Here is a 288,358-nt window from a genome sequence, read left to right on the forward strand (position 1 = left end):
CCAGGATGACCAGGAGATGCCCTGGAGCTGGTGGAGTGTGTCCCTGGGGACACTCCCATCTCTGGAGGCATCCCTATCACTTCAGGGTCCACCTCTAAACCAGCCTCGCTCCCTGGCTTGGACACCAGAGACTTCAGGAGATCCCACAGAGCTTTGGAGAGCAAGTTTCAGAGTTTCTGGGTAAATTACCAAAGCTCTAAATTCAGTGATATCCTTTGTGTTAAATAACACAATGTAGTTTTCATTACTTTCATTACCTCCTTTGTAGAATGAACTGTTTTAGAACTTTGAAAACTGAAGCAAAAAGGAAATAGAAGCTTTTAATCAGCTCTAGGTATAAACTTGTATGAGAAATATCAATTAAATTGGTTTTTTTCATGCCCCTTCCAGTATAAGGTTGGCAGAAAAAGAAGCCAAAACTGCTCTTGGTGTTCTAGGTTAATGGTTTGTGTTTCTAATCCATAATCTCTTTTATTTCACACAGTCTCACTACATTTGGGACTTCATGCTCTCTGGTCACATTATCTCTCAAGGAAAACCAACTCAATTAAACTTCATTTGGGTTTGAAAAGGGGCAGAGTGTGCATGTTTTGGAGACAATTAGTGCAAGCTTAGACTGCTTATCAGGAAAAGAATAATCAGTGTCAGTCAGACCCTGGGCTCAGAGAAGCCATCAGTGGGATCTCCACCCTTGGAGGATCCAGACTCAATGGTACAAGGCCCTGATCTGACCAGATTTTGTCTAGACTGTGCTTTGTCCAAGAAAAGCTGGACCAGAGGATCCTTGAGGTCCCTTCCAGCCTGCTCCTCTGTGACTCTGTGGCATTATCTGGTACACATCTAACTCCAAACCCCTGTAAATCTGCAGGCAACACCTACAAGTACAAAAACATATTGTAAAAATATTGTAGCTGTGGCACAGGCACCTCTGGAATGGCTGCAGCAGCCACGAATCCACTGCAATGCCTGAGGGTATGGAAAGAAAAGGATTGTGTATATATTCTGTTAGATGAGGAAAATCAGCTAAACAAGGCTTATCTACCCAAAATGTCACCCAGAACACAGATGCTAATATTCCTTATTTTCCTGGAGTGTTTCAGGAAGCCCATGATCAGTATTAGATGTAAGGACTCAGCCTGAGTGAGCTCTTGGTGAGAGCAAATCTGAACTGAGCTGGGATATTGATCCAGCACTGGCACAAATAGAAATGCCTTCTGCACTCTGGAACTGGCAATCAAAAACTTCAGGAAAAAACTTAACCAGTTGGTTTGTTTTGTTCCAAAACATTGGAATTATATTTTTAACTAATGAGTTTTAGGAACTGATATTTGTGGTTCTTTTTTGCTTTTAGTTTCTGAACCCTTTGTTTATACTTACTCGATATTTTGTGCTTTTCTGTGCTGCACTGAGGATTAGAAATCTTCTTTGAAAATAAAACCTCAGATTCTAACTTAATCACTCGACTCTAGAGGCAGAAGGTCTAGGACAAGAAGCAAACATCCCAAGGAAAACATTGAAATACTGACAGCTGACAGAAGTGTGATGTAACAGTGTTTAACTGAGAAGATCTAACAGGACCATATGCCGAGGCAGGCAGCAGCTCTCAGGGGAAGCCAAAGTCCAAGGGACTTTTCTCCAGGGGTTATCAAACCTAAATAAGATGCAGCTATTTTGATTCTGAGCAACACCAGTGAGGCCTTATTTGGAATATTCTCTGATGTGAGAGGAAAACAGCCAAGAAATGAGCACAGTTCAGCTTTGGAGTTGTGTGCTCTGAGGGAAGCCCAGCTCACTTGGCCTCTTCCCTGAGTGCCTGAGGACACTGTGAAAACTCTTGAAGATTAAATAAATCGGGCAAGATGTGTACTTGGAATAAGAGAGTGAAAATTCAAAGACAGGATGACAAGATAACATAAATAGCAACAAAATGAAATAGCAGAACTTCTGTTTCTTCAGCAGAGTGGTTGGAAAGCTCTAATCCAAACAGGTTTGGGCTCCATTTGAGAAATGATCTCCCTAATTTGATGCAAGTGATCAGCCCCATTCATCTGAACAGCCTCTGCTTCTGACATGGGTAGCCTGGACTCCCATCTACATCAGGTTGGCTGGAATTGGAGCAACCTGGTCCACTGGAAGGTATCCCTGCCCATGGCAGGGGTTTGGAACAAATGATCTTTAAAGTCCCTTCCAACCATTCTGTGATTCTGTGATCAGCTGTGTAGTCAATACTCCCAATATAACCAATGTAATGTGATTTTTCTATACCAATGAAATGTGGCTTTTGGGAAATGGGCCAGATCTGGACTTTCTCCCTGGGCCTTGGGTGTTTGCCCAGGGCTCTTGACTGTAAAAGTTGATTTGGCAGAGGGAGGAACCATGGGAAGTCTTGGGGAAACTGGTCTATGTGAAAGGGATGTCCAGGAAGAAAAGGATAAGGATCCCTCCTGACTAAGGATTTCAAAGGTTCCACATCCAGTGAAGGAATGTGACCTTCCTGAGACTGAGCAGCTTCACCAGTTTCCAATTATTCCAGCAGCAGCTCAACATTTTGCATAATTTTGTAAAACTGGTTTTATTGATTAAGCTGAATTGCATTGGGCAAAGCAAAGTCAGTGGCTCGGCCTCTCTGCTGCCGTGGTGCTTGGGCAGTAATGAGATGTACAGACAAATGATTACACATGGATCTGGCTGGCTTAGGGCAGCACTCATTCACTCCTCAGTTAAATATCCTCCTGAATTCTCTGATCCTCGGTCCTCACTCTGACCTCTGTGGAAGATCTAAGCTGCTGTAATATTTAAGCAATTTCAGCTGTACACAACCCCAAGAGATGCTCTAAATCATCATTTGGTGTTAGAGCCCTGCAAATTTACAGCTGTGCCTGCACATGGGCAGCTCCAGAGCTGGTTGTCTCATAGAAGTGAAAGCTTTTGAAGCTTAAACTTTTTTCAAAGGGCTTAGGCAAGAGAAACTCAGATGCAGCTGAGACATGTGGCTGGAAAACTAAAGCAACACGTTCCTGAAACACAAAATCTGTAATTTCTCAGGGTGGCAAGGATTATTTGGGAGACAGCAAACATACTTTTCATATGAAAGCAGAAATGTGTGTTACAAAAAGCCTGTTTGTAATGCAGCTTACCTACCAGACAGCCACATCAAGCTGTCAATGGAAAGAGGACTGACAACAAGCTAATGACCTCCTGCTGCTCAATAAATGTCTCAGCTTTGCTCCAGCATCTCTTTGTGCAGTGGGAGGGAGACAGTGATCCCAGGCAATGTTCTGTTGCAATTATTTTATTCTGTTTCTACCCATCTTTTTAACACAACATACAAGAAAGGCAGGCACAGCAGCTTTTGTGAGGCCTGATACAAGTAAACAATATTGCTCAAGCTATAATTACTAAATTATTTTCTTTTAAAGGCAGGAATAAAAGCAATCACAGAACTATCCTTCCAGAAAAATAATCTGTTTTGAAAATGATTTATTTTTCTCTTCCCTTCATTGTATCAGTAAATAAGGCAAAGCATTATGAGGTACCCTGCTAGACAGCTTTTTGCCAGATTAAATTAGGAAAAAGATGGAAAGCTACTTTTTATGCAGTTGTTGAAACTCCCTATTTGTGATGAAGAAGGCTAAGACAAGGTACAGATTTTTTACAGAACACACCTCTAAAAGATATTAAATCATATTAAAGTGATAAGAATTTATGGATCAGGCTAGGCCTGAATTAAAACAAAAATCTCATCCAAAATTTAACAATGTTCCAGAAAAAATGTCTTTTCTTCATTTTAATTCCAGACTTGTGTATTCCTTATCTTCCTCAGTTACCATCCAAGGTCTCCACTAATGGCTTTAAAGTATCCCTGATATTCTTCCACCATCCTGCTGAGCCAATAGTGTGGTAATTGGCACTGCTCTGTTGGAATCTCACTCTTACCTGGTTTGTGTTCTGGTTTTAATTTGAGCTGTCTGTGTTTAATCCTAGATTTGCTCATAAAAAGGATAAGTCTCGATAAATAGGTAAGAGAAAGGCTTCTGAGACATAGAATGAAAATATCCAGAATCCTTAAGCAGTCTATTGGTGGATTACGTCAACTCAAAGATAGATTTTGCTCCCTCTGGCTCATCAAATAATCTGATTAGCTGGTGCTGATTATGCTGGGCATGATGCACTGTGTTCTGCAAACCAGACACAGAACGTCCCTTCTCTGCTGCCTCATGTGCTCCTGGACAGCTTTATTTATAACAAATCCTATTTCACTTTCACCGACCACGAGCAGCTTTGGCTCGACTTTGGGGCATATTAAAGCCACCTGGTAATGCTGCCTGGCTGCACAGAAGGGCTGGGCTCTCCTAAAGCAGAAAAAGGTCTGAGTTTTTGCCTCAGCTCCACAGCCACTGGGTTTATCATCTCTGGCTTTTATACAATGTTTGGGGAGGGGTGATGCCATCGGGAGCTCACAAAAGCCAGGAGTCAGAGGAGGGGGCTGCCTAACCCAGCATCAAAACCAGTGGCAGCATAATGTGGTATTTTCATCTCCTCCAGCCCCAGCTGGTAGTGTTGGAGGAATCAGTGTTATGCTGACCCTACACTTCATTTTCTGCTGCCAGAAGGATTTTGGAGGGGTCTGGGGCTTGTTGCTAGTTAAATGTGTCAGTGGCGATGGCAAGAGAGACAGTGGCCATTGTGCAGAGCCATCCAGGCTCTTTACGCCTGACATTTCTGTACAGCAGTAGGTTTATGGATTTCAGCCCATTTTTAAAATGGATTTTTGTCTTGAGTCTTCACAAATGTCTTATATGCCCCTGAAGGGACTCAGTCTGCTGCTTCCTTTTAGAGTTCCACTGTGACTTGTCACTGTCGTCCCTGATGACGTTCAGAGCATCCAAAGAGCTCTTTGCATTCTCCTGTTCTATTTTTCTTTCTCCTTGGACACCCTGTCTCACATTTTCCTCGGTTCCCTCTCTCTTTGCCTCCTGTGTGTCCTCCCCCTGCACTCCTGTGCTGTGACAGACCTGCTGCATGCTTGGAGCAGTGCTGTGCTCACCATCTGGGCCAGGCAGCTCCTGCAGTCTCGTGGAGTCTCTAGATCCAGGCTGAGTGCTGGATCACAGCCACCCCATCACCTCCCAGCTTCCCGGTTTTCTCCACGTGAGCTGCCTTTCTGTTGGCCACAGGCTCTGTCACCTACACAAGGTCTGCCCAGCTGAGGAAAGATTCTAAGGTTCCCTGATCACAGGGCTCAAACCCTTCAGCTGGAAAGCCCCATCCTGATGGATTTATCCCTTCATCCCCTTCCTCTGCTCCATGTGGAACCAATGAAGAAGCAAGAAAAATAGGAGAATGTGGAAGCTTTCAATGAAGTGCTCACCACTTTAAACGTTTTCCTTTCTGCTATTGAAATACATTTCAGAGTGCAGACTTTAGAGACATTTCTGCCCAGTTTTTTCCAAACTAGATTTGTTTATTCTCTATCTTTCCTGGCTGATTTGTCCCTAAAACAATCACTCCCACACACACGGACTACTTGGAGAGCTGTGAGGGGTCTCTTGCTCCAAGGATGTTCCTTCATGTCTCTTCCAACCCAAGGCACTCTATGGTTCTGTGATTTAGCCTCCTCTGACTTCATCCTTGCCTGGATAGGGAGGGAGAGTGATCTAGATATAGCTGAATACTTCTATGATTCAAATGAAAACGAGAAAAGGAGCCACAAGGAGGGGATTTACTGGATGTGATGGCTCAGGCTGACTCAGAGGATGGAAGACTGGTAATAAATCAATGAACCATTTAAAACACCCTGTTCTCAATTCAAAACCTGTGCTTCCTTTGGATTTTTGTGCGTTTCTATTCCTCGCCCTTTATCTAAGTTTTGCAAGCCTTCCTTGCTCCTGAAAACACAGAATAAAGCAATAACAAGAGCAGGAAGTGAGGAACTGGTTGAGTAGGGAGCTCTGCATATCCAAAGTTCAGCTAGTGAGAAATAACCATCTGGTGAGCACGTACACTCCTGCTCCTGGATAAGTGAGGATGAATCTCCTAATGGGAGCCTGAGAGTGAGGAGTTACCAGGGTAAAGAGAATTACATAAGAGCAAGATCTGCACTTAGACATCACTAACTAGATGTAATCTTTGCACTCAAGCTGAGGTAATTCTGCTGCAGCACAAAAACACTCTATGCCAGCAGAAAATAATCGGGTTTTTGTCTTTTTTTGCTTACCTGAAGCACAATTTTGTGTCGCTGAGTCCCCCCAGCTACTACAAGCAACAAATGTGCTCCTGTGGAATGTTTCAATGCTTGCTTTCTAATTATAGCTTTGGGTATCATTTGCTCGGGTATAAACAGGGTGAATTAGAACAGAAACATCAGGGAGGGCTGAAGGAAAGGCCTTTTACTAACAGCCAGCATCAGGACAGAAAAAATCAGGGCACCTTGTAAGGCACAGAGCTCGTGTTTAATAGGAGAGAGCAGCAAATTGCAACTCAGGGTTGTGCTGAAAAAATGCTAAATTTATAAATTCTTTGTGGAAAAGGAAGGGAACTTCCCAGCCATCTGCCTTGCTGGCTGCCTGCAAGGCTCACACCTCACAGGCACAAAGGGTTCCTGGCTGCTGGGGCAGCTTCCATCCAAGGATGGGAACCAAGGGGGTTCTGAGCTGGGTATTCCTGCAAAATCACATCATTTGTGCACGTTGCTTGGGTTTTATCAAATCTGTGAGCTCTGACAAGGAGATTTACCATCACTTCTCAGAAAGGAGATTGGAGTTAGGATGGCTGAGGAAGATGGGGAATTACAAAACAGGGATTTATGATGTTTGAGAAGCGGGGGAAAAAGAAAGCTGGAACACTTATATGTGCAAATGATATTAAGGATATTTTTATCTCATGGTTCTGCTGTGGGTTTATTGTGAGACACAAGGGGCAGTTGTACAACTCATGTGTGAAGGCACATGAGCTGCAAGGCCTGAGCAAATCCAGCTCTGCAAAGGAAGGCTCCCAAAATAACAGCTTCAGCTGTCAAACGAGTATGACTGCTCCAAATTCCTTCCTAGGGAGTTAAAATTTCTCCTTAAAATGGTGAAAGGAAATGAAAAATTTGGGTGGGATATAGGAAATTAGTACTCGCTTACAACTTCTGCTACCTCTAATAAAAAATAGAATTATCTTTCTGACATATAAAAAAGATGATCAAATACCAAATCTATTGAGGACTGGACTATCAAGTCATGTAGATTTTGATTTGTCTCCAAATTAGAAGTCTGAAAGCTCTTCTTGGATAAATTATATGTGTAAATATCAATGTTCTAAACTGCTGAAAGGTCATTCCTCTTGTATTTTATTATTTAAGTCTAGAACAAATGGCAAACTCCTGCAAGGTAAACCTGGCAGGAGACACCAGTAGCTTTTTGAGCTAAAGCCAAAGACATGGCCTTAGCAATAAAGTCACCAACATCAAAAATGTCAGGTAATTGGGAGATGCAGCCCAGGATTTGCTTTTGCTCTGGTAAATATTTCCAAGTTCAATCTGACCACATGTTCTCCTTTGAATACTACCCAGGGACCTCTTTCACTACTCAGAATGCTTCTGTTCTGCAGACCTGTGCAGAGATTAAAAATACTCAAAATCATAGAATTCTTTGGAATTATATTTTTTCAGTTGATCATAACTTTTTTCCAACCCAGATATTCCTTGCATTTTCACATCTTCTTATGCAGTCTAATCTGTAACAATAATTTCTGGAAATTTCCATTGTTGCATAGTGGGGGCAGCATTTAGAATTTACCCCAACAGCTCTTCCATCATCTTGCCTGCATGCCAAGAGCAAGGCATACATTTTATGGATGATTTCTAAATACAGAGATGGTAAAATTTCTTAAGAAAATAAATATTTATTTTACATTACTTATCCTAGTCTTATTAAAAAAAATAAAAATGTTGTCCCCCCCTTTTGTCCCTCTTTTTCCTACAGCAGTGTTTTGAGAAATGCACCAACTTGTTCACTGGAGTCAGAAAGAGAATTTAGTAAATAATTAGTCTGGGAGAGAGAAATCACATTACCTTCCCCCTGCAACAGTTCTTGATGTTTACAGCAAACTAATTTAATTGCAAATGAAGACAAATTTCTATTTCAGTCTCCATAAGTAATTACATTTTACTTGTCCTGACTCCAGTGCTGGTTGTCTGCCTGCTGGACAAAGGGATTTTCTCCAGCACTGCTCTGCTGGAACATCTCAGGTGTTTTCCTTTTATGCTGACTGAGGGAGAAGGGATGGATCCAGCTGGTCCTGGATGAATTTCCTAATGCAATACCAAGCCCAAGGCATTATCTAACAGAGTCTGGGAATGGGGAATGAAACCATGGAAATAAGAAAGTGCTAAAACATCTGAGAAAGCCTGAAATATAAAGTAGTAAAAAAAAAAAATAAAAATCAAGTATTCAAATGATGTAAAACCCATAGGGAAAAGCAAGTATGTGGAGAAATACCTTTTCTATCAGTGAGCCTACAAGGGCAGCTTAAGGAAGATGCAGACTCGAAATTTCTGAGTACAAAGCAAAAAAAAATATTGCATATTTTGCAATATTTTGCAAAAAAATATGGGTTCAGCACATGGACTGAACCCAAGGTCTGGCAGAGCTGCTGTTGCTGGTCTTTCCTTCCCAGAAAAGAAATGGGCTTTCACTGCAGGACTGTTGCTTGGATGAATCCTTTTGGGCAGAGTGGCTTCCTGAACTCCAATCCCACACATTCACAGGCTTGAGTCAGGAATGGCTGGAATCATAATGTAGAGAGGTTGAAATTTTATTTCACAGAATCAATTTAGATTGAAAAAAATGTCTAAGATCAAGTCTGACCCAACAGCACCATGTCAGCCTGACCATGCACCCGGTGGATTCTGGATTCCCACCCATAAATTATTTCCAGAGTGCCAATAAGAAGTAGAGGATGGGGTCTTAAATAGCAGCCAGTGCAGGTTCAGGTTGGACATTAGCAGGAATTTCTTCACAGAAAGGTGATTAGACATTGGAAAGGGCTGCCCAGAGTGCTGGTGCTCCCTTCCCCATCCCTGGAGGTGTCCAAGGAAGGCCCGGACATGGCACCCAGTGCTGTGGGCTGGGGACAAGGGGGCACAGGCAGCTCGGACATGGTGATCTGAGAGCTTTTCAAACCTCAGTGATGCTGTGACCAGCTGCCACAAAGCGCTACTCTCCATTGCTGCTGCCTGCCCACGTGCCACCACAAGGAGGGTTTTTGGAGGGATTGTTCCCACAGGAAACTCCATGTCCGTGGTGGATGGGGAGCCACGGGGAGGATGCTCTCTCCACTCCACAACGCTCTGCGCGTTACCGCCGGCGACCCAGGGGCACGTTTGGCTGGGGGAAGGTGGCGGGGTGCCGAGGGGCCTGGGGGAGTGCGGGAAGAGCCGGGAAAGGGAGCGGGAAGGGCCGGGAAGGGGAGCGCGGATCCCCCCGAGGGTCCCGCCCTGAGGGGCGGCACGGACAGCGCCCCCTGGCGGCCGCCCTGCGCGCCGCACCCCGCGGCAGCGATGACATCACCGCTCTGCGCAAAGAGCCGCCCGCCCATTGGTGGAATGCGGGAGCTGGAGCAGCCAATGGGCGGCGCGCAGAGCGGCAGGCCGCGCTGACGTGCGGCTCGGCCGTGCGGGGGTTTATTTTGCTTTGGGCCGCTCCGGCCGCCGCCATTAGAGGAGCGCGGGCAGAGCCTCCCCCCCCCCGCCGCGCTGAGTGGGAGCGCCCGCGGCCGCGGCAGCCGCGGCGCCTCGGGAGAGACCATGTCGTGAGCGGGGGGAGAGCGCGGGAGGGGGGGGGGGCGGCGCGGGGCGCAGGCGGCTCCCAGTGCTCCGAGCGTGTTCCTGAGGGACTGAGGGACGGATCCCGGTGGAGAGGTAAAGCCCCTGTGCTCTCATTGCCCTCCTTGGGCAGCGCTGCAGGACGAGGGAGCGCGGGGGGAACGGGGGCGAGCCGAGCCAGAGCCGACCCGCCGCGGGGTCGGGGGGGGCTGTGAGGAGGCGGCTCCGGATCCCGCTGCGATCGCTGCCCCGCGTGGAACGGTTTGCTGGGGGCAGGCAGCCTGGCACAGCCTCCGTACAAAGGCAGGAAACTCGGATTTTTTTCTCCTGTGGCTGCTGCTCCGGACCCCGAGCTATGGTGCCTTGGTTTGCCTGGGTGAGATCATGCCTGTGCTGCCTCCCTCCCACTTCTTCCCACCCTCCTGGCTTGATTTTGTTCGTGTTCGGATGTGCCTGTGTGGATCTGCACGCGGTGCTGGAGTAGGTGATGGGAGTGATGGATTGTGCGTGGATTTTGGGTAGCAGAACTTCCAGGATGTTGCCTATCCCATCCTTGGAAGTGTCCAAGGCCAGGTTGGACGGGGCTTGGAGCCACCTGGGATAGTGGAATGTGTCCCTGCCTATGGCAGGGGGTTGGAACAAGATGATCTTTAAGGTCCCTTCCAACCCAAACCTCTCTGTGATTCATTCTGTGGTTCTGTGATCCCCTATTGTCAGTGCTTTATCAGAAGTAAAGTACAGTGTGAGAAGTATTTAAAAATCGAGCTCGTCTTTGGGAAGAATCGAAGTCTAAATAAAAATTAGGAAAGTTGGATTAAGGAGCGAGGCAGACCTTGGTAATCCACGCTGCCAGCGCCTCCCTGTCTGCCTTCACGGTCCCAGACTGCAGCAGCTTCCTGGCAGGATAAGATAAACTCGTCTGCGGAGGTCAGGGATGTGTCTGTGAGTCCTTTGGATGTGTCTGTGAGTCCTTCCTTGGGAGTGACAGAATCAGCCTGTCCCCACAGCAGCCACCGCTCCCTTGGGAGCAGCGGGTGGCAGAAATGATGGAGAAGATGGATCCGGGTGTCCTACAGGGCTGGCACAGCCCGGCTGCTGAGAACTTTCTGCTGCCACGGTGACTTTCAGCCATGGCAATAATAACAACTGTTTCTGGAATTCTTGGGGGTTGATGTAGTAAACAAACGTTGTTTGACGGGCTTTGTGCTGTGATTGAACAGTCTCTGCTCACCAGCTGCCTGCGGTGTCACAAGTGGTGGAGCTGGCATGTGAGTGTAGTGCTTTGATGCATTTGTTGGTGCAAAAATTGAAAGGTGAGATGTCTTCTGTGTGTTAAGTCCCTCTTTCTTCTATTAGAGTTTGCTCTGTTGTGAGCAGAGCCTTTTAACAGTAGTTCAGGAGGGATCTGTTGTAATTAGTTTTGTTTTTCCATCTGCTTATCGGTATCACAGAAGAGATTTGTGAGGCTTATTTGTTTTTTTCCCCCCCTTTTTCAATAGTTACTCAGAGAGGGGGAAACAGGTGAGCAGGGAGATGTTCTGGGACTCTTGCTGGCCTCCTTCCGAAGGCCAAGCTGAATTGATGTCTCAGCATGTGGAGTCTGGAATGCCATATGTGAAAGATCACCTCTGGTTTAAGTCTGTCACAGCATTCAAAGAGAATAAAGCCTTTGGATGCATTGCATTTAGTGGGATTTGTGAAACTCTAATTATCTGGTGTAGTTCTCTTGAAGGAAAAAGAAATTGCTACCTTTGCTTTCCTTCTGCTGCTTGAGCCAGTGCAGGCAGGTGGGGTGACAGTGGCGAGGTTGTGATCTGTTCTTGTGGAGTTGTGTCCATTAGCATTTTCTCAGAAGTATAATTACAAATATTAATGTAATTGGAATGCTGAGTGGCACAAAAGCATCAACGGGTTCATCACAGAAGCGTGACTTTAATTGGAGACTAATTCCAGCTCAGAATAGGTCAAGGGGACATTTCAAGCTTTGTGTGTGGCTGCTCTCATTGTATGTTGTTTGACCTGTAAATTCCTCAGGGACAGGAATTCCCACTCATCTTTGGTGCCCTTTGCAAGAAGGATCTGTAAATAAGTCAGAAGTGTAAGTAGGAAATACTTTACTGATTGAATGGGAGGTTATTTTTAATACAGTCAATCAAATAATCAAATGTTCTCTCAGGCACTTTAAAGTGAGATTTACTGGCTCCTTCATGTGGTATTAACTTGGGTGTTAATGTTTCTCTTTTCAGCTTCTCTTTGCCATACCAGTTCTAGCACAACTTCAGATCAATCCATTCTTTGTCGTGATATTCTCTCTGCTAATCACAGCAAAGCATTTAAACTGCTACTGCCAGTTCCTTAGTAATCTCATGCGCTTTCCTCCCCTCAAAATTTGAAGACTGGGTTATTTTGGACTGTTCAAAATTGATGTCAACAAGTAATCCTCAGTTTAACTGCCTGAATTATGATCCCCAGTCTCCTGGTACTAAAATGGAACTAAACTTTAGTTTGGCAACTGAAAATGGCTGGCTTAGCTGTTACAGAGTTCTTAATTTTTAATTTTTTTAAAAATAGTACTATGTATGAGGAGGGAAACAAGGCTAAGTTGAAAAGAGAATTTTTTTTAACATAGCTAATGAAGAGTTTGCCATTTTCCTTGTCAGATGGTGTAGCTTGGAAAAATCAGTTTAGTAACATAGATAATTGTAACTTTGTAATGTCAGTTGAATGGAATCTGTTACACCTTAAAATATGTCTGTCTTCAAGTTAAGATTTCAGACATTTGGGATCCAGGCACTTTCCTGGTACTTTTCATGGCATTTCTTGTGTAGCTGTCGTTGCTTCAGCTTGCACAGGGTTGTGACTGTGCTCATTTTTGCATCATCAGTGGCTGGAGCACAGCTGCTCTGTGTAGTTAATTCTTTTGGAACTTTCTTGATGTGCAAGATTAATAATTACCTCTTTGGGGTCTAGCAGTTAACATGCTTTAAAAGAAGAACTGTCATACTTCAACAGTTCTGAGAGTGTGTCAATTATAATAATATTTATGATTTTGTGTTCCTTTTTTCGTGGCATAGGCAGGTGTTCAGGAGCTCTGTACTCAAACTGGAGTAGCGTCCACCTGACATTTTTCAAAACAACTTTTTTTCCTGTGCTAACGTCCTATTTATGCAGAAATTCACTTTGGTGGAGACCAGGGAGAGGAGAGGTGTGGAGGGGATGCAGCAGGGAATGAGGGCAGTGATGTTTGAAGAGGGAACTGCATTCAAGAGGGACTGATGTGGATTCCCTGGTTCAAGAAAGCAGAAGGAATAGTAGATTTTTTGCAAGGAGCATGGGAGGTAATACAGTGGAAAGGTTGGTAGTGATTGGTATGTACAGAGCATCTTGCCTAGGAAGCAACCAAATTTGCAGTCCTTGTGCATTTTCTACTGTACAGGAGATATAATTAAGTTGGCATTTTTTCCTTTTCTTATTTGGGTTTGTCCTGATGTAATCTATTCTGCTTGTTCTTAAGACAAGGATACTACTGTGTGATTTATTGTTGTTGGTTTTGTTTGTTTGCTTGTTTATTTATTTATTATCACGGTCTACTAAGTTGGATTTTTTTTTTTTTTGCTGAGAATGGCTTGCAAATTTTAAATTAAGGACAGTTATTACTTCTAAGAAAAATGCTGGAGGAGACACAGGATTTAAGATTGTCTTTAAGTTCAGAACTGAGCTGAAAATGCCTAAAGTACAGAGAACTAGATACAAAGTGAAAAGCAGAAATTTAACCTGCTGTCCAGGGAATGCGGGGGGCTGGAAGGATGGACTTGTCTGCTTTGGCACGTGTAAATAGGGCTGTGGAAGTAGGGCTTGTGTCTGGAACTGTGACTTGTGAGAAAGAGGCTGCAGTCTTCTCCTCTTCCCCTCCCTCCCACTGTGCCAGAAGCCAAGACACAGTGCTGTTTAATTTGGGTTATATTTGCCATTTCTTCTGTAATCAAATGTTAAGGTTTAAAAACCCTCTGTGTGGTTCTTTGACTTCAATTTGATTTAGCATCTTGTCCTGAGAAGCTGTTTCTAATAAAAGAGAGAAAGGGGTTACTGAGGAGCTTGTGGCATGAAGAAACTTTGGTCAGGTATGTTGGATTTCTTGGTAACTACTAGATATTCAGGAGTTGGGGTTCCAGAGCTAAAGAAAACTGTCAGAACCACGATTTATGTGACTCTGTAAGGAAAAATTGAGTGATCTGTTTTTTGTTTTGTTTTCCCAATGTATTAGAAGTATTTTGACCAGTAATCTTTTAGTCAATTTGAATTCACACACACTTATATAGGTACACTGTGGTTCTTGGTGCAATCAGTTGATTATCTGGGAAGAAGAACATCTGTCATAAATCTCATAAATGTGTATAATTCCAGCAAAAATTAGGAAGTTTGCTTTATGAAATATGGTTTATGAGACAATCTTGTTTTTTGTGGTTATTGGGACCATAAATGGGAGCTTCACTTGTGCATCTCTCAGGCTAATGGGCTTGAAGGTTTTCCTTGAGTCTCCAGTCATCTTCCCAGTATCTAAGCAGAGATCTATAGAGGCAACTGAGATTTATTCCTTTCTGTTATTTCAGTGCTCCCCTGGAATAGCCTCAATCTACAGGTCTTGGGTTGATGCACTTTTGGTTTTTACTGGTTCTCACTGCCCTGTTAAGTCAGGGGTGTTTTGTCCTGACCAACTTCTGGTTGTCACTGACACCCTCTGACAGATGGACCATTGGCTTTAGGCTTTACCTGCAAAGGCTTCCCCTTACTGGGTGCCTGCTGAGAAGCTCATTTTTATCTTGCTGAAGGACTGAGATGGGCTGCTGGGCTCGTTACTTTCTTAGTTTCTCCCCATTACTGTTTAGCTTGGCAGGGATAAAAAGAATTGTCACCTCATGGCTTTTAAAGGGTTTATTTAAAGACGGTTGTTCAGTGTTGCCTTTAGTAGAAACTTACTCCCACCCCAGAACCTGTTATTACAGTTTTAGAGCTGTTACTCTGAAACTTTCCAGGAGTGCAGAGTACCTTGCAGTGATTAACTCAGAGATATGGATTATGACTAAAATACAGATTACTAATCATACTGTCAAAAAAAAAAAAAAAAAAAAAAAAAGATTTTAAAAAAATGAACTGGTATCACTCTGTCTGTAGAAGGAGTTTGGATTTGTTTTCCCTGTGATATTTGACACTAGTTCTTTGCACTGTGTTAAACAGCAACATCCACACTGGTGGACTTTGTGTGCTGTGATAATACCATTTTTGCTACTATTTTTTCTTCTTCCCTCTTTTTGATACTTTGCTGCCTTGCCAGCATTTTAGGAAGAACTGCATAAAATGAGTGCAGTTTGTTTGGCTCACTTGAGCTGGGACTTGCCTGAAGTGTATTCCTGTTGCAAATGCTTGTACCAAAGACAGTCCTTGGCTGTATTTGAATGTGCCTTGGCATTAATTAGGAGCAAACTGCCCAGTAGTGGATGCTGAGTGTGTGTTTCCATGTTTCATTTGGAGGCAGGTGGTTTTTTTCTAAATGGTGACTGCGTGTGCAGCCCTGCTCTACTTTATGGTCATGCAGTATTGAGGAGTCCAGGGGTAATTACTAGAAAATGTACAAGTCTTGGTGTACTGTTCCTGCTCTTGGACAGGTTTAAGCTTTTCAAAGTTTTGATGTCTGCCTCCACAGTGTGTTTTCAGTCAGAGCATGAGATCTGGTTTTCCTCTTTGTGTGTGAGGTTGGCTGAGAGCTAAACAAAAATGGGTCTGGTGTTTGAGGCACAGTCTAAACACAGATAAACTGTTTTTGTGTTTGACCTCACTTTTTATAAAGAAACATCTTGTTCTACTTCTGTACTTTGTCCAAGGCTAATGTCTTTTTAAAATGAAGTTTTAACAGTTCTGTAGTTTTATTGTGTGTTTGTTACTGTAGATCTTAAGTCAGTTATTCATCTGTTGCTGTTCATGGTCAAATTCATAAAATGCTGCTGGCTGTATTTATGCAAATGTTCTATCATAGCTCATTATTTTAAGTCATTTTGCTTGGGTTTTGATTAGTGTTGTGTGGGAGATGTTGTGCATTATGTAACTGTTAAACTGCTTACTCTTGCTTGCCCAAATGGTGTTGGTTTCTGAGCAGTTGGTTGTATTTAGTCCATCCTAATGTGCAGTAACGTCTCATCTGGACAGTCATTCACTTTTAGTTGAGCTTAAAACAAAACAAAAAAGCAACCCTGACAAAGAAAGAGAACTGAACTGCAAGCTGCTGCTCCTGTGTTTTTATAGGTTGTTTTCAGCAGTTAAGGTTTTCCTAGCTTTTAGTCACAAATTTAATAGAGCTAGATGGAGTTTGACTTGAGATGAGTAATGAATAAAATGCAAACTTGCACTGTGCAAGTTACACAAGAGATTTGACTGTAGTGGCTAAAAGCACAGAAATGTGTCTAGAGATAAACATTAAAATAAAAAAAAGATTGCAAAAAGAGAAAATGTTTACTATTTTCAAATATCTGTTAATTCTGTAATGAGTTTCCAGCTTTTGCAAAAGCATCCATTTACATTAAGTTGTAGACCTAATCATAAAGTTCATTTTCAGTCTTGTATTTCAGATGTCTCCAGAGATCAGAAACCTCCTGGATGTTTTCCTTCTTAGTGCATGGAGCATTAGCAAAATTGGACATCCTCTTGCATTAAAACTGCATATAAATTCTTTTGCTTATGAAAAGTCAGCAGTTGGGTTGGAAGTGTGAATAGAACATTGAAAAGAAAGCTGAAGCAAAATCAGCATAATTTTTCTGAATACCATAAATACCTAATAAAGTAGATTTAAGATGCTTTGAAATGAGATACGAATCCATAAAGCAGAATGAAAACAATTTTTTATTAATTTTATGTAAATGAAACCCATCTGAATTCACCCAATGAACAGACTTCTGAATGTGTTCAGAAGTTAATTCTTACTTTCTTGCTTTTTTTGGTTAAGAGAACTGTGTTTCTTGCACTGTTTCTATGTGAGAGCTGAGGTCTCTGGATTTTAACTCATTCCCCACTAATAGGATGAAAAGTTTTAGGTAGTGAGGCAGGTCATACCTAAAAATCTGCAGTAAGGAGTATTTTTGGTGATCTGGACTCTCAGAACTGAAGAAAATATTAGAAGTCACTTAACATGCTACAGTGTAAATAATTACTCAGTTCTAACTAAAATATTTTCGTTTTTTTTTCTCATGCCTCATTGATGCTGTAGATTATGTTGTGATGTGCATGGGAGTGATTTGGTCTTTATTGGAATTCAGATTTTTGCCAGTTTTGACTGAGCAAGGAGGAGTTCCACTCGTCAGGAGAGCCAGAGGTGATCTGGGTGTGTTTTGGAGCAGCTCTCTTGCTGAGGGTGGAAGGATGATGCTGTTTGACAGAAGCCTCCCAATCGTGCTTGTGTCTGTTTGGTGAGAAGGGTTTCTGCATTCTGTGGCTGCTGCAGTCTGGGTCCAGTTCCTGCTGCTGGCACTGCTAACAGCCAGCTGGTGTTCTTTAAGGAAATCAACATTTCCTAAGTAAAACCCCCACCTCATAGAGCAGCTTGTGGAAAATTATTTCAATGCTCTTTTGCTGAGATGACAGAGTGTTTTCTCCTTTTTGCTGCTCTGTTTGGGACTGAATTGTTGCTTTTTTAAAGAAGTGTCCTAACAACCAAAGAAAACTATGATTGTTTATTAAATTCCTTGCTTCAGTGTGTTTGGGCTAATGCAGAAAATGCTCCTGTGTTTGTGGCTTCACAGTAATCTTTCCATTCTTTATTATAATACATAGATATTACTGCAAAGCTTCCAGATTCAGTGCTGATCTGATCTGCTTGTTCCATTGACAGGGTCAGGGTTCTTAATTTTATTAAAATTAATTTTGGGGAGATGACAATGGAGCTTATTGTTAGTTTCCATCAGAAGCCCAAGTTCAAGCTTTCTGCTTTTAATATACAAGAGCAAATAGCTGAAGGTAAAGTAAATTTGGTAAAGCAAGAGAAGAAAGTCAGTAAATGTCCACCTTGGAAAAATAGGCTAGGATGTGTGAAAGGTTTTACTTCTGTACTCCTGAAAGTGCTGAATTAACAGATTCTGCATTTGGTTGTAGAGATCCTTTTCTTTCAGAAAAAGGTACTTCTGCTTATTTTGTTCATCTGAAAAGTTGATTTAGTATTTCTAAAATAAAGAAACCAGCCTGCCTTTCTTTTTGGAGCAGCCTATGAGAGGCAGCTGCAAGGGGAGAAGGAGGGTGGTTCTTGATTTGCCTTACAAGTCTTGTTGAAGGCTGAAGCTGGCACCTTGAGCTCCCTTTTTCCCTGTAAACACAGAAGCAGTTTGATTTGAAAATCCCTAGACATGAACAAAATGAATTCGAGGTGGGAACACTGATTTGATCGGTGGAATTACGTAAGGTTTCAGCCAGCACAGATGCCAGCACCATCCCAGCAAAAAATCTGTGGTGTAGACTGGTCTAAATCAGCAGCTGGCCTGTTTACAGGGAGGGCTTGATAGCTTAATGAAATGGAGCTCCATATTGTTCCTTCTTTGAGCCAAAGGAAAAACAACTTCTGGACAGAGCAAATAATTAAATTGAGGAGAGGAGTGTAATATATCCTGTCATAAAAGGGATATTTGAGAACTTAATTGTTTCTTCCCAATTTTTGTGAGCTGTTTTGTGTATTTGTGTGCAGTGAAAAAGAAGAATGTTTTTAAAAATTATAGCAAAGCAAGAAACAAATTTCTGGCTATTCTAGGTCACCTTTTACAACTGACTGTATGTAGTAAAAGGCTGATCTGATAAGGTTTTGATTTGTTTTTTGTTTTTTGGTTTTTTTTATTCCTTATTTATCAGAACTTAGTATCTTTTCTCTTCACTGTATTGAGTTACTCTCCCAAGTGTGTCCAGAAGATACTCAGCACACTGTGTAAACTGATCAACTGGAATTTGTTTGAAGTTTTGTGGGTTTTAATTTCTTGTCTGCTCATGCTTTTTAGACATAAAGGCATGCACCTGCACTTCACAGTCACTGTGTTGCTATTTCTCTGTCAGAGGAGGCACTCCATGATTCAGCTTCTCCTCTGTGAGGAATCTAAAATAACAAGTTGACTTGAAAACAGAGTCAAAGAAATAATTGGAAAAAAATGTAATAAGCTTCAAACTGCTGTGGCTGGATGGTGATGCTGTATCACCAGTAAATCATAGAATCACAGAATGGTCTGGGTTGGAAGAGACCTTAAAACTCATCTTGTTCCAATCCCCTGCCATGGGCAGGGACACTTTCCACTATCCCATTGCTCCAAGCCCCTTGGCCACTTCCAGGGATCCAGGAGCAGCCACAGCTTCTCTGGGCCCCCTGTGCCAGGGCCTCCCCAGCCTCACAGGGAACAATGTCTTCCTAATCTAAACCTACTCCATTTTAATGTGAAGCCATTTTTCCTTGTCTTGTCACTGCAGTTCCTGATGTAAACAAAATTGAATGGCTCTGGTGTCTCTGACCTCCAGCTCTGCTCCCACCAGACCCATCCATGGGTAGCTGCTGTGGGGAGTAGAACTGGAGGTCAGATCAAGTAAAAAAAGTGAAAAAAACCCAATGCTGAATTTCCTCACTGTACTTGGTGTTGGCAGAGCTGTCAAGGAAGAGAAATTGCATTGCTCTGTTGAGCCTTTTTATCTTCTTTACTTCATAATAACCCGAGGTCTTGTGTTTGGAGGTGGTGAGCTCATATCTCAGAGGCTTTCAGAGCTGCAGATACTCAGCCTCTCTAAGAATTATGTCTGAGAGCATCTGCTTTTTAAGGGGCACAGAAGATAATTGCAGCTAAAAAGCTGATCTTGTGATGTGTATGAAAGCTTTCCTGTAATATGGGATGTCCTGGGCTATTTTGTTTCCTAAGTAGTATCTCAGTACTTGTTTAGATTGTTTTTATAGTCAGCTGCTTTCCAGCTTGAGCTGCAATCTCCATTCCCAGTCATAATATCACTAAGACAGATGATGCCTTGTTTTCATGCCCCTTTCCAAATGTGGGTTGGGATTTGTCTGCAGTGGGAACTGCTTTGTTTAAGGCCTGACAAACTAGGGCAGGGAAGAACCCATGTGCAGTTACAGATACCCATCACACACTTTTTGTGGGTTTCATGAGAGGTATCACTCCTGCTCCTGCAGGAGTTGTTCTCAATCACTGGAGGATTGGGACAGCCACTTTTGGTGGTCCTTGGTGGCACAATCTGTTGGTAGCAGTGGGCAGGTGCTCCTGCCTTCTCTGTTCTGAAAACCCTGTTCAACTCTCCTGTGTTTCTAACTACAGAGCATTGATTCCTAAAAAAACCCCTCTGTTTCTAGAGAGAAGAAGCTTATTAAGAAAGTAATTAAAAACCTTATTTTGAGAATTGGGGGGAAAAACTTTGACCAAATGGAATAGATAAACCTAGTGTCTAGTGTATAGGAGGTGTTTTGGCAAAGTAGTGAAAACTTTTTATCCTTAAAATTCCCAAAAAGTCTTCTTTACAAAGTCACCTTTAGTAAAATCAAATTAACTTTGTTTTCCTGTATATATGTATGCATTTTTCGCTTACTTTGTCACAGGTATGGGGCACCTGGTATGGTCCAGCTCCTTTTTCCCCCATTATAAGTGGGCATGGACATCTGTCAGGAATGGTGGAGGGGAAGCAGCAGGAAATCTGATTGCCTTTTCAGCACATTCCTCAGTCTGACACAGTTTATAGCATAGAGGTGGGAGTGAAGTGCTCTGCAGGCTGTTAAAACCAGTACTATGGAACCTAAGCCTTATGAGAGAGCTTTCTGTGTTCCTGATTGCTTTCCTGCAGCATAAATATGGATTGCTGTGGAAGAGGATAGTGCTGCCCTCTCCTCTGTCCCAGCCATGCGATAGCCCCTCATTCATGCAGCCACCTGATCTGCTGAATAGATCACTTGAGCTCTTGGAAAAAACCCTGTTCTGTGCAGGAGTCCTCAGGAGGAGATGGCAGCAATAAGGCTGACAGGTTGAAGTAGAAGTTTTATCTGTGCCTTGATAGAGCAAGATGTGTGTAAAGGTATTTCAGTGAAGAATGTACTAATTGTAAAACATTGGCTATTTGGGGAACAGGTGTTAACTAATTTTTGGCTTGATGTTTCTAGTTTTGAATTCAATCCTGTTGTGCACCTTGTGACTTTTAATTTCCTAGGCTCTGGGTGGTTTTGTTAGCTGAGAGAGTTGCAATGTGATAAGAAGTGTCAGTCAAGTGATGTGACAAGTTGTATTTAATCAGTTTTGCATTCTTCAAACCAGCACTTTCTTGAGTTTTACAGGCTGGGTAACTATTCTGGGCTAAGGGAGAAAATGCTGTGTACGTTTGTCTGTTTGTCCTTTATCTGCCTGCCTCACCCTTTCCCTCTATTATGCTCTCTGCACAAAGCTTTTTCTGCCTTCCTCATCCAGAGTTTCAGATTGCAGTAAGAGTGTTTGTGGATGTTTTGGTGTGAATTTGTTGCTTGGTTTTATTTCTTTTACTTCAACAGATTAACCACTTGTGTGGCTACTGTTTTTTTATAAATATTGGTATATTTTAACCAGTCTCTCATGGCCTCAGCAGGTCATGACTGGATTTAACCAAGTAAGTTGGGATTAGAATAGGTGTGGCATTTAATAATTAACTTTCTGGTTACTCAGGTCCAGTAGGAAACCTATAATGAGTCTATTTTCATTTTGTTTACAGGAATAGTTATCTGCTTAGTCTCATCCTTGATATTTGGCAATCTGAAGAAAAGGTCTGAGCCAGCATGAAGACAGAATCCCCTCTTCATTAGAGAAAAAGTGAGTTGGAATTGGGTTGAAATCTGAATTTGTTGCATGAAAATACTATTTTAGCCTGCCAACACACACAGCTTGTGCTTGCTTTCAAGTGGCATTTTCACTTGGTAACTACTGGTATGGTGATGTCCAGTCAAGACCTAGTCTTGATTAAGCACATTTCTAAAATTTTCAAATTATTTTATGTGAATTCCAACACCCTCCTTTTCTGAAAGAACTGCCTGATACACTTCTTCCTTCCAAATCCTGTAAGGCCTATTACAGGACCTAGACTCTGTGTTCCTTTTCTTGTACTGCTGTATTCATATCAAGTTTTATTTTAATAATTTAATATTTATAACTTGTTTCTGTACCTGTACTGGTCTCTTCTCCAGTATTCTCAGTGCTTAGTGTATATTCTGAATTTGTTTGGAAGTCTCTGTGCAAATTTGAAGAATTTCAGAAGTTCAAGACTGAGGTTTTTTAGTAAATCCTGAATTTTGCATGTAAAATGTCACTAGGTTAAGTCTTACCCTTTTCATAGTGATTTTAGATGTTATAATAATATCAAATAAGAAAGACTGTCAGTTTGCCCAGCCTGATTTTTATATGCCCTGGGTTAAATCTCATTCATGTTGTTTTGAGCAGCTCCTTGCTGGCACTGTGTACTGATGGTGTGTTCTGCCTCCTTAGCTTTCTGCCCGCCGCCGTTCATTTCAAGGAGTGCACGATGACAGAGCGTGGAATTAAATGGGCCTGTGAGTATTGTACATATGAGAATTGGCCTTCTGCAATCAAGTGCACCATGTGTCGTGCCCAGAGACCCAGTGGAACAATTATCACAGAAGATCCTTTCAAAAGTGGCTCCAGCGACATCGGGAGGGACTGGGATCCTACGAGCACTGAAGGAGGGAGCAGTCCTTTGATCTGCCCGGATTCCAGTGCAAGACCAAGGGTTAAATCATCCTACAGTATGGAAAGTGCAAATAAATGGTCGTGCCACATGTGCACGTACTTGAACTGGCCAAGAGCTATAAGGTGCACCCAGTGCTTGTCCCAGCGCAGGACCAGGAGTCCCACGGAGTCTCCTCAGTCCTCAGGCTCTGGCTCCAGACCTGTCCCTTTTTCCGTGGATCCCTGTGAGGAGTACAATGACAGAAATAAACTAAACACAAGGGCTCAGCACTGGACTTGTTCTGTTTGTACATATGAAAACTGGGCCAAGGCCAGGAAATGTGTTGTATGTGACCACCCCAGACCCAACAACATCGAAGCAATAGAACTGGCAGACACAGAAGAGGCTTCTTCCATCATAAATGAGCAAGACAGGGCTCGGTGGAGGGGCAGCTGTAGTAGTGGAAATAGCCAAAGAAGATCTCCACCAACAACCAAACGTGAATCTGATGTGAAAATGGACTTCCAAAGAATTGAATTGGCTGGAGCTGTTGGCAGCAAGGAGGAGCTTGAAGTTGACTTCAAAAAACTAAAGCAAATAAAAAATAGAATGAAAAAGACTGACTGGCTGTTCCTAAATGCTTGTGTGGGTAAGTTGTTTACTGCTACCTTCTGCTCTTGTGCTGGTGGTTAAGTATTTTGGGAAAATGAAGAATTAAAACAGAAACTTGGCATTTGATTTCAAAACAGCTTTTTTTATCTCTGCATTTCCATTTAAAAAAGTAAGCCAAATGTAGAGGTTCCTGAAATAGCACCTGCTAAGAGAGGCTGTGAAGTTCATCCATAATCTGAACAGGGTTAGACGTGTCTCTCAAGTGTACTTGGACTTTTTTGACCTTTTGTAGAAATGGATAGTCTTGTAATCAAATCCTGCTGTTCCATGTAATTGTCAAAAGGTGTAAAAATTACAAAGCCAACCTACAAAACATGAAGGCATATAGTACTGTAAAAATGCCATTGCTGGATAATTAAAATTACTCTTTTTGCTATGGCAAGACATGCTCTGTGGAGTCAGCAGCTGCAGCTTGGGAGTATTTGTAAACAGTGTAGAGCTTGCAACAGTACAAGATGCTCTGTCAGATGTTAAAAATAACACCAAAATATGTAGCTCCAAGAAACTGCATGTGTAATACTGACCTTGAAAGTAATAATGTTGCATTAATACACATACTGTGTTGTAAATGTTTACAGGCTTTCTGAAAGTATTTTTGTAGTCAGCTGCTTCAAAAACCGTTCAAATACCAATTTTGTTTTGTATTTTAGTGCTTTCCTGAGGAAATGCTGGATAATTCTCGCAGTGCTGTTAAAGAACAGGGCCATGTGAGAGCAGGGTTTTCTTCAGTTATTGACCTTGTGAGTTAACTTCTGTGCTGTAGCTTCCCAGAAGCAGATATCGTGTGCCCCAGCATACGAGCAGGTTCAACACTTGAAATATGCAACTATTTTTAGAGTAAAACACTTCATTTGAAACTCTGGCTCTACTAGTATGTGTCATGCTGTTCCTTAATGTCTCACAAAGTCACTTCATGGTTGTTGTAATCAAAAAGCTAATTAGTGGAGCTGCCTTGTTTAACATATTTGATCAGGTGTAAATGTTTTTGTGAGTATGCTATGTTTGGTTTCTCTGGGCTAATAAATATTCGAGTTTATTTTTGTGTTGTGTGAATAGTTAGACATGCACAATTTCTTTTGGAAAGAGATGTCTCAGTATTTCCTGATACCTTCAGTCCCTTACAAGCTTTTTTCCTTCTGAAATGAAGCAGCTGAAATTTTGTGGTATTTTTTAAATTATTGAATACCAAGGATCAGTTGTTGGAGGTTGTTCCTATGCCTTACAAAAATAGGGCATATGTAAAAAAATAATAATCATCTTGCATTCTGATAGCAGTTGTATTAAATATTGAGGGTATTTTTTGCCTCTGGCTTTTCAAAACTGATTTTTTTTTTTTTACTATTATAATGTTACTTAAACTATTTCTCACTTTCTAATTTAACCTGTGTGGGAAGGGTTGTATTTATATTTAAGAACGTGGGTTTGCAAGTGTTTAATGTTGCTTGTGACTGTATAGTTGTATATAAAACCCAAAACCATGTTCATAGAAGTTTTGTAATGCAATAATGATTTGGTCTGAAGAGATCATAATAAGAAAAGCAGAATGCAGGTGCAGTTGTGTGCTGATTGTTATTGCTGCCTGCTGAAAGCTTTCATGAATTTCTTTAACTTAAACATCTACAATACTCCTGGGGGAGAGGGGTGATGGGGGGGACAGGAGCCAGCAAACAAAGCTGTTAATTCTCTGTCCTTCATCTCAGAATTTCATTTTGCATGGTACAGATATCATTTTTTCCCCCAAAAACTCCTTGTAATAGGAATAACCTTAGGAAGATTGATGGAGGTTACATGGATTCTCTTGTACTTGTCTCTGTTGTTGTGTAGTGTATCTGTGCTGGAAAAGTGCACCAGTTTAACCAGTATCATTAAAGCAATAAACTAAATTTCTGCTGGTGATCTTGGTGTGACATACTTAAACCAGTTTAACTGTCAATTGAATAATTTTGTCCAAAGCATCTGTTTTTACCATTGAAATCAATTGAGTCACTGTGACTTAGTGAGTTCTGTTTGTTTGCCAGCTGGAGCTCCTGGGAAGTTTTAGCTGAGCTGAACACTTGTCAGTCCTTAGCCAAGCAAAATCATAAAATAGGACAAGTTCATGTTAAATGCCAAGTAAATTTGTGAACATTGATGGACCAAGAGTTTGTGTTACCCTGCTCCATCTGACAATTGGTGCCTTGTTAGGATTTGGGAGCTTCAGACTGAAACCTCCAAGTTTAAGCTTAGTCAGTTGTGGAGAGTCCATTTGCTTTAAATCCATCTTTTGTAGGAGAGATGTTTAAAAGTTAACTTTTAAAGTTAACCCTGAAGTTAAAAATAAAGATTAGAGGAGTAGGAGGAATTCTTGGCAGAGTGGTTATTTTCTTTCCTCTTAGAAGATATTATCTGTCAGAAGGTACCAAGGAAAATGTCTGATACTTTAGGGCAGCTGTTTGGTTGAACTTCCTCTTCACATCTCAACTCCAGTACAAAATTCTTTTTACTAGATTTTAACTTATTGTCAAGTTTCATTAAAAAACATCTATCAGACCACTCTTTTCCAGATCTGTTCTTTTTAGCTGAAACATGAAGAGAGATGTGTATGAAGTAGATTTAAGAAGGTGTGTTTGTATTTTTGTGTGTGTGGTTTTTTTGTTCTGTTGCAGGCATCCATTAATGTTTTTTCCCACCTCAGTAAGTAAACATGTCATCAAGGCTTCTATTGCTTGCAAATCCAGACTGGATAAAATGTGATGAGTGCAACTCTTGCCTTTCAGCATGAATAGTTTCCTTGGTGGAGGGTATTCCTTCCAAATCAGAAGGATTAGTGGTATTCCCTCATTCAAACTCTGCCAGCAAATGTACTTGAATGTTGCTTTTCTTATTGACTTGCTTTTTCAGAGTGAATGTATCTGTTGAGTGATTCTCTCTCAAAAGGATGAGATTTTAAACTGATTAATGTGGTTAAAATTTATTAAAATCCTAGCAGAAACTGGACTAAGTGTGGCTTGATAACCTGGCTTCCCCCAGATGCCAGTTTAAATTACAAAGTGAAATTGCAATGACACCAATGTTTTCTACCATAGTGGCCTAGAACAAGAGTAATGTTAAGTCCAAGGTGACTTATTTCTTAGGGGAGGGAACTGATGTATTCTTAAATTAAAGTTTATTACCTTTTCTATAACTTATGGTGCCTATGGCAGAGGCTGTCAGGCAGTCCTGGTGGCCTCTGGGATTTATGGAATGTGATGTGCAACAACCAAGAGTTGCTGTGGGGCCTGGTGAAGCTGGTTCCAGCTGGCTGTGGATTTAAGGAGTACAAATGGATGAGGGTGCCTGTGCCTATAAAACCTCTCTGGCATCCAGGGTTTGCTTGGGTGTTACCCTGGAGCTTCCCATCTCCTGGCTCTTCAGGGCTGCATTTGACAGTGATGCTGGCACAGTGTTTTTGCTGCAGGGCACTGCTGGGGATTCTTGAGTTGTGAGTGCAATTGCTGAGCTTGAACTGCTAGGTTAAAAGTAAACTGCATTTCTTCTCCTTTTCCTTCCTCTTCCACCTGTTTATCACCTGCTGCAAGAATGTGTTCTTCTCTTGGTTCAGGTCAGTCAGGTGGGTATTGCTGTCTTAGGCCAGAGCTCCCTGTGGGGATGCTGCCTCCCAAATCAAGCAGGCACACATTCTTGTTAGCTCTGTGAAAGAAACCACTAAGAGTGTGTTTCTTAAACAAATCCAAAATATTTAGAGCAATCTGTGATGAATCTTGTTTTGCAGTACATCCTTAAAAGGACTGTAAGTTCATCCCTAGTTTTCCTACATATGTCTGCTTAGTTTTTCCTTTGTCAACTGCTTTATCTCTGCTACAGGGTTGTTTTTTATGCCATTAGTTTTTTGAATTAGTACCAGGTATGTTACCCAGGCCTTCAGAATCCCTGTGGGCAAGGAGAGTCTCCCTGTCCAGACACTGGTATGGAGTTGGCTGGGCTGTGTCCCACGCTGCCCTGCAGCTCTGGGAGACACGGAGGCACCTCCTGCGCTGTGTCCTGCAGAGCCCCTGGCTCTGCTCTGAATATTTATAAAGGCAGCCTGAAGGAACTGGCATGAGCAAGGTGCTTTCAGCTGGCACTGCCACCCAGAGTCGTCCCAGCTGCCCCTTTCTGTCCTCCTGGGTGTTTGAAAGTGAACCTGGATTAGGGGATGTTTTTTGTGGGGGGTGTGGAGGTTTTGTTTCTTTTTGCTGGTGTAATAAGCTCAGACTGGCTTCCTCATCACATCCAGGGTACAGCTGAGCCTTGGTGGTTCTGTTGATGCTGTGCCACAGGAGTGGGAAGTGTATGGGTGGGAACAAGCTGCTGGAGGCCAGGAGAGGTCATGCACCTTTCCTTTCTGTGTCAGTGTGGGCTGGGACTGTTCAGGGAGGTGCAGCCTGGGTTACTCACTGCCTGGCAGACCGTGCCTGTGGGGTGGCTGGAGGGGAGGAGTCCCTGTGTGAGTTGGACAGCCCAGCCTCTTTCCCTCTTCCCCTGGGATAGTGGGAAGCATGACTTGGCTGCTGTGCCAGGTAGCAGTGATGTAAGACCACAACTCTCACCTGGCTGGGAGAGCTCTGTGTATTGTCATCTGTGCCTTGTGCATCTGACCTGTCATAAATGCTTTACATTTGTGTGTGTATATCTTTGAGACTGAGGGAAACTCTGCCTGCCTTACTCCTTGGCAGAAAATCAAATAACTCCTGAAACACCCTTTTACTTTGGTCTCTTGTCTGCTTTTCTTAAACATTGTGATATTTTATACTAAAAATAATTGTATAAATGATCTAGTTAAAACCAGTTATTTCAATTTCCCTTAGAAGCACTGATGGTTGGCTTTAATTGTTAAACTTTAATGATTTTCCACTGTCCAGCCTCCCTTTAGGTTACAACCCTACAAGCAACAAGGGTGTGGATGCCCCTGACAGATTGGACAGGTATAAAAATGTTTTTACATCTGTGCTGCTTTGTCTTGTAATGATACATTCAAAACATACATGGATTGTATGTAGGGAGAAGAGCTGTTTGCATGGAACAAAATATACCAATAGTCACCCTCTTGTGCATTGGATGGCTTCAGATTTAAGTCACATGTCTTCTTGGAAGTATTTACTTATTTTTTTAGCTGATGCAAGGTGCTGGGCTTGAATAATCAAAAAAACCTTAGTGTACAGAAGTTTCTGTGTCAGTGTCATTACCTGGAGAGGGACCTACTGTTGATTGTGTGCTAATACTGACAAGGGAGGCCCTGGAAATCAAAAAAGAGAAGGAACAGAAGGGTGTGTTAGAGGCTCATAAGTTTTTCAGACAACTGCTCTTTTCTGTCAATTGATGTGTCATATTTGCTTGCAAAGCAGTCCTTCCTTCAGGAGAAATTCTTCCCTGGCTGAAATTGTGAGTCACTTATTATCAATAAAACTTCATTTATGGCCACCTGATGTGCCCCTGGTGAAGAGCTGGAAGAGTCAGAGGGCTGACTCAGCTCCAGAGAATGCCACAGGTCCTCAGTAGTCTGTGTTAAAGGAGCAGGGATTCTTACAGGTGTCAGAATTAGGTTTTAGTGGGTCAGTTGTTCAGCCTCTCACTTGCTGGCACTTAAACCAGTCTTAAGATTAGTCCTTAGATGAGGAAATGAGAGCATATATATGACAGAGCACTTGCAGTTGTATCTGTGGCAGAAGAGAAGCAGCACAGGGCTCTGTCTCTGACCTGTTTTATGTCTAAAATGTATAACTTGGTTGTTTGAGAAATTTGCCTTCTCTTGCCAAGCAGTTCAAGGCATTGTCCCACACAGGAGACACAATGACCTCCTTATGATGAAATGTTTCCTTTTGCAGTCTGCTTAGATGGGAGGACATGGTTATTGGAGGCATTGCTGCCTCCTTGAATCCCAGAAATCCCTAATCCCCAGGTTGTTCTTTGGATAGTCACACCTGCATCAGTCTGCTTCAGAGAATTTGCCTGCTTCATTTGCAGCTTGTGCCAGCCATTGCTCCACAACTATCAGAAAGATACTGAAGTAAATAAAGGCTATGCTGTAGTATTTTCCTTGGGAACTTTTCTGTCTGGCTGTTCTGAAGCCACTGGAACTGTGCAGTTAGGGAACTTGGTTTTCTGGAAATGCTTGTAAGCTATATTGAATATTTCCCAAGTTTATATAATTGCACTAAACCCTATAAATATTTACATGTTCTAAAGAATAAACTTAATAGCACCTTAAGCTGAAATAGTTTGGTTTTAGCAGCTAATTCTGGCTTATTTTATATGAGGGTAATATTGACATCTAATAAAGAAGGAAGTTGTAAAAGTTATAGTAGGATCAAGATGGTAAGAGTTGTAATTGGGTGATTAATATTTTTTAAATTTAGTCTTTTGAAATACTCTTCTTAATTTCTATCATCTAATATATACTAAGATTGCAAGTGTCTGATCTGTGCTGTTTGTAGGAGGCAGGGCTTTCTTTACTAGAAGAAAAAACCCTTGGCTCCTGGTGCTGTGAAAGTCTTCCAATAAGAGGAAATGCCTGAATTGCAAAATGGGAGCACAGTTGAACCCGTAAATGCAGAATTCTGACTTGCAGTTGTATTTTCTTGTGACTTGGGTACAGCACTTGGCATTCTGTCCCCTCCCTTAGGATGTCAGACTATAGCCAGAGATTTTACATTCGACCAAGCAAATTTTTTTTAGGGGGCACACAAAGACTGGTGTGTTCAGGGGCAACAGCAAAGGAGCATTTCTGAAGTCCACTTGAAAGGAAAGCTGTGGTTGTGTGGAGCAGGAGCAGGCACTGAGTCACTGGGATGTGTTTGCATCTGTGTTGCTCTTGAAGCCAATCAGGGCTGTGCCTTCACAAGGGTTTGAGCTCCTGGAGATTGTTCCAGGGTGTTCTGGGAACAATCTTAAGGCAAATGCCACTCTTCTTCTTGACATTTTACCAGTCTGGGGAATGCAGTGGGTGTCAGTGGGGAATAATCCAGCTGGCACAGTGCTGCATCAGGACACGATTCAGAGTCTGCTTGTGTAAGTATTGAGGCACTTCTGCATTGTGAAATGCAGGGAATTGTAACAGCAGTAAATATTTCTGTAATGTTTCTCATAAACAGTGGGGGTTTTAAGCTCTATTTAAATAGATTTAATGAATTGGAGGCTCTTCCTCATCCCACAAAAACCAAAGCCTTTGTAGGAATGAATGTACCTTCTGTTGTCAATACAAACAATATTCAGGTATCGTTTTGGTATGGTGATACTGAATTTCAGAATTGTAGACATGATGCATGTAGGCAAATTCACTTCATAGTTCTGGGGCAAGATTGGTGTTTTCTGGTTCATATCACTGTGTTTTCTGTTCACTGCTGCCTTGGATTGTATGGACTGGCACTGCAAGCAGGGTAGCACATAATGAGCTGTCAGGAATTTTCCCTGCTCTCCTGAAGTGGCTGCAGTGGAGTAGATATTTGGTAGAACAGGTAGAGAGAAATGTTAACTTTTCTTGCTGTGGCTCAGAGGGGCCAAAGAGGCTTGTAATACCCATGGAGTATCAGCCCTGCAGTAGTGAGCTGGATTAGACAAACAAAAATTTCCTGATGCTTCCCCCTAAAAATACATTTCTATATATAGGTTTTTTTTTTTGTTATTATTTTTAAATAAGTCCTAGAAAGCATACTCAGTTTGCATGGTTTGGGTGCACTAACTGATCTTTATCTTAAACTTATCAGCAAAATTTAGAAATGTACTTTTTAACTGACAGCTTATATAACAATTTTAGTAATTCTAGGACATGGGGCTTTTAGGAATGTCAAGTATTGCAAGACGTGGGAATGAACCTCCAGAACTGGCAGTGCTGCATAGAGCACATGTCACTGATTTGGATCTTTATTGCAGCTTGTAGTACTCAGTGCTTGAAAAAGGCATTGCCAAACCTCATGTGACCACCTCAGCATCAGCCTTAGACCTCAGTTGTTGCTGAGGCTTGATGAAGAGTGGGATGATAATAAGCAGCTGAGGGTGGGGGACTGGAAGAACAATTAAAATGATGAATTTCCCAGTAGTAGGCTGTAGTAAAATGTACTACTTGACAGGCTGGATGGTTGGAACATGATTTGGGTCTGATCATCTGTCACCAAAAGAGCATTTTAGGGATATTTGTTTGAATTTTGAAATCAGTTGTGGATATTTGGATTCTCAGAGTGGCCACCTACCAGTCTTGGGTGGTGTTTGGTGTGTTTGTCTAGGGGGATGTGGTGGAAGGTGCAGATGTGGTAACAGGAGTCTCTCCCATGTCAGTAGGAGTGGTTAAAATACAAAAAGGGGTGATATGGCTTTTAGTCTTTAACAAGATGTTTTTCCGAAATTAATGTAATAATAAAAAAAATAAGGATAACATATGACAGCAGAGAATTTACTCTTCTATCAAATTTCTTCTTTCTCCAGATTCTTGGGTTTGCCAAAGCTGTGGTATAACTTGTTTTAAGAGGGCAGGTCATGAGAAATTTGATTTGTTATCTGTGTACATATACAAATCTACACACACAAAAAAAGTGTCAGTTTGGAGTATTTGATTGGAATGATCATTGCAACAGCCATGAAGGATTACCTATCAGTGGCAAAAATGTGTTTGCATGGAAATAAAAGTTCTACACTTGGCACTTTTGACTCCTACAGAGCAAGAACTAAAATTGGACAGACAAAACTCATCTGAGGAGAATCCATGGGCAGGCACTGAATGAGACAGTAGTGCTGGAGCAGAACAGGAATGTCTTCCTTAGGAGACAGACACATGCATTAGAAAACTAAAAAATACTCACCTGTATGTTTTTCCTTCTGCCCTGGCCTGTAAGGACTTTGGAATGAGTGGGTAGATACTGTATGACTAAAATTCACAGTTGAATTGTTGTTTTGGAACTTCTCTGCTTCAGACCACTGTTGAATAATCAAACTGTTATCTGTGGAAGCTTACAGAGCACAGCTGATAACTTTGTAGAAGAATGTCTTGCACTTATAATCCATTGTCCTCCCTGCATTTCTTCAGAAAGCTTTATAATCTCAGCATTCAAATGATACTTTTTGGCTGAGCTAAGAATGCTTTTCTAAATCCTGGATTAACCAGCAAGCTGGTGGTTAGTGTGCTTCTCTGCTAGCAGCTACTTCAATTTGTCGTGCTGGAGTTTTTTTAATTTTGGTAGGGGATATTTGCTTGTTTGGGATGAGGAGTTTGTTTGAGGGGGAGGGAAGTGTTGTGTTTTTTTCCTTTTTTTTATTTTATTTCAAGTCGTGAGTGGGAGTGATTGTCCTGATTTGGTCTGCTGATCTTTCCTGTTCATCAGCTTTTGAGTCTTGGTGAGCAAATGAAGTCAAGGATGGAGCTGGGTCTCAATCTCCGGCCTCAGGGCCTCCACTCATCTGCTGACTCTCAGGAGCTGCAGAAAATAGGGACAGGGCTTTCTCATTTGTCATCTGTGCTCTTCTCTGCTTGAGCTGCTGCAGCAAGGGCTGCTTCTCAGGAGTGAGATTCTATTTACTGCTCCAGTAAAGATGGCTTTAGGGACACTATTCTGTTTCCTCAGTTCAGCACTGCACTGTTCTCTTGTGGACCACATACCTAAAATAGAATGTATTTGAAGGAATTTCTAAATTTGGGAAATCTTTTATTGGAACAGATCCTGTTAGCAGCTCCACATCTTACTGATAATGTATTCTGATAATTGCAGCTAAGGAATACATTCAGCATGATTGGTCTTGATATAAAGCATGGTGCAGAAATCAAAGATTGCCAGGGACTCTAGAAGACATTAGGGTCATTCATTGTTCCTCCCATGTTGCTTTAGAAGGTACACACAGTGTATTTAATTTCTCTTTAATTCAGTTTTAATCGAGTATCCTGAGAGAAACTCAGGGTCCATTAGTAGCAGAGATGGTGGGCTGAAAAAAAATTGTGCTTTATACCATTTGTACTGTTTGAAAAAAATAAAACTTTTCGTCCAAAAACCTTTTAATAGATCCTATTTCTATGATCTAGTAATTTGATTTTTGAGATAAAATGGAAGATAAAATAATCAAACTAATCTCTGTACTGTGACGAAATTACTTTCTCTGATCAAATGAAATGCTAGTGTGTATGTTACTGCTGGTGTTTTGTCATGGATCCCTTTCTGAGCTGGCTTTTGATCTCTTACATTTTCCAGCTAGTGTGGGTAATAGAAATGGTTTGAGAAATGAGATAAGTGTAAATATTTTGTAGTCTTCTGCTTAACATAATTAAAAATTGTTGAGTTCCTTGCTATGCAGTTGATCATCCTCTGTTTGGCCTGTAACAGAACAGCTACAGGTGAGCTGTTCAGTGAGGTAGCTTGTTCCAGAATGGCTCCCTCACTGTCCAAAATGAACTGTGTGTTGTTCCTGTGCCCTCAGGAGTTGTGGAAGGTGATTTAGCTGCTGTGGAAGCCTACAAGTCATCTGGAGGGGACATTGCCCGGCAGCTGACGGCCGACGAGGTGCGGCTGCTGAACCGCCCGTCCGCCTTCGACGTGGGCTACACCCTGGTGCACCTGGCCATCCGCTTCCAGAGGCAGGACATGCTGGCCATCCTCCTCACTGAGGTGAGCTCCCCTGGCCCTGCAGGGCTGGAGCAGCACTTCATGTAACTGCACCCCTGTGTGCAGCCAGTGGCACGCAGATTGATTTGTGGTGTGGGTAGAATACATGTGAATCGCTGCCTTGTGCCTTGGATTTCTCCTCAAGAAGTGAGTTTGCTCTAAGAGACTCTGTTGTGATGGTCCTGAGGATGTTCAGGTTTCTCATTAATGAACAGGCTTGGCACACGTTGTGACCTTACTGGCAGTGGAAGTGAGCTATTGTGAGGCTTCCTGTGCTCTGGGTGGGGGAGAGGAAATGCTCTCAAAGCAAAGCGCTGACATCAATGACAGCATAGTTTGTTCTGAGTTTGTTAATGAGTCTACCTGGGCTGCCTTTCCTGGCTTTTGGGGGAGCTTCTCTTCCAGACAGAGGCAAATCTCTTGCTTTGCAAAATTGCTGCATTTATTTCTATGCCTTGCCCATTTTATGAACTAACTTGATTCCTCTGTTTTGCTCTTCTGTGTTCCATTTCCTTGTGTCACCTCACTTCTGGTGACCTCTGCTGTTCTCTGTCTTCGCCCTGTAAATAATTCTGGTTTTATGTTTTTTTTATCTGTTTTCTTCAGCTCAGACTTTTGATTCCTGATCAGGGCCAGATTTTTATTCTGCCTCTTTGCCTGATGATTAGTGCAATTCTGAAAGCTGCTGTTTGCCTGCAAAGCACATAAAGATGATGGAATGCTCAGTGTTGAATAATTAAAAAGAGTAGATGAAGCAAGACAAATGTAGCTAAAGCCTTGAGTATATATTTATATATGACTAATATCAGTAGCTTTGTGCTGCTTACATAACTCTGTGTGGATGGAGTTTAAAAACAAGTTAATTTACTGAAATACTATCTTAGGGATTTTTGTGTTTGGTTTTGTTTCAGTGTCTAGGAATAGTGGCTCATCTTGCCATTTCTGGAAATGCTTAGTAGAGTTTGAGCCCCAGTGATAATTTCCCATTCTAGGATATGAATGAGTGCAAATGTGGGTCCTAAGGGTGGGGGTTTTTTTTAATATGCATCTGGTGTCACTTGTCCTTCATCATTGAATGGGTTTCTGCTGCCAGTGATGACTAGAACTGGAGAACTATTTTAGCTTATTAGTTTTTGGGAAGATTGCAGGAAGCTCTCTTGTGCTGTGGTAATAAAAGTTTTGTTAGATCTAGACTTGACTCATGAGTGAGATTTGAGATTGCAGTTACTATGAGCTCTTACCTATTTTTTTCCTCTTTTTCAGCTGGGAGTGGTCACCTGTTAATTCACTTCTACAATTTAAAGATGTTTTTTAATCAGAGATCTATGTTATCATGTCCATGACAAATTAAGAGTCACTAAACTTACAATTTTCAGGATGCCATAGTTCTCTTGCATTCCTTGCTAACCAAACACTCTTTGCTGGTGGTCATCCCTCCCAAATCTTTTATTTGATGGGATAATCCTGAGTGCAGTAACTGTGTTGTGTTCCAGGTATCCCAACATGCAGCCAAGTGCATTCCTGCCATGGTGTGTCCAGAGGTGACAGAACAAATCCGCCGGGAAATTGCTGCATCTCTTCATCAGCGGAAGGGAGACTTTGCTTGCTACTTTCTGACTGACCTTGTGACCTTTACATTACCTGCAGGTACCTACAGAGCCCTTCTGCCTGCTCCAAGCCTTTATTGCTTGGGCACTAGTTGAAAATTAAGTTTTCTGGTGGTGATGCATGGGTAGGTTTTATTCATTAAGAGCCTTATTCATTAATTTATTAAGACCTGTTTTATTAGGTCAGATTTAGTAGTTGAATTTGATTACTCAGTTTTTGCACGCTTCAATCCATACATTGTTCCTGTGAACTGAGCATCTGTTGTCCTACTTAGACATGAAGAAATGGAAGAAAAGTGGTGTGTTCTAAGCAAAGGCTGTATTTAAAGATTGGAGCCCAGTCCATGATGTGACTTTTCACGTGGCTATTTTAGCTTTCAGTCCTTTCTGTTGAGGCCCAGAGCTGTTCTTTTTACCTAGTTGTAAGCAACAGCACTTTCTGAATACTTTTGAGATACTCTAAGATCAAGAGAATGTTTATCTATTAGCAAGGAGCTATTAGAAGACTTTTAATCTTCAAAAGCTGTTTCCTTTAATAGAAATGCTGCCACTAGTACCACAGCTGCAAACTGTGCCAATCAGCAGATCTGTTTGTCTTTTTAATAAAACATTGCAATAATTCTATTTGGAACCCCTTTGGTTGAGTGTTACCTCATCTTCTATTCAGAAGGTCTGGATTTTTACCACTTGTGCACTGCCTGAGGTGCTGTATTCAGTTGTACTTTGTGAGTCATGGGGTGGGTATGGGTGTCTGGGAGACTAAAATGTCACTGCTTTTTAGGGGAGAGAGGGGAAAGGGGCAACAGAAGGATTTCATAATTCATGTGAGAAATGTTCTCTCCAGAGCTTAAGAATTTGTTTAGTATTTTCAAGAGAGACATCTTAAAGCACTGTGCAAGCTTTTTGACACATGTAATAGCTCTTAAGTAATTAAAAAATAAAACTGTTCAAAAGCTTTTGTGCACCAAGGCTTTCCATTTTCCTCACTCTTTGCCAACTGTGCATCTTTTGCATTTGGCTCCAGAGAGCATTTCCAAGGACAGAAGTATAAATCCCACAATCCTGGTCAGATATTTCCTAAACAATGTAGTTTGGGAACCAGTTTCCACTCGACCTTTCAAATAAACAGATTGGATCCTCCTGAAAAGCCAGTGCTTGGATGTTAGAGAGGAAAGCTTTTACATTGGTTGCTGGTCACTGCAAGCAGTTTTAGCTTAAAAAGCCCAAATCAATCATAAAAAAAAAAAAAAAAGACCACCCCACATCACCCTGCCTGCACCAGGCATTAATGTGCTTCAGTAGCAACTCATGTGCCTAAATGTGGACCTAAAAGCCCTGGGGAGCTGGACATCTGAGCAGGACTGGCAACTACCACACTGCAATTAAGAGAGATCTTTGTGTCCTTGAAATACCACTTAGGCCCCAGTCCTTATCCCCTAGAGTGCCTGAAGGGGTGCTGGATGTTCCTGTTCCTATTTTATTTACTGCCTTAACTTTCACGTGTTTAAGTTCCCTGATTGTACTGAAACCAGCAAAGTTTCTCTGGTTGCTGCTCTGCCTGGCAACCCTTTGCTGCTTATCCTCTGTTGGAATGCAGGCCAGGAGCAAATATTTACTGTGTGGCACATGCTGGGTTTTAGAATGTGTGACAGTGTTTGTTGTTTTAAATGACACAGCAGTCACAAAAGAGTTCTGTCCCGTATACAGCTTTCCACCTTTTTTTTTTTTTCTTCTTTTTTATGAGGTAGTTGCAAATTCTGTCTGTAATGCTCTTGGAGCAGTTGTCAGTAGTGGCATTTTCCATGGCATAGCTCAGTAATTTTCTCATTTCTTGTTTTTTAACTTGCTGCAAACCATTGGTGTTGTCAGAACTATTTCACTGAAGCCTGAGTGAGGTAGCAAAGGAAGGGGATGTTCTGGAGAAGAACACATCCCTTGGCAAACTGTACCTGTCCTTTGGGAAAGACTGCAGAGGAGAAGCCATTCCAGATGAGTGCAAAACCACTGCTTAGGATTGAAGCTCTGCTAAAATCCAACAGGGTTGAAAGTAAAAATACTCCTTTTTAAATTTCTCTCCTCAAAGTGGTTCTCCACTTTGTCCTTCAGAGAAATCCAGTCTCACCTTATGCATGCTGTGATGATCCTTTCTGCATTAGAGGTGTGACAGTGAGGCTGAGATGCAAACCTGCCTCAGCAGCTCTGCAAAGCCTTGGGTCACACATGACAGCAGCTTTCCAGAGGAGGTGTTAGGGCTGATAGGGCCAAAGCTGTTCTGTGAGTTCTCCTGAGCAGCAGCTGGTGATGTCTCTTTTACAGAAACATTAAGTCATTCTTGTATTTGCTTTCTATTTTTCCAGATATTGAAGATTTACCACCCACAGTCCAGGAAAAATTATTTGATGAAGTACTTGACAGAGATGTTCAGAAAGGTAAATGCACTGAGAACAGGTGGGATCACTCCTGGCTTTTCATTAGGGAATGTGTCTCTTACTAAAAATAAACTACATGTGTCTGTATATATGTGGCTCTGTCGATGAACATGTTTTAAGTAGAGGTTAGATGCTTTCAAATTGATCTCCACCCTGGAATTCATAAAGTCACAGAATGTTTTGGGCTGAAAGGGACCTTGAAGGCCTTCTAGATCAGGTTGCTCCAAACCAGCAACTTTCAGAACTAATTCAGAACTTTCAGCCAAAGCTTCTGTGGGCAACCTGTGCCAGGGCTCACCACTCTCACAGGGAACAATTTCTTCCCAGCATCACATCTCACCCTTCTCTGTAGCAGTAGGATGCCATCCCCCTTGTCCTGTCTCTTCATGCCCATGTAAAATTATTTTAACATTTCCAGTCTATTTATGAGGCAGAGGAAGAATGGAGTCTGTAGAAATCATATTTGTAGAGCTTTAAAAAAATCTTTAAAAGTTTTCAGTGACAAACTTTTTAAGGAAAACTGAAAAAAATATTTTCATTTCAGTAACAATCCTCAGACAAATGATATGGTGCTGATGAAGGAATTTCCTCAGCCAGTGTAGTTTGATTGTAGTATGAAAAGCAGTTTATTCATGCAAAGGGATAAATTATGGAGGCTATGCCTCTACCGTGCTGGGTGAATTCTCTGAGGTGAAGAAGCGTGTTTAAGAGCTGGCTGTGCCTTGCAGAGCTGGAGGAGGAGTCTCCCATCATTAACTGGTCCCTGGAGCTGGGGACCCGGCTGGACAGCAGGCTGTACGCGCTGTGGAACCGCACTGCCGGCGACTGCCTGCTGGACTCGGTGCTCCAGGCCACCTGGGGCATCTACGACAAGGACTCCGTGCTGCGCAAGGCTCTGCACGACAGTTTACACGACTGCTCCCACTGGTGAGTCAGGCCAGCAAACCCACTGCTGCCAGCTCCCTGGGCACTGTGCTCCTCAAAGCTGAGTCACCCTGCTCCCAGCTGGGACCTTCCTCTTGTTTGAAATACAAGCACTGGAAACTTGGATGCTGTGAACTCAGGGATGGCATTTCAAACACTGAAATGCTTTATACTTGTCAGGCATGCACTAACCACAGTTACTGCAGCTGGAGTTTGTGCCTTGCAATGTAAATCATGCACATGCCATGCCTTGCTGCTTGGTGGGAGCTGTGCAGAAGATTGTTAGTAGAAGATAGACTTCTATTCTTTATAAACTTTTCAGTATTTTCATTCCATCTGCTTAGTTATGGTTTTACTCAGGATTGCTCTTTTTATCCCTGTTCTGTCTGCTCAAATAATGGCAGTAAAGCAGAGACTGTTGACATTTAACTGGTTCTGTCATTTCACCATAAAATTGTTTTACCATTCTGTAAAACAGCTTTTGTTGCTTTGTACTGACAACATTTTTTAGTCAGTTTCCTTCTGCTAGAGGGACTATCTTAGTTGGATGCCCAGTGGTGTCCAACAGCTCTCCAGGGTGTCCTGGACTAAGGGATGAGCTGCTAAAGACTGATAATCCAAGTCACAGGTGATCATTTCTTTAATATTCCTGTAGTCAAGGACAGGAGAAACACTGTCAGCACATACTGCAGAAAGAGCCTGCCCCTGTCCTCTTGCTGTACAGGAGGTCAACAACAAAGCCTTATTTAGAGGTACCTGTAAGTAAATTTTGTGCTGTTTGGGGGAGAACTCCCCAAATCAGCATCCAGAGCTGGATTCCAGAAAGTAGTGCTTCAGCAGCAATTCTCCCAGAAACCAGTGTCTGGAAGGATCTGTCACTGCTTTGGAGCTGTTCAGCATGGAGTGTGCATCTTGTCCCTGCAGGAATTTCCTTGGCATCAGCTGGGCACGTCTCATGAGGCCAGAATAGAAATTTAGGATAGATCAAGTTTTGTTCTTTTTGGTAACAAACCCAAACATGATATCCAAAAACATGCTGCAAACTCCAAATCTCTCAAAATGTTGGTGTTAGCTGTGGTTGACTTACTTCTGGATCTTAACCTAACTCTTATTTAGAGGCTATTAAATCTTGTTAAGCTTTTTAGTTTATGTCTAGACAGAATTTTTATTTTACTCTGAGTTTGCCTAATCTTTATCCTTATTAGAAGCATAATTTTTAACTGATTGATGTGTTCCTTCAAGGGAGCAAATCTTCAGACTAGAAGGAACAAGTCACGTTCCTTGTTAGCAACAAGTGTTTAGAATAAGTCTTTTAGCCAGATTTTGTTGTAAATTGATCATTTTGTACATCCTATAGGTGCTGGATAGATTCCATTTGAGAAGATACATTTAATTTTGTGGGCTAGGACATGTGGCTGATAGGAAGTGATGTCGTCACTGGAACAGGCTCTTAAATGCAATCCCTGCTTAAACTTTTATCTAGTGGAATTATTCTTCAAAACCTCCACAAAGACACTTAAAAATGGGTATTTTTATAGTCAGACAGAAAAGACTCATGTAACTCATTTGACCTCCTTTTGTTATGTTTGTTTAGATGCTGAACAAAGAAAAATCTATTTACCAGAGACAGTCTTATGTCTGGTACTCACAAAAAGCTCCATAGTGAAGCTCCCAGAGGCTCTGGCCTGTGGAGCCTTTTCCACTCATCTTTCAATAACTCCACTTTTTTAGTTTACACAAAAGTGTGTTCTGCTGTGTCCCTTTTTGTATTCTACCATTAGCTTTTGCTGGAGAATGGGCACATGCCCTAAGTTGACTTTCAGAATTTTATTCTTTAATGGATGCATTAATTTCTCTTGTGTTAACCTGAAAAGTTTGCTTTAAATGAAATCAAAATCTTGTCTATGGCTGATTAACTCAGGGAAGAAACTTCTTTAGGAGGAACTTTCACAGTTCAGCTTTTAGGGAGTAGTTCGGTGTTTTCCTTTTTTCATTTTTTCCCTTGAATTTTCTGGGCCTTCACTCTGATGATATGGGAGTTTTTGTTGTTTTTGCTTTGTTTTTTTCTTCACCCAGAATTGATTAAATTTCTTTCAGGAGACTCAGGAATTAATTCATTTAGCACAAAGTGCTGTTAGAGATTCATGAGGGAAACTAGGCAAAATATTTATCAGCAACAAAGGTGGAAGTGTTGGTGTGTTTGGGTAAAAACTGGAATGCAGATTCAGAAGATTCCCTTTAAATATTACTGTCAGTTAGCACAGCCCTATCCAAATACCTTAAAAATAGGAATTTTAAGCCGTGCAAAGGTTTTAGCAGGACTCAGGAAACCCAGCCTGGCTGATGGCTGCTGTCCTACACACCAAGATTTTAAGGTGATTCCAGCTTCACTGAAAGCATAGGAAAGATCTTATCCACACACACTCACTGCCTGGTGATATTATCAGGTTTTAATTAAATGAGTTCATTTCAGTGACTTTTTTAATAAGCTGAAACTTCAGAATGGTTTCTTTGTCTTCACAGTAAAGGCCATTGTTTAAAAGTTGGCTTAGCACTGTTCCTAAATCCCAGTTCCTAATATGAAGTTGTGGCTTTTCCATAATGTGGTGATTGGACAGAGTTTAAAATATTATAAAGCAAACATCTTCCTTTTAATGTTTCATTTTTCTCAGTAAATGGTTAAATAAAATATAATGACTGAATTAAATCCTACTTTGTATATTTGATTCTTATCCACAACTGCTTTACAACTCCATATAATGTGGAATTACCACCCCTTTGCTCCAAAATCTGGTATAAAACAGATTCTGCCTCTTAACCATGGGCTGTTGGAAATTGATTTGCTAGTGCTTTGAAGTTAATTAACTCATGATGTGGTTAAAAATAGAAAATACCTAGGTTTTTGTGTGAGAAGAACTAGCAACTTTTCCTGTATGAAATGGAATGTCTTACTTATGTTCCCTGTATATCAACACTTAAATAAGACTAAATAAGACTTTAAAAAACCCAAAACCTATTGCAAGAAATATCAAACTAGACAGGAGCCTGGTAGGAGCTTGGATCATGTTTGCTGTATGCGTTGCTTTTTTTTTTTTTAAGTGGTTCCTAAATGAAGATTAATAAATGGAGTCCCCTGAAGATAAAGAGCAAAACAAAATCCCCTTTTCCTGCCACTTGCTCTCTTTCTTCCTCTTCTTGGGATGAAGGATTACAAGGGTTAAATACTGCTGTCAGGTGGTTGAGTAAATATTTTTGGCTTTACCATTTTTCTCTCTCAACATTTTAGGTTCTACACACGCTGGAAAGAGTGGGAATCGTGGTATTCCCAAAGCTTCGGTTTACATTTCTCCTTGCGAGAGGAACAGTGGCAGGAGGATTGGGCATTCATTCTCTCTCTTGCAAGCCAGGTAAGAAAACTCCTTTGTCAGAGGGCTTTGGGAAAATGTTTTAATTTCTGGAAAGAAGTTTCAGAACTAGAGGAGTTTTTTGGGAATAAGAATATTCCTGTATGAAGGAAAAATATTCCTCTTAAGCCAATGATGTTAAAATCTTACTGAGCAAACTCTGCTGCTAATATAGAAAGGTTCATTTGAAATTATAATTTTTAAGCTTCTTATTAAGCAGTGCAACACAAAAAAAGAATGGTGGTATTAGAGTGAAGTCTGTAGAACAAACTAATAGACAATCATATGTTTAATACCTGGCTCCTGCAGCACTTTTAGCTCCCAAAACACACCTCCAAATCTGTCAGCTTACACTGCTCAAACTCCAGCAAGCTGAGATTTTATAACTCTCCTCCAAAATGAGATTTATATTCCTATAAGCTTCCAGCCATGGGAATATTTTTAGCTCCTCTTTTAAAGTATAAACATGATTTTGGTGCTATTTTTTTGAGATTTGTTTTGGATGTGCCCTTTTCTTATCATCAAAAGGTATTTGCCTTAAAGTGCCCTCAGATGAAGGAATTATTTTTAGACCTTACATTATGTAGAGTTTCACTTCTAAGTGGGGAATGAAATCCATTACATTGAATCTGGGCAATAGGACAGAGAATTATTACTGACAGCTGACAAGCTGAGGTGTTTATCTTTATTTCCAATAATTTTCCAGTCTTTTGTTTTTTCCTGTCAAAGCTTTATCACTCCTAAAAGCATTTTCTCTCAATTTGAAGACTGTTTTTCAAATTTCAAAGTAGAGGATGGTAAGTTCTGTTCATTGATTTCTTTCTTTGTGTTTGGTTCAGCCTGGAGCGAGTTTGGAGCAGACACACATTTTTGTACTTGCACATATTCTTAGAAGACCAATTATAGTTTATGGAGTAAAATATTACAAGAGTTTTCGGGGAGAAACATTAGGATATACCCGCTTCCAAGGTAAGCCTTGCATTTTTAAAATTCACTTTTAAACAAGGCTGGGCTGTAAATCAGTAGTGACATGAAGTGACTGTTTGGAAAAGGATGGAATATTACTGTAGCTAAATTTTCATTTGCTATTAAAAAGAACAAAATAATCCTGTCCAAACTTGCAGTTTTTCATTTTATAGTGGGCATGGTGCCTGTAAAAATGAATTCATGATACTTTCAAGGAGTTTTAAAAATTTATCTGCGTTTCAGTGTTTCACACTTTACAGCAAGTGTGAATGCTGACTTATTTCTCATTAGTACTATAATTTTGCACAGCTTGGTCAAGTTCTTTCTGACTTTTTCTCCTCCTGGTCTCCAGGACAGCCTTAAGATAAATGTGAAGACTATTCTTAAGATAAATATGAAAATGACTCAGTCCAGTTTTGCTTAGACTTAACATCTGATTTCTAAAAGATGCATTTTCTGCTTTGCAAGCCAAATCTGTGTTTGGGCAACTTTCCCCTCTGTGACATGCTAATACTTTATTATTCAAATAATCAAATGAGAGGGGATTGGGAGCATCTGCACAAACTGAGCTGTAAACAGAGCCCATGGGGAAGGAACTGTGTGTGTTCCAGGGAGTTGGGACATTTGTTTTGCCCACAGTTCATATTCCTGGCCTCAAGTACATCTGCTTGATGATGACCCACTCTTTATTTATAGCTTAGCTGAGGGCTTCCCAAAACATCTTTGTGATTTGAAAGAAAAAAGCATGGTAACTTTGGAAAGAGGCAAGCCCATAATCTGTAGAAAACCCTAAACTGTGCAGTTCTTGTTAATTTAGAACTATTTGGAGTCTTGGCTTCTAAGTTTGGGGCAGTAACAAAACATCATGTAGGGAAATTAATTACTGTTTTGAAGAGTCTAAAAGTTTAGTAGTCATTGTAGTTAGATGTTAACTTTTCTTTTGATGATGAAAGGCTGGGGAAGGAAGAGTTACTTGACTCACTTAAATCTGAGCTTTGTGTTGCCTTTAACTCCAAGGCTTAGTGGTTTGCAAATGGTTTTATTTCCTGGATTGGGCATTGAGGCACACAAGTGTTACATGGCCTAAATGTGCTGAACTCTTCTTGCTCTGAAGGAAACTTGTGTTGAACACCCTTTTACTGCTCATGGGTTTACAGGAATTTAGGCAGCCAAACAGTTACAACTTGAGATTTCCTTGCACAAGCCATATCCATCCATACATGGAAACAGCACTGGGAACAGGTGAACTTGGAGTCCTGTGTCACAGTACCTGGAATAGCTCCTCTCCCTGCCCAGCCACATTTTTGTGGTTAATGTGTGCTAATCAAATTTGGCACAGCTGAAATCCAACTGAGTGGAGTGGGGTGTGCTGCCAGGAGTCTCCTGCTCTGGACCTGTGTGGGGCTTTGGGGAGTCCTGGGGTGTTCCTGCCTCTGTTTAACATCACATCCACCAGAAAAGTCCCTGGAAATGTCCAAGGCCAGGTTGCACAGGGCTTGGAATAGCCTGGGATGATGGAAAATTGGCCAAGGGGTGGAACTGGATGGGCTTTAAGGTCCCTTCCAACCCAAACCACTCTGTAATTGTGGGTTGAAATAGAAACAGGGAATTGAATTTTTTCAATGCTTGTTCAACATCATGGTTCAGTTTGTAGCACCTTCTTAGCCATCCCTAAAATACTCTCCCTGACAGGAATTATTTTTCCAGGGATTCCTTATTCCAGCTTGACATCCTTGCTGGAGCTGCTATGAATCCCATAATTGCCAGCCTCCTTGTTTTCCAGATTCCAGCTGACTGTTAATTCTTTAAGTTCTAAAGCTTCAATGGTGGAAGATCTATTTGCTCAAGCCCTAACTATGACCCTGGTCAGACCCTCCTGGTCTGGCCATGTGTATTTAGTGGTACAAATATACAGCTTTTAAAATTGAACAGGAAAATGAAGTGATCATCAGGTCAGGCTGGAGAAACTAAATCCTGTGTGTGTGGCTTCAGGATAGGTGTTTGCCCATACTCTTCATTTTCTGTGGCTTGTGTTCATGTCAGTTGTTGTTACACAACCTTCTGGCTTTGATATTATATCAGAGTGACTTTTATAACTCATAAGAGCACTAGATATTCTCCCTGGCAATGCCTGAAATTCTTTTCTTGTGGAGCTCATCACAGTGTTGAGGAGGAATGGAAAGTGTAGCACAGCCTTCTGTCTTGGGGAAATGACTAGTGTGGAATTTTCATCATAAAACAATGGTGAAAGGAAATTTCCAAACACTTGCTGAATTTCAGTGTAGAGATGGAGGCAAACAGATGATTTTCAGTCCTGAAAGATCACATAGCTGTGCTCCCAGGAACAGAGGGAGTGTCTTCCCTACATTTGACTGGATGTCATCTTCATGTAAATTTGAATTTTGACTGGATGTTTGGTTCTTTACCTAAATGCAAAGGTTGGAAACTTTTTGGTGAACACTTATCCTGTGTTCTTCACCTCCTGTGTTTAACATTTCTTTAGAGTGAGACTTAGTAATGGGGACAGGAGAAAGGGAAGGCTAAGAAAGTATTAAAAGGATCTGTCTTTAAATCAAGGTGTTGTAAAAACTTGTGTGAATCTTAATTTCAAACAAATGGCCAGACTTTTAGGTAGCTCTTGATTACTAATTCAAAAACAAGGGTGGGGGAGGAAAAAGAGACAGTTATTTACTGGTAGCCCTCACTAATTTTTCCTGCAGTACAAAAAGATGAGCTCAAAACTTGAGCAGAACCTGCAAAGCCATCCCTGCTTCAGATTCCAGTTTTAGCCTTGCCCTTCCCTGCGTGGCTGTTGGAGGAGCTGTGTTTGCAGCAGCAGCTGTACTAGGAGGGGTTGCTATGCTACATGTGCACTTGAGTTTATGTGGGGGCTATTTTTAACCTGTCACAAGGTGAGCTGTGCTTTTGCTTAAGTTGTCTTGCAGCAGTACACACCAAGAATTATTTATGTTCCTGGAAGAAAAGAGTTCCAGTTTTATTTTGAGACCTCGAGTGAATTGCTGTCTTTATTGCTAAAAATGGTGGGGAGAAAAAGTGCAGTTCTTCTCAGAATCTGTGACATCAGGTGTTGGTTGTAGCTGAGCAAAGTAGTATCAGCTTTTTGGTTCTTTTTTTCTTTTTCATTTTTTTTTTTTTTTAATTGATATGAATAATTGATGTGTGTTAGTTTAATCTGTGAGTACTGTATATGAGCAGTCCCGTTCTCTGGGATGGGTTACATCAGTGCTGAGTAACATTTTGTGCAGTGAGTTCTTTTAATAATAAGTTTTGTGAGCAGATGGTGGAATTTTTGCTCTGGTAAAAATAGACATCTGACTGTAGCCTTTATTTCTGTGATGCAGAATCCATTTTTTTTTCCCTTCAATTTCCAGAAGAGTTACCAAACATAAAAGGCTGCTTTTCTTACCTTGATTTTTGTTCATCACTGCACTGTAGACCATAAATTTTAGAGCTGTGATAATGTATTGGTTGCGATTGTAATCTTTTGTCTAAACTTGTACATTTGTGTTAATTAATAACAATTAGCTCTGAGAAGTGTGGCCTGTGTCAGTGTAGACCAAACCATGTATGTTTTAAATACCATGTGCTTCTGTTTGGCCCAAACCACAAGGTTTGTGTCAGAATCCTTCCTTGATGAGCAGCAGTTCTGAGCCTTTACCCTGTGCTTTCCTTCCCCACAGGTGTGTATTTGCCTTTGCTATGGGAACAGAGCTTTTGTTGGAAGAGTCCCATAGCTCTGGGCTACACGAGGGGCCATTTCTCCGCCCTGGTTGCCATGGAGAACGATGGCTATGGCAATCGAGGCGCTGGTGCTAATCTCAACACTGACGATGATGTTACTGTTACTTTTCTACCCTTGGTGGACAGCGAGAGGAAATTATTGCACATTCACTTCCTTTCTGCTCAAGAGGTAAGAAAGAAACACTTGGTGTGCCCTGGTGACTTTGTCACAGCTGCTTGCTGAAGCTCAGCAGTCTCTGTAGCCCCCTGACTTTTTGGTGAACAAAGAATTTCAGGGAGTGTTATGGTTAATTAACACTCCCTTCCCCATCATTCCAGGTGATTCTGGAAGGTATTTTCCCACAAATTTGATGCTTATTTACTGCTCTGTAAATGGAATGTAACTTAATTGTCCATGTAAATGACAGAAACAGAATCATAGAATAGAATCACAGAGTGTCCTGAGTTGGAAGGGACCCACAAGGATCATCCAGTCCAACTCCTGGCCCTGCACAGGACACCCAACAATCCCACCCTGTGCCTGAGAACACTGAATATCAGCATACCTAGAAAAGGACACAGAAATAAGGGTTCTCTCACTAAGGCAAGACTGCCTTTTCGGGTTTTTTTTTTCCTAAAAAATCCAGCACAAATACTGGTCCATAGTTGCAGCATTTCCCACCTTCTATTCTAATTAAACTTAACTCATTTTTGCTTTAATAACCATGATAAAGACATGGAAGTACTTCACTGAAGGGTATGCATGAGTGAAGAGAGGGCTGAAGTTATTGCAGAAAGCAGGCATTCTGTAAATAAAGGGAGAAAAATATGAGCTTCAACTCTAGAAAGGGATGTTTCTTCAGCAAGCCATGATATTTGTTATATTTTACAAGAGAAAATATTTCATGTCAAGAACTTAGGCTCCTAAAAATATGTTTGTAAAGCCAGAAAGCTCTTTTAGGACTTCCCTACTGTAGATAAATACTTCTTAAAAATAACTGGGAATATACATGTGAAAAATTGGGGAGAAGAGGTGGAGAGTACTTCCAGAGCCCAATGCTTTGGGCATCAGTTTTGCTTTTGGGTGTATGTCCTGGTTGAAGGACAGGTATCTGCCAATAAAGGCAGAAGCTTCTCTATGAAATGGAGAATGTGAACCCCTCCCTCCAAATTATTATAATTTTGAAATGAAGGGGCTCTCAGGCAAAGAGATGGGAATTAGCAATAACAGTTCTTTACCAGGAAAATTAAAACAGAAATACAGTATTACAAAGAACAATCCCAACCCTGCCAGAGTCAGAATCCAAGCTGACACCCGTCAGTCAGTCAGGGTGTTGGCACAGTCCCATTCAATGGTGGCTGCATCCTCCTGCAGGGGCAGATGTGGTTCAGCTGGAGCAGTGCTCCTGGAGAAGGTGCAGTTTCCTCTGAAGGTGCAGGGATGATGTAGAAAGGTCTGGTTTTCCTCTGGAATCCAGTGGAAAGAAGGTGCCTTGCTGTCCAAAATGTCAGTTTTTATCTGGGTAGGAAAGGCTTGGCTCCTCCCCTGGCTGGAGCATCTCCCAGTGGGATGATGGAATTTTATCAGTCATGCCCTGGGACTCAGTGGCCATGAACAGGAGATATCTCCTGGAGGGAGGATGGGCTGTGGGAAGATAAAGATGATTGCCCAGCTGGTTTAAAGATGGCCCATTAGCAGATAATGTGTGCCAGGAGATCAGGGTCACTGCCCCAGCTGGTTTAACAGATGGGGACAGAATCCACATTTCTGGGTGTGATGGGTTGGAGTGGCTCCCTAGGACAGAGGCTGGAAAGGATGAAGAGAAGCCAGAGCGATGTGATGGAGCAGGAATGGTGCTTTGGGAAGCCTCACTGGTGTGTTGTGTGTCCCAGATCGGCAATGAGGAGCAGCAGGAGAAGCTGCTGCGGGAGTGGCTGGACTGCTGCGTGACGGAGGGCGGGGTGCTGGTGGCCATGCAGAAGAGCTCCCGCCGGCGCAACCACCCGCTGGTGACGCAGATGGTGGAGAAGTGGCTGGACCGCTACCGGCAGATCCGGCCCTGCACGTCCCTGTCGGACGGCGAGGAGGACGAGGACGACGACGACGAGTGAGGGCAATAAAGAGATTGAGCAGCGCAGGTGTGAGCGAGTGAGCCTTGGGCTGGAGCAGTGGGGGTGCAGCCACCCGTGGCTGGGGATACAGGCTGGGAAGGATTCTCCACAGCACGGGGACAGGATGGACGCTCGTCCTGCTGCCGGGAGAGAGCCGAGTGGGCTGGACTACAGTTTGTATAAAAACACAGAAAAGAAACAAAAAACAGCTAATTTTATTATCAAGATGGAAAAAAAAACCCACAAACCAACAAACCAAACCAACCCCATTTTTCTTTCTGACTGTAAATCTGTCTATAAATGTACCGCATGTGGTTGTGTAAGAGGTTGTGTAATAGGAAACGTATACCAGCATCTTAATTATTGCAGAGAAATTTTTCAACTAAGGGCACTTCTGAAAGCACATGTGAGCTGGATGGATATCTCCTCCCTCTGAGATTCTTTTACAGTAGAACCTGGTCTTCTCCATCACCTTTTAGATACTCTGACATTTCCCTGAAAGGCCCTTTCCTGTGAAATCTCACTAGTGCCCAGGTCAGATTGTGAGAAGTTTTTTTTTTTTTTTTTTTTTTTTGTTTGCACAGATATCCACAGCAAGTCATAAGCAAAAATATGTTCATTATTTTACTAATATTTTAGTTATTGCTGAGCCCACATAATAAAGCCTAAACTCTACGGAACAAACTGGAAGAGAAGCTAAATTTTCATTGAGTGAAATAATTTGTTTCCTGAAAAAGCTTTTTGGGGTTTTTTTAACCTTTATTTTTTCTTCTAATAGTTAATAGATTCCTTTCAGTATACATAAGGATATTTATTCAGAGAAGTGACCTAAAAGATAGGGATTTTATTCCTGTGAGCATACACTAAACAAAATTGTGTGAAATCTGAGAACTTGAACACAATTGAGAATTGAATCTTGTCAAAACTACGTCTTGCTGTGTTGCAAATGATATAATTTTATCATTTATTCTTTGATCACTCAAACTTTGCTGCAAATGAAAAAACACCTTTTTAAAGGTTACTCCTTGATCACTAAATCTAGTGAGAATCCACTTGGCAGTTCTAATTAAAAAGAAGAATCTATGCTCAAGTTGTTTAAAAGCACTGTTATATATTTCTCAGTATGTAAACCTGGGAATTTTTTGCATGTTGATTGATGTGGCCATACTTAAACTTATGTAAGTTCCTAAGACTGTAAGTTCAGAGTATATTCTCCAGTAGAAATTTTATTATATTTGATAACTTTAGCCATGTAACCTGTAATGGATAAAGTTTATCTAAAAATCTCACTGAAACACTAAAGGTTAATGCCAGTTTTTACATATACAGTGCAATTCAGGTTGTCTTGAAAAGCACTTTTGATGGTGTGGTGGTTGAATAAGAAATTTTGCAGTAGATGACATTGTTTTAATTAGAATTTGGAAAGAAGCCCCATAGCACCTATTTTTATGTAGTTCAGAGCTATGGAAACCCTGAGGAACTTGCTGCTTTTTCTTCCAAATGCTGCTTAGATGGTGTTGAAACGTGCACAACTCCTACAGAAACTTGGTGATGACACCAAAAGTAAAGAAATAATGAAGTACTGTATTAATTCTGCAATTTTCCCGTCCTAGATTCCACTGAGGTTTATTATGTCTTCACCTTTTTTGGCCATTAGATTTCCTGTGCTTGGTGCATGCCCATATTTCCAGGTGAAGGATGAATGCTGCTCTGCCATGTGTGAGTGACCCAAATTCACCACCCAACCCCAGATACTCCAGGGGTTCTTCATGAGCGCACGGTCCTGGTTCAAGTTCCCTTTCTAAATTGGGATTTTCTTTTTTTTGTCCTTACCTTGCAGTGAAATCCTTTTATACCTTGTCTAGCTGAGGATGTAAAGCTTTTCTGCCAGGGGCGCTGAATGCAGGGTAAGCTGGGATGAGGATTTCTGTGCCCTGAGCTGCTCTGTGCTGGTTTATGTCGTGCTGTGACCATGGGGGTCCAAACCAGCCAGCTTGAGGAGCTCTCGGTCAGATCCCAGCCTGGCCCTGCCCAGCTGCCCTGGGACAGAAGGAAAAGCCCTGATTCCTTGGGCTGCTCCAAGGATGCTGTGGAGTTTGCACCTCCCACCCCAGTTCCTTTGGCAGTGCTGTTCCATTCAGGGCAGTGAAGCTTCCTTGTCCCAAGGGGAGAATCCCCAATGTGAAAATCTACCTTGAGCCAAACTGGCCCAGCCCTCCTGCACTGTGCCCCTGTCCCCCAGCCCTTCCCAGAGCAGGGCAGTCCCCATGGCCAGTTCAGCTGTTCCCAAACGCATGCACCCATGAATTTCTCACTCCAACAGGACAGTCCTGGTACTTTGGATCACTTGGCTTCCTTGATCATTGTTGCTTTGTTCTGATGTGCTGTACAAAGGTCTGTTCAGGTTCACACACTTCACAGGCCCTTTGGGAACTGGTGAAGTGTCTTTTCCAGAATCAGAGTAATCCAAATCTCCTGTACCTGTAGATTAAAGAGCTGCAACCCCCGGCTTCGTGCTCGCGCCGCAGTCAGTGTATGTCAGTGGCTCCTCAATCACACCTGAAAGTTTACAGACACTGAGACTAATCTGCACACACTCCCCTGCAGCTTGTCAGCAAGTTCTGCACTTTCAGCCATGAAAATATAGATAAAAAATTGGGTTTCTCAATGTTATTTTCCTCATATATTACTCACACGCTTTCCTAGAACTTAGCTTTTCATTGCTACCTCCTTTACAGCTGGTCAGGATTTTTTTCTGGTTTTATTTATGACTTCCTCAGTGAAAATCCCTGTATTTCTTTTGTTTTTAATATATTAAAATTTAGTAATTCTGGATTCTTCCAAAGTTCTGCTGCATGGCTTATGGCAAATACCCCTGAGTTGTGTTTCTTCCATTACCCAGGTTGGTTTGTGTGTTTGGAGACTTTAACTGCTGCTTTTTCTCCCTTTTATTCAGTAACTTCCCTTAATACCCTTTTTAAAAGGTTTTATTTAATGTTTGTCACCTTGAAGCTGCTTGTTTTGACATCTCTGCAGCTCTCCCTGGAGAACAGATGATTATCCCAGGAGAGCCTTCCTGTCTGCCTTCCCTGAGTGGGACAACAGCAGCATGGCTCTGTCAGCCACAAACCTCCAGCAGCAGCTGTTCATCTCCCATTTCTTTGCCCAGGAATTTTCCACTTGAGAGCTGCAGCTCCTGGTGTGAGGATATTCTTCCCTTTCTGCTTCCACGGCTCCAATCCTTGCATGTTTTGCTGGTGTTCTCCCTGCAGGCACCTGTAACCCTTGGGATGGCTTAAGCTCTGCTCCTGTTGAGCTCGTGGCACTTCTGTCCTTGGTTCTGGCTGGAAGGGAAGTTGGATGAAGGCTGCAGCATTTTCTGAGCTGGGAGTCGCTGCTGGCACAGGGGATCCTGCGGCGCAGGGACCTACCGCGTCATTGAGAAACAAAGTACCAGGGCTCCTTCATTTTTAAAACAACTCTAAACCTGAACACCAATTAAATGTTTCCCTCTTGGTTTTGATGGTCATTTCAGTGTCTCGCACACACTTCCCTGTATCTGACCTGTTTTATCCCCGTTTCTCACAGAGATAATTCACTGCTGGGCTGTGCTGAGCACTGACAAGGAGCAATCACTGTAACAGGTGACCTCTTTTTTGGATGTTTGAAGCTGGTAACCAAGTTTTCAGTTTAATTTAAAGCAAACAAAATACAGAGTTTTGTAACTTGGACACTTTGGTTTCAGCTGTTTTTAGTCCCCATCTAACTCCATGTGAGTGGCACTTGGACACAGTGGGAAAGAAGGGTGGAAACAAAAGGCCCAGTGAGGCTCAAAGCCACCAGCACCTCTTGAGCACTTTTTTGGCTTTATTTTCCAATGGTTTGATAATGCTTCAGCTCTTGAGAATGTACAGAAAATGTTGTTTGAGTTGTAGCTACCTTTGTAGCTTAGTAGAAACCCACAGTGATCTCTTCATCATGAGTTGGAAGGGACCTTCCCCTCCCACTGGACTGTAAATATTCACCAAGTGTGACCAGAATGATGTTTCTGTACCTTATGGTTACCTCTCAGTGTCTCCAAGCCCCAGATTGCAGCGAGAGCTCTTGCCTTCCAGAAATTATAGAAATTTTATCACTTTTTATTGAAAACTGCACTGAACGCTAAATGTCCACCTTTACAATAAACAAATACAGTAACGGTAACACACTAAAACAAAACATACTGATAGCCATTGGTTTCTTTTTTTGTCTGTTTGGGACAGCTCAAGATTTCTTTTTTTTTTTTTTTTGTCACAGAAACAGGAATGTACCCATACAAAGGCTCAAAACAGGCCATCTTTAAAAACAAAAAGGCGATGATTCACAAAAGACTATGAATATAACATGTAGCTAGTTGATACAAATCTAATAGGATTTGTTAAAATCAGTCACATCTAATAACACATCTTGAAGTGTTCTTGTATAAAATATCACGTGAAGAAAAGAAGACTTTTATCAATGTCTAAAAAAGTGGATTTTGTTCATAGACAGTCTGACAAGTTACCATAAAAAGTGTTTCCTGAGACATAAGGAAATGCAACATTATTCTTGAACCCTTTCCAGCTCAAGACTTTTTCCACTTGATAAAATAGCTGCAGATTTAAAACTGAGAAAATATATTTGAGTACAAATAGTGTGTGAAATTTAATACTTTCTTCTTTTTTTTTCCTTTTTTTTTCTTTTTTTTTCTTTTTTTTTCTTGCATCATTGCAGGGCGTAGGTGGATGCACAGCTACTTTATTCAGTGTATTGGGCAGAGAAGAGACTGGCAGTTTGGTTTTCCTTAGCCTGGGAGGGCAGTGGTCAGTGCCAGGAGCCCTTTCTGCCCTCCCCATCCCACAGATCCCGGCTGGAATTCAGACCTGGCAGGAGAACTTCTGTTACACGGCACTGGCCCTGTGAGACTGCAAAAAAGAGGAGGAGGAATATTTTCTTTTTTTTTTTTTTCTTCCACTTCTAAGCCAGGACTGCTGCCCCCCCTTAGGAGAGGTCACCAGATGCAAGAGAAAGGAGAGGGCTGAAGCCACACAATGGTTTCTTGTTAACTCTGTAAAGATGGCTTAATTCAGTGGCCTGGCCACAGTGCAGGAGCCCTGTCCTTCCCAAGGAATTGAGGGGGAAAAGAAATTCATTTTTATTCATGTGATTGATGCACAGATGAAGGAAACTCAACACACAATAACAGAAGTTGCTCATTAATGTATCACATCCTAGTTTTCAGCACTGCAGGGAGCAGGTGACTTCTCCAGGGCCTCTCCCCAGTCTTGGCTGCTGTCGCTTTGTTGGGAACACTGGAACATCAATGATGCGTCTGTCCAAAATCAACATTACAAATTCCGTATCAAATTCTTCTCTTTTAGTTCATGTATAACTTCTTTTCCAATGTCTCTTGGTCCTAAGTTTATTGAATGGTTTTTAAATTATCTGCTATTGCTCGTTGGGATGTTCCCTGTTGTCCCCGTGTTTTGTGGGCTGGTTGGGCGATGGAGCTTGGGAAGGATGTGCCACTGTGGGAAGGTTGTGAGTGACAGGGATGCCTCCGGGGATGATGCCCTCCATAGCTGCTGGGATTCCTCCTGGAGCCACACTGACCATCCCAGGGGGATACCTGCCACAGGGGACACAGAGAGGCAGCTTTGTCACAGCAGAGCTCACCACACACCACCAGAGCACAGAGATCCCACTTCCCTCCTGGAGCCAGGTTTGGTTTTCCTCAGTAGTTACAAGGGGGAGCTCAGAGTCAAACATTAACTGCTGTGCCTTGGGTAAGTGTCCTCTGCCACACCACCAGGACTGCAGCTTGTTCTGTGCCTTCTCACAGCCTCCTGAACCATGGGGAAGCCCTTCTCCTTTGGAAATTTGGGTAAGGAACCATCTGGAATGCTCTCTGAAACCCCATCATCCCTGTGTGTAAAAGCCTGGAACACCTACACCTGGTTTGTAAAATTTCCCCTATGTGGAAGGTGAGCTGCATCTTCCTCATGGAACAGCACAGCTCAAAGATGGGATCAGATCTAATCTAGCTTTTACAAGAGCAGGAGCAATTACATACATTCCAAGAAACAACAGTGAGTTTGAAAAGGAGAATAATTTCTTCAGCTGTGATGCGGGGGCAATGAGGACAAAACCATGTGGAGCTCCGTGGCCATGTGAGGCAATTCCCTGTGGCTCCACTGCCCTGAGGCAAGGTGGATTGGGAAGGTGGAAGGGAATTTTACCTGCCTGTGAAGGTGCTGAGCTGAGCCAGGGGCTGCAGGGAGCCTGGCCAGGATGGAGCTCCCTGCAGAGACACATGAAGCTGGGAAGCCAAGGCTTGTGCTCAGGTGTGGCACTGCCCACATGTTTGGGAACAGGAGTGGGAACAGGGGGAGACTTTTCCCAGGTTTGGATGTTCTGGTCAGGGGGAGCCTCCTGCATGGGCCAGGAGCTGCTTGGGGCTCTGCTGCTGGGTAATCCCAGCCTGGCTGTGCCTGCCATGACCTGATGTGCCCTGCAGGGTATTTTGTAGCTCAGGGTATTTCTGGCAGTGGTGATACCCTGAATGAGCCCATTCTCCAGCTCCTTGAGCCTCATGTCTCCTACCAGCACACTTGGAGCCATCTAAACAGAGCAGTAAGTAACCCTTAATCTGGGATTTAGGTGGAAATTGGGTCACCTGACTACAGCCCTATATTTGGAGCTTTTCCCCTGGCTCATTAACCTATGGGAGGCTGGTCATGGACAGGACACAGAGTTGCTGCTGCAGTTCAGAAGTCACACTCAGCTTGTGGAGGGGTCTGGGGGGTCCTGCTGCCTCCAGAGACGCTGCCCAGTGACTCCCAGCCCGCAGGGCTCTGCAAAGGGGCAGCACCAGCAAGCCCCGTGCTGTGAGTGCTGCTCCCCAGGGAGGGCTGACAGCAGCCGGGGTGCCGCCCTCGCTGTGCAGCCGGTCCCAGCCCCCGTTCTCCCGCTCACCTGTACGTGGCACCATTGAGCTCGGGATGAATCGCCTGCTGGTCTATTACTGACCACGGAGCCGTCGTGACAAAGAATTCCTTATTCACACAGTTCCTTAGGCTCTCTGGGATGCGCCCTGGAGGTGGTGAGAAAGGTGAGTCTGTGTCAGGCAGGGCCCAGCTTTGTCACCATCTAATGAGCTGCAATGCTTATAATTTCACTGTGTGTCAGTGTAAAGGATGGGAGGGGAAAAAATCCCACATTCCTTGTTTCAGGAGGATGTTTTGGCTGTCCCGAGGTACAGGGCTGGAGATGAATTTCCCACCCTCATTCCCAACACCTGGCTTTCAGAGGAGCTGTTCCCTTGAGGGCGACTTTTAGGACAAGAGAAGCATTCTTTTGCTGGAGTACTGTGCCCACCACCTTGGGATTTGGCTTTGGAATGCAGTGGCTGTGTCTGCACCACTGTGTGGGTTAGCATCAGCAACAGGGGCAGCAACTACTGCTTCCCTGTCCTGTTCTTCCCAGTCACAGACACCAGTATTTGCCCATTCATTAAAAAAATAAAGCAACACAAAACCCCTCACCCAATCATGACAAATCAGGGAAGTTTGGGTTCTCAGCTCTTTTACTGTGAAGGAAACTGGGGTTAGATCCCTTTCCCCGTGCCCTGGTGTCCAGGGTGAATCCCTGTCTCTGCTCCTCCTGGCTCCTGTTCCAGGTGTGCCCAGGGGCCGGGTACCTGTGATCGCACGTCGGATTTCGGTGGCAGCAGCTTCTCTCATCTCTAGGGATGCCTGCTCGCTGTACCAGGCTGTGTGTGGGGTGCAGATCAGGTTGGGAGCATCTTTCAATGGGCCTTGAGCAAAACTGGGAGCAGGGGAAAAAAACCAAAAAGATTAATCAATGTTTAAACAAAAAATAAAAGATGAACAGCAAAAGGCTTGTGGCCTGCCCTCTGCATATGCAGCACCAAGGCCAGGCTGGATGGGGCTTGGATGAACCTGCTCTGGTGGAAGGTGTCCCTGCCCATGGCAAAGAATTAGAACTAGATGACCTTTAAGATGCCTTCCAGCCCAAATCATTCCATGATTCCCTGGTCTGATGGTCCTGCCAGCCCAAAATGGCCACAGAAGTGCTGGAGAGGAAGCACAGCTTCTATGCAGGGCTCAGAAAATGCAGGCTTCTGAAAATGCACTAAAAAGGAGTTGAATCATCAACCCATGGGGTGGTTGGCCTTAATGCTCCCATGGGAATAATGTCTGGGGGGTCTGCAACAGTGTGGGGATAAAGGGACAGGGTGTGGGTCATCCCAGGCCGGGAGGGGTGGACACTGGGGCTCCCCTTATGTAGAAGCAAACTTTTTGTTCTTTAAATATTTCTGTGCTGAGAGAAGCTGCACTCCCAGTTACAACCCAGCCCTTCCCAGGCTGCAGGCAAAAATGCTCAGCACTGAGTGCAGTTCTCATGGGCTAGTCAATGTTTTGGGATTTTTTTATGAACACAGGCTGGGCTCTTGTTCTAAGCTCCCAGTGTCCCTTTGAGCACACATAGCCCCGGTGCTGGACTAGAACTGATGGCTGCTGCAAGGTGACACCAGCAGGACTGTGCCCCACTGCTGGGCTGCGTGACAAGGGCAGTGACACCCAGGGGGTGCTGGGCACTCCTGGCTGTGCCACACCAGCCCAGGGCCAGAGCTTTACCTGAACGGCTCCGACTCGTGCACGTCGAGCGCGGCCCCTCGTATCCGTCCCTCCTTCAGGGCTTGGGTTAAGGCCTTCTCATCCACCAGCCCCCCCCGGGCCGTGTTCACCAGGAACGCTCCCTGCCTCATCTGCCAGAGAGGGTGACATCAGCTGGGTGCATGACCCCGTCCTGTCCTCACCCCCACCCTGGCGTGCTGCCTCCAGCTGGGACAGCACCCTGCTTTTTGTGCTCCAGCCCCACAGCAACCCCCATCACGTGTTTTCCATGGGATCTCCATCTCTGGTTGGTGTTGGCAAACAAAATCCACTGCTGCCATCACCTCTGTACCACAGGGATGGGAATCATTTACCTGGCAGGACATTGCTCCCCTAAACACTGTGGGGAGACACACCTGGGTGCAACCAGCTGTTCTGGAGCTGCTGGCTCACTGGGGGAACTGAGGGATCCGTGGCAGCTCCTGCACTTGGGCCCTGCCCACCAAACTCTCCTGGGCTGCGCATGTGAGGTGCATTAATTACCTGCTTGATGGTGAAGTCGTTGATGAGGTGGTGGTTGTGCTCGTTGAGGTTGCAGTGCAGGGAGACGCAGTCGCTCTGGTAGAGCAGGTCCTGCAGGGTGTAGACCCGCTGGACGCCCAGGGAGCGCTCGATGCCGTCCTGCAGGTACGGGTCATAGAAGATCACGTTGAAGCCAAAGGCCTTGGCTCGGACCGCGACCGCCTGCGCAGTGCGACCTGTGCCGAAGGGAAGGGACAGGCCAGTTAACTGAGCCCAGCTCCCCTGTGCCCGCCAGCTGAGCCCCCACAGGACCTGAGCACCTCCCCTGGGGCCCCTCAGTGTCCCCACTCAAACATGCCCTAAGAGCTTTAGCCATTTAGCTGATCCCACCTCTAATGCTGAAAGTCTCTACAGCTGTGGCTGAACTTAAGCTCTGTTTTACGCAGCCCTGGGGTGGCTCAGGAAGGCTGGGCTGGTGTAGCTGTGCCTCAGGGATAGGATTTTTTTGGGAGAGGACAGCAGCGTTACCTCTAGAGGTGTGGTCCCTCTAAAACACCACTGTGTTTCACCAGTGCTCCTCCAAGGGCTAAACCACGGCTCAAAAAACCATCTGAGACATTCTCCCTATTCCCACCGATGCACCCTGGTGGTTCCAATTGTGGAAACGCTCGTTCTGTGTCCTTCCCCGGGCAGCTCAGGGCCCCTGAGCCCCTCCGAGTCACGCACCGAAGCCGATGAGGCCGAGCGTCTCCCCGCGGATGCGGGCGGCCCCCGAGGCCACCTCGCGGATCTGCTCCACGCTCTGCACGCGCGTGCCCTCGCGCAGCGCCTGGTACAGCCACGTGTTCCGCCGGTACAGGTTCAGCACGTGGCACACGGTGGAGTCGGCCGTCTCCTCCACGGCCGCCGACGGGATGTTGCACACGGCGATCCCTGCGGAGGCCACACACAGGTCACAGCCCTGGACACTGCCACTGCCAGCTCCTGTCCCCGGCCAAGGGACCCATTCATGGAATGAAGGACTCCCAGCTGCCCTTCCCACAAGGATAGATTTATTTACTCTGAGCTCCTTAAACACCCACAGACGATGATGGTTCAGCCTCATCCTCCCACTCTGGGAGTGCTGGGTTCTGAGTTCTGGACCATTTTAGAGGGTCCAAACTGGTGCCCAGCCCTGCCAGCTTCTGTCCCATGTCTATGGGACCCATTTATGGAATGGGAGGACTCCCAGCTGCCCTTCCCACAAGCTCCTTACACTGATATTTACTCTGCCCCTTAAACACCCAGGGATGATGGTGGTTCAGCCCCATCCTCCCATTCTGGGGGTGCTGGGTTCTGGGTTCTGGACCATTTTAATGGGTCCAAACTGGTGCCCAGCACAGCCAGTGGGTGGCCCTGGCACCGTTGTTTAGGCACCGGTCATTGATTGACTGCACAGTTTAAAAACTACCTTATGGAAAGCAATACCAATTAAACTTTACGCTACATTTGTGGGGAGTCATTACATTTTCTACTCGAAACCACATCATTTGGCCACCCAATTTGCCAAGTAAAAAAAGAAGGATTATGCTGCAGTATCCCATTACTTTATTCGTTATATCTTTCCTTTCCTGATGTTCAAAGCCTCAGAACATTGTTATAATGGATAATAACAATAAGAGTTAAAAACATGAAGAAACCATTAGACTGAGGAGACACTGTTCTCCTCTAGAAAAAAGAAAACAATTCCCTATATTGAGAATTGCTTTTTTTAGGAATGACTATTTGAGACTCTCTTATCGCAATTATCTCTGTAAAGCGGCTCAGGTGGAATGGTTGTTATTCTTCACTTCCCCAGAGATAACCTTTAATACAACATATCCCAAACACTACTGCAGGGCTGCTCCACAGAATGAATCTTGGGCTCAGATGAGTAAAGCCTGTTGTAACTCAGCTGCTAAAACCAGGGATACAATTAAGCTCTTGCAGCTGGGGACGTGCAGCCAAAAGTCTGTGACCACCCAAACCAGTTTGGAAACTGGGTGGCCCCAGCACTGTCTGACAACATTAGTCTCCCTGTTTTTGACAATCCCCACTAAAAGCCTTTTTCAAGCTCCTGAGGCACCTTTGATGAGATGGCAAAGGAGGTGGCAACAACCCAACACACAATTCCTGCTCCACCATCCAACACAGAGCCTTCCCAGTGGAGCAGGCATGACTCAGAGAACCAGCTCAGATCAAGAGACTGATCTTGCTTAACAAAATATAATAAAACACCCTTCCTCCAATTTTTCTAAAGCTGTATCAACTCTCCTGTGCCAGAAATAGAACAGCCATACAAATACCCAGCAGTATAAGGGGTCACCTGGAACTTGGAACAGTGCAGGAATGAGGGATTCAGACAGGGCAATTTTAACACAATATGAACCCAAAAGCTGCCTTTTAAAACTGCACAGTTTTATTCACTTCATGGTCAAGTTTTCTTCTCATAATATTCTCTGTGTGCAAAAAATATAAACTGCACCTGTAATTTTAGGGGCTGAATGGAGGTCCTGCCTGGAACTCTGCTGTGCCAGCATGGTTCCATGGAAGCAGCAGCTCCTTGTGCTGGTTTTAAAGGACTGGAAGGACAGGGAAGGAGTCAGGGTGCAGAGCTGGGACTCACCAAGCTCCCCAGCAGCCTTGATGTCGATGTTGTCGTAGCCGCTGCCTATTCGGACGATGACCCGCAGGGCCTTGAACTTCTCCAGGTCCTCCCGGGTCAGGGTGATGGTGTGGTACATCATGGCCCCCACAGCCTCATTCAGCACCTGCAACACACACAGCAGCCAGGTCAGGGTGATGGTGTGGTACATCATGGCCCCCACAGCCTCATTCAGCACCTGCAACACAGCACAGGAGCCTGGCACACCTGGGGGGCACCTGCAGCTCAGGAATCAGGAATATGACACAGTGAGTTGGACACTTTCACTGCTGACCTGCTGTCTGAGCCAGGTGTCACCAAACCCTGCAGGGATGTGACCCACCAGCACCTCAGGGAACGGATTTGGTGAATATCTGAAAATTATGATGTTACATCTGAGCAGACCAGGCAGGTGCAAATCACGTTTGTCTCTCACCTGGACCCTTTTCCAGGTGGTTATTTGCAAATCCCTCTGCTTCCAAGCAGCAGTAATTCTGCTTTTAGAAAGGAATTGCAGCTGGGTTTGAACAGGACTGTGGGACACTCCTAACAGCCTGACCTCCTTGTGCATGTCCAAACCTGGCCACACCAGTCACATCTACCTTTCCTGGCTCTTCTCAAGGGGACCTGAGAAGCTCTGCAGAGGCTGCTCAGTCCCACAGGGTTGGGCTTTGTCCCCTTCAGCGAAGATCCAGACCTTCACTGGTCCTCACCACAAGATGCCTCAGTGCTCTGGAAACCCAAGACCCATCCAAATTCCCCCAAGCCTGGCTAATCTATCAATGTCTCACAAAAAACTCCCATTCTCCTTCCCCCAAATTCCATATCTGCAAAGACCAGCACTGATGCTATTTGTGTTCCTCCTTCCCAGTTCGTGTGAGTGATTTCTCATCACTTCAAACTTCATTTGAGATATCTAAGAGAAATATTTACATGTAGTTGAATTTCCAAGCAGAAACACTCATCCACACTGCATGGACCTGCCTGAATGATTCCCAAAGCTCCTCCACTCCCCCTGGAGAGGGAGGAGCTGCTAGAGGTGCACCCAAAACCTGTGAAGACCCAGCAGCTGCAGCTGGGATGGTGTCAGCAAAGCCACAGCAGCAGCACCACGGACTTCAAAAAACATGAGAAACATTAATAACATTGATGTGAAAAACCTGATTGAAAGAGATAAAGTGATTTTTTTTTTTATTTTTCCAAAGTAACATCTGGCTGCTAAAACAGCTTGAATGAATTTTAATCTGCAATGGCTTCTGTTGATGTTATCTGCTGATTGACACAAAGTGCAGCTTTGTACACTTTCTGCTCAAAAATCAAACAATCACAGTCTGGTTTGGGTTGGAAGTGAGCTCATTTTTCCAAACCCCTGCCATGGCCAGGGACACCTTCCACTATCCCAGGCTGCTCCAAGCCCTGTCCAGCCCGGCCTTGGACACTTCCAGGGATCCAGGGGCAGCCACAGGGAGGAATCTCTTCCCAATATTCCATCCATCCCTGCCCTCTGGCAGTGAAGCCATTCCCTTTGTCCTGTTGCCCCACACCGTATCCAAAGCCCCTCTCCAGCTCTCCTGGAGCCCCTTTAGGCACTGGAAGGTGCTTTACAGATGTGGAAGGGCAATGCCAGACCCCAGTGCCCCAGCCCTCCCCAGCTCTCTGGTACCTTCTCGTGGATCTCCTGAGTTGATTGTGCGTCACAGAAGGCCACGGTGGCCAGGTCCTTCAGGATGGGCATCTCCACCGTGCAGTCCCTGCCGTCCAGCAGGGCCACCAGCGGCCGCGGGTGCATGGGGCCGTTCATGATCTGCGGGCGGATACCTGCGGGCAGGCGGGTCAGGGGGTTACCAGGGGGTTACCAGGGGGGTTACACACTGTGGGGTTTACACTGGAGGGTTTACACTGGGGGGTTTTACATTGTGGGGTTTACACTGGGGGGTTTACATTGTGGGGTTTACACTGGGGGTTTACAGTGGCGGTTTTTACATTGTGGGGTTTACACGGGGGGGTTTACACCGTGGCGTTTACATGGGGGGGTTTTACACAGGGGGTTTTACACTGGGGGGTTTACACGGGAAGGTTTTACACTGGGGGTTTTACACTGTGGCGTTTACATGGGGAGGTTTTACACTGGGGGTTTTACACTGTGGGGTTTACACTGTGGGGTTTTACACGGGAAGGTTTTACACAGTGGGATTTACACTGTGGGGTTTACACTGTGGGATTTTACACTGGGGTTTTACACAGTGGGGTTTACAGTGGGCCCTGGGCAGGGCTCCCACAGCCCAGGTCAAGTCTGCCCAGGGGACTGCAATACTCTCTGGGAACACAGCTGCAGTTTTGCCCCTATTTTTTTAGGGAATGGCTGTACCATCTGACCACTTCAGAAAAACAAGTCCTAACTTGTCACTCAAAAAATAGGATTACTGGAAAACCATGGGAAGAGCAGGACACTGAGACCTCTTTAGCACAGAAGGTTATACTCTGATGTATTACCAACTACCAAAGGTTTCATGGGAACAGCAAAGCTCATCTTTGTAAACCCAACATTCTCCTCTGAGATGAGGAAGAAATTGATCACCACCAAGGGCCACAGAAGGCTGAATTTCATATCCTATTTATTGCTCTCTTGGGGATTAACTGGTTCATTTTGGGATAAGTCACTTAGAAATTTCAACACCTTCCTTTCAGTAAAGGTGCTTATTATATTAGGACCCTATGAAATATCTCAGGTATCTTTCTCAGCTGCCCAGGCAGTTTCTGGGCAGAGCACAGGTGAGGGGTCCAGGTGCTCTGGGTATCATGTGGTGCTTTGTTTCTGCTGCTGCTCCATGAGATGGCTGGAGCTGGAGAGTCTGGGTTTGAGTCTCCAAACCCTCACACAAGCAGCCCCAGCAAAGCTTCTCCTTACCAAATCCCAGTTCTGCACAAGAACCAGCCAGGGCTACCAGCCAACATCTGCCTGACCATTAAATGCAGTGGTTAGGGGGACAAGCCCAGGGCTTGGCTGAGGGAACTCCATGGGGCTGTTTTGGGGTATTTTGTGGGGGAATCTCCCCCAGCTGATGTGGGTGTTACAGACATGGGCACTACTCACAGCTCACAGTGATGAACCCCAGACCTGTGGGCACCAAGAGTGTGGTCCTGGGGAGGGACCCTGCACTGCTGCCACACTCACACAGCTACACTCATTTCACATGGGAAAAAATAACTCCATGGAAACAGGCAAGTTTAATGGAGTGGGTTCCATTCCTTTTCTACTAAATCTGCTTAAAGAAATGAAGAACCAACCAAGCCAGCAGACCTGACTGAAGGTTTACAGCATTACAGGTGGGTGCTTTTGGAACTGGTCCTTCCCTCCCCCTTCCCTACTGAGGTCTCCATTACTGGAAGTAATCCATTATGTCTGCATGCATTTCATCCAGATGGGAGTGCAAGTGTGTCAGTAGGCAGGCTAGGGTGCCGAGACGATCTGGATAAGGGAAAGAAGCTTGTGATAAGCAGATAAGCAAGAATAAAAACATGCCCAAATCTCCGAGTGCTTACACAATCCCTCTGGGCAGCACTGCACCCCAGCTAGATTATTTTCTCAGGTTAACAAGCAAGTGAATTATAACACTGACTTAAATGCTTACTAATGTGTATGATCTCCAAGGCTTAGAGCATCACCTGCCAGCCTCACAGCACAACTGCAAATAAAAAGGAATCTGAAGCAGGGCCAAGGTGGCCGTGGTGGTGCCAGCCCTGGTGGCCACCAGCCCTGTCCCCAGTCTTGGAGCTCTGTGCCCACCAGGGACCAGGACCATCCTCAAGGCAGAGCACAGGGCACACAGAGGTTGGAGTGGCTCCCTGTGAGCGTGGCAGGTGGAAGATGAAACCACAGGTTATCTGAAACTTTGACATCTAATCCAAGCCCCAAAATAACAGGTTTATTATGCTGCCCTTATATAAGCTTCTTTGAAAGTCAAACGAAACACAGCTTTTTTTTTTTTTTCCCTTTTTTTTTTTTGAAACAGCATCTGTGTCTTTGCTTGGGATTAGGGATGTAATTGTGCATGATGACACAGGCTTCTTAGGCACGTCACCCTTGCCCACACACTCAAGTGCAGTCACTGAGGATGACTATGGCTGGGACCCGTGAGGTACTCACAGGAACTGCTCTCCTTTCTCCTCCTTCAAGGAGAGAATTTATTTCAGCTCAACAAGGAAAGTTCTGAAGCAAATCAATACAGGATGAGGTGCATAATGTATGGAAATTACATTTTAATAAAAACCACTGGCAGGTTTGGAGCTTAAACCACGCTCTGTTTTCCATGCCCACCCTTCCACCATGCTGCATCCATTCCTCACCATCCTGGCTCCTACCTCTGCACAAACACATCCAAACCAACACGTCTGGGTGACAAAACCAACCCACCCCGGCTCAGACAGCACGTTTGCTCTGCAGGCGACTGCTTCATTAAGAACGAGGTATGCCACGGATCAAAAAGTAATTAAACAGCAGCCACTCCCCCCGAAATTGCGATAAAACCTCGCAGCCATTAACCCTTTCGCTGCGCCAAACCGAGGGTACAGGGCTGTGCAAAGCACGAGCATCACCAGCCCAGCGGGGCTGGGTACCAGCTCTCCTCGGGCTGGGCTGGGACCAGCTCTGCCTCCCAGTTTCGGTGCCTCCCACGCCATCTGAAGCTGATTTTTGCTGAGAACCCCCCCTAGCTGTTCCTGCAAAGTTGGGGCAAGTATTGTTCAATACGTTTTGTTTTTTTTGGTTTTTTTTTTAAGGCGTTTTCAACCGCCTGCGGAGCCTGGCCAGCAGTGTGGGAAGAGCTTCTAAGGAAGAGGAAGAGAGGGAAAAAAAAAATTAAGGAAAAAAAAAAAAAAAGAGGCAAAAAAAGCAAGGTTTTGCAGGCACAGAGAACTCAAACTCCACCCCGGCTCACAGGCAGCGCCGCTTGTTGCACGCAGCCCCGCGTATAAAGTGCTTTTGTTTCATTTTTAATACACAAAGCCTGCTTGTCCTTTCCTGCCGCTCCTCCCCTTTGCCACCCACTTGTATCCGATCCCAATGGCACCCCTGCCAAGAGAATTAGGGAGTGCTCCTGCTAAATGGCAGCCTTTGTGTGACCGCAAGACGGCTGGTACTATCTCACCGAAACAAAAGCAGAAGCCATTTGCCTAATTCTTATTAATTTCAGTTGCCTGCGCCACGCAACATTAAAATAAAAATTAGAAAAAAAAAAGGCAAAAAAGAAGAAGAAAAAAAAAGGCTTTAAACATGTTGCCCTGCAGTATATAAAAGTGCATCAAGAAGCGATCCTGACACTCGCCTGAATTACCCGCTCGCAACCAAGTAGCTACAGTTTTACAGTCAACTACACACTTTATTAAACAAACAGAAAAGAAACAGGAAATTTCCCCTTGCCTGGAAAATGTTGCCTCCACATTCTTCTTCTTATTAAAAGCCACACATGGCAGTGGAGGAGTAGGGAGGGAGGAGGAAGGGGGGACCCACACACGATAAAATACTACCACTTCTCAGAGCGCTGCCTCTCCTTTCGTCTACGAGGGGGTATCTTCAAACCAGCGGTCCCGCGGCCCACAGCTGCAACATCTCAAGACAAATGTCTCTTTGAACACGGAGGGAAAAGAAAAGGCTTTTGTCCTGAGCCCCAGAAGAATGGTCTGCAATTGCGAGAGGAGTTACAGTCACCTCTGCGCGGCTCCCAACTCTTCAGAGCACTCCCTCCAGACTTTGCCGAAGCTTTTAACTAATCGTAGTTCTTTCCCAGCCCTTGAATAAAATCATGTGAGTGCCAGCCAAAAAATCTTATGCTATGCACACTAAAGGGTTTGTATATGTCACAGTTGCTTTTCCCCCTTCCACTCCCCTCCTCCTATTGACTTGCACATACGACGGGTTTTTTTTTTTTTTTTTAGTTGTCTCAAATGGATTTAATCTGTGCCACGCTGCGTTTTATGTTTGTTTGGGTTTTTTTGTGTGCGTGGCTTTTTTTTTTTTTTTCCGGCTAAAAAATGAAACATGCCTTTCTTTCCATGCAGAGCGTGGCTCCTGAAAAAGGCTGATAGCCTTGAGCAGCAGCACCTCGAAAACAAACACAAAGCACTGGGGAAAGCAAGGCTGTGCTGATCTCAGCTGCACCCACAAACCAAGGGCCAAATTCTCTCTTCACGTGAAAATCAATTGATTTTCAGCATCAGAAATGACACTGGATTGCTGGCAGGATCCACATCTTCCTGGACATATCCATCTCCTGGTCCTGCCCAGTGTGTCCCAAATAGCAAAAGCAGCCCCATGTCACTGTTTGAGGGAATGGCTGGAGCGGTGTCAGGGGGGTTTAGGGTGGATTTTATGGAAAGGTTCTGCCCCAGAGGTGCTGGCACTGCCCAGGCTCCCCAGGAATGGGCACAACCCAGGTATCCAGGAGTTTGGACAAGGCTCCCAGGGATGCCCAGGGTGGAATTGTTGGGGTGTCTGGTGTTGGACTCAGTGATCCCTGCGAGTCCCTTCCAGCTCAGGATATTTTATGACTTTATAATTGTCATCCCAATCCCACACTCTGTCAGAGTATGCAGGACACTGCTGCTGTGTGGAGAATGAGAGCAGGCTGACCCTGTGCAGTGCCCCATCTCCAGAGCAGGGCTTGGAGCAGTTGTTGGAGCAGTTGTTTTTCCCTCTTTCCAGTTGCCATTGTCACTGCCAGCAGCACCAACAGCTACAGACAATCCCCATCCAAGAAATAAGAAACAAATCTGCACCTCAGTGCCATTCACCACCATCAGCACTGCCTCTCCAAAGTGTTACTCTGTCCCCATTTTATCACCATCCTGCTGGTTCCAACAGCATCATGCTGTGGCACACACAGCCTGCTGCACACAGGGTCCTGCTACCCTGCAGAGAGCTTTGGGATGCCCAGGGCAGTCCTGGAACTGGAGCACGGGGCAGGAAGAAGGAGAACAAAGGTTTATTACCTGGAGTTGGTACTGAGTTGTAACACTGACATCAAAAGTCAGTCTCCCTAAAATCCAGTCTCTGACTACAGGACAAGGGGATTTAGGCTTCTCTTGAACACAAAATATTACTTAAACATTTGAAGTTCCCCCCAGATTTGCTGTGCCAGCCATCACCTCTGCATCACAAGCTGGAGAGCCAAGGTCCCAAGGTGCCTTTCCAGGGGTCCCCACTCCCTGCAAGCAGAAAGGTGAGTGGCAAAGCTGCCACTGAGTGATTCTGTGAGGATGTTTTGGGAAGGCACTGTGATGCTGCAGGACCCACAGGACCAACCTCCACCACAACGTGCTCACCAGTGATGCTCTTTCTTTCACTCAACTTTTCCTGTTAAAAAATGCTTCTCATAATGAATGCATATGCAAAAATGAAATAGAACAAAAGTCTCTTAGAAAGAAGGAGGAAAACCCCAAACAGGTATTTACTGTTTTTTCTAAACTACAGATAGTATGGAGGCACTTGGTACTGTGCAGACAGAAGCCAAACAAACACAGAGCATGTTTTTAAAGTGACATCAAATATATATTTTATAAAAAATAATAGATTGTTTTGTATTTTAAAAGCAAAGCATCTTTGAGGCTGCCAGGATCCCACCAGGGAAAGTGTGCAGAATCTTCTCTTTCAGAGGAGAAGATTCTCCACTGAAGGAGACCCAGTTTGAACTGATGCTGGAGCTCCAGGCTCACAGCCAGGGCTGCTGTGGACAAGAAGGATAATGGCAAAGGAGAAGCAACTTCCAGCACACTGGAAAAACCCACAGGTTCATGGCAGTCCTCTCTGGTGAGGGAAACTGAGTTTCAGAGAAACTCCTGAGCTCCAGAGAGATGGGCAAAGAGGCAACAAGGCCCATCCTGCCCTGCTGGAAAGGGGAAAACTCAGACCTGCTTTTGGGAAGAGCCTGTGCAAAGCCCTGGCCTCTCCAGCACACAAGAGCTGAATTATGGCCAGTTCCCTTCCCAGATAACTTCTCAGGGCTTCCTTGAAGAAAGTATTTTTAAAAATTCACAGGAAGTTCCTATATAAAACAATATCCTTATTAGCTGATCCAAGCACCGTGGTTATAGTCCCCAGCTGAACTACAGACATGGCAGCCACAGAGAAATACTCAGTTAAAATATAAATATACACAGTATTTTCTTATTCTTATTTAATTCCTGCAGGTACACACACCAGAAACACATCCTTTTGTGTCCCCCCATTAAAGCACTGGGATACCCTGCTGATGCCATGGGGATGCAGCTCTGGCACAAGCTTTGCAAAACTCTGGAGTGCTGGCCTCTGAAATTATCTCTGGGCTGAACTAAATCTCACTGCACATGCAGCTGCAGGGACATGAACTGGTGTTAATGCAATAGAAGAGTAATAGAAGAGCAATGCATGGCCTCTAATATATATCAAAATGTGGGTGTTTGGGTTATTCCCACATTGTCAGGTTGGTAAATCTGTGTCTGTGAACACCAAACACCAAGGAGAGCCTTCAAGAGGAGCTAAACATGAAACTCCTGATGGTCACACAAGGTGATGGGAGACAGGGGTGCTGAGGGATGTGCTGGCCCAAGGGCCATGCAGAGACCCTGGGAAGGGGGAGAGCAGAGCAGGGCATGGATGGATGGGATGGCAAAACCAGGGAGGCAGTGGGAGCTGCCAGGGCACGGGAGAGGCAGAGCAGAGCAGATGGGAGAGGCCATATGGGGTGGTGAGGGAGGGAGGCTACCAAGAAGGCTAAAAGAAGCACCTGGGAGAGAAACTGCTTGCTCAGAGCAGCTCCAATTTTTATATTATTTTTCTTTTTTTTTGAGGGATGGGAGGAAGAGGAGAAAAGCACAGCTAGGGTTTGTTTGGTGGTCAGGATTCAGACACCATACAGACCCTCAAACCGTCTCACTGCCCAGGGCTGAGCTTTGCAGCTCATCACAGAGAAGGTAGCAAAAAAAAAAAAAAAAAAAACCCAATAAATTCTCCTTGAATATGCTCCATTACTAAGCCCAGTGCTGAGAACAAATTGTGTTCCTGGTGCTCAGTGGGCAGCTTTCCTGATATTACCCAGCACTCTCTCCTGTGCTGCTCTTCAGCTGCAGGATATTTCCTTTATTTTTCATGGGTGGGACGTTCACCTCTGAGCCCCACATTCCAGCCATACAGCATCATGCACCAGGACAATATCCCATGCCAGCTCTCCTTCGGGTCCCTCCCTGCCCTTTTTATTCATTTATCTTTTCCTCTTCCATCCAAATGGAAACAAATTACAGCAGTAAAAAACAAATGAGCTGCTCCAGGAAACGGGCAGCTTTCATTGTTTTGGTTTTTGGTTGGTTTTTTAAGTTTTTTGATTGAAAAGATAAAATAAATAAACCCAAGGAGAAGGATGCTGCTGCCAGGGGAGAACTGCTGATATTGGCCATCTGGGCAGGAGGCTGCTCAAACTTCAAATTGCCCCGAGGGATTCAGAGGCTGTAAAGACGTTTTGGAATATGAGATATTGAAATTAAGGCTAAAGATGAGCCTGTCGACTTGCAGTGACAGCCCTGGCATGGGGACAGCCTGGAATTCTGCTGCTTGACCTGCAGCAGGGCTGTCCACAACCCACCAGCACTGAGGGGTGCAAACCTGGCTTTAGCACCCACCCAGACTACTGACAGCCGTATGGTTTACACTGGAAATTCCCTCAAATTAAAAAAAAAAAAAAGGTAAAGTATTAAAGCAAGCACTTGGATCCAGTTTCGGGAAGCAAAAAGGATTCAATCCCACCAGCTGTCTGTGTGCCACCAGCACCTTTGGAACTTGCATTTGCACATTGATAATGAGAGATTCTGAGTGGAAAACAAAGAAAAGGCCATGTTGGGAGCAATTAAATGATTGTAGCATTTTGTTGTAGCAATTAAATGATGCTGTTAACCTTCCCACTATGCTGGACAGAAAGAGCTATTGATCTTTGAAGTAACAGAGCTTCCTCTGAGCATCTCTGCTTTGCTGCTGGCATTGCTGAGACCTGCTGGAGGTTTAGATCCCAGAAGAGGCTTGAGACAGCACTGGAGGAGTTTCTGTCTCTAGACACAAGACTGCTTTGCTGGGATGGGAGCCTGGAGAGCCTTTTGGAAGATAAATCCTCATTTTCATGTCCACCTGCAGCTGTTGTCATCTCCAGTCACTCATTTACAGCCAGAAGGGACAGCAACCCCCCAAGGATCCAGCCCAGGCCCTTCCTCACACTTTTTCCATAAGGACAATGTGGGAACCTTCAGTGAGAGCCCAGCTTGACTTCAGGAGCCTCCCCAAAGCCATTTCTGGCCAAGCACAGAGTGCCAAGAACAGCTGGCATCTGCCTCAGCTGCACACGCTGCGGATGGACCAGGGAGCAGCCAAAGCTCTGATCCGGGGAAGGGATGACTCCAATCCTTTAAATCCAGCTGGACACCTCCAGCACCTTCATTCAAAGGGTGAAAAGGCCAGTGGGTGCCCTGCCAGGCAGCCAGGAGCACAGGGGCTGTCCTGGGCTGTCCCTGAGCCCTGTGTGCTGCCAGGGGCTCCTGCACAGCCTGCGCGATGCCCGCTGGCCCTGCAGGGAGAACAGAGAGCTCACTGCAAACCCACAGCTCCTGCCAAGGCCTTGTCCCCTCTAAGACCTCCTGAAATAGCTCCTGGGTGCTGGCCAAGTGCACAAGCCCAGCTGGACCTGTCTGTTCAGTGACCCTGACGCTGAGGTCGCCCCTCCTGGAGCCCCAGCAGCCACAGCGGGAACGCTTTGGCCGAGGCTGCCGGACCTTTGGCAACTTTCTCCTCTCCCACATCTCCGTGGCAAAGATCCAGTGAAGGAACCCTCAGCACAGCCAGGAAGCCCAAGTATTGCCATGTTCACACTGCTTTTCACTCCTGCTTTTCTGTGTCCTAGTTTCTTGTTTCATTTTTTTCCCCATTTCTTTCCCAGGTCTGTACCCGCAGCTCCTCTGTGCTGTCCCATCGCTCTTCGAGGGATTTCAGACCAATTCCTCCAAGTGCAGAAAGGATGGCAGTATGTGAGCAGGGTAAGGTCCTGAGAGGTGCTCAATGCCTGCAAATCCCACTCATTTCCCTGAGATCAACACCCTCACTTCCCTCCAGCACTGGATTATAACTAAGTGAGAAAAAACCCCTAAATACCAACATTCAAAAGCACTTAACTACAACCTAATTGCTACTAAAGTTGATTTACTTTTACAACAAAAGCTTTACAGGTCTATCATAGGATTTTATCATGGTTGCACTTTAAAAAAACAAACAGGGTACACTTTACATTCCTGTTGACACTTAAAGCAGCAAAGAACCATAAAAACAGAGCAAACAAAGCTCCAGGCTTGGCAGTGACCACCAAACCCCAGCTGCTCTCCTTTGTGTCCTTCAAGAACAGTTTAAGGAGGGAGGCTGATCCCCTTGTGGGGCTCAGAGCCACCTGGCCTGCCTGAAGGTGCCCAGGCACCATGGCAGGAGACTGGACTACACTACCTTTAAAGGTCCCTTCCAACCCAAACCATTCCATGATTCCATGAACTCCAGTATTTTCTGGGTGCACACTCAGGCAGGATTTCCCAAGCATGACTGCATTAAGAAAACAGAGCTCTATGTGTGATACCCTAGAAAAAATATTGAAGAGAAAATCACTCCTGCTTCAACCCATGTTCCCTACCTAATATATTTGATTATTTTCAATATTGCTGTAAAGCTGTCTCCCGAGATACATCAGGAAAATGATGAAGGATCCCACAGTGTGCTTGCAGCCACCTTCCCAGAGGAGCATTTTCTGCTGGAAAGTTTAACAGGAATGGGGTGACATGGGGTCCAGCAGCATCTCCTGGCCTGACATCTCACTGAGCCACCTGCAAGGCTGCTCACTCAGCTGGGAAAAAAAAAAAAAAAACAACCCAAAAGCCTGCCCTGAGAAACCTCAGTCTCTTTATCCAACTTCTCAGAAAAGAAGATTTTAGAGATGCCACACAATACAGCCCTTTTTAGCTATCTGTGCCCTCGAGTCATGCATTAATACAGCTGAGACTAAGCTGGATTGAGGGAATTTGAAATTGGTGTGCTGGATGATGTAGCAGGCTACCAAAAATAAAAAAAAAAAGAAAAATAAAAAATCCACTCAAAAATGAGAAAAAGGAAACAAAACTGAATTGTGGGCTGGAGATTTCATGAGGTCAGGGTGAACATGCCAAACCTCTCACAGGAAAGGTTATTAATAATAATGTCTTATCTTCTGGAGCAGAGAAATTGCCTTGATTAATAACAATACACTGATTATTTACAAACTCACTTAGAATATTATCATTTAATAATTTTTTAGACTGAGGGGGAAAAGGGGTGGTCATAGCAGGGAACTCTGCACATCAAACTCACCCTTCTTAACTCCTCTGACTTTGCACCTCTGTAGAGCCTCACTGGCTGCTCACCAGTAACTCCTGTGTGCAAAGGGCCTTGTCACTGTTCCAGGAAGAAATGAGAGTGTGACCATAGGTAGATTTTGCACAAAATGAGGCTAAATGTAGAAATTTTGACTTAATAGAATCATGGAGTCATTTAGGTTGGAAAAGAGCTTGAAAATCTAGTCCAGCCATTCCCACCACTGCCAAGGTCACCACTGACCCAAGTCCCCAAATGCCACAATTTACATTACATCTAAACCCCCTCACCACTGCCCTGGTGTCATGTGCCACAAATGTCATGTTCCTAGGAGTAAATTTCAAGCCAAAATAGAATTCTTTTGAAATTCAGGGCTACTAAATCTTTCTTGAAATGTTCAAATCAAATTAAACCAAGTTAGTTTTGTTTTTTTTTTTTTTTTTTTTTGGTTTTTTTTTTTTTTTTTGTTTTGTTTTGTTTTGTTTTTTTGGTTTTTTTTTTTGGTAAATTACTTTTAAATTCAGTTCTTTCAAATATCCACTGAACCTTTCGAAAATTAAATTTATTTTATTTTTAATGCAATGTGCAGTTGGGGAGTTCTAAGGAAAAGCATGTGGCCCCAGAAGCAGATGGGGTTTTCCCTAACTATACAAGTTGCTCTAATAAAGGATATTATCTCCCCTTGCAAACTTTGTCTGGTTTCAGTTTTCCAAGCTGAATAAAGATAACAAAAAGTTCAATGATTAACTTTCCCATTCTCTACTTTCCCTCTTTATCAGCCTTTTCTTGGCCACTAGAATTCCTGCCTGGCTGCAAAACATGGGCTGCAGGTCTGGACAAGAGCCTGTGGACCTAAACAGGGCTAGAACCAAAAACTCCCCCAAGAATTCTCAGATGACATTTGGGATGGGATTTTTTTTTTTGGTACAGTGGAAGAAGCTCTGAGTAAGGACCCAGGAGGAGGCTGAGGTGATGCTGAGCACCCCACCTCACCTTTAGTCTTCTCAAAGCTTTGATGGGGGAAGCAAACCCCTCCAGATCTGTTCTGGGCTGTTCCTGGGGCCTGGATGCACAGCATGCATAGCAATGGGTGAGAACATACCTAACATTTTTTCTTATCCCTGACCCTAAAACATTCTGTGGATTAGTGATAATCCCCAGCCACACATTTCACATTTTAAATTCAAACAGGGGACTGAGAACGGTCCCCAGCCTTGTGACACCAAAGTGCCCCTTAACCCTGTGACCTGCCATGTGCCAGCACAAGAGATGCCCACCCCACCAAGGGTTTCCAGGGTGGGCTGGAGTCAAAGCAAGGTTAAACTCTCCTCATTTCGTAAATCCTACCCCTGAAGCTGCTTCATCTCCCCCGCTCCCACCCCAGCCAGAGGGCCCTCAGTCTGGTCAGCTGCACGCCAGTGCCTTCTGGTTTATGGAAAAGCATGTTCCATGTCCAAATACTGCACAGATCCTTGAATCATAGAGCTTATAACATCCCTAATTTATCAACAGTGTTTAAAATTGTATCTCTAATAAGTAATTGTAGTTGAAACATTTATCTTAAACCAGAGCTATTTAAACTATGATAATCTAGAAAAATCTTTGCTAATCTGCTCCATCTTTGAGCAAAAGAAACACACACTCCCTGGCTTTCATACTAAAACAAAAATGAGCACTGGCAGAGCAAGCAAAACCATCTAGAAATACAAATCAACCTTTTCTCCTTGTGAGCCAGAGTAGCCCAAGGGGTAACGGCACGATCACACTCCTGATGTATTTATACAGCACATTTCATCTTCATTAATCCACATCACACACTGGCACATTCTCATTTTTCAATTCCAAGAATGATGAGCTATTCCTGAATTGTGGCAGTTCAACATCCACCTTTCCCCCAAGCACTTGGGTCTGACCCCCACCCTGGAGCTCCAGGGGTGTCTCCTGCCCTCCCACCCCCTTGGGAAGGGACTATCCCATCTTGTCCCAGCTCCAGGCTGTGGCCCAGGAGCCCTCAAAGTCCACCACACTCCTCTGGCCACAGACAGGGGCTTTAAGGACCTCCTGGAGCAGGCCTGTCCTTGCCCCATGGCTTTTCTCATGGGGGTAAACCTCAGCAATGTAACAGGAGCTAAAGGAGACAGATCAGGATGCTCAGCAAAGAATTCCTGCACAGATCTGTATTTTCACTCTGTTTTTCACGAGCTGGTGTTTTGGCAAACAACCTTGATATTTAAGGTGTCTTATTTTCCTGTGCATGCCAAGGATTGCTACAGTGCAGCTCCCACAGCTGCTGGGAGGCATTTCCTGCAGGCATCCTCAGCACACTGAGAGACAAATAAAATCCAAACTGTAGAGAAACTGACTGCTCTTGAAACCACGTTATCTCTAATGGGCTGAAAATGTCTTCATTTTTATGTCTCTTCACTATCACAGGGCTGATGTAGGTAAGCACAGGATATAGGTTTATCTAATAAAGTATACCCAAGATAGTGAAAAATATTTCACATTTGCCTACAGTTATAGAACTGTAAATCACACTAAACAATATCACTGCAGTAAGCTCTTTTCCTCAAACCATTTTCTATATTTTATTGGTTCAATAAAACCCATCACCTATCAGCCCAAGAGCTGTAGTTATATGCTATATGGAGAGCCTCAATTAATTTATTTAGTCTTAAAACTGTGCCATGAACCCACCAAAGTGAGGTATGGCAAAATGAACTGATCATGTTTAATTTGTTTGTTGGGAATAAGATTGGGGAAGGGAGGGAAAGGGCTGAGATTTCAGAAAGTTGACAAAATTTCCTGCCTTGCAGCAGAAGGCAGCTGGCAAAGAAGGATGCTGCTGCATCCCACCCCTGTCTACAAGTTTATACACTTGATTAGATCACACAGATTACAAAACAAACCAAATCAAACCAAGTATGTTGAGAAAACTCCCTGTGAACTTGAAAAAGAGGCTCCTGCAGCAACAACACTCCTACATTGTGCCTCTGTCTGAGGGGGTCCCAAAGGTACCCCAAGAGCTGCCACTGACAGAAAACCACCCTGCTGGCTGTAATCAACAGGTTCAGGTGATGTGGCACAGGGGGGAAGTGAGACATGGTGCTCATCAAGACACCCAGCTCAATGAGCATTTTGCAATTTCACAGTTTTCATCGTTCGTTCCACAAATACCCAAGAGATAATTGTACAGCATTCAGTGTAATCTATTCCTCTAATTAATACCTTTGGTAATACAAAGAAAAACTCAGTATTGTGAAAAAACCCAGAGCACATGGCCAAGAATACAGAGGTAGCTTTTTAATTACCATCAAACCCCTTTCTATTCAGTGGCATTACTTTTAGCAAGAGTTTTCCCAAATCTCTCCCTGATTCTCAGCCCAACACGAGTCGCCTTTCTTGACCTGCTGTCTTCTCTCTGCAAGCTGACAAAATTTGCCTCCCTGAAACCCTCATCCTCTGGAAGGAAAAAGGAAGGTGATTCTTCTGCAGAAAGTTACTAGAAGTTGCTCTCAACATAAAATCAGGATTCTAGAATGGTTTGGGTTGGAAGGGATCTTAAAGCCCATCCAGTCCCATTTCTGCCACAGCAGGGACACCTTCCACTGTCCCAGGCTGCTCCAACCTCAATGTCCAGCCTGGTCTTGGGCACTGCCAGGGATCCAGGGGCAGCCACAGCAAATCTGGGCACACTGTGCCAGGGCCACCTCACCCTCACAGGAAAGCATTTCTTCCCAATATCTAATATAAACTGATTTTCCTTCAGCTTGAAAACCAACAGAGAGATCCCCTATAAAAAGAGATGTAGATTTGTCACAGGGTATAGAAATGATTCCCTGAGTTCAACAAAACAAGCTATTATGCTGCTCCTGGGAAGAAGCAGACCTTGAGAGAGGTGCAGATCCCATCTCAGTGCCTTGCTCAGTGTCTTGCCAACTGACACTGGAGTGTTTCATGACTTTTTTTTTTGTTTTGTATCCTTGAAGAACTCCTCTTCCAGCTGTCACTGAATGAACAGGGGGCCCTGCAGGAGGTGTGGGTGAGGATGCAGCACAGACACCAGACAGTAACACATCTCACCCTCCTCTGCCTCCTGACTTCAGAGTGAGCTGGGGAACGCTGCCTGCTGCCAGCCCGAGCTGCAGAGTGTGCACGGGACATCCCTGGCATGTGCCTGGGCTCAAGCAATAGACTTGTGACTGCTCCGCTGTTTCTGCCCCCGACAGGCACAAAAACAAGATCCCAGTTGCTGCATCCTTGTGATTCACATGAGGAGTGCCTGGAGTCAATGGGTTCAGTGTGGGGATCATTCAAACCAGCTGCGGCCACTAAAAGAATCCATTCTTCATTCCTGCGACCAGGCTTGCTAGAAAGTAGGGAGCAAATGTTCCACCCTAAATAGTTTTGGTCTGAGCACAAGAGAAGCTATTGGCAACAACAACATTGAGAGAAAGAATGTCTTACACCAGGCTCAGATGCCTTGCAAATGTATTTTGTATCCTCTACCCCAAATTGTATTTCTTTCTGCCTGTAACAGACTACATGCTTTAATCGGCTCTGGCAGATTGCTGAGTGTCTTTATTTTGGCTAGTAGAGAGCTCCCTGCCATATGGGACCTATCTAGGATGGAAAGCACATCGACTGGGATGGAGAGCCCAACCCCAGCTGAGCACCAGGCCACCGTGGCCTCCACTGTGAAGCCAAGTTGTGCAGGAGCCACAGAAACACAAAATGGCTTGGACTGGAAGGGATTTTATTGCTCATCCAGTTCCAACACCCTGAGGGACACCTTCCCCTAGACCACATTGCTCCAAGCCCTGTCCAGTCTGGCTTTGAACACTTCCAGGGATGGAGCAACCACAGCTTCCTCACCATCATCACAGTAATGAATTTCTCCCCAATATTTAATCTAAACTCACCATCTTTGAGTTCAACAGTTCCCTCTGAGTGACCAACCAGACCTGATCTGAGCATTTTCTCTGGGCTGACTGGCAAGGGCAGCCCCGACGTGGTACATATGTTCTGAATTTGATGCACTTCAGAAACAAAACAAGAAAAGAAGTTATTGTGCTGCACTGTGAAATACCAAAAGCACTGAACTGTGCTGCATTAACATGGCATTGTCTGCAGGACTCTTGTCCCACTCCAGGCTGACAGGAGGAGCTGGCACACAGACACTGAGAAGTGCCCATATCACACCCCAGGTACTTCTGCACGGCACAAGAACACACTTGAATGTGTGCACATGAATGTGTCTATCTTCTCCATCCAGCTACCAGTGCAGCCTGAACTGGGGACAATGCTCATTAACAAAAGATACAAGGGAGGATAACAACCAGAAGATAAATGCATTTATTAATGTCACAATATAAAGGAAATGATAAACCCCTGCACGCCGAATTTCTAATTTGGTCCCAGTGGGTGGAGCTGTGTCAGCCCTGGCTGCCTCTCAGTCCCAGGCTCCTTTCCACCGGCCAGGACAAGCCTTTTCCCAAATCACAACAGCTGGCTGGAGCAGCCCTCCACATCCTCTTTCTCACTACAACTTTCCCCTGGAGCATGATGACTTTTAAATCCTTTTAGGCTCAAAGCCCAGTAAGCAGTAAAGCCCAGCACAAAGTGATATTTATTTCTTGCAGCTTTTTTTTTTTTTTTTTTTTAATATACGAATCCAATAGAAAAATAACCTCAGCAGTATTTGTCATAGCCAGAGGTGGATTTGAAGCTCTTGTGAAATGAATGTGCTGCCCACAGAGGTGCTTCATGCCTGGCTCTTGACAGAGTTAGAAGAGCCTGCCCTGAGCCAAAACTTCTGTCCTCCTCCAGCTGTAGTAAGGAGTGACTTCAAATCTTTTGGGGAGCTGGAAACTTCAGCGTGGACAAAGAACTCAAATGAACAGTGACAATGCCTGCAGAGTGATTTTCCTTAATTAGAAAATTGGCTGTGCTCCTAAGGAGGAGGAAAACAATGCTACAGACTGCCAGGGCAAAGAGCAAGTAAGAACTGTAGCACATGTAGCTCTGGAGGAAACACAAACGGGCTCTATCAGCCCCCCAGATCCTCCAAAACCATTTGTAATTATTAGGCTGGAAATCAAGCACAATCGTGCTGCTGAATCAGACCAGCACAGGCTTATGAAGATGACTTGGTCTTAATTAATTCATTTTGACAAGGCTCAAAACACTCTCCAGGCGATTTAAGACACCGTAAAAAATAAGGAACTGACAGTTTTTGACCTCAAGATGCCAAATACAGAACTGCTGTCTAGTTGTCATGAGCTGTCACCCTGTCCCCTGGACATCCCCACTGTGGCTCTGCATTTCAGAGGGTGGGCTGCAAACACCCAATGTGGTCCACATGAGGAATGGCACGTTCTGAGAGCATCAGTCAGCCCATCCTCAACAGCATCCCAGAACCCCTGCCAGCACAGCAGCAGTGCTGGGTGGTCTTCTCAGCCTCTGCCCTGCTTGGTGATGGAAGAAAATAACCAGGAAAGCTGTGTAGCTTTTTTAAACAGCAGACCAGATCCCAAGCACAGCAAACTCTCTAAGAAGAGACATTTCTGTGTGTGTTCATCTCTCAAACCAGCACAGGGACAGAAGGACTGCACAGAAAAGGGACGAAAACCACAGGTAGAGAAACTGCAGCTTTTCCCTGTGCTGGTCACATGTGATCTGCCAATCTGACCAGCACCTGACACCTCTGATCAGAAAGAAGCTGATACCTGTTGTGCTGAGACAACTGAACATTCCTCAATGGAAATTCCAATGTCCAGTGCCAAAACAGCACTCCTGGGGACAAGGCAGTGTCTGGGGAGACTGGGAAGGCAAAGGGAGAAGAAAAGACTCCTTGGCTGCAGCAGAAAACCACCATGCTGATGTCTCTCCTCAGCACAGGACTCTGGCCAAGGAGAAACAGGGGTCATGGACTGTTTCCAGGGTGCACTTGAGATGCTCTCACTGTAATTGAAGTGAAGCTGTGGCCTCCCAGAGCTGTGCACACTCCTCGGGGTTATGGGAGCCCTCCTGTCTGACTGGGCATGGGGGGGTTTGGGTTTTCCTGCTTCAAACCAGCACAGAATGAAACAAAACATGAGTGTCAGTGAGGGATGCAGAGGAGCACAGCTGTGGGCTGCAGACAGGTGACCACAGAGCAATGGCAGCAGTAAGGCTGAGTTTTCTGAGTGTGGCTCCACAAAGAAACCTCAGTACACCCTCATGATGCACTTCCAAGAAGGAGATGAACAAGAATCATCCCAAACTTGACAGGAGAATATGGGTATCACTCCAGGAGATCTCCAAAATTGCCTTACACTGACACCCAGGAGCTGCATGTGGATTAATGCAAAGCATCAAAGCACAGGTCACAAATTGTTTACAAGAAAATTAATCTTAAAGTGAAATCTTGGAATCGAGAGGTTTTTTGAAAAGAATTTTAACTTGTTCTTTTGCCAAGTTTTGATTGAAAAACTTTGCTCAGACCCCAAGGGCTCATGACCCACTTAACAAGCATGGCACTGCTGTATTTGGATGGACTTGAGTCAGAGTATTTCTAACTCCACGAAGAGTAGGAGCTGGAGACAAACAAACAAAGTGTGTAACTGTGCCAGCTTGAGTGCAGAAGTGGACAAAAAACTTGGAACACAAACATTTTGTGACTGTTACCAGCACCATTCTTCCCAAGCATGGAACCCTTTCCTAGAAGCTGATTTCCTTTAGGGCACCCTCTGTCCTGCCTGCTGCAGTATTTTAGTTGGATTACTGTTGCTGATTCCAGTGTTTTCTTCTTTCTTCTGCTCTCCACCTTCTTCCTTCCTCTCCTACTTCTCCAGATGTGCTTGTGCTGGAGGAAAGCTGCTCCCCTTGACTCAGTGAGGCAGTTCCAGCCCTACTTACTCTCAGCACTGTGTGCAGCCTGGGCTTTCCAGCATCCCTTACTATGTGCTGCTTCAAACATACGTGGGGCTCTAAGTGTCTTATGGACAGATTAAACAAATAGGTAAGAGACATATTAAGTCAGTGTGCCTATTAACTTCCCAGAGTGGAAGTAAAGGAAATTGGAGATTGTCCAGGAACTTGTCCAGAGTAAGGCCAGGTTTTCCCAGGCAGCATCACACAGAGGAATCGTGTCCTCTCAGCACCTGGCACAGGTGATCAATGAGCAAACCAAAAAACACCAAAAGCTGGGTGGGAATGGCATTGCAAACTCTTGTCTTCTTGAATCCAGTTCAGAGAAAAGCTCAGTTTCAGAGCTAAGCAGAATTACAAGACATATTTACCATCAACTTCCCAAACTTCCTCCTGGAAGGACAAGGTGATCAAATGGATCTGCTCTTGTTTTCTCTTACAACTCCCCAGAGCTGCAAATCCTTTACAAGGTGATTTTTTACTTGGCAGAGCACCTGTTTTCCACCCTGAGAACTCTCTTCCCTCCGACAAATATTTCTGTTTACTGTCTGAAACTTTGTCATATTGAGCTGTGACCGAATTCATAATCTCCACAGACTCCTGTTGTGTCAATATTACATGATTGCCATTTCTTTCTCCTCCTGAACTGCTACCCTGTTACTGCTGTTTATGCTCACAAGTGACCTCCTTTGCTTTACTGTGGCCCATAGTGTCACAAATCCTAAAATGATCCCAAAATACTGATAGGCCAGTTCTGACATCTGCTAATTCCAAGGATCTTCAAACCCCTCTGTCAAACAGCCAGCTCTGCCCTTCCCAGAGAACTCCATCCCTCCCTTTCCAGGGAAGCACCACTGGTCCCTTTCTGCTTCAATCACTTCTAACTCTGAAACACTTTTCAGAAGCCCTGGATACTCCTTCCATCCACCTTCCAGCTCTCTGCACACTTTCAGAGTTCCACATTAATGCTCCAGATTTCATTCAGTTCAATCAAGTTTAAAATCTCATTTTTTGGTCTTTCCCAGTTACCACTCAGCTGTGCCTGGTGAAGCACTTATGGCACCATTTAGAATGGTCAAAAAGCCACAATAATTTATCAACTAATTTTGCACCCTCTCTACAGCAAAGCACAGTGGGTCTGTATCTCTGACTTATTTTCATTTTCTGAGGTTTTTTTGGGTTAGACCATGAATAGGAGCAAAACCCAGCCTGACATCAGAGTTTTAGGCTGAGCAAACCAAAACTGGGATAAGTTGCCTAATACAGAATGAGAACAGGGAAATGATGGTTTTACATAAAAATGTCAGAAAGTAAGAAAAAATAAATATTCAACATTCAAAATGTAGCCTCTATAAACAGCAAATGTTTAGCAGAACAATTGTTAACTGCAGCCACTACTGCACCTCAAAGACCATGTAAAAATAACCCAAAACTGAATAGCAAACAACAAACTAAAAAGTCAGCATTGGTGATGACTGGTACTACATCTAAAAGTAATTTGAGCTTCAATAATTCAACACAATTTAATTTGCTGGTAGTAGGAAAGGTGGAATTTACTTTTTTTCCAAAGGATGACGTGGATGGATATCCTATCTCTGTAAGGTACACCCCAATTTGTGGTAAGTGCTGGGCATGAGGCCAAACACACAAAACACACAGAACACACACACAAAGCCTTGGTGTTCTCTGGATCAGATCCACAAACCACAGAAACCAAGATCAAACAAGAAATTCTCTGACAGATTTAAGGTTTGAAACCATGCAACATCACCAATATTTATTTTACCCAGAAGACCTGAGTAGAATTTTGTTTCAGAAACTCTCAAACTTGCAAGGGTTTGGTGGAATTCCTTTTCATGCCTTGCTTCAGCCTGTTAATATCAGTCCCAGTGCTAATGACCCAACTTGTGAATGTACAAAGGGAAAACAGAGCTTCATGAAATATTGATACACACTTGGAAATTTGACAATTATCTCCAGAGCTTCTTGGTAAAACCTGAAAGCAAATAAATAGCAAACATTTCCTGCACTCATTAAAACACTGAAAAACAGAGAAAGAAACCTACTCATTATCCATTTGACAAATACATCCTATTATTTTTAATAATGCACAGGCTTTCAGTGCATGAAATGTACAGCTTCTCCTGCTTAAGAAACCATTGGGTTTGTGGATCTAATTTTAAGAAATGCAATAAAAGTCAGTGATGTAGAGCTGGTTCTTTTTGCAGGAGAGTAAAAATCCTTCTCCTATTGAAATCAATGACAGAATCACCATTTTTCAAGTGAGCTTGACTCACTGCCCTATTTTGGAAACTGCTCCTCCAGAAAGATATTCTACAAGAATTATAAATAATCACTTTGTTGGCTTTTTTCATGCAAGCTTCAGAAACAGAAAACTGGAGTGAAAAAGAGCTGAGAGCCCAGAGTGTGGGGCTGCTGGTCCATGGGATGTACCTCTGTTCTTGCTTATCTCACAGCAGGGAAATGATTCCCTGGCTCTCCTCTGGCCAGAACATGGTTTGGGAGATACACACTCCAAGGGAGCCTGGGCTTTTAGGATGAACAGCAAATCCACCTTCCCTGCTGAATAAAAATGAGCCCCAAGAGGAAAACTTCCACTGCAGAGCATGACAGGTTGTTTGGCACTGCCCTGATGTTATTAGTTATTAGTAATCCTGGTTTGGGGACCTTTTAGCCCTGACTGCAGATGAAGCAAGAGCACATCCACTGCAGACAAGAATGAAATGGAAATTTAAGGCTCTTAAGCCAAATGCAGGTCTACTCAACATGAGGAAGAATTCGAAGAGGGGAAAGCTTGATAGGAGATATTACAGGAATTGCTGACCAGGTGGGATAATTAAAGTGACATTTAAGCATTCCTGACTATTTCAGTGTCCCAGCAGGATGGTTTAGATACTGACAAGCTCTCTGCTGTCCACACTGAATCTTCTCTTTTATCCATAATAATATTAATCAGGATTCCTTGCATTGACAAAACAAAATATATGCACTTGCATGAACTACTGCACTTTTTCAATTTTCACTTAAACCTTTCTAACAAAACATTCAGAAGATGGCAGAGAACAAAACAAATGCGTGTGACATCTCAATTCCTGTTTTTTTTTTTTTACTCTGCAGATAACAGTGAGAGACTCCAATAAGAGACTGGGCCATCCTAAGAAAAGGCTGATAATCTATAGGGTCAGTAAGGGAATGTGTAGGAGGCAGCTCAGGGATTTGCAGTGTTTAGCACAAGTGTCAGGAAACGTGTTAAGGTTAAGAAGAGCAGCAGGGAGTCAGGTGGGTATTGCCAGGTTCCTGCATCCCACCACCCTACACCTGATGCTCCCTGGAGGGAGGGAAGCCACCTGGAGAACCCACCTTCACATCTAGAAAATACATGCCAAATGTTTCCATGACACCTCAGTTTTGATCCTCTATTCTGACTTTTTCCATGGAAAGTATATCCTAAATTATTTCTTATCACTGTGTTTGCTGTCTAAACAAAGTCCCGTCTGCTTGTTTGCTCACCAAGCTAGGAAATAATAAATTGCTCAATAACCAAAACAAGGCACTTCTGGCAAACAATGAAGACTGCAGAAGCACTGATCCAAATGGATAATGACTGAAACACTGATTATATTTTTGAGATTTTTTTCTCCCCATTTTCTTGTCTATACATATCTGCATACATAAATAAAACATGGGAATGCCATCCTGGCTGCTCATACCAGTATTTACTGAGGATCTCCATCAGAAGACACATCCTGCTGGTTTCCTTCATACTGTGACAACCTGCTCATACCTTACATTACAGAGCCTAAGCCACCCTTTTTCCAGGGACTGGGATGCTTTTGGGAACTGCAGGAACAGACCCATGGTGTCACTTCAGCCTCTCCTTGCCTGACACTGCTTTCATTTACAAAATGAGGAAAGAGGTCATAATCTCCCTTGGCCACACAACATTTTTTGTCTGAAATTCAGGGAGGAGATGCTGCAGGTGGGGAAGGATCCCAAACCTCCACCTTGACCCCACTGCTGGAGTGGCTGTTCCAATGTGGAGCACAGCTCACACATCTGGTGACCGCACTGCAGATGCTCTTTGCAAACGAAAAAACGGAATTTATGCCTGGTAACAAGTTTAGGTCAAGGGTTTCCAAACTACCAAAGAACTGGAGCCTTCAGGCTGGGGGATGAGCAGCAGCAGCCCCAGGGCTGAGAGGTTTCCCTGCTGAGGGCAGGCTGGGGGCTGTGCCACGCTGTGCCACGGGTAAGCCGATTGCTGGCCGCACACCCCTGCACCGGGGAGAGGGCGGAGGAAGGAGAGCTGGGCACTAATCTGCTCCATCTGCTCTGGAGCAGCTAATTGGATTGAGGGTGCAGAAGGCAAGGCCCTGGACACAGCACTGGGCACCCAGAGCCTCCAGTTTCTCTGAACAAAGCTGCTAAAGCACTGCTGCCCAACACGTCTGCCCAAACCCTTCCTCAGGGCACGGCTGCTCCAGAACCTCCCTACTGAAGGGGTAGAACTGAATATTGGAAACACAACCCACGTGAATCCCACTCCCAGAAGTAACACTTCATCTTAAACAAAACACTACCAACAGCAGAAAAAAAAAAAGAGATTAAAAATTAGCTTTTTTTACCAAAAGCCAGTAGAATGATGTTAATGTCAGGTTTTATTTAGGTGTAAAAGTCAAAAGCTCACCTGCCAGTTGCCATCTATAAACCTCACTAATACCAGTCCTACATCTGCAACATTTATTCTACATCAGCGGCTTAATGATGTTGGTCTTCTGCTTTTCAAGGATTCAGCTCAGCACCTACTTCGCTTTTAAAAATAACAGGCAATTCAGCTGTGCAGCATTTTCATTAAACTGGGCTGCAGTGTGATGATATGAGAATGACAAGGAGAAGAAATATAAAAAATGTTTAATACAATAATAATAAGAAACCTTTAAATTTTTTTTCCCCTCTGTGAACACGAAGTTTGTAGCTATGGAAACTACTTATGAGAAAGCTAAAAAAATGTCAGCAAATATAGTCAGAGAATGATCTGGATATATGAAAGTCCTAACAATGCTGGAGAACCAGAGACACAGGGTGAAAGAAAAGTGTAAATTGAAGATGACAACACTTGTGCATCTGACAACACATTCTCCTGCGACAGGCCAAATTCATTTTTATTGCCATGGCACTAAAGTCAATGAATTGCAACTGGAATGAGTTTGACACTTTATATTGCTTTTGATAAAACCATTATAGAAAGCATATTTCAGCCTTTAAAGAACTATTTCAAAAGCTTATTCTCTGCCACCAATGAACTGGACGTGCAGATTGGCCAAGATAGTCAGTGTTCTTTCAGGATAGTCAACAGCACAACTTCTGCACATTCTGCTCTTCAGCCACTCACCCTGCTAAGGTGGGCAGTTGGGGTCCCTTCACTTTTAAGATCCACACACTCATGTGCTCAGCAGAGGTTGGAGAGGGTCCTTTGAGCCTTTCAAAAGCTTTCACAAACTCACTGTGAGCTTTCCAGCTACTTCCCTTATCATTTTGCATATTAGTGTCTTGATGCTATGACCATTGGGACAGCAGACATGAGAAAGACTCATCTGCTTATTTCAACCTGTATTTTTGTATGGAAGTCAAAATCATTACTCCATGTGTTTGTTAGTGAGAGCAGTGCAGAGTTTACCTGGACTAACACACTAGCTGGGAATGGCTCCAAGGACATGCTATGGTCTGTCAGGTCAATGTGCAAATTAAATCAGATTTATTCAGTGCACGGAGCTTCCCTTGGTGCTGCTGCAGTCCGGATTGTTAATTGAGCGGCCTTACATGGACACGCTGTGATTCCATGCTGAGGTTTGTACAGAAAACACACGGAAGAAAACCTGAAGTCAATTTCTGAGCTGTCCACTGTACTAGGCAACGAATAAATCAACACCAGCAAATGCTCAGGAAATTTTTATCGTGTAGGAAATATCCTGCTAAACTTTGCATATAGAAGGCTGTGGCAATTTAGCTTAAATTCATTAGGTTAAAAGAATTAATAGCTTACAAGGGTGGGCAAATGTCACTCTTTCAGCCATCTCTGATGGGCTCTTTTAACCATCCTTTAAAAACTATCAGGGCTCTTACTCCTGCCTATGCCCTTTCCTCTTCGAGGGTTGCCCATGTGCAGAGTTTCAGCCTGGTTAACACAGTTTTTATCTGTCACAGTGGGGGAAACACCAATAAAAGGCATCACAACGAGGTGTTAAAGAGTACAAGCAGAGCTGGGCTAATCACAGCGAAAGGTATTTCTAGCTGGGCTCTAAGCTGATAAAAGAGAGGATGAGTCCCCTTCACACTGCAGAGAACAGCTTGCCCAAGGAGGGCAGCTGCCCTCAGCCTGGCTTTCCCTGCTCAGAAAAAGGTCAGGCTTTCAACCAAATCTTACAGCCAAGTAATTTTTCTCTTGCTTCCTCATGATACCCACCTGACTTTACAGGGCAGCCCTGCTCCTCATCCCTGTGGGAAGCATCTTCCCTTTTATGATAATTTGCTTTCATATCTTCATTTGTAAATGAGATAAATCACCTAAGACACATATTTGCAATGATTCACCATTTCTCATTTAAGCTCCATAAGTCCAGCATCAGAAACAGAAATCTGGACCAGCCCCTGTTTGGGAGAAGTCCAGGCTAGCTACAGAAATACAAGACTTCTCATCTGCCAACTGCTTTACTATTAAAACATTGGGTTAAAAAAAAAAAAAAAAAATAGGAAATTAAGTAATCTAATAAAAATCCTAGCAAACACCATAAATTGAAGCTGCAGAATTTGGAGGCGGAGCTGCAGCAGTGTGATCAGTGACCCTGAGATACTATTTGCCCTCACCAGCTTTGCTGACCTGGACTATTTATTTCCCTGCACTCCCTCCCAGCTCAGCACGGGGCTGGCCACAAACCCGCTCTGGCTCAGCCCTCCTGTTGACACGTGCTTGTCACTCAGACCTTGTGCTCACTGATAGTGATCCTGTGGATGGAGAGGCTGCAGGAGCATTCCTGTCAGCTATTCCTGACAAGGTCCCAACGACATGGAGAGCAGCAGCTTCGCCAGAGCTGTGCCAGGGGGCTCCTGGCACGGAAAGCCAGCTCATCTCTGGAGATGTCACTCTACCAACACAGCAAAGGCTTTAAGGGGCTCATTCACCACCTCCTCTCCATACAACCCTGCCAATCCCAGGAAGGGCAATTTACCCAATTTATTACTAATTATTTTAAGGAAAGCAAGGCTGTTGCAGTACTAAATCTCATTGCTCCTTTTCCCTTATCTGACCGTGCCAAAGCAAGAGGTCCATAAACATCCTGCCTGGGATCCTGCCTCCACCATCAGGAAAAACAGGCAGAAGACACCTTCCTCCTTGCAAGCCCTCTGCCCAAACTCCAAAGTGAACAGCAGAATGCATTCAGAGTGTCAAACTCAGCAAAAAATGACAAATGGGGTATTTAGGAACAACTCATTGTATAAAGACTACAATGAATAGTTCAACAAGACTTTTAAAAAGTCCAAAACTATCTGGGTTTTTAAATATCCATATAACAAGCTTCAAAACATGACTGGGCTGTAACATGCACTTTTATAACCCTCTGCTGACTGGGAAGACATTAGCCTACACTGACAGAAAATATCTGCAGCCATTTGGAAACAGAGTTTAATACTAAATTTGCTTTCACCTTGTGACTGGAATATCCACAGTCAAAGCTACAGCCAAGAGAAGGCTCATCGCTCCTGAAAACACATCCTGGCTGGCAAATACAATTTTCCTGGATTTAGTCAAGGTTTTGCCATCCACTCGAAGCTTTAAAACATTTTAACATATTTCTAACCTCAGCTTATCCCCCCGTGGGTAAGTGTGAACACTCCTGCTCAACACAGTTCAAACATCTACAACCACGACACACTTTCTCATTTTTAATCCTTCCATGTGCCTTACCTTGGCTTCTACTTTTAAAATATAGTTTAACAGAACGAAAACCTCTCAGGCTATTTGGAAAGGAAAAACGGGAAATAAATAAAAATGAAGACAATTTTACAGGTCCTACTTCAGCTAAACCTTTCAGGGCCTTCAATGAGAAGATAATCTTTCTGTGATTATGGCCAAACCCTCTCGTTGCTTGGCAACACATAATTAAGGAATATGTTTTCAGATCCGCTTTGCAAGCTGGCCATTATCAGATGAAATTACTGGAGCAACAAATGTCATCCTCATGCAAATGAGATGGTCGTAGGCAAAAGAAGAAAAAAAAGAAAAAAATAGGGTTGAGTAGCAACACAGAAATGCTGCTGGATTCCTCTTGCTGTGCACTGATAATTCTGATGAAGGGAAGGGGTAATTTCAAATATTTAGAGAACAGGGTTTGCAGTTTATAAACGAGAACCAGGGAAGGAGGAATCTGCTTCCCATGGTGGAGGAGATTGCTCCCAACCCCTGTGCTCTGGAGGTCCTTCAGCCCAGAGCTGTCGCTGCGTCGGCATCGGCCGCTCAATCAGACACAGCGCAAATAAATGAACATATTTGTGTTCCCCACATTATGCCAGTTCGTCTTCTTAGCCACATTTATTTAAAAATACTGCCTGGATGCACTACTTTAGCATCTGATCCATGTCAACACAGAACATGTTGCCTAATATTGAAGCATTTTTTAGAAATCAATACATTACACCAGCTACATAAAGGACCCACAAGTGTGAAAGGACCGGCATTTACTTCCTAGCTGTGTAATTATGGTATGGCAGGGAAAGGGGTGTGCCAAGTGTCTGCATTTTGACAACTTTATCATTTCCACTCACAAAATCATTCTTTATTTAGATTCCTGTGGAATGGCATCACCAGTTTGGCACTGTCTCGATGCCTATAAATGGTATCCCTCTTATTAAAGCTTTGTGTGTGTGTGCTGGTACAGCACATTGTTCAGGAATCGTTTGAATGGGAGTTCAGCTGCGCTGCACAGGGAGAAAACTCCCTGCTCACAGAGTCACTACCAGCAAAAACATTTCAAGGGATGTCTTTCCACATTTTTTTCAAACAAGCCAAGGCACAAATGAATGGATTTGATGAATTCCCTTATATTTCTCTGGGTGATTTTGGGAGTTAGTTTCTATCAGGCTCTGAGTGCCACATCTCCAAAGTGGAGGAGCAGAGCCTGCTCGGATTGTTCAGCTTTTCATCCGAGCAGCCAAGAGCTTGAGCATTTCTAGAGAGAGAAGGAAAGTCTAGGAGCCACCATTCATTTTTATTGTTCCAGTGCTTAATGACAGGCTTTTAGTTTTAAGCACAGCCCTATTACTTTAACAGCTCTATCGCTTCACTTACAGGCATCTTGAGAAGGAAATCAAGGGGTTTATTTTGTATGCCTGATAAAACAGCAAATTAATAATAAGAAGAAAAGCCTTAGGTAATGGCCAAAGGTAAGTTGATTCTCGAATAACACCATTAACTATCTGATGAATTTAGTCAAAACAATGCTAACCATTTCCTCGGAGGAACACATTTGTGCCTGATAACAGCAGTAAAAAGTCAATCTGCAGCAAACCCTGTAGTCCTAATTGCTCAGCCAGCACAGTGTCTAATCTCCTGTTCTCGACAAACAACAGGAACGGCAAGATTAACCCTGGAAGCATTATCTGAGATACCACTCACGTTTAACTGAAGTTGGCTAAACAAATAAAGTATTTGGCATTTAACCACAGAGCAAGAAACAGCACCTTTAGCTCTGCATGGCCAGCACAGCCCTGCAATGAAATCCCCTTCACCTCCTTTTCTAAGTGTCTAATACTTAGGCATGAACCCCCATGATATTTGTGGATTTTTGAGGGGTAAAATAAGCAACAACAAGGTGGTTCTAAACTACCATACGGACTAAGCCCCTCGAGTAATTACTTGGTTCAGGAGACGCCATGGTGGAGACGATGACGGGGGGCCCCGTGCGCCTGCTGAGCTTCGGGTACGGGGAGAGCTGGGCAGGGAAGGCAGGTCCAGCGGGTGCCAGGCTGCTGTCCCCTGCTGTCCCCGGCCGGCGGAGCAGCTGGGGGCTGCTGTGGGGGCTGGGTGCTGGTGATGCCACCGCTGTCCTCTCCCTCTTCATCAGCTCCATGGGCACGGTGTAGGTGGTGGGGTACGCCGTCTTGGGGCTGGGGCTGGCGTGCGGGTTGGCCACTGTCATGGGCAAGCCGACCGGAGCGGAGTAGGCAGAGGGGGGCCGGGGGTGCGTGCTGCAAGGCAGGGGGGTGTTGTATCCCGAACCGGGGAGGAAATGCGGCCCCTGAGGAGCCCCCGTGGGCGCTGGGTAGGTGGTGGTCTCCAGCAGGTGCTGGGTGGGGGCGCTGGATGGCCGGCGGTGCATCTCTACACCTCGTGGGGACAGCGGCTGCAGCGGTGGCGGGTGCTGAACGGTGCCAGGGCCATCGACGGCGGGCACCCCGTACTCTGCCGGGAGCTCGCTGCGGTGGCTGAAGCTGTTGGAGCGGGTCCTGGGGCGCAGTGCCCCGCTCCTGCGCTCCTGTCTCTGCAGCTGCATCTCTGCCTTGTAGTTGTGGGCAATGCGAGCCAGCACGCGGGCCTGCCCCAGGTTGGGCGCCACCGACTTGATGTCGTTCTCCTCCATCATGGCCAGCAGGTTCGGGGAGTCGAAGCCCTGCTGCAGCAGGGCAGCGAAGGTGCTCTCTGAGACACCCTCTGCACGCAGCAGTGCCACAAACTCGGGGTCAAAGCTCCTCTTGCCCTCCGGTACAGGGAAATTGGGGGGCACCGGCGGGTGGGAAGGCGTCGCCACTGCTGCCTCATAGCCGTCGTAGGGACCCTTGGTGCCGGCGCTCTCCCTGCCCGGCCCGTAGCTGCTGCCGGTGCTGGTGCTGGGATCCACCACCAGGCAGGTGGGGGCAGCTTGCCTGGCCGCCATGGCCTCGGGAGCCCGCTCTGCCCCATCGCTGTAGCCTGGCCTGCTGGGGAAGGCGGGCGGCTCTGCCCCGTACCGCGGGCCGGGGGGCTCCGTGCCGTACCACGCTGGGGGGACATCTCTGCCACGCATCCGCTGCCCATCCAGGGCCAGCTTGGGGTCTCTGTAGAGGCGGCTGCCGTCCGGCGGGGCAGGCGGGCGCGCTGCGGCCTGGTCCCAGGACAGCCGGCTGCCCGGTGCTCCGTAGCCCGCCAGCGGCCTGCCCGCCACGTGCTCGCGGTAGCCACGAGGGTCCTTGGGTGACCGCGCCGCCAGTGATGGGTCGCTGTAGTAATCCTGGGGCGGCAGAGAGCCCCGGCCCGCCATGGGTGCCGGCCGGTCGCAGTAGGTGAAGTCTGGCACAGAGCCCTTCCTCAGGGGCCCTGGCGCGAAGGTGGCATCCTGGTATGGGTACGCCTCTTGCTTCAGCTCCGCACCGCCCTGCAAGATGATATCATTCGCCCGCGGTGGCTCGTACCAGCCGCCCTCACCGCCATAGGTCAGGGAGCTCCTCCGGCCCGGCGCCCTCTGGTACTCGAAGGCGTTCTCGCTCTCCCAGTTTCCCTCATACCAGCCGGCCGCGTCCCAGCTCTGCGAGCGGCCGATGTTGGGGTGCTTGCTGGGGATGGGCATCACCACGAGGCCGCTTGCTCTGGCTGACACGGAGAAGAGGAGGCGCCTTCCTTCTCATCCAAACCGGACCGCGCCGCTCGAGCCCTCCCGGGACTTCAGACAGCACCAGCCGGCGGTTTTGCCTTTCCCGTGCCGCCTGAATTATTAATCGCCGGTAACCTTAGCCGGCACAGCATGCGGAGGGGCTGCCCTGCCGTGAGCTGCAGCCGCGCAGGAGAGCGGCCGCGCTCGGCCCAGATGCTTTATCCTGTGCCGCTGGGGACGGCGCGCACATGGACAACTGGCCCAGCAGTGTGCGGGGATTAGGAGCTAAATAAAACCACTAAAGCCCTCGCTCCATGTGACATCATTTTAGCCCGATGAAATCTCACGCACTGACCCAGCCAGCAACCTCAATGCAATTTTTCCCCAGGGGAGTGATGTCTTTTTTTTTGTTTGTTTGTTTTGTTTTTAATGGTTTTTTTTAAACATGTGTTTCCTCTCCCCCCTCACGTGCTGGGGAGGATTCTCCCAGCACCCACCGGGGGTGGTGGATCCGCTCGGCCCCGCACACGCGCATGTAAAAATAAAAAAGAAACCTTCAGTGTCAGCTCAATCTTAATCCAACCTGATGAAATGCTAATCCACTGCACACAGCTAAGGACAAATTAAATGGGAGCCAGCAGACAGGCCGAAAAAAGGCCAGTGCAAGATATTTGGAATATGAGAGAGATTAGAAATTAGGTATCTGTTTAGCACTCTATGAATATTATAATTTGCGTTAGAAATTACTTTTTTTTTTTTTTTTTTTTTTTTTTTGTAATTTCAAATTAGCCATGCTAACTAGGCTCTAAAAAGATTTTTTTTATAATATTACCATAATACTCAAATCCTTTCATCATCCCAGGACAGAAAATTGTGGAGGTGTAATCTGGAATGTATAATTTTAAGACCCTAGCACAGGTCATGGAGAAGGAGGGGAGGATCAAAGGATCTAAAGCCTGGCCTAACAAAGCAAAAAGGAATAGTAGACTTTTGCCCATTATCTCCAGCTTCCTTTGGAAAAAGTACATGTTTATGAAATAGGAAAACACTCAGAAACATCACACAAAACTCAATTTGTACTGAGCAGTATTTCAACATTCATGTGGATTAAGGTTTTTTTACACTTAGAGTGGGCAAAGAGATTTAGATGGAATCACAGTTCAGAAAATTGTTATTTGGGAAGGTAATAAAAATTTCCATATAGAGTTATTGTTTTCAGAAGAGATATTAAAATGGCTCCCCAAAACACATAACCCAAGCTATGACAGGCTGCTCATACTCAAATATTCCTTTCCAAAGAAGGAATAGCTCAACTGCTCCTTATTTTGCTGACCACCGCTACAGAGGCAACATTTTATTTTTTGAATTAAAAAATGCAGATGGGAACAATTTTGCCTTTCTCAGCTACAATCACAGATTTCTTCCCCTCCAATACACCCCCTTCCAGGACAGACCCACTGAAAGGAGAAACAGTCACCTTCCCTGGTCTGTTTGCAAGACAGCTTGAGCATTTTTCCCAGCTAATCCACAATAAATGTTTAGTGCACAAGCCATCACATGATGGACTACTGTGCTATTATGATAGCTAAATCACTAATACAGTCTAATGCTTATACTTGCCTATCATACTAATACCTCTGGGCTATATTTCTGACCCAAATACTGACAGGATCTTTGAGTAATCCCTAAATTTCTTTATTGCAGTAAATATTACAAATCCTCTTCAAACATTCTCTCTGCCAATTCCATCCTCAAGAATCATGATCTTGAAAATTATGCTGGATATTACACAGACATGCAAAACATGGGCCCCAAAATATTATTTATGCAATTCTCAGAGAATATCTGATTGGCATTATACTGAATTAACTAACAAACTTCAGGCACACTGGAAAATTTCTTCTTTTGTGAGAGTCAAGATGGGAAGACACATTTGTGGCTTAGAAATAAAGCAGTGAGTATTTTAACCAACAAAAAACATTTTATTACAACAACATTTTGCTAAAGAATAAAATGTATTCCCAACTGGATACAGTAAGATTGGTGCCATTTGTTCTAAAGCAGCAGAAGAAATCTACCAAAAATGTATATGACAAAATAATAAAATCTTGGTCTGTAGATCAAGGACATCTTCCACCATTGTCTACAAAGAAATTACTAACAAACAGTCACCATGTTAAGCCCTGGCTGACAATGGAAAAAACCATGCCATAGAGAAACGAAATTTCAAAAATGCTGATTTTCAGCAACTGCAAGGGAAGTCAGAAGAGAGCTTGAAGCATTCACTACCTCTGAAAAAACCAAGGGCTTTAAGAAGCACACAATGAAAACCTCACCCAAACCAACATATCTGTGACTGGCGGCCGTGCCCTGCCCAGAGCACACATGGGAGACAGCAGCACCCAGAGAGACACCCCCAGACTGCCTCCATCCCATGCACAGGAGCACATCTGGGCTCTGAAAGCCACCCTAGCATCAGCCACGGGCAGGAGATGTGCTTCTCTTCCAGCTCTTCACAGAGGCCAGGAAACCCTAACTGGGGACCTGCCACTGAACACTCCTGCATATGGATGGGTTACCCCTAAGTGCGACCTCAGCAGAACAAACAGATTATTCCTGTGTCCAAGCCAAGCAGAGGCAAACGCCTGCAGGACCAGGGGCTGCAGGATTTGCACATTTCCTTGCAGCCAAGGACCAGATGATCTCTTTGGAGGGCTCTGCTGGCCCCAGATTTTGTTGACCAAGAGCTGTATTCAGTGGGGAAGACGTGGCCAGGAGCTATGGAGCTGGGCTGCCTCCTGTGCCACCATGGCAGCAAAGGAAATGTTACACCCCCAGTGAACCAGGAAATGAATAAGAAATGATCAGAATTAAATATTTATGGATGGGCAGAAAGGGTCTTGTCTTTTTCTGCTTTTTCAGTTTTAAAAGCAGCCCCCTTGCAAATTCAAGCAGCATGGGCAGCAGGGTAAGTGAGGTGATTGTCCCCCTCTGCTCCACTGGTGAGACCCCCACCTGCAGTGCTGTGTCCAGCTCTGGGGACTGACACACAGGAAGGACATGGAGCTGTTGGAGCAAGTCCAGAGGAGGCCACAGAGATGATTCGAGGGCTGAAGCACCTCGGCTCCGGGGAAATGCTGAGAGAATTGGGCTTGCTCACCCTGGAGAAGCTTTAGGATGATCTTATCACAGACTTTCAGTACCTGAAGAGGTCCCCCAAGAGAGCTGGAGAGGGATTATTTAGAAGGGTGTGGACACAGGGAATGGCTTCCCACTGCCAGAGGGCAGAGATGGATGGGATACTGGGAAGGAATTGTTCCCTGTAAGCGTGGTGAGACCCTGGCACAGGGTGCCCAGAGAAGCTGTGGCTGCCCCTGGATCCCTGAAGTGTCCAAGGCCAGGCTGGACAACCTGGGACAGTGGAAGGTGTCCCTGCCCATGGCAAGGGGTAGAACTAAATGAGCTTTAAGGTCCCTTCAAAACCCAAACCATTCCGTGATTCTACTAATTCTATGAAATGATTCTGTCACTATTTCTGCATCCAGACCCAAGCAGGATGGCCAGGAGAAGATACAGAGGCCCTGGGGTCCAACCTGATGTAACTGCTCCCATTGTGTTTCTTGGGAGTGCAGGAAGCACCAGCACCCATATCCTCAACATGAAGGGGAGGCAAGGACTGTGGAACAGGCAGATAATTTATTCTCCCTTTATCTTTTAATTCTAGAGGTATTTTGGAAAAGGAGAAAAAAAAACACACACAGAAGAAAAAAAAAAAAAAAGCTGATCAAGAGATTAAATGCCCTGGTATTTCAGATCACGTGAAAAATGCAGAGTTTTCATTTAATACCCTGATTTTCAGTTTAGCATTGATCTCATACATGGTAAATTTGGCCACGATATTTGGTTACAATGCAATGACCACAGAAGTCTGCTCTGAAAAAAAAGGTGATGACAGAGTAGAAGAAAGGTGGGCCCATTGTTGAGACACTGCATTCAAAACTGACAGCAAGAAATCTGAGCCTGGAACCCTCTTGCAGGGGATGTGAAACAAGCAATGCTACAAAGTGCTGTTCTCTTCTCATGAGGAAAGTGTTTTACATCTAAAACCCAGGGTACAAAATCAGCAAGCTAAATCTGCAACACAAATGTGTAAACAACATTTTTTGGAGTCTGTAGCATTGACTCAGGAGAGGTTGGCTGCAAAATTTCATTCATAATGGTATAAAACATTTCATTACCTATTCTGAAAGCATGCTGCTGGAAAAATTATTCAGTGCAGCAAAATAATACAGATTTGGATTAGTTTTGCTTCTTATTATTGTAAAATATATTTCAACTATAAATTTAAATCCTGTTTATACTGGGGAAAAATATTTTTAATGTAGATTAAGATGCTGATGTTTTCTCCCCAATTATTTTCTTTTGGGAGAGAGTGGAACAGAAACAATGTGCCAAATGTAATTTCTGGCAAAAACTGTAAGATGCAGCAGTCTGAGAAAGGCTATTTCTCTTTCAAAGGCAAAGGAATCCTACCTCTGGTAGTGAAAAATCCTCTGGAGAACAAATACATCTCTTGTTAATGGAGAGAGCAGGTATCAGGACACCCAGCCTTTATACCTCGCTGTCAGAGAGTAAATTACTTAATTTCTTACTTGCTGATTCCCCTTCCATCAAGAGGGAAATAATAATATACACCTCTCACACTCGGATGGTGTTAAGATTAATCAGTGTTTGTCATATGTTTTCAGGTGACAAGGTACAAAGCTACTGGGAGGATAAATGCTCCTGCCCTCCCTGCCTGGGCTTTCAAGGACTGTGTGTGATTGTGCCTAATGACCCCCAAAGCTCAGTTGCCTCTCCTGAACATCCTCCTCCCATGTTCAGCTTGCAGGATGCCAGGGAAGCAGAAATGAGCTGCTCCATACTGTGGATGCTACGGAGAAGAAAAGGAATGGGATGCAGTATGAGTAATGCACACACACACACACATGCACACCAACCGAAAAGAAACAAAATTAAAAAGAAAAATGGGAGAGGAAAAGCAGCAAGAACATGTTCCAAATCCTTTGAAACTACCGCATTTGCTAAAATTTGGCTCTGCAAAATCTCCCTCACAGTGGCAATAAGCACTCTGCCTAGATGGACTTTTTAACAGTCTCCTGAAATTAAGGGAGCACAAAGAGAAAATTAGCAGGATTGTGCTGGAATAATTTTCAATAATCAAAGGAGCAGCACAGCATCTGAAAGCACTCAGCGCTTGAAGCCCTGCCACATGCTTTTACCAATTTCCAAACCAAAAGCATCGATGCTTTGTAACTCCAACAAAACGCTCACAAACACCAACTTGGTGCCTTACAACAAAACACTCTGAAGATCAGCCGGTTATTAAACAATCATTGCCTCATGGAACTCTGCATTTTGATGACTTTAAAGCAAAAAAACCAAAAGCTTATGTCCGTTTGTAACTCGATCTGCCGGCGCTGGGATAGAATGTGCCATAAGCATTGGCGTGACAGGCTGCAGGAATGCACCAGCACAGGCTGCCCTCAAATGTGACACACAAACTGGGACCAGTGACTGGGCTCAGCCACCATTCCCATCAGTGACATACTGGAAAATGAAAGGTCAAGAGGACCTTGACAAATGCACAGCAAAGAACCTCCCATGCCAAAGTCAGCAGACCTTTCCTCTCCAGGGTGGTGATTCCATATTGCAGTGTCCTTCTGAATCACTCCCCAAGAATTCCCCAAAAAGCCCACAAGGCAATGTGAGGAGAGAGGATGCGAGGCCTTTTCCACTCCCACCAGCCAGCATTGTGCTGAGAAGGTGCATGGAAGCAGCTCAGGAAAAGAAATGAGAAAAGAAATGACCTTTCCCTTTATCCCTGTGGAGCTGCCTCTCCACAGCTGTTTTGTGCTGATCTCTGGATGGAAGGGGCTGGATGGAGCAGATGTGCTCCTTCCCATCCTCATGGCCAGCCAGCCATGCCTGCATCACTGCCACACAACAACTCTCCATCTGGATATCCCCTTTCACAGATGGGTGCCTTACCCCAGTTTTCCCTATGGTAAGAGGGAATGGCTGGAGCTGTGTCAGTGGAGGTTTAGGTTGGGTATTAGGAAAAGGTTCTTTCCCAGAGGGTGGTGGGCACTGAACAGGGAATGGTCACAGCTCCAAGGCTGCCAGAGCTCCAGGAGGGTTTGGACACCACTCTCAGGGGAGCACAGGATGGGCTTGTTGGGGTATCTGTGCAGGGCCAGGAGTTGGACTCAGTGATTCCTGTGGGTCCTTTCCAGCTCAGGACATTCTGTGATTCTGTGAATTATCTTAAATTTATTTCAGAACGAGGTATGTGCCAGAAGCACCCCAGTGGGAATGTGATAACTTATCACCTCATGTTATCCTGCCCCCTGCAAAGCCTTGGAGGTTGTCCTGAGAAATTGTAGATATCCCATCCAAGTGTCCAAGGCCAGGTTGGACAGGGCTTGGAGCAATCTGGGACAGTTGAAAGTGTCCCTGCCCATGGCAGGGGTGGAACTAGACAATATTTAGGACCCCTCCTAACCCAAACTATTCCATGATTTGCCATCCAGGAATAAAATCAAACTGCAGGTAACAAATGCAGGAAGGCAGGAATCATCTAAAACACACTTGCAACTAAAAAAGAGAAGAGCAGCTGTAAAACACACTTTGAGCCATTGGAATGAACCTTACAAGCTCTTCAAACTTCAATCAGAAACCATTTTGCCTTTAAGCATGGGGAAACTCCAATAAAAGTTGGCAGAAACAGCACTGTCACATTCCTGCACCAACAAAGGGATAATAAAAATATCAGATGTATCCCTACAGCACACAGCCACACAGTCTCAAGGACTGCAAAATAAAAATCAATCTGGATGCTGAAGGGCGGGTGAAAAGCAGCAGACAAGGTTCATTGGGCACATCCCTCAACCATTCGCAAAGATCTAATCTACCAATGCTCTTAAAAATAATCCTCTGGAAATCACATCAAGCACCTTGTCTCCAAAACTGGGTATTAGACTTTGAGGTCAAATCTCATCATTTTTAATAAGAATTCAGGATCAAGATTTGAACAGCATGCGTAATGAAAAGCATGGGAATTATATCTGTCCCAGAAAGCAGTAGAGAAATACACTGTTAAATGAATATATATTGTAAATCTGCACTCTGCCATGCATGCCTGGGCTTTGCATAGAAAATAATTAATTACTAGACTGTAGCACGGGCCTGGGGAGATAAACAGGCTGGGGTTCAGGGTGCCTCTCTGCCTTACTTCCCCTGATGATGCCACTACAAACTTGAAACATGGGCTTCTTTTTCATACCCATCACAGCTAAAAAACAAAACCAAACTGGAGAAAATATTACTTTAGCTAAAGAAGCATTTATGTCTTGCTTTTTCAAAAGACTGGTCTTTTGTACTGCTGTATTGCAAGCCATCAAAAGTGAGCTGTACCTTACTGTGTTCCCTCACCATTCTTGCTCACAGACATTTGCTGAGTCAATCAAATATCTGCATCATCATCAGCAGCAACACAGGTTTTTCTCAAAAATGGGTGTCAATCTATACTAAGGCTGTTTTGTGAACTTAACCTGTTTACTACTAAGTTTTGAGGTGCTAGATGGCAGCAGAGAGTGTTTTTAAATAAAAATTAAAAAGATAATTAAAAAAAAAAGAAAAACAAAATTAATACTGTTAAGCTAATGGGCTGTATAAAAGTGTCACTAAGAAATGATCAATGTCCTTCAATTTTAAGAAATACAAAACCAACTCAAAACTTGCTCTTTGAAGAAAGCTCTCTAATGAAAACCTTCACTGTTTTGGCACTTCGATCCATTACATCTGTTTGTGGGGAGCAAAAAATATAAAAGAGAAGTTGTGTAATGTGTTTCCCTGCAGCTTTATTTTAGTATAGCCAGATGTCCTACTCCTGTCAAAATATTTACCAGCAAATATTCAGGAAATCAGGATAAATTTGAAAAGACTGATCCAGATCCAAACACCATTAGTCCCTGAAATAGTGTAATTTAGGAGTCAGATGTAAGGTTTTTTTTTCTGGTATTTTGAAGGAAACCCCATCCTGTTCTCATCTGTCCCTGTGGAACTGATCATTTCTCATCACATATTTGGAAGCAGCCAACTTCCACCCCCTGGATGCTGGAGGCAGCTTCTGCAGCATTCCAGAGCTCGGGAAGAGGCGCCAGGGCTGCCCTGAGGCCCTGCTCCAACAACCCCTTCCAGTGAATATTCTGGGAATATTATCAATTTTCTGAATAAGCTTTAAATGTGGGAGAGGATTTACAGTAAGGAGAAAAAAAAAAGCCCAGATACGATGACAACACGTTAATCCCTAAACCAGTTAATTTAAACGGGAAATGTGGTAAGGATGGAAATTAAGTTGATGGTATTGAAGTCATCAGCTGTAATTGTTTCTTAATTAATGACACGAAGTTGTAAAGCGTGTTACACGGAACCTTGTCTGCAGGCTGGGGAAAATGGAGAAATACAAGGCAGAATTAAGAGTTAGACATGTATTAAGTTCCCATCAATGTGGGTTTAAACACAAGGAGAACACAACAGAAGTGTTTGTTCCTATTTTGGTGCATATGGCCCTCAAGCCCAGGGAAAGGGGAGCTCCCCCTCCTGCAACAGCTTGAGCCACACATCTACTATGATGCACACCAGATTAATGGAATTTCTGTCTGTAACCTTATCTAAATGTGTCTTACTCCTGCCTGGATGCCTGGGGCATTTTGTCAGGCTGGCCTCGTGTCTGGCTCGAGCCCTACATCTTGTCATGCACATTCCCCTATGGAATATCACAGGAGGGAATGTACAGGAAAAACATTCACACAGGACTGGAAGCTGCTGCAGCAGCCTGTGCATCCATGCAAGGACAACAGCACACCCCTGGATACGAGCTCCATCCCAAAGCACTAAAAGGACTCCTACAAGCATAGAGAGTTCTTGATTCAGCACAGCAAAAGGGCTGAAAACCATGGAATAAGGTCAATAAGCTTGAATAATATCTGTAAAACCACTGAGGTCGCTTATTCATCCACAGGATACTGTCCAATTTTTAAAAAATTCTTAAAATTTTAACAAAACCTACTAATGACATGTAATTCCAAAATATGCTATGCTTCTATCAGAGAAGAGATAATTAACAGTATTACTTTTCACTGGTTAAAAGAGGTGTAATACAGATTTAGTATGAATTTGAAGCAATTTTCTGAAACCTCCATAAAACCAAAGACTTAATTTTGGAAAAGCAAAACATCAGGAGCAGCCAGACAGATCTTCAGTTTGCATAAATCAGCACAGGGTGCAGTGGCAGAAGATCTGACAAGCTAATACTGCTTTTTCTCTAGGCTAAATGTGGTAAGCAACCCTTCATTAAAAGCCTGATAGTTTATGTTCTTTGAGGTGGAAACTTAAAAAAAAAAACTACAAAAAGCTTTATTGTGGGGGGGAAATCCTTGTACTGTGTTTTTATATTCATGGAACAAAGAAACTCAAATCCACTAGATAAAAAAGGTCTACATTTATTCAAAATAAGTCACTTTTACTCAGGACAAGCAGCTTCTTCCATGCTTGATATCATCTTTAACTCATTGTTTCTCATCAAATGCCTGGTGGTGATAAGGATTTCCTGAGATAATAAGATTCTATTTCTCAGCAGAAAAAAATAAGTATTATCAGATACTACTCGGTGTGCAAATTTGCAAGAATGGAAGAAAATTTCTCCACCCAGGCATCAAATGTACTCATTGTGGCTACTTTTACATTATACAAAGCAGCAAGAATTGGAGGCAGCCACTGTCCAGAATTGTAGTTTTAATGTGTATTTTCCCTTTTGTTTCCAGGAGCAAGGTTCCTCTATCTTTTAGCATGAGTGGATTGTGGCTATTCAATGAGAACCTATTCCATAGTCTGCTGTGAGTGGTGTGTGAGCCCAGACCTCAGGGACACATTGTACAAATACTCCAGAAAAGCCAGAAATACCACAGTTCTTCAGGGGCACTTTTGTTGAGGGTTAGTGTGGGTTTCTTTTAACAACAAGAAAGTGCACAATAAGCAATAATTGACATTGTGATTATTAAGTCCACTTCTGTGGAGGATAAACTGAAATAAAGAGGTAAAAAGCACCCCTGCCATAGATCCAGCTAGGTACGAGAATGCAATGGTACCTTCCATTACATAGTGCATTTATTTAAATATCACTGGACATGGTCTGCACTGAACTTCTGAACTTCTGTCACAGGGGGAGGAGTGGAAAACAAAACTTCTGTCCACTCTTGAAATGAATTAACCAGCCTAAAGCAGCCACAGCAGAGATAACTTTGGTGATGTTGAAAACATCAATTCCTACCCCAAATTCCCTTCCCCATTTCACAGAGTCATTGAGGCTGGAAAAGACCTCTGAGACCATGAGTCCAAGCTGTGCCAAATCCCCACCTTGTCATCAATTTAGTCCTGCCTTGGACACCTGCAGGGATGGGGACTCCCAACCTCCCTGGGCAGCCCTTTACCCACCCTGTAATTCCATGATTCCAGCTGGACAGTGTGCCATGGGAAGGTGCCTATTCAAGGTCTGCAAGACAAATTATTGCATCAAGCACTCAGACCCACCTAGGAGGCTTCAGTAGCCAAGGCAGGGTCACATTCCCACTGTGAAACAAGGATTTGTGGAGAGTCACAGCCACACACAGGTCCTACAGTGACCAGAAGGTAAATACATGAGGAATTCCCACAGGAAGCATGACCACAGAAGCCTCAGCTGAAGAGGACACCAGGGTGCCACTCAGAATGTAAGGCAGTAAGTCAAAAAGCCAGAGACTCGTGCATTAAGCACTGAAAAGGATTATGTGACTGTGCTGGCATTTATCAGCCATCAGACATATCAAAGGATCTGAAAGAAAACAAAGAATACAGATGGCTTGTTTGCCCTGCAAACAGTTCTATTTTGCAAAGTACAGACAACTTTGGTGGCACAAACTGACACGTAAGGACATGATTTCCCACTGGAAAATGACAAATCCTGGAGCAAAAACTGTCAGAAAATGTCTGGGCTCGCTTGGCCTTGCAATTATTTCTTCACTTTGCTTCTTGCTCATCTCAAGGCTGCCACTTTTGGGGCATGTGTTGAAAGCTTAACTGACTCATATGTGTTAGTGCAAACTATAACCTCTAAAGCCAGGCTTCCCCACTCCATGGCACTGGTGTGGAAGACAGGCTAGCAGAGCTGCAATGGTCTGGAGCAGAGGCAGCACTTGGGATCATCACACAGGAATTCAGTGGTGTTGGGAAACCCACGTTCTACACACAGACAAGATGCTGCCATCCTGCATCCAGGATGTGTCCCCACTGCTGCTTGTCCCTGCTGAGTTTTGATGCTCAACAAGGAAATGACACAGTGCCATAGCATCTTCTCCCCTGCCTGGTCTTCCTGGTTCAGAAACTCTGGATGAGCTGCTCTCACTCCCTGCCTAGTTCCTGCTGATGTTTAGTATTTGTTTAGCCATACTGGCAGAAGCACAGGATAAAGATCAGCTGAGCAAGCAGCAAAAGTGATGCTGCAAGTTATTTCCTTGCCTGGGAATGCCGTGTGTGGGCACTGGAGCCCCACGGGAGGGATGGATGCCATGCACCAGGAGTGCCATGCTCTTCTGAGTGTGGGGTTTCTTGGAGGCACTGTCAGACACCTTGTTCTGCCACAGGTAGCAAAGAAAAAATAACATCTAATCTCTTTGTTGTTGTTTTCTAAATGAAAGGCAGGTGAGCTTCTGCCTTGACGGCTTTTGCTGCCATTTCTATGAAAGGCTGGAAACTGTACCAGGTTTGGGAACCAGCCTGTTCCTACACACAGCAACTTGGCTGCAAAATTCAGGCCCTTTTTATTCCAGGCAGAGTCTGGCAGCTCCACATCCATGCCTGCAGGACTGTGCCTCAGCTTTGTTTCACACACAGCAAAGCCAACATCCCTTCCTCTCCATCTCCCACTCAGATGCGGCTCCACAATTTTTGCTGGAACTCTTTTTTTTTTTTTTTTTTTTCTTTCATTCACCCTGAGGTAAAAACCCATCATGGAATGGAAAATTTCAGCTCAAACAAATTTTAAATGTGGCAAAATCACAAGCTCATGGGAACAGGACCCAAAAGAGGGGCTGCTGGACAAGTCTGACTCCACACAGCACCAGGGGCTCCACCTCTAAAGCATACTTTGACCCACTATGGAATAAGACACAATTCCACAAACAAGAATTATGTCAACCACTCTGCATATATTATTTGCAAAAGCCTCAGCCATTCAATGGGTCCATCTTGTCACCCATATGGATCCAATTACAGAATAGGCACCCAAAGTCTCTGGGACAACCAGAAGAGAAAGAAATGGGTAAGCCAAGACCACTGTGAGCACAGTCCAACTTCACTTCATTTGGAGGGGCATCACCAACCCACTTAATTGCTGACAGACTATTCAAAACATCTTTGTTGAAGGCTGCTGCCCTGAAATTCCTTTATCCCCTCAAGTCTGGACCTTTATCCCACCCATATTCCTCTACAGATCAAAATCTGTGACCTGCTCAAAAAGCTCACATCTTCAAATCAGCCTGCTCAGAGCAAAAAGTCATACAAAAATGTCATAAATATATATTTTAAAAACAAAAACCAGAGGAGCTGGTGAAGCTGAGCCATGCACTGAGACTGCACAGCTCCTCTCTCTGGAAGACTCATAAACCTGCCTGTAAAGGCTGTGAACTGGCTTTTAAAACTCTATCACCTCCTTGTATGGTTTGGATTATTTTTCCACGCCAGATGTACGTTTAACAGAGTAATACAAACACTGCAACTCCTTAATAAACTCTTTTAATGCCCCGACAGTTTGTAAGGCATTTCCCCCAACATGTGTCTGGTTATGGTTTCAGTAAGCCTGCAGGAAGAAGAATCTGGCTGGCAGTTTGGACAGTGATTACAACATGTAGCCTGAGGACATTTCACCTCCAGACCTGCCACCATCCTGCTGCATGGAATAAAGTCCATTCCTAGCAAACTCTGCAAGGGTTTGTGTGGGGAATAGTGAAAGGGATGGTATCTGCAACTTCAGGAAATGCACAGAAATCCACCTCTGTGCTACCAGACATTCAGACTTTCATCAGGTAAATGCAGCTTTGTATCCCATTCACATTTCAAGGGAAAAGCTCCTTAAGTGCTTCCACAGAACAGGAAATCATTAAAAGCAACTATTTTGGACCACATTGCCCTAAGCTTGATGGAGCAATAGATTCCTCTCACTGAACACAATTCTGTTTGCAAAAACTCCTCCATCTGTTGAACTAGTTCCCTAATTTCTCATCATCTTTCACTGATTATTCCATATACCTTTCAAGACAAAACCAAGAAAAATTATCTTTTTTCTTTTTCCAAGTGTGTTTTCACAGCAGCTGGAATGGCCCCTTTCAGTGCTTTTCTATGCTATAATCCAAGATTAGGAGCCTAGAGTAAAAAATAGCTATCAGAGAGGCCAGTAGAGTATTCAGCTGTCTACAAATATAGTATTTTGGCAAATCCTAAGCTTTTTTGTATTTTTCAAGGTAATTTTTACAATGCTTCTCACACTCAGTCCTTGTCTGTTGTTTCCAAATACAACACAACAGCATTTCCATCAAATTACAAACCCAGTGGCAAATGACAAAGCATACTTTAAGAAGTTATGTCTCCCACACATTTACAGATTAGAAAAGAATATCTTTTGACCAAGAAAGAAGAAGAAAGCTCATATATCAGAGAAAAATAATCTAAACTTCAATCACATCTAAAGCTCCGTTAGCAGGTTTGTCGTACGATCCTTTTGAATTTCTTGTACACTCAGCAACTAGATCTGATGGTAAACATCAAACCAGGAAGGCAGCTTTTGAAAATCCAGGCTCAGCTGATAGAACTCTTTTAAGTCAAGTTCAAAGTAAGTTTTGAAGATGAGATAGTGTGTGTGCTACACCTGAGTGTTTATGACATTCAGTAGGAGAAAGAGGCAGCTCCACACTGCAGCATGGATACTCCTCCCTCCTAACTCATCTCCTCTGCTTTGTCTCCCCTTTTCCAAAATTAGAGCGAAATTAAAAGAGATAAGTAACTCATGATGACCTTAAAACAGCAGCAGTACAGAGTAAGCAATATATAACACAGAAAAGTCAAGGCAAAATCCAAAATCCACCCTTGTCCGGTTGATCACCATTTCACACTGAAACTCCACAAAAGCCCTACATATTTTGCTCAAACGTGTGCAGCACAGCTCCCCTGTCAGTTCTGTGCTTTCATCCACCACCAAATCTTATTTCATCTCGTTGGCATTCAAGTAATACTGCAAATTGTTACCCTGCAGGTCAGTATCCATCTCCTTAAGAGCAGCTGAGCACTGGAACTCCTGAAGAGATGTGAGATATTCCTCCTAATACAACACTCTGCTCTGCATTTGTTGCTGATGGCAGAAGATGCACAAGCATTGGAGAATTATTGGAGTGTACACTAAAAAGTCAGAGCTTGTTTGCCATCACTTGATTTCTGTCATAAGTAACTTACACCATGTGAGCTGCATAGAAAATGTTTCTAAAAACTTTTTCTGCTGGAAAATTACTCTTTAAGGTAAAAGCCACCTGTGCTGAGACACTGCAATCACACCACGAATGAAGAATTGCAGCAAACCTGCCTGCCCACACACTGACCAAGCTGTTACAACAATGTGCTCAAAACCAAAAGAACAGCAACTTTTCAATTTTCCATCATTTTCTTACAGGATAATAATAAATACATTTCAAATTGGGATCAACCAAATTGTTTTAGTAGAAATTAGGATAATAGGAGGTGACCTGGTAATTAAACAAAAGTCTTATTTATGGGACTACATGTGACTATCAAGTGAGTAACCAGAAGAGTGTGAATGTATTTTGAGCCTACAGGGAAGACAGGGAATCCAGCCCTGGATTTGGATCTCTTTATGCCTAAGTACTGAAAGAAACAAGGAAAAATTAGATATTCTACCCTAATCATCTGTCAGGAAAATGTAAGCACACTCTTACCTTCACAAATTCTGTCCAGTCGCTGCCGCTTGACTTTGTGTTTATCCACAAGTGCCATTCTTGATGGGATTTTGCAACTTTCTGACTCAAAAAGCACAGCAGTCCCCCAGGAGCTTAGGAAAACTCACAGGAATGGGCCTGCATACCGCCACAGTGGGTCCTGCAGAGAAACAAGAGGATTTGTGAGATTTGGTGACTTCCCATCCCTGGAAGTGCTCAAGGCCAGGGTGGTTGGGGCTCAAACCCTGGGAGATGGAAGGTGGAAGGGAATGGAAGGAGATCAGTTTGGATTTCCAGCACATCAAGTGAGATCTGCCTGTGCCCAACAGAGCAGGTTTTAGAAGGGACAGCTCTGAGTTTGCACCCCACAAGTCACACATCTGGCACCACAAATCAGTCACTTTATCCTCCCTATTTCTTCAGAACACCAGCCTTGTCCACAAGAACTGCCAAAGCACTGCACGGGCTTCTCAGTTTTATTTCTGACTGAAGAATCTATTCCTAGCAAATAAAATCCATGAGGTTATTTTGTAGGCTCACAGATGTAGAAAGATTCTTAGAGAGTACATAAAACAGGGAAAGTAGTTCTTGCTCTGCCAGTACTTTCAAAACACTTTCATATTTAAATCTTGCCTTGTAAAAATCATCAATGGACCTTGAATTTACAAGCAGACCTTGATGTGTATTCCAGCTGCCACCACAGCCTGTCCTTGCCCTCATACTTGAAGGGCCAACCTTAAACTTCAGGTGTAATTTCTAGTGCAAACATTCCCAATGCCAGTGAGAAAAAATGATCCATGAAGCCACGTGTGCAGCTGACTGACAAGAAATGCTCTCCAAAGGGACAACAGCAAAAGGTTTTCTGTGTTTTGGTGGCACAGAAAAAGACCTTTAATGGATACTCTCAGGTCTGACACGTTTTGCTCCTACAGAGAGCCAAAGGTGAGTTTAATCCCTGAACACTGACCTGAGCTCAGCTGCAGCCTCTGAATGTGCTGTTGTGGTACTTCTACCAGGTTTGATTTTTCTGATGTAAAACCCAGGTGAGAATTTTTCAAAGCAAGTTCCACACCAGCATTCATGAATCAAGACATGGAAGAAGAGACCTCATGCTGACAACTGAATTCCAACAATCCAAACAACACACTAATATTTTATGTGACTGCTGAGTCAATATCCCCTTTTGTGTTTTAAGGTGAGGGAGGATGACCCTGGTAACAGCTACAAATCTTCCCAAGGAGGAAATTTGCTCAAGAAGGAGGTCTTTACACCCACCAGCCATCCACTGCTCACTGCAAGGCACCAAAAGAATAGAATTAATGTAAATTTGTGATTTTTAGAGGCAAAGCAAAGCACCCCCACATTTTCAGAAGCTGTGCACAGAGAGGAGGGGAAGAGGAAGGCAAAAATGAGTGAAGCACAGCAACAAACTCTCTCCTGAGTGGCCATTTGTATCACTCTGCAAAGTCTCCATCTCTCAGCCCACATACACTAGAGTGGTCTAAAAAACTGAAAAAATTTCTGAAAAGCCAGCAGTAACCACGAGCTTGGCACCATTTACTCAAACCAACCCCCAAAAAGCTCCTCTCCAGCAGCTGAATTTTCACACTGCAGCATTTGCAAACAAATTTTGGTGAAAAAAAAAAAAAAAAAAAAAAAAAAAAAAAAGTTTGGTTCATGAAATGCAGGGACACAAGAGAAGACACCACACTAGAAAATCCAGGTTGATGTCCAGAAGCTGACCTTGGGCAATGTTTGAAACCTGGAGTTTTGCTTCCCCTTGTGCAGAGAAGCAATAGCAACACTTAACCCATCCTCTGGAGCATCCCTGCAGGTTCACATAACCCAGCCAGGCATTTCTACTTTGCATTTTATCCTCCTGCACCAGCACTCTCTCTCCTAAAAACACTCCAATAACTTCCCAGAAAACCCAGTTAACCAGTGCAGTAGGCTGAGCATGTGAGGGGTAAAGGCTGTAACAAAGCTGCTGCACTCCAGGATGACAATTTCATGGAGATTATTGTTATTATTATAAATGGTTATCAATTATGCATCACATTGATAGTTAATTTCCAAAGGAAAAGCCTCGTGTCGGTGCAGCTGAATTCCAACTAAGGGATGATCGGCGATTTCCTGGTAGTTAATGGCCAATTTCCCAGCAGCACAACTGCAGCATAATCACTGAGATTTATAGCAATAATTAATTGATTTTTTTAAAACATAGGGATGCTAAAGAGCACGATTCCCACTCATATTAAAAATTAATGCAACATTCTAGAAGATGCAGAAAACTTCCATTCTAGAGGCAGAAGCCTGGTATAGTCAAAATATTTCATGCAACAAAAATTAAGCTGTTAGTGTAGCTAAAGCCCAAGCAGCTAATGGTATTTCCATGATCAACATTTACAGGCACACACGTGATTTTTTACCTCTATTACATCCCATTCCACGTTCAGGGAGAAATACCAGGTTATATATTAAAAAAAATCACATGAAAAGAGAAAAATTTACCATTTTGTTCTGAAAACACTCAAATGGTTCATTATGTTTGGGCTGCAACTCTTTCCCCCTTTACTTCCCCAAACAAAACCAATTTGCAAAGTGTACTTAATTCTGACAGAGTGCATTTTCTGATGGGCAAATGCGTCCATTAAAGTTTTTTTCCCCCAGCCATCTCAATTCCCTTCATTACTCCCTGGAGGAAAACTTCCTACAAAAGAAACTAATAACAATCAGAGAAATTACTGCTCATCAGAGTCCCACACAGCTTAATGTAATGCCCATGAAGGAGCTCCTTCCTAATGACATGAACTGCCCCATCTTTATCTGACAGGTGTCCATGGTGGCACCATGCAATGAAAGCCCAGCTCACAAGACTTATTAAAAATGTGCAGGAGCTGCTGAGCAGGATTTGGCTGGGATGGGTAAAATGTGTGGGGCACAAAAAAAAGAGGATATTGCCCAGCCTTTGCATGAGGCTCTAATTAACAAAGCAGTTCTTCCATTTGTGGGATGGAAGATGCAATTAGTTGTGCCCCCAACTTCAATCTATCCCCAATGGTTTCTACAGCCAACCCAATCTCAAAATAATCACAAGGCTAAATGTTTCCCACCATAAAATAAACACAATCAGGCTAGGCAGAACAAAAATCACGGTCAGCAATTAAAAAGACAAGAAAACCTCATTGTCTAAGGAAATTTGAGGGAGAGGCACACACACAAAAATTGTACTTCATCCTCAGCTAGATTAGGAACCAAGTGAAGTGACTTACATACAGCAGTTGCATGGCTGTGTTAGCCTCCAACAGTCTTTCAAAATGTAAATTTTCTTGAAAACTCTTGGACACGATGATAGCCCAGTATCTATTTATTTATTTAAGGAAGGAATTTACTTAAATACAACACTTTAAGAAAAAAACCCAATCCTGATGTAACACATTTAAATAGCTTCTAAATACTTCCTGTTAAAGAGCACAATCTATGAGCCAGAAAATGAGTACAGAGAAAGCTGTATTAGGGCTTTTTTTTCTCCTGACTTTTGATGGAAAATGAAAGGAAATAAAGGTGATCTTCCAAAATAAGATGCATGGTTAGATAAAAGAGAAAAGTAATTTTATGAAGAACATCCTGTCTTTTAAGCTTTCTCAACTTGCACTTTTGAATCATCTTTTTATGGCACATGGAGGTAGGACAGGAGCACAAACATCAATCACAGAACCACAGAAGGGCTTGGGTTGGAAGGGACCCTAAGGATGAACCAGTTCCAACCCTCTGCCATGGGCAGGGACACCTTCCACTGCCCCAGGCTGCTCCAAGCCCTGTCCAACTGGCCTTGGAGACACTTCCAGGGATGGAGCATCCACAATTTCTCTGCCAGTGGGCAACATCTGTTTTAGAGCATCCATCACAGGCACTGCCACAAACCACCCAGCACCTGGCAGGTGATTAGGAAATGCCCTTTCCAGTGCTCCAGACACAACATCTCACATGTTTCTGTCCGTGCACAGCCTTGGGAAAGCAGCATGGTGCTCCCTACACCCTGTTCTGTGACACACCAACTGACTACATTTTCTACCCTCTATGAAATATGGCAGCAACAAAATGGAGAGTCTCTACTATAGGAAACTACTAGCTCCACAAACTGCAAAAGGTCCCATTTCCAAACAGCAAAGGAAAAATTCCATCCTTTCCTCACATCTACACTGGGTTTTCACATGTACAATTCCTTCAACAAGTCCAAATGTTTTGATGGTACTGCTGGATATTTCTGAGGCTCTCAGGAAAAGAGAGGTTTCTGGAGGTTTTGTACTCATCATTACTGCAGAACATGAGTCCTCTCAGACGGAAGCAGAGCAGGATGCCCAAGCAGAATTGTTGAAGTCAATATCCACTGATGCCATGGGCAGCTCTCCCTGGATCCTCCTTTGTGTAAAGGTCCAGTTTTTCAAAGCCTGATCACACCTGAATTGAGATCTGAACACAAGAAGAGCCCTGGGAGCTGGGAGCTGTTCCAGCCCTGCATCAGCATCCCTGGCTGTTTGCTATGCTGAGCTCTGGCCATTCCCACTGCTCAGCACTTCAGCTGCCTGGGGAGGGCAGGAGGGGCTGGGAACCAGAGTTCAGCAGAAGAAAGGCAAGGCAGGGAGAAGAAAGCAGGAGACACGCAGAGATAATGACAGGGGAGGGAAGCGGACAAAGGAGACGGCACAATGCAGCAGGAACACTTGGAGAACACTCTGTCATCCCTCCTCCCATCCAGCCCCAAGTGAGATGCCCTGCTCAGCCCCCATCACCTGCCTCTCCCTCCCAGACTGCAGGGGAGGAGGGAAGCACCGAAGGGAAGGGACAGGCTGGTCCTTCTGGGGGTGGGTTTTTGGGATATTATCTTTTAAAGCAGAAGACAACACAGGAAGCTCACAGTGTTAAGACATCATTAAACCAAATAGCTCAGTAGGAACCAAAAACAGATTAAACATTTATACAAAGAGTGAGAACAAAGATAGAATTTCATTATCCAAAATAGGTTGGTGTTTTTTTTAATAATGCCTGAAAGATATAAATCCCCTCACTTAGGAAGAGGAATCACAGCGTTTCTGTGGCCAGGGTTTGATTTCTCCCACTCCACTAAACACTCAGCCACTCCACATGAAATAGAATGCTAGGAGATAAAAACAAAAAGGCTTATTAATATTTTTTTGGGAGAACTACCTTGTCGGTATATTTGGCTAGGGTAAGTTAGTTTTCTTCATGGTAACTGGTATGGGGACGAGGTTTGGCTTTGTGCTGGAAGCAGGGCTCATAATCCAAGGATGTTTTTGTTATTGCTGAGCAGAGCTTACACAGAATCAAGGCCTCTGCTTCTTGTACTGCCCTACCAGTGAGGGGGCTGGGGGGACACAAGGAGTTGGGAAAGGACTTTTGCTTTCTCTTTAAAGTGCCTTTATCACAACCACGAGTTTTCTCACTCTTATGCTTCCGATTCTCTCTCCCATCCCTCGGGAGTGAGTGAACTGCCCAGGACTGAGCTGCTGGCTGGGATTAAACCTCAACACCCTCCCAGCAGTCTGCATCCCCCCCAAACCATCATCACCCTCAAAAGAGTGAGGGCAGGACTCTTGCTACAAAGCCATTATTAATTAGGTTTAATGTTTTTAGTAGTTATCATGATTTTGCAGAGCGTTCAGTGATGTTCTGCATTAAGGCTTCTCTGTGGGAATGCCTGGATGCTGCTGGGGGTGGCAGGAAGAATTATTTGTCCAGCTTCTTTTCCAGCCCAGAAACCTAACAACCAAAACCTCACTCTTCAACTGCCTGCCTGGTGCCTTGCCATGAAACCTGCTGGGGAAGGTGCACTCCCTGCGTGCAGGGAAAACAGGGAGGCAGCAGGTTAAACGTGTTCATGGAGAGCCAGCACTCCCACGTGAGCACCTGCTGCTGGCACACAAAAGGCTCTTCCACTCCTCATCACACAGAAAAGGTGAATAACACCCTGTGCGAGGCTTGTGCTGAAGAAGTGGCAACAATTTTGAGCAACTTGCTATTACATGAGTGAACAAAATGTACCATAATAGCATATGAGGCTGCACATCTGCTGCTAAATTAAACATGCTACATAATGATGCAGACCACATCTTAAACCACTATGCAACAAGATACAGACTCTGCCAAAATATAGGGCTTCAAAGACGACACAGAGAGCCTGATCCTGCATCCCTTACAGACCTGAAAGTCACAGTGATGATTCCTCAATAGTTCTACTCCATCAAAGCTATCAGTTGACTCAGGAAAAGAAGAATCACAATTATATAAAGGTGTCCTTCAAAGGGAAAAAGCAGCCAGACAGATATTATGAAGACCAATTGAAATGACAATATTCAAGTTGCCACAATAGCCATAGTACAAAAAAAAGGGGAGTGAAACATCCCTTTTATTTTCAGCTTCTTTTACCAATTTCAATTTTCAATATCAGTGATTTGCTCTTGACTTTGAGAAAAGAAGATCCAGACAATGCTCCCTTGTCAGGTAGTAACAGCCCTCCACAGATTCTCTGTGAGCTTTCAAGTAAAACTAGGAAATACCAGAACTGGCACTCCTTTCATTCCTAAAGCTGAAACACCAACAAACAACCCCAACAGACAGCAAGAAAATTGCTTTAAAGAAAATAACTGTCATCTCTCTTTCTGGCACCAGAAGTGAAGCAGGTCGATGCTCTGCTTAGCCTGCACCAACAGCCTTCAGGGGCTGGTGGTGGGCAAAACAATAACCAGGAGCTGAACCCCAATTATCCACTTAGCTTTGAGAGTGCCTAATCTATTTGCTAATTAATCATGGGCCTCCTTCAGCCTCTCTTATCTTGTTTTTCTAAGTATCTGACGCTGATAACATGCACACCGATCTTGCTGAAGCACGTAAATGGCTGGAAAACTACCCTTAAGTTTTCAAATGAAACAAGAGGAAAAGATACATAAATAATTTTACATTCTCCAGGGGTCCCTGCCATACTGGAAAATAAAATCTCATTCTACAATTTACCAAAATTCCTTAAATTACAAATTATTGACTTGCACTAATCACAAAGATCAATGCTGGAGAAAGGTGAACTTTCACTGTTTGCACATCTGGGTAAGCAAAAGCTCTTCTCTACTCAAGCCATTAATTGCTCCCATACCAAAATCAGCACAGCAGATTAGAAATCCTGAGAAAAATGAGTATTTGCCGGTTTGTTGGATGAGTTATGCAGTTACTTGTCCATTAGAGGGCATTTTATACTGCAGAGTGAAGCACCAGCAGCTTGGGAACAGCATCACTAACCCCATCTGGAGCTGCTGGAGAACAGTTTCTGTCGACTCTCATTTAGTAATTGCCACTTTTCAACCTTTCCATATGCTGCATATAGATGAGCAAGCAAGAGCAAGGACAAGAGGAAAATAAGATGAAATAGCTATGAAAAAAGTCATGCTTAAATAAACCTTTTGGTGTGCAGCTATTGTTGCTTCCAAGGTTTGGTTTTGTTCTATTCACTTCTTGCCCCCCCCAGCTATAACACAGCAAACTTCATCCTTTTCACTCTCACAAACAACACTTTATGTTTTAAATTTTGAACATGATTAACTGAGAACAACTGCAAATTGTGCTGTGGCATCATTACCCATCTCTGGAGCTAGATGGGAGAGCTCATCCATCTCTGGAGCTGAACAAAGGCAAATCCAGCTCCCTCAGTGCCACGAGGCAGGACATGGCCATTTACCTTCAGATGTCTCCTTCTGGTTACTACTAATACTGCTAAATGTGAACTGTAAATTGCTTTCAGCTTCTGCTGGCTAGGGAACCACACAAAGCCACCCACTCCCCTACTCCAGTGGTTTTCCTCTCCCCATATAAATGCAAATCAAATTAGGAAAGAGGCAGATATCTCGCTATACATCTCCAAATACACGTATGTTTGTAATCAGGGTTGCCAAACTTCCTGACTATGAGCTGCATACCAAGATCTCCATGGGGCCAAGAGCCACATCCTCCCAACCTTGGTACCCCCTCCTGCCACACACATCCCATGCCCCTGGGAATCCCCTTGTTTCTCCCATCCCCAGGACTCTGTGTTGCTGATCCAAGCCCACTGCCCGCCGTGATCCCAGGGTTTGGAGAGACACCACAGCAGCACCCAGAGCTCCTGCCTTGCAGGATGTGCCTGAACATCTGCATGTAGCAAACACTCCTGCAATACTCACAAGCTACTCCTGAATTCCTCCTCAGCAGAAAGTTCAGAACAGCAAGAGCAGCAATAGGAACCCAAACCACCCCAGGATCAGCAAATTCCCTTGGGAGCCCAAGCCGAAGTACTGATACTACAACCAGGACCACTTGTCTTGGAGATTCTTGCAATCACTACTCCTAATTAAAAGAAATAATAAATTAAGGATGAGGAGATCCTTACAAGCAAAGCCACGGCTTTGCCATACTCAGTGTTCTGAGCTGTAGCCAGGTGTTGCTCGTTGCATGACATGACAAGGACAGGATGGCACCCACATCCCAGCCCTACAGATGTACAGGACACACAGCTGGAGGGTCTCCAGGTCTGGAATTCTACCCTTCGCTCCTAATTTCTTAATTCTTTCATAATCAGGATCAGACAGTTAAATCTTACATGGACACCCACATGCACTGGGAAAAAATCACACCAGCCCACTTCTTCAAATCCCAGTTGAGGGCCAGAGGAGAAATCTTAAGCCCTGCAGGAAATTCCACCACTCACCCAGAGGAAGGCCCTTGCTCACCTGAAGGGCAAAGATAAAACCCCCTCTGCCCCAGCAAACCAGGAGACTCTGCTTTCCTCCAGCACACTGAACTCCCCCACACATGGCACAAATTCAATCTTTTTGAATCCCTGTCCTGGGATCTCTGCCTGGACTGGGAATAGTGAAAGGCAGCACTGACATTCTTCTGTCTCCAGGAAATTTTTGGAGTTATAGTGTACCCTTATGTTAGTTCTTATATTTGCAAGCCACTCTTACATAAAAAGCACTCATCTGCATTGACTTATTTAGCAACATGAAATAAAATAGCCTGAAGCTATTCATGTTGCTTAATGTACTTTTTTTTTAAATGTAGATGATGCTCTGTGTAAAGGAATATTCAAAGGGGAAAACTGTGTTTTGTTTGTAACACCTATTACTATCACTGAAGAAAATATGTTCTAACAAGTCTCAGAAGGGGGAAACACGTGTAATACCTTTAACAGCTCAGCTAATTCATCTCCTGCTGCCCAACTGCTGGCAAAATCTCAAATGGAAACTCTCGGAACGGAAACATGGAAAAGCCCCTTTCTCGTGGTCTGAGACCTGTTCCCACTACATAATCTCTTTCCATCGGAGTGAGTCCTGTTTGTTTTCAGCACACAGCAGCTTTACTCCACAAAAAAAAAGAGAGTTCAAGAGTTCAAGGCTACGTCTCCATTCAGGCGTACACCCACAATGAGAACCGGGCTCTCCGGCCGGCGCTGGAGGCATTCCTCTCCCTCCACCTACCCACAAAAGGGCCTTGTCTGAGGGAAATGAGAAGGGAAGGAAGGGGCAGGATGCAAAGAACGGCACAGAGGGGAAGAGCCCAGCCAGGTGTTGGGGCATTAAGCACCAAGGAGGGCTTGGATCACGAATGGGTCAGCAGTGAGGATGGAGGGTGGTTTTTGGAGTAATCAAGAGTCTGGGGAGCCCCCAGGGATCTGCCATGCTCCAGACAATACTGAGCTCCACGGGGTCAGGCACAGGCACAGGCAGGATGGAAATGTGTGAGTGTTTCCATGAAGTCCCGTGGGAAAGAGCTGGCTCCAGGACAGCTCAACTGCGGAGCGCTGCCTCATCCTGCTCCTCCCATCCCTCCATCCCTCCATCCCTGCCTCTCCTCGCTGCTCCTCCAGCATCACTCACACCGACTCAAAGGAGAGGGAAGGAGGGAGCCAAGTCAGCAGAGATAGGTTTAGATAACAGCCATAAAGAAGATGAAATAATTCTCCTACTACTAACCTTTAGTCAAGAGTATCCCCTGCAACCACCAGGTTTGCATAATCTACACGTTTTTATTCCAAGCCTTGCCAGATCACTGTAGCAGGGCAATTTTGGGATTTAACAACACTCAGGTTACTGACCTAAATTTATACAGGCTCATCTGGAGCCATAACGGTCCATTGTGTGCCCAGGCCTGCTCAGGACGCCTTAATACTCAGATTATTGATGCAGTGAACTGTGACGGCTCCTATAGAGCTGTTAGGGTTTATTGTAGCAACACCTACTCGGGTCCCTTTAATGCGCGGATCGGTGACACAATAGACAGAAACGGCCACGACTTGGGCACGCATTATCCCACGGATCACTGGCCTGACAGCAATGGCTCCAGCCTCCTGCCTCAGTGCTGCCAGCAGCAAACACGCTGAAACCTCACATTCCCAAATCCTGGTGGATGGCAGAGAGGTGCAGGACGCCCCCACCCACCCAAACCTCTGAGAGGTGACATGTGCAGAAAGCAATTTGCTACTGAAACTAAGGGTTTATAATGAAAGCCCTGGTGGGATCAAACTTTTAGCAAGAACAGCCACAGGCCTGCATTATAGATCAAGGCTAAAAATCCTGTTTGAGAAATACATGGAAATTAGCCAGAAAAAAAAATCAGCGTCCAATTTTCAGCATTAAAAAAGAAAAATAAAAGGAAAACATTTTATGTTCCAAGAGAATGCAATGAAAGCAAGTGCAAAAGGGAAGTGCACAAATATCTGTATTTCTCTCTTTGCCTCTTAAAGAACAAAAATAATCTTACAAGTCTGAGAGCTAAGTGCTGTTTAAAGAAAGTCACTTGAGCAGGGAGACCTGGGGCTGAGGGAAGGAAAATGAAGACATCACCATGAACCAAGTGTTCGCAGCCTCCTCGCAAACATCAGCCAACAGTTCAAAAAGCTGCAGCTGGCTTTGCACTAGCGCCTGCATCTTCCCCACCATTTACCAGGAGCTTTTTTTAACATTGGTGACACTTCACATTCAAAACTGCAGTTAAAAATAGACCCTTGGTCCTCCCCTTTTAACCCTGCAAATTCCCTCCCCTCCTCTCCACCTCCCAGCACACCCACTGGTCCCTCCTTCCCCTCCTGCCCTGTTGTCAGCCACGGGGTGATGGAGGGGTGAGGGGGGCCCTGCCCAGCTGCAAGTCACAGAATGATGGAATCACAGAACAGTTTGGGTTTGGAAGGGACCTTACACACTGTCTACTGCCAAACCCCTTCCACTAGAGCAGCTTGCTCCAAGCCCCATCCAACCTGCCTTTGAACACTCCCACTGCTCCCCAGGACCTCATCCGACCCTGGGAGCATCCCCCTCTCATTTCATCCCAAAGCTGGCAGCTTTATTTACAGCAATGAAGGCAATGGCTCTATTCTTGGTTTCCCCTCCCACCTGCTTTTGCAGATAATGTGAGTCTAAGGCTTTAAAAAACAAAGCACCCAACACTAATGTTTTCTCTCTGGCCTTAAACCCTGCAATCAGCAGATCAAATGTGAGTGTAGAGAATGAAATTCCTTTGTTATCCATAGCTACTTAAACACTGAACCTTCAAAACCTCCTCAGGAAACAGGCCTGGGGAATGGCTGCTGCTACTACAAGGAACCCAGCACAAGAGAAACTCGAAAATCAATATCCTTCACCCAACTTATCAAATTTACCGAGGACATTTATACAGTATAATTAAATAGAAAAGAGATACAAATACAAAAGAGTATTTGCACGGCACTGAATAGCAATTGCATTATCTCTGGGACAGAGGACACTTTGACAAAAAGGAGGGAAAACACCATATATCAACTGAAGAAGCTGCAAGGAGCACGGGGAAGGTCTTTGCTCTCATAGCTCACGGGGAATGTACAGCACTTAAGTAGAGACAGCCACAAAATATACATCAGCACATCCACCTAAGGCATTTCTGCAGGTCCTGCTCAGTCAGCCAAAACGATGCTGTCAGAATTACACTGGTGATGGATATGGTCCAGAACACTCAGTTGCCTCTCAGACTCGTGTACGGTCTCCAGCACATGTTGGGGCACTTCCCCCTCACTGGTGTGGAAGCAAAGCAGATGCTATTATGTTGCTTTTCAGCATATGAATGTACCAAGTAAAATCGATTTTGCCCAGTAATCCACTTGGTAAGTCAGGGATGCTTTCCACAACTGGCAGCCACCTCTGCAGAGAGGCAAGATAAAATCTCTGCAAGGTTAAACCTGGGAAAGGCTGACTGCCAGTGCAGGGCAAACTAAAACACTGTGGAAAAGGCAAACTAGATTATCTGGCTATTTGTTAAACAATTTTTCTCACAAGGCTTGTGTTACAAGCTTTTTGTGAGCGCTCCTCGCTTTCAGGTAGAGGCAGCTCTGGCTCCTCACTCCAAGTCCCTCCAGGCTGCACACTGCTGTGGATGGGACATCTCTCTGGCCATGGTGACCCTAAAATTCAGAATAGCCCAGCGTGGTGCTGGACACATGCTCAGTACTGGGGAACAAAAGGCAGGTGTGCTTGTAATTGCAGATTTGCTTCTACCTCAGCCTCAAAGGTGTCATCTTCAGAGATGCCTTCAACAATTAGGCATTGCCTAATTACAGTGACTAATAAAACCCAACAAACAAGACGGTCAGGACCCCTGCACGCTGCTCCCCAAATGCCAGGTGCTATGAGGGGAATCCCAACCATCCCCTTCCCAATATCCTCATGGGGATGAGTGAGCATCAGGTTAAAGGCTTCTTTGTCGCCTCTCTTGGGTCTTCGTTCTATAACGTGAATCACTCCACTCTATTTTGAGAATCCTTTATTAAAAGTGCCTGTGAGTCATTATCTCTAAACTTGAAACTCTAAAAATGGTAATGTTTGGGTAGTAGTCAGGAATTTTGAAGAATTTGCATTCTTCTCTTTTTGATTTAACAGGAAAAGGAGGGTAACCTGACTCCCAGAGGGTTTGTTTCCCCTTGTCCTGCACAGAAATGCTGCTCATGAAATAAAACTTCTGAATATCTTTCACCAAGTACAAACAAAGAATATTGAAAAAACAAACACAAAACAAAATACCAAAAATTCTCTTTAGAGAAAGACAAAAAACCCCAACAAGTGACAACCTGAGAGTATCTTTCAACTTATGTCCATTATAATACTAAAAAAGAGTCCTTAAAGGTAAATCTGTGAACTTTGTATTAACATACATGCCTTTGCAGATGCAAAACCCAATAACTAAAATCACACTGGTAATTATCCATACCTCCAATGTCCCCTACATGAAAGGTAAAGAAGACCCAAAAGGATTAGGAGGAAATTGTTCCCTGGGAGGGTGGTGAGGCTCTGGCACAGGGTGCCCAGAGAAGCTGTGGCTGCCCCTGGATCCCTGGCAGGGTTGGACAGGGCTTGGAGCAGCCTGGGATAGTGGGAGGTATCCCTGCCCTGGCAGGGGGTTGGACTGGATGAGCTTTAAGTTCCCTCCCAAACCAATGTAGGATTCTGGGATTTGCTCTCTGAACCCAGGACAAGTTTTGCACCACACAGCACAGCACATAAACTGGCCCACAAGCACCACATGGGGCTTTTTTTATCCCAGCCACAGAGACACCTCATCCTGCATGATGACATCCCATGAGACACTACTGCCATGTCAGCTTCAGAAAAAGGCTCTTTACCAGCAGGGAAAGGTGTCCAAAGAATTGATGGCACATATACCAGTCAGCCTCCACATTTCCCACCTCCATTACCTCAGTGCAGAGCTTGCTCCCGTGGTCTCCAGGCAGGACTGGCAGAAGAACACAGGAAATCCACCAGAGAAATCACCTTTAAATGCCTCCTGGATAAACTATGCATCTCTAATGTTCCTGGGCTCATAAGTCATGGCCAGACTTGCGTGTTCCTTGGCCCATGTCAGGAATGAGAGCTTAACTGCTCTTCCCACCACATTTGCATTCCAAACTGCTTATATTCCTGCAGAGATTCCTACCCATCACCATCCACAGGTGATGTGGGAGGGAGGAAGACACCATGGCAGAAAAGCAACACCGATGTGATCTCCAAGCAGAGCATAAATCCTTTTGATTCCCTTGGGCAGGACCAAGACCCATGAGGCACAGAGGAGAAGGCACCAGCAGGTCCTGGGATGGCTCCACACAGATGAAAGACTTAGCTCCAGCACTGCCATTTTTTTACTTTTTAGAGGTGATTCTAAGATCCCATTCATCCTGCTCAACCACCACAAACAGGGATAAGGGTGATGGACTTACTGCTCCATCCACAGGGTTTCAAATCCAACCTGTGCGAGGAATGCTAGGGAAAATATTATAAAGGGAAACTCACTTCCCCCAGCTGCCTGATAGAGCCCATCACAGGAAACATCTGCCATCCTCCACAGAGGACAAAAATCAGGAGGAAGAGGTTGGTCCATCCAGAGAAAAGAAAGTCAGAAATACTAAAATGCCCACAGGTCCTGCCCCAGGTAGGAGATCCACTTCTGCAGGCAAAACACGTTAAATCAGGAGTTTTACAGACTGCCGAGTATGAAAACAGCAGCAGCCCACTTGATGAGGTCAGGCACTGGAGTGGCCTATGGTACTTGTAAGAGAAAACATCTGTTGGTGTTAAAAGGTCAGCAGGAAATGAACACTATTTACTTTGTCCTTACTGGTTGGGCCACTGCTCCTCGAAAGAGGGCCACACATGGCTCAGCTTAGCGCCGTCCCCTCCACAGCCGCCCACCTCCAATCCCCTTGGTGCACCCAGGAACCCTCTGGGCAGCCCCTGGCAGGGGGATGAGGGTGTCCCTCCCCCTGGAGACCCCAGGGAAACTCCCTCTTCCCTCCTGGGAGGCAAAAGTCCTTCACACCGGCTCAGGAACAAGCCGTTAAAATAAATCCGTCAACATAAAAGTGAAAAAACAAGAAGTTTCTTCTGAAAAACAGGAAGCGTGAGGTACATAGCGGCTTAAAATAGCGCCCGCTCCATTTGTTGACAAAACATGAGTCCCAAGGGGTCGTGCCTGCCTGTAGGTTTTTGTTTTTCCTGCGGGGTGCTGGGCTCCCCTCGGTGCTGCCCGGCCTGGCCTGGCCTGGCTCCCTGTGCCAGGGAGGCCGATGGCCGCGGGCCTGGCCGCGCTTCCTGTGCGCGGCACACGGCTCCCACAGGAAACCCGACGGAAAACAGCCCTGCCGCGACCCTGATGGAGGCTGAGGGAGTGCTCAAGGCTGGCACCCCCTCGGTAAAACTCAGTTCCCAAGTTTTAATGTGTAGGAAGTTGGTTTCGGACTTTCCCTCACTCGCTCTTCGGGTGTGTAAGAGCGTAATGCTGGCCAGGCAGACGAGCTGCTGGCACCTCAGGACAAGCTTAAAATGATAAGGTCTGACCCCGTGCCCTAAGCCAACAAAAATTCCTGAACAAGGAATATCAGGACAGCATCTTCTGCAGAACACAAGAGAAAGGAAATTTTATGCTTCAGCATTCTGTCAGGGTTGTGTGATACTCTCCCATTCCTCAGTAACTCCCCAGTCTGGGTTCTGCCTCTCCTTCCCCACAATCACAGAATCACAGAGAGGTTTGCTTTGAAAGTCTTTCAAGATAATGCAGCTCCACCCTTCCACATCTTCCACTGTCCCAGGCTGATCCCAGCCCCAGTGTCCAACTTGGCTTTGGGCACTTCCAAGGATCCAGGGGCAGCCAGAGCTTCTCTGGGTATCCTGTGTCAGGGCCTCACCACCCTCACAGGGAGCAATTCCTTCCGAATATCTAACCCACATCTCCCCTTTTTCACTTTAATACTGTTCCTCCTTGTCCTATCCTGATTCAGTCTGCAGAGGTGGAAAGCAGCACCATTTTTTTGGTCTTAATTTAAAAAAAACCCCAAACCACACTAAAGCAAGAACAACACTCTCAGTTGACCTAATGTAGACTAAAAGGACTGTACTGAAAAGCAGGATGAGACATCATCCCTTTCCACATCCCCTGGCCTACAGACCAAGCTGCCTGTGAGCCCTGCCTGCCTTTTCCTTTCACACCACACCAGACACGAACGGGCCCCTATCGTGAATAGCTAATTATTGGCCCACATTAAATTATTTCTCAAATTAAGATTTGTGGGTTTTCCCCTCGCCTAACAATACGCCTTTGAGAGCAGCACTGCAAACCCACTGGAGCAGGAGCAGCAGTGTAGCTCCATGTGCAATTAGGCCAGCATGTGGATCTTATTGCTCCTAAGGACTCTTATTTGATTTCCCGCACCACCAACTGGTGAGAAGTTTTCAAGTCTATATAGAGAAGAATTAGATCACTCTTTGGGGTGGTCGCATCTGGGGTTGGAAAACCAGATGGAGCGCGTTTTTTCCGAGCCCTTTGTAATTGAAGCAGCACACCAAGTTGCTAGGGAGCAGGCAAACACAATCCCTGCTCTGGGGCAGCCACAGCAGCGCCCGTGCCACGGCTGCCAGCACTCCTAGGCACTGCCTGAAGTGCCAGCAGGGAAAACCATCACACAGCCTGGGGTTTGTACAATATCCACGTGAACGTGGGCCTGCTGCAGCCTCTGGCACTCCTGAACACAAACATCTGCACCCACAGCCATGGTGTCACCAAAGGAACCCAGGGGATGAATTTCTTCAGGTAAAAATGCAAAGCTCTCAAGAGCAGGCTGAATCTGGGGAATGAGGAGGAGAGTGCAGGAAGGAGCAATATGGAAGCTTCAGCATTTCAAAGCTGAGTGGGGATGAGTCATGAACACTGCCCTTCCTGAGGTGCATCTGACAGACAGGATGGGCATAAGGCTTTCCTAATCAAAACATGTTTTATTGACTGAAGTGAGAGATGGACAAAATAGTTTTATTCAAACCTTCACCAGCAGCACTGCACATACACACAGCTACAGCCTAACCACAGACTGGTTTGAGCTGGAAGGGACCTCAAAGCTCATCTCATTCCCACCCCCTGCCATGGGCAGGGACAACTTCCACTATTCCAGGTGGTTTCAATCCCTGTCCAGTGTGGCCTTGAACACTTCTAGGGATGGGGCAGCCATAGCATCTCTGGGTTTCAAGTGCCTCACCACTCTCACAGGGAAGAATTTCTTACTAATACCTCATCTTACCCTGCCCTCTGTCAGTCTGAAGCCATTCTCCCTTGTCCTGTCACTCTGGGCCCTCGTCTAAAGCCCCTCGCCAGCTCTCCTGGAGCACTTTTAGATATTGGAAGGGACTCCAAGGTCTCCTCAGAGCCCTCTTTCCAAGCTGAACAGCAGCTCTCTCAGCCTGTCTCCAGAGCAGAGGTATTCCAAATGGCACAGCCTTTGCCAAGGAATGGCTATTTTAGAGACAAAAAATGCATCTTTTTTCCCTGGTGCTTAACCATGTGCCACGTTTTAAAACCTGCGGGTTTAAAACCTCCTTATCAGCAGCTAACACGGAGGATGGGTCCCCAAGATGCAGGAAGCATTCTCCCTTCATTTCCTGCTATTTATTTTCCTCCTTGGAACTCAGAACATGCAACAATAAAGTCACAAGTCAATCCATAAAAATGAGGCGAAATTTCTCCTTCAAATGCTGAGTTTGCAGCTGGAGGAGCAGGAGCAACATGCAGGTTCCCATGTGGCATCCCTGGGGCAGGGATGGTGAGGGAGGGATGTTCTTCCTCCCTCCACCAAATATCCCCAAAGCACAGCAATTTGAAGATGAATTAGCTATTCCAGCCTAAGCAGAACACCTTTAAATATTTGTTTGGGATTTTTTTCAGAACAGAACATGCAAATACAAAAACAAATATACGTCCAGAGTCAGCACTGCACGACTCAAAAACTACACAGATGACTAATTTCTCATGAACACAGCCTGCATGTAAACATTCACCTTGAAAATAATCCTGCAAAACTGAACCAGGAGAGCAGGAGGGTGGTGAGGACATCACAAGAGCTCATGGCAGAAAAAAGAGGGAATGGGTGATGGGGAAGTCATCAGGAAAAGGGGCTCAACCAAGCAATTGCCCTTGGAAAGCATATGCAAGCACCTGGACAGAGAAATCCCCTTGAAAAGCACTTTCAAGCACCTGGCTCAGCTGTTTTATCAGGTTTTTGCTTTCCAGACAGCCCACAAGTTTTGTGCATGAAAATAAAAGATTTTCCTTTCTGCAAATTATTGGCATTTTGAGTTGGTGTATGAGGAGCACTCAGCTTTTTAAAGATTATTACTTCATAGGTGTTTTCATCTTAGAAAAAATAAGAATATTTTTCCTCAAAGACACTAAGCTGACACCTTTGGTATTGCATTTTTCACATCCAATTCCACACTGGTTAGACTTTTCCTACTCAAACCAGCTTTAATCTGGCCTTCCTTTCTGTATCCACCTTTCTCCTGTCTAAACATGTGGGAGTATAACACAAGTTACACCAGACTAACTTTTCCAACTGTGACTACAATGAACTCTTCTATGGCCCTGGAGCATCTGGAGCCACTGGGATTTCTGAAATAATGTGATGAAATATCTGGGTGACTACACAGCCAACTTTGAGCAGCCAATTTGAAATTTCTGGTTGGTGATGCACCAAGGGACCGCTAGGTTCAAGTGCTGGCCATCACACAAAGTGTTTCACAATGAATTCCCACTGCTTTCTAGCCCAGCTGCCTTGTTTAAAAACCAGTACAACTCTCTGAGGCCCACAAATAATTAATTTCAACCCAAACTCTAAAGCAACAGCTCCCTAACTTTCTTTCCTGGCTGCGACCTCATTTTACAGACCAGTAGCTCTGTGAAACCCCAAACAGCAGAATAAATATGGAGCAAAATGAAATTTCCAACAGGCTCATGACCTTGTTCATAACTTCCCCAAACCTCATCCTGGAGCCATCACTCCACTCTGGGAACTGCTGTAACACAAATGATGTTGGAAATCCACACCCAGCCACAGAAAAAGCAGTGGCACCCATGGAGAAACCAACAACTCCATGGTCATGGATGGGAGCCCAACACCTTTGGTTCTGTGATAAAACCCTTATTTACCCCATGAGTTCAGTCATGTCTGTGTGTTTTTTCCCAGTAATGCCCCCAAATCTCTCCAGCAAAACCCCAAAATGTGGATGTTACTTAAGAGCATCCTAAATAAATCCCTTTCAGATTACCTCTCTTGGCATTTTTTATTGCCACAAGACAGATTTTAGCTTTAGGGGAACTCCAGTGCTTTCTGCACACTGCTGAGGATGCAGTCAGTGTCACAGACATCAATTATCAAGCCAAATGACTTGCTCCACTATGTAACTCTGGTGGCAGGAGCTGAGATTGGAATTAAGGCTTTCCTGGTTCCCAGAACTGATCCTACACAATCACAGTTTCACAGCCAACTGTACAAACGGGATGTTTCCAGGCTGGATATCAGAGACCAGCAAAGGGAAAACAAACAATGGGAATCACTTCAGAAAAACTTGATCTCTTCCTCTCTGACTCCAAGTTTATGATTTTGGCACCATCCCTGATGGTGGTGACTTACACAATAAAAAAGGCAACCAGCAAGTTCATGCAGTAGAGGGGGGGTACAGCAACACAGATCCTGGGGAGGGATTTTCTGGCCATCTGCCCTCTTTCTGACATATTTTAAGAGATGAGAAATCCCCAAAATGGTTTATCTGGAGGGTTGAACCATGAGCTGGAGTAGCATGGCCGTAATGCCTGTAAAGTGACATTCCCTGCACATACACACTGTATCCCAGGGCAGCAACCTGAACAGCAAACACGAGGATATTCCCCTACATGTGCAGAAAACCAAGGTTAAAAATTTAGTCCTTTGGCTCCCTATTGCTGTTAAAATTAATTGCCACATAAAATTGCTGATTCCTACCAAATGAAGCTACACAATTTATCAACTCAAGGATAGAGCAAACTCACTCGTGGTTTAAATACGTTATCTGAGTTATTACAGAATTCTGCACCAGCGACAGTTTTATGGATAATGTAGGTTTTGTAAATTCATTAGTACAGGACGAACTTTCAAAGCAAACAAAGGCATTAAACAAACACCACAATACTGTATTTACACACAAATTAGATTTCCCTTCCCTTTCCAAAGCCGTGCTGGGATACTTGGAGGAAAAATAGGAAAGAGGATCTACTGTAACACTACAGAAGGGAAAACAGGGCTCTTCATTAGCACCTGAACCAGTGGGGGCTGAGCTCAGACCTGTGCTCCCTGACCTAATACATGAGCAGGTCACTTGTTGGCTTCTGATTCAGCCCCTCCAAGCTCTTAAATTGTTGAAGAAGCATTTCTACAGCACAAAAAAATACTGGACCTGCTCCAGAGCCCTTTGCAGCTCGTGGCAACCTTCCACTGATTTCAGCAGGCTTTAAAACAAGGGCATGATATCCCTTAATTAAAAGGACCATGTCATCTGGAATCTACACCATTTCAACCAAAGTTAAAACCAGTTTCAAACCTATTCCTGGGTGAATCCCCCTGCCCTTTTTTCATTGATTAAATGCTTTCCCTCCCAGCTGAGATAGGAAATAGCTGCCAAGCTGACACAGAACATGGGAGAAAGAGAAAAATTGCATCTCTGTGACTTGCTGTCAAACCAAAGGATACACGGAAAATAAGAAGAAAAACATCTTTTGGACTTTCTTACAACAAGAGACGTTAAGAACAATTTCAGAAGGCAGCATAAATTTTCAGCTGATACTGCTTCTCCTGCAAGAAATCTCATGATGGAAACTGTTTTAACCTGTACTTGCTGGAAGGAATGACTAACATTGCTATTTAAAAAAAAAAAGGAGAGACTGTAGAAAAAAAGCACTGTTTTTCTCCACTTTTCCATTCTGTTTACTCTGTGCATTTATCACCAGCATGTGTAGAAGCAGCCTCACTCTTTCCCCTGTGCAGGCAGTGAGTTAGTCACACTTTCCCCTGTTGTGTAGCTCCTTTAGTCAGCAGCAGGGAAGTGATAAAGATGAAAAAAACTAAACAAAACCAGGAAAACGCAATTGTGAAAAACATAGAAGTTAGCAGGAGGTCCTTGTAGGCAAATGTAATATTCAAATGGATTTGGCTTGCTTTAATTTAGGAGACTGCAATCTGGAAAGGGGCTCCTGCCTCTCCACACAGCCTCTCCTCTGAAGGAAGTGCATGAAGGGTTCAGGAGAGGGAGGGAAAGGACACAGCAGAGGCAGCAGAGCTGCAGGAACCCTGGTGCAAAGTCCAGGCAAAAACATTTCAGAAACTGCTGCTAGAGAATAGATGTGAACCCCAGAGTCAGTGCCAGCTTCCAAGCCCAGCAGGGCACTCACTTCTGCTCACCAGGTGTTAAATAACCTGCCCACAGCAGGAACAGCCCAAGTTTTGTGGCCAGGGTAATGTAATTATGCACCACTGCTTCGTTCTTGGGGGTCTACTTATTAAAAATGCATTAAAGAAATAAATCACTGTTGACTGTGTTGTCCCCATTCCCTTTTTTGCTGGGCTGGGAGAATTAATCTCTAAGAGTAACTCCTGGTTTAAATAAACCCAACAAAAGCAGGAACAATAGGAAACTCCCAAACTTCCAGACTCACAGCAATCGCTCATTTTCCATTAAATTATTTGCTACAATAAGTAAATGGAGTAGCAAAGATACCAAATCACCCTAATAAACCTATACAAAATTATCATCCTAAACCATCTGGAATCACAGTGTTCTGGTGGGCAGTTTTCCAGTCTTGGGACTTATTCTTGATTATAAAAACCATGGATTGGTCACAGGCAGAGCAGGGGGAGGCTGAGCCTTTACATTTATCAGGCACAAATCTGCACCAACCTGCTTGAACACAATGTAAAGGCCAGGTAGGATCCAAGACTCTGAGGTCCAAATCCCACAGACACCTGCTGTGCACCACCAGACCTGGCTCTGTCCCTGCAGAGAGGGGTGTGGGGATGGACACCAGCCAGCTCCACCAAAACCCAGGGAAGAAAGGCTCCTTTCCAAGTGCCATCAGTGAACCCAACAGTGCTGTCCCAGTTTCATCAGCAGGTGTGGGTGTGGGCAGGCCTCTGGATGATGGGGTTGATGCTTCAAGGTGTCCAGGAGATGGAGAAGAACAAGAGGATGAGGCTGTTCTGCCTTCCCTGCACTGCAATTTTAGGGAGCAGCCCAGGGTGCAAATCCCATCACTCTAACCCATGGCTGCCCACACCATCCTTTCATCTCCCACTTCAAAACATCCTCCTGGCTCTGTAAGGGCAAGGACTTGGCTTAAATCAGCACCAAAGATTAGCACACTTCCACTTAAAACCAACCCCAAATCTGAGATATTCCCAATGCAGAACCCAGTCAGCAGGATTTGGGAATGGTCCAGCTCACACACAGTTGTCCCATCCCAACACTTCCCTGACCTGCAGCCTGCTCCAGCCTGGTCTCCTGCCCATGGCAGGGGGTGGAACTAGATGGGCTTTAAGGCCCCCTCCAACCCAAACCAATCTGTGACTCTATGATCCTGTGACACCCTACTAGGAAAGCCTCAAGACAACAGCAAGGCAACCTGGAATAAAACCACCTACAAGCTTCTACAGAAAAACACTTCCCTGACACTTTTTTCCCTCTCTGGTGTTAGTCATCAACCTCCCCAAATATAAAAACGGCTGAATTTAGCCTGGCCAGGCACTTCTGTCAAATATTAAAAAAAAAAAAAAAAATGGCCAGCAAGAGGCTGTGCAATCTCATGTGAGCATTTCTGTCCCTGAAACAAATCTTAATTCTCTAAGGATCGTCTCACATGCCAATGGGAAGCTCAGTAAGGGATGAGATATTTAATCTAATCTGCTTTCAAAATAATTTTGTTGGCATTGATTGCACTGAATTGTATCTATGGGAAAGAATTTAAAGTAAGAGCAAATACAGACATATATGAGCCAGACAAGTAAGTGTCTGTTACCATTACTGTTGGCTGATAATTACAAAGAAAACAATCTAAATATTAATGTAAGGTAAAACCACCTGGTTCAGGAAGCCAGCACACAGCTGTGTTTTTAAAAATTATCCCAACATATGCAACATCACAAAAAATTCTCAAAAATGGTATGGATTTAAATTCTTTTGCTTAACTTTTCCCTTGTTCCCCCAGAAAACCACCCCTAAAATCTGAGCTGTCTGCAAGCCCAGCTGTTTCCTGGCTTTTCTATGCAAATTGTTCTCCCTGGATTTTATTGTGTGCATGTAGATGTCTCTCAGAACGCACTCAAGTTTGAATTAGGGGCCCTACTTCCATCAAAGGGCATTCTTGTAAAATAAGCTTCACTCTCACAGTATCTGACACGGAATTATTATCCCATAACTCACGGGTGTCCTAGCAGTTCTGTATTAAACACAGCTCTGGAAAAGTCCCAGAGGGAAAAGCACATGAAGGGACATGGAGAGCCACTCAGATGTAAACCTGGAAAGCCAGGAATTCCATATTTCCCTGCCAACCCACAGAGCTCACACCATGTGCTGGGTGAGGATGTGCCTCCTGCCTTGCTGCTGAATTTTCACCTTTCATGATTAACTAAACACCGATTGCATTATTGTGTAATTAGGTTAAATTAAAACTTAGCTTAAAGCAGGAAACACTTCCTTTTCAATTCCAATCAAAACCATTCACTTCATTTTCAGTTTGATATTGGCACCTCCCTCCAGCATGACAAATTTAAAATTATTACTGTATGACAGCAGGAAAACCAGAAAGTAAAAGTTACTGTGGTAGCTGGTCTGAAAGCTCACAATTACCAGAAAATGAGGAGATTTCTGCTGCTGCTTTTCACGCTTATTCCCTCCCCAGTTCCCCACTGACTTTCTGGCTTTGCTACAAAAAAGAAACTCAAATGGTAAAAAGTTGCCCAAGTTATTTCCACCCCACAAGGATTTTTAAACTCACTGCACCTTTTGAGCTCACCCTATAAATTAGCATTTTCTATCCACCCCTCTTTGGACATCCAAGGGTCTAGTGTGTTTCAAAATATATATCAAGACTGTAAAAGTATTGAAATGGTCAAATTCATCTTATTTATCAAATTCCAGCCTTAGGCAAAAGTATTTTTCTGGTCAACCCCAAAATACTGTAAGATTCATAACAACTGCTGCCCTAACATGCACCAGTACAGCCAGCCTGGAGAGTTTTCTTATGTGGCTCTTGAATATTTTATGTTCAGACTTTGCAGTGTGTGATCCAAATTCTGTCCTCACCCGTGAGTATTCACAGAGTCACAAATGTGGGGGCACCATCCAAGAGCAGAGTCTGTCCCATGCTGTTTAGGAACCAAACTATAGTCTGTGGTAATAAAATGTTTATTATGCTCTACAACACTGCAACTGACTGGCTGTACTTCCTCCCCTCTCCATCAGAGAACACTGGAGCCCTCTGCAACTTCTGCTCAAGACTTCTCAGGTTACATATCTTTATTTTTCTTACAGATTTTCCTATAGGATTGTGTCTTTGCAAGGAACCATTTGGCAGTTAAGGCAGTTTACCCAGAAACCCAGAGTGCTGTTTGGTTTTTTCTCCTTGTTGCCTCCATTTCTCTGGAATGACATCTCTGGCAGAGTGTCCAGAATCGATTTCCTAAACACAAATATAAGACCACAAAATGCACTGAATGGAGCAAAAAGCCACACCATACTTTGTTAACCAGCACTGTACCAGTCTCCAAAGGAATCCATCATGCACAGGAGAGGAAAATAATGAAAGCACTGAATAAACTGCTTAATCCTGCTCCCAGTACAAACCCTGACGTGGTGGGAAGAAGTTCTTGACACAGAGGGTGAGGCTCTGGCACAGGTGCCCAGATTTGCTGTGGCTGCCCCTGGATCCCAAGGCCAGGCTGGACAGGGCTTGGAGCAGCCTGGGATAGTGGAAGGTGTCCCTGCCCATGGCATGGGTGGAATGGGATGGGCTTTAAGGTCCTTTCCAACCCAAACCATTCTGGGATTCCATGATATCTCCCTCCTTCCCTCCACTGTGCCACAGTGATATTCTCACTTCATTGCTCTCAGGAGCAGCTCAATAAACTGGGAACCCAGCTGCAATTCCTGCTGCCACCAACAAGGCAAGGAAGGCACAGCACCAGGGAGATCCTTAACTTGGATTCCCCAAGGGATGTGCATCAAAGAGCTCGCTGTCCCCAGAGTCCCTGCAGAAATCCCATGTCCAGAGGGTGGATAGGGCTGCTGGGAGGTGGAGGATCACACCCTGCCCTCCCTCCCTGGGTATGTTGCTGTTGGCACCAAAACAGAGAGACCTGCAGGGGATGTAAGGAATTGAAATGGAAAAACCAGGAAATAAAATGTAAAAAGTGTATTGTGAGCAAGTGATTGAAGGAAGTAGCAGAGCCCTTAACAAATTGGTTATTTGTCTGGTTAGCTGATGTAGAAGTGGAACAGGAAATTAATTCAATATGCCTCAGACTTGCATTCCACTATTATTTTCTGAGTTTTTTCTTCTTTTTTTTTTATTTTCATACACATATATAAGCCAAAAAGTAAGGTATTTCTGGGCAAGCCAGCATTTGATGCTGATGAGACTTCAATTAAAAAGATCTAATCGTTATCTGAGCTAGACTACAGACTGGCTTGGAAATGAAAGAATAAAATAAGACCAGTTCAGAAGAAAAGACCCTGTTCAGAACCCACCTGGCTACCAGCAGGTCTTGATTTGTTGAAAAATATCCCAAACCAGTAGGTAACAGTCACACTCACAATAAACCTTTATGAACAAGCTCCCACTCTCTGTGCCTCACACGATATGGCAGCCTGCCAGTAATTTTGCTTTAAATATGAAAATGGATATCAAATCCAACTTTTCAGATAAAATAATAGCACAGGAGATTGATGGCATTGCTACACTGCACAATGACCATTTAAAACACTTTTGGCTGCAGTTACAAGGCTCCAGTGACCTCCAGAACTAGAGAAACTCCACGCAGCTTCAGAAGAAAATAAAATTAGTGCTTCACAATGAAGAAGCAAAGTGATTCAGTGTTTTTCCAAGAGGTACTCGCTGCAGTTAGCACTTCTGCAATGACACCAGTACTCAGGGTCGTGTTTAGAAAAGGAACAAACACTCTGAATTTCCATAAATGAAATGTCTGCTGCTGAGATGGCACTAAAAATGGTACTGGGGGTGCCAAGGAACTGAAGTGGAATGGAAATAGGTTTTTCATTATCATTGTGGGGAACATCACTCCCCCACCACGCGGTCACGGCACAGGAGTGGGCAGTAAGAGGATGGCAAAAGGCAGAAAAGAGAGACAAAAGGGAATGGAGCTGGAGGAAGAATACAGGAGGAGAAACGAGGAGCTGAGACTACAGCTGAAGGCAGAGTGGATGGAGCAAGAAATGCCAGAGGAAGAGAAAGCAGAGGAGGCACCCCCATCACACCTACAGCTGACTCACATTTCGGGTTACTTTCATTATTTCTTTGTATTCCGGCAGCATCTGGCATCTGCTGCTGAGATTAGAGCTGTGTTGTGCCAAGTGTGAATCAAGACCTTTCTGCTCATCAGCTGAAAATCCAAACAGACAAAAGGGAAAACTGAGCAAGGGACCAGTCCTGCCTGGAGTGGCCAGGAGCTGCAGCAGCAACAGAACCACACAAACACCACTTTGGTTATCTCAGAAGTACAGAGAGAACATCTATTTTTTTTCTACATCAAGAGCTGGTTCTTTCAAGTGGTGTTTAGAGCTCTCAGGATCCATCTGCCCCTCAGTAAGGATAGATCAAATGTTTGAGATTTTCAGGCACTGTCTGCATTTGCTGCTGTAAGCAGCTACAACCCAGCTGTGCTGCCATCAGGAACCAAGTGGGCTCTTCCAAGCATCCAGTACAGCCCACAGACAACATTTAAGCTCATCTGACACCCATCAGGCTACAACAATCCCGGGTGTGAAGCTCCCAGGCTCACTTTTGGACTGCCTTGCACCCTCCAGGCTCAGTAGTCTTATTAACTTGTGGAGTAAAAAGTCAGGAGAGCATTCCTCTTGTATTGTGCCATGGAGCTGTGCAGAACTAATTATTGTGCAAACAGAGCTCTAAATCATTAACAAAAAAATGATTATAGCATCTGCCATCATTACTTGGCCCATTACTTAAAAAGCTGGATGCAATAAATAGGATGGGGAATAGCTGGTATTACACTTACAGAGCTCAAGAATCCGGGATGTCAGAAAACGAGCCCTGCCCGGAACAGTTACACTTGGGCTCTGTGAGTACTTTGTAGTCAGACCAATACAGTAAGCTCTTCAGCCCCAAGCACTTAGAAAACCCACCAGATAATCATTAGAAGAATGAAAACACTGTGGTATTTCTCCCAGGCCTTTTGTCTTTTCTTCCTGCTCTCTGGAACTTTCATAAACTTACATTTTTACATTTCCCCATTAGATTTCTTAGATAAATATTTTAACTAAGTCAAAATACCACAACTTGAAATGGGGATGGCTTTTCTTTATTTACTTTCTTCCATGCTGGCTGCCAGCTCTGGGAGATGTTCCATCCAACAGCAGCTGCTGTGGTGGGGGTGCAAGTGCCCCCCACTCCTCCCTGCTCTCCCCTCCTGCAGGCACAGCTAAGCCCCATCACCCCTCAGCCTCCAGAAAAAGCATTTTCAGCAGGATCCCATTTGCCACATGCCAGCTGGGGATGCCTCATCCCTGACAGTGTTTAAGACCGGGTTGGACAGGGCTTGGAGAAACCTGGGATGGTGGAAAGTGTCCCTGCCCATGGCAGGGGGTTGGAACTCAATGCCCTTTAAGGTCCTTTCCCACCCAAACCATTCTGTGCTTCTGGAATCTCCAGAGGCAGTTGGAGAGTGCAAAGTCAGGCTTGGAAGGCACCTTCCAAAGAGAACCTCACTGTGCTGCCCATACAACAACCAAGCAGAGCATTCTGCTGCAATTTTCTTTCTATCAGAACTGAGCACTCAGAAGTTTGTCACCCATCCTAGAAACACATGCATGTCCCAGGCTTTGGCAGGAACTTTGATCTGAAGCCTATCTGGAATGGCCATGTGGCCATCAGGAGCTGTCCCCTTGCTGGCAGAGATGACACAGGCAGCTCATCCTGGCTACTGCTGCAGGACCAGGGGCTAGCTCTGCAGCACACACAGATGAGCTCCACCAGCTCCAACAGGATAATCCAGAGCTCCAGCACACACACTACGAGTTTACAGCTAAAATATGACAGAGACCCCAGTCCCCCAAGGCAAATTCCTGACAGGAACCCAGGGGTCCATGGCTGGAAGGGACCTCAGTGACTGACACCTTTGGGCCGTGAAGTTTGAGACATTTTTCTCTTTAAATAAAATACACTTTCTTTTACATTCAGCCTAAATTTCTCAGTGTCATGGTTAGCAGTACAGGCAGCATCCCCAGCAGGGTCTACCAGATGCTCCACAGAGGAATTCTTAACACCCCTCTCTGCCAATTCCCACCTGACACACACAACTTTTCTTTATGACTAACTAACCAACACCCTTTTATTAAACATTTCTCATTTGAATCCCCTCCTCAATTAGCTCTTCCTCTCAGAGCTTTTCTCCAGCCTCACACCCTTGCTGTGTCTACGTTATCCCTTCCCTTCTTGCCTGATCAGAGGTTCTGTGCTGGCTCCTCTCCAACTCTCTCTGCTCTTCAATGCAATCATTTCACTTAAGAGCCTGGCAAGCTGGTTTGTTTTTTTTTCCCCCCATGTCTGTTTTACACAATTTCAAAGCAATGGAAAAAAAAAAAAAAAAGGCATATTTTCCAGTATGATGAATAACAATCTTACATTGCAGCAGCTCAGCTCACCCATGAATAGGGCACTTTTTGAAATAATGAATACAATAGCTGGTATGGTAAAACACTGCACAATGGAGGTCTGTGGAAAGGAGGGAGAATGGAAGTGCAACTTCCTCACCTGCCTCTCTAGAAAGGTGCCAAAGGAGTCAAAATGAAGCAGAAAGAATGAACTTCTCTGAAAATCTCTTTGAATTTTGATACAGAGGCACAGATTAATTAAATCTGCTATATCTGTTTCTAAACCTTTATCTTCACTAGAGAAAAAAAAAAAAAAGGGAAAAACTAAGGGTAAATGCAATATAGCATCCAAATGGGAGCAGGCAGTGCACTGTTAGTCTGCAGTACTGGATACACTGGTCATCTCCAGGGATGCATCCTCAAAACCAACAAAGACAAGGACTAACAGAGGCCACCCCTGTGCTAATTAAACTGTTTCACAGAAAATGACCAGACCTCCCTGCAATTGCTAAGCTTAGTGAGATTCATTTCTGAGGTACCCCTGGGACAACATGAGCTATGCCCAGGGGTGCCATAAGGTCCCTGTGGCCAAGCTGGGCACGGCCACCCCCTGCCCAGTGCCACCAGTCCTGAGCTGTGAGTCAGCTCCCCCAGCAGCACTCCTCTTCCTACCGCTGGCACAGCCATTAAAAAGGTTTTTTCCTGTGGTTAGTTTATATGCTGCAGCTCATTAACATCTCCTAATACCAGAACTTGAGGCTAATTAGGCATGGCAATCCTGAGGAACATATTCTCTGTTCATCTTCCCAAAGCAGGATGCTCCTTGGCGGCCCAGCTGTAGCTCCACATGCTACCATGAGGGTATCACCCTGGAAATAAAAATACTCCAGGATCCCACACATTACACAGCAGGGATCCCATACTTGTTAGTTGATGGCACAATTTACAGGCTGTTTTGCTTAAAAATTGGAAGCATCTCTGTCATCAAGGCAGATTCCTGCTCAGCAGCCTCAGGGAATTTCCCCAATAGTTATCAATACACCATGGCTTTCACAATAAAAACTACTGACTTGAGAACAAAGGAACAAAGTGGTTAGAAAACTTAGGAGACTTAAACAAAGAGCATTCGACAGAACAATGCTAGTGGGAATTTTCTCCCTATGGCTACAAATGCACAGGAACAAACAGGCTGAGAGCTCTGAGACAGCCTTCATGCACATGGAGTACTCCTAGGAGCAGGCTGTCCATGTACACATCCCCTAGGAGTAACACCCACTGCAGCAACAGGTACCCAAGATGTGCAACAGGAACTGTGCTCAACTCCAACCACTTCTGTAAACACAGGAGCTCCTGAAATCTGCTTACCCACATGTCTCCTGGACCACACAAATGCTGACCAAAGCTTGTCCAGAACTGGGACATTTCAAAGCTCCCTTTGCCCACTGGATGTTCGTGTTGTAGTTTTTTCTTCAGTGCAAACCTGGGGTTGTTTTCTTCTGCCTGTTTTCCAAGATCATCCCTTCCAATGCCTTAAGTTTGCTAAAAATTGCTCTGAGGGTTTACCAGTTGTGAATGAAGAAAACACTGGCTAAATCTGTCTGGTCTCTAAATTCCCACAGATTTCCTTTCAACATCTGCATTTTATACCTAAAAGCTGCGAAGCTCAAAAAGCAACTTTTGAATAACTAAAGCAAAAGGTCCATATACTGTATTTTCCTCCTCAAGGACCCCAGGGTCCTTGGTCCATGGTCCATGACTGGAGAATGGGAACCTCTGAGGAATCAGAATACAACTAGAGACAGCAGGAAGGATGATTTCATGCCTTTCTGCTCTTGTAAAAACGCTGAAGCATCTTTACAGATGATGAGAAGAGCCGAGGGAGGAGCAGTGTCCATGGGTGAGGATACAGTGTGCCACTGAGAGAGAGGACTGGCAGAAGTGACGGAACAGCAGCATCCCCCTCTGAATCACCTGCAGCCATTCCTCTGTGGTGGGTTTTTTTTGTCCTCCTTTTGAAATCCTTCTTCTGGGAACTGAGTGGGAACACTGGAAGCATGAGCCAAATTCACTGCCCGAGGCAGACCTGCCTTCAGCTGCCCCCTTATTTGCATTTTTCGAATGGATTAATTTTGAAAAGCTTTTACAAACCTGGCCCACAGATTACAAGTTGGAAACAGGAAAAAATCCTGGGCAGCGATGAAGAGTCCACCTAAACCCTAATTTAAAGGCTATCTTCATGCAAACTTTCCCTCACTAGATACCTCAGTATAAAAATGTTTATCCAATCTTCCTCTGGAATCATTTCACATCACCAGTGTGCCACTCCAGCCAACTACAGAGCTCCATGTGGGGACAACGTACCCAAAACTCCAGGAGGAAAAAGAAAACAAGGATTTTCATTTTGGGTCAGCTCAATCCAAACTGGAATTTTGTTTGCTTTGAGCTGTCCAAGCCATTGACGTGTCGGAGTCCAGTGAAGCATTAACCCATTTCACTAAGCAAGCAGCACATCCACCCTCTGGGCACAAAAGCTCATTTTTGGCACCGAAATGAGGGCTGGAGCTCCAAAGCCTGGCTCTCCACACAGAGCAGGAGCTGTGGAGTGGGTCCCCACACCTCCAGAGGCTCGCCAGCCTGCTCCCAAGGAGAACCAGCGCTTCCAAAGGAGCAGAAAGCAAGGCAGGCTGGCATCTGCAGAGGTGCCAGGGTTTTGTTTGCCTCCGAGCAAACCTGGCAGCACGGGCCAAGCCTCACTTCTGCGCTCTGCGCTGGATGATCCTTGGCAAGGAGGTGTGCCCAGAGCGAAAGCCATGAAAAATATAGTGGGAATTGTGCAGTGCTGCAGGGTTAATATGAATTCCCTGTGCCCAAGGAGTGGCAGTGTGAGCAGCACTGGTTTGTTCCCTGCTCTCACAGCGGATTAGCTCTTGGCACAGCCTGCTGCCGGCAGGAGACTCCACCACCCGAGCTGTTTCCTGGCACCGAGCTGGCTTGGCTGGAGCTGCTCCTGACTCCTAGCACAAGTAGGGTTTGTAAAATCATTTCTGAATCCTTGTAATGGTCTCAGCAATGGCCAGCAGGGCTCGTGTCCCAGCAGCCATCCACCACCTTCCCTGGCAGGCACAAAGGTCAGAGCAGTGTCCTGCTCCGTGGTGAGGGCTCGTTAACACAATCAGTGCCCAGCAGGACGGGGACCCTCCTTTGTCTCTTCTGGCCAGATGTGCACTCACTAGCACAGAACACAGCCAACAGCTGTGGCCATGAGATGTGACCCACCTGGGACAACACTCACCCTGTTACATCATGAGTTTCCCAAACAAAGCCCTGTCCCAAAGAGAGCTCTGCTTCCACAGATTTTAAACAGATTAGATAATTAATCCTTTATGGTTGACTCCCCATCCTTGGACATGTTCAAAGCCAGGTTGGATGGGGCTCTGAGTAACCTGGTCTAGTGGAAGGCATCTCTGCCAGCAGAGGGTTGAAACTGGATGGTATTTAAGGCTCCTTCCAACCCAAACCATTCTGTGATTTTGACACAGAGCCACTGAAGCTGTCCTGCAGAGAAAGCCACCTTTGAGGGACACACCCCAGGGACAGGGCTGCTTGCTGCCATCTGCATGCTCACATTTGGGGCAGCACTGCCAGGGCTTTAACTGAGCAGGCAATTCTCTCCATCTTCACTTTGAACAATGTTGTGCTGTTCCATGATTGTACCAGTGAACTCACAGTGACCCTGTCAAATAAACATTTTTCCCGAGTAAAACTGTTTTAAATATATTCATTTAGTATCCTTATTTGAAAACACTGGACAAATTAAACGACTGTAAAATTTGACTTTCCAGTATTTTGTGTTCAGATAAACTCCTACAGCACCCTCTTCCATGGCAGCCAGCCCATATTTCCAAGTAACTACAGTTTTGAAAAGCCAACTATGTTTTTCAGTATCTATGCATTAATCATCCCTGCCAGTTCAAGAATTATTCTTGAGTTCAAAGGAAAAAGTCTAAGGAAGAGGAATGTGTGTGTGGAGCTCCTCTTCAAAAAAGCTGCAGCCCAGCCATCCTGTATCCCAGCTCTTCCCACGGACCCCATCCTCAACCAGGGACCCCCCACAGCATCTCTGAGGTTCCCCTACTGCTTCCATCAAGACTGGAGTGTAAGAAGCATTTCTGTCTGACAAAGGCAATGCTGAGGCTGCTGAAAACACTGCTGAGAGAAGTCCTGTGCTCCCAAAGAAGCCACATTAATTGAATGTGGCTTCAAACTAGTTCAGATTCTCAGCAAGGATTTGGTAGCAGAGGAGAACATGCTGTGACCGACCGTATTTCTAACGCAGTATGAAAAGCAGCTTCAGTATACGCTGCCAAAAAGTGTCAAACAGGCTCAAATATGCTTGTCCACAGAGAAGGGGACAACACTTCCAAAGGCAGGAGCAGGGAGGACGAACAGGTCAGGCTGAGGGACAGTGTGGGGCTGCCCAACGTTCCCAGAGTTTCAGTGAGCACCAGGGGGAAACATCAATTGCACAGTGCCCAGTGCACGCCCCTGGTTTTATTGGATTTTCCTTTGCTCTCGTATTTTGAGAAAGGTTAAATATGTCAAACATTAGTCTACAAAACCTCTCACACAAATCCTCTTACTCACATGATCTTTCTAAACAGCCCCAATCTCTTCAACTACGCAGACATGGCTACAAGCTGTGACTATTGATAGGACAAGGGTGAATGGCTATGAGCTCAAAGAGAGGAGGGTTAGATGGGATATTGGGAGGAAATTCTTCCCTGTGAGGGTGGTGAGGCTCTGGCACAGACTGCCCAGAAAAGCTGTGGCTGCCACATCCCTGGAAGTGACCAAGGCCAGGTTAAGCAGGGCTTGGAGCAATCTGGTCTGGTGGAAGGAGGGGTGGAAATGGTCTTTAAGGTCCTTTCCAACCCAAACCATTCTATGACTGTGTGATTCATTTTCAGCCACCTCAAGAACCTCCTGAGCTGCAGAGTGAGGGGTAACCTCCCCAGCACACACTCACTGGGACACTCTGAGCACCCTCATAACAGCATTATCATATTTTCCATATTTTCTCACCCATTCTTCCCATGGTCTCACGCCTTGCCTGATCTTTTGTGACTGGCTGCACACTGGGCAGATGTCTTCATTGAGCTGTCTGCAGCAACCCTCGGGTCTTTTCCCCCAGTGGTTCCAGTTCATTGAAAGCACAGCAGTGTGTGCAAGGAGCTGGGAATGCTCCTTCCCCAGTGCCCAGCCTTGTGTTTGGCAGTGGTGGCTTCATTTCAGCTCTGCCTCTTTCTGCACAGGGCTGCCTCCCACTAGAGGTGCCATGGAATCCCTCCCTGCCTCAGTGCCACCAACTCCATCCACACCATTTTCAGATTATTGATTAATATATTCAGACACACAGTCATGATGCAGATACTTAGAGCAGTCCAGTATCAACCTATTCCCTGACAAAAAGCTGATGCTTTACTTGTTTTCTGTTCTCATCCAAGCAAGACACTTGTTTAAACAGAGGCTCTTTGAAAATCACAAAGGCTGGTTCTCACATATATACCACTTTGCTGGTTTGTGGTTTTTGCTTTGCTTTTATCTGGTCTTTGTCATGTAGTTGTCTTTAACCATGCTTTTTTTCACTCAGATGAGGCACACAACTGTTCTACATTCCTTTTTCCTTAAAAAAAGACTCCAAGCAAGTGAATCTTATGTACAGAGCCAGGCAGGCAAGACCCTGGTTAACTGCATGTCCTGAAGACAGAAAATCCAAGAAAAGGAGATGTCATAGAATCATTGTATTGCCTGGGTTAAAAAGGGAACTTGAAGATCTAGTTCCAACCCCCATATCATCATGACTCAAACTCAGCAGAGCAAAGTGGCTTCTCCAGTGGAGCTCCTGCACATCCAAGTGTGTGTCCACAGCAGGACCCACATGGGTGGGAAAGGACAGTGAGAACCACACCAGCAGCACCTGAGAGCAACTGCCAAGGCCACAAAACACAAAAACTAAAGAATTGTTACTTTTAAACTGCAGTCCATTATTTTAAAGACTCATCACATCTCTCCACGTGTTTCTACAGAAGGTTTATGAACAAGCCATGGTCTCTAGAGGCTGCTGTCCCCCAGGAGCAGGACATCAGCTCCCCTGTACCTGTCACTGCCCACGTCCCACATGCCGGGAAGCAGCTGAGCTGGGCGAGGTATTAACTGGGTCTGGGCTGGGGAAAACGCTGACACAGAACCTGCACATCCTGTCTCCTCTGTCTCCAGCCTCAGCCACGGCTGCTGTTAACCCCAGAATCCATCTGAGAGCACAGACTCTCCCCACAGCTTCACCACTCACAGGTTTTCTTTTATCTTTCCATATCTTCCTACAAACCCTCTTCCACCGCATCCTGATCCTTCCCATTTCATGGCAGGTTTTACCACCCACCTCCTGCCTTCACAGTTTCCATTTCCTGCAGATTGATACCTTTGGTTTCACCAATTTTCAGCTGTTTTACCTGCCCATGAGCAGTGCCAGCCTGCTCTCCCTGGCACCTCCCAACCCATCCCGTCATGGCCAGCAAAGCAACACCAAAGATGAGAAAGAGATGGAAACGCCCTGGTGCTAAGATCGACTTAATAAGTTGTCAGCCAGGTCCTGTGTATCTATTCTTGTGGGCATAAAGATCTCTGTCAGCAGTCAAAACACGGATTTACACCCCCAGCACAATTCTGAGCAGCATTTAAAGATTTTTAACGACCATCCCTTTGTCCCAGGGAGTTAAGCGCTGATCGAATGTCACAACGTGACACATGAATGCACAACAAGACGGAGCTTTGACAGGCAGCAACATTGTAATATGATAATTCCTCTTTGTCCCTTAATCGCCTCTGTTTTTTGCAGACTTGATTCACTTACCAACATGTGATCAATCACTGCCTTTTTCAGTGAGATAATTTTTTGCCCTCTATCTAAATGGCTCCTGTCAAAGGGAATCCAGTACTAAATTAAAGCTGATATGCCTGTCTCTGCCCTTTTGTTTGTAGACTTCTTCTCGCACACAATTGATTTTAAATAGATTTTTTTAATGGGTTCCAACACTGTTTAAGTATATGTATTTTAAAAAATCTGTCTCCTTGAAATTAACACTGGCTATGTACACATTTAAAAATGGTTTGAAGAATATAATTTAATGGAGAGGAATAAATACCAGGGTACGTGATGGCACGTGTATCAACTTCCCACTAGAGTAAGTTGCCTGTTTAGCTCTTCCCACATGCTCTATTTAAAATGGGAAGAACTACAATCTTAAGATTTGTGACAATAACAGAAAGAGGATGGTGTTATTCATCATGAAAGGAAGCAATGCTGAGATCACCACTTGCTCTGAGTTTTGAAGAATTGTCTTAGCTGAAGGCCACTACACAACTCCTCAGACATCTCTCACTGGTGTTTGCAAACCCTGATGAGCATCTCCCTAACAGCAGCTAAGAGATCTTTAGTGGAACAAGCACCAAGGAGAAGATAATCTATGCAGTTATAAAGCCAAGGGATGTTTTTGCAGCTCTCAGGTGACCATCACACGTGCACCAAACAAGTCTGTGCCACCCAGGAAACTGCAGGAACCCCCAGGTGCACCCTCACCCTCCCAGCCCAGCCTGAGCAGCACCTCCCAGCTGCTGTCCTTCCTCACCACTGTACATGCAATCTGCACTAATGAAATGGGTGATTTCAAAGCTTGTTTAATTCACTGATTGAATGACAGTAAATTTTTGGCTGTCACGTGCATTATAAATTATTCTATACAGTTTCAGCACTTGTCCTGGTTATGCACATAAGGCACTAAAAATTTTGCCAAGATATCTAATAGATACATCATAATTAGCCCTATAATATATGTTTTTTAAAAAATCACCTCTTCTGATGCATATTTTTTCTTCTACTTTTGAGATAAGCACCTCAAAAAAATGCTGGATTCACAGCTCTTTTAAAGATGGGACAGTTTTCCTGAAGGAAAAAAACATAATGTTTTAATCATATGGTTCTATCAGGTTTTTCCTTCCTTTTCCTGCTCACAGGAAAAAGGGAAAGAGAACAGCTGTGCAAGGGAGGCATCACCCCTGGGCGAGGGCGAGCAGCATTCCAGCGAGGAATCCTCCATCCACAAAGGGCAGCAGGAGCCAAGGCATTGCAAACATCCCCACAAACGAGGCTGGGGGAGGCTCCAGGAGAAAAAAAAACAACAACCCAACAACAAAAAAAGCTCATTTTTCAAAACACATTATTACGGCACAAAACGTATTTTAATGTATTTCCAGCAAGGCATCGAATCCCCCCAGTATCCGCTTTGTGTCTCTTGGCAGCTCACGGATGCCAAGGCGCCCCGTCCTCGGGGTGCCAGAACCAATCTGTTGCCAAGAGACACAAAACTGATATCACGGGTGTAAAAAAGCCGTCTTTGGAAGCCTACGGACAGCCAGCGACCTCGTGTTCGGGTTTGACTTAGTCAGCAAGACGTCAGGGAAGAAAAATTAACCTTTTGTTACAAGGTTTAAAGCTGACCGTCCGAGGGAGAATCAGCCTTCCTGAGACGCGGTCTGGAACTGCGCTGCATTCGAACAACGTGGTTTGTGGGTTTAATGTTTAGTGCTGTTCTGCCAGGAAAAACATAAAAATCCTGAGAGCTGGGGTGCTCAGGGAGTGAAGAGACTCTGACTTGGGGCATCTGGGCAGGTGAAGCATCTTCTGAGGAAACCCAAATGCTGGAGCTGGACCTTCCTGTGAGCACTCAGAGAATCCCAGAATGCTGGGTTGGAAGGGACCTGCAAGCTCATCTAATTCCAGCCCCTGCCATGGGGTTCTCACATTTAAAAACCCATCACCAGCAAGTTCTTCAAACATTTATTACTCCAACTGACAAGCAATCTGAATATTTCCCTGCAAGTGGTTCTGGCACCTGGTGGTCTCTCCCTCCTCCAACCTGCACAAGGGATGCAAACCCTTTCAAAAGAAGTAATTTTCCCCCCTAGAATTTTCCTGCCACAATTATAAACACAGATTTGCTGCCCTTCCCAGTTATGGAAATAAAATTCAGTGCCTTCAGGATTCCTTCAAAATATAAAAATATAAAAACAACATGACTGCTTCTTTCAGATCTTCAGACTGCTTCTTTCAGGCTCTCTGTGGACTGCTGCTTTTCCATTTGTTTCACTGAAGTTAAATAGTAGGAAATTAAGAATCTAATTAAGAAATACAGTAATTAACTGTAATTAAGAGTTACAGCAAGATTTGGTGGTTTTTTTTTTTCCCTAATCTGGAACATAAATTTTTGCATGTTAAATTAAAAACTCCATTTAGGAATCAAAATGTTAGAAGGCGGTGAAGCAACTAGATATCAGTCTGATATTATCCAGGAAAGGTCAAATTTAAATTACAGGACATGTTTAAAACATTAAGTTGTTGGTGCAGCCTGCAGCTTTTGCATTTCAACTAATATACAGATATAAGAGCATATAGATATATAGAGGTATCTGTATCACAGGTGTTCACTACCAAATTAACCTCAGAGATGGAAAATTCAGCATTTCACACTACATAATTAGGATTTCCAGGTGTTTTTGTCCCAAGGACTCAGAAGCACAACAAGCCTTCACCAGGAGTGAAGAGCAAGGAATCCTGATGGATGGGAGCCTTAGTGCAAACAACCAAAAGCTGGTTGATAGAAACAGGTTGTGGGTTTTTGGGGGGGGATTTGTTTGAACTAGAAATAAAATGTCCTGATATTGTGACAAGAGAAAAATGTGCCTTTGTCTTATGAGCCCCCTGTTGTGGGAAGGGAGCTGAGTGGTGCCAGACCAGCATGTGGGCAGAGAGACACAGGGGTTGGGAGGGGCTGAGGAGAGTTAAAATTCCTACCAGAAAACAGAAAATGAGATTAAAGGAGACATTTTGGCCATGAGGCCTTCTTTCTGCTGGAGAAGGCCTCAAAGCCAAAGTGTCTCTTCTAATCCTATTTTCTATTTCGAGAGTGCATTTTAATAACCCCTTTGTATATGGTACAATGACTTTAGCAAGTCCTATTTTAAGCAGATTTTCCACACTAGAAGGCGAAGTGGGTTAAAATAATGGCACCGTACACCTCGCACGCGTGACACGTTGTTTAATCCGGTGTCGGACACCGGGATGCACAATGAGGAACAAGGTCCAGGGTAAAAGTGCCTTTCAGGATGAACAGCAAAGGCATGGAATGGGGAACCAGGCTGAGGAACACAGCTCCCTCCCACCCACATCCAGGCCCCCACCTTCCCACCTGGATGGGGGCTCGTGATGTCACCACACCCCGAAATTCCTCCTCCTTTGGGTAGCAGGAGGTACTGGCCATGTCCCACCAGGGGATAATTGGTGTCAGCCACTCCAGTACCTAAAACCACAGCTCCACTGTGGTGTCACCAAAACAACAGATCAGCCACAGCTCCACTGTGGTGTCCCCAAAACAACAGATCAGCCATAGCTCCACTGTGGTGTCCCCAAAGGAGAGATCACCCACAGCTCCACTGTGGTGTCCCCACAGCCACTGACTCATTGGCCAAACTCACCTGCATCTTGCTAAATTTGCAAAAAGCTGCATCTGGATGATGTTTCCTTCTTCACCACATACACAAAAAATTGTGCATCTAGAGTGTAAGGGTAGAAGCTTCTTCTTTGTAGCAAGACTCAGCCTTTTTTGAACATACCAGGTGAAATCCTGTCCTTTAGAAGCACAATAACCCAAGGGAGTGCCACCTGTGCTGGGCAGCCCATGCCTTCACCTCCCTGCCACAGGTCATGTTGTGGGGGCTGAAGCTCCCCCATCAGTCACTCTGGGCTCTCCATCTCCCTGCCCTTTTACAGTCCAAGTGTAGAGTCATCATCCCTGGAAACATTCAAAAAATGTCTGGGTGAGGCACCTGAGGGCATGGTTTAGAGGTGAACAGGCAGGAGGTACCTCCAGCAGGAGAATGAGTTCTGCAGTCCCATGCAAAGGGGAATTTCCATGCCTACAAGAACCTCAGTAAGATGGTTTCTGTTAAGGAAGGTTGTAAGACGAAATTTCCATGCAAAGATCATGGAATCATAGAACTGTGTAAGTTGGAAAAGCCCTTTAAGTTCAACAGTTAATCCAACACTACCAACTTCACCATTAAACCATATCCCTAAATGCCCCATCTTGACATATTTTGAACATTTTCAGGGATGGTGACTCCAGCATTGCCCTGGGCAGGTGTTGCAAAATACCAGAAATATCAAACTACACACATGAAACTGCAAATATCAAAGTGACAGAAGGGGAATGGACGAGTACATGCAACAGTGAGTGGGATGGCACCAAAGAGGGGAAAGGCAAGGCTGGTGAGAGAACTACTCATCTCTGATGATGAACATTGGGCTGGAACAACAGAAGCAAATCCAAGTTAGCAGAGAAAGTCCTGAATATGCAAAAGAAAAAACAATTTTGTCCTCTCTGTGCAGCATCAACCAGCAGGACCCAACCTCTAGGCAGCACACAGAAGAGCAGCAGTCAGACTGAATTAAGGAGGAGGTTCAAGCAGGGTGGTTCAGACACTGCAGCAGCTCTGATGAAGGCCACCAGCTATGCCTGGATGGCACAGGCAGCAGAGAACTTCAACCCCTCACCAGATGGATCAACTGGAAAATACAGGAGAAAACACCAACAGGCCTAAACATCACAGGGTGCCTTGCAGAAAAAAAATAATTATCATCACGACAGGTTAAGTACAGCTCAAATTTTTCCACATCCCAGCAGTACTTTGCCCAACCCAGTGCTCAGGGCCAATGGAATAAAACAAAGCAGGTGAGAAATACAAAAATCTATGTAGCATGAAATATCTCTAAGAGACTTGTTTAGTGAAATTAACTAGTAGTTTAATAGAAAAAAGCTTGATGTATGAGAGTACTCCAATTTCTTCATAGAAATTAACATTTCAATCCTGTTTTTATCTAGAAGTCATTAAACTGTGCAACATGAATTATTGGAACTGTAGCAGAGAATTAACTCTATTCATCAAGTAAGTCCAAACAGTTTAGAGTGCATCTGTAATGAAAAAATAGCTCCACATTTCTATCTCTTCTCATTAAAGTAAACCAGTTTTCCCTCTCTCAGTATATAAAACTGTCTTCTCCTCATGTAATTTATATTACCATAAGCCAGCTCACATTCTAAACTATTACACGCCTCCAATTAATTTTTGCAGCTTTTGCCTGAAAATTTAATGAGATAGTAGTGTATGAACCTGCTGACTCCAGATTACATGTGTGCTTCCAATATTAATGTTGGCATAAAATAATCTGATACATACTTGATGAGAGCTTTCCACTATTGTGAGAGTAGTTAAGGCAATATGTAAACCAATTCCACTGATTTTCCTTCTCCTCCCACCACGTTTGCCATAAAAAATACCCCCCAAACCACCTAAAATTATCAGTCTGAAACTGCAGAGCCTTGAGTTAAGCACTTACAAGACAGGTAACATCACCAGTGCTTCCCTGGATGTTCTAAATTTATTACTCACCTATTAACATTTATTTTAAGACTATACTTATTTCTAAGTGCTTTTACTTTTGAATGCTGAAGGAGGAGAGGAACATCAAGGCCAGGTTGAATGGGGTTTGGAGCAACCTGGTCTAGGGGAAGGTGTCCCTGCCCATGGCAGGGGTTGAATGGAACAAGATGAGCTTCAAGATCTCTTTCAGCCCAAACCACTCTGCGATTCTGTGTTGGAATTTCCTTCTCCCTAAAAAGAAAAGCATATTTTAAATCCCCCTAAATGCCACCCTAACACTCACAACGCTTGAGAAATCAGGAGTTTGGATTAGTGCTGGAAAACCAAGGGGGATTTGCTTCCCAAGTTTCCTTGGTTGCTTTCTCTTTGCAGCTCATTTTATGGGGATAACTCTTAGTTAATTTTGTGAACTCTTCTCCAGCATATTAGACAAATAACCTTTTCTTCAGAAGGACACAATCTTTGAGACTAACATTAAAGGGGAAAAATTGTAATATTCCTTTCCACTGTGACTTCAATTTTACAACCACATATTGGGCATAATACGATTTTAATATCTATGTGCCCAAGAGAAAAATTGGCAAATGCGATGCCCTGTGAGATCAAATAATTTTATGTATAGACTTAAAACACACACATTTGGCACTCTTTGGTACAGCCCTGGATTTATATTTACAGGAAACTATAAATGCTCGTGGTGAGTCATAGAGGCCCTGAAAACAGGGATTTTGCACAGAACTGGCAGGAGCAGGGAAGCCGTGCCCAGGGAGCTGGCACAGCCTGGAAGTGGGAGCCCAGTGGCTTTTACACTCAGCCCCACTGCAACCTTCACTGCCTATCCCAATTAAACCATCCCCTTAGAATATTAACACCTGCATATCTCTGTGTTTCAATCACAGGAGAGAAGCTGCTGGGTGCAGGGAAGAATTCTGGCTCTGGGAGGTGACGTTTTGGGACAAAGCCACTGCAAAGCCAGGATATGCCAGCACTCATCAGGAGAGGAAGCCTCCCACCCTCTATGTGATGCACAAAGCCCCAAAACTCAGGTCTCTTTGAGACAGGAGGAAGAAACCAGTCAGATAAAAGACTGGGAGAAGGATGGACACAAGTGGACGGCAGGAGAAATAATATACAGCAAGTGTGGAGGCCAACAACTGCACACTTTTAACAGCTCCCAGTGGCTTCAAATCAATTTACATTTAAAATAAATGAATTAAATCTGATAACCTCTGATACCACTCAACCTATTTGCTCCAGGGCACTGAAATTCAAATATTCTCCAGCTCTGAAAATAGGCTTTCACCCACATGACAGACAAATGAAGACAAAGAGTGCCCAGCCCGAATGTCACTTCCCTGAAATCCACACCATCAAATGGCAAAAAACTTCCATGGTGTTCAAGGCATTTTACTACTATGACTTTTGCCCCCTGCAGTCCACCTTCTGCATTTCTAAGGTAATTCTGAAAAGAAATATTTTGGTTTTAACTCCAGAAAATCACAGCCATCCAGATTGACACCAAGCAAACCAAAAAAGGGACACCTACTCCTGGCTCATGAGAACCCCTCAACCTGCACCCTGCTGCCACACTGGAAGGAGCCACGCCAAAAAAAACACCTGATTATTGCACTGATTTTGGCTAAAAATAATGTTTCTGGTTTAGCAGGCATCTATTTTCAACTGGGATCTGATTTTCAGCAGTGCTGTCCTGACACAGTCACAACGCTGGGAACCAGTGGTCCAGCCTGAAACACACACATACTTGATGATGCATATTTACACATTTACATCCACAAGAACTCACTGGACTCTTTGGAGGCAGAGATTACCTTTTCTTTTACAGATTTTAAAAAATCAACCATGCACTTTTTTTTTTTTCACAGGCATGTCCTTACACTTAACAACTGCTCACACCTTTGTGCATCAAAAGAAACATGTAATTAAATTAAGAGATGCACACACGCCTCCTTTTCTCCTGTCTCTTCTCCTTGAACGCCACGCCAGATAGCAAATCAAAATCTGCATTTAAATAGAATATTTTTAATGTATGAAAGTGGGCGGCCTCAGGGTAAAGAGGTATTGCATTCACTCACCATATGCACAAAATTGCATTTAAAATGTGATACTACGCTTTAAAAATTTATTGAATTTTTTTCTCATTCCAGTACCTTTGTTTTATTATAACAAAAATATCCTGCTCTACAGAGAATTTTGTATCAAAGCCTGCTAATAAAAATAATGTGATATTACATCATTTTATCAATTTAATCTCGAGAAAAAGGATGATATTCAATCACATCTCATAAGTCACTATCTCTGGTAATTCCGGCCATTATTCAGCGCGAAATCCAAGCAGTCGGAATTCATTAACACAGGGCTGCTCCAAATCTGCATTTTCCAGACTTTGTCAGAAAAGGCAGCAGCCCCAACTCAGTGACCTGGATCTAACAGCCTTTCAGGCAGAGGGCCCCGCTGCCCGCGCCGGGACAAAGCCGCCAGCAGGGCACGGAGCCGCCGCGCTGCCGGGGCTGGGGCTGCTCCCCAGAGCCCAGAGAGGGGGCTCGGCTCTGCTGCCCCTCTGCCAGCACCCAGGGACGTCTGCGAGGGTGTCACAGCAGTGTCACAGCCCATAGAACCGGGGGGTGACAGCCACCCAGCGGTTCTGACGCTGTCTTATGGGGTCAGCACCTCTGGGGGAAAGGAATTACTGAAAGAGTGGATTTTGAGGTAGCTGCAGGAAGCACGGGGAGGTTTGTGGGTGTGGTGGAACCCCAACCTTGTACAGCAGTGGAGAACAGCAAAACCCTACCAAACTCAGCGTAAAATCCAGCCACAAGTTAGCAAGGCCCTTGGTGTGAGGATGTGTGGACACTGCTGAAGGCCTAGGCAGATTTTAGCCAGGTCTTTTCTCAGGTTCTGAGTTCTTTTTCTCTTTCTCAGGCTGGGAGGTTTTTCCCAGGCTGAGACAGTTTCTCAGCTCTGGTCTGAGCCTTTCTCAGGATGATAGCTTTCTGGTAAACAGAAAGGAATTAATAAACAGAGATTAACACCTGGTGTTGACTGAAAGACAGTTTTGTGATGTATGTGACAAGAGATGTTTTCTCCTATTGTCCAATGAACTACTGTCCTGTTTGAAGCTTGAGAACCACTCTATAAATATGGTTCAGTTTTTCAATAAAATGCTTGTTTTGCTCCTCTTGCCTAAGAAGCCATTTGTCATTTTCATACACTGCTCTCCACGTACAGCAACAAAGATGCTCAGAGTGTCAGTGGATTCCCATATCCCACCCACCTCCCAGAGCCCCTTTTGTGGCTGAGAGATGCTCTTCACCCTTTGCTGCCCACATGGCCCTTCTGCTGGCCACCCAGCAGCTTTTCTGCCCAGCCAGGAGCAGCCTCCCACCAAAACACTCCCAAACCCAGAGCCATGAAAAGTCCCAAGCAGGGACATGCAGTTTTCCAAGAATTTTCCATTGGCCTCATCCATAAAATCATAATAAAAATAACAATTTAATTCTAATTAGATCATATTTTGCTGACCAATAACCTCACCTCTTCACCATACAAGCAAGCTGAGGAAAGTTCATAACAGTGCTTGTGTTTATTGCTATATAAAGGGTACAGCTGCTGTACAGGAACAGAATCCCAGCCAACTTCAGTTACCAGGGAAGATCTCTTAATGTTACCACATTTCTCTGTAAATATCTGTAAAAATTGCAGTGATTTCCACTCCACAGCTCAGCTGGGGTTTGAAGCAACCACAGAGCTGAATTCTAGAGGCACCTTCAACAGGCTACAGATCACAGACTGACACAATGGTCTGGTTTGGAAATGACTTTTAAAGATCATCTGATCCAAAGCCCAAGGCTGGAGAGTGTTTCCATCACCCACAGGTCCTATTCTAGTCTCACCAAAGCCTGCAGCATTGAAAACCACCTTGGTTGAGTAAAGTTATACTAATTCCCCATAGAAATAAGGCATTTTAGCAGGGACTCCTAGAATGGTTTGGGTTGGAAGGGACCTTAAAGCCCATCCTATTCCATCCCCTGCCATGGCAGGGACACCTTCCACTATCCCAGGTGTCACCAAACTCCATCCAACCTGGGCACATCCAGGGATCCAGGGATAGCCACAACTGCTCTGGGCACCCTGTGCCAGGGCCTCCCCACCCTCAAAGCCAAGATTTTCCTCATAATATCTCATTTAAATCTGCCCTCCTTCAGCTTGAAGCCGCCCCTCTTGTCCAGTCACTGCCTGCCCTTGTCACAAGCCCTTCCCTGGCTGTACCTGCTGCAGAGCTCCTGCTGCTGAAGACAGGCTGAAGGGAAATTACTGCACCCCAGTGAATGCTTCTGTACCAGCATCATTTTCTAGAGATTTGGCTTATTCTGCACAATTCACACTTCAAACAAAGATCCTTTTTCCATTTTCTTCCTCCTTTGGTAGACACCAGTGAAACATCCACCACTGACAGCAGCCACATTGGATTACTCTAATGCAACTCAGATCCATATTGCCCAAGACCCTGCCTAGGAGAAAAGCATCTCCTAAGTGAGCAGCTTAAGCCCACAGAGCAGTAAAACCCCACCCACAACCACCACCAACCCACTCCTGCTCTCGTCTGAAAAATATTACAGCGCACTGCCACTCACACAGACACAAATCCACAGCAAAACTCCGAGCCCAGAAAGGTGAAAGTCATTATTTGTGAGAGCAGATGAGGCTGTTGCAATTCCAGAATAAAATGGTAATGTGCTGTTGGTAGCGAGCGGTACATTGTTTTAACGTGTTGTGATATTTATAAATATATGAAGTTTAAATAATCAGATGACAGAGAGTTCCTTTTCATCTCCTGAATGTTTATTATTCTTCACACATTAGCACTTTTTCCCCCAAATGTTATATCTTCTGCCATTTATAATTAATTTTAACAGCTTCTGCAACTTATCCCACAGGTTGTTGCTGTTTCTTTTAAACAGCGTGCTGCTGAGAAATTGATTTGTTTGCTCTGTGTGCCTACAGAAATCACATTATGAAATATGCATAAATGTCATTTCTTGGGCTGCTTCTGAGGATTAGCAGGGAAGAAAAGCTTGCTGAGGAAAAGGAAGAGACAAACAACAACAAAGCCCAAGTTAACACTTAAATTCAGCCACATTCCCAGTACCTGAATATGGGAAACTCCACAGACTACCCTTCATTTACCATTCTGATGGTGGTGTTGTGATACACACGCATTATTTACAGATTTTTCCAACAGCCATCCTCTCATGCACATGTAATCAGAGCAGACTGATCACCAGCACTTTCCCATGCACAGGTCCTTCCTTCCCAGCCCAAGAAACCACAGCTTGGAGCCCCCACAGGGTCAGCACAGAGCTTGGAGATGGCACCTGAGACGGTCACACTCTCAAAAGGTTTTATTACAAAATAAAGACATCACAACTGTGCAGTCCAACACCACAGAACCTGAGCTGGAGGAGATCCACAAGGATCATCCAGTCCAACTCCTGGCCCTGCACAGGAGAGCCCCAAGAACCACAGCTGAGATTCCAAACCAACAAACCAGCAGCACCCACGGATTCAGATAAAAACAACTTTTCCCCAAAGTCTGGAGCAGGACCTGCCCTGCCCAGCTCCCATAGGTGCCCAAGGATGCATGGGATGCAAGGCAGCTCTCTCTGCCATGCTATCTCCCACTGCAGAACACACTGAAAGGCACGTTCTGAAATGCAAACCAGATATTTTTCTCGGAGACTTCGTTAGACACATCACTCTCCTATATTATTACAGAGAGCTGTCAAAACAGCCTGGTGGGAAAGCTCTTCCCCAGACATGTACAAGTATAAATTGTCATAGTATAAAGTAAATTCCATTAACAGCAACACAGTCATTATTTTGCATAATAAAAGTAAAGGCTCTTTGCTTGTGATCTATGTATTTACGACCATCGAACCAACTAGCACTTTCTCTTTTCTGATGCCTTTGTTAAAATTACAAGATAATTGGTTGCTGTTGCAGATATTAATGTCTGATAACAAAGTGCCTAAGGCAGGAAAGCTGAAGGGGTAGTGAAACAGCACCAGTGACAAACCTCAAATTCCTGTTCTCCAAGGAGTAACCAAACCAATTGAAGGAAAACAGTAATTTTTAATTTGTGTCATCAAGGCATCATTTGAATGATGCATATTGCAAATTCAGAGCAAAACTTTTTAAAAATACACTTTTAAAATACACATTTCTTAACTGTGGCTATGAAACACTCCAAAACCCCAACTGAGACATTTCAAGGACTCTTCAGTGCTCAGAATACCTGAGTATTCTGAGAGAGATGGAAGAATCAGTGTAAGTCCTAAAATAAGCTGGATAACCTCTCTGCTCTAGAAACAAATGCATTTCCATCCATGAGGGGAAAAAATAATTTTGAAATATCCGAGTTCTCAGTGATTAGTGCCAACACATTCCCAAAATCCTGCCCTTCCAGAGCATGTCCATTCTGGTTGGAAGCAGCACGATGATACACAGGAACACTCACCTCTCCCTGAGTTTACACACAGTTGTGTTTATGAATAAAATTGCAGCTTCAAGTCTCAGCCATGATGAGCAATTGGGAGCCTGGCTGTTATAAATACCATGCCAATTGCAGCAAGCTGGGTTGGGGATAGTGTATATTATTTATTACAATTCAGTCTGTCATGGAATTAAGCACATTGAGCCAATTTCAATACGAGCACTGGGGGAAGAAGAGATTACATTCAAATGAATAAAGTTGCTTTGAAAGCAAAACAATGTCATCTGGTAGCTTTTTTTTTTTTTTAATTTCCCCATGAACTGGCTCACTGATAGGAAAAAAATAACCTGCAGTTACTCACTCTGCACCTTCTCAGTCCCCTCTCCCTTCCTGTTGTGGAATCAGGGACATTTCTGGCATCTCCTCTGGGAAACTTGATGGCAATTGTTCAAAAGCTCAAGGATGGCAAGACCCCAAGGTGTAAATAAGAAAAACAAACATCTGCATCTGCTGTTACAAAGGATTCCTCACTACAGTCATTCACTTTTAGTTTTTTTAATTATTCTTCTGTGATGGACATGATACCATTAATTTAATTTCAACTTGCATTTCCTATTAGTATAATCTACTGAGTTATCTCCACAGCAGTAGCAAAATCACTTTACGGTGAACTATATCACTTCAGAGTTAATTACATGTATTTTGGGTTTGATAAATGAAAATAGGGGCTGTGATTAATTGAAGGACAATCAATATGATCCAGCTATTAGACAGCTTGATGAGGTATCCAGAGTATGAATATAATCTATAGTAATCAGCTAATTGAAGACTGTGGACTAAAAAGATTTTAGGAAATCCAAGCTTCAATCTGAAAAATATCCTAATAAAATGGATGAAGGAAGAATGCTCACAAAACCAAGGAAGGTTTAAGACCTGTTTCTATTTTGGTTGGTTTTAAATAAAAAGAAATTGCCTCACTGACTTAAAAAAAACTGCTTACCGTGATAAAATACAGAAAAGAAGATGGATTTTGTACGTGAATCATAAGTGTATTTCCTATTTACATCCCCCCAAACTCCTTGAATCATATTTTACTAATGCCTTACGATTCCTGGAGCTGACAGAGATGGTTAAATAGTTTCATTAAACCCACTCTGTCTTGGTGCAGCCACATCCTCAATCAAATTAAACAGTCAAATAGTTGAACAAATGAACCTTTTCCATCTCTTTTGACACGAAACCAAGTGTGCAAAACAGGCATATACTGATGTGGGTTAGGCTTGTGATTCCAAAGGAGAGCTCAGGAAGGGAGAAAATAATCAATAGGAGCAAAGCCAGAGTGTTCCACATTCAGAAAAATATGGAATTGGCGAGTGCAATCCGTCCAGCATCAGCATAAATGCTGACAACTGTTAATCTACTGTAACCCTGATTAATGGTTGCAGTTGTCCATTAATACCAGGCGTTTTAACTTACTACTAAAATTGATTAGACAGTTAAGAATTCAATCCTAATGCTCAATAAAACTGCACTTTCTCTGCAAACACAGGATGGAAGGAGGTGATGCATCCTCCCAGCGTGAGGAGGGGCAGGAGAGGAGCTGCCATTCCCAGCTGGCTCCATCTCCATCATCTCCATCTCCATCATCTCCATCTCCATCATCTCCATCTCCATCATCTCCATCTCCTCTCTCCTGATCTGCTGTCAGAGGTGGAAATACACGAGTTCAGCACTTTGGGAAGCCCACCTGGGCAGGCTTGGGGGCAGCACCTCAGGCTGGGATGTGACTCTGAGAAGGACAATCCCCCCAGGCTAGGTATTGTAGGTGGGGTCTCCCTTCAACAGAGGGGTCTGGTGTGATTTTCCCAACTCCTTCTCTCCCCCCCTCAATGTCACCCTGTGTTTTTCTACCTTTTCCAATCCACAATTTCCATTATTATTGTTACTTTCCCCTCCCATTTGCCTTCATAGCACCAGCCACTCTTCAGTGTGCACAGAAGGGACTCAGCAAACACCAAGGGGGAAATGTCAGTTTGCTGCATCCCTTGTTTTCTCCCCGAATGTAATGTGGGGGTACAGGATTTCACACCACATTACAGCAGCACTCTGCAGCCTGCAGTGCCATGGCTACAGATCTCTCCCAGCTCCTGCTGCAAACCTTTCCTTCCAGGGGGCCCTTTGCCATGGATACTTCAAACACCTGATGCAAGGATTTTAGCATCCAAAAATCAGGTTTTGGGCTGCACCTGGAGCCTGGCAGCTAGTGGGGATGTTGGAGAAGGAAACCGAGGAGGCAGAATCAGTGCGGAAGAGAAGAACACTCAGTGCCAAAAAAATCATTTGTTGTGAGAGAAATACCTTTTAAAAGCTGTCTTTAGATTCAGCTTAGATGAAGGAGATGTTTTCTGAACAAGTAAAGGCAGGTAAGTAATTTTGAGGGTCTCTTTGCCAAGGGAGATATGCTTTAGAACCAAAATTACAGACCCTTTCCTTTAAGTCACCCTAAAAATCACAGAAACAAACTCACAGATTGGGTTGCAAGGGACCTTAAAGATAATTTACCTACAGCTTCCTGCCATGGCAGGGACACCTTCCATGATGCCTGGTTGCTCCAAGCCCCATCCAACCTTGCCTTGGACAGTCCTGGTGTTCACAACCCTTCCAGGGATGGGGCAGCCACAGCTTCCCTGAGCAACCTGAGCCAGGGCCTCCCCACCCTCACAGTGAAGAATTTCTTCCTTATACCTAATATATATCTACCCTCATCCAGCTCAGAGCCATTCCCCCCTGCTCTGTCACTACATGCCCTTGTGAAAAGTCCCTGATGACAGCAATAAATGACAGCTAAAAAATAACCCTGGAAGCAACAGAAAGAATCTGCTTTCAGCACTGGCAGCACCAACTCACAGCTGTGGATCCAGAGATCCCAGTTCAACCTCTTCCCATGATTATGGAGCTGAATTACTGTAAAGGTTCTCTAAGCACAGCCTCCTCCAGCATCCCTGTACAAGCAGAAGCCCCTGGAGAGTAGTAATTTGGAGCACTCAGGGAGAGCAGAAGTGGAGCCTGGGGTAAGATGCACAGATGCTGTTTTCAATTAACATTTTCTAAGTGCTGTTGAAAGCAGACTGAAGAGGTGCTGAAGTGACCAAGCCATGGTCCTGTTCCAGCCAGATGCAGCCAAAGTCTTCTGAAGCTGACTTCAGAAAGGTGGGAATAGCATCAAGACTGCATTTAGGTGAATTTAGGATTCCTGTCCATTGGGACTCCCAAGGAAGTTCAAGTGTGATACATCAGTGCCACAGGAGCTCCCACTAAGAGAAGGAATTAGATCCTCACCATCTCACCTCAGCCAAACCCACAGTGGGATCAGCTTTCCCATGGATTCACTGCCACTGGCTTGCCAGGATGCTCAGGCTTTCCTTACTTTCACTTATCACCCCTATCCACAGGCCCAGAAGTGCTAAGGGCTCTCTGAGTATTTCAGACACTGCAGCCACACATCACATGTGATGGGAATGCCAGCAGCTCCAGAGAGGGTGTGGGGACAAGACACTGCTCACTGCCCCTGTTACATTCAACATTTCAGAGGGACAGCAAAACTTGTTAACACACTGTCAGAAAAAAAAAAAAAATACCAGGAGAAAGAGGAAACTTCACACAACAAAATACCTGGAAGCCACCAAGGACTTTGGAATAAATCCACAGCTGATTCATAAGGACAAGCCAGGCCACAGCCTGGATTTTTTCATTATTTACCTGACCAGCAGCCTGGAAAACAGTGCTGTGCACTGGCAGCACCCGAGGACATGAGCTGATTTTTCGTGATCTGCCAGGCTGCAAGACCAGATGCTGTGGCTGCTTCTTCCTGGAAACATTCAAGGTCAGGTTGGACAGGGCTCAGAGCAACCTGATCCAGTGGAAGGTGCCTGTGCCCACGGCAGGGGGCTGTAAGTAAATCATCTTTAAGGCCCCTTCCAACCTAAATCATTCTGTGATTCTGTGAGAGCTCCTGGTGTTCCCAACCTGCACATCCCACACTTGTCATAATTACAGCAGCACCAGCAATGATGCAATGGCCTCCTCTGCAAAGCCCTTTAATAACATTAATGTCTGTCAGGCCAGACTTTAAGTATTAACATATGGGGGGAAAGCCAAATAACTTAATATTATTGTGTGTGTGTCTGAAATAACACTCCACAAGGCCTCTTATACCAAACATTAAACCTGCTTAAGAGAAGACATTTGAGCAGAATCAATTATTTTGCAGTAATTCTTCACATTGAATGAGGCATTTTAAGTATATGTTGTCACAGCAGAACTCTTCACATATTTAAAAGCACGTTTTCCATGAAATTTAGTTACAAAAACAATAATATGAATGTGAAATTATCCTTTATGCAGCAAAAGGCTCGAGAGCAAATCCTTCCCATGTCTGTAGACAGAAATACTCACAACATTATACCAAAGGTCCTACCAACACCTCATTATAAATTTCTCCCCTTATATTCAGGGAATTAGAAAAATCTCTGCCTGGAGGGGATTGTTTTCGTAAACTCAGTGCACAGGGGTCTCAGTACAGGCAGGAATGTTTATGGAAAATCTGAGATTAGAACATTTCAATCTGACTGGTTTCAAGTTGCACACATGTAAATCTATAAATAGCACGGGAAACGTGTGTATGAAAAGCGAAGAAATAACACATTGTGCAAAAAAACCCAAGTTTGTCATTACAATGGAAAATGAACATTTTTTCTATTTGACTAAAAATCTAATTTACTACCAAGCCATTCCATTTTGCTGCTAGATTGCTACAAGTGTTATCTGCAGGAGCTTTTAATACCAGCTCGTGCTTCCAGCCCTCGGTGGGTTCTGCAGGCAGGGTGGGTTTAACCCTCCCACTGACTTCCCCAGGAGCAGAGCTGGGTCACTGCTCACTGCTTTGGGACCACACCTTGACACTCCAACAGCAATTCCAGAGCAACCCAGCAACTTCAAAGCATGTAGAAACCCCAGGTGTCAAAATGCTGTGCAGCACCTTGGAACCCCACGATGCTGGGCTTGATCCACCTCCTGCCAGCATCCCAGAAATGGGCAGGGGAGGGGATGGCACTCTGGGGACATGCTCACAGCAGGACACACACAGTAGGATGCACAGGATGTGGGTAGGAAAGAATATTCCAGGTTGCCAAAATAATGATGCTGGCACAGCTCAGGATGGGATGGCCAAAGGATTAGAGAAAGCAGGGCAGCACTTCTACTGGGACAATGCACCATGATCACCAGTTACTCCCTGAGTACTTGCTCTTCAGTAGTATTTTAATGGGGAACACCCTGGAAAAAGCCTTGGTGACCTCCAGGCCCACAGCTCTCATGGCAGAGGGGCTGGCAGGGCAGGGTCAGCCAGGCTTGGCCCAGGTACCATCCTCACTGCCCCTTCATAGAACACAGGATGATATGAAATAGTCCAGTGCCACCCCTGCCATGGCAGGGACACCTCCCACTGTCCCAGGCTGCTCCAAGCCCCAGCCCAGCCTGGCCCTGGACATTTCCAGGGATCCAGGGGCAGCCACAGCTTCTGTGTAACCTCTGCCATGGGTGCTCTGCACAGCAACTGCAGGACATGTCCTAACAGGGGACAAAGACCATTGATGGTAGGGTCATCAAAAGCTTTAAAGATACCAATTAGGTTTGACGGATGAAATATATAATGCAACATCAAAATTAAATTTAAAATTAAATTAAAATTATTTTAATTTAGCTGACTCAGTTGGGATAATCCTACACTCTACAGCATTAGGGCTTTGGCCAGTGAGGCACTGCAATCTCCTGAAATCTTATTAGCTCAGCTAACTGCACTTTGCCTCCACTTTCTTCTAATTTTAGATTTAAACTCTCTACAGCAGAGCCCATGCAGGGTGGAAACAAATTTTAAACATTACGCTTTGCTGAAATGTACTGCAAGTATATTTTCTTTTGAAAGAGGCAGGGTGGATTACTTTACTGAAGTTCTCAGGATGTTAATATTTGAGGGCAACCTCTGCTTTTGCAGTTCTGAGGGAAGGGGACAGTGAGCGAAGGCAGCACTGTCAGTGCTACAGAGTTCCTCAGAAATTCCTGCTGACACAGCTTCCTCTTCATCTCTGTCTCATATCAAGTTAGTAGTCAATGTGTTATTTTAACAGCATGACAACAACTATACAGAATGTCAAATAGTTACCTTTTATCTGGAATTTTATTCCTGCCGTATATTTCAATGGAAATATACAACTTAATGTTGCAACATATTTCACGGTGAAATGGGTAATAAAAAAACTATAGACTGTGCACTTCCCCTACAACATAAAGGAGAAATACACTGAAAATCTCTACTGTTTGCTACTCTTTGTTGTCCAAAATATCCACAATAATCTATTGTATCTGAACTTTTTTCAAAGATTTTATTTTTTATTTTTTTAATGAAACAAAATATAAATATAAAATACACTCTGAATCCATCTGCCCAGCCTCAATTTCAGTTCCAGACTTATGTAAGGATAGAGACAGAGGAAAAACCCTTCAGACCCACTTTGACCCCACCACACAGGAGCCTGGTGTCCCTTATACTGAAGTAAGGCACTTTCAAAACCCCAGGGAAGGAGAAAATCAGGATCAGGAAATTTTACATCAGCAGGTGCATAGCAAAACTCCTCTGTTATCTCCATTCTGATATTGGGCCAATGCTGGGGGGTACACTCCTTCTGGAATCTCAAAAAATGGTCATAGAATCCTAGAAGAGTTTGGGTTAGAAGAGATCTTTAAATGCTTTTTTGTCCACCCCATCCTGTAGGGAGCAGGGACATCTTCAACTAGACCAAGCTGCTCCCTGCCCACCCACCCTGGCCTTGCACATTTTGAGGGATGTGGTGTCAAAGGCCTCCCCCTGTCTGACACATTCAATGCTTTTAGCAAACTGAAAGTTCCTGTGTATCTTCAGAGAGATACATTTTCCCTTCTAAGTAAACTACAGACCAGGGAAGAAATATTCCCTGTCATTTTCCATAGAGATGACAGCTGGCTAATTAGTGAAATTATAGCTTTGTCAATATCACTTCATTCGCTCAACCCCTCTTGCTATTAAAAAAAAAAAAAAAAAAAAGAGCTGTAAGATCCAAACTCTTTCACATATTTGTGTTTACCCAAGAAAAGTCTCCTTTTTCAAGGGAGGCCTGATGGGCAGAGTTGTGCCAGCCACAACGTCTGCATGGAACAGTCTCCAGGACTCATTTAAGACTCTTATTTAAGGTCCCCTGGCTTGGCCATGTCCTACATGAATTATTATATACCAATACACCTGCTGGAAAATGAGGAGGACAGAGAAGTTTTAGATGTTGAGAACATGAGGTACCGTAGGTGAACGATGCCTGGCAAGTTTTCCTGCTGGAGGACAGACTGACCTGAGGAAATCAAACTTCTGAGCATCCCCCTCCAGCACCCACGCTGAGTGTGCTTGTTCTGCCCTCACTGTGCACAGAGGCACCTTTCAGAGTATCCAGGAATCTACCAAATAAACCATCAGACTCTGCCTTTTGAGGTATTCCAAGCATTTATGTTAGTCTGGGTCTGCCCTTGAGCAGGCCCTGCCTGGCAGTGGTGCACAGCCTGACAGCTGCAATTAACTCCCAGTGCCGTGATTTTCCCCTGATCAGTGAACAGGTAAACCAGAATTACTATCTGTATTTCTTGATGAGGTCAAAAAATGGAAAAGGCTGGTACCACTGGAGCTGTGTAAACCAAGACAGAGCTCCAAGGCCAGTGTCTGAGTGAACTGCTCCTCTGCCAGCTCAGGACTCAGCAGAGGAGCCTGCAGGACCTGCTCTCACCCCTTTCAGAGGAGGTTTTCAGTAACATGACTACACTCTGAGCTCCCTATTGGCTTTTAGACCCTGCAGAGCAGCCTCCAGCTCACCCACAGGCTGCTTGGTCACCCAGAGACAACAGCAAGACAACAAGTCATCCTCAAAGATTTGCAAAGCCCTGCTCTATCCACACCAGAGCAGGTACAACCCCACAGTCCCAACCTCTTCTGGGCCAGGCATGAGTTCAGCATCTGTATGTGCCCAGCAAATCCATGCAGCTTGCACACATCACAACAGGAACAAAGCAGAATCACTCAATTCCCTGGTTTTGTTTCTTGACATTGATTCCTCTTCAACTGCTTCCTCTCCAGCAGGAAAGCCCAAGCCACTGGATGCACATCCATCTTGAGCTGGGTGACACTAGCTGATGACACACAGCTGGTGACAGCAGCTTTTGCTCCAGGGACCTGCCCAATGTCCCTCCTTGAAAAGCATCCCACCCTGGAAGGTGGCTGGGATGCGCTGCCGGCTCCAGCCTGGCAGGCTTTGCTGGCAGAGGCAGAGACGAGCAGGGAGCAGCTCCAGACATGAGCAGGGCTCCAGAGACGAGCAGGGAGCAGCTCCAGAGATGAGCAGGGAGCGGCTCCAGAGATGAGCAGGGCTCCAGAGATGAGATGAGCAGGGAGCAGCTCCAGAGATGAGCAGGGCTCCAGAGATGAGCAGGGAGCAGCTCCAGAGATGAGCAGGGCTCCAGAGATGAGCAGGGCTCCAGAGATGAGCAGGGAGCGGCTCCAGAGATGAGCAGGGCTCCAGAGATGAGCAGGGCTCCAGAGATGAGCAGGGAGCGGCTCCAGAGATGAGCAGGGCTCCAGAGATGAGCAGGGAGCAGCTCCAGAGATGAGATGAGCAGGGAGCAGCTCCAGAGATGAGCAGGGAGCGGCTCCAGAGATGAGATGAGCAGGGAGCAGCTCCAGAGATGAGATGAGCAGGGAGCAGCTCCAGAGATGAGCAGGGCTCCAGAGATGAGCAGGGAGCGGCTCCAGAGATGAGATGAGCAGGGAGCAGCTCCAGACATGAGCAGGGCTCCAGACATGAGCAGGGCTCCAGAGAGCTCCTGCACAGCAGCACAGCATGGGCAGCACCCCTGCCAGCAGCCAAAGCTCCTCATCTCCTGGAGACCTGCTGGGCTGCTCCACAGATCTGCCCTTGATGCAAATGCCATGAAATCTGGAGTGCAGAGCACCACATCCCACAGCCTTTCCTTTCCCCTGGGAGAAGTTTCCCAGTTTTGGCTCAGCAGCTTCATCATTTTGGCTCACCATGAGAAGGACACAAGTCCACCACCACCACCATCCCAACCACACCAGCTCCTCCGTGGGAGCTGCTCCCTCCAGCCTGGAAAGGCCCAGCCAACCCCTCAGCTCTGCTAATGAAGGCAGAATGGCAGCCCCAGCTGGAACACAAACAGCTGGACGTGGGAGAGCCAACAACAAACCAAAGGCTATTTTGGAGGGATATGGAAAACTGCTGAGCAGTGATTTATTCAATAGATTCATCAGTTCACCAACTTTCCGAAGCTTCGGAGATGGTGTAAATGTAACAAGTGAGTCTCTTGCATGAATAAAAAATTACGTTTTACATAAATTAAATATATAATTTGATTAAACATGTTTATGTCTCTGCAGTGACATTTAGAATAGGAAGTATTCATTTTCTGTTTTGAAAGGAAAAAACTCTTTCAAATGTAATTTGAAGCTGTCAAACCAATCTTCCTTACAGATCTTTTAAATGTCACATACCTTCGAAAGGGGATGGCAGATTCCTTTTAAATATGCAATTGCAAACAGTCCAAACAAAATCAAGAATTTATTAAAATATGCTACTGACATTTATCCTGATTAGGTATAGCCCTTTCCTCACTCCCTTTCCATAGACTCCCCTACAAAAGATGTGTCACAACAGCTCCCATTAACTCTGTGCTCGCTCTAATTCCCCAGCACACAACCAGCCCTTCCCAACCAGCAAAATCCAGCTGCAGGAGAAGAATCTCTTCTTCTCTAGGGGCAATAATATGGATTTGTGGTCCCTCTACATGAAGAATTGTACTTTTTGATGATTTCTTACCAGCATGCCTGAAATTTATAACCAAAAATATTAACTGCACTTACTTTAAATCAAGTGCAGCACTACCCCTAATGGCTTTAAATGGGAGAGTGTGTTAATCACACACATAAAGAAAACCCACTGCAACTCATTTTCAACAACTTTACAGGAGCAACCTATGTTTTGTTGTGTAATCACAATATCTATCCTTAGATCATTCATTATTCTCCCCACTTAGAATGCATTTCTAGATTGTTTTTCCTTTCCCTTTTTTATCAGTGAATGATCAGGTGCAGCAATGAAGGCAGCTCCCATTCCCAGTTGCTGCCCACTGGCAGACTGGACATATTGGGCATTTTAGGGTCATTTTATCTTTTTTAAAAGATGAAGAATTTAATTATTATTTCTTCCCCTCTGTCACCAGGTCAGTGAAGTGCACAGGCATAACTCTCATTAGCAGTAATGGAAATCCCCACTGTAAATTCTCCCCTGGGAAGCACCATTAAAAGCAGGGCCATCCTGAGCAAGCACACTCAAACTGGAAAATAAAATATACTTCCCTACCTCCAAAGAGGAGCAGGAGGATAAGCTACAATTTCTGTATCAAGTCTTCCTTGTACTCTGTAATTACTCAACACAACATATACAAGTTACTCCTAAATGATGAGAATTTGTTGCACGTTATTGAAAAACTTTATTCTAATGGTCTCTCAACTTTCTGGTGCAGAACACAGCCAATTACAGCACAGCCATTGTGACACAAATCATGATCACCACCAAATCTAGCTTTCTTCAAGCTTATGCTCAGTGCTTAAAAATCCTCCAACACCTACCCATCCACCATGGAAAAAAACCACACTGGTGGGTTCAGCCTGTGAGAGGGCACAAAGTCCTTTTCTGCCAGCACCATTCCTTCCCTCCACCAACCATTGCAAAGAGAGACCAAGATTTCTGGGGATTCCCAAAGATGTGACACAAATATCAATACACAATGCCTCGGTGAACAGCTGCTCTCCAGTTCATGGGTCTGTCAATACCTTCTGCTGACACTACACTGATGATCAGTGTCAGAAACGTTCTTTACATACAGCCAGGGAAAGCTGAACAGCTAGGGAAAGCACATTCCTATTCATGGGTTTCTCACCCATGCACCAGAAGTCACTGCCCCTCAGAGCCCCTCTCATCACTCCCCTAAATCCCATCTCCTGCAGAACTCAGGAGAGCCAGGCCACCAGAGGAGATCCTGCCTGACACCCACCACACCTGGACAAACTCAGCACCACATGGGGAGCTCATTTCTTCCTAGAGCCCCTTGAACAACATGGCATCCTCTTCTCAGATGAAGGCACCTGACAGCACAGCACCTTCCCATCCAAACCATTTTTCCTCCTCCCACAAAAACCAAGGAATCTTTTGCTAGCTGAGGCAGTGTTATTCCATTTTTTGCACTTGGAAAGTGGTCCTTGACCAACATTCATCTGCAGGGCAGGGATAGCAAGGGATTTGTGTTTGGTTTCTGCTTCTCAGTGTACCCAGTTGCTTTTATACATGGTATGCACAAACACAAGAGCAACCAAACACCTGAGATGTAAATGGGACCAGGTGAGCACTGGTTATGTCCATCCCCCTTGGTTTGTAGAGCCCAATCCCACCAATCCCTTTGGACTGCTGGGCAGCACAAGAATTAATCTTTCTTAATGTTTAAACCAACTCCAGCCAGTCCACACTACTTTTGAAACCTCCATAAGGTCTTCAAATGGTCTGGACTTCAGGCAAGGCTCCCTTCCCTTTCCAAGGAATGAGTGGAGGAACCAACTACCAAACACTGGACATGCAGCATTTGCAGGCAGGCCATTCCCCTGAGGAGAGCACCCTCAGTCCCTGAAGTTTTATACCCACGAATGCAGCCTTGGGAGATGTCAGCAGGCTGCTTTCTGCCTGGCATTTTTTTCCCAAGCACTGCCAGCTCAGGACACACCACCTGGAAAAGGCAGGAAATCTGCCCAGTGGGCTTCCCAAAAGCACAGCGAGTCTGATCCACATCTGAGCTACTCTGAAGCCCAGTTCTGGAGCCCGTCAGCAGCTGGTGTAAATCAGCATCACACAGCAGCGCGGCGCAGCGCGGAGCCCGGCGCCATCCCCGCTCCAAGGCGCAGCAGCATCCCTGATCTCCTCTGACAGAATCAGCGCACTCCTCACCAGTGCTCTTCTGAGCCAGAGCAGGAGGTTTGCCTTTATTTCCACTTTACTGCACCCTGCTGACCCAGGACATGACTTAAAAACACCAAGTACGGAGTGACAGGATTTAACAGTCAAGTGAGAACGCACGCCTGGTGCTAAAAGCCGCCCTGGGACGGCTCTGCTTTGTCACTTGAGCAACCTGGGCACATGGACAGGTCTCAGGAGACCAGCCCATGGATGGGCCAGATCAACCTCATGTGTTCTGTGACAGCAGCAGGAAACACACTGACTCCTCTCAGACTGCCTTCTGTGCACTTCCCAACTCGAGCTTTCCAGTGACAGCTGCAAAGTCCCTTCTGCAGGAGTCAGTCCTGACCAATCCCCAAACCTATCCCCACTTCCAAGCAGCCCCTTCACTCCTTGAGTGTTTCCTAAGCCAGCAGACTCCAATCCTCCTCCATCTCCACCACACTGAACAGCACCAGCAGCTCTCAGGGTTAGGTCCAGCACAGACATCATTCCTCCCTCCTGGATCATGCCATTTCCTTGATTTGTGGAACCAGGAATGGGGGAAGCAGCCATAGAATATTATGGAAAAATTACAGAACTGTAACACAAGGTCCATACAGAGTGTGTGAGTATGTAAGTATTTCTCCTGCCATAATGTAATTAATGCAAAACATGCTGGGATCTTGTTCTTCTGATGAAACACGGGCATTATTTTTGTTGATCTGTCTGGCTGGGTTTTTGAAAGCCATGGCTTCCTGCATTCCACAACAGAAACTTTACACCCACAAAACCTGGTACCATTTCATTTTATTCTTCCTGTCTTTATTCTATTTATTTATTCAGCTAGCCAATGTGAGAGGCTGTAAATCGCACTGCGACTTAAGTCACAGGGAATTCCTTTAAACATAAGTAAAAACTCATAAATAACTTCCTGCAGTCAACAATGCATTCATTTTCTTCTCTGCTTTCCGACTAATCTTCCAGCTAACAAATCAAATCAAGTACCCAAATGTAATTATTCTGTTGTGATAATCATCTCCTTATACTCAGAGCATACCTTGGCTTATTTCTTCACAAATTAATATTATCAGAGAGGCTTGGGACGGGGAAAGAGAGAGGAGGAAAGGTTATGAGCCACTGATAAACCCAAGGTACAACAAGGAAACTCTTCAACTTGACCAAAGTCCTGCATCTTGAGCAGAAGGCTTGCCTTTTTATGCTAGGTTGGTAAAAAAAAAGTGATGCCAAATCCAGTTTAGTCTCAGTTTTTATTAGTATGACTCACAGTACAGTTTTCAAGGCAATGAAGTGCATGATACAAAAAAAAAAAAAAACAAAAAAAAAACACAAAACAAAACAAAAAAAACTTGCTGGAAGCAATGCAGCTCCAAATAAATCCAGAAATTATTCTGTGACAAACTCAGGAGGAAGGCAAGAAACCTCCACAAAATGTAAACACACAGGACAATGTGGGGCGAACATTTATTTAACTTTCCATGAAATTTTCAGCTTGTCCTGTAACTAATCCTCAGCACTTCCAAACCTCAGCACATCCAAACCTCAGCACATCCAAACCTCAGCACATCCAAACCTCAGCACATCCAAACCCCTCCTGCTTGCTGCAGGCAGAGCCTGGTGGTCATTCCCAGCAGGATGGAGGGCAGGGATGGGTGAGGTGAATGCCCCAGAGGAACAATCCCACCCACAGCCATGGACCTGCTCTGTCACTGCTCCACACCACGGGGTCACAGAGTGATGGCCAGTGCCAACAGCAGGGCCAGGAGCATCAGGCTAAAAATAAACCCACAGAAATAAATTTGTCTTGGCGGCCAGCCTCCTGAGGATGCAAAGGCACAGGGCTGGAGGGAAGCAACAACAGCCCAAAGCCATCCATGTGTATCCAACAGCAAAGGGACAGGCTCAGAGGGGAAGAGGTAAGAGACCCACCATGGGTGTGGGAATGCAGTGGGAGTGGGATGGAATCCCAGCAGGTGAGTGGCAGCCTGCCCAAGCACATCCTCATCCTCCCCAGAGCACAGCTGGGGAAGGCAGAAACTGCCACAACCCACGTGGGAATGTGATGCTGCAAGCCAGGGTCCAGGAAAACAGAGCTGGAGGGCAGCTGGTAACCCTTCTCAACATCATTTTCTTTTATTTCACTGCTTTATTTTGTCATCTTTAGAGAAAAAACCAAACTATGACAAGTTTTTCACACAAACCCATTCGGTAAGCCTTTGAAAATGCGCAGTTTTGACAGAGAGAAACATAAGCCATGCCAGGGGGGCTCAGCCATTCCCAGTCAGGACATGGGCACTTGAGAGGACACTCAGCTCACCCCAAAGGCTGCAGGTGTGGGAGCTGGGGTGTTGAACAGAGTCCTGCTCACACAGCTCCAGCAGCACCTCCCTGTGCCTCTCCAACACAGCCACACCTCAAAAACAAACACCTGGATTCCCTCATCTGACCTGCAGTGCTGGAGAGTTCAGGAAGGGACAGCAGAGCCACTTGGAAAGTGTTTTTTTTTAAATTAGCTAGTCTGGGGAAAGATGCACATCAGACAATGCTCTGGCTGGTCAAACCCTTCAGATAAAAGGGGATTATACTGCAAACACTGATGTATCCTTTAACAAGGACCACCACTAAATTGCTGACAGATTATCCCCTACACAGCACACATTACAAGGTGAGGAAACACTCAGAGCCCAGGCTGCAGCCGTGCAGGGGGGCAGGAGCAGCCTGGCACAGCAGCCAGATCCTGAGCCTGACACATCCCATGGCTTTCAGCAAGGGAGGGATGGTCACCAGCCCACCAGCCACAACAGGGACATCACCTGCAGCACTTCCCTCCCAGCAGACCTTATCCTGAGTTTTCTCACACTTTGATATGTTTGATTCATTTTGAGTGAGATATTCCTAAGTCTGTATGATGGAAAGTGATTTTTAAAGAAATGCTGTAACTTCCAGATGAAAACTTTCTTTAGTGATTCAGAGGGAAAAAAAAACACAAGAGATCTTATACAAGCAGAGGCTCCCAGAGCTGATGGGGAGGAAGAGCCACAGGGCTCTTGTCCCTTTTAGACACACAGCACAGATTCACAAAATGGTTTGGGTTGGGAGAGGCCTTAAAGTTCATCTTGCTCCAACCCCCTTCCAGGGTCAGGGACACCTCCCACTAGACCAGGTTGCTCCAAGCCCCATCCAAGCTGACCAGAGTCTTAGCCAGCTCATTTTAACCTGATGCTCTGCAAAATGTTTTGAAACCCTCAAATAAAGACCTCATAGTATAATAAAAAAACTTTTTATCATTGCTATCGGCAGCTTGAACTCCTTAACACTCCCCTTGCACAAAGTTTACATTAGAAAAAATAATTAAACAGCTATTGGACTGATTCTGTGCCTGTTCAGCAAGTATCAGTACCTTGGTAACTTCCTTATGACTTGACAGAGTTTCCTGTAATTCCCAGTGTTTCTGGGTACAGTTTCATACAGGTCATTTGAGGATTCTGGGACTTAGCTTGTGGCACATGAACATGGCATCCCTCACACCAGCCAACACCTGCATGACTCCCTAGAGCAGGTATTAACTGCTGAGGGTACCTGAGATGCCAAAGGATGTCACTGAACTCACAGACATGCATCAATGGGTTAGGGAAACCCTGTTCCAAGTGCCCTTCACTTCTGCACCAGCCAACAGGGAAAGACACGGTGTAGCAGGGAAACTCACAGCAGGGTTAGATGGGATTTTGGGAAGGAACTGTTTCCTGGGAGGGTGGAAAGGCTCTGGCACAGATGTCCAGGGCAGCTGTGGATCTCCTGGATCCCTGGCAATGCCCAAGGCCAGGCTGGACAGGGCTTGGAGCAGCTGGGACAGTGGAAGTGTCTCTGCCAGGGCAGGGGTGGAATGAGATGATCTTTAAGTTCCCTTCCAGCCCAAACCATTCTGGGGCTCCCAGAGTCTGTGAAGCAGGAGTGACTCTGCAGTGGGGTGGCTGCCCTGGGCTTTGGGGTGCACAGACCTGACCCAGGGGTGCCTGCCCAGCTGGCACCTCACCTCCTCCTGCTCTGGGGCAGGGGTGACAGACAGGAGCTCAACAGGAGAGAGGATGGAACATCTCAGCTTTACATGGTATACATCGAGCCCAGGAAGCAATGTATTTTTCATGCCTTTTTTTTTCCTTCTATCTGCTATTTTCAAGTCCCAAAAAAGCTACAGGACACGGAGCATCGTTATGCACACCATAACCTGAACACAGCAGGAAATTTTAACATTTCAGCTGCATGCACAAAAGCCTCCAACACATGTATATTTTATTTGATTTACTGCAATACTTTTCTTCCATCTCTTGAAAGTAATTTTTCTCTAAAGCGTAACTGCTTAATTGGCAAGTGTACAAAATATAATTACACTGCATACAAGTTACAATATTGCTTATGGGAATATCACTGGTGATGCATTCTGCTTTATTTTGTGTTTAATCTCTATTAAGAGATCTGTGTGAAAATAGCAAGGTACTCTTGATCTTATAAACATGACATGTAGTTCAGTCATTTTCCTGCCTAACCAAAGCCCAAACAAATGCAACTGAAGGACAACAGAAAATTCCTGGGCTAGCTTGGCACGTCCAAGTTAATAAAATTCTTACATTCTCCTCTAAAGAAAGTGCAGTCCACAGGACACTTAAAAAGAAAATCCCCAACCTCTCCAGGCTGAGGTTTGTCACATCCATTACACTCTGAGAGCGAAGGAAGGACATGGCACACAGGAATTCATTGCTGTGTGTGACAGCATTAAGGGGTTTATTACATTCCCCACAAGGACCTTTGCAATCCCATCTTTTATAATGAAAGGATAAAGAAGTAGCAGCGACGTGGCTGACTTGTGCCAGTGCAGGGAGCAGTGCCTGGTGCTTGGCAGCAAAACCTCTCACCCCCTGTGCCCCTGGCTCTGCCAGCCAGGCCAGTGCCATTCCCAAACTGCAGGAGGATGTGCTGAGCGAGGTTTAGGTTGGGTATCAGGAGTTTTTTCCCCAGAGGGTGCTGGGCACTGAACAGGCTCCCAGGGAATGATCCCTGTGGGTCCCTTCCACCACCCCAGAGCAGCTGCCCATGCTGTGAGCACTTACACCATGAGTAAGTTACTCACAGGAGGAGATGCCCAGTGCAGAAACAGGTCTCACTGCTCTGACAGACACCTACCATCGGCACGGTTTAAGTGCCTTAAAGGTTTATTTCATTTGCTTGAGTAATGAGATTAATGTTTGTTTGTTTAAGCTAAATCATACAAAGCCAAACATCTAAATGTCCTTAATTCATGGCATTAGCCCAGGCTGTGTTACCATGTGAGCCCATCTCACTGTCCTGCTTCTAACTGCACCAACAAATTCCTGCTTTGCTCCAGCTCCTCTTCCAGAGATCTTCCAGAGCACAGGGACATCTCAAGCAGCCAAATAAACCAATCAACATTGTCAGTTTGACATTTTACCACTGCCTGCTTATTTCCCACTGTTTTTTAACATTTTTGACTTCTAGACCTAAAACCCCAGTGTAAACCCAGCAGATACAGACCTCTGTATATATATTTTTAAATAGAGATAGACGTGGGTAGATACACAAGTATACAGGTGGATATAGATATATAGATATATAGAGATATACACACATACAGAAGGGACATGAAACAATGTTCCTGCCATAACAGCTCCTGCTTACTCAAGCACCACATGGAGCAGAGCCCAGTGATCCCACAGACCTCAGCCATGAATGATGGATGAGAGGGGCAGACCCACCTGCAAGCTCACCTAAAAGCAGAGTAAACCTGCAAACATCCAGCTGGATATTCCCACTTCAAAATAAAAATAAACATGCACACAAACACATTGCTTTAGCTCCTGTCACTACCCCAGCAACGTGCAGTTAATGTTTACATCTGAATTTGACATGTCTTGATCAGTTTCCACTCTTTGCTCACAGGTTTCTCATCAGGGACAGAGTTATTTCTGATGTATCATGGTCACCAAGAGCTGGCTGGGAGCTTGACTAAATTCTGCACAATTAGATACAGCACATGACTATCAGAAAAAGGAATCCTCCCTCATTTCCTTCCTGTGCCTAAATTAACTCTCACCTGACCCAGGCATTAGACACAAAATGGACCAATACTGTCCCTGTGAACTTCTCACCCTGTGCCAAGAACCTGGCACTGACACAGAGGTAACTCACCCCTGTGACAGATATGAGGCTTTTTTTAAGGAAATGGTGGGAAATGAAGAACCTGTGATCTTTCCTGAGTGCTCAATGTCCCATCCTGCAGTCTCCCCTCTCAGACACAGGTCTCCTCCCTGCAAGTCACCCTCTGGAAGAAAATCTGTCCTGCTGATGCCATCTGCAAGTCCCTAGATGCTCTCATTTAAATGATGGGCTTTCATGGATTCTGAGGTCAGAAGAAACCCCTGTGATTTTCCAGCCTGGCACACTGCACACTAACTTACCTAAATCAATCCCTGCCTGAGCCTCATGCACTCCAGTGAACAAAGATGCCTGAACCTGGCATTTCCAAAGGTGGAGAAATCACCAGCACCTCCAGCAGTCTCCTCCACTACCACCAGTCCTGAAACCATGGACTTTAGCTCTATTCTTTCCCTGGCTTCACCTTCCAGCTTCCAGGTCTTGTTAAAACTCTGCCTGCTAGACCCAAGAACTCCTTATTATTCAATTTATTTTCCCTGTGACAACACTAATTCCCTTAATTAATCTACCTTTCAACATTCCCCTGGGTAAGTCAGGCAGACGGAGGTCCTGGCCCCGTCCCCTGCACCCCTTCCTGGCTCCTCTGGCATTCCCACAGCCCTCCCAGCCCCTCCCAGGCAGGCAGCAGGGACAGGGGGGCTGCCACGTCCCTCCTCCAGCCTGGCAGCCACCTGCCAGCACAGACAAGGAGCACACAAGACCTTTGGCCATAGTATCACATTAGTGGTGCTGGTTGGTGACTCCTTGCTGCCCCACACAGACATGATTTCTCCAGACAGCATCCTGGAGCTACAGCCCCAGTTGTTTGCTCTGAGATAGAGGAATTTACAGTTGGCCATCTGAGAATTATTACCTGCTTGTGGCCAAGCAGTACAAACTGCTGTCACCAGCGGTCACTCCTGTTTGTTATTTACCACTCTCCCCATCCTGGTGACATTTCAAGCTCCAGCTGCAGTGACTCTGCCTTATCATGACTTGCTCAAACATTAAGCAGCGTGAGCACAAAAATGAGTGTTCAGGGAGGCTTCTGGAAAGGGCTGTTTGGAAATTATTCCTGGTTTACCACTGGATTTTGAGAACTGACATTCTGCTGGGGCTCAGCCAGTTTCTCTGCACATCCCCAGTCCAAAGAGTGCTGCTGTACCAAGCTGCATTTCATGCTGAATTTTAAGGGAATAACCCCCCCTCAGTTACTTTTATTAATCCCATTCATGAGCTCTTTAAGTGAAAAAAGTTGGTTCTCAAGGACGTGCTGCCCCTAAACCCACGCCAATGGGAACTGAGTGCATCACCATCCTGCCTCCATCATCAAATAAATCCTCAGAATTGCCTGCCCAGGACTTAAGAGGATCTGACAGGTCTGTGGTGTTCAGCCTGGTCCATCCACTGCTTTTCTACAATAACACAAGGTAAGCATTGCCACAGCTCACAGGAACTTCTCAGTAGTTCAAGACTTAGTAAAAAATACACATTACTGGCTCAGTTAACTCTGTAAACCTCTTCAGTGAGAGACACCAGGGCTGAAGCACAAAGGTCTGACTGCAGCAGTGACTGCTCAACATTCACTTCTACCACAACATTCACAGGGACTAAACATATTACTTTTCCCCATCAGAAAATGTAATATTTATGATTTTTCTATTAACCTCATGTGGCAACCCAGTTTTATTTCTAATAACTTACAGAACTGTTTGTTGTTCTCATCACTACCAGCCACAATTTCTTTCTGCATCCCTTTCCCTCCAGCTCTGATTTCTGTTCTCTGCTACTGATTCCCCTCTCAGGCACTTGGATGTGCAGACATAGATTAAGTTGGAGCACCCCAATTTGGCAGCCAGCACCTTAAAAAACCCAGAGCCCCAGCTGGGATGGGAATGGCTGAAGGTGGAATAGACAAGCAGAGACACTTTTCCAGATTCTCCCTCCTGACACATCATTCAACTGAATTTTTCTCAAAAACAACCACAACAAAAATCAGTGGCCACAACCTCACTGCCTGTGGCTAGACTGGAGTGAGAGCACATCCCAGCAAAGGGCAAAGCTGGAATCAGCACAGGTATTCCAGCTGGAAGCTTTGGGACACTCTAATTCCAGGTTTGATGTTGCACTATACCATTTTTGTATTAAAAAAGGGAAGAGCTCAAAGAAGTGGCAAGTATAAAATCTACATGAACTTGTGCTGCAGGATCATGAAACTTCTGAGCACAATGAGAACATGAAAACTAATGAAAAAGGATTTTTTCCACATATTGAATTGAAATTAATTTCATCCACAACTAATCACAGCAAAGCTTAAGGCTCCCAACTTTTAAATGTAACATCTCCTATTTAGCATAATTACTTTGCTTAATTTACTGTTTCCTTCCAACATCCCCTCTCATGGAAAACCTGGTTTTCAACAGAAAATGACAAAAAACTTGATACTGTATGACTACTCTACAGGTACCACCAACATCTCGTACATTTGGCCTCACCTGTTTTTAAAAGGGAATTTATTTGCAGGCTTTTCTCTCCAGCTCACACCAGGACATTCTCCACACTCCTGAAGGCTCAGCACACCCCAGGGTGTGACATCCCCTGCCTGCACAGGAACCAGCCTTGGGATCCATTGCTGGTTTTGCTCATTTTCTACCCCAACAATGTTACCAGCTCCACCACTGTGCCAGCTGCATGGAAACCACTGGATTTACAGATTTCCATCTCTTCCCTCTGCCTCTTTTGGGGCTGATCCTGCACTCCCTGTACACCTGCTGCTCTTCCCAAAGGCCATCAGCATTTCAAAGGGGCTCATCCATGCTCCCAGCCAGGGTCACTCACACCTTGCAGAGCCACACATTTATAGTCATTACAGTAATAACCAAAACCAGGCTAATTTTGGAATATCCCACAATTTTGTGCCAACCTCTTCAGCACACAAACTCCTCTTTTCTCAATGTGAATGGAACACTAAAAAAAAAAAAAAAAAAGAAAAAAGAAGATAGACAGCATCCATTACATATCTGTTATATTTAGCAACAGAGAATCCATCTGCATTATTCCTGGTCTCATTAAAGACTTGGCTCCTTGTAAATATTGTGTCTGTAATCCCCACGTTCTCCCTCCGCGCCGTGCTTCAGGGGTCTATTTCTGTAATAATTGGTGTGTGTTGTTGCACAGAGACGGTGGCTGAGTGTCTGTCAACACTGCACAAGTGAATGTACACAGGAGCAGCACAACTCCTCTGGAAATCAGCTCCACGAGGTTCCTACAGCACCTCCTCAAAATACTCACACTCAAAGAACCCTGCACTCTACACCCGGCCCCAAAAAATGGTGGGATTTGGTCAACCTCAGTTTGGCCACTGTGGTGGCAAAGATCCTTCCTAATCCCACACTGCTCCAACTGCTGGTGAGGATTAGGGTGAAGCAGAGCCCAAAATTCAACAGCCAAGCAGGTTTATTTAAACTATATAAAACCTACTTCCATCAGAAGGGATGGAAAGGAGCCCAGGAAGAAGCAGGGCAGTTAATTTCAGCAAGACCACTGTTTTTTATTGGATTAAAGGATACATGAAATCACTGCCAGATAAGGCTGGAGGAGCAAATCATTAATAAATAAAATCTACAACTGATGCATTCAAGTAACTCAGGTTTTATTTGAATCTTACATAAAGTCTCAGAACAGATGGGACTTTATGGATACCTATCAAGATGCCTACCTTGATCCACCCTGGAAGATCATATATTTGAAAAACAAGGCTGAATTATCCAAAATAACCCTGTCATGCATGGACACACAACTCCTTCTAGCTGTGGAGCACAGGGACCCTAAAAGGGATTCCAGGGACTGCCCTCCCCAGCAAAACCACAGAGCAGGGATGAGCATCCAGGATCCCCCAGAGTATGCTCTGCTCCTGGCTGGGATTTCAGGATGGGCAAAAAATCCCATAAAACCCCCAAAATTGGCAACCCTGCCAGGCAGCAGCAGTGATGACCTCAAGGAAGGGTTGGAGGGCCCATCAAAGCTGGTTCCAACTGAGGGGGTCTGACAGCAGCTCCTGGCCTGTGGGAGTACACACCTCCCAACTGGGTAGAACATGTGAAACACCCAGAATCACACCATCAGTGGGAATGCAGGCAGTGACACACACAGCACTTTGGGGCATCCTCTGCAGCACCACAGCTTTGATGTTTTCCCCCCAAACACTGCCCTTGGTCTTCACCATGCTCCTCCTGCCACAGGACACAATTACTGACCTCAGACCAGGCAAAGCAAATCCCATCCCACCCACACTGACTTTCAGATCATGCAGGTGCAGATGCAAAACTCTGATTCTACCACACGTTTTTCCCCTCAAACTATACCAGCTGTATTTCTTTCTAATAATCCCATGGTATAACCAGGCTTTAATAAATCACAGCACCCCCCAGAAGAGTTTAAGGCAAAGCTGAGTGGAGCTTTGAGCTACCTGGTGTAATGGAAAGTGTCTGTCCACGGCAGGGGGTTGGAATTGGATGAGCTTTAAGGTCCCTTCCAACCCAAACCATTCTGTGATTCTATGAAAACATTACAGAGTAAAAAAAAACCAAAAGCTCCAGCAGGAGGGCCCCCATGACCTTCCCACACAGCACCACCCTACTCCCCCCTCACCACACCAAGTCCAGAAAAAAGCAAACTCCAGTGCTTCACCTGCATTATCACCTCAGAGAGGAGAAACAAAAACTAAAAAGCTCCAGATGTTTATTCCTGGTTCTTAAAAAAATCACTGGGGCTCATGGTGCAAGAAAGGGGAGTGCACACTAATAAAGCACCATTGTAGAACCAAACAAGTGACACTGATTCTTCTGTGCTCTGTCACCAAAACTCCTGCTGACTTCACACAGAATGTTATGTGGTGACTCCCTGGTAAAATGCCAAAATCCCAGTTCCTCACCACCATGGGGCAGAGCAGGAGAAAACATGTGGGTGGTACAATGAGAAGATTTGGTTTCCAAGACCTCGCTGCTGCAGAGGATGGTCATGACATTTTTCATCCTTTCACCTACATCTTATCTTGTTTCCTTTGGCAAAGGAGAAAGAGGAAAAAAACCAAACTATGGGAACGTGGCATAAGGAATGATAGGTGGCCCAGGCAGATCTGACAAACTGCATTCTAGAATTACATCCTCATACCTGGCTGTGACAAACTGCATTTGAAGTTATATCTTCCAGCACCACAAACAGCAATGGAGAAAACACCAATTCCTGCCCTAAAACAATTGTTTTATCTCAGTAACCAGAGCGAAACCAGCGGCAACTTGCCAAAACCTCCCCTCCAGCATTTCAGTCTCCCTGCAAAAGGGGACCCCAAAAATCACCTTGGAGCCCCCATACATGGTCTTTAATTCACCTGTTCATTTCTCCTTTCAGAGTCTATAATCTAAATATCCTTCATAGCTGGACAGAGGGATCTGTAAAAAACCCCAATATCCAGGGCAGGTGTAAGTTATCAGCCCAAACTGAAGAGCTGCTCACCAGAAGCTCCACTATTTACTTCTTTAACTTACTACAACCAAAATACAAAGACAGGAATACTCACTAGATGTGATGTGAGGAGTAAATGTGACACCCATCAGGCTTTATGAGACAGCATCATCCACTAGATCTTAACAAAACACTTGCAAATTGCCAGTGCTGCGTTCCGAGCAGCTTTTCCATTTCTTCTGCTTTAAACATAAAGCCTCTGTCAATTCCCACAGCAAGCAAACAGCCCAAAACACCCAGGGAAACTTAACCTACCTTTTCCAAATGGCTGGGCAAACCCAGATTCAGGGTTTTTTTCATTAGTATATTTCATTCTTGCCAGAGTCAGCTGAACTGAAGAAGTTTTATCTGAACTGCAGCCAGCCTGATGGATAAATCAACTTTCCTGGCCAAAGGTTTCAGTATGTTACTTCCAGCTCGTGCCTGGGACCTCATACTTTGAGGCTGATGTTTTTCCTGATACAAGGAATATTATCACCAGACCCCGGTGACAAATCTGTGCACTGAAATGCCAGCGTTAAAGATGACAGTTTGTGCTACAGTTCTTGCTGTGGGCAAATTCCTTTGAGTGTTTTCCATCTAGGAAAAGCAGGAGTGGAAAAAGGGCACAGTTTGCCCTCGGAGGAGTGTGGGGGATGAGAGGGAGCTGTCAGAGAAGGGGCTGTGGGGTGGCAGCTCCACGGGGCAAAGAGCTCTGGAGCCACCCTGCCAGCCAAGCCCCCGGATCCACATGGGCTGGAAAACTACCTTAAAAGAGGGAAAGCTGACAGCAAGAAAACATCATCTATGATTTGTACACTATAAAACCAACAATAAAACCCTGGACCAGGGAAGCATCCCAGCCTGAAATTCTAGGAGAGAAAGGAGAAGTCAAATGCTCCTGCAAATCCATGTTCCTAAACACAGCAGAGTGCCACCACTGTGACTGAACTACCTTATTTTCTGTTCAGCTTTAGAAACACTTGGTTACAACTTCTAAAGTGAAAGATATTCTGATTGCCCATGAGGATCAAGTGAGGAACAGCCACAGCCCCCAGATGCGCCCGGGTTGCAAATGATGAAAGCCAACCTCCCAACCTCTGTCCCCACTAATGGCTAACAGGTGGGTTTCACAAACGCCTCCAAAAATAAAAAGCTCCTTTCTAAAAATACCACCCTGCACTCTCAACGCCAGATTTTCCAGAAAAATACTGACGATAGCTGACGTTTCCCAAACAATCGCTTTTATGGGAACTTCGGGCTGCCCCTGCAGCAGAAAGTTTTGTGAGGCACAGAACACAAATCCTTGTTTAAGACTGGAGCCCCGTGGACAGACCCATTCCCTCAGCCAGCTCCGGAGCTCCAGCACAAATCAGCTTTATGGAAGTAACAGATTACAGAACGCATCGCCACAATATTTTTTTTTTTTTTTTTTTTTTTTACTAGAGGATGCGTAATTGAAATGTCTGCGATCCAACAATCACCTCTGAATTCATAAATACCTCATAGTATTCCAAACACACTCTCCTATAATGAGACCATCTTCAATTTTCCTTGGTAGAGAGGGACCTTTAAAGAATGCTAAAGCAGGTCGGCGCCCTTATGCACTGATGGAAACAGGAACAAAAGCATTTTGTCACCAGGCATCTCGTCTATCATTATTTTCCTCACTCCGCTTAAACAAACCCAAAAGTACGTGTCTTTTCTTGCTCTCCCCTCCCCAGATATCCGCAATAACTGGGATTTCATCCCGAAGGAAAGGCACCATCTGTATGAAACAAGGGACCGTTACACCGAACCGTCACCGCCGATCGCTTTTTTCCTGCTCCACTAATGTTTTTTAAAACACAGGATTAAAATGTCATCCCGTCCCTCCCGTTCTAGGGAGCCGTGTGTATTCCTCTCCTCTGGTCACGGTACACTTAATCAAGTGTGAATGATTAAAGTACTTCAATTAGAGCTATGCACATTCATTGCAGGCAATTCAAAGGCAGCGGAGAAGTGTAGCTGAAAGAAGAAATTACTTCTACTACTTTGAGATCTCCATCTCCTACTTTCCTCCTCCCCAGCACAGGCAGAGCCCTGGGACCCGGCGAAGTACCAGGCGCTAAGCTGCAGCCAGGATTTACCTTGGGGGCACGTCCCTGGGCAGGACAAAAGGCTATTCTTTCCCCCTCAGCAAGTCCTGCAAGTTTGGGGGGGGGAAATGTTATTTTTTTTTATCGTGGGGCGGAGGGGTGTGGAAAGAACAATCTCCGCGCCTAAATTCACGCACCCCCTCTGATTTTCCATTCTAGTGATACCAGGGAAGGGTTTAAAATGTCCAAACCGCGGGGAGGAAATATACGTAAGAAATAAACAAATAGCGGGATATTATTCTGAGCACTGGCGGAGGGGCACAAGGTGGGAGGGATGGAGGGAGGGAGCGAGGGACACCGCGCACCTCCGCGGGTTACAAGCGTGGAGAGTTGCTAAGTGACTGAGGGGCGAGCGCGGTTATTGAGCAGTAATAAAATAAATTTTTTTAAATTAAGATTTAAAAAAAATAAAAATACTAACCCAATTTATTTTCCCCTATAATCTGCCTAAAATTAAGAGAAAAAAAAAAAAAAAGGTAATAACTAAATATATTATTCCCCCCCCCCCGCCAAAAAAAAAATAAAATCATAAAGCAGCGCAAGGCGGCGGCTGCTCCGCGTCCCCCGAGCATCGGCCGCGCCGCACCGCGGGGTTCCCCCCTTGCCCAAACTTTCCTGCCGCCGCCGCCCCGTTAATCCCCCGGCAGATGTTGTCGGCGGCTCTCGGCACTAAGTAAACAATGCGGGGCCCGGCACAACAAAAGATTTCCCACTTCACCCCGCCGCTCCGCGCCCACCCGCGCAACTTGCGCGGCCGCCTCCCACCACCATCACATTTCCACCTACCCTCCCCTCCTCGGGGCTTTTTTCCTGCCTCCTCTGCCCCCTCGCCGGTGAGGCTGACTAAAGCAAAGATGTCCTCGCTTTTCCCTTGTCCTTCTCGCCGGGAAGCGCAGCCGCCGCCGCTCCCTTACCTGCTCCCGGCCGCCGCCAGCCCCGCGCCGCTCCTCACCGCCGCATCCCTTCCCGCATCCACCGCCGGGCTCTGTTTGCCGGAGATCCACCTTAAAAACGCCACCCGCTCGCACACCGCACAAAAAAAAAAAAAAAAAACTTAATCCTTCCCCCCCACCCCCCCTTTCCCCGCTCTCCTGCTCCGCCCGCCGCCGCGCCGGGAGCGGACGGGGGCACCGGAGCCCCGCAGCAGCAGCGGAGAGGATGCTAATTGCAACTTGGGGGGGAGGGCCGCTCTTCCCCCCCCTTTCCTCCTTCCTCTTTTTTTTTCCCCTGCTTTTTTTTTTTTTTTTTTCCCTTTTTTGTTTGGTTATTTTTTTTTTTTATTTTTTTTTTTTTTAAGCCAGAAAGTGCCCGGGCGGCGTTGGGCGGAGCGGCCGCTCCCCCTCGCCACGCTGTGTGAGCGGAGAGCGAGGAGAGGTAAAGGCTCTCACTGCCTCGCTTTTTTTTTTTTTTTTTTTTTTTTTTTTCCCCGTCTTCTTTTTCTTTTTTTTTTTTTTTTTTTTTTTTTTTTTTTTTTTTTTTTTTTTTTTTTTTTTTGGCAATAGGCGGGGTCTCTCCTTGCAAACCAATGACACAAACCCACATGGACCAGCCTCGCCCCCTATAGATACTCTTCACTACAAATAGGCTCTCTCGGGGGATTAGTGGATCAGCTAAAGTACAAACAGACGCAGCGAGGAAGGGGCGGGGGGGGCGGCGGGAGGCTCCGGGGGTGGGAGCGGCACCGGGCCCGTGCGGGGCAGGGCAGGGGCTCGGCGGGGCTCCGGGGGCGGGGAAGGGGCTCCGCGGGGCGCGGCGCCTGTTGCGCTCGGCCGAGGCCCGGGGGGGCCGGGCAGGGGCGGCCGTGCTGCCGCCGCCTTTGTTCGGCCACCCGCGCTCTGCTCGCCCGGCCCCGCTCCGCAGCAGCCGCTGCCCCGCGGGGACGCCCGGCTCGGGCCCGGCGCCGCGCTCGCATCCCGCGGCCGGAGCGCAGAAAGGGCACCGGGGAATGGAAAGCGCTGGTGACATCCCCGAGCCGAGGGGATGCCGCGTCCGGCCCCTCCGAGCGCCCCGGCTGCTGCGAGCGCGGTGTGATCGCGGCTGGGTGCGAGATAACGAGAGCGCGCTCGGCGCGCATCTATTTGTGTTTGTATTCCGTATTACCCCTAGATTTGGGAATTAATGTTTTGACAGACGTTCTTCATCTGCTTATCACAAGAATGTGGGCAGGTGGTGATCCCATCTTTTTGTTGTATAATCATCGAGCCTCCTGCATTATATATATCCCGTGCTTCTCAATCAGCCTGGGAAACAGTTCATTCCTTTTCTACTCAAATAAAACCCTTGAACCAGCTCAGTTGCCCATCACAGTAAATAAGCAAGCGTCAGTTTTTGTGGGTGGAATCACACCGTTAAGGGCCTAAAGATCTTGATTCTTACGAGCACGTTGTATATCCTCAGTGGATGCTTACACCACGTCCATCATTTGTCCTCCCAGCACCTGCTGCCGGGGGCTGCTGCTGTCCCGCAGAAGCTGGAGCCTCACGTGGCCTCAGCTCACCAGGATTCCCCGTGGTGTCCGTGCAGAGACGGCCACAGCTGTGGCCACCCCGTGACGCCCAGGCTCTGCATGATGTGGGTACAGCCAGGCACCTCTATGTGGATTTTAGCAAAATTCAGCAGCTTTCAGCTGGAAGATGCATCTAATTCTGCACTTTTCCCTTTGGCAAAAGTCTCTCCAAAGGGAAAAACTCTGTCTGCCTGGAGGAAACCTCAACATGAAAATCACAGTTTCCGTATTACTGGGACTTCTTGGATTTCCTTCATCGGCAGCACTGCTAACTCAAAATATTGTGGGCAGCTCCTTTGCACGTGGGACGTGGGCTGCAGTGGATGGAGGGATTTGCACTGACCAAGGCCATGCTCCTGGCATTGCAGTGGGGATTTTTTTACACCATGACCCTGCTCTCTCTTTGCTTTAGTCAATTTGCTTTGTTAAACATTCCATACACAATGTATGGGGGCGCCGGGCAGAAACACAGCAATTGCTTCTAATAAATAACCTTGAATTCACGATGTAAACAAAGGCAGTGACATAAGTTGAGGCCAAAGACACAAATGCTTATTTCATTACCAGAGCAATTAGGTTACAGGTTGTAAAGGAGAAAGCACTTAAGCTACACATCTTTGAGTTTAGCAGGGGGCAATCCTCAGGCATGTGGATTTTTCTTCAAACTATTTGGATTGCGATCGAACATTCATCAAGTGTGAAATAGCCTTTGTAATGAGATGCTCGGAAAGAAGATACACAGTGGGTTCAGTGGGAGGCCTGGAACGACGGGGGTTTAACTTCAAATTGCAGCTTTTAAAACTTCCATTCAGCTGCTGTCCAACCTTGAAGGAGCTTCAGCTCCTCCAGCGCCTCACTGGTTTCTGTAAAATTTAGTGTGTGCTCAGAGTGGGGTGTTTTGGCTTCCCAGAGCTTGGGAGCAGCAGTTTTGGGACAAGTGGAAGAATGAACAGCCCAAGAGGAAGATTGTTCTGCTGTGTGCAGGCACAGACCTCACCTCTCTTCTGGCCTCTTTCCTGCAGGTTGTTTCTAGGTTTTACCCAACTTCTGGGCAGATGTTTCAGGCAGTAAGCTCTTACTGAAAAAGGAGGTTCCACACATCTCTGAGGCACCCAAGCTTACGGACTAACAGGGGGTGGCTGTGCTGATAATCTCTGCTAGGAGAAGAACAGTCCTGAAAATGTAGCTGCTGAGGGATGTCTGCAAAGCAAATCCAAGCTGTTCCTCTATTCTATTTATTTTAATTTATCAGTAGCTGTACTGAAAAGTTCCTGGTAACAATTAGGGGCCAAGTTCTTCCAGGGTTATTTTTTGTGAAATCAAATGAGCTTTTAAAAATGCACTTCCTATGATTCCCCCCATTATGACAAGTGGGTGTTTGGGGTGCAGGATTTACACAATGCCCCTTTTCCCTGCCAGCCAGGGCTCCCCTCCCTGCTCGGAGTTGCAGCTTTGCTCACTGAAACATAACAAAGCCTGCAGCCCCAGTGTCCGTACTGGTTCTATTTGATGAATTTGTAATTATTTTTAGTAAGGGATGACATGCTTCTCTTGTGAATAACTTGTTTTCTCTGAGCAGGGGATTCAGGGGAACGGTGGTGTTGGGATATTGTTTCCTGACCCACATGCTGGCTCTGAGCAGATCACACGAGGCTCTGCCAACCGGGAGCACAATCACACTTTGCCTCGACACTTCACCGACACGTCAGCCTGGGAGCAGCACCTCCTGCTGCACTGCTACGGCTCGAGGAACTAAAAACAAAATAATCATAAATAAAATTTACAGCCTGCTTTTCATAAAAGGGTTGATTTGCAGATGCAAATGTGGGCCTTGATCCTGCAAAGATGATGCTCCTGTGTTGCTTTTATGTAGCGCGAGGAGTCGCGGTGACTTCAGCTGGATGACTCTCAGCGCATAAATTTCAGCAGCAGCATCTCTCCCTGCAGATTTAGAGTGAGTATCTGTTGACTAGAATAGACCAGTTATTTTACTGCTCCAAGTGTTTGTGCAACTTAGTTACTCGGTGCTATGCAGGAACAGCAGACACAAATCCTGCCTCCGTCCTCCTGAGCTGCTTTTGATCGTTAGAAATGAGATTTGGGTGTGAGGAACGCTGAGTATCCAGCACCAACGTCAATACCCCATTTATTTTTTTACCAGTTTTTAAAATGTAACTGGTTTGGAGCAGATATGCTGGCTAGGTTATAATGGATAATCATTACAATAATTGAGAAGGTGCTCATGGGTTTTTTACAAATGAGTGGCAGGAAACACTTGTTTTCTAGAAATGTAAGTCAAGAGTTTGGTTAATCTGCCTGTAATACTACTCCAATAAGCAGGGATATGAATACAATAAAGCATTTTCCTTAAAGGCTTTTGTGAATGTAAATTTGGAGAAATGGATAAATGGACTGGTTTATTTTCTACGCACTCCACTTTTAATATTAGCACCCTATTTTAACTTCAAAATACACATCCTTCATTTCACTCCTGTGATTGATGCAAACCAGTGATGGATTTATTCCAAAACATATTTGGTAAACTGTTCTGGATCTGAGAATTTAGAAGATGGGTTGATTTTCTCGTAGTTTTGATCTCACATCAGATTGACACGAGTGTATAAGCACCATCAAGAACAATTACTTTAGTGGGGAGCCAAAATTCCAACATTTGGTATCAGTCTTGTAAAAGCAAGTTCATTAGGAGGATGGTTCACATCACTTTTTCTATTATTTACTTTAAGGATGTCATCCAGTGTGAGGGATTGCACCAGTAGAAAAAAATTGCTCCTAAAGGCACAGTATGATCTTAGATCAGCAGCTTTCCCCTCCATTTTAGGATCAGTTTTTAGAATTTAATTACTGTAATACTATTTTTTACACATTTAAAAGGTTTTCAACCCAGACTTGGAGTTTCATACTGTAACAGTAACTTAATACAAGTGAAAAGGACTCATTCATGCCACAAGATCTTGGTGGAAGCCCAGGGAAAGAAGGGTAGATGCATTTATCATTTTTCTTTTTTCTTTCTGGTTTAAAAGCACAGTGAATCTTGCTTGTCATCATAAGAAAGAAACCACCAAGGCAGGTTTCAGTGTGGAAGCTGCCAGGAATAGCAGTTCTCAGTATTCCATGGGAGTATCTCAAGTGGATTCCTTTATGGGAGATGACCCTCATTTGTATTCATGCTGCCTGGGTGCTTGAGGTGCTGGCTCCCCCAGCTCTGATCCCACACTGCTGTGCGTGGTCAGTGTGCTCAATAAGGGTCCAGAGACCCCAAATCTTCCTCAGTCCTGCCCTTCCTGCCCTCTGCCTCTGGGAGCAGGACTTGTGCATCCCTGGTGATGTCCTGCTGCAGGGTCATGCTGGACTTTGAGCTCCTGCTTGGAAAAGCATGGGTTATTTGAGCCTGGGCAGAAACTCTCCCAGCTCTCCCTAATTTTGAAAGAAAACCAAGCCCACTAAAAAAAAAAAAAAAATTGTGCTCAGCTGCTGCTGCAAGTGCCTCCAGGAGCAGTTGGCTCCTCTGGGCCCTGGCCATGCGCTCCCAGCCCTCCCTGCCTCCTCCTGCTGCCAGCACCAGCATTTGTGCAGCTGCAAGGTGAAGTGGATCAGGGAACAGATCCAGCTGAACACTAATCCTGGGAAAGATGGGGGGAGTAAGGAAAAAAAGCTTATTTTCAGCTGGATCTGTTGCCTGGGTTGGTTGTGCCTTCAGCCTCGTGGGACACGTGCGGCGGGAGGAAGGAGCAGCCGGGGCAGGAGCAGGGCTGGGATTGTGGCAGTGCTGGGATTGTGGCAGTGCTGGTTTGTGGCAGTGCTGGTTTGTGGCAGGGCTGGGTTTGTGGCAGTGCTGGTTTGTGGCAGTGCTGGTTTGTGGCAGTGCTGGTTTGTGGCAGGGCTGGTTTCTGACAGGGCTGGGTTTGTGGCAGTGCTGGTTTGTGGCAGTGCTGGGTTTGTGGCAGTGCTGGTTTGTGGCAGGGCTGGTTTGTGGCAGTGCTGGGTTTGTGGCAGTGCTGGTTTATGGCAGGGCTGGTTTGTGGCAGTGCTGCGATTGTGGCAGTGCTGGGTTTGTGGCAGTGCTGGTTTGTGGCAGTGCTGGTTTGTGGCAGGGCTGGGTTTGTGGCAGTGCTGGTTTGTGGCAGTGCTGAGATTGTGGCAGTGCTGGGTTTGTGGCACTGCTGGGTTTGTGGCAGGGCTGGTTTGTGGCAGGGCTGGGTTTGTGGCAGTGCTGGGATTGTGGCAGGGCTGGGTTTGTGGCACTGCTGGGTTTGTGGCAGTGCTGGGTTTGTGGCACTGCTGGGTTTGTGGCAGTGCTGGTTTGTGGCAGTGCTGGTTTGTGGCACTGCTGGTTTGTGGCAGTGCTGGTTTTGTGGCAGGGCTGGGTTTGTGGCAGTGCTGGTTTGTGGCAGTGCTGGTTTGTGGCAGTTTCTGGTTTGTGGCAGTGCTGGGTTTGTGGCAGTGCTGGTTTGTGGCAGGGCTGGTTTGTGGCAGTGCTGGTTTGTGGCAGCGCTGGTTTGTGGCAGTGCTGGTTTGTGGCAGGGCTGGGTTTGTGGCAGGGCTGGTTTATGGCAGTGCTGGGTTTGTGGCAGGGCTGGTTTCTGACAGGGCTGGGTTTGTGGCAGGGCTGGTTTATGGCAGTGCTGGGTTTGTGGCAGTGCTGGGTTTGTGGCAGTGCTGGTTTGTGGCAGTGCTGGTTTGTGGCAGGGCTGGGTTTGTGGCAGGGCTGGGTTTATGGCAGTGCGGGTTTGTGGCAGGGCTGGGTTTGTGGCAGTGCTGGGTTTGTGGCACTGCTGGGTTTGTGGCAGGGCTGGGTTTGTGGCAGGGCTGGTTTGTGGCAGTGCTGGTTTGTGGCAGGGCTGGGTTTGTGGCAGTGCTGGTTTGTGGCAGTGCTGGTTTGTGGCAGTGCTGGGTTTGTGGCAGGGCTGGGTTTGTGGCAGTGCTGGTTTGTGGCAGTGCTGGGTTTATGGCAGTGCTGGTTTGTGGCAGTGCTGGTTTGTGGCAGTTTTGGGTTTGTGGCAGTGCTGGGTTTGTGGCAGTGCTGGTTTGTGGCAGCGCTGGTTTGTGGCAGGGCTGGGTTTGTGGCAGTGCTGGTTTGTGGCACTGCTGGGTTTGTGGCAGCGCTGGTTTGTGGCAGTGCTGGTTTATGGCAGTGCTGGTTTGTGGCAGGGCTGGTTTGTGGCAGTGCTGGGTTTGTGGCAGGGCTGGTTTGTGGCAGCGCTGGTTTGTGGCAGTGCTGGGTTTGTGGCAGGGCTGGTTGAGCTGCCTGAGGAGCATTTGTCAGGCTATGACCTCGTGTTAATGTATTACTGTGCCTGTGCCCTGTGCAGCAGAGGTGACAGAACCATGACGCTGCATTCTGCAGGATCTGGGGGACAAAAGGCTCTGGTGGAGTTCATGTTTCTCTTTTAAATACAGGGATGTGCTTGTGGTGGGGAGACAAGCGTGGGTTGGCAGGGAATGGGGTGCCCACACAGAATATCAGAATATCAGAATTTATTAATCCTTTCCTAGCTTTGACTGCAGCAACAAGTGGGCTGTAAGACCAGCAAAACACCTGGGATCCCCTAATACAATATATAAAACAATTTAGTTCAACAGTACATTGATCGTAGTAGTAGCAGTTGTGTTGTAATCTGGACTCAGCATCAGACTTTCCTCACATCAAATTAAATATAGATTTTGACTGATTTCCACAAAGTCACACTAATTTAGGGGCTGGGTGATGTTTTATATAATATGTTGGTGTTATCCCTTCTTGGAAAATTTATTCCCATTGAGAAAGAAAAAGAGTTCCATGCTGAGAACCCTTGAATTGAATCGATGATTAGAACAAGGCAATACATATTACTTCTGCCCTACTACAGCCACTGAATTCAAATCGGTGGGAAATTCTCAAATCCATTTCCCTTTGCAAACATGAGCAAAAGGATGCCAACATACAATAAAATTCTCTTTTCATAATCCTGTTGTGGGGTTTTTTACCCTTGCGTGTATGTGAAATCATTATGCAGAACTGTTGGGGTGTTTTTATTCCTGTTTTCTTCGGTTTATATTCTTTAGTGAGGAATTACAAGTCTGGAGAAAAGCCTTGCAGAGTGCATACACATTTGTACACCCCTTCCATAAAACATCTTAATGTCATCACTGCATGAGCAGAATTGTTCTGCTGATAGAACACAGGGCTGATGTTTAATCTTTCCAGGAAAGTTTAATGAAAGGTGGTTGAATCAATCTGTCTGGTTTAAAGTTTGAAGGGCATTTGGATGCCCTAATTTGATGTATGTGCCAGGTGTTTCTAAACAAATAGTTATCAGATAAAGACACTTCCTGCTCCCTCTCCCTTATCATGGACTTTCTCAACCTTTACCTTCAATAAACTCCAGCTTGTTTCAATGGCCTCTGCTTCCACCATCCTGTAATATCTTAATGGGGAACTCTACAGCACTCAGCCTCTAATTCCACGGTTGTTGTTATTTTGTAAGCTAGTTACTGGGAGATTTAACATTTTGATGTCAACAGAAAAGAGTTTGGCTACAAAATGAAATGGTGGACTGGGCATTCCAGACACTGGGAATGTCCCTGCATGGGCATTGCTGGTGTTGGGAGTGAAACGTGGGCTTGTGCTCCTCAGCCCTGACTCACGGTGCCTTATTCTATCTGTCACTCACTGTTTGAATTGCAGTCACGCCTGGGGCATCATCTGAGATCTGTCTGCAAAAGAGCTGGCCAAAGGGGGTATGCCAGATGTCTGTAAAGGCCTCAAGGGTGTGGAAGAGGGAATAGGGAACAAGGATGCGTGAATTCTTATCACACAAGAATATATCAAATCACCATCACGTATCAAATTTGATATCCGAGCCTCTCTTCTCGTGGTACAAAATTAAATAGTGCACCAAAAATGCTGCAAATCAGGTTGTGGGGCTGAAATAATCCTGTGGGATACAGCTCCATCAGGGGTTACTGCACAGGGCCATCTAGGCACAGGCTCTGGGTTCATGCTGCTGGCTGTTGGAAGCTGGAAGGGATATTTCTGTTTCTCAGAGTTCCCCCTGGGGCATTCAGTGCAACCCTGTTAGAGACAAGGGCTGGGCAAGGCTGAGCAAAGCTGGCCCAGCCAGCAGCTCTGCCTTGTCCTTGTGCTGGCTGTCCTTGGGAAGATCATCCCAGTCCCAAAGCAGCTGCAGGCTGGTGAGCCAGAGGGTACCTGGGGAGCAGAGGTGAAGTGGCTGCTGCAGAGTCCCTGGGCAGGCAGGAGAAGCTGTTTCCCAGCCAGCATCCTCCTCAGCAGAGCCTGCAGTCTCCTATGCAAATTAGGAACTTACTGGCATAAAACTGAAGCAGTGCAGCCCTGCACGGGGCCCTCCAAGGATTTCAGTGCCTGGAAGGCATAAGTTGCATTTCATTGATAGTACAATTGTGTCTTAAATCTCTCTGGTCACCAGAGATGTAGCAAGCATGGTGTCAGCTCAGAGTGAGCAGGGGAAATGCAGATGAGGCGTGCCCATGGCCTGCCTGGTGTGATGCAGTGCTGGGACACGAGTGCAGAGGGGCTGAGCTGGCTGAGCCTTGCACCCTGCACTGCCATCCCAACAGCCCAGGCACAGCCTCCTGCGGTGGGCACCATCACCAGGTGTGACTGGCACCGGATCTGGCTGGGAATTTAAAAAAAGAACATTGTCCCAGAGCTCAGCTGGGTATTTGGGAGTGATTCCACCCGTGCACGGACAGCAAAGCTACCTGCACTCATCCTTCCAATTCTGCATTTTGACTGAAGGGTTTCTAATGGGAAAGGAAAGCCAAATAAATAAAACCCTGCCAAGAGCTGCTCATGGCCAGGTTAATTCAGAACCACAGAATCACAGAGCAGTCTGAGGTCTTGTGTGTGTTGAAGCAAAGGACAATCCACCTGACAACAGCCACTGCCACAGCACTGACTGCTACAGAGAGGATATTTGGGTTTTTAAACTGAAGCAGTTATACACTGAAAGTCCTATTCTGATATAATTACACTCATGTAAACATGTCCTGTACCATCTTGCTTGTTTTCCTTTCCAAACTGGAAGAAGCTGCATTTCTTTTAACGACTGAATTGTGTCCCTGGGAGGATTTTTGCTGCTTTAACAGCAATGTTATCAAAGCAACAGACCTTTGTGGTGAAGACCAGTCCTTAGTTTCTAAGTAAGCATTTTCACTTTTTACTTGGCAGTAAACAAGCTGTAGGAATTCGATTCTTTAAAGCAAAAGATAAAAGGCACAGAAGATCTGGGTTCTTACATTCCTATTTCCTGAATAAACTTCAGAACACGGCAGCCAGAGAAATCAGACAATGATTAAAGTTTGAAAAGACCTTTAAGATGCCTTCAATCTTTGCCATTAAATCCCCAGGAAACCTCAATTCCCAGGATCTGTGGTCAGAAAAAAAATCTCATGAAGACAGAGACAGGATGGATGCTCCTGTTTGTTTCAGCATCTTTTTGAAAAGCCCGTGATGCAACCGACTTTCTGCTGCCTTTTAGTACAATAACATCTTCTCTCATGGTTTGGGGCAAACTCCAGGATGAGAAGTTTCTTATGCTGCTCTGTGCCATGTTTTGAGAAGCACTATGTATTCCATGGTGACAGCTAATATCATATATAATATCATATATCATATATCATATATCATATATCATATATCATATATCATATATCATATATCATATATCATATATCATATATCATATATCATATCATATATTGTATATCATATCATATCATATCTCATATCTTTCAGGTACCAGCTATGTGTATAGACTGTTGTGGTTTGGGATCTTTCCTTGTCTGGAACACGTCTTTCTTTTCCTCCTGCTTCCCCCTGTGAGCTCTGCTCAATCCCTTTGTGTCTCCAAGGTTTTGGTGAGTGCATTCAGTACCACAATGAAGAGCCCTGGGAGGTGCAGCAGTACTTGAGTGGATATCTGAGCTATAAAGGATCTCCCAAACCAGAATTCCATGCAGTCCTCTCTCCAAAGCATGCATTTTGATGTGACCACATCCACAAACAGGCAGCAGTAGGGACAGCTGCTCTCCTTGGGAAAGCAAGCAGAAGTCTTCACTAGCCAGGCTCAAAAAACCTGAAACACTTTGAAAAGTGAAAAGGATTTTTCAATTGCCATTAATGCTGAAATCTAAGGAAATTTTAGTTCATGTAATGAACCTCTGATTTAAATCAGGTACCTAAAGCTATAGGGGCTGAGTCTGGAGTCTTGTTGAGGAGCTGGGGAGCAGCAGCAGCCCCTGAGCTGCCATGGCTCTCAGCACTGTGAGCAAACAGGATTTTTATAAAACACAAATGCAATGTGATTTCCAGATAAACTTTTCTCTGTGCCTCTGAGAAGTCTGTTGGGTATGGATCCTGAGCTAAGCAGTTGCTCATTACTGGAATTAACTCGTCCTGCCTTTATTTCTGTGCAGTATGGGAATAACTCCTGTGAATAACTCAGCCTAAACTAAAATCCTGGGAAATTGTTTTGGGTAGAGCCTAGGTTTTGTTTAAACAAATAAACAGAAAGTACAAAAAGGAAAGAACGACTCAGAGCCAGCCCCAAAGGGATTGTCGTGCAAACCAACGTTGGCATTCATCCTCTGCAGGTTTTTATCTAATTTAGATAAATATCTAAATCAAATTTCATTTGCAAAACAAAAAGAGGCACTTAATCTAGAAAATATCAAACTGGGAAACTGGGAAAGTTTTTCATTTGGGGTTTTTATTCTACAGGAGGCTATTTCCTGAAATCGTGATGAATTTGCAAATAGTTTCAGCTGTCCTAAAATTACACTTTTCAGCAAACAGCTACTTGTCTGATGAAAATCACTCAGCTGTTACCAAGGTCTTGGCTAGCTCTGGCTCTTACATTTCCAATGGGATTTTGCTACAACAGTTAAGCAGGAGCAGCCTGGGAGTTTAAATATGGATAATTCCCCCCATCCTGTTGCAACTTGTGCAGCTTCAGCTTTTCCCTGGCTGCTGCCTGCTGGGGGCTGGGGATGTGCACAGGGATGGCAGTAACTGCTGCTGGAGCATCCTTCAGGGGGAGACAAGGACAAGGTGCAGCATTTGGGATAAAGTCTAAAGGAGTTACAAACTATAATTGCAGAGCTCAGGTGGAGCTGGGCAGGGCTGGAGGATCTCTATGGGAAGAGCTATCAAATATAAATGTTATCTAGTGAAGGAGGCTGGGGGAAAAAAAGGCTTTAAAATCCAGTTTTACACACATTGTGTTTTGAGTAAATATTATTTTAGCTATCTAAAGTATTCAAACTAATCATGGCAGTTTCCTTTAGTGCCTGCCATTCCAGGCACAAGGTTTATTTACTGTAATGTAATACATCTTGAGGGAATGTCGTATGCAGATATTAGCAATTAACTCATTAATCTAAAAATCACAATTCTTGCAATTAATAGAGCACTGCACAGTCACTCTAATTACAAATTCTGCACAAAAGGCCAGTCTCACAGGGAACATGTAGCCTCCTAATTAGCCAAGATTTCAAAGGCAGACAGAAAATTGAGATGTTGAGGGTCAGGGAGGGAAAAATGTGACTACAGTGCACTGTGAGCATATGTGACAGCAGGGCTGACAAGCAGTGCATGGAGAGTTTCTGTCTGGGGTGGCACTCACCTGCCCATGGCACTGCACTTCCCAAAGTTTTGCAGGGCACTCAGACAGAGGAGCCTGAGAAAGGCACTGCTTTATCTGCTGGGACACCCAGGGCCATGCCAGGGGCTCAGGGTGGGGAGCAGCCCCTGGGGATGCCAGAGTGTGGCTCAGCATTTCCTCCCCAGGTCCCACAGGATGGAGTCTCCTGGCTCCAGGCCAGCAAAGCACTTCTGTGTGGTTTAAGTGTAAGGACAGGAATAATCCTGCTGATATCCTTGAGGCTGCTCACACACTTAAGGACTGGTGGATTTGGAAAAAGTGCTCAGCATGAAGCAGGAGCAAGTCCTCCGTGGCTGGGCATGACCTTGCACTCTTTCAGCATCTCTGTTTTTCCAGCTATAAATGGCAGCAACAAGGCACAGTTCCCTCAGTGCTCCTGTGCCAACTGGTGTGGTGGCAGAGCCCTGCAGACAACACCATTCCCTGGAGTCACCCACCTGCCCTGGAGTCACCCACCTGCCCTGGGGTCACCCATCTGCCCCTGGAGTCACCCACCTGGCCCCTGGAGTCACCCTGGAGTCACCCACCTCCCCTGGAGTCACCCACCTGCCCCTGGAGTCACCCTGGAGTCACCCACCTGCCCCTGGAGTCACCCTGGAGTCACCCACCTGCCCTGGAATCACCCACCTGCCCTGGGGTCACCCACCTGCCCCTGGAGTCTCCCACCTGCCCTGGAGTACTCAGCTGCCCCTGGTGGGGCTCTGCCCTCCCCTGACCAGCAGAGCTCTGTGCTCCTGCCCATCCCAGCAGAGCACTGGCCCCCAGGCACTGCAGGAATGCTGCCAGGGCTCCAGGAAACATCCCCAGGGATGCTGTGGGAAGTGTTTCCTCGCCCAGGCCTCCGCCCAGATGCTATTGTAATCTTTATCTTCAAGCAAGAGACAGGGAGTCTGCCAGGACACGGCTGGTGTTGGTAGAAACTGTTGTCATAAGCTGCCTCAGGGTGGAAAAAGGCTGTGTAAGACAAAGCCTGTTTGGCTCACAGAGTAGAAACACGACTGCAGAGCTGACTTCTCTTCCCTTGGATTGTGTCCCTGGGCTCCAGCCTCTTGAGCAGTCTAGAAGCTTATGGGTTTGGTCCCAAAGAGAGTATTTCTTTCATCATAGGTTTTTTACTGATTATGTCCCAGAGATAAATCTCTGTGTTGGCAGCAATATTTTTAGGCAGCAATCTTTTTAGGCAGCACCAAGTTTTCTAGAAGGCACATCCCATTATCCTGTCTTGCTTACAGGACCCTTTCAACTCAAAACAATGATAACATTCTTGAAGGACACTGAAAGGCACAGGTTTTAAAAAAGTCTGAGATCTTTTGGGGACTGAGAATACTTAAAACATGTTTGGGAGAGAACTGAAGCAGGTGAAACTTCATCCTAAGGAAAAACACTGTCAGCCTGCCACTGATGAGAAAGAACTGCAGAGAGGGGTGGGATCTTGGAGGTGGAAGTTGGCCCAACATCCCACAGAGAGAGGAGGACATGGAAGTGATGCCACAGATTTTGTTGGTATTTATTGGGCCATGCCAGTAGCTGCTGGTGCTGCAGTGGAACTAAGCACCGTGGTCATCCCTGGAGTGCACTTGAAAAGTGGTCAGAAAAGTGGTTAGATGGCAAGAAATGTTCATTTCTCTGGAAAGGTGGATAGAATACTTAAGAAGTTTTGCTAAAATTACAGTCTGTGGGTTATTGTTTGCTGGGAACAGAGTGATTCTGATGTATTTTTTAATAACAAAGGTTGCTGGACGAGGGAATAAGCAGGAGTTATTAATAAATCCTTGCAGGATGCCCTGGCTGGGAGTGGGGTGAAGCTGCAAAGATCTCCAGGGCTCTTGTCTTGTCTTTGCCCTTTCCCTCCTGGTCTTAACCCAATTGTGCCTGACCTGGCTCTGCTGCAGCCAGGGCACTGCAACCTGACCTATGGCCAGGGCTGTTGGGAAACTTTGATTAATTCATGGTTGTAAAGCATTGCTGGGGCTTGGCAGGAAAGGCACAACGGGTACACGAAGTACAGAGAAGGAGCACAATGATGTGATGTTTATGGACAGAAGTATTTAAAAGGCAAGTTTTCTTTCTTAAAATGTCCTTTTTTTTGCATATAAATTTCACATATGTAATTGTAATTGTAGAGGGTTTTGTTGCAACCTAAGGACTGTTATTCAAGGGGCAGAAAATCAGTGTAAATCTTAAACCCTCTCTGTGGCTGTCACATAATTAATTTCATGTTTTACCAAGATTATCTCCTCAAATGAATGATGCGAATAATATGTTTTCAATACTGTTCATTCTGTAATTAATCATTGCAGGGAAGAAACTTCATTTCAAGTGCTAGTAAAGTATATGTAAATTATTAATCAGAAGGTTGAACTAACAACAGATCACTGGATGCCATCCAGGACTGACAAGATATAACTGCTTGCATGCACTTCTTAAAAGCAGGGATTTTATTGAGCCATTTCAAATCTCTCAGGAAAGCCAGTAAGTTACACATATGCTGAGAGAAATCATGCTCAGAGTAAAGGATTCAGTATTGCACCATGCACTGTAGAGAATAAATGAAGACAAATAAAGTATAAAATATTTCTTGAAGTTCAAATGCAGCGGTCTGTCTTGGAAGACAAAAAAGATGATAAAAAAAGAATTGGTGAGTCCAAGCTGGCAGTTATTAGAATAGTAAAAACATAGTGCTTATGTACATAATGGTTTAACTTAGATTAAAAAACATAACTTATCTGAAAACCCTCTTTTTAGTACGTTGGGGGTTAAATATGGTTCACAGCAGCTCTCACAATTAAATTGTTTTCCCCCCGCTTCAATAAACTAGATTAAAAATCATTTCCTGAAAAGTAAGAAAAGATCATTATTTTGTTTGCAAACCAACCCTGTGTTATTCCTTTAAAGGGAAACCATGTGGAGCTCCAGCACCAGGATCACAGACCCGAGCCCAGGCACAGCCAGCAAAGACCCCACTGCCCTCCTGGTGTTTCACAAAACCATGGAATCCTTGAGGCTGGAAAAGCACTCTAAGATCATCCAGCTGAGAGGGGCCTGAGGTTTACAGCCACCTCTTCCCTCCAGCTATTTGTGTTTGGCATGGGATAGCATTAAAACCATTTCCAAGGATAGGAGTGCAATGTGCAATCTCCAAGTGATGCAGGCTCATGTGCTCGCCAGGAGAGCAGCTGTAAATGCACCATCAGCCACGAGGCTGGTTTGAAAAGCAGGAAAGTGCATGAACCTGTCACCAGCAGGAAGGTGGGCTCCCCAGGCCATGTGCTGCCCTCCCCCTGCTCACCATCCACCAGGATTTCTGTCAGTATTTACTCAGGAATTTCCACCTCAGTAGGTGAGGGTGATGCTCCTCTTCCCTCAGCATGGGAGGAGCTGCTCAGGAAGCACTGGGCTGTCCCACTGACACAGCCAGTGCTTTCAGGCACTCCCTGGCATGGTGCATCCCCAGAGGACATTGACAGCCTGTCGTGGGACACAGGCACACATGGGGTGGCCCTAAGTGGCACCAAGAATTCCTGTTTCCATCCCCTGCACTGGGAGATGGTGGCTCCATCATGGAGGTGACAAGGTTAGAAAAGATGGGGGGAAATGGGAATATTCCTCCAGGTTTCATTGTGGATTCAAAGAGCCCTTGAGGTATTAAAATATGAAGATGGAAACTGTCATCTATTTTTGGAAATGTTTTCCTCTCAGGGACTAACTCCAAGGCTATTAATCAGCATAACAAGAAGAGGAAGAGACTCTCAAAGATCAATTGCACCTCACTGGAGAAGTAGTTCAAAATAATTGTATATGTGTTGGGGCTCTTTTTGGTGTAATTGAATGGTACCAAAAGAGTCAAGCATATTTAAGGGATAATCTCTCCTGTGCTGTAGTGAACAAAGCAATAAATGCCTGTTGAGATTGATTAATCACTGAGGAGGTGCCAAGGAGTTTAATCCATCCCAGAAGTCTTTTATGACAAGGATCCTGCAAAGTGGTGGGGATTATTATTATGCATGAAAACTGATAGAAAATAAAAAATATCCCTTGTCTTTGAAATACACAAATATTATGTTTCTGCAACTACCTGCAGGAAATCTCCACCCCAGAGGCTGGGATAAGGATCTGCTGGTAAAACTGCCTGTGGACAGGAAAGGTTCCTGCAGTGTAATTCCTAGAAAGCTCTCCTGTCACCTCCTTTGTTCTGGTGGAGATAAGGAGAGGAAAAGCACAGAATAAGATTCTTCTGACAAAAGAAGCTTCACCAAACAGACCTTTCAGTCTTACAAAGCAGCAGAAGAAGAGTCATTTGAGCACACAGAATTGCTCCAAGAGCCAGAAGAGTTTCTCCAGGATCTCTCTGGCTGCACCTCCATCATGAACCACCCAGTGGCACAGCCAGGAACTGCCCCATTTATTTGGGAACACTTTGAGGATGCAGTAATATATCCCTAAACTATATTTTGGGAAGGATCTTCTTCTGCATCCTGGTTTCAGCTCAGAATTCCACTAACTCCTAACGTGCTTTATGATAAATGCAGCCTTTATGAGCTGCCATAAAATCTGGAGTGAAAGCAAGTGCTTCTCCTCATGGAAGTGTAAAGGTGCATTGATCTGCTGCAAAGGTGAGGCCACAAACCTGAGCTGGATGTGGCCACCAGTGGTTCAAACCCACAAAGGGCTGTGTGCTGCGAGTGCATTTCCATTGGCATTGTGCAAAATCAAATGAAAGACATAACCAGCATGAAAGCACCTCAGGGCTTGACTGTTGGCCTTCAATTCTTCATCAGCTTTAAAAAGTGTGGAGTCAGACCCCAAAGGGAGAGTCACAGCTGCTGTTACCTTAGCAGGGGCTGCTACAACTGCCTTGATTTTGCTTGCACAGGATGTGGTCAGAGTGTTTTTTGGTTAAGGAACTGGATGAGACCCAAGAGATCAGATTTCAGGGTTTATTTCTGCCCTAGACTTCCCACATGACCTTGGGAATGTCACTTCACTGTGGGTGTCTGTCCCCAGTCACACACCACCACCATAATTTCATTTCTGGTCCCAAACTGGACTTCAGCAAGGGAGGATGGAGGATGTCTTGCTAAAGTGCCCCACATACTTTGCACAATGTGTCCCCAGCACTGGCTGTCACCTCTGGGATGCAAAAGCACTGGAATTTTGGAGCAGAACACATTTTTCACATGGTATAAAAACCTTATTTTGCCTACCTGATTGGATAATGCTCAGAGCTGTAATTATTCAGGAATGAGCTGTCCCTAACTCTTCTGAGAATATTTGTCTTGATTAATCTAATATGAACAAAAAATATTAGTACGAGAAAAGTCTGAAAATTGCTCTTTATTATTACTTGTACGTAATAGATGAGTTTAAAATAAAATTCATATTCCTTTCACCTTCTCCTGAACAGTAGCTGGTATTTGATATCAAGAGATTTTTTCCTATTAAATTAATCAGAACTTGTCAAGTTCTAGGTAACGTCAAGGGTTCTTTTCTTTTTTTTTTTTTTTTTTTTTTTTTTTTTGGGAGGACTAACTTCAGAATGAATACCAGTGAGTTTGAAAAGGGTATACATTTTTCATTATGTCAGATGAAAAGAACATCCTTCCTATTTGTATGATAGCGCAATAAAAGATATCACCAGTGACTTCAGCTCCTGGGTAATTTTTCACTTGTCTATCTGGTTCATTTTTTCTTTGATCAAACAAAGACTAAAAATACTGTGGCATTTTACTACTTCAAAACTCAGGCATACGTAGACTTTATCTTTCCAGGGGAATATTGAGAACTACTGAACATTTGAATTGCCTGAACTCGGCAGTTTTCAGATGAGGAACCAATTTCACCAAGCGTAGCAGAGCTGCAGCATCACCTCACAGCACCCACTGCAACCCCACCCCAGTGCTGCCCCCAGCCAAAGCACAAGTGGGGCTGAAGCAGTTACAAGCTGGGACAAGTTGCAATGCCTCACTTTTATTGCCCAGATATTTTAAAATTATCTCATTTTCTTTTTTTCCCATCAGAGGAGAAAAATGTCAATGTCAGAAGCGGCTCAAGCTCCTTGGTTGTTTAACTGTCCCCTCCAGTTGCCTGACTCTGATTAATTCTTCCCCCATGCTGCCTTTGTCTTTTGCTTTCTACCTTCTTGCCATGCTTATCTTTGAGCACTTCCCCTAATCCCACTCACTTCTCTATCATTTATTTTCCTCCTTTGTCCCCGAAATCAATGGCAAAGTTCTTAACTCTTGCTGCCTGAACTTCCTTTCCTTTATCTCACTTCCCCTCCTCTCTGCAGCGGTGTGTTCATACTTCTGTTGTTTCCACTACACATTCATTCAGCTTTTCTGAAATGCTTTTCTTCCCTTCTCCATTGCTGGCTCTCCACCTTTCCCTGAGCTCTCCTTGCTCCAGCAGCTTTCCCAGCTCACCAGGAGCTCCAGCCCTCTGCTCATCCTTTCTGCTGAGGCAATGACAGCCCCTGTCCTGAAGGGTCTTTACCCCACAGCTGCTGTTGATCCTCTGCAGTTTTCTCACCAGTCACTCCACCAGCATTGCCAGCAGAACCTCTGCTCCCAGATGTGCCCACATCTGCATCCACCCCTTCAAAACACTTTTGCCTCAATCTCCAACTATTCCATCCTGGCCTTTCCATGATGAAGCCTTCCCTTCTCCCAAAGCCTTCCCTGCAACCCATCCTCTTTCTTCTCACCATTAATAATCCCTGCTCCCTCCCTCATCTACACTGCTCCGTGTCTCTTGCCTTTTTTAGCCCGTAAGTGCTTTGGGACAGGGAACATGGATCATCTATGTTTATAGAGCGACTGGTAAATTCTGTGACACTGTATAAATATTTCCTTTATTAATTACGGTCTCCAGCATGAGACCTTTCTTCAAAAAAGGTCTGCAGAAAGGAAATACATATTTTGGCAGCATCTCCTTGAGTGTGCTGACCTCGGTGTATGATTTCCCTCGCAGCGCAGGAAAGCACATCCCGCAGCGATCGCTATCGGCGCGGCAGACACAGCCCTCCTTCCTCAGGCAGGAGATAAAGACCTATCTGTTAACCTCCTGTTTGTCTCCACATCATCACAGACCCATTACCTGATAACATTTTAAGTGAGGGTGACACTTGCTACACCTCAGCTCCTACAATTAGATGTGAGTGTCAGAGAACATCATGTCGGTGCAGGTAAGGAGAGGGGAGGCATTAATCTTCCCTGGCAGCACCGGTGCCAGCTGTTTGTCAGGGCTGGAGTAACATTCCACTTCATTCCCTCACTTTGACACCAGCCTTTTTGTGGTGTTTAAGCCTTCCCTGTCAGTGGGCTCTGGCTGAGGAGATCATTGTTTCCTCAGCTGGCCAACAACTGACTCGTGTGCTTCTCACTCATCTTGTGGTGCTACCGAGGTAGAGAAAAACTCTTCTGGTGCCTGGGCTGAGTGAGGGGCACAGAGGAGCCTTGGCAAATGAGTGTCCCACAGTGTGGATTAGCTGTGTGCAATAGGGAGAGCAAAGAGATTGAGTAGAAGGAAAATCCAGGGAGGAAATATATGCCCTTGCCAAAAATACTATAATTAATCCTGCCACAGACATCCCAGCCTGGTCTCAATAATGCCCAGGCTCTTCCTTCAAACTTTTCTCCTGCTCTGCAGAGCTGTAGCTGTACAGCCACACAGACACAGCAACTGAAGTGTCTTTACTCTCACATATTTACAATCACTGTTAATTTTTATAGAGAGGAAGATTAAATTTTGTTCTAAGACACTTTTTATCACTATGACTGTTCCCACATTAGGAATTGTATCAGTTACAACTACACTGAGTATCTAAACATATTTTAAATAATCAGCTGCCTTACCTAAATAGATGAATATGAAACGTGTAGAGACCTCACTCTAGTCCTTCATCAGCTCTCTCATAAATGAGTCTTAATGAAATATTGACTTAGTGCTGGCACTGTTTCAAGAGTTTGCTTGCACCTTACCCCAACCAGTGTAATATCAAAAGCCTAATCACAGCATAAATCATCACAAACAAACAAACAATCAAACAAACATGTTTGATTGCTTTGCAATGCAAGAGTTTAACAAGGCTTTCCCAACTGGGATCCTGGAAGCGAGGTAAGCCCAAATTGACAGCTGCTCTGCTGGAGACTCTAACGATCAGGACCCAGCAGGAAAAAAGTCTGTGTGAACCAGGATTTTAAAGAGCCAACGATGCCTCAGTGAAAACTCTTATGTAGGAGAGATTGTTCATTCTGAATAGCTATTGAGCCCATCAATACCTGTGCCCTGCTGCAGAAGAAACACAGAATATTTCTACCCCTGTGTTTTATTCACCTCCTTTTACAAATTTCCTCCAGAAAACAGAGGAATAATGAAATGATGTTACAAAATGGTGCAAAAGGCAAAGCCAAAGCCATCAGAGAGCTGCAGAAGGTCCCATGGTGCCAAAAGACTCTGGCAAAACAGCAGATTGGATTCAATTCTGCCAAGCTCAAAGGGAAGCCCCCAGCCTTGCCTCTGTGTACTCACTGATGAGCTCCTCTTCAGCTCTCACCACTTAGAAAAGAGATCTGAGAGCCACTGCTGATAGTTTGAAGAAACATCAGTCAAAGCTCCTAGGCAGCCAAAAAGCCAACTAGAATCTATAGGCATGTGTGTCTGAAAGCTCATTTAATTTTTCCAGCTGTATAGTTGGTGCAATAAAAGGTGCTACATCTGTCCATGAGCTCTGATCCACCTCTATCCTTCCATCACAACTGCAGCAAAATGCCACTGAACCACACAACATCATTATACCACTAGATAAATTCATGTGTGCTCACCTCTTGAATATTGTGTGCAGCTCCCCTGTATCCCCTCAGCTTGGAAAAGGAGATGATTGAAGGAGAAATAAGATAAAGATCTCTAACAGCCTGAGTGGCATGGAGGAGGTGTAATGGGAGTGATTATGTGGTACTCAATTTAAGAATAAGTGTTTGCCACATGAAACTTCTGAGTAGTTAAAGCAAATAGCAGGAACTCCTTTTTTTTTTCCCCCCACGTAAAACCTACTTAAATTGTGGAATTAATTTGCCTTGCTGTGTCAACTCTATAAAAAAATCGATGGATTTTAAAGGGATAAGAGGAATTTACATGGGAAAAGTCCAAAGGATGGATCTGTTTATACTGAGCTGCACTGACTTGTTCCTCCTTAGAGTGGTCTCACACCTCCTTCAGTGTCCACACCTGCTGATTGCTCTGGGCTCTTTAATTAATGTGCAGCTTCTGCTTTATGTGGCTTCCTGCTTGTGGCTAAAGAATATGATCAAATATGGAGAATATATCAAAATATGGCCTTAGCATGCCTGTAGCTCCTCATGGGGAGCAGGCATAAGGAAGGGACAGTATGGAAAAGGACACATTTGGTGTCCATAAATGATAGATTTCCCATAACTACACAGAATAGAGGCAATATTTCCAAGATCATCGAGTACAACCTGTGACTGATCACTACCTTGTCACCCAGACCAGGGCTCTGAGTGCCACATCCAGCCATTCCTTGGACACTCCAGGGATGGAGACTCCATCACCTCTTTGTGGTTATAAAGATTAAGGTGATTACAAAGACCAAGCTGCAACTTGAAGCCATCACTACCAAGAAAACAATATTTATCTATCTAATGGTTTTTACCTGAAATAAATGTCTTTTTGTGTCTAATGGCTTCCCGCTGCCAGAGGGCAGGGATAGATGGGATATTGGGAAGGAATTGTTCCCTGTGAGGACGGGGATGTCCTGGAACAGGGTGCCCAAAGAAGCTGTGGCTGCCCCTGGATCCCTGGCAGTGCCCAAGGCCAGACTGGACATTGGGGCTTGGAGCAGCCTGGGACAGTGGGAGGTGTCCCTGCCCATGGCAGAAGTGGGACTGGATGGGCTCTAAGGTTTCTTCTAACCCAGCCCATTCCATGTTTCTGTGATTATATTTATATTTATTAACTATCTCCCTGCAAAGCTTTGCCCTGTGCTGGAGCCAAGGACCCAGCAGTGTCCCTGCTCCCTGGTCAGGAATGGCTTTAGCTGGAGCAAACCCCTGCCTGAGCAGCTGCTGGAATTTCAGACAAGAAGGAGTTGCTGCAGAAGATGGGAATCACAGTCCTTGTGCTCAGCCTGCACTGCTGCTGCCCTTATCAGCACTATCATGTTTAAGGTTTCACACAGTGTGGGATAAGCAGCTTTAAGTCATCTGCATGCCACCAAACAGGGAGTATTAAAGTCAGAATTAAGGCTGGAGTCTTCTTGGCTTCACTCCTGCACTTCCTTAGTCCACAGTTCATTAGTACAGAGGGAGAGAAATGCTGGCTTTGACATAGGATTTATTCCAGTGTCCTGAAGCACAGGATTTGAAATCTCTTCCAAAATTATTCCTCATTAGCCTTTAAAGTTATTCAGAATATTTCCATATCCACAGGTCCCTGTTGCCATCAGAGGGCACAGTCTTTCACACACACAGATCAACCTCCTTCCCTCCCCAGAACAGCTTTTCCTCGTTTGGGGCTGCGCTGCACAACTCCTGTTCCTGCCAGTGGGAGTTGTGTGTGCGTCTATGAAGAGAATTTGGCTGCAGAACAGTATTTTAACTACTATATTTAACATATTGTATTATGACATTTACAATATTTCCCCCAAAGCTCTTCTCAGATTGAAGAGAAGAGACTCTCTGCGTTGTGCTGGCCCTTTTTCCTTGCTGATTGACAGGGAAATTAAATCAGTTCATTGCTTGTATGTTGTACACAACTAATTGTGCTCAGCATGGCTGAGCAATAGCTCATTCTGTGAGCCACCCCATGGACTTCCCCAGAGCCTGTCCCTGTGAGGGAGGGCTCCTCCTGAGCCAGGCTGGGGCTCTGCCTCTGCATTTGAATGAAGCTCTTTGTCACCAGAACAAGTTTGGGGGCTGGGGGCTTGTTTTATTTTGGGGGAGATTGTCTGGGTTTCTCTGGGTGCGTTCAGCTGTTTGTAGTTCCATAAAACTGGATTGGAATAACATTTATAGCAAAAATCTGTTTCATTTGATGTTAATTATTTAATATAAATTCAGTTATTATGCCATGCCCCAGTAGCACACAAACTGTTCAAGCATAAACAGATGAAAGACTACTTCAGGGGCAAACCAGTAATGTCTGGAGACATGAGTCAGATAACAGAGTCATGGAGAAGAGGAGGAGGAATCTATATCCAAGAGTAACTGAACACAGCCCTTTTAATCTAGAAATAGGACTATAAATTCCAGGAGATAAATTAATCTTCTGAAATGTTTGGTTCTGTGGGCCTCAGAAGAATAAAGCAGTGTGCACAATTTTGTAGAGAGGGAATAGTTCATTGAGACGAAAAAAAATAACTTCAAAACAAAAGCATAGGAGTGCATTAATTTCCCTGGAGTCCTTTGGAACAGTTTGGATCGTTTCTAGTGTTATTCATACAGCCTTTTAGAGCAAACTATTGCAAGAGGAAAGTTCCCTATACCCAAAGTCCAAGCTATGTGTTAAGTGTACAACCAGAGACAGATCAAAATTCATCAAAGAGCTCCCCAGTGCCCTCAGACAGACATGTGATGGTCACAACTTCTGCCTCTTAACACTTGAAAGCTGCTTCTGTTGGAAACATGCAGCATTCCTCCTGTTCTACTCAGGTTTTGGCTGGATTTGAGGATTGCACCTCGGATTTGTGTTGGTTTGGATCTGGAGTAGGCAACTTCCCATGTCCCTGCTGCAAGAACTTTCATCTCTGGGAAATTCAGACTCACTGCAGTGTTCAATGGAGTGATCCCCAATTTGGTAATATTTAATGGCACTGCATCTAGGGTCCATTTGTGAGCATCCTGAGCATCCCCTGCTGGCCCTGAGCATGGATGGTGCCTTAGGAAGCTCTCCCCAGCACAAGGACATGTAGGGCTGTCCATGCTCCAAGTCCATTTGCCAGAAGGAGCTGCTGATTTCAAAAGCTGAGTGCCATTCTGGAATGTAATTTGAGCACTTCAGAATGTATATCTGATTGAAAATCAGTTACATTGAAGGGGCAATTCATCTTATCTCCCTTAGCTGTCCAAAAGTCAGACCAGGCAGCAGAGAGCAAGGTTCCTGAGGCTGGTGACAGATGCAGGTGACATGGTCTGTCCTGTGTAGGCTCTGAGATTTCTCCACTGGCACAGAGAGAGCCCAAGCATCCATGTGGGACAGATATCCAACAATTAGAGATACATAAATTAGGGTTTTCAGTATTCTAAAATGTAGTGCAGGGTACAGATACTGAAAAAAACACCTTAGATGGCGTGTAACTCCCTGCTGATGTGACTTCAGTTTTCAGTGCCCAAGAAAAAGTCTTTTATAGGTCTCTGCTATGCCTAAATCTCAAATTTCCATGCATCTGAGATGCCACTGTTAGGCTCCCAGCACAGGGTGTAAGTGTACCTGGTACAACATCTGTACAATTAGGAATCCAAGTAACTCCAGGAATTTAGCTCCTAATTCACACTTGAAATAGCAGAGTTGGATTTTTAGTAGTTTCCCCTCTGTGCTTTGTACTCCCACCTGCAGAATGCTCATCCCCCAGAGGTTTAAGAAGAATCTGTTGTGCTTTAGGGACAATAGAGCCCTTGGCAGCACTGGGACATGCACCCCGTGGTGATAAAGACCAAAGAGAACTTTGAGGCAGATCCAGCCTTTATCAAGCCTTGTTGGGAGCTGCCAGCCCCAAAGCCCAGCAGACACCTCAGGCACCAGGGAAGCTGAAGGAACTCTTTTAATGTCTGTCCCTGCAGTTGTAAAGTCTGTCATTGCAGTTCACGAGAGACAACTAATCAATAACCATGGAACCAAATAGGCAAATAAAAATAAAATCCATTAAGATGGCAGAGGTATTTACTTGCTGTATTTACACCATGGAGAGCTGCACTGTCAGTCAGTGCTTCCCCTTCACAAGATAGAAGCAATTTGTGCAGACTGATCCCAGTTTTCTCATTAATATGTAAATGAGGCATGCCAGTTGTTAGGTTAGAAGAAAGCTGTCATGTTTATTGTGACAGATTTAATGGATGTGTTTGGATTGTGCATTCAATGTGTTTTCAAGAGCATGTCTTATCTTTGTTTAGGCAGTAAATCAAACATGTAAACAACAATTCATTAGCATCTGTCAGAAGCTCAAAGCTACATTGTTATAGTTGAAAATCTCCCCAGAGGTGAAAAAAAGTATATCTGACTTATTCCAGATTAGTTGGAATATTTTCTTTCTGTTTGCCAACTTGTAAGTAATGATTGAGCTGCCTCATAGGTGCACTCAGGTAGCACTAGGGTCAGACAGGGACAGCCAGACACCAGGGATCCACATCCACTGGCCAGAGGGGGCTGCAGCCACCCACCTCTGCCACCACTGGGGACACACCCCTGCACACCAGGTCTGGGCTGGTGGCTGCAGGACACTGTTTAGTGCCTTGGAAGGAGCTGCAGCCCGTGGATCACCACCAGCAGCTCAAGGCCAACATCACCAAGTGGGAAATTTTGGTTTTGGGGGGATGTGATATGTGGAAAAAATAACAACTTAGAGATCTGGCTATGAGTGGTCTCACAGAAGGTCAAGACTGGATTTGTTGGAGTGAGGAAAGGCTGGACTTTGAGAACCCCTGGTGCTTCATCCCCCAGCAGCATCCCTGTCTGTGTCCTGCTTGGAACAGCCTGAAGGTGAACATGCTGTGCAGGATGTCTCCTATCAGAGATCTCAGTGAGCTCTGCAAACATCAGCCAAACCTTATCACAGAGCCAGGACAGAACTGTATCCATTTAACTGATGGCTCTGAGCAAGAACAGAGATTAAATCATTTGCCCAGAGACATGGTGGTGCAGCCAGGTGGAGGAAAGGGGAGCACAAAATCATAGCAAGTCCCCAACCTTTATTCTCAAGGCAATTACTTCTGTTTTCAGTTTCTACTCATTCATGGAATCACAGGAATATTTAGGTTGGAAACGACCTTAAAGACCATCTAGGCCAACCTGATTCTGCTTTGTTTGGTCTGAGACAGGTAGGTGGGAAGAAACAAAAGACAAGTTCACTCATGACCTTCCCTAAACCCAGATCTGCAGTGATGAAGTGTTTCTGCATTAACTCACTCTTCCATCCCAAGTTTCTATGCATTTAATAGAAATAATAATTTGGAAAATGATACTTAAGAACTAGTAATTACAGTACATCAAATATTTATGATTTGCAATCAACCTGAAAATGTTCTTATCTACACAGCAAAGTGTGATCTCTTCCAGTGAAGACACAAATTATCTTTCTTAAAGATGCAATGGGCTTCACGTATCAGCAGGTTTCTTGGGATGGTCCAGCTGCACCACAATTTGGGGGTTAATTGCACTGTTGAAGCTGAAACAAGAGATGTCCATTAAATACCAGATAAACTGTGAAAATCTGATTGCATTGTAGTTGTGGGAAGATTTAGACCTTGAGGTCGAGATCTGCACCCAGGCACTTTGAGCAGAAATTGGGCAGTTTGGTTTGGAGGCAGGGATGGATCTGCACCAGGAGAGCTGGGTAAGGCCCCTGTGGCTGGTGGTTTGCCCTTCCCCTGTGTGCAAAAGGACGAGGATTCCTGCAAGATGAGGACAACACAGAGAAAAGATGGGGAGCAAACTCCTCTGTCCCTGTTTGTGGGCACAGAACCCAAGGTGGCTCCCCATGGGCACGTGCTGTGCTCCAGTGAGGGATGAGGGATGCTCACCAGCCATACAGGTGGTCCAGCATCTCTTCAGACCCAGCTGGGCTGTTGAACACAGCCCTTCCAGGCCTTCTGCCCTCTGCCCTCAGGTTCATGATGGATCTGACCCTCAGAGACCTTGGGCTGTGGGGCAGAGGGACCCTGTGAGTCACTGCTGACCCCTCGGCCCCTGCGAGCCCATCAAAGCTCACTGGGCCAGATTCTCATTTATTCCACTTCCTTCCTCCAAAGGAACTTACAATTTAATCAGAACTTCTTAATAGTACATGAATTCTAAATTGCAGTCATTTGTTGCCACTAGCCGCAGGCTTTTCTGTCTGTTAGAAATATCTATGTTATTTCTTTCTTTTAGAGTTTACGTAAATAAAATAAAATAAACTTTTACAAATAATGTTTGCCACTTAATGATCTCAGCCAAAGTATCTATCTGAGGAAATAGAAATCCTTCCTTACAATTCATCTTAAGGATGTAGTTTCAGTTTCTTATAAAGTAATAATGAATGTACTACAGATAATGTTCCAATAGTGCAAATGAGAGGAGCATATAATCAAAATGATAATAGCGGGTATTGTATGGCTGGTATAATAAAATCTATCCCACTATGAAAATCATATCTCAAGGCAACGTTCTGTCTGATTTTTGTAATAATTGTACAAGAGAGAGCAGGGCACCAGGCAGCCAGAGAAACAAAGGTGCTGTGGTGGTTCATTAACCAGGCGTGCCCCCACAGCCCATCCTGCCCGGTCAAGGGTCTCTGCTGGGCTTTAGGAGAGGAACCAACTGCCCAGAACGGAATAAAAATCCATACTGGAGCCAGTGCACAGCTCCAGTGCAGGCAGGATGCATTTTAGGCACACAAAGGGCACAGCTGTGTTTAACAGCTCCCTGCCTGTGCAGCCCCATCTCTGGGGGAGATGGGCACAGCCAGCCAGTCCTCACAGAGCCACAGGACATGGAATGGGCTGGAAGGAGCCTCAAAGACCACCTGGTTCCAGCCCTGTGCCATGGCTAGGGACACCTCCCTCTAGAAGCCTTGTAAAGCTCCTCTGGGTTTTGTTCTTTCAGCACAGCCAGACTTTTCCAGGTGATCTTCCTCATGATGGGACAACCTGTGGCTGCTCCCCAGTCTGAGGTTTGTCTCCACACAGGTGAACCTTGCATTCCTCACATCTTTATTTAATTTTAGGCTGCTGTGCAGCACTCTGGGATGGTGCCTGTGTTTCTGACCGTTTGGGGCCCATCAGAAACATTTGTGTACATCCATAATTACTGAGTTCTAAACCACAAACGACTGCCTTTGGGGCCAAGAGGCACAGCAGATACAATCTGTCATGTCAACTCTCATTCACTTCATGGTTATGTTTTTTCTTATAGAAGATGGCCATGCCAAAACTACTCTCTGGGTACCAGCAGCATCAAAGCTCCCTCTCCAGCCAACAAAACCAATTCAACAAGAGGCAATGCTCTGGGTGAAATGACTGGAGACAGACTTTTTTCCTACCCTGGTCTAGCTTTTCATTATTTGTCATCACCTTTGATGTCTTAAGCATTTTGCTTGGGTGCTGCCCAGCACTCTGGTATTCCCAGTGTGCTGCTCCACCCCCGTGATCCCAGTGGAAAGGGGCACTGGGGCAGAGCTGATCCCCAGCAGGCTCTGGAAGATGCCACATGGAGGGCATCACGTGGCTGTCAGATTTCAGCAGCCTGAAGTTGTTTGCAAGATTAGGATCTTAATCTGGGAAGTGGATCCAATCTAGCCTTCCCTATTACTGCCCTCTGTGGCTGCAGTGGGGTTTGTGTTTGTGTGTAAGTGTTGCAGATTAGCCCAGTGACACGTACGTGTATTTACATGTGTGTGCTCTTAAGTGAGGAATCATTTTCATTCTGTTCCCTGCATGCTTTTCTCCTCTGTTAAACACGTATTCCTGTTTTCATTACACTCCAGAGTTGATTGCTGAGCTGTGTTAAAGCATCATTGCAATGCTTTGCAGTGCTGGGATGGGAAGCACCATTAGCATCTGCTTATGGCACTGTGCACATGCATGTCCACCTTTCCCAAGGAATTCCCCTGCAAGGCAGGGCTGGGACAGGGCTGCAGGCCATGTGCAGGGCTTCCCTGGGCCATGTGTGGGGCAGGGCAGGAGCATCCCATCTGACATTCCAGCTGCTCTGGGGCTGTGAGCATCAGGAGGCACTGAAGGCTTTATTTATAGCATGATCTGGAAACAAAGTGCCAGCTCCAAAAACGAAGATGCCACTTCACTGAGAAGGAATTGCCACTCTTTGCAATGGCACAGATGTGGAGTTGGAGCTTGACACAAAGGAAAACTGAGTGTGGCACTAAAACAAGCATGGAAATGTGATATTACAGCTCCAGATCCATACAAACCACATTGCATTTGGCATTCACATGGTGGAAGGGCATCCCATGCATGGACAGAAGCTGGACTGGGAGAAAGAAAAGCATATAGGCTCACCCACTAGTCTCACATAAAGACAGAGAAGTGCAGAAAAAGCCATTAGAGCTTTTGAAAAGTTCTCACACAGCCAAGTTGCTTCTCCTAACCTGCTTCAATGTTGTATTTATACATTTGGTCTGTTAGAAAGACTGGTTTTACAGTTCAGAAAACAACTGGGGGCTAAATCTGTTTGGCATATGTAAGAGTTTTGTCAGAATAAAAAAAAACTTATAAAGTTATTATAGTTATGCTAAAATACCTCTTCCTTTATGATGGAAAAGCCTAATCCCACAGCCACAGGAAAAGGCCTTCCTTCCTGGTTTAAAGCTTGATTTGAAAGAGAAGATGATGTTTCTGAAGCTAGGAGAATATAAATAAACACCACAAAAGTAAAATATTATAAACCAAGAAGTTATAGATACTAAGTAAAGCAAAGTAAAAGTTAGAAAAGCTCCAAAACCAAGATGGTCAGCAGAGTAAAGAAAATGATAATTCCTTTAAAGAATATTAGCAGAAAAAAAAAAAAAGTCCTAAAAATGGTGTTTACCTTGCTAAAGGCAAACACTTCATCTGTTGGAAGGTCAAGATTTTCATTGCAATTTATGTTACTAACCAACAAATCACCAGCAATGATACAGAAAGCCAAAGCTTTGAACAGCTTTCACATCTGTACTCAAAGAACCATCCAGACCCAGATGTGCTCATTGCACCTGCATGAAGCTTTTCTTTCCAGCAGCACTCATTGAACATTGCAAGGGGACAGCTGAAAACTGGCAGGATAAATCTGTGAGTTTGCAGTTTAAAACAGCCAGGTAAGGTGTATTCTAGAATATGATTTTTTTCCCTGTCAGCTCTTGGCTCCTACCTCTGTCCTCCCTGCAGAGCTTCCTGACATGAGGCTTTTCCCAAGAGCCTGGAAAACAGCAGTGAGGAGTTTTCTGCTTCCCCAGTGCTGCATCTGCCCTTTGATTTCCCAGGGAGGCACATGCTGACCCCACAGTCCTTCACCTGGAGTTCTTGGGAATCCCTCTGCTCTCCTACAGCTTTTGGTGATGTGGTTCCACATGTGGTGCTGCTCCATCAGCCCAGCACAGAGCTGTCCTTCCCAGCTCCTGCTCACAGCACAGCTACAGGGGCAGCAGGTCTGCACTCACCTCACAGCTTGCCTGGCTTCTCAACTTCAGACTAATTCAGAAACAAAAGCTGAATTAGAGTTGGTAAAGAGATGACAAGTGAATGCTGGCAGCGAAAGCCACAAAATCAGAAGTATAAAAGGAGAATTAAGTTGTTAATCAGATTGAGTCATTTCAAACAGAGTGGGGAGAATTTTCCAATGAAAAAGATGACTCCAGCATATAAATTAATCTTTTGTATAGGAAGAAATGAAAGTCATTAAATGTCATTGTCTTATTTTAAAAGCAGCAATATCCTGTCTGATTGCAAGTACTTAAAGTGGAATGATTAAACAGAAACCTTATCTTCAATGTTCCAAGGAGAAAATTGGAGAAGTTATCCAATTATGGATAATAAAGAACAGGGAAATATTGGAGCAGAGGGGAACTTGGTTAGGTAAGTTATGGAAGAACATTTGGCAATCAATCCCATGAGACATCCCAGGCACAAACAATCTCTCCCACATCACACCAAATGTCACAGCTTCCAGGGGCCTTTGAACTGCACACTTGCTTGTGATTTTCCATTTTTGTAAGCCCTCCTCAGACCTGTATAAAACAATAGCCTGAGGCCCTTGTAAATACTAATATTCTGTTAAAACATCTGGTTACTGTAAAATGGGATTGTCTTCATTTCCAAACAGGAGTTTACAAGCAGATTATCAGCTGCTGGCTGGCTGTTACTTTATACTCTCCAGCAATCCTCCATGCATAGGCATCTTGCTCTGCCTGAATGGCATTTTTCTAGATTGCCAGTGAAATTTTAAGTAGAAACAGTAGTTCACATGGCAGAAGGAATGTTCTGGTTGGGGTCTTCTCTTTCTGCTGCAGATATCCAGATGTCCATAAGCTCTGAGTGCCTCATGCCCTCAGTGCTGTTATTCCTGCAGTGCCTGGGTGAGCTGGCACAGAGGACTGTCCCCATTCCCTGCACAGAGGGAATGTGAATGGGGACAATATAAAACAGCCTCTCACAATGTAGCACAAACAGTCAAGGTTTAGATCTTTGGCCAAGAATGAAGCTTTGCATTCCTAATTCAGGAGAAAGGTTTCCTTTGCTCTGCCAAGGGAAAGAGCTCTTTGTCTGGACGGGACCTCCTATTGCTGTCAGGACATGCAGGAAGCTCCAAGCAGAGTGTGGAAAACTATCAGGAGCTAAAAGGCAAATTGCTGTGTTTTCAGGTGGTCTTGATATTTTTGGGGAACAAGACCTCATTGAAAGGATGTACCACTGCCTACCAAGGGTCTGTATCAGAGCCTGGGCAGTGACTGCATTAGGGACAGCTCAAAACCTTCAACCTTTGCACCTTCCTTAATCTAACCTTTAAAGGGTGTAATTTCTACTCTGAGTTTGTTCTCTCCTTTCACTGTTTGGGCAGCTTGGGCTAAACACAGCCTGCAGCACCAGGGGAGCCCCTGGAGGGGACAGCCAGTGCCAGCACACCCCCAATAGGGCACATCCTCTTTCCCATCTACTGCCCACAGTTCCAAAACCACCTGCTGGGAAAAAGAGGAAGGGTAATTTGTGTATTTTTATGTCTGTGTGGCTTATCTCAGGCTCAGTGTCTGATGCATCTGGCAAGTAAATAACTAGACATGAAAGTGGAACAATGTACCTGTCAGGGGGGTTGGTGTCTACGGGAAACTTGCATTTCAGTTTATAAAGGGAAAATGACTCTTAATGAATTCAAAGATGCTTCAAAACAACCTCCTAAAAAAAGAAATCAGTCTTTAAAGTGCACTTAGTTACGTATAATTGATGTCATTAAAAGGATATTTTGCTGAATTGTTATTTATGTAAAGAAATTACCAGCTGTAGGACTTGGTGTTTCTATCTTTTGAGCCAGCAGTTGGGTAAAAACTGAAGAACTGAAACTTGCAGAGGTAACCTGAAGCTCAGCCCTGGCAGCCTGACCGTCTGCAGATATTCTGGCTGAGTAGAGAGGATAACACTTCATAATCTGGTATGACTTAAATCTCCTCTGTGCCAGATAAGATAGTGAAGGGAGAAAATCAAATCAGGTTTCAGGGAAAGTTATCACACTTCTTTGTACAAATTTGTATCTAAATCTGCAAGCTGAGCAGCGTGTTGGGAACCTCTTAAGCAGGATGGATGGGAGGGAAGCTGCCTCTCCTGCTCCATACCCCACGTCAGCCTGGCTGCTCCAAACCCACAATCCCATATTATCCATGGATCCCCTCCCTGCCTGGCTGTTCACAGGCTCAGATTTATGGGCCATTCCCTTCCACATCCTCGTGCTTGGATTGGTGGGATACAGAGCTTCTCCCACCCTTTTTTTTCCAACAGCCACTTTCCACACTGGACACCCCTTTTTTTTTCCAGACCAAGAGACATCCCTAATGGATAAGAAACACTCACAGATCTTGGGACATCTGTTCTCTAGCCTGCACATAGGATGTGCTTTTAGGATGGAAACAATTCCAGTTCCATTTGCTGGCTGTCATGCTGCAGTGGTGCCGGGGTATTTGCTGGAATAGCACTGCCTTGGTTTTTAGATGGAGAGGAAATATTCTACAGGACCAGGGATGTATTCCTTCCCCCAACAGCTGAAGTGCAAGCTTTCATCTTGAGCCATCCTCCTTTTCCGGACCCTCAGCCGAGCCGCTCGCTGCTCAGCTCGAGAACAAACAGATGTTTCTCTTGCTGCACAGTATGTTGTTTAATCCCATGTCAGGGAACAGTCTGGTGCATTCCTGTCAGCTTTGGAAGGTATTTTGCCCTGGATGTGTAAGGAAATGCAGCTGATAATAGTGTTAAGGCTTTACAGCAATGCTGACTTAATGACCTTCAGGGCGGGATTATGAAATGTTGCATCAGAAAAGAAAAGGAAAAATATAGTGCCCAAATTTTAGACATAAAGCTAGGAAGAGTGGGATCTGCTACCAGGTTATGGTTTCAGATGTGTAAATCACCCCATATACTCCTAACAGTGATCTGTGCACAGAACTACTCTGATTTGGGCATTGAAATATTCAGGATCAATTCTCAAGCTTCAAAGTCCACATGACCTGAATGAAATCTGGGTGTGATCAGCAGTGCAGAAGCAAACCCCTGTTCCAGACTGGGATGGGAGCTGTGCTGCCCATGTCCTGTGCAGGGTGTGGGTCTGGGAGGAGAGGAGCTGCTGTAGGAAGGGGCCATGCTCAGCCTGAGGATGTGAGCACCCACAGGACTGCAGCAGCACATCTCTGCCTCAGGTGAGGAGGGCTTGGCTGCTCCCTGCACTGCCCCAGGAGAAGGTGCTGCCCAGAGCTGTCCTCAGGCACAAGCAGCCCTGGTGACCACTGTGGCCCTAATCACCCACGGGCACAGGGGAGGACTGTCACTGATTCCACACTAAACACTGTATCAGGACAATAATCTGCTTTTCTGTGATTTTTCCAGAGCAAATTAACATATGTAACAAATGCAGAGCTGGATCTTGATAGGAAATGAAACCCAGCTCCGTTTTGAAAACAGACCTTAGAACATGAGGCAGAATGAGGATCTCTGCACAGGGCTTGTAACCCTCCTGCAGCAAAACAAATGATGTGCTCCTGACAGAATGGAAAGGACCCTGGGAAGCTCCCAGGGGTGGCTGGGGGGCTGGTGAGGCTCTTTGAGACCTTTGAGCCCACCTGTCACTGATACCCTGCATGGTGTCACTGCCTCAGCAATGCTTTCTACAGTCAACATCCTCCTCCTTTGGTCCCTCTCAGCTTGCTCACCACAACCCTTCCCCTTCCACTGAACTGCTCACTGAAAACACCAACTCTCCCTGCTGTCGGCTGCCTGTTTGGGACGGGAGTTCGGATTTCAGGATGCAAAGCTGCCTCTCCCTTCTTCCCATCCCTGGATGTTGCTTTGGAAACACCCTCAGTCCCTGCCAACCCCATGAATGGCAGCCCATAACCCAGAGCCTGGCTGCTCTCTCCTAGCAGCAGGGCATTAGTATCACACATCCATTATCAGTAGCCCTACACACTGGTCCCACTAAAATCAATTTATCGCCGGGAGTATTTGGCTCATAAAAGGGCACTTTCCTTTTTTTTCCTTTTACCTTCATAACCAAGGTTATCTGCTCAAGAATGTTGAGAGTAAATGAGGTGGTTCAGCTTATGGATACAAATAGATCTTGCTTTTTTGACTTGCAAAATGAATTCCACTGTGACTTCGATAAAACTTAAGTATGCTAATGTTCAGTCAACCAGTTGTCTATTTATTTCTGTTTATGCCAGCATACCCATTAGCAACTTTTTCTTGTTTTCTTTTAGAATATTAAATGGTTCAAACATATTCTAAAAATTAGTTGATTAGCTTGTTAGGGCACATTTCCACTGCTAGTTCCTTCTGTAGCAAAAGAGAAAATGAAGGTAATTTTGTTTGCAAGGAACGTATGATTGGAAGCTGACTGTTGAAAGATGTGCCATGTCAATGTAATGAGGGAGTGTAATATCTTAGTTTGCATCAATATGGAAATAACTGTGCAGTTTGACAGACCTGATGCTAAAGGCAGCACCAGAGCACTCATTATGCATTCAGCCTCTGATTATGAAAAATAGTGTGTTTTCCTTTAAAGAGGAATACACATTATCAATCAAAACCATGCCAATTATTTCCAAAAGGGATCACAGCTAAACAGGCGTGGGGTCTCTTCAAATATAACTGCACCTGAGAAAACAGACAGATATCAAAGTACATGATAGTTTAATTTCCTGACAGTTGAATTAATTAGGCAATATAAACCCTGCTTCCTGATTGGCCCAAGCTTTGCTAGGCAGGCACCACGAGTTGTGATGACTTCCTTCACTAAGTTGCATCCTTGCTTAGGGGTTTGGTGTCCCTGGACCTGCTCAGGTGCTCCTGAACATGGAAATCAAAATGAACTGAGCTCACAGAGTGGCTCTGTAGGACAGTAGCACACTTCACTTTTTCTGGCACAATTTTTTTCTTGTTAACCCTTTTCCTCCTGTGCTGTTTGAAGCAATATTTGGTCTTTTGATCTCCATGAGATTCAGCTGGCTGAATGTCGTGATATCTTCACTCCACAGGCAATTAAGGCCATTGTTCCAGTTCTTTTGCCATCCACCAGTATCTTGGTCCTCTACACACACAACACTCTTCACTTGGGCTCTTTAGTTTGTTTCAGAGCCCAAAGCATTATTTTAACCCATGGTCTGCAGGGGTTTCTGGCCAGGTTTGATCTCCCTTGTCTTATTTTCAGCAAATGACTTCTTTAAAATGCAGAATCAGGCTGCATTCAACCACCTTGACAGAATGGTCAAGGGGTTGTTATTACATGTAAAAAAATAGATAAGAGGATAATTGCAAAGTCACCAAACAACATATATGAACACAGAGTTATCTGGAATAAAGAGTACTAGCAAGGAGTGGAAGGGCTGTGAAGTCTTTTTCTTATTTAACTGTTGGCTTTCTGTGCTTTGTGCAGGGGGAGTTCAGAGAGCAGAGCTCAAGGATGCCACTAACACTCACATGTGGCATCTTGCAAGGCAGAGGCACAGCCAGACTTCAGAGGGTTCAGCGTGGAGCAAGCAGTACCACACAAATCAGAAACTTCCCTGGCTTTTCTCCCTGTTCCATTTCCATTCCATCAATTTGTCCCCAAAGAGACATCTAAATGAAAGCTGTGTTGTTGTAAATAGGGGAAGTCAGTTGATCATGTAGAGTTTCAGTCTGCTTTTGCATTTGAAGGTCTCTAATGTCAAGTTGTCTGTAATTTGTACTGAACCAGAAGCAAAATACTGCTGTGCTGTCACTGGAGTGTCAATGACTTCTCTGCAAAACTGAATCTCTGTGACATTTACACATCCTAAGGACCTGTCTGAGCATTGCATTCCACTGAGATGATGCAGGAATAACAGTTTCTTCAGGCTTCAAATTGAAGCTCTTCTGGCATTTTTCAGCTATAGCAAGGGGGAAAAAATGGTAACTTGTAACTGACCTTCTGTTCTGCTCCTTGGGAACAGCACAGGCTTCAGAGGGATGCATGGGATGTAAAGCACTGCAGTTGTACTGGAGGTATATAAATTGCTGTAGAATTAAAGCCTGACTGGCTCTGGTGGCTGTATTTTCACCAATCACTTGACGGGAATATGGGTGTAGAAATGCAAAGCTCAGTGCTGGTTTTCTCAGCTGCAGGAAACCAAGCAGATGTATTATTTCTTTGTTAACAAGGTACAAATAAACACAAACTTAAGGAATCAGGAATGTAAATCCTGACTCTCCATAGGAAATTTCACTGAGAAAGCCCAGTAAAATTACTCCAGAACTGGACTACACAGATTTGTTTAAAGAAAACAAAGAGCTCCTGGTTTATATGCCTCATAGGAAAGAATAAACAAAATTAAAAAAAAAAGGTTCAATAAATACCATTCTATGATTTGCTGGCCTGAAAATGAATGTTGTACCTTTTTTATTTTTGGTTGAGAGACTGAACAACTCTTTTCATAATCAGTTGTTGTCCACAGATGTACCTGTTTTAAGTGTTCCCCCATCACAGTCCATCTTGATCCCTTGCCATTCAACCAAGTTGCAGTCATTTAGAGTACTTATGTATTGCAATAGTTTCTATGACAACAGATGATGGTGATGTTAAGAGTAAAGAATTTTAAGTTGGGTCTATGAATAGGGAGATAAAGGCACTGAACTGCAGAGGGAAAGCTTTGCTTCCAAACATTCAGCTTAAATATCTCTGCTATTAATGTTTACCAGCAAATAATGCCAATTGTATGAAAAGCAAATACACTCAGACTTGAAGTTTTAGGCAAGGAAATGCTTTCCTAAAAGTCATTATTCTGTGGTTTGGGTGAGTTTGTGAGCAGCCCAGGTTGTTGGGGAACTGGATTCACCCCGGCAGCCACTGGCCTCTCGTTCCATTGAGAGGAAGGTGTGAATGCTCCGAGCCTACATCTCACCCTGCGTGGGACTGAGCAGCTGAGTGTTGCTGCCAAGCCCTCTCAAACACAAAAATACTATGCTGCTTAGTGATGAGAGCTCCAAAACCTGCACTTTCACTTGCAGAAAAACTTCCTACCAACACCTGGGCAGGCAACACTTCTCTCCTGGTTCTCCTGCAGGCCCCCGTGCAAAACCCACTCACTCTGTGGTTTTCAGACCCATTCTCCTGACATTAATCCAGTTTTTCTCTTGGCTGGTTTATCTCCAGACAAAGCTGCACTTCAGCTTGCTGGGGTCAGGACAGGCTCTTCATCTTTGGGCAGTGCTGAGCAGAGAAGAGCTTTGCCCTTCAGCTGGGGGCCAATATCTGATTGTACAATGCAAAGAACTGGCCAGGAAAAGTCTTCCCTGGTGGTTAGTAAATGTCAGGATACCATTGCATATCTACTGCACTAGTTTAGGTTGCATAATTAATTCAGTATTATTTGGACATGGAAAATAAAACCTGCTTACCTACAGCGGTCCAAAAAGGCCATTAGGAGCCCACAGTTAAGAAAGCTTAAAGTTCCTGCCAATCCCAATGGCAGCTGCACAGAGAGAGTGAGGAGTGGATCGTGGGTTTGTGGCCAAATTTGCTGTAATCAGGAACCAGCAGCACCACATCCTGCCAGGCCTAATGACAGGAGGTGCTCTGCTCCTGGGCCCAAATCCTGCTGGGAGCAGAGGCTGCAGAGCTAATGCACTGCCCTGGGGGTGACAGGGGTGATGGGGTGTGGGACAGCAGGGATGACACAGGGAATAATGCTCTGTCCCAGAGAGGGGACACTGCTCCTGTCCTTGCAGCCAAATCTGGTCCCCCTTGGTGCAAAACCATGAAGGCACCTCTGATTTTTACCACTGTAGCTAACCCCAGCCTCTTTTATCAATTCTGGCCTATATGTAACAGGATAAATCCAACCCTTATTTTCAACAGCTGTCGAGTACTGTTGCTATTCTGGCCTCCTACTCTACTCACAAGCAGAAAAAAAAATTATGGACAGAAGGATTTCTTTGAAAGCAAAACTAGACGAGTCCAGTTCTGTTATGGGCTAATCTGGGCAAAAGCATGTGCCAGCTCTTGTAACCTTCTCATGCCTGCACTTTGTTTTCCACTAAATGTCAGCTCTGATAGACTAGCCTGCTCATCTGAAAGGGCAGGTTTTTGCTTCTATAAAAACAAACCTAGTTAAAAAGATAGACAGTACCTCAATAAAAAAATACCACGGACACATGAAATGTTCAGGCTTAATTGGTATGGCTACACTGCACCATTTCCTTGTTGGCATATGCTAGCAGAGTGTATTTGTTGTCAGGGGATTTTCAAGGTTATAAAGGTGTTGAGGAGTGTGTAAATTAAGCTGCTACAGGTAGGTAATGTTCCCACGAAGGCAGGACTAAATATGCTGGTGCCTCCAGGTAGGAATTTACCACTGGGGGCCGGATCCTCAGTGAACGTAAATCCTGCTGGTTTTACTGCAGCAATTCACACTCCCTGCATTTTGGATTCAGAGATCCAGCCTTGCCACCTATGTCTAGAGCACTCCAAGGCACTAAAAAGTTAGAAATTAAAAACCCCACCCTGAGAAGCTGAGATTTTTGGCTGTGGAGGGATGGGATGCCATGCTGGGTGCTGGCTCATTCCCTTGGAGCTGGGGAGAGAGGGATTTTGGCAGCACAGGCTGCCCAGCACAGCCCCACCTGGGAGCCAGGCAGCCAAATTAACAGCGTTTCTCTTGCAATAAATTGTCAACAAGGGGAAGGCAGATATTTAAGCGGCACATTATTTACTGGACTGGGGAATGAGGAAGCTGGAGGAAAGAGGAGCCTTATTCAGTCATTTTGAAAGGGATGAATGAAATAGCAGCAGCCTCCAATTTTTCCACTGGAGGTGTAAAGGAAGGAAAACACATGCAGCTCCACAGTGCAAGTCCTGTCCCTCCCCGGAAGGGTGGCACTTCCCGAGCTCTTTATCTTGCTGGTGAAGCCTCAAGCATCTGCTCTTCCCTGTCCCCTCCCCATCTCTGCACGATCCGATGAGCTGATCGGTCACTGTCCCGGGAATCAGCCACAAGTGCCTCTCCCACTGCCCAGAGCAGCCTGTGCTGGAGCAGGGGACCCCCAGCTCCCCACCCACCCAGGGCTGCAGGTGAGGGGCTCCACATGGGCTGGAGCAGCAGGCTCTCCCTGGGAAGGACACGTGCAGGAGCAGCATTCCTGATTCCAGCTCACTTATTCCCTCTGGGCTCTGTCTGTAAGAAGAGCTTCCGGAAAAGTATTTAGGGAAATCTTGTAAGCATTAGCAGCATGATGGAGCTCTGCAGCCTTCGTGTAAATGTTATTCTGGGTTAAAAGCTTTGGACGAGTGTGTTATAAACATAAGCACGTCTGTGGGGATTGTTAACTCTCCCTTTGCCAAGGAAACCTCCCTGTTCCTGAGCCATGTTGGTGTGCTGGCACCCCTGACACTTCGGATGTTAATTCAAACCATGGGGGAGTGCAGCACACAGGGGGTGCCCAGGTATGTGCTGCTTCCCACCCAAGCAGCTGCTGTCCCAGCATGGTGTTAACCCCAGCAGCAGCCCCAGTGAATCCAGGGCAGCAGCACCTTGGAGGAGGTGCCAGTGCCTGCCAGGATGTGTCCAGACTGCCCAGACAGCCCCTCCAACCCCCTCTGCTGCCCTGTCCATCATGTATCATGCCAGGCTCCCCATCAACAGCCAGGGAGCCTCTGCTGTGGCGGTGAGAAGCTCCCCCAGCCCAGGAATGGAGCATCCTCCCTCGTGGAGAACCAAAAGTCACCAGGGACAGTGACCCAGACCAAGGCTGGAGTTTAGGCTGTACCAGATCTCCCCAGAAGAGGGTACAGTGCCAGTGCAGAGCCAGACTGGGTACTGCTCACCTGGGACACAGGCTGGGAGAGCTGGGGGTGTCCAGGCTGGAGATGAGAAGGCTCCAGGGAGACTCTTCCAGGGCCTAAAGGAGCTCCAAGAAGGCTGGAGAAGTACTTGGGACAAGGGGATGGAGTGACAGGACAAGAGGGAATGACTTCCTACTGCCAGAGGGCAGGGATGGATGGGACATTGGGATGGAGTTCTTCCCTGTGAGAGTGGGTGAACCATGGGGAAGCACTGGCACAGGGTGCCCAGATTTGCTGTGGCTGCTCCTGGATCCCTGGCAGTGCCCAGGGCCAGGCTGGACAGGGCTTGGAGCAGCCTGGGGTGGTGGAAGGTGTCCCTGCCCATGGGCTCATGGTGGGACTGGATGATCTTTATGTCCCCCTCCAACCCAGACTGTTCTGTGGACCTGACACATGCATGGACACCTGAAAATACCAGCCCAGGGAGGACATCCCTTAGGAAATACAAATCCCAAAGAAGTAGAACAGCATCCAAACTCTTCCAGGCTGCACCTGGCTGCTGTTCATGCCTACTGGGAGGACTTTCCCTAGGGGAAACTTGGCTGTGAAAGCAGTGCAGAGCACACCTGAAATGATGCCCATGGCAGATGTGGTGCAAGCAGCACTGCCATCCCCAGAGCGTGGGCACTGGGCTGGTTTCAGGAGGGATGCAGCCCTGGAACTCCTCAGGGATGGGGGCCATGCAAGACTGGCTCACCTGCTCCTGTTTGGAAGGCACTGAGCAGCACAGAGATGAATTCTCTTCTCATGTGGCAGTGACAGTCACCATGAGAGCATCTCATGACCACAGTGGTGGGGACAGCAGGGCCAGCAGGGCCAGCAGGGACAGCAGGGACAGCAGGGACAGCAGCCTTTGGAGGGGGCTGCAGTGGCTCATGTGCTGCCACATCTTCCTCCCGCTCGGGGGAACAAATTACCCTCATCCTTCTAACATTAGCAGCCATTTCCATAAGCAATTAGCCTCTGCATTACACCATCAAGCATCTGAAAAAGGTGTTGTGACACACTTATTAAAGGATGGAAGGACTGGGTGCCTGGCATACAAAGTAAAGGGTGGCCTTGCTTTACAACTCGAATTTCTAAACAGGGGCAGAATAAGTGAAAACTTCACCAAACAGAAATAGTTCACACTATTTGGGGAAGGATTTGTTCTAGGTTTGCAAAGTAAATTTTGTGGTTTATTCATTTGATTTGAAAGAAAGACTTCTTTTTCAGTAAAGCAAATGACTATAGAAATTGTTTTTCATATTAGTCACATTTTTTAAAAGAAGCTTATTTTATTTTATTTTATTTTATTTTATTTTATTTTATTTTATTTTATTTTATTTTATTTTATTTTATTTTATTTTATTTTATTTTATTTTATTTTACTTTTGTTTTTGAATTTTACCCCTGTGAAACTGATGAGACCTGGTTGAGGACCAAACAGCCCTGGATTTACTGCTCCCCACTGGAGTTGTGGGAACCTCACTGAGATCCTCAGCCTTGCTAAACCTTCCTTGGCTATTCTGACCTCTCAGGGCCTCTCAGCAGTGCCACAGCACAGGGGAGGTTTAAGAGAAGACTGTAGGTTAATCACTTTCCTGGTAATATGAGCAAGATGAGACCACTCAGCTGGAAAACAGGGGGAAAGGCCATTTCTTTGTAAAGGACCATGCAGCTTTCCTCTACATGCTGCTTTTTGTTCTCAGCCAAGAGGTTTCAGCCCTTCTGAGCTGGGGAAATCCCCAAAGTGTAATACCTTGTGATATGCAAAAAGTGTCCCTATATGTATATGTCCATATATATATGTATATTTCTATAATGTTTATTTTTATAATCCTTTTTTTAAATAATCCTTATTTTTATAATGCTTCAACCAGTTAGGGATTTCACATGCAGTTGGAATCCCAGAATCCCAGACTGGTTTGGGTTGGGAGGGACCTTTAAATCTCATCCCATTCCACTCCTGCCATGGGCAGGGACACCTTCCACTGTCCCAGCTGCTCCAAGCCCTGTCCAGCCTGGCCTTGGGCACTGCCAGGGATGGGGTAGGATTTGTGTGTCTGCTCTGTAGCTCTCAGGGGAAATTTTTTTGCCACACTTTGCTCTCTTAAAACCCCTTTGCCTCACCCCTGCACACATTCATGCACGTGAAGTTTTCTCTCCAGATGCCTGTGGAGCAGAAAGCACCAAGGCTGTCCCCAGCCAGGCTGCCAAGGCACGTGGAGCCTCTCTGCTCTTGCAGCACCACTGGGACTGGTTCTATGCAAACCAAAATATCCCACCAATATCTGGTTTTATGGCAAAAAACATTAGAAATATTCAGTGGAGCGAATGGTAGAAGAGGGAGCTTTTCCCAAATAGCTCTACAGGGTTTTTTTCCTTCCTGATTTCCCTTTTTATAACACAATGAGCCTGTATGGTTTTATGTCCCTTTTTTTGCAGAGAGGGTGACTTGACAAGGAAGAGTTAGGCCAACAACAGCCATACTTTTTTTTTTTTCCTTTTTAAAATTTTTTTATTTAGGAAACAACACTGACACTTTTTATTTAAAGATCAAAGCAAGGCAAACACCATGACTCCAAACCTCTTCCCTTTTTTTCCCCATAAAAGAATGCTATGGATTTTGCTAGTGGTGCCCCTAATGAGGTAACTTCAGCCCCAATTTCACATTATTAGCACTCTGTCTAGGAGAAGCTGATGATCTTTGGCCACTGTAAAACATGATTCCCAGGCCAGGTGTTGGGCTCTCAGCCAAAATACTCTGTTTTTCCCAACACTGTACTACAAAGGGCCTCAATGATGATAGGAAAGATATACTTCCTTTAGGGATCAGAGATAATTAACTCTTTATAGTTGCTCTTTTATTATTACTGAACCCATGCCAAACTTTTGCATTGCTTTACCTAATAAAAGTACCTCCTGCACTGCTGGTAGTATCCAAATTACTTTTTTCATTTGTTAACAGTCAGGCCTTTAACTGCTTTTTGAACTTCTTTGTTGTAAAAAACTCTCCAAATTAGTCATTCCTGAGCATTTACACTGCAGCTTCTTCACAGTTTTAAACTTTGCAACACAATTGTTTGTACCAAAAGGGAGGAATTTAGAAAATAAACAAAGAAGTCAAAAAAACAACAGCATATGTTTCATGCAGCCACCTAAGGACTGCATTTAAGGTACTGTGTGCTATTGTGCTGCCACAGCATTGAATTATTAGATTTACAGGTTCATTAATTATAATATCACTGCTCATTTGCAAATCTCCAAGAGCAGTATGAAACAAGGCAGTATCATCATCACCCCAGCTTTGCAGATGGGGAAGAAGAAGAGGGAAAACTTATTTTCCTGGTGGTAAAGGAGCAGCATTGGAAGGGGCTGCCCAGGAGGGTGGTGGAGTCCCCATCCCTGGAGGAGTCTGAGGAACGACTGAGTGTGGGGTGGTTGACAAGGTGGGGACTGGGCACAGCTTGGACTGGATGATCTCAGAGGTTTTTTCCAACCTGGAATGGTTCTGTGCTTCTGTGAATTTGCTCATCCCCAGGAATGGGACTGTGCCTCAGGGTCAATCCCACGGCCAAGATCTGCTCACTCCAGAGACTGATACAGCTGCCACCTCTCTCCCCACCCTGTGACAGAGACACTTGGGGTTGGGATTTGTAAGGAAAAACATGCATGACATTAATTAGTGTATGAGAGTTCCTGGGGTTCCTTGTGCTGGTGCAGTGGAATATCCATCCCCTGGACAGCCCCTGGGCTGGAGTTCTGCCTTTCCCCCCAGCCTTGCAGAGGCAGGGCACATCTCTCACCCCAGCTTGCTGCCTGTACAGCATTCCTGTGGCTGGAAAGACCTGCTCTCCTCAGAAAAAGAAAGGAATGTGTTCTGAGAAACACTGCACATTGGATCAATACCAATTCTGCTCCTCAAGTTGGTATTTCCAGGGGGTTATTTATCTACAGCCTCAGAGTTCTCAACTGAAGAGCAGATTGCTCAGTTCATACCCTGCAACCAGGTGAATAAAGATTTGCAGATTTGCCACTCAGTCTGAATGCACATGGAAATGAAGACAGAGGAAAAGAGATAAGTAATATTCAGTGCATTTGGGATTTGCTTTCCTTTTGAAGCTGCATCTGAACATAGACTAAAAACATAATCTTCCCAGATCCAGGCTCCAGGATTTTAATCTGGATTTCTGGCTGATAGCAATTAAAAGCTGACAGCACAGAAGTATTTTATTAAAAAGAACGATTGGCCTAGTGGTATTCAACTGAAGCATGGCCTCCAGATTGGAGCTGGTAGCATGTATAAAAGGGGGGAATAGCTGACTTACTCAGGATCACAAAGGGAGTTAATAGAACTGGGATCCACATTAAACATCTTTTTCATTATCAGCTCTTTGTTCTACCCATTAGTATACACTGACTCCCTTTGGTAAGATCCTTTGTATTTCCAACTTATCAGGGTCTCATAAATGAAAGCCATGTGCTTTTATCTACTCATTCCCTTTAATAAGTGTCACAAACATTCAGTGTGATTGATTAACTGGTAACAAGAAAGAGACAAAATAGGAATATGCATATTAGCATATTTTTCTTTGCTCAAAGAAATGCATTTTATACGTACGTGGCACTTATAATACATCAAGCTGCCAAAAGTTTTAAACAAAGGAGCAACTGAACTACAGTACAAAACACAGTGACAAGGCCAGTTTTATCCTTGGTGTAACTCACTGATGTCAGCAGAGTTAACCCAGAGATGAAATGGGCTCACCACGTGTACATGAAACACCCCAGTAAGCTCAGAGGGATGTTCACAGATTTTGCAGCCAGGAGGGAGTGTTAGGATCACATCATCTGACTTGCTGCAGAAACAGGGTGAGAAGATTTCACCCATTTCCCCATTACACCCAGCTGATGGACTCAAAGATCACCTTCCTTTCCTGTTGGCAGGGGAGCTGTTTGGAACCACTGTGGGAAGATGCTCTGTGTACCCTGGGAGCACTGAGCATCCTCCCCTCACCCCCAATGGCAGTGGGAGGCTTTGCTCACTCAGTTCATGCTGCATTTGGCTCAGTGGGGACTGGAGATGGAGGCTGAAAGGCCTCATTGCACCCAGGCTGGGAGAGCTTCCCCTTGGAGGGGTTGTGCCTGTGCTGCTGCTCTCTGCAGTGAGGTGGGAAGCACTGAGAGCAGGCTGGGGGGTGAATTCACCTGTTCTAGGCATGAAAGGCTCATGCTGAGGTAAGGAAGGGACCTGGTAGTGGATAGCTTTGCCATCCTAACAAACACTTGATGGAATGATACCTCTGTGGCAGTCAGGGCACAAGAACAGATGAACCACGAGTGCTGCCACTCAGGTCTGTGTGAGATTCACTGCACCACTGCTGCATGTGCCACCTCTGGGGCAGGAAATAAACCAGTGAAATTCACTTTTTGTTTGTTATATACAAGAAGGAATAAACTCTGTATGAGTCCATTTACTGAAATGCCTCCTCTGCACACCTTTGGAGGTATCAGTCTCAAAGAACTGTAACAATTCTCTAACATTTTACCATCTGTAACTCCCTGAGTGTGTTGGTGTCTTACCTCAACCTCCAAGAGCACTTCCTGTTCTCCAGAACACACCTTCCACCACATCAGTGCTGTGATTTCTCTCTGTGATCCACAGTGATGCTCAGTCAGTACATTCCTACTGATCATTTCACACAAGGACCTCACATTTCTTATTTATTGATAAATTAAGTTCTGTAAAAGCCCTGTGAGGTGTTCTATGATCCCAGAATTATGATGGAAGGCTGAGCCATGGAGCAGACTTAGGGACATTTATACTCTTTGCAAGGCTAGACCAAGAGCTAGAACCTCACCTTGCATCTCTGAAGGCTTTGTTTGGACCAGAGGCTATGTCTCCCTCCCATACAGAACCACCCGGGGTGATTTCCCACCCTGCTGTTTAAATGCAGCTGAACAAGAAATTAGTGTTTTCACTTATGCTGCAGTTTATTTTTACAAAGGTCTGCACAAGCACAAATCCATTAGGATTCATCCCATCTATGTATTTCCTGACATAACCTGCCCTTTTTACCTCCTGAACTCTGATCCTGAACTCAGGGCTATGCTAAGCCTGAGAAGATCTCTGGGATAATTCTGCTCTGCACTCCCAGCTCTGGCATCTTATCTCACAGCCAGTTGTTTGGAGGGACAGGCACATTTGCAAGATTATCTTTTGGCTTGTGGCAGCAGAAATCAGAAACAGATTATTTGAAATGAGCAGCTCCTACCATTTTATCTCCAGGCCAGGTGGACATGGATGACCTAGAAGGATATATTTAGCAGGGAACACTTCAGAGCAGGGTGCATGTGTGTATCCAGTTACTAACTGTTAATCATGTCTCCTTCCCTGAACTGGCCAACCCGAAGGACACCTGGCAATTCTGGAACATTCCTGTTAGATTACTAATATCAATATTAAGTGAAAGAGCTTGAAGAATGTCACATTAGTTTCTGATGGCTCCCTTCCGCCATTCTTCTGGCCAGCAGGCTTTGGCAGATGTGGCTCCATTCTGTCCAAATGCAATCCAGGGTTTAAGAATGTGCTCACTTTCCTGGGACCATCTGTTTGCTTTTCTGCTGAAGGAACTCCAGCCTCTTTGGCAACCTCAATGTATTGTACTCAATAAATCCTGACATGTAGCAAATTTTTTTGGCAGATCTTGAATCTGAATGTCATCCAAATTGTTCATTATTGATATTAAAACCGATTTGTGCATCACCAACCATTAAAGGAATGCACTAAATATCCCCACGAATGAGAAACCGAGTAGTCCATCAGAATAGATTTATCAGCAGCAATGTTAAAATGCAAGAAGAGTTCTAGGGCTTTTCCTGCTATTGCAAAAGCCCACATCTAAGAGCAGCTGCAGGACCCAAAAGGTACAAAGAGCCAATGTACAAGATGAAAAGTCAAAAGGAAGGTGCCCAAGGACAGCCTGATGTGGTCCAACACGTGCTGTCAGGAGCAGGGAGCAGAACCTCACACCTATTCCTTACTCCACACATCCAGTGTGACCACAGCAAGGTCTCCTCACCCTACATGGGTTTGACATCCTCTTCAAGTCATCATCTACACTGCAGGATCTTCAAGGCATCATCAGGCTTGTAAAATAAAGACTGTGAATTTTTTTACTATACCCTGGTGTCCAGAATGGGCATCTGTAGCATGACAAAATATAATGAATTTCTGCAAAAAATAAAGATATGTACTTTCTGTGCATCTAGAGTGTATATCCACGTTATCTTTAATTAAAAATGAATAGTTTTCTAGATAAGGAAATTGGTGTAAAATCAAATTTACCAGATTTATTTTTAAGGTCTGATTTCCATTGGAGTTTTGCATAAGTGCTGTGGAATTACTGGGCTCCAGTTGTTTCTGGTGTTTCAGCTGTCAGCATTCAGACTCCATATTTCACACAATTTTTCGCAAAAAACTTGCAGAAGCTCTGGAAAAATCTTACCTTTGATCTTCCATATATAAATAAACTTAATTTCTTATTAAAATGTATTTTTAAAAAAATCTGTAGTTAGCCAATATAACAATCTATCCTGACACACCACACTGAGAACAAGGATTCTGTTGACATTTCTTCATCTTTCCTTACTCCTGCTCCAACCACTGCTAAAAATTCTCATATGAAATTTTTCCCCTTTATAGCTGGACACAGATGACAAAAAGTAGAAACCAGACAACTGTTTCAATGGCACTTAGACTGTACAGTTCCACAGCAGTAGTTGGATCCAAACCCAAGGGCTGGCTGCAGAAGGAGCACCACCCTTCTGCTTCCTTTGTGGTTTTTTTTTTTTGCAACAGGTGGCTCAGGAATGTCTCATCTCTAGAGCAGCTTTTCTCCCTGAACTAAGTAGGTTGTGGAAAGGTGGGAGTCAGTCTCTTTTCTCAGCTAACAAGGAACAGGATGAGAGGAAATTGCCTCAACATGTGCCAGGGGAGGATTGGGTTGGGCATTAAAAAAATTTTCTTCACCAAAAGGGTTGTGCAGCCTGGGGCAGTGGTGAAATCCCTGTTCCTGAATGAATTAAAAGCTGTGTGGCTGTGGCACATGGGGACACGGGTTAGTGGTGGCCTTGGCAGTGCTGGGGAATGGTTGGACTCCATGATCTCAGAGCTCTTCTCCAATCTAAATGATTCTGTGACTCCTCTCTGTGTGGAGTGAACATGCAGCCTCCACAGCACGCTAAACTTTTGAACTTTTCCTATATATTCTCCAGACACTCTTGCAGATCCTTCCCCAGTTAATTTAATGCTGCTGAAAGGCTGCAGATTGATAGCTCAGGAGACCAAAGCCTGTTGTTACAAGCAGGTAATTACTCAGTAGGATAAATGCTTCCTCCCACCACCCCCTCACGGTGACTCCAACCCAGGAGCAGCCAGACCAGGGCTGGGGTGGGGGCACTGCCTCTGCTGCAGCTCCAAAATTGGTCCCTTTGCCCAGTTCAGTGCCAGTCACAGACCTAGCACGGATTTTAGGCTATAGCTGTCTCTCCATTGGAAAATGGAGGGAGGGTGCCAACACTTATAGATCTCTCTATTACCAAGCTGGCTCTGTTACAAGTGGCACACAGTGATTTCAGTGAGCAGCCTTCCAGCCTCAAGCCAGGGCACAAGGGTTTGAGGAAATGTGTTAACAATATCACCCAGTGTGACAAGGGAACTGTACTTTTAATCAGCTCTGCTCCTTGAGGTGATCACTCTCTCCTGCTCTGCTCCTCCTGGCACAGCACAGAGTAGGGAAAAGCACTTCACTGGCTCTGAGGGTTTTATTTCCTTATCAAGATGGGTGTTTTTTATCATTGCTGTTCTTCTGGTTTGTCTCACTTTCATCAAACTGCTGGGCCTATTAAATGACCAGAGGATCACTCCATATATTTCAGTTGGGATTAACAGCCCTGCTCTGATATCCTGCTTTTTGCTGCTACAACCTCTCCTCTCCACTTGGCCACGTCACCTTGTAGGGGCTGACACTCAGTCATCAGCTCCTGCTTTCCTCTGCATTGCAAAATCCCCTTGAACCTTGTGTATTCTTTGTAATGTGAATCTATACAAACCAGTGCAGTGGGAAGAGAGATGACAATTGGAATGGATCAGTTAATAACTAGTGAGATAAAAGTCTGTCCTTAAGGTGAGGTTCTGCTCCTGTCATTCATTACTGCCTGAAACCTCCTGGCTTTGCTGGGGCAGGCATTGCCCAGGGTGGGACACAAGGACCTGGGTACTCCTTTACATATTTATGGAAAACTTCTACTATATGAACTGGCAACTTTGCTATCAATCCTATTCCATCACTGTCTCTATTAAATGCTTATGTAACTGGGGTTGTGTAATTGGCTGACAGGACACCCTCGTGGATGTCAGGAAATCTGTGTTCTATTTCCTGAACCATGTTGGATAATGGATTCTCCATGGGTTTGGATTTCCATATGTAAATCTGGGATACTAATTCCTAACCTGTTCCTGGACTTTATGGAGCTTAATGGATGAAAAGTTATACCTAATTAAGCACAAGTGATTGGTATGGAAGAAGATAAGGGGCTGGCTCTGATTTGTGCCCTGGTGTTCAGACATAACCTTTACCCCAACTATTTCTGCAGTGTTCCAGCAGAGCTGGTAACATCCCCAGTCCCAGGATATTATACCTGCAAGTCACTACATAATGCCATGGCAGATAATTCTGACAGCCAGCTCCCACAGGAAATAAGAGCAGTCAGAAACCCAACCACCTTCCAGTGAAAGTACAAGATGTACTCCTGAACTTGCCTCCTCAGTCATCAAGGCTCAGCAGCATGTACATGAGGAACAGAAACAATCCCTTTCCAAGTAAAACACCAGGCTGCTTCCACAGGGGAGGACAGGAGAAAGAAAGCATCTGAGAGATGTTACTCACCTCCTTCAATACACTGCTCTGCAGTGCATCAATACACGGTGTGGGGGTGGCACAAGAAATGACACAGCCTCACGAGTCATGCAGGGCTTGGGGCAAATGCTGGTGGCCAGCTGTGCTCCATTTCTTTGGAAAAATGGGGCCAATAAATACTTACTGCCCTGCAAAGATTACAACTTGTTTCTTAGGAGCAGAGCTGCCACTGAACGTGCACCAGCTGGTAGGAAAAGCTTTGCAGTTCAATAGCACCTTCTATCTGCAAGACTCTGCTAAAATAATAATAGTGGCTCTGCTGTCTCTAGTGGAACATAATAATGAAATGGAAAACAGATGATTTTTTTGCCTGTAGGACATGAAAATAATTGATTTAGGACTATAATTTTTAATAGTAGGACTGTGGAAGTTCTAAAAACTCCCAAGGAGCTGGGAGCATATTCCAATGGAAACATGACTCAGTGCTACTCATTCTTATTCTACTTATTCTTGTTCATCAGCCATCCTGTGCTGGCCACAGTTACAGAGCAGATTTGAGGATATGGGGCTGTGGGAATCTTTGGTCTGAAGTGACCTGACAAATCTTATATCTTTATGGTTTAACTCATGTTGGATTCATTAGGAAACTGATGTTTTGGAAGTAGGAGAAGCAGTGGCCTTGTCCTGTCAATGCCCACTGACAAACACAGGAACCACATATGAATGACAGCTGGTGGCATTTTCAGGAGGCCTCTCTCCTCTGCAAAAAGGATTTCAGTGTACCAGGTGAAAACACTCAGAAGAATAAAACTATGCTCACAATCAGGGCCAGCCACTCCTGCTCTTTTATTTCAAGCATTTGGATGTTCTTTCCTCTAGCTCTACTGAATTTATAAATATTTGTAGTGGTTCAGATGTTGGAATGGAATAAGATGATCTTGCTTTAGAAGCATTAAATGTATTTCCTCACAAAACAATTGTCACTCTGTGACAACAACACGTGACCTTTTGATGGCTGCAATAACAGTCTGAAAGGGCTGGGAGGGGAGGTTGGAATGACATTCAGGGACCCTTCCAACCCAAACCATCCTTGTGATGATTCTTTGTCTTGTACATATTCATTGAAAACTTGGGCTGAAGTTATACACTTCTACCTCAGCAGCCACTTTAATTGACCCCAAAGAACCACAAACTATTATCTCTACGGATGTTCCACAACTGAAAGATTATTTGATTAAGTCTAACATGAATTTTAATTAATTCAGCAAATACTGAATCCACTAACAACTGCTTGCTTGGAAAATAAATTCCATGGGGCTGGGATAGATGGGATCTCTCTGTTGAGTATTACCAAAACATATTGACCACATCAATAGCAAACAGGGATTTAGAATGCCAGTTACTGAATACAGATAGAGTTCAGCAACTTCTTTTTATCTGAGGATGAAACTCCCACTGTACCAGCTGATTTCAACAGAACCACTTGCCTGCTCAAATCAAATCAGGTATTTTGGGTAAATTCTGAAAGAGTTAAAAGTGAGGCCTGAGAATTGAGGTGCAGCTGAGTGATCCCACTCACATGATCTGGAGAGGGGAAATTTTGGTTTGTGTGACAATTTAATGATTTACAAGGTGGAACTCTCATGGGAAGGCAGGGCAGAAATCCAATTCTACTGGAGTAGGAAAAAGGCCAGGAAGGATTTTGGTGTATCAAAAGTGTTCTGTAAACTCAAGATATTAATAATATTGCTATGTGTTAATTTTATCCCAGGAATCATAGAATCATAAATTACCTGGGTTGGAAGGTGATTAAAAATCATCTCCATGGGCAGGGACACCTTCCACTATCCCAGATTGCTCCAAGCCCTGTCCAACCTGGCCTTGGATACCTCCAGAGATAAGATATCTACAACAAATAGTTACAAACTGAACATAAAATTAAATCCAAATGGGAGCAATCGCTGATGCATGCCTAAAATACAGAACTAGTCTCCCATGATTTCTTCCTTTTTCTTTAATTAATCCTGAAAATTAATTACTGCAAATGATTTGGTTAGTCAAAATAGAGGAGTCAGATTATAAATAGATTTTTTAAACAAGTTACATGAAACCATGATACAAAAGTTCACAGTAATTAGCCCCCTACTAACAGTTAAATAGAAATTAGAGTAAGCTTGTTTTGGTTCTTTTTCTTTTTATCAAAATAATCTACTTCTCAGATTTTTATCACACTGAACCGGTGAGCCATATGTATAATGCTATCAAAGAATAAACCAGCACAAAATATTGACATGTGAGGAGCAGAGACAGAAGGGAGATTTAACATTTCACCAGTGTGGAGGAGAAGTCCAATTCCTGTTCCTAACTGCAAGGCAGGCTGGTGCAGGAATGCACAGCATCCTGCATGCTTCCTCCTGTCCAGGAAAATCATCCCTGCCCAGCAGAGCCAGCTCAGCTCAGGAGATGTGGCCAAGCTGTCAGCACTGCTGCATCCATAGGGATAGCTCATCTTCCCAGCCCCAACGTGCTCCCTGCTCCCACACAAGGAATTACACGACTTTTGTTTCTTTAAAAAGGTTGGTGGGGAATAACACTGAGGTCTGGGAGTGCTGAGAACAGGATTGCTGTTGGACAAAGCTGTTTGCTATGCTCCCAGCAGGTCTCACAGCAGCAGAGGAAAACCACAAGCTCCTTTTCAAATCAAGCTGTCCATTACTACTTTGTATTACTATTACTATAGTATTACTATTATGTCTGGGTTGATGATTGATTGACACTCGGAGAGAGATGCTGTAAAATCTTCTGGATTAACAGGAGAAGTGGTTTGCAAGACAGAGGAGGTTTTTGCACAGATTAAATCCTGCTAATGCACCAAATCTGCAGGAAGTGTCTGAGGAGTACAGGAGGAAGCTGACAGGAGCTCTTGCTCTCCCAAACTGAGGCTCAACCGACTGCATCCAGATGTTCTGGCACAGCTGTGCAGCCCTTTCAGCTGTCAACCCTCCCTTGTCACCCTCCTTGCTGTTCAGATTGAGCAAAGTGCTCCTGCAGAGTCCCCCAAGCACCTTTCCCTCTCCTGGAAGCCCCATGAGTGCTGGGTCCCTGGGGGTGGCTCTTCAGCTGGGACACCCAGCCTGGGGCACACAATCCACCTGAACTCAGGGAAACTGAAACAAACTGAAAAGGAGGTGGCAAGCTTCTAGTAGCATCACTTTTTTTTAACCACTCCAGCTGGCAGGTTGGAGAGGGAGAAGCATCTTCCAGGAGCTCTGCTTTATGGAGAACAACTGCATTATCCTGGAGGAGAGCTCCTGACAGGGCTGCAGCGCTATCGCTCTGCACAGGAAATAGCTTAATCCTATCATAATCTCCCTCCAATTTTCCTCTGTATTTTGATGTATATTGTTCCAAAGATACAATTTTATTTGAAATTGAATTTATTTCAGGCTCTGAAGTGTCAAATTTAATTTCAAGAGTTTTTATCGTAGGACAATTTTTTTTTTTTTTTTTTTTTTTTTTTAGTGAGTGATTAGAATTGTAGTAAATAACCAGCACTGAGTTTCTGCTTTGCAAATAACTGTTTCCAAGGCAAATACAGATCAAGAATTGACATTTATTCCCTCACTATTACCCACACTTTGGATTTTTTCAAATGCTTTTATTCACTATCGCCTCTGGATCAGCATCATCAAAACATTGTGTTTGGAAAGATCATTCCTGTGGGGACTCTGCACTGCAGGAGTGCAGCTTTTCAGGCTGCCTGGATCAGTTTTGGATGGAAATCTCTGCACTGTCACTTCAGAGAACTCAGTCCAGCAGGTGGTTTATGATGCCGAGAAAGCTGTACTGCAAAAAAAAAAGGAATGTTGGATTTTGTTAGTAGAAACAAAGTTTAGTGTGGATCCATGCCAAGGAAGATGAGGTTTACGAGTCCAATACTCCTGGTGCACATGAGACATTATATCAGTGGTGAGAAATTTATTGCAATCATCTTCCTATTTCCATTTCTTCCTTCTTTTTGGTGACATAATAGTGTAAAGAGGAAAGGTCACACCTTGATGCCAAGATGATTCATAACTTTAATACCAGAAGGAACAATTGACCTAAACAATCTTTGGCTAAAGTGTATTTCCAGCAGTGCTTTCAGTCTCTATCCGAAGCCAAACAAATAGAGAAACATCCACCCCAAATACTGTAAGATGTTCAGAACCACCTGCCTGAGGAAGGAGACTGATAGCCAGTGGAAGGTCTCTGAGAAGCCAAGGCAGAGCTGACCAAGCTCCATGGAATTGTCGTTCAGTGGAGATGGCCCCATGGCAGGGTGGCTCGTGCTGTACACACCAGCCTGGAAGGAAAGATGTGATGATTTCCCCAATGTACAGCATTGGCAAAGCCAAGGACACACAAAAGGGATGAAACCAAGATCCAGGGGAGCACAGTGACATTTTCTGCTTCAGGAAGCTGCTGCTGTGCAGCCCCTGGGTGGGTGAGGTGAAATCCTTCCACTGCTTTGCCTGCACTGTTTGGCTCTGCACGAAGGCAGGCGTGAGATGGCAATGAGAGAGCAGAAACAACGTGGGAGGGAGAAATCTGGGCCACAGTTTCTGTGTCTGAACTGCAGACTGGGCTCTGGGAAGAGACCTGAGAGCAGGGAAGTGCCACAGATACAGTCCTAGCCCTGACTCCAGTGAGTTGGAAGCATTTGGACTCCATAGGAAGTTCTACCTACAGCAGGTTAATATTATCCAGGGGACACTGAGCCAAGCTGTCAGAGAAACTACTGCTTTAAAAAACCAGGAACTGTGTCACAGCATGACTAACATATGCACAGATTGATTTTGGCTACAAATCAAGAAATTCATACGACCAAAGAGCCCAGCTTTTAGTTGTAGCCACGAGGACACAATTAGGATACGACCTGCCCCTGCAACAGCCGGGCCAGCAAGGAAAGGCCAATGGCTCTTGGAATACTTCTGCTGGAAGAAAATTTTGGTACCAAGTATGACAAGAAAAATGTAAAGGAGAAAATAGAAGCAAATGGAGATGTATGCTTGGCAAAACAGGCTTGGGTGGGAATTAACCAGAGAAATCCAAAATAAAGACAGGAATCTTGTAATGGGTGATTAATAAAAGCATAGACCAAGGTTCAGAAGTTTTTGTTGTGTCCAGAAGATCCCATGTGAAGAGGCAGATTGTCTCATACTCCTATTACCCCTTAAATCCAATTACATCTGGTAGAAATAAAAGCTGACAGACACAGCAGGTGTTATCAATGCCATTTTTGGGAAGCAGCCATCCATACACAGAGCATCACCAGGACCCAAATGGGCACCTTTGGCAACCTCAGCAAAGAACCTGGCTATTGAATTGGAAAGTGTTTTCCTAGCCCAGAACACAGGGTTGTTGAGGGTGACAGAGCATGGAGCCAGGTGTTACTGAGCTGCTCACGGCTCCCAGAGTGACCAGATACAGCACCTTAGACCATTCCACATCTTTCCCAAAAGCTGCTTTTACTCAAGTTTGCTTTTACTCCCCAAGCCAGTTTCTCTATTCTTTGCATTTCCTTCTCACACAGGAGCTAAATAAAATCCTGTGCAAGTTTTGAAAAGAGGCAATAAAGATAACATCCTGTGTTTAGATTAGAGAGTAAAAAGGGATGGAAGGGATGCATAATCAACCTCGAGGACATAAACTGCCAAAACAGCCTGGGAATTGGAATGAAAATTTAATCTGGGAAGGGTCTGAGGTAAATTGATACTTGAAGAGGTTCCTGAGGATTCCCTGGAACTTGGTAGTAAGCTTTACCCAAAGTGAAACCCTGCAGTTTGGTGGGGCAGTGTGTCTGCATGGCTTGTTTTTTCAGTTTTTTTCAGTTCTGCACTGCCAATATCAACATTGTGCCACCTGCAGTGACACATCACCATGTCACCAGCCCCAGCTTCATTGGTGTTTTCCTTTTTCATGTAAAGACTTTCAAATGGTGCCTGGTAACTTCACATAGATGATCACAGCTCTAATTTACACCAAGCTACCAAGCTCCATGTTTATGACCCCCAGATGTGGTCACATTAAAAACATAAAAATTTCCAATTATATTCTCTTGATTTGCATCAATGCCCACTTGCAGTTCTCCTAACTTTGTATTTTTTTCTTGTGTCCCTTTGTTTCACAAACTGCAGAGCACCCTGCGTAGTGCCCAGTTCATGGATGGGGAAATGCCACACAGAGAAATTCCAAACTTAGCCCCAGTCCTATGGGAATCCTGCAGAACTGAAAGGAAGTGAAGCCTTTAAAACCAAGTCCTGACTATCCTGACTACCAAACTGGCCTCTTTTCCTCCCAGGAAGTCATTAAGCCTCTGCAAAATCTTCAACCTCTATCACAATGGCATTTGCAAAAGAGGATTTTAATGTTTAAACAGTGCTTGAGTTAAAAATATATTGAACATTCCATTTACATTTTGGACAAAGTATATTGAATTTACCATGAAAATATTCCTATAGAGGCAAGATAAAATAAATGAGAAGACAGCTCTCCTTGTATTTTTTTTTTTTTTCTGTAGAACTAATATAGGATTAAAGAGGAAAACCTGGTAGCTGCAGGAACAAGTTTGAGCAATCACTTGTCACTTGCAGTTAGCACAAAAATGTATTATAACAAGATATTACTTGTAGAATTTCCTCTATATATCTTTTATTCATTCCAAGGAATCCCAGGCCAGGCATTTGCCATACTGCATTGTCAAAAATAATGCCCAGCATAAATGGTGTGCGAGAGACCATGAACATCAGAGATAACAAGAGTACTAACACCTTATGGGCCTTAAAAACCCAGAAGTGGTATTTCTGGTCTCTCATTAAAACTGAAATAAAAATATTCTTCAAGAATGACTTTTATGCTTAACTATTAAATGCAGCATTGATTCTTTGCTTATGGTTTCCCCCACTTTTCTTCTTATAAATTGCTGAGTGAATGTAAACAAGAAAGTAAATTTTTATGGCCCCATTCTGTTGCTGGGCAGGAGAATAACAGAGAGCTGAAACAACCTGGCAACCTAAACGAGCATCAGGAGCAGGAGAACACCTGTAAAACACCACCCACAACTAAGAGAAGGAAGAACAGAACTGGTTGAGAGGGGGCATGGTGCAAACCAGAGTGTTTCCATGGAGGTCAGGAAGTGCTGGGCAATTTTTGTGGATGAAAGAGATGTAGGCTGTGAATCCTGATAATTCCATCTGCATTTACCAAACCTGCTGAACTTCTTTCTTATGTTGGAACAGCTGAGAGTTGTGGTTTCCTTCATCACTTAAAAAAAAATTAAAAAAGAAAAAAAAATATATAAAAACCTCATCAGCTCTTAAAATTGATTTGTAGTTCATATTTCTGAGAGAGACATTTCTCTCTCAGAGCTCTTTCCCTCTGCACCAGGGAGCTGCTCCTCATGGCAGGACTGCAGCCCTGGCTAAGCAAGGGATGTACTCTGGGCTGGTTTGGAGAGTGTGGACTCACACTTAGGAGGGACTTTCAGATGCCCAGAGCAGAGCTGGGGCTGTGCCAGAGCAGCACCGACCTCGACTCTCAGCACTCATCCTGCCTGAACACCCACACCTTCACTAATGCATTGCACCTCTTGGCTTTTTCTGAAGCTCACCCAGAAAACACAATTTGACAGCTGCTACTTGCTTCTGAGGACACTCTGCTGAGTCTTTCCTTTTTCAGATTTCCATATTCAAATCCTGATTAGGTTTTTGTAACAATTTCTTTGGCTTTAGTTCTCTCTCTGCATTGTCTTTCTAGTGTTTGTCCTGTTGTACCCTTCCCTTCACTTTCCCCATTGGAAAAAGCCACTGCCAAGTTCCCATTGGTTTCCATCTATTAGCTGCTTTTTCTTCCAGATTCAGCTGATTTGGGAATGTGAGGGCAGAGGGTGTGGGGTAAGAGTGGGAAATGTGAGCTGGTGTAGCTGTGTCAGTGGGGTCACTGCAGGGACACCAAGAGAGCCCCTAAGCAGGGCAAGTGTATAAAGCAGCTTCTGCCAAAACTCCTGGCACATTTCTGTCTCAAACAGGTAAGCAAGCTGTGAGTTCATCTCTTCCTTGGAGAGGTTCTCCTTTCTTTTCCCCCACTTCAATCTTTTCAGCAATCCTTTATTTTCTTCTAATTAATCCCTCAGCTTTTTTTTTCTTTCTGCTTCTCTTTCCCCTGACTTCCAGAGGCAATGAGGGTAAGAAACAGCTTTCCTCCCAGCTCACTTACCACAAATAGATAAAAAAAGGGGGGAAAAAAAAGAGATGGGTTTCCCAGATTCACTAACACATCCTTACTTTCACAGGGAAAGCAGAAGCACAGGGCATATTTCCTTCAGCTGTAGAAAATGAATAGCAAAGCAGAGAAGGGGAAACACCGAACAGAAGGTGACCTCTGTGTTTTGGTCTCTGCTCTAGAAGTTGTAGAATGAACCAGACTCTCTGATAACATCAAACCTCAAGGAGACCTAAGGTAGAATAGCCCAAGGATGACAACATGCCCTTAATTTTCATCAGACCTGGAAAGTGGCATCCGAATTTTCTCAGCACGAAATTTGGAACTGCTGCAATAACTCATGCAAGTTCAAATGCCTGAGAGCCACACAACATCACCATATGTCCTACATGCAGCAAAAAAAGTGTTTGAAAGAATATTTCCAATTAGGAGGGATTTTATACCCCACTTACAAAGGGTGCTGCTGTGTTTCCAAGAGTTACTGTCTCAGCTACAGAGCTCCCATGAAAGGGAAAATTATAACCAAAAAGGGAAAATTATAACTGATCAAATTTTAAAGAAACCTCTAAAAATAGCTTGTCTAAAGCCCATAATGTCACAATGATAAAGTCCAATATCTTAGGTCCTCCCAGAGCTTAGAGCAAGATACATGCCATTAGGAAGTTTGGGGTTTTCCATTAATTTTTCCCCAGGATACAGACATTGCTTTTGACTCCATAGGCTTGAAAGGTAAAGAGCTGAAGCACCTTTGCAGTCCCAACTGCAATATCCCTAAACTCCCATCCAGCAGTGTCTGGGAAACAAGATTTAGCCCTAACAGAAATTTGTCTTCCATAAGATATGTTGCTTCCAGTTCCAGAAAACCAGGAATTTAGAGCAGTGGGTGGGCTGGAGAGAGCCCTGGCAATGATGGATTTGCAGACAACACAGGGGATTTGGTTAGAAGTGCAAGATAATTATGGTTTGTTATCCTGCACTTCAGTTATCACAGCAGCACTAAACCATCCATCCAGGGGCTATTTGGGATGGAAGATGACCTCTGAAGTTAAGCAGACATTACTAATAACCACTTTCTTTGCCATTAATGTAATAAACCACTGGTGATAGGGACCTCATGTTTTGGAGTTAAGTCCTACTGTGCTCACTAAAAGATTAAAAAAACCCAACCTCTTGATAGCCAGTGCAAGTTTTGCTTGGGCACAATTTCTTCCAGTTACAAGGTATTTATCAGCAGCAGCAACACAATTTGTATTGTACAGCCTGAGCTCACTGTTAAAATTTATACCAATCAGCAGAGTCATTAAGTCCTACATTTGCCTTCCCCTAATCCACTGTTAGATTAAATGGTTCAATTAATAATAAATATTAGCAGTTTATTAGATGAATAGTTACACCACTACATTAGTGTACGTGGTTGCAGAGAGACAGAAATGAAGCACCAGTTTCCCACTAAATCATTTTTAGCCAGGCACTGTACCATATGTTGTTCTGCTGCACTCCTCTCTTCTTTACAAAAAACAAAGCCAAAACCTTCGGCTTCACCTGCCACTTCTCGTTATTCAGCCACGGCCCGAGGATCTCGATGGAAATGAGGAACCAGGCTGTGCTCTGAGCAAAGCCATTGAACTCAGCAGGCTGCAGGAGGGGAGCCAGCACAGGCTTTGACCCATTTTTTTGAGAAAATTACCCCTGGACAACGAGCTAATCCTCCCCAATAAGCCTGGCTATGGGCAGGAGGAAGCACCAGATTAGTGAATTTGGTTTGCTGAAGGGACTGATCCTTAGCAGCTGGAGAGGCTGTGCTATCCCAGGCTGAAAATCCTGGTGTGATAACCTGCCAAATTGTTGCATCTGTACAGGATCTGTTTCCATCTCCAAAACGGATTGCAAAATTTTCTAATTTTATAAGGCAGAGGAAGGACCAGCTAAGGGGGAAAGTTGGTTATGTTGTCCAGGAAACTCCTGTTAATATTAATTTGCTTTTTGTCAAATATCCATGGTTATAAATACATGGATCAGTTTTCAAGCACATGGGAGAGTGGAGAGATGACAGTCAGGATGCTGGACTCTGTTCCCAGCCTCATCCCTGGCTGGACACTTGATTTCTTCCAGCTCTCCCAGCCATGACTAATGAAGCATCTTCTCATTGCTGTAAATTCATCCTTTCCAGACCTGACCTTTCCTTATAATTCTCTACTTCTTTTGCCTCCTCCCTGGGTTAATCCCATCCTGCTTTGGGCCTCGGTTTCCCTCATCCATAAAAATAGGCTAATGATACATTTAATAAAGTGTCTTTGGATACAAAACACTGTCAGGGATGATAATTAAAGGTATAACCAGGGAGTCACAAATAAATTGGACCATATTTAGCTCAGGGATATTTGTGGAGGGGTCAAAAATGTGTTTTCATGCTCTTCTCTGCCTGTAGTTGATGTAAAACAAAAAATCTTCAAGAAAGTAAAGGAGGTTTGCAAAACTACCCGAAAACCTCAATCAGATCAAGCAGCTCTACTTGAACTGGCATTTCCCAGAGGAAAGAAGAGTTTCCATCCTCTCCTTAAGTTTGAAACATCTTTGATTTGCTCATAAGGAGTGTGGCAGAAGGCCTCACCATCTTGGCGTGACACTGGTTGAAAAGATCATGGTCTGCCTGCTCTTCTGAGCTCAAAGAGACAGTAGAAAAGGTTTAACTCAGGAAATGTGCACAATGGGAATATTCCAGCTCCCATGGATGAGAATAGCTGGGGGTTCATGGTGCAGTCCCACGCACTGAGATGGGATAATTACAGTTGTACAGTAGTGGAGGCATTGCCAATATCCCATAATTAATTTACAGACAGAGTATTTCCGCCTCCTTTCCCCCCATTAAGTGTAGAGAAAATAAATGTTCTTAGGAGTTGGCAGTTTCTCTTTAGTTTGCATATTCCTCCTAAATATGAACATTATGTTGTTTACTCATCTGTTAATGACAGCTGATTATCAAACCATAAATATACATGTATCTAATGGTTTGTGAACATTAAACATTGGGATGCAATAAATGTGGCTGCATGCAGGAACCCAGCACCCAATTCCCATTTAGCTCCTCAGTCTCTGTCACGGTGTCTCAGTCTGGGCACTGTCACTTCTCATGGACAAGAAAAGGAGAACTGAATTTCTCAGCTCCTGTTCAGATATTTTTTTGTTGCCACATGCATAGAGATTGGGATTTATTAGCCTTAGTCCTGGCTCTTCTGCCCCCTCTGCACTGAGGAGTTCTCACTCCTCTTTCTAATGCTAATTCAATCATTTTCCCTTACCTTTTGAAGCCAAAGCCCATGAAGCATCTTCTTTTTATTTCCTATCCACCCCTTTTCTGAAATCTTGCTGAAATTCTACTGCTGAAATTGTCCCCCCATTATTTTGGTCACATGAACTTCTGCTTCCTTGAAGTCCTTCCTAATGTGTGATGTTGCAGAGGTGGCTTCATTTTCTTTCATGCCACCTCTCTTCCAGCTCCAGATTTAATCTTCTTGTAGTTCACCAATAATTCCTCTTTCTCCATGTGCCACAACTCACACCCCACTCTGTACTAGCAAAGCTCTCTGAAAAACTCAAGCTGGACCAGAAACAATGTTTTGGTTCTGAATTCTTGAGAAAGATTAAGGGAACTGTTTCGAGCTCTGATGTTTTTGAGCTTGAAGAAAAACCCAAAGAAACAGGGAACTCCTCCCTTAGAGCCAACATGTAAAATGCTGAGCATCAATTGCCTTGGTATCAACTGCCCTCAGCTTTGGCAGGCTCTGGTTGAGGTGGGAATAACCCAGAGCAGCTGTGGCTGCCCCTGGATCCCTGGCAGTGCCCAAGGCCAGGTTGGATGGGGCTTGGAGCAGCCTGGGACAGTGGAAGGTGTCTCTGCCCATGGCAGGGGTGGCACTGGATGATCTTTACGGTCCCTTCCAGCCCAAACAATTTCACAATTCTGTGACTAAGGGAATCTTCCCACTCCAAAGCCTCTGGGAACAGCAGCATTTCTTGTCCTGTGCACAGAATGATAAAACTGATGGGTCCATGCTCTGTCTTGTTAATGCATCTGAACAGTCCTTTTAATTTTTGCAAATGTTTAGATCTTAGGGTTTAAATTCAAAATTCAAGGGAGAATTTTGCATCATAGCAGTGTGTTCCCAACTGTACTGAGCATTATGCCATTGCTTTGGATGGAATCAGAATAGCTTGGTCAACTATATTTGGACAACTCCTAAGGAATATAGTGAGCATTTCTTGTCTCATAATTAGCTTTTGGAATTCCTTGTAATTTTCAAGCCTGCAATTTTTATGCTGCACCAAGTTACAGGAAACATTTAGCAATTTTGATCAAACAAAAGCACTGCTGTGATATAATTCCAGAAGCAACGTATGAAAAATTTCATTTGTCTCTTTAGCAATTATTGATGAAGGGAATAAAGCTGCAGGTGAACACAAAGGGCTGGCTGTTTGCATTCCCACACTGCCAGCACGCCAGATTGGAGAGCAAGCAAGTCATTTTGCCTGGAACTAAACCAGTGGAGTGCTGACAGATAGGTGTTTGTGCAGTGCAGCTCAGAGATGAAAATAAGCTGTTACTGCTCACACTGACCCGAGCTATTTGATTGCTGCATGACACTTTTCTTCCTCAAGTGAGTCAGGAGGGTTTATTGGGGTGATGTTGGTTCAATGCTGAGCACCACACGAGCTCAGGTGCCCTGTGAGATCTGTATTTGTGGGGCTGACTCCCAGGGAGGCGTTGGCCATCCTCTCCCATCTCGTTTTTATTGCACAAGTTGAGAGAATTAAATAACAGTAGCTGGATGTTTTAAAAGGGCCGTAGGGTTTTATGGATGGTTAATAACAGAGGTGTGTCTAGAGGTTAAGAAGAGCCATAGCTCATGATTGCCCACAATTGCTGTCAGAGCTGGGCAGGAGGAGCAGCAGGAGCAGAGCATGGGGACACTGATCCCAGCCAGCACTGCCCACTCCTCCTGGCCACCCCAGTCAGGAGGGGGCTGCACAGCACACCACCCTGAGCAAAGGGCAGATCAGGTTTGATTTTTGAGCAGTTTTTTTATCTGATCCCTTTACAGATGCCCAGTGAAGGCATGGAGTCATCCCCCAAACCCACTGGGATGCATTCCTGTGTCACCTGCTGTAGGTGCCCTGCCTAGGCAGAGGGGTTGTGGATGATCTCCCAAGGTTCCTTTCAATTCTATCAATTATGTGAGTCCTTCTCTCATCTACCACCAAAAGCTGCATCTGAGCATGATATTATAAAGGTCTTTGCTACCCCAGGCCAGTGGAATTAATGCAGAGTTGCTCCTGTTTTGCTGTGAAACAGCTCCTTCCTGGCTGGTTTATTAGCAGGAAAAAATGCCCAATAAGTATTGACAAATTCACACTGTTTTGCTTTCAGAATTTTCTCCTAGAAACAAACCTGGAAGTTTTCTGCTTTTCTCCAGAAATAAGCCAAGACAAATGTTGAAATCTTTCAGACATGGAATTTCTACCTTGCATTCAGGTTGGCAGGAGATTACATTTCATTTGGCTTCAGGTAGAGGCCAGTTTGCTAATTAAATGGCAGACCTGCTTTACTAGAGATAAAAATAAAGCAAGCGCTACTGAGAGAAGGGGAATGGGGACCAAACAAAAGGAAAGGATAGGAAAGGGATGAAGTCAATAACAGATAAATCCCAGTCCCAACACAAGTACTAGAAAGACAATACTCTGTTGTGCACTGAAAAGCTGAGGTTTATTAGCTGTTGATTAAGTCTTGTGAGGAGCAGAAAGATAGTTGAGGAGAATGAAGCAAAATACACGCAAACGCTTCTATTTTCTTGGCAAATTTGATCTTCTCTATTAGGATTATCAGAGAGCTTATTCCCTGGATGTGGGCAGCGAGGCAGATTTCCAATGCCTTTCAATTGCTTTTCTGGCTGAGGCTGGCTATTCTAATGCAACGTGACGGGTAGCCACAAACATAATCCGTAGGACCCAGTGGTGCTCGAATGCAGATGCTACTCACAGAGTCAAAAGAGAAGAGCAGTCCTCCAAGTTTCCTCAAACTGGGACCCTCTCAGAGCCAGATTTTGTGCAACACAGTAGCCCAAAGCTCAATATTGCCAATCACAACTTTGCTTATGGGCAGGATATTCAGGCATTTGAAAAACAATCAGTTTTCAAATTGCAAAAAGATTACATATTCTTTTTCCACAGCTGATTTTAGTTCCCAGAGTGGGGATTTAGGAATCCCCATATTGGATCAGACTGTCAGTTAATTCAATCTGCTATACCTATTCCGGCTGCAGCTAATAAATGATCCTTCGAGGAAGAAAACACAGAGAAAACAAACCCACCACAATCCATCTAGTTAATTGAACAGTGCTCTACATGGGGAGAAAAATTCCTTCCTGATGTCCACAGGTGATGAGCGTATGCCCTGAAGCATGAGATACGATTACTCTTATCATTATCTTAGCTTGCATAGCAACAAATGTAATTAGTGGTCATAAAATTATCCTGCTGTTTGGGATTATCTATTTTTTTTTAAAGCAACAGAGCCAAGTGTGTCTCTGAGGTAACTTCATTGGAATAGGATGAATTTGGCCCGTAAAGTCTAAAATATATCCGTAGGTAAAAACAATAGGAAATACAAAAGGCAAGAATTGAAAATCCTTGGCTGCGGCCTCCTACGGCTGCTGTTTCTCACATACTTGGGCTGTTTCTTAGGAGGTTTTATTCAAACTTCACATTGGTGAGATAAGAGGAGAAACAAACTGCTGGGACTAGTGGCAATAAGCAAGAGAAGAATAAGATTTGAAGCAGAAACTAAGTAAATACCACGAAGCAACATGTTGTGGCAATTGAAAGGCAAACCCATTCCCACCTCTCTCTACATGTCTGCAGCCCTGAAGAGCAGGAGTCACAAAAAGTGCATTAGCAAGATGGATGTGTGGCCAGAAAAGTGCTGGGACTGCTGGGTGAGACGAAATATAAACAATTACACAAGTATCAAGCTAACACATAAATCACCTGCAGTGTCCACTTCCAAATGGAGATCCCCCTGCAGAAGGCAGAATGAGAGGACCTCAGCTTGAGGATCTTGAATGTCCCTTCCTACCCAAACCATTCTGTTGGTGGTTCTGACAATTCACCTCATGGACAGTGGCTTTTCCAATGTGCTAATTTTTATTACACAGCCTGTAAGAGCTCTGGCCTCAGCTGGGGCTGTTCCTGTGGGTGGGATAAGGAGCTCAGCATTATGAAACTGTGGGTAGATATCCAGAAGGTGCTCCCCACTGGAGAATAAGCAGAGGAGGCTCCTGGGAGCTGCCACTAAACTTTGGTGGCAGGCAGTGTCCACTCTGGGTATCCTGGTTTCCCAACACCTGCCTTGCACAGCCCAGGCTTCACCTGGGAACTCCTTTCCTGCTGCAGCAGAGGTGCCACTGCTGTAATTCTCTCAGCAAACAAACAGCATGTAAAACTTTATAATCCACTTGGCCTCGCCAATGGAAATCCTGTAAGAATTGATAGAGCATCCGAGCAACAGACTGACAGACATAAACCAGGGGAGCATTTTTATGGCTCCTTAGAGGATTCATACTTATTTGTCAAGGTTAACTGCATCTTTGAGGCAAGGCAGTTTTGTTGTCATTAAACATCTTTCACTGCTGTGTCCTTCTGCTAAACGAAGATGCCCTCCAAAGATGGAAGGTAATTTATGCCATGACTTTCTTGCTCTCATCATGAGCCCCATGGTGTGCCTTTAAAAGCCCTAACTCCCAGCCAGGTGAGTCCAGGAGAACTCAGCATTTGTTTTAACATTGAAATGACTCAGTATCACAGCTAGGGATAAAACCATGGGATGTGACCTGGGTCAATACTAAATGGCCTGAAAAACAGAAAGTCAAATGCAAGTGCCTGTCTTTACTACTGTCTCATTTTCAGATGGGGTTTGGGAGCCATGATTTCAGATTTGGGAGCATGTGGGATATGCAAATCATTGGTTTTGGCTATAAGGCACTTGGCTGCCCATGCTGGACTGAATCTGCTGGTGTGAAGAAGCAGCTGGCACCCAACAGAGCTCTGCCACACATCCAGGGTGCCAAAGCCACAACTGCTCAACTGACTCTTCTGCCCAGTGTTAGAGCTGCTCACTCGTCCTGCCTGTCCCCTCTGTCCCTCCCTCGCAGGAAGGACATTGTGGCACTGGGCCTGACTCTGCACCTTGCCTGGAGGTGATGAGAACCCCTTGGACTCCTCTTTTCCTCACATTCTGGGCACCCAAACATCATCACTGTCATTGCAGTTGGCCATCACCAGGGAACAAAACATGACTTTTAGTGCCACCTGCTTCCCACGTGACAAGGACCCTGCAAACCTCCATGCAAAATCCTACATTGCTAAGTCAGAGCCCTCTAACTGAGCAGCAAATGCTTGTTGCACAAACTGTACCAACAATTTTTGATGAATAGAAAATACAATATTTAGTCAGACTGCTGTAAGTTAAAACACAGCAGACAGTAAAAGGATGAAATTATACCCCAACAGACTTTTAAATGAGAAAATAGTCTGTGTTAGGGAACATTATTCATTTAAATAGCAGAAAGCTTATAATTTCAACGAGGCCACAATTTCCATAAAAAGCCTGCATTTGGGATTTTTTCCCTTTTCCCTCTTACAGATTGCAGCTAAAATGAATGAACCTTTCTGCTTACAGAGTAATTCATTTTTATTTTACTTTGCCTTTTTCATGTCAATTACAGAACACTTCGTTAAAATGATTACATAATTTTTGCAGAAGCTCGGTATTGCAGGCTGGAGGAGATAAACCTACTTAAATGTGACCAATGTACTCTCAAATTCCTGCCCTGAGCAGTTTCTCATCTCGACATCACTCACACCATCTTCCAAAAACCCCTGCACAGAATGAGTGTAAATGTCAGTGACAAAAAAGCATCTTTCTGTGCTGAGGAAGGTACCACGTGAACTCTGTTTTTAGGCAGCGAGTCAGAGGTCACTTGCTGCTAAAAACTCTGTATCCTCAGTCCTCATCTCATCACTTGGTTCCTGTCTCGTGATAAGGTTACACTGAATGGTGCTGGCATCCTTCAAGGTTACTGTTCCAGAAAATATTTGCAAATAATTTGACGTGCTGTCAGCTAGCAGGCAGCAGTGAACTCATATAATTCAACATACTAATGTGGGTTTTCACGCCTAAAGCTATAAATAAGCTTGATATTCGAAAGTTTCTGTAATGTTTATTTAATAGCAATATTTTATAAATAAATCTTGATTATTCCATTGCACTCCAGCAGAGATTTTCTTCCAATATATAAGAGTTGCTTCTAACCCCAGGCCTCTTTTTCTGACCCTTCCCTTCCACCCACATCTCCATTAAAGAAATAAAACACTTCCTTCTCAAAACCTTTATCAGACACTGGGGAATTATGGCCATGGCAGCTCCTGCTTTACCTCCTCCTCCTCCCTTTCCCTCTACTTTGCCCAGATTACTGCTCACCCCCCTGGAGATTTTGCCTGATTGATGGCTGCACAGGGATACCTGAGGGAACTCTTGGAAGTCCAGCTAGGGAAACTCTTCATGTTGGGCATATCCCACTTGGAATTACTGAGTGGGTGTGCATGAGGAATAAAGGAAATGGCATCAGCTCCATCTGGAGCAGGAGCTTTGGATCCCACCAGGCAGATCTCAGGTGTGCTTCCCACTCCACAGCTGCTTTTTAGGCTGCCCTCCCTCTTCCTGTGCCAAGCAGCACCACACAGCAGAGGATGCTGGAGCTCAGCAGTGTCTCACAGGCTCTGCCCCTGCATGGCTCCAACTCTATCAGCTCACTGCTTCCACCTTTGTGGCTGAGAAGAGACACAAAGCCCACCAAAACCCATTAGGAAGGGGTTCAAGGAATGGAATCAAGCACCAGTCAAGTCTCTTATGTCCTGGGAAAGCTGACCCTTTCCCACACAGCAGCTACTGCAGATTTTTTTTCCTATTCTTTCCATCAAAAAACGATTAATGAAAGCTTTCCAATTCAAATGAAGCCTTTAATTGAAAAATGACCCTCATGAAGCTGCATCCAATGTGGATCATGGCACTCCTGTGACACAGTGCTGATAATACCAAGGTTGTGGGTTTGATCCCTCTATGGTCCATTCACTTAAAAGTTGGACTGGATGATCCTTTTTGGGCTCTTCCAACTCAGAATATTCTGTGATTCTATGATTTTGTTTTTTGAAAGACTGATTTTCTGGAGAACCCAATAATGCCTGATAACAAATCATGAGACTAGAGCAGGACCCAACACATACATGCAATGCATCATAGAAACTTGGAATCACAGAATGTCCTGAGCTGGAAGGGACCCACAGGGATCATCCAGCCCAGCTCCTGCCCCTGCACAGACACCCCAACAATCCCACCTGGGCGTCCCTGGCAGAGCTGTCCAAACTCCTGCAGCTCTGGCAGCATGGGGGCAATGCCCATTCCCTGGGGAGCCTGGGCAGTGCCAGCACCTCTGGGGAAGAACCTTTCCCTAAAACCTAACCTAAACCTCCCCTGACACAGCTCCAGCCTCTCCCTGGGTCCTGTCACCTCTGTAGAAGGGAGCAGCTTCTCAGGGATCTGGTTCTGAACACAGATGGTTCATTGCTGTGGTGAGGGTGCAGGAAGGATTTCTCTGCCTCATGTTACTAAGCAAAAATTCAATTCCAAGATGCCATGTCGAATACAGAAGGATCAAAGCACCTCCCCACATCTGGGTGTGGATTCTGGGGAGAAAGCAGAAATATCTGTAGCTAAAGACTGTTTAATGGTCCTGCACAAGGTCATGGATCCACTCATAAGACTCTGCTTGCCAGACTGGAGATTCAGGAGAAGGTCACTGTAATTCAAGTGTCAAGGAAACCAACGGCCAAAAAAAAATGATGTGACATCAATATTTAATAACAATACCACCCCTGAGGTTCAGAGACTTCTGCACCATGAAGAACTGGACCCCAAAGGAGCAAAACCCATTTTCCTCCAACAGCGGAAAGGGAAGTGAGAACTCTCATCAATGAAACAACTTCTTTGTGCTGTACTCTGTGCAAATATTTGGATTACTAAAACAAATTTATGAAGCAATTACTTTTAATGCTATATGAGGAAATTAAGTACTCATAGATTCATGATTTATAATCTAAAGCTAAAAGATCATGAAAAAGTAAATATAACTTAATTAAACGTCCTTTGGCTTTGCTACTGTTGCAGATCCAACTCATAAAGTAAGTAAAACAAACCATTTTTAGAACATAAATGGGGTTTGGTTCTTCTAGTTCAGAAGACAAATAATTTACTGGTTAAATACATTCAGCAAAGTTTAGCTATGTGAAAGATTTTTCCAGTGGCCTCTGGGTCTTGAAGGAAGGATAAAAACTGACTGGTACAGATTCAAGGGATTCATTGTGCTGAGAATGACAGGAGCATTTGCTATGAAAAGAGGAAAACAAAAGGCTATTTCCGTTCTTTTCATACTGGGAAAAATATTTTAATATATTCATGGGGTAGAATATATTGTGAGAGGAACGTGCCTTTATGGTCTCTCCATTGGCAACACACTTGTGATTATTCACTCCTGACACTGTGCCCATTAACCTGGGGAAATTTAATCTAATGCTATAGTAATGTTGCTATTTTTCCACTCTGAAGTGTAAATAATTTGAAAAAAAACCCACCCAGGTTTTTACAGAATTAAACATCCCAAGTGATGTATTCAGTTGGTTAAGTAGTCAGTTTGACTCCTCCTTTGTACTGCAGAAGCAAAAGGGTTGAGTGTAGAAAAAGAATGACAAACAAACCACTACTAAATAAATCATGGAAGACTCTCCATTGTAACTACACATTTCAGCAAGAGAAATTTGCCAAATATTCTGGATTGGATCTCTGCCTTTCAGCCTTTCAGTCTGTGACTGGGTGTTCTGTGTCCATACTGAAGGAGGACGTTCCACACAACACTGATGCCCCTTGAACCTGACAAGTTTTGAGTGAAGGATGAGAATGAGGATGTCTCTTCTCCCCCTGAGGAGTCTTTTCATGTTCTTTGATTCCAGGTACAGCATAAAAGATTTAGAAGGTAGGATTGATCCCAAGAAGTTACATGGAGCTGTGTCAGGGAAGGTTAAGTTGGATTTCAGGAAAAGGTTCCTCTCCCAGAGTGCTGGGGCACTGAACAGGCTCCTCAGGGAATGGTGACAGCCCTGAGGCTGCCAGAGCTCCAGGAGCTTTTGGACAATGCTGTCAGGGATGCACAGGGTGTGATTGTTGGGGTGTCTGTGCAGGGACAGGAGCTGGACTGATGATCCTTGTGGATCCCATCCAACTCGGGATAGTCTATGAATCTTTAAGTGGTGGAACAGTGGTAAACCAAACACTGGGGACAAATGCCGTGTGCTTTCCATTTCTTGAAATTAATATGGGAAAGAAGAGAGGCACAGAACACACCCTCCCCACCCAGCCCAGGCCCCTTGAGCTCAGCTTCACTGCAGATCTCTCCATTGGATTTAGGGGGGCTACAGCCTGAGGCCAACATCTTCATCAACTCCATCCTCACTGATGACAGTGGGGCCATCACCTTCCATCTGCCCAGGTGGTGAAAGGGCAGAAGGGCAATACCCTGTGTGAGGAAGGCTGGTGGACGTGGCTGTCCCTAAACAGTTTTTATCCAGCAGATAACAAACACCTGGCCATGTCAAGGAGGCCTCCTTCCAAGGGAATGAGCCTGTGGCTGCACTGCTGCAGGACTGAAGTCAGCAACTTGGCATCCCAGGTAACCCTGCATGGAATTACACTGGGTCCTGCATGGAGGAAGGAGCTGAGGTGGCTCCAGCCCTGGATCCCCAAATCCAAAGGACATGTGTCTTCTAAACCCCAGGGTGGAGAAGTTGCTGAGTACGGAGATGTACACACAATATCCAACCCTGAGGGTGATGGAGCATCACAAGAGGCCCAGCCATTCCTGCCAGGGGAAAGGTGCTCAGGCCAGCCCTGCTGGGGGCACACAACAGCTGTCTGCTCTTTAGCAGCAGTACACTTTGTGTGTCAACTAAACATACAAACCCAGCATAAATAAAAGCATTATAATGTTCAGATTCCCGAGAAGGGGATTTTGTCCCCCAAAATGCATCAGAGAATTAATTAGTAGATAAAAGGGTGGCTGCTATGCACTAGGCAGACACACTCAAGTGAAGCTGGGACCAGGCAAGCAGTGATAATAACTCGTCAGGAAACATTGGTTCTGCTGTGAAAAGAGACATCACAAACACACAACATTTCCAAGAGACCTTGGAGCAGAGGGAGCATCTGTCTTTTTAAAACCTCATTACTGTAGACTACAAGGGCTGCAGCTCACAAACCACAAATTACATCAGGTGAGTAAGTTACCATCCATCAGCTGGTCTGTGTGCACAGGAAACACACCATCACTCCAGTTAGCTTCACCCTCTCTGGTTTCACCCTCACCTGCAGCAACACACTGCCCTGCAAAGGACACAGATGGAGAGAGCCTACAAATGCAGGTACCCCAGGCTCCAGGATGTGCCAGGGAAAAGTTACTTTGCTGTTATCCTGAGCCCAGGTGGGCACTTGGTGGAGGTACCTTGACCCTACATGCCCACAGGTTCTTTCTTGTCTTTGATGGAGAAAGATTTGGGCAGCCACAGATTTTCCAATTTAGGCAACTCCAGAAGAAATATTAAGGGTATTCCACTGTGTTATGAAAAATAAGGCAATTAGTCTCTTCTCATAATTGAGAGGGAGCATGAAAAGCTAAATTTTTCAAGCAATGTAATTTATAAACATTTATGGTTTTAAAACAGTCAGTTAGCTTCCAACTTAAAAAGCAAGATTACAGTGTACCCAGGAAAGCAGCTGGCATCTTTGCTTAATATGTAAAGCATCTAACACAGGAAAGTAATCTGGCTGCACCAATAGCTGTGAAGTCAATGTGAAATGGCTGCACTGGCAGTGACTGCATTCACCTGGCATTTTTTAACATAGATTTTTCACATGGGTCTGTTGATTGTCTGACATGTTTTGCTCCAGGACTTACAGTTCCTACGTTCTCTCTGTGAGAATTCTTACCATGGATGTTACCATCCTAGAGCAGTTCATGGGGTCATAGAATCACAGGATGGTTTGGGTTGAAAAGGACCTTAAATCCTATTTCATTCCACCCCCTGGGCAGGGACACCTTTCTCTGTCCCAGGTGCTCCAAGCCCCAATGTCCATCCTGACCTTGGCACTTCCAGGGATCCAGGGGCAGCCACAGCTGCTCTGTGCCTGTGCCAGGGCCTCACCACCCTCACAGTCGAGAATATTTTTCTATTATCTATTCCCCCTTGTCCTGCCATGACAAGGTCTTATAAATAGTCTTTCTCCAAACAGTTCTCCATGACTTAAATCAAAATATAATGGAAGGTACTGAGACATTTCTCATGGGCTTTTTTGTCTGTAAGTACCCATGGGAGAAAACCTGAAACTAGTTCCTTTTCTTCTCCTAACTAGAAGATCTAGTTTGCAATATATACAGTCTCCACTGTACATTCAATATTTTAATTCACCTTCCTTGGCCTCAGTGAATTAATATTTTCTTTAAAAGAAAGATTTCTAAGAGATACTACATCTGGAACAGTAGAAAGGGACTCTAAACTACATTTACATTAAATTTGGAAAATATATAACCTCTTTCCTGCAGCTTGACCAAAACATTGTTAATCTCAGCTATTTGTTTCTGTTTGTTCTCATTTTGACAAAAATCTAATATTAAATTATTTGATAATTGCTTAAACTAATATAGTGTTTCCTGTACCTTGGTCACCAAACCAGAAAAATCCAATATTCAAAGGCTCTGTTCCCTGTTTGTTTTCCGTGTTGCCATCCTATATCAGTCATTCTTCTATCTTGACAGACAATACCTATCACTTATCAAATATTTTCCTATTGTTTCTCCCTCACACCTTCTTGCTGCAACATTTCCATTAAAGCAACTACTTAACTTTGTGTGATTGGTACAGGGATGCTGCAGGGCCATGTTCATTTGCATAATGCTGTCTGAAAAGAGGTTCCTGTGAAAATTATCATGTCATGAATGGGAGGAGCCTGGCCCAAGGTGAACAAAGCACAGCACAAGTGGATCTGTTCCTGAAACCTCTCTCTGTAATGCTGTTGAAAGGTCACACACAAAAGCTCAGAATGTGAGGAACAGAAGGGTGAAGTGCACTGTATCATAAAATGACCCCAAACAACAAGAAGATAATGCTGTATGTATAATAAAACAATAATATCTTAAAGCCCTCCAGAGATAAATGCAAGCTTTTTTCCTTTATCTGACAGTTACACTAAAACAAAAGCAATAACAAAGATATGTGATAAAACAGATTGCCAACCTGTTGTGAAGTGTATTTGGAGATAACCACGAGTGGGACTGAACACAAGCAGCTAAGACAAAGGGACAAATCACACCAAATTAGCAGAGGGGGAAGGAATTAATGGAGGAATATCCTCCAATATCGTCAATGTGCCATTGATCTCCTTGGACATGCAAGCCCAGAACTTGCTGGCTCTATGAGTGAGGTCTGCTGGAGCAGATCTGCTCCCTGTGAAGCTACACAGGCTCTCTAAGGGACAGTGTAAAAAGTCCAACTTCCTTCCAACTTCATTCTTATGCAGCTCAGTGACCAGCTCGACCTTTTTATCCACTCTAAGATGTACACTATGTTTAAATTCCTCCTATTTTAAAAACTCAACATGTTTCCCCAAAGAAAGATGGATTCTCTAGAAGTGGATTAATCCACTCAAAGTCAATCAAATGCAGGGAATGGAAGGAGCACAGCATTAACTCACAATGATGTGACTGCTCTATAGGACCTGTGTGTGAACCCCCTTAACCAGCAGCTCAAGGGATGGAGGACAGAGTCCAGGCTGGCTGCCAGGACCACCAACTCCAAAATACTGTCTTGGGAAGTCAGGCCCCAAAGGCTGCATTAAAACCTGCATCTTAAGGGAACAGAGAAACAAATCCCTGACTTAGAGACACAGATGCCACTCTGATATCTCCAACACAGCAAGGATTCTTCATGACATTTTGTTTTGCTGTCTTTTGCTGGAAGTTTGGCCCAAAGTTGTTGCAAATTCTCTAGTGACCCAAGAGGTGCATCCCTCATCCTCTGCACACAAGTTGCTGGCTTTGGGATAGGGAGGACCTCTCCTCCACACCACTGCTGAGGGAATAGCAGCCTGTGTACTGCTCCTAAATGAAGCCCACGAGGTCTGATGTAATTAGCAAGCAAGGTTTGCATATCTGCAGCTGAACTGGGGCCAGCTGAGGTTCAGCAGCTGAGCTGCAGCAGATACATCACTGCCTGCAGTGGTGAGAGGGATGGAACACACCTCTCAGAAATGTGTACTTAAATGTTGAATTGGGAACACTTCACCGTGGAGTTTGTGTGTTTGTTTTTGAGAAGCAGAAGTTTCCCTGATGCCAGAACCTTCTCCCTGTAGGGAAAAACCAGAGCTCCAGAGAAACCTGCAGGAAAGTCCTGTATAAGCAACAGTCTGTTCTGGACAGTGTCTGTCACCAGTGCTAAAGCAGGGTAGGATTTAATTCCACAGAAGACCAGGCTGGAAGTGAATTTGTGGCAGAGTATGCAGCCACCCTAAGGAAGCTATTAGGACCTGTGACCTTGAGCTCAGTCTAGAGCACTCTTTGTGGGACCACTTTGCCTGCGGGCAGCACGATAAAAGTGTTCAGCCAGCCTGCCTAGAGAGGGAATGTGACAGAGCAATCAGTGCTGGAGAGATTGATTTTGAGTGAAAGAGCAGTGAAGGACACTTGTGTTAATAAAGCAGGGCTGGAAGGGTAGGGAGACATCACAGGCAGCACTGGATGTTTCCCTCTGAAACTTTCAGGTGGACTTTTACCTGTGTCTGACAGATGGAATTGGGCACAGCTGGGACTAGAGCTGTGTATGAGCCCAACCTCATGACTAGGAGCAAGGGAGGGAAGTCCATGCTTGGACTTTTGGGGAGGTGCACTCCTCTGTGAGTGGGAAATGTGAGGATTTCCCAAACCAACGTGAAGTTGGGAAGTGCTCTCAGTGCCAGGAATCCCACTGCAGCACACCTTTCCATGCTCTGCTCCCTGTGACAGAAGAGGTTTCACTTCAGGGAGAGGCTCTGCTGCTGGTGACCTGCAGAGCCCTGGCCTTCCAGCACATACATTTGATTTGTGACAGGAATGTCACATGGTCCTGTTCCTGTGGAAGGAGCCAAAGCAGATGAGATGAAGTTCATCCTGCTTTTGTGCCAGCTTTATTGCAGCAGTGGGAGTACAGACAAGACTTGGATCAGCAGAAAGCCCTAGCAAGAATCTATCAAAACTTCTCAGATAAATCTAAACTCTGAGAGGCAGTTTGTATTGAATCAGCATTTTGCATCACTTGCCTGTGGCATTTTGGATCCAATACCAAGAGTCTTAGTGCCAGATTTACTGTATTGATAAACCACAACTTCAGCTTCTGCCCAACAGGGCAAAGCCAAGAGGGAAAGGCTTTATTTCAAGCATCTATGAAATATTTAGAGACAAGAAAGAACATTTGGATGGGAGAGAAGAACAAAAATAAACAAGGAAGCTGATGGCATCTTCTAAAGCCTCTGAGTATTAACAAAGATGTGATTTCTGAATAATTCAGTGCTGTAGTGACCAGCAGCAGAGCTACAGATGTGAAGCCAAAACAAGATTTCATTACACCCTAATAATGTGTAGTCTTTAGGCTGCAATATTCATCAGATCAATACTTGTATTTCTATCAGGACACTGTACATTTGTTTTGTTATCCCTCTAGTATCTCCAGAGAGTCTGTTGTTTTACACAAATAGAGTCAGCCCAGTGACTCTGTTGTTATAATGAATTTTTCTGAAAGAGACATACAGCACTCAGAAAATTGCAAACTACACTTCTAGTCAGCATGGTTTCTAGCACTTTTAATAAATGTTTGAAAGAAACAAACCACCCAGAAAGCCAACAATTGTGTTTATCCCCTGCCTGCAAGGATCTGCCTACTCTTCAGATAACCAGTTCCTTCAAATTACTAATACATAGTTTTAAGAGCAAGAAAAGCTCCCAGTACCTGCAATTCAACAGTTGGAAATCAGCTATAATTTGCATTAGAAATAAATCCAGTTGTGCCCTGTAGCTTGGACATGGCAAGCTGCAAAATAAGAGACACTAACTACCTACCCAGGCTCATGGCACAGTGCTCCCACGGCATCCAGCACTCCAATTAAAAGTGTGTCAGCACTTCTTACAAAACTCGATTTTTGAGGGCTTTCTACCAGCTGCTTAACTTCACATAGCATAAAGGTTCACAGTCCAGCAGCAAAGATATTACGTGCAAATTGCCCCTGCTGTGTAGGAAATAAGCCCAGAGAACCAAAAGCTGAAAAATACATTAAAATGTGCAATACCTGTGTTATTTATATACTCCCAGTCTCATCTATACATCCTGCAGTTCTCTGTGATGAAGAGTGTGTAGGGCCCCTAGAGACTAATGTGGATCCCATGGAACAGCTAAATATGGGCTAAGCTGATGCTGGATCACAGACTCATAGAATTCCATAATTATTTGAGTTAGAAGAAACCTTAAATTCATCCAGTTCCACCCCCTGCCATGGGCAGAGACACTCTCCACTATCCCAGGTTGCTCCAAGACCCATCCAACGTGGCTTTGGACACTTTCAGGCCTGAGAAATAAAGGATGTAGCACAAATGCCCCTGTACCATTCAGCAAATGGACACCAGCAGCACCTGGGACCCCCAAACCCTCTAAGGGGTTTTAGAGGGGGCTGAAATTCCTGCTCATTCTTGTCCTCTGATACCATGCAGAGGAAAGCTCTCTGGAAGGAGCCAGGTAAACCCTTCAGACCAAGACATTGTTCTATAGACTTTGGACTGTGGCACATCAGGCCATCTAGGAGGCAGATGGAAGACATTTTTGTCTTTGTGCTTCTCTATTTAATCAGAAAAATTTGACCATAAATAAAAATTTAGTAAAAATAGTTCATGAGACTGCAAAAGGAAAGAAAAAATTAAAACAAAACAGACTCAAATAAATAATTTATGCCCAAAATGTAACCTAGTGTGTTGGCCTTTATATTTCATGTGATGGTCAGTGTGCTCATTATTCAAACAGATTTCCTTTTTCCTTTTATTATTCTCTTTGTGCCTGATGAATTTTCCCAAAAACAAAACATTGCCTACTGCTTCAAACAGAAAAAATGATTTAAACATTTTTTCTTTACTCTGTCACAGCAGTGACTCAACCCAGCAAACACTGGTGGGATCACATATGGTGCAGATGCTCTGCAGAGTTAAAACACTACCAGATCATTAATCTGAGCAGCTCCAGTAGTCTGAGTTACGTTTCATTTGGTAATCAACAGCAAGAAGTGAAATCCTTCTTCCTCTCGTGCCACACGCTGTTGGCTGCCCATCAGCTGTGCTGTGACTTCACCCAGCTGAGCCAAAGCCAGAGCACATCCCCATGTGCCAGCAGAACACAGGCAAGAGGGATGCAGGATGTTCACTGAAGGTGGAAGACATTTCTGACCTGGAGCAGGTGAGATGGCAGATTTTAACTGTCTGTTCCCACTCAAAGCAGACTGTAAGTTCCTGGTGTATGTGTAGCAGCAGCACTTATTCCCCCCACTGCCTAAATCTCTTTGTCTAAAGCTTCAGCTGTGTCGAGGAATAACACATTAATCCTTTCCTACAAAATTATTATTCACACTATGAATAATAACTGCAGTCTGTGGCTGTCCCTCAGAATCCTGCAAGTATCAAATTATTCATAAAGGCAGGGTTAATACAGTTCTCACTGCACTGTGGCAGGCAAGCCCATGGGAGAAAGCACTAACTGCTCTATGCATGGAGGTGACCCAGCCAACGCTCTTCAAAGTGTTATTGTTTTAACCTGTGAAGTTTGACTGTTACCATGCCTAATTTTTCCCCAAACTTGCCAAATTCTACTAAAATGAGAGTAAATGTGAGCTTCTGGCTCAGACCTGGGAATGGGAGCACCTGGTTTCTAGGGCTGTACCTGTGGGTCATGGGGACAGTCCCTTCCCATGATCCCACCAACTGGAAGATTTGGGAAGAAAGACCTGGGAAGATGAAGGCAGAGGCTGATTCAGGGATGCCATTACTGTTATTCTGCCAGTCAATTGCAATTAGGAGTGATTAGTTCTGCCTGGTGCAAATGACTCTGGAACAGGAGGGCACTGATGTACATCACCCCAGTTCAGTGCCTTTATCATCACAGGCATCTTGTCACAGACACCAGAGGGCTTGGGACATGCCCAGTCACATTCAGACTCCTCATCTTTGTGCAGATGTATGTATTTTATTACTTAAAACTAGGAACAGTTCAATGTTTATTTAAGGCACAAAGAGATCTCATTATCGCTCTGTTTTATAACACAGTATCCATAATGCTTCTCTTTATGGCTCATTCCCTGGAATAAACTGGTTTACAAATGAGAAACAGACATTCAAGGGTTTTGGGTACAAATGACAATCCTGACTCATTGCTTCTTAGCTGAGCTCAAGCCTTTTCTGTGGGTTTTGTAGAGCTGTGCAGAATTGGATTAAACCTTCTCACTTGAGGGAGTGCTGCTGACTGTCACTGTGACTTCAGCTGCCAAAGGGTCACCCTGGCATTTGGGTATTTAAGAACTTTTCTGGTCCCATATATAAATATATAGTCCCAAATATAAAATCAGGCCCATTTCAGAGGTGCAATGTAGCACAAAAGTGCAGTCCCAGGTATACAGTTAGAGGACGCAGATCCTGATTTTATTTGAAATTGCAATCAGTGCAAAAACAAGGCTTCTAACACCTTCACCTTTTGGCATTCCTGCTACTAAAACCTACAGTTTTCAGCTGAAGTATAAAAACTCCTAAATTCTCCTATGCTAATTTATTTATATGAGCTGTGTATGCATTAGCCCTGCAATGAGACTATTAGTAACACACCAACTAGGCTATCTCTACTTTAAATGTTTAAATATTCAGTTCCAAATGATGCTCAAAGATTTAAAGCTCAAAACATATTCGGTGCTTTTCATCATAAAACTCTTTTGCACTGATGATTTTACAGAGCTTTGCTTGTATGCAGGCACTTAGTGGAAGACCAATTGCACAACCTTTTTCCCCTTACAAGCATTCCCGAGGCTAAATAAGACTTTACCAGCAACAACAACACCCATCAGTTATCTATGCTGTAGTGTAAACAATGAAATTCTTATTATGTACTCAGAATTCACAGAGCCATTTCCATGGTAACTCTGTTTTCATGTCATATCTTTAATGAATAGGTAATGAAAGAAATGCTGCATTTACAACTTCATTACTAGTAAAAAAAATACAGCAGTAAATTTGAATTATAGTAGCTGTCATTTTTAGAACATGCTGAAGATCATGCAGAAATTTCAAGCCTGTCATTCTGAAGTGACAAAGTAAACACAAGCAGAAAAATATACCAGGCACTCTTGGTTTTAATTCCACTCTTCAGTTTGTTCTGCTATTCATAATTTTCTGATACAGAGTAAAAGCTTAAATAATAAGACAAGGTCATGGTGGGATGATGGGGCAGGCACAGTTGGAGACAAGTTGTGCACTTGTGAACACGTGTACCAGTGCTAGTGAATTTTAACGACTTGATCCATCATATTTTAATTACATAAATCACTGAAGTGCTGACTTCTATAGGTATTACTTTCTGGAGAGATACAAAATGCATCACGGGCTGGAGATGATGTTTACCTGTGGGAAAGGACTGGAAAGTGATTTTGACTGGTGTGATAGACAGGGAGGGAGATAATGGGAGCCAGGCAGGTAGAGCCGGGCAGGGGAGGATTGCAGCACAACCCCCCTCGATATTGTAAGCACTCCATGGAGTCACAAATTCCCCACCAACCCTTAGTATATCCTTTACTAAATCTCCCAGTTCTTATTTCATGTGTGAATACCCAGGGCTCTGTGCCCATTAAAAGGTTCAGAGCCTGCAGAGCAAACAAGAACCCCCAGAAAGTGCCTAAACCTGGTTTGGAACTCAGTGGCCTTGACTGACTCACGGACACTGGGGTTGGTCTGGGCACAATAAACACACACAAAGCCCAAAATAGGATTATGGAACAGCAGTCCATAGGGATGCAGTCAGGTGAATTGGTGCTCTGCCACTAGAAGTTTTCTTTTATTCAAATCCAGATAATTTAAAATTAAATCTTCCCTATGGGGGCAGAATAACCAAGTGTATTTAACACTGTTGCTGTTTGGGAGCTGCTGGGAAGGTGGTGTGTGTGTTTGGGATGTGTGTTTGTCTGCAAAAAAGATTTGTTAGTTCTTGAAAGCAGTGATTTGGGAGAAACTACCATTGGTACAAAGTCGTTATAGATGGAGGCCAGAGATGTTGCAGAGATTAAACTTGTTACAGGGATATTTTATAGCCCACCTGACCAAAACTGAACAACTGGACTGTGAAATGATTGAGCAAATAAAAAAAAGCAGTAAAAACGCTGCAGTGATAGAAATGGAAGATTTTTAACTACCAGATCATAGACTGGAGTCCATTAAGAGCTTGAAATAAGGCAGGAGGTGTGTGAGAATGTGTGGCTCACTGGATTTGTTTTTTAAGAACTCATTAAATGCCCCAGCAGCCTTTACCTGGGTATTAAATAACAGGGAATAAATGCATCTGCCCTAACACTCTAAACTGGGCATTATTAAGAGCTGGATGTAAAGGACTATATACAGGAACTGCATGAAAAAACCAAACAACTCTATCCTGAGTGTGCAACACCCAGGAACATTTCTGGGGACCATGTCCAGGTCCCTTCTCCATTGTACACATGGACCAGAGCCTCTTTTATCATCCTGTTAGGAGCTGGTGTCCTGGGATAGGCCATAACACAGGGGGTGAAGATGGAGATGGAGGACATCAATAATAGTTAGGGAGACAACTAGATAAATGTGGACTAAATTTTTCATTTATTTATTTTTTGAATCTTTTTCACTGCTTACATAAACTTTCACACCCACTGTAGATGTTTCTTATCTCAGGATTTCCCAGAAAAAGGAAAGAGAGAGAACTATACTGAGATACTGGGATGGTTTTGGGGCAATAGGGTGACTAATGGTGACTTAAGGAGTCAGGAGCTGCTCCTGCAAGACTGGTGGCAACTGACTGGTCCCAGTGTATGACCAGTCTTCCACCTCACCACCTCAAACACCCTGGAAACCTTCCCCTGCTAAATTTTCAATTCTGCCTAGCAAACAACTGCTTTTACATGCTTGAGCTCCCAGTGACTCATCATTACAGATTTGTGGAACTCAGGAAAACTGTTGAGGCTTCACCTTTAGAAAATTATTCTACCTTTTTTTAGCCAGTTTGGAAATTAAAATTGACTTGATGTAAACTGTCAATCTCATTTAAATCCTCAATCCCTACTGAGATCTGTGGAACAGAGCTATTGTCACCTGGAAGGTAGGGAAACATTTGGAGGTTTTAGAGGTGGGAATATTTGATACATCTGTGAGATATGCAAGGCTCTCAGCATGTGTTACTGCTTCCCTGTGACGTCTGGCAAATGTTGCAGGCACCACTCCTAAATGAGGTTTAAAAATAAGGAAAGAAAAGAGAAAACTGGGAGGTTTTGAGGGCAGACTACACAATGTGCTAGTGTGGGACCAGGACCTGTCCTGTCTTGGGATGCATTTCCAGCACTGCATCCTTGGGAATGGTCTGGATGCAAGAGGCAATTTTTGGGGTTGAGGGAAAGCCCTGGAAGGTGCATATTCCCTATGCTACCCTAATGTAGGTGACCTTGCTGAGAGCCTCAGCTTATCCCAGAAATCATCCCTGATTGTCCCACAGGGCAGATGCTCCATCTTATCCTTTCCTGCTATTCCAGTCCCAAATTCCACGCAGGCACCACAGTGAGTTCTTTCCTGATGATGTTTTTAATTTTGTGCTATCTCCAAACTCAGTTAGCACTCATCCCCATGGGTCCTCCTCCCCATGGCCATTCCCTGGAATCCTGCACAAGATAGTGTCAGGAGCAGTCTTTGGGGAATGCTCCAGGTAACCTCATCCTAACACGATGCCTTTCCTGTTAATGCAATCTGTTTTCATTTCCACCTGTGGCTCATTCCTTATCAACCTTTCTGGTTTTCTACTAATCTCCACTGCCTCCACATTCCCTGATAATTTCCCATGTGGTGCTATATCAAATGCTTCGCTGAAGTCCATAAAGATGAGACCTAGTGCATTTTCTTTGTCAGGAAAATCAGTTATCCTATCACAGAAAGAGATCAGGCTAGTGTGGCATGTGATAGCATTGGACAAAAAGAAGTGTGTTATTCTATTTTTCATTTATATCCTCTTTTGAAAGTGATTAAAGTTTTACATTCTGTTCTTCCTCCAAATATCATCTGAAGCTTTGAACAGTGTTGAAATCAGCAAATGAGGCTTTGGCTCATGATGAATGTTGTCCATCCCCTCATGCCCCCATTCCTGTCTCCAGCTGGGCAGTACATTAACCCTTCCTTAACTGAGCCCACTGAACACCTTGAATCTTATTTCTACTTGAGATCAGGTCTTACAGCTTGATTCCTGTAGCCATCCAGCCTCTGTCTTGAAAACCAAGACACAGACACTCATTTTTGGGGTCATACCCTGATTATTTCTACACAACCCTCTCCGTATAATCTTAATTTCTTGGGACTCAATGATGCTTCTTAGTCCCTTCCAACTCAAGCTATTCTGTGATTTTGTGATCCTGTGATCCTGTCTTCTTGCCCCTGGAAAGCCTTGGTATCTCTTATAATTTTCCTTGCAAAGTCTATTTTGGCTGAGGCTTTTTTTCACTTACTTTATCCTTACATTTCCTGAATTCCTTCAAGCACGTAACTATATTTCTAGGACCTAGCATTTATAGAAAGCCCCAAATCATGCAGCCTCTGTCTGTGCTTCTGTTCCCATCTACAAAGCAGCTCAGTTCATTCATTTCTAAAACCATCTGCCTCATCTGATAAGCCCGTGCCATGTACAAGGGGGAGGTGAATTGGCCTCTGTTCCTGCTATCACACAACTAAACAGGAACAAGGGGTGCAGGGACAGAAACAGAAACACAGCCCTTACACACGTTCTGCTGCTTGCCTGAGGTGTCAGGGATTTCCCTTCCATTTTAAGACATTTTAGTACTATTTCTGAGGTGGATCCACCAAGACTGATTATAATTTATTTGGGTTTTATGCAAGTTCCAAACAGCTGTTCCTGAAATCCATTGTATTGATGAAACTCACAAGGCTGTTCAGTAAAAAAAAAAAAAAAAAAAAAAAAAAAGCAGTATTTGCACTCAAAGTTTCAATACGGAGAAGAAGTAGCATTAGGAAAAGAAAAGGAAAGAAAAAAAAGAATTAGCTCATCCACCTAAACACTGTAATACTACAGCAAACACGGATCTGTCACTGCTGAGAACAAAATAATGAAGAGTAGCCAGGATTGCACAACGACAAGAGATTTCATTCTCTAATTGTCAAAAAGCATTAAAGATCAACTATTTATTGTGTAGGAGAAGAAGGCAGAACAGACTTCAGTGCCTCCCTTCACCAGAGGTTGTCCCTAATTGACATGCATGGATTGCAACCAGAGGTTACTGAGCGAAATTTGTTTGCATTTATTAATCAAAAGGAGTCAAAGGCACACAAAGATATCATCAAGGCTCCCTTGTGCTTGGGGAGGCTGACAACTAAAATTCTTGATGAAGTGTTTGCAGAATGTTTGCAATCTGTTCACAGCCTTTTTACTTTGCAGGTGCAAACCTTTCTATCTGTTACATCAAAGAAACAATTGAAAATTAAACATAGTAAACATCTCCGTGCAGGTTTTAATCTCCCATTTCTACAGGACAAAGGGAGTGCTATAATTAATTTCAAAGCAATGTTTGAGTTCTTTCAATATTCATTTGGGCACATTAGCATGTCATTAGCTATGTTTTAAACACTGATCCTTATTTCCTTCTCCCACACACCTTTCTTTTAGCCCTTTTGTTTAAAAAAAAAAATGAAATAAATAAATGGGAAAGTTGTACTTCCTGGGAGCTGTCTTTAATGCTAAAGCATCCATGCATAGATAATTATCTTGCTCAATGAAATAGATTGGGGGAATAATGTATGGCTTTTGAGGTAAAGCAGAGGCAGCAGAAAATAGATGAAGAGAAATAATTCTTTTCAGTGATGTTAAGAACGTGCAGGGGCAAAGACACTCTCACCGAGTTTTGCTATCATGCCTCGTGAATAATGTATTTTATTATATCCATTGTGGTTATCTTTTAATATGTTAATAACACTTCTAACACTCTTCCCCCCCTTGTTCTTTTATGTAGTTTTAAAACTCTTTCTTTTATTAAGATGTAACAAATGGAGATGCAATCAATAGATACTTATTATGTTGGTAACTAACTAGTAAAAGGATTTTCTTGCAAGTTTAATTTTAAACACAGATCTGTTTGAACAATGTCTACAGGGTAATTTCAGCCATCTATCTGCAGCATTTCCTGTAGCATTTCCGAGCTAACTCCTAATAACATCCTCCCCCTTAGGTATATTAATTTTATACATCCTGAACAGGAGATTGAACAGTCCTTAAACAGCCATGCAAGGTCACTGACACTAACAAAAATAGAACCTTTCATTGTGCTTTTATCAAGCCATGCTGGCGTTTATATTAGCCTGCGTGGGCCTGAACAGCATGGATATTTGCTGGAGTTTAATATACAATTGTTTTCAAGAACCATTCAGCTCAATTTGTATTGAAAATATTACTTGGGAAACAATGAGCCTTTCAGACGTTTTGGCTGTCTTTCAGCTAAAGCTATAATTTCAGTGTTTGGAGGGAGGTATGAAAAGTGCCATAAATGTACCCAGGCTGCCAGTCACAGGGGAAGGGCAGCAAAACCCAAACTGTCCAGTCCAACAAGGATCACTGATGTGCTTCTGCTGCCCCTGTCAGCCATGGGCAACACCATCCTGAAGTCTCTGTGCTGAGGATCCCCTGGTGACCCATCCAGCCCCTGATGGGCAATGGATCACCCTGCACAAATCTGTTCCCTGGGGCTGCTGTTCCTCCTGTGAGTGTGGTGTCATGCCAAGCTGGCAGGAAACACTCCCACACATCTCCTGACCCATCTCCCTGTACCAAGAACCAGCCTGGGCTTTGAAACTCCACAGAACCACAGAATGGTTTGGGTTGGAAAGGACCTTTAAAGGTCATCTGATCTCACCCCTTCCCACAGGCAGGGACACCTTCCACTACCCCAGGTTGCTCCAAGCCCCATCCAACCTGGCCTTGGACACTTCTAGTGGAAAATGTCCCTGACTATGGCAAGGGGTTGGAAATGGATGATCTTTAGGCTCCCTTCCAACCCAGGATATTCTATGATTTGGTGATTCTCTAAGATCCCCTGGAACCTTCTCTTCTCCAGGTGGTTACAACCAGGCATGGCACAGCAAGAGCACTTGAATGGGGACCTCACAAAACAGTACAGGGTACTGAGTTGGCAAATTTCCCTGGGGTAGTCAAAGAAAGAGGTGGGAATTTCATAATTACTTAATTACTGAACATCTTCACTCTCATCTCAGGCTTTTCAGCAAGAACAAGGAAATGCACGTAAAAATGCTAATTAAACCTGGATGGAACAAGAGGAGGGATTCAGTTGTCATCTGAACTATAAGAATGTGGAACTCTCTGAACCTTCCTGTGCAGCTCACAGGGAGGAAGGAGGGAATAAGTGTTTAACAAGACAAAACCGCCTTGCTGGGTATGTGTGAGTTTTGTTAAATACTCTGAAGTATTCCCATTCTTACTGACACACATGCAGGATAATTAAATGAGTGGATGGTGCCCTAACAGCCATCTTCCTATTACCAAGAATTTCATTGCAAGTATAAGTATTCATAAGTATAATGAGGATCAGTTGACTCAATACTGGGCACAGCCCCTACACAGGTTGATCTGAAGTTTTGTTGCAGTAAAATTTTCAGTCTGTCTCTGCTTCTACCTAAAATCTTGCTGTGTTTGCTCATCTTCCATAATGTCCAAAATTAAGGACAACTGGCCATGCAGACAAAGCTTTGAGTCAGCTCTTATTTTATCTGAATTGTTCTGCCCAGCCCTCTGAATGGGATCACCCAAGTGCTCAGAACATCCTCAGGAGCCCATTCAAATGACTTCTTCTCCAGCTCCCAGGTCTGCATGGGGCTCCTTGGCAGAGATGTGCTGGGGAAGGACAATATTCAGCAGAAAACAGGCAGAAGGATGAGAGTCTGAGTGTACATAAAGACACACAAATATTGATATTTGTGCACATACATTATCTCACAGAATTGGATTTTTCCACTCAGGGCCAGCACGCATTTTACAGATGTATTTGTTTCTCCTGATGTTACAGACCTTAATTACAAAACCTCCATTTTCATACATTCTATTCATTTTCATACTGAGAGGAAGCAAATGAAATTGTCTTTTTTCTTTTATTTTTTGCACTCAATGTTGTGATAAAATGAAATTAAATCTGACACACTTCTGAGACAAACACTTAGCCCCTTCAAAACAAGAGGACTGCTCCAAGTCAGTGTTTTAATTGTGTGAGGATGCTCAAAGCCATCTTAACAAGTGTTACACCTGGCCATACTGACCCCTAATTCAAGCTATGAAGTTGTGATAAGAATTTTCCATTTTAATTTACAAGAAGAGAAGAAGAAACAAACAAAACAAGCACCAGGTCTCTTGCTGCAAAGCAAACCACTGATTTGGAAGCACTTCTGAAGGGTCCCCCTCCCGTGCCCACCTCCTCTGCCTGGGACAGCACCCACTGCTGCTGCTCACCCAGACTGGTTTTGGAGCTGGGATCAAGATCTCAGGTTTATTGTCAGTTCTGGCACTGTCTTCTGTAAAACTGAGTGCAACTTGCAACGTGAGGCTTTTTACACCATTCATGTTCTCTTCCTACAATTTACTGTAAAGGACATGTTCTAAAATTTCCAACCTCTTTCAAATTTTCTTCTCCTTTCTCCCTTCATTTTCCTCGTTTTCCACTGGACATACCATGAGCCCTACTGTCCCCACTCCAGTTTACACCAGCACTGCTGCTGGGTGTCTCCCCAGCATCCCTGTGCCTGGCAGCTCCTCCCACCAAACAGCCAAATCCGGACAATGTAGACAATTATCAGCTGCTTTGTTCTCTCCAAAAAGGCTCCATGCCAGCCTGTTATTCCTTCTGTTTCAGCAGTCTCCAATGACTTTGATTGCTTGTCTGAAGAGTAATAAAATAGCTTCTTATCAAGGCTTTAAAAAATAATATACCTTGACATGGTTATTTAAGATTGAAAAGTCAGAGGGGCAGAAAGAATTACTTTCAAAAGGAACAGAACAAAGTCTCTCTTTACACAGACACAAGAGAAACATGGGCTACTCCAGCAGGAAAATATCATCAAGACTGAGTTTATAGGGACTACAGGTTTCTAATTGCAATTAAAATATGAAGAAGAACATCTGATAATAACAAAACTCAGAGAGACTGCACAGCAATTAAACCCAATCTACTGAGAGGTGAGTCTACAGACTGCAGTAACATGGTACAAAAGTTTATGAGACACAGATCTAATTAACCTAAGCTGTGCAGACAACCCAATCTGAATGCAAACCATTTCCAGTTGCTTCTTCCTTGATCCCAGGAACACCCCCAGAGCCCGAGGACACTGGAGAAGGAATTCCTTGGGTTGTGGCACATCTACAGCAGCAGGAAGGGAAATGATGGAGAACCCAAAGCCAATTTGCTTCTGATGTTAACACGAAGGACAATGTCCCTGAAAGCATTAGTGTGTAAGAACCACCCTTACAGTAAAGATTTTATTCCTAATATCGATCCACAAAAAATACACTATTTCAACTTAAAGCCATTCCCTCTTGTCCCATCACTCATCACCCACGTCCCTGTCAAAAATCCTTCTACAGCTTTCATGGTTTTATCCTTCTTTCTACTTTTTGAGAAGACAGTCTTGGAGAGTCTGGGGAGGAAGCGGGGAAAAGTTTGGAAAAAATACCTACTACTTAGATAAATGTTTTAAAAGACAAACAAATCCTCAAGTCCAATATATATAAGCAGAGAGTTAAATGTTTGGAGCTTCACATGGCCACCAGCCCCAGAGGAGCTGGGGCTCAGAAGTGTGTCCATCACTGTTTTTCCAAGGCACTGGTTATGATGGGCTGTTATTTACAATGGAGCAGTTGCCACATAAACCCCATGGTGGGACTGCATTGTTGTTTGTTAAGTGTTTCTTTGTTAAGTGCTCTGACATCCAGGGTGAGGAAGGACGTGAATAAACGACAATAAAATGCATATGGAAGGGAGCACAATGGGAGTAGTTTGCAGTTTATTTCTGAGAGTCAATAACTATTCCTTTAGCTGTAATTTTTAGTCTTTATTATTCCAAGATACAGTTACTTGTTAGTAGGTGAACAACGCAGGGCTTCACCAACCATAATGCAATGATGCTGTCATGTTGTTGAGCCATTAATCAGACAATCTAATTTTATGTGTAGTCCTAACATCAACAAATCTTTTTTAAAGGTATCGACTTTATTGATTTTAAGACATATTGTAGCTCTTGGGACAAAGACAGAGGAAAGTTCTACACAGATGTGCAGCAAAGAAACGGGTGTAATTACCACCCCCTTGTGTTTACTCCACGTGAAGCCAGGAGCTCTTGCACTGGATTCCACAGAAGCTGCTTAGAGCTGGGTAAGGGCACTGTTCCAGAAATGCTGATCATCCTACCTGTTGGAGGAAGAAATGAGCAGGCACAGAGCAGTTAAATGTGGAAGTGCTAGCTTTGGTTCCTGAGATTACCAGAGACTGCAGGAGTCACCCAGGATCAGTTCTTCAATGTGGGTCTGAAATCCCATGTGTGACCATGTGGAATATACAGAGTATTTTTGGTTTTTCTTTAATTTCTAGGCCATTGGCTTCTTCAGCCAATCATTTTCTCTTAGTATTGATGAGAAGATGTCTCACACTGGGACTCCAGACTATCTAGTGTGTCCAGGGATTATTGCAAATGACAGCTAAAACATAACAAATTGGTAATTCCTTAAAGTTTTATTCAAAAAGCTTCTCTCTTAAATGTATGAAAAAATAGTCTATTTCTAAAAGGATAGGTCAGGACAAAGGGTATTCCCCACTGTTCTACAGATGGTGAAGTGAAGCCAAAGAAGAGAATTATTTTGTAAAGTTCATAAATTGAGGGCCACAGTAAAAATCCCCAAAGTTTCTCTGTTTCTGCAAATTGATTCTTTTCACTGAGTTCAAGTACCCTGGGTGGGAGGGCTGACAGAAGGGATAAGGGGAGAGCACAGACTTTCTGAGACATCTTCTTATCCTTTTCAACCACTTCCAGTTTTGACCCCAAAAATGTTTTCAGATGATTTTGGTTCTTATTTCAGTGAGAAAAGAGTTTCAGTCCAGATTGGAAAAAGCCCTTAAAGAAGTTAACTATATTTTTATTTTTTTTGTTGAGCTGGCAAATATGTTTTTCACTCTCTTCCTGTGGTGCTGCCATCAGGACAAACCAGCACTTGACCATGGGGCTGTCTCCCCAAACAAATTGGCTTTCCTCCCTAAAATGCTTCCCTCCATACCTGACACCAAAACTCTCTTATCTCATAAATATTAGGAAGGCTTCATGGAACTACCAGTGAGGATGATAATAGAATGAACTTCAGGAGCAACATGATGAGTATTATGGACATAAATCTCCTTAACTTTATTAAAGGAAATCACTTGCAATAGATTGAAGCATAATCCTTCTTGATGTTTTTTAATATTAGTAGGAATCACTAAATGCATATTTTAGGTTCCTATGAAGACTCTCATGGACTTCTTTTGCCTACAGTGCCCTAAAACTGTTCCTGCTGTGGATCTCCTGTGGTGTCTCAAATAAACTCCTCTGTTCTGATCATGCTACTACAAGGTAGCATGGTCACAAGATGATCAATCACATTGGCAATTTTTTTTGTTACTTACAAGTGGGTTTTGTTTTTGTATTTTTTTTTTTTTTTTTTAATTAGAAACTACAAAGAGTTAAACAAAATCCTACAAACAAAAATGTCAAAACTTATCAGGATTCACTTAGAAAGAACGTGTCTTCCTGGGTGACTTTAAGGACTGCTCCACATTACAGTACTGGCAAGTAGTGACAGGACAAGGGGGAATGGCTTTCAACTGAAAGACAGTACACTTAGATGAGATATTGGGAAGGAATTGTTCCCTGGCACAGGTGCTCAGAGAAGCAGTGGCTGTCCCTGGATCCCTGGCAGTGTCCAAGGCCAGGCTGGATGGGCCTTAGAGCAGCCTGGGACAGTGGGAGGTATCCCTGCCCATGGCAGGGGGTGGAACAAGACATTCTTTAAGGTCCTTTCCAATCCAAACCTTTCTGTCATTCTCTGACCATACAAACTTTTCTATCTCCTTAGGCTTTCTCACAGACCACTAGGCTTTAAGATTCATTCCACTTTCCACCTACAGACACAAACCTCATTTCCCCAAGGCACCATAATCTTCTCTGTGTTTTTCCTTATCCCCATATGCCAAGGACAGTGAGGGTAAGGAGTTCCCTGCTACCTCTCTTGGAAAGCACTGCTACCACATAGGCTTCCTTTACACTCTCCCTGCTACTCAGGTCTCCATGCTGGGCTTTGAGATGCCCACTGTGTTTGTGCACCCACAGCCAGGGACCATTTTTCACTCCTTCCTGAGGCAGAGAAGTTTGTGCAACAACACCTGTGGTGTTTTGGAGAAACTCCTGGAAAGGGCTGGCTTGTGGCTGTACACCAAGAGGGATGAGAGGCAGGCATGTGTGTAACCTGCCTGGCAGAGGAACAGAACAACTGGGCTGTAATAAGATTATTACAGTGAGAAGTTACTCTGTTGAGATAAGGAAGAATTTTAATGACTTTGTAGAAGGTATCAAGCCATGGTTAGCCAATCAGCCTGACTTCCCCAGCCAGCTGATTCTGCAGACGTGGGATTGCTTTGCTTAGAGGCTCCCAGACAGCTCCATGATACTGTGTGACTGAAAGGGGAGATAAATCTCTCAATCTCTTTTTTTTAATTTCAATACAATTGCCTTATTACAGCATTATGTGAGGAATATGCATGGTACTTCCCATGGGTTTTGCTTTTCCCAATAGCAAATGTCTCACTCAGTGTTTGGGCAGAGCAGTTCTCTGCTAAATTGCTCACAATGCAAGCTGTTACAGAATAGAGGGACCCTGTGGGTATGATTGAAATTTATATGCACGGAACAATCAAGAATGCCAAGTGCACTGGATAAACTGTAGGTAGGTGGCAGAAGGCAGATAAGCAGCCTAGGAGGTTTAAGTTACAGGATCTTAAGCTGTAGAAAGATTCATTTTATAATTTACATTACAACCAGTTTCATTTGTAGAATGAATAATGGAAAGCTCCTACAGATAAGTATTTGAGGTCCAATCCTGGGGGGCGTTGAGCACTCAGCTCCCACTGAAGTCAGCACTCCAGGCTTTTCCCAGAGTGTGGCTGTGCAGCTGAGGGGAGGGAACTTGTTGGTCAACAGCCACTGCAGATCCTCGAGCAGGGAAGCAGGGCTTCCACAGCACAGCTCCTGCTCTCCCCACCTAACACCAGACTGCTCTGAAGGAGCTCTGCATCTTAAGGATATAAATCACCTCATGAAAAAGTACAGATTTATTTACTTCAAAGACACCAATCAAAACATTAAGTGTTACTACAGGAAACTATCCATTTTCCTTTGGCTGAATAGTCAGGCAATGATTTATGCATATTTGTATTCATACATAAATTCCTCTGTTCAAATCTAACTAACTCCAAACCAGTAAATCTCCAGCCTTCCCTGTTTTCCATGATCTCAGACCTTCACAGGATAGCAGCACTGAAAAAGTGACATACCACAGGTATACCACAGCCTGGCAGCTCCAGCTCCCTCTGCCCCATCTCCTGTGACCTGAGAGGGATCTTGATGCACATTTCCCAATGGGTCTCAGGGCTGAGCATGGCATGAGGTCCAATCCACTTAAAAAAATTATTCTGATTCATTGCATTTGTGGGGTTTTTTTCAGAAACTTAAACTGACAAAGCTCTATTTTCCTACAGCTTCAATGTTTTCCTAATGACTTAGCTGTCCCAAAAGCAACTACAACTAAGAGAAAGTATTCAAAATTGTATCCCTACTAAAGTTGAAAGAAGGTGAGCATTGAGTTGGAAGAATGCCCTCAAGGTGCAGTAATTTTATTTAGAGTTGAGTTCTGCTTTATGTGAACCACTAGACTTGAGGCAATGGGTTTGCAGTTTGCAGTTATGGGTTTGATCCTGACCTACACCCACATGCTATTAAATAAAGCTGAGAAATATCCATAAGCAAGGCATGAGAAATTTAATGCACTCTTAATAAATAATTATTAATTTAATTATGTCATTTGGATGAAACATCAGCATTTCCTTCCAGTGTGCATTAGCATCATAAAAAGCTGCTTGAGAGGGACCAAAACTCCCTCAGCACAGCGCATTACACGTCCTGTATTTAACATTTACCCAGCGATATCTGGGGGGAAAAACCCATTCCCTAGAAATCACAGAGCTGAAATGCCACTCTCCCATCTGCCCCATGGAAAGGGGGGTGTATCTGAGGCACCCTGGAGGGGTGGGAGGCAGAAGGGCCCACAGAAAACTTGTGCTGGGCAGAACAAAGGCGCGGGAGCCGCGGTGGGGAGCGAGCGGCAGCCGCAGCGCCGGGAGAGCCGAGCACAGAGCACAGTCCATAAAGCCACAATGAATGGTAATGACAGGCAATAAAATACCCTTTTAAAAATCCAGTAAAGGATAAAGACTGTAGGCTGCAGCACTGACTGGCAGTGCTGCGGCTGCAAAACATCAGCAGATTAGCATAAAGCATGGCAAGAAAGTACAACTAAAAATTATTCAGTCATACCAAATGCTTGCAGGGGAATCTAGGCCAAGCAAGCAATCAAAATCAAATAGAAACAAGGTATATGTAATCCCACAGTAAAAAGATTGAGCAACTGTACATTGCCAAGACATTTTAATACTCCTTTAGCCCACAGTTTTTGAAAACCATTAATAGAGCTATAAAAAGTGAGGAAAGCTGCACAATGCAGTTCAGACCAACACGGGGGTGTAATTCTACACCGATGTAGCACCAGTGTTAAAATAATCTCTCTCATGTTACACAAGAAGCCCAGCAAGAGCATCATAAAATGCAATATGTGTTTTCTCTACAAGCTTAAGTGTCTTTTAGCATAATTATTCCTGATGCTTCAGTTATGGGAAGGAACGCTACCCATCTAAGCAGCAAGAAGATATTTATTTGCCCTTAAGGTGCAATTACATTCTGGAAAATGACTCTTTTTTAATTCAATGATCCTCTCCTTTTGCTTGTTAGGGGTCACACACTGCTAAGACCAAAGTCCTTGGCATTAGGTGTCTGCTCCTTAAAAAGCTCAAGTTCTGTACGCTGAGGTTTGTTTGTTTAGCCCTCCTGCTTTTTCTCTGGGTTGTTTTTTCTCAGCTCCTGCAGCTCTAGGAGAGTGAGCAATATTTGTTGTGGCACATGGAAAATCATCAGATCATAATTTAAATTCCAAACACTAAATCTTTGTGCTGAGGATGCTCAAGGCAAAAAGGCCACTGAGTGGCTTTCTCTGTTGAATTCACAGAGCTACCAGTTAAGGCAAAAAAACCCTAACAAAACAATCCCCAAACCGGCCTTTTATTTAAATTTTCATTTCAGCAGATTTGAAGTCATCAAGATTTATCCCATGAAATCTCTCAAAGGAGAGGCAAATCTTCCCCAGCTCCCTTGGGACACATCTCCTGCCTGCCAGGCAGCACTGCTGCTCAGTGGTGACAGTGCTCTCTCCCTGGGAACAGTCACCAACCTTACCAGAACTGCAAGTTTTAGTAAAAAACTCTCTTCTGCACAGCTGGGAGCCTTGGGAAGGAAACCCCAGGCTCTATATACATAGAGAGGGAAGGACAAGGGAAAGAGCCCTTTTATTTGATTCTTCCCCTTGGTATTGACTTGCCCAATGGAGGAGTCTGGGATGAGGAATGTCAGCATTCCATGGCCCAAGTGTAACAAATTCTACTACCTTAAATCACATTTTCCAGTCAAATATAGTTTCTATCACAACACAATGATGAGGTGAGCATTCCCTGGCATTAAAGTCAACTCCTCATCTGGGGAGCCCTAAGCCTCATGGATAAAGGGGAAGATTTTTAAGGAGTAAACTTATTTTAGTATAGTTGAAAAAAAGGCAGGACTTCTCCCTTCTGGATCATGTTCTTTTTGTACCACAAAGATCCTCTGGTGTGTAAAATCCATGACTATAACAAATACACGGCAAGAGCTGCTTTTATTAAATGATTAAATGTTTCAGGGTCTCCCCTGAAACTGTGTGCTTCAGCAAGAGGATTTTGGAGGAACATATGCAAATGGAAACAATATTAAAATAATTCCTTAGTCTCCTGCAACTGCGTGCAGTGATTTAATACTATTAAATAGCAAACCCTTTTTTAATTTCAATATTTATCTTCAGTTTTTCTCAAGGACAAAAAATTAAAAGGCGCCTGTACTTGATTCTCTGATTTTATACAACTGAGTAAAAATTACTGTGCACTAGGCAAAGAAACTTGTACCTCCCAGCTAAAAAAGCCAAAGTCTCCGCAGAAAACATGGATCTGGTCCAAGGAGCTGCAGGCAGGAGAAGATGCAGGCAGAGCTCTCTTGGTGGGTCTCCAACTGCCCCGTGGCTTGGCCCTGTGGAAAAGACCAGCACTTTTTGGGATTGCCGAGCTCTGGGCAGTGCAAAGGGCACTTCCCCACAGTGCTGGGGGGTTGCAAAGGCCCTGCAGCAGCTTTTGCTCTCATTCCTTGACTCTGAGCACTGAAAAGAGCCCAAAGCCAAGCCTGCCCCACCAGGCTGACACACAAGGGTGATCCCGGTGCTCCAAATCCTTGCATTCGTGCCTCCCCCACTGGATATTCTTATCCACCAGGGCAGCTATGGGCACCCCGAAATACCTTTCCCTCTGGCTGGCAGGGGGTTCAGAATAAACATGGGCACAGCAAAAAATCCATGTGCTCCTTAACCCAGTTTTGAGGAGCAACTCGGCACCGCCTTCAAAAAAGCCAGTCCTTGGCAGCCAGGGCTGGGTAACGGGCAGGAAAAAAGGGTTTTCCCAGCAAAGTGGGAGTGAGAGCGGTCAAAAGAAGGCGTCCAGGCTGTTAGGTTTGAATGGCACGTGGATAATAGGCAGGAGAGCAAGCAGGGAGCTCTGCCTCCTTCCCCGACACCGACCGCTCGCGTTTGTGCCGCACTTCAGCGCTGCACTTAGTTCATGCTTTACCTTGGAGTGCCGCGGTTTAACTGGAGAGGAAACGTGCAGCAGCTTCCATGCCCCTGCTGTGTAACTGTGGGCAAGGGCAGCCTTTGAAATGGCAGCCTCTGAAAGCAAGGAATGTGGGGTTGTATGGAAAGGCTTTCTGGCACAGGACTGACGATTAGCGAGGGAATAACAGAGAGTTAAAAGAGGGAACTAAGTCGCTCTTGTCAGGCATCCCCCTTTCTTACCTCTAGCAATATGGACATGTAACTGTGTCTAGAAACGAAATCTGGGACGGGGGATGTTGGTCACAAAAGGAAGTTTTAATAATACAAGCCCTGGGCACAGGATAAAAACTTGTAATTTGATGGGTTTTGCATGCACACGGAGTTGTGGCCATGGTTATGAACACATTTACACAATTTCCAAGAAAACAAAGAAGTTGGGAACTGAAAAAAGAACCCTCTCCTTTCGAGCATTCAAGGTCTATGAATGAAGTTGGGAATTTGCACTCTACCTTATTCATTAAAATAGAAACTGCCATCACTTTAATGAGCAGCCTGAGGGTGGACAAAGTGCCTTGAATAGCTACGCACCATAGAGAACTTGGCATCCTCGCTGAAACATAATGTGGGATTGCAATTGTGGGATTTTTCCAGTGAATACGAAGTGATCAAAGATAACACTGCCCCAAAAAGAATTAAAACAGTGCAACATTGCATCAAGTTACAGCCAATGTCAATCATTACATGCCTGAGTGCACAGGATCTTTTAAATAATGTTATAGACATGCTGTGGCATTCAAAATATTCACTGAATTTCAAATTAAAATGCAAAAGCATGTTCCTCGCTCATCTGACCAGAATAGAGAACTCGAGGCACATCTTTCCAAATATTGCTCTAATGCCACATCATTTACCGTCAGCTGGAGGACAGGCTAATTTTATGCAGAACTGGAAGATGGGAGGACTGTCACATTAAATGGATTCCCAAAAGTTACCTTTGCCTATGGTCCTGGGAGATGAGAAATTAGCAAAGACTGAGTTACAAAAGATTGGGGAAGGAGAGGACTAATTGCAGACTGATCACCTTTCCTACTGTGAAAGAAAAAGCCCTCGGCACAATGCAGAACTTGAACTCATCATTGTGTAGAGGAGAGTTTCTGGCATGGAATTCCAGCCTGAGCTGCTTGCTGGAAAAAAAATGTTGCTTTATTTACATGCTAAAGGGAACCACCTCCTCGCTTTGGGCTGCAGATAAGCAGCGGTGGTGGGGAAGAAAAAGAAAGGGAACAGTACACCATTCTGGAAAAGGAGAGGGTGGGAGGGAATGCAGTAAAGACACATCAAAGGAAATATTTATAATATGCCACTGCAGAGGGAGAGAATGCAGAAGTCTTTTGCAAACATAACAGGGAGCTCAAAGTAATTTCAATTTCTAAAAAGGTCAGTGAGGAAATAGCAGAGAAAAACTTTACTCCAAGCCCAGAAATAGCAGTAGAAATATTGGAGCATTTAACCTTAAAACCTCTATGAAAACAGCATGAAATTCAGTCTTCAGGTGGAAAGAAAAAACCATCTTCAGTTAAGTCTATAGAAACCAACTGGGAGCAGGATAATCTAAGTGCTGTACAAGTGCAATTAAGTGGAGGACGGAGTAAGCAAATTTAGATCCCACAAAAAACACGATCAACAGAAGTGAAGGGAAGAAATACACATCACCCACTACTGAGTTATTTTTTTGCATAAAATGATCCAATTTGGCTCTAATTTTCAACACTGCAAGCTCAAGGATTTGCACAAAGCTCAGATTAGCCCAGGATCTGGCTCAGAAGCTGACAGAAATGATCTAAATCTCAAATCACCTCACATCAGTTCAAGCCAGGCTCTCATGCTGGAGCCCTCAGCAAGCTCTGCTGGCCAGGAGCTGTCCTGGGGATCCCACTGATTCCAAGAACATTCTACATTCCCCTGAGCATGGGATCATCACCTTTTCCTTTTAACACCCAGACTGCTTTCAAATCTATGAGTAATATGCAGCCTAATTTTGCTAAATGAATTGTAATTACAGTAATTCATGCCTGTAGCTCGTGCCCTTTTGTGGGAGGTTTTTGCTGTGAGAGCCATTGTATCATCTTCTCTTTGGATCTACAGTTTTAGAACTGATCTCATGGAGCTCTGATAGATCAGCTCGTGTGTTATGGCTCTGTTTGGGTAAGGGGTTTAATTATGTAATTTCATCATTTATTTTTCTGTGAATAAAATTGCATTGCATTGCATTGCATTGCATTCATTCACTGACAGCTCAAGGTCTAGAATGTGTCTGAATTTGCTCTTTGGTTTAATTGTTTGTATGACAAGGTTTACTTCATAATACTTCGTGAAAGGAAAATTATATCATAGACTTACAGGATTTAATTTAAGGTAAATGCTTAATTTAACATTCTTATAAATAAGAAATGAAGCAGTAGGAATAAAAAGGTTTTAAATAAGCAAACTGCTTATCTGAAGTGCTGAGAAGTGTGATCTAATGAACTGAGCACTGGACAGGGAGCCAGAAACTTTCAACAGATATTCCAGATTAGACCCAGTTTGAGACTGTTTCAAGTAAACTATCAATCTCACCTGAGGTTGTTCAGTTCTCTGCCTGAAAATGCTTAAAAGATCCAAATTTGCTATGTGTTTTTGTCATTGAACTTAATGCCCCATTTCACATCAGCACTATTTTCAGCCTCAAAATAACAGAAAATATAATGGGTTGGATCTTCCACTGCCATTTTCACCCAAGCACAGCCTAAGCATGACCCAGTTCTCCTGTTCCCAGGTCTGGGATCATCCATTTGTACATTCAGCAAGCCTCATGGACAGAAGAACTGCCTCATCCATGCAGGGCAATGGCACACTGGTTTTGGATTGTGCCAGGTCTATCTCCCACACCAAGGCTTGTCATTCATAGACAACCATTTGGGGACAAGAGTCCCAAAAAGCCCCAAATGCTTTGAATGAATGTACATTACCACCTTCCCAGTCACCACTGGAAATCTCAGCTGGGCAGTGATTGATGTGCACAGAGACCATGGGGAAATAACACAATACAGAGAGGAGAAACACAGCAAGCAGAGCACAAGCAGGAACAAAGTGAAGATGAGGTTGGTAATGTGAAGATCAGCAGCTCTCAGGAGCTGTGTGCCAGCCTGCAGCTCTCTCCTCTCAATTCCAGGTGATGGCACTGGTAGGGACCTGGTGGGAGTTGACAGACAGGGTCTCCCAAACAAAGTGCTGTCAATGCCTGTCCCACTGCTGTCCCAAATTCAGCAGGGAGTGGGGGCTGTGATCTGCAGCCCCCCCAGATGCTGCAGCTCCCAAACCTCAGCCTGTGGGGACCTGCTGCCCAGGTCCACACTCCTCTCAGCACCTGCTCATAGATTGCCAACCCTCCTGCTAAAGGGCCAAAAAGCAAATTTGAGGATCAAATCACCAAAGCAATGATAAAAAAATTAACCCCTCCCAACAAAGAAAATACAAATTTCCCCTTTACAGTCAGAAAGAAAGAATAAAATTCATTTTCTAAGATCCACAAAACTGAAGATGCCCAGCTGTATGCAGAGGATTTCTAAGGAGGTTCCCTGATCACTACCTGTGAGGATGGGAGAGTGTTGCAGAAGCATCTGGAGGGTAATGGAAAAGCTTTTTGGACCCTAAAGCTTTTCCTTTTGCTCTTCCTTTGAGAGAGTAAACACAGAATTATGCAGTCAGAAGTTATTTTTAAATTTCCTTATTCTACATTAAGAAGAATAAACCGAACACTGCAAACAAAGCAACATGAGTTCTTTCATTCCCAATAAACAATGGGATTTATATTTAAGTGCGTATATGAATCCTACACCTCAGGTCACAATTTAATCTCCCTTTAATTTAATGCCCAATTTAATCTCAATACGACAGCTAACAATTAAGAGAATGCATGTGGAGCCACTTAGTGTTTGATTGTATCGGCCGTGTATTGACGGTGGATACGGGACTGTTTTCCCGTAGATCATAAAACTTCAGAGCAAAAGATTGCACAGTTCAGAGAAATGTCTCCTGCTCTCAGCAGCTCTCAGGATTAGGACTTTAATGAGCCATGACTGGCTCATACCCATGCATGTGTTGCAAAACCCCTGTAGCTTTATTAACCTACTTAATTAGCTAAATGTTCCATAGTGGACATTTTCAATGCAGTACTTCAGGTATGACACACTCTTTTCTATACTTAAATCTCAATCCAAAAAAGAGAATTTGTAATAAAACTTTTGTACAAAGTGATCTTCCACAAGCTTTGTCCTTTTGTGCCATGCCCTAAGCACGGGTCAGAGGCCCCAGACATCAGTGAGCACCATGCAGCCTTTGGCAGAATGTGGGAACAGCCTCCTGGGCTCAGACCTCCAGTCCACCATTTACTTGCTCCACTTCCATCTCAAAGCTGTTCTGCCTGGAGAGCAGAAGGCTTTGGGGAGACCTTTTAACAGCCTGCCAATACCTAAAGGCAGCTTGCAAAAAGGTGCATATAAGCCTTGCAAAAAGGCTGGAGAGGAACTTTGGACAAGGGCATGGAGCAACACAGCAAAGGGAATGACTTTAGGCTGAAGGAGAGTAGGTTTACATTGGATATTAGGAAGAAATTCTTCCCTGTGAGGCTGGGGAGGCCCTGGCATGGGTTGTGGACTCCCCATCCGTGGCAGGGTCCAAGGCCACTTGGACAGGGCTTGAAGCAACCTGGGACAGTGGATGGTGTCCCTGCCCCAGGCAGGAGAGAGGAATGAGATGAGCTTTAACCAAACTATTCTGTGGGTCTGTGAAATGCACCATTTCCAATAGCACAGGATAATGCAACAGATAAGGAAAAACTTCTCACCCAGGTCATGTATTGCAGAGATGCAGAAGTCCCACTTTGTACAAAAGCAAGGATGGGCTGTGCTCTGTGACAGCCGTGTTCACAGATTTCCATCAGTTTAAGTGTTTCATAGATTTAAATCCGTGCATGTGCCTTACACAACCCCCTGCAGCAGGATTATTTCTAACACACAACTTTGCCTAGACCTTATTTGTCATGTTTCAGCATTCCTCAGTACAAACCTTAAAACTAAAATAAAATTACACTGCGTTTTAAAAAATCACACCCCAAGTGATTTTATATAGTAAACTATTTATTTTAAAGCAAGATTAAATATTGCGCCTCACTGAAATATTTTCTCTTAGCAGAGAGCACTCAGATGGAAAATTTCATACATTTCAACTGATTTTTTGCCTGAATGGTTTTCACATATTTTTCGAAAACCTAGTTGTGTCAAATGATTTATTCTCCTCTAACAATACGGTACAAGCAGCTCGGAAGATGCAAGTGCTGAAATGGTTGACGGCAGTTGGCCAATTAAGTGCTCTCCGGTATTCCAATTTTTTTTTTTTTTTTTTTTTGTGCTTTGCACATACTAATCCTTTTCTTAATGTATTGAGGTTCTATCCAGCAGAAAGAATGAGCTAACTGCAAGGCATGCCACATGAAGAGTGGGGAAATGTACGGCAACACGCTCGTATCCAGGGGAGGTTTAGCCAAGTGTGAAGCAGAAAACACATCTTGGGAGGAGCAAACAGGGGAAGGGAAGGGAAGGGAAGGGAAGGGAAGGGAAGGGAAGGGAAGGGAAGGGAAGGGAAGGGAAGGGAAGGGAAGGGAAGGGAAGGGAAGGGAAGGGAAGGGAAGGGAAGGGAAGGGAAGGGAAGGGAAGGGAAGGGAAGGGAAGGGAAGGGAAGGGAAGGGAAGGGAAGGGAAGGGAAGGGAAGGGAAGGGAAGGGAAGGGAAGGGAAGGGAAGGGAAGGGAAGGGAAGGGAAGGGAAGGGAAGGGAAGGGAAGGGAAGGGAAGGGAAGGGAAGGGAAGGGAAGGGAAGGGAAGGGAAGGGAAGGGAAGGGAAGGGAAGGGAAGGGAAGGGAAGGGAAGGGAAGGGAAGGGAAGGGAAGCCAGAGCTCGGGGTGTCCCAGAAAGCAGGGGAAGATGCTGCCTGGCTCAGGAGCTGCAGGAGGGGCCTGGGCATCCTGGGAAAGGCATCCTGGGCTGCTGTCCCCAGGGGTGGCCCCGGGAAGCCTCCCCAGCAGCACATCACTGGATGAGGTGATAACGGTGCTGCCTGTGCCAGGCAGTTTCAAAGAGCACAGCTCGGCTCGTTCCAGGCTCCTCGGGCTGCTGCTGGTGTCTCACAGCCCCTCATAGGCTCTTGGGTACCATGAACACACAAACTTCTTCAGAAACATTGTTCTGTCCCAAGGAAGGGAAAAAACACTCTAAAATGTGATGAGCTGTTCTTGTCTCTTTGATTACAAAGTGGTAAGAAATGCATGGCTTTAAATGCTGTACACAACTTGGAAGAAGTGACACAGATGTACAGTACATAAACAGTGATAGCAACAGAATTTTGTCTACTAAAAGACAGCACTCTGCAAAAGGAAAGAAAATGTAATTTTATTTTCAGTGGATTCTTTTTTCCAAAACTTTAGGGTTTTTTACTAAAATAAAATAAATTTTTCCAGTTTTCAGAAAGCTTTCAATTCAATCACATTCTGCTTTCTCCATTGTCTTTTCTTCAACCTTACTGATCATCAAGTAACTCCCAAAATGTTCCTTAGGTTTCTGGGGAGGAAAAACCCCTAAAATTTCAATTGTAATAACCTAAACTCGTATTTCAGAACCTTCCCAACTCCTGTCCTACTCAAATTCCCCATTAGAGAAGAGACACAAACACTTGTCAAGTGCAGTGAGGACACCAGATATCTGAAGGCCAGTGATGAAGACAAAATGCTGTGAAGAATTCTGAAGTGATTTACAGCCCAGACCAAATTTATTTATTGCAGATTACTTTGTCTAATCCTTCTCCTGCTGAAGTTATCTCTGCCTTCAGCATCGGGTGTCGATGACAGAAGTATTACCACTACACATCAAAACATTGCTATAATTTCTCTCAGAGATCTATACCAGTCACAACAGGTTGCAGTGATTTTTGCAGATAAAAACCTGCAAGAAAACTGTTTTTTTCTTGTTAGCCAGCTGGAGTTAAGACAAGTGACAGCCAGAATGAGCAGGCACTCCTGGCAGTTTCAATGAGAGGCTCTTAATTACAAGTCACAAGAGTAGGGGTCATCTCCTCTGAGGCCAAGACATTTGAATGCCTCCCTTTACAATAAAATGTGTTTGTCTATTTAAAACTCCAGAAAAAAGTAAATAAACTGAGTCAGCAAACAGTTTTTTCAAGGTATGTATTTTGAAAGTTACATTTTAGGAGAAGTCTGAATTGCAGCTAGCCTGTGTAAAAATGAAGAGATACTATTTACATTTAAGGATTACATCTTGAAATGCTTTGCATTAAACAACATCACTTCCTCACTCTGCTGCTGACATGAGTGCTGATGTTCCTACAGGAATGGCCTTGGCCATCTCCAGGGGCTCTGTTCATGCCCACAGAGAGCTGGAGGGTGGGCTGAGTGACAGCCTTGCTGGGATTCTCTCCTTCCACAATCCCATCCCATTTCCAAAGAGAACCAACATTCCCAGCATTGCTGATGGACCCAGAGCACTTCACCAGCTTTTATCCTGGTCCTTCTCTGAGCTGTAACTCCTAAAATAGGGTTTTCCACCTGGAGAACAGAAGGCTCCAGGGAGACCTCAGTGCAGCCTTTCAGTATCACAGAGAACAAAGATGGGAACAAACTTTTTGTCAGGGCTTGCTGTGACAGGACAAGGGGGAATGGTTTTAAACTGAAGGAGGGTTGATTTTGATTAGATCAAGGTTTTTTCAGGGTGGTAAAACACTAGTACAGGCTGCCCAGAGGTGGTGGATGCCCCATTCCTGGAAACCTGAGGTCAGATTGGATGAGCTACCTGCTCTAGTGTAGGTGTCCTTCCTTATTGCAGGGGGATTGGAGTACATGAGCTTTAAAGGTCCCTTCCAAGCCAAACCATTCTTTGAAAAATGGGAATAACCACTTCAGCACTGAGGCTGGACTGTAGTCCAAGTGAGGGCAGCACTGGGAGAAAGCCAAGAAATCTTTGCTGGGAATGAGCTGGTATAAAGTTCCTGGAAATAGATTTTCAATACATTTCACTCATTTCTCCTGCTTTTGAACTGTTCACTGTCACCTCCAGTGTATTTCTGACTCGATCTGCCATTGTCTTGCTAGACCAACACATGGTCCCTACTTCTGGGTACAGATTTATTAGCATTCCAACTCTGTCTGAGCAACATGATATATGCTGCTAAATAAAGGAGAGATTACAAATACAGGCCTTGGATATCAAGCATCATACTGTCCTCCTTTGTGAAAACAATTCAGCCAAAATTACATATATGGAAAAAAGCAGTGTTAGTCAGGATGATTTATTAATTGTACATAACATGCCTGAAGGCAGATTGGGAATGGAATTCAGATGGATGGACACAGAAGAGGATTAAGCCAATAATGGCAAAGCATGGTGCAACTTCTTAGTCACAAATGCTCTCATCACATTAAATTATTTTCACAGATTATATTTATATTACAGCAGGAACTGCCCTACAGTTCCTCTCTTAAACATTACAGAAACTGAAATGCTGGTCTGATAAAACTTTTATGTTTACCAAAGACTTTCTGCAAGTCTTTTTCATATCAAAATTTGACAACCAAGCACTTTATTCATAAGTCTGACAGGTGCTCAAATAATTTAATTGGGAAACTTGCTCTTTGCTCAAGTTCTGCCACATCAGGACTAGATGGGATCCTTTCCATATTAAAAAGAAAAACAGGAAAGGAGCAAAAAAAGTGTGGAAAATTGCACAAGAGACCACTCTTGTTACCTGAAAACAAATGTTGGGGCTTCTTCTGAGTGATTTAAAACTTCCTGTCATAGGACTTAATTCAGCTCATGATTCATAAATACTGGGCAGAAGTGTTCTGCACTGGTCTGGCTTGCCCATTAACTGGCCGTGGTGATATTTTTGTCATTTTCCCTGCATTGGCCATTGCCAGGGATAGGCAATGTTGCAATAAACAGGCCATGCTCTGGTCCATCAAGGAAAGCCAAGAAAATGCTCACCCTCAAAGGGCATGGACAGAGTGGAGGAGCAAGGATTGGTAGGAGAGCCATGAGTGGCTTGGAAAAGATTTTTAATTTGTAAATAGCAGGAGATCCCAATCGCATTCCCAAATGCACAAGTGGTCCTGGAAATCCTACATGAAGGAAATCCTACATCCAAGCTCATCACCTCTCTCAGCTGAGGCTTGCACGACCTGTGAGTCTGGAAGGGCCAATGTTCCACAGGACTTTTCTGCCAGCAGGAATAAGGCAAGACCAAAGAGGAGTTCCACATCAGCAATTAAACCTGGAAGGGAATCCACACTCTCTGATCCTCCCAGGTGCACTGTTTCCTTGCAATTCCCTGTTCTGGTGAGGCAGAGGTGGGAGAAGGGCTACAGATGC

General features: G+C 44.5%; 2 protein-coding genes across 4 annotated transcripts; one reads left to right on the forward strand and one right to left on the reverse strand.

Moving 5' to 3' along the window:
• The first annotated feature begins 9,657 nt into the window (after nucleotides 1-9,657).
• On the forward strand, nucleotides 9,658-49,676 carry ZRANB1 (zinc finger RANBP2-type containing 1). Its single transcript, XM_056494576.1, has 11 exons — nucleotides 9,658-9,904; nucleotides 21,554-21,651; nucleotides 22,321-23,171; nucleotides 33,608-33,795; nucleotides 35,286-35,439; nucleotides 37,757-37,828; nucleotides 38,557-38,755; nucleotides 42,039-42,159; nucleotides 42,996-43,125; nucleotides 46,824-47,053; nucleotides 48,757-49,676. The coding sequence occupies exons 3-11, from the start codon at nucleotides 22,358-22,360 to the stop codon at nucleotides 48,973-48,975; spliced, it is 2,127 nt and encodes a 708-aa protein (XP_056350551.1). The 5' UTR covers nucleotides 9,658-9,904; nucleotides 21,554-21,651; nucleotides 22,321-22,357; the 3' UTR covers nucleotides 48,976-49,676.
• Nucleotides 49,677-54,048: 4,372 nt separating this feature from the next.
• CTBP2 (C-terminal binding protein 2) lies at nucleotides 54,049-183,031 on the reverse strand. Of its 3 annotated transcripts, none has more exons than XM_056494578.1 (10): nucleotides 182,592-183,031; nucleotides 107,865-108,024; nucleotides 62,480-62,634; nucleotides 60,799-60,943; nucleotides 58,881-59,087; nucleotides 58,176-58,390; nucleotides 57,654-57,784; nucleotides 56,693-56,820; nucleotides 55,969-56,086; nucleotides 54,049-54,622 (listed from the first exon to the last, which is right to left on the reverse strand). In XM_056494578.1, exons 2-10 carry the CDS (start codon nucleotides 107,920-107,922, stop codon nucleotides 54,442-54,444), a joined length of 1,338 nt encoding a protein of 445 aa, XP_056350553.1. In that variant the 5' UTR covers nucleotides 107,923-108,024; nucleotides 182,592-183,031; the 3' UTR covers nucleotides 54,049-54,441. The 3 variants fall into 3 exon arrangements, with proteins under 3 accessions (XP_056350553.1, XP_056350554.1, XP_056350555.1); XM_056494579.1 differs by having other exon boundaries at nucleotides 182,464-182,709; XM_056494580.1 differs by lacking the exons at nucleotides 107,865-108,024; nucleotides 182,592-183,031 and adding an exon at nucleotides 66,343-66,641.
• Between the last annotated feature and the right edge of the window lie 105,327 nt (nucleotides 183,032-288,358).

Source organism: Oenanthe melanoleuca, chromosome 6 (genome assembly GCF_029582105.1).
Source record: "Oenanthe melanoleuca isolate GR-GAL-2019-014 chromosome 6, OMel1.0, whole genome shotgun sequence".
NCBI lineage: Eukaryota > Metazoa > Chordata > Aves > Passeriformes > Muscicapidae > Oenanthe > Oenanthe melanoleuca.

Bases quoted from the DNA above. Each gene is read 5' to 3' on its own strand.
- ZRANB1 (XM_056494576.1), top strand. From the start codon at position 22,358: ATGACAGAGCGTGGAATTAAATGGGCCTGTGAGTATTGTACATATGAG. The intron at 33,796-35,285 runs GTGAGCTCCCCT...GTTGTGTTCCAG, and splicing joins TGGCCATCCTCCTCACTGAG to GTATCCCAACATGCAGCCAA. The intron at 47,054-48,756 runs GTAAGAAAGAAA...TGTGTGTCCCAG, and splicing joins ACTTCCTTTCTGCTCAAGAG to ATCGGCAATGAGGAGCAGCA.
- CTBP2 (XM_056494578.1), bottom strand. From the start codon at position 107,922: ATGGCACTTGTGGATAAACACAAAGTCAAGCGGCAGCGACTGGACAGA. The intron at 59,088-60,798 runs GTGAGTCCCAGC...TGGCCTCCGCAG, and splicing joins CAAGGCTGCTGGGGAGCTTG to GGATCGCCGTGTGCAACATC. The intron at 57,785-58,175 runs GTAATTAATGCA...CCTCTCTGGCAG, and splicing joins ACGACTTCACCATCAAGCAG to ATGAGGCAGGGAGCGTTCCT.